Source organism: Gobius niger (assembly GCF_951799975.1).
Source record: "Gobius niger genome assembly, chromosome: 1".
Lineage (NCBI taxonomy): Eukaryota > Metazoa > Chordata > Actinopteri > Gobiiformes > Gobiidae > Gobius > Gobius niger.
The window spans coordinates 54,983,584-55,271,941 of record NC_136852.1 but is presented as its reverse complement, the minus strand read 5'-3'; the positions used below and the strand labels follow the sequence as shown (position 1 = coordinate 55,271,941).

Here is a 288,358-nt window from a genome sequence, read left to right as displayed (position 1 = left end):
TGAAATGTGCTGGTTAGATACATTTGCCTTGCCTGCCTTGCCCAAAATTGAGTGTGTAAACAAATGAACAGCATATTAGGGAAACGTTTTGATAGCCCTGATCTCTGGCCCACCCGGTTGGGGATCCTTTTTCCTCCTGAACTGCAGTACCAGGTCATGCCGCCTCACTGCGGCGTCCTGCTCTCCCCTGCTCCTGACAACCTCCTGCTCAGAGGCCTAAAGAAAACAAACCAGGGCTGATTGTGAAAATAGTGCCGTAGGGCCCTCCTAGTGCCCAGTGCTTATCTCATACAAGGACAGCTTTGTGCGGCGTGGGGGTTTGGTGCTGACCCAGGAACACCCCGCCAGGTGGACTCTTCCAGGGCCACAGTGTTCCTTCTTGCTCTGCGCGCCTGCTCTGCTGCCCCGACTGGTGTGTGTATTTTGAAAGTGGAGTATCAGGAAATTGATCCACCGGCCCCTCGCTGGTCTGCAGCTCGAAGTAGTTCCTCAACAGTTGGAGATGATAAGACTTCCGATTCCGCAAAGCATGATCGTGTCAGGAACCTTACATTTATCACTATTACATTTTCTGTAATTATGATGTAGCTCAGCATATTTTTTGGTTTTCTTCTTTAAAGTTGATATCAAATATAATGGACATGGAAACTAAACGCTTGGTTGTAAAGGATGTTTTGAATTGCTCATCCAAACTTGAGTTAATTTTCTTTCCTAGCTCAAGTTAAACAAGCAGAAGTAATACCAAAGCTCCGTTTTCTTCATTCAATCACACTCATATGCACCATTGCTATTACACATACTGTACAGAAGAATATTTGTCTACGGTGTCTCTAATTGGAAACTAAAAATAAATCTTTATTTAAAGCAACGTGAATTAAGAAAATAAACGTTAACTTCTTTTAAAACGGAATAAGTTGATTGATGAACCTGTGTAGCCATAATGTTAGTTTTGTTTTACTTGCTTTTTAATTCCGGCTGGTGCTGTTGTTAGAAAATGAATCTATTTTACAACTAAGGTTAGTTTTACTTCCTCCACATGCCACATGTTTGAAAAATGTATCTGATCCCATTCAGGGGAAAAATAAGCAACCCTTTACTTATCTGCACAATCTTGGGTTAGTATGGTAATTGAATGATCCAAAGTGTGTTGCCTTGACATGATTTTAAACAGATAGTTCCCAGGTTGAAACCAGATTTGTCAAGGAGAAGAAAAATGTTCTTGTTAACTGATTCGGTCTAATAGCTGTGATTTCGGTTCGGTGGCAGCTGTGTACACACCACACTTCCACCATTTGAACTAGTTTAACTGCAGGCGGGGGCAGGCGCGGAGATGTAGATGTCTTATACTTTTGGTTTCTTTTACCACCCAGGTCCTGAGAAACAAAATCAAATGATGAAATTTGTTCAAACACGTTGAAATAAGTAATGTCTTCCATATGGAACGAAATGCTAAACTGAAGAGCCCTGTTTGAGCGACATGCACCAACCGTATTCAGTTGGAATTCATTAGGAAAGTGGGGCTACATTTTTCTTATATGGAAACCAAGAGAAATGAGAAATGTGGATGAGGTTGTTTTTTCCTAGGCCCTTGGAGAGCAAGCAGAGACACTGGGGCAGGCAGCTGGATCAGCACCCTGCATATGGGCCACATGTGCAGTCAACAGGGACAGAAATTACACAAAACCAAAACCTCTTTTATGTTTTTGTTGTTTGTTTGTTTTCATTTGGACAAAATACCAGAGTTTCAACTACTTTGATATTTTTACATGACAAAACTTTTGAATGCAAGATGTTAGTTGTCATTCTGCGTACTTTTACTTCTACTCAAGCATATTTTTAGTTGCTTTCTACTCATGTTTGGAAAATGCTTTGTAACGTGGTGGATACTTTTGCACAAAATGGGGAAAAAAAGCAACAAACAAATGTTCATGGAATAATTCAGCTGACATTATTCTCTCTGTGGTGGTTGGTAAAGGCAGTACAAATCCGCCGACAACTTTCCAGCAGAGGACTAAACAAGAGCACATGGAAACCAGTGGATGTTGTGGCTATTCTCTCTGCAGTGCTTTGGTGGGATCCAGTCTAGCCCCTCCATTAGCAGCATGAGCAGCCTGGGGCAGCAGGCAGGAGTGTGACCACAGATTATTGTCCTGTATGCTTGTTTGGGTTAAGGCTTTAGATGGGGAAATGGGATTAGGACAGGCCCGGCTGGAGAGACACTCTCTAATGGGAAGCAGAGAGAGGAGCGCTGGCCTGATCCTCCTGCATTGGCAGAGGCAGAGCAGTGCTGTTATTCCACCTGATTGGATTAGCCCCCTGTTAAATGTGCTGTGATAAGGGGGACCACTGCTGAGACGCGCCCCTGTGCGGATGTGGAGATACTGCACAGTGAGCAATAGTGTACATCCACCATGGTCCATTTTTCCCTATTTGTCTTGTAATGGCATTTTAACACTACGGTTGAAGTAAATTAATAATAAATACTTTGTTGCGTTTAAAAATGCATTTTGCATTGGCTAGATGAATTGGTCAGATTACATCAGCACTTCATTTATCTTGACTTGGAACTGGCACAAAGGGTTTGTGATGCTGTGTATTTCGTCTGGATAAGCCTGAAACCACATGGCATCCTGTGTGTAGTAAAGAAGCAACTTGTTAGAGACTTTTTTATATGTATGCAAATGTAGACTCAAACTTGCTAATTACAGCCTCTCCACCAATCAGACAGTAATTACTGGTATCCTGCCTGCCTTTCCTTCCAATGACTGAGCAGCTAATTTGAGCAGTGGTTTAAACAGCTGGAAAAAAGCATGCTGTGGCAGAACTGGTGGCCTGTGGGGGCTGTATAGTGTCTGTGGAACTATCTGTGGATGTGAATGGTACTTTTTTTTGGATATAAAGAGCTACTATCTTACTATAGAGATTAACCAGAGAGAAACATGTCACCACCAATGGAGAGGTAGTGCAATATACCATTAGATTAGATAGGGCCCATATATTATATAGGAAGGATTAGGTTTATTAATCTGACATTTGTTGAAAGCTGTTTACGTGTGAGAATGTCAGGACAAGCATTTGGCCACATTACCTCTAACTTTCCACCGTTGACACACTGCTATATAACATGTTGAGCTTTTCCATTTTCTAAAATAGAAACATAAAAAAGGCATTCCTGATTTTGTTTATGTCTTTCTTACCAACAAATCAGCCCATCCATTGGAGCAGAGTAAATGTCAGTGACCAAATAATGGATTAGACAAGTAAATGCATCAATTTACTCAAATGTAGGTAATAAGAAGCTGGTTTGGAACTAACCAATGCTTGATATGAGAGATGCAATAATTATTACCAGGGAGTCACCGGTCAGTCTACTCTACTTGAAAATATAGGTAGTTTTCTTTTTTCTTTTCTTTCTTGTGCTTTGTTTGTAATTGAAATAGTGTTAAGGAAATAATTAAATGTTCCTTTTAAGATGTTTCAAGTGTGAATGTTAAGAGATAATGTTTGTTCATGTGCAATTCAGTGCATATTTCACGTCCAAAGTAAGTCAAAATCACTTGCACATGTGGACGTTTTTCCAGTGTTTGGAATAAAGTTGGTTTCAAGAAAAGTTTAAAAGAAAAGTGTTTGGGAAAACTTTATAACACATAGCTGCAGGAGATGATGCGTTTGCCAAACCATTGCTGTCCACAAAGGCCAAAGGTGTGGGCTTTGGTCAGTTAGAGAGGTGATGGTGGCTCAGATGGTGGTGCAGGTCGTCCTCTAAGCAAGAGGTTGGCCGCACTGCAAAAAAAATGAGGTCTTGATTAGTTAAAATGGCCAAAGGTGGGGGACGATCCGTGTGATTGGACTCAGGCCTGCTGTATCAAAGCCTTGGCCTGAGAAAAACCACAGTGAGTAATGTGACCCTCCCCTGAGTTTGATCAAAGTGAGATAATAGATGAAAACTCAATCATCAAACAATCACCTTGTACTTACAATGTAAAAGCAAATACAACCCGAGACGAAAGAATCCCTATAACCGAAGTCGCCGAAGTCCCCCTGACCCCTCCTCCCTGCCCCTGCTAAAACGGCAGATAAAACGTTCCAGAGGCAGAGGACCGAGCACGATTTCAAAGATGTATCAGAGGGCAGCGATGGAAAAGTGCTTTTAATCTTGTGTAACTCTATAGGCCTCTAAATGGGAACGGCTTCAGAGAGGGGATCCTTTAAAGCGGACATATAATCCTAATTAAAACACTGAACAGAGCTACCACTTGATCTAAGGGACTTCAGCCATCTTCTGCTGCGGCCTCTTTTATTGTTGTTGATGTCACTCTAATGGAATAATGGACATGGGTTAAAGAAGCAATTCAACCATTCACTGTGGTGTAATGAGGACCTACACGGGCCATTTGAAGCGTGCACAGCTTTACACAGTTATATTTAGCTAATGCAAATACCATGAGCCTAATTTTTATTATGATAATTGGTGTCTAAATTCTTACATTTTTCCCCTTTCAAAAGTGGTATCCCCCAATAGCCCTTCTTCTCACCCTAATTCCCCCGGCTCCTCCCTTCCCCTCCATTGATCAGGGTAATTGAGAACAGTCGCGTACCCCCACTCCTCATCCGAGCTCCCCGGCCTCCCCCTCGCCTCCATCTCAGGGCCCCATGAAAGCTCAGACATCTGGTCCACATACACCCCAAAAGTCTTCATTCCCTTCAGCCAGTCACCTCCAAAACCCGGGAGCAACCAGACACATTCCCAAGAACACATGAGGAGAGGACCTTAACATGCAAGCCTAAAGATGTGGAGGAAAGTATATAGCATGAAGCCACGTATGTGAATTGCATAGTTCTTCTCGTTTTTAGAAAAAAAAGACGTAAAATAGATTGGTTAAACCTTTTGGGTCAAAGCATTCATACTTTTTCTGGATCACAAATGAAATCGACACTGACGGAAGCTGGGCTGTCAGTCTGCGCCGATCGACCGCCAGCGACCACTCATTCACTGTTCACCAAAGCTATTCCCTCACAGCCTCTCATCCAGGTAATAATCAGGCCCAACCCTGCTTAGTGTCTGACATCTGGCAGGATCTAAGCAACTCATGCCCCTAGAGGCCATTAGCGCCAGTGCAGGTCTCGTAGCATGTTACTTTTTTTTACTCATTAATTGTCCGTGAGAGTAAATACTACGCTGACAGAAAAGACAAAGGGAGAGAGGGAGATTGTGCATCCAAGTACACAATGGAGATCATTTATTTCACTCAAACTTGCCTGTAAATACTGTTTAAGTAGCACTAGCCCACAGTTTGCTTTGCCCGTTAGCCTGTTAGCTTCTTCTTCGCTATTCCATTAGTGTGTATTGGGGCCTCCAACCCGGTGCAAGGAAAGCTGCAAGTGTGGTTTTCTGGCCAGAGACACCAGGGGAGATGAAAGACCCCCCAATCATCCCATCAACACTTGTATTACCCCTAGAGGGACTGCGAAAAGGATTTATTATGGTAAACAAGTTACTTAGTGCACACTGATATACACAGCCTGCTTGTTTGACAGTGAGGTTCGAAGAAGGCACTGACTGAGATTTTCTCCCTTGACCGGAACTCAACTATTCGGCCTGACTGTTGTAAAGCATGCACTTTTTAATGCAGGTAAAGGATCTTGCTATGTGACAGGGTTTGTGAGTGATTAAAATGAGTTGGGGCCGCTGTTAACAATTTAAATCTAAGTCACTGATGAAAACAGGAGACATCGGTTGAATGATTATGACTATGCGATCACAGCTTATGCTATCACAGCTTTTTAAATATATTTTGTTCTTGGTTTATATGCAAAATGTCACAACTCTTTCAACACAATCAAACATTGAGTCTAATTTCTAGGCATTTGAATGCATCTTGATCATGTATAGCATGTAGTACTTACTGCTTGTACCTCTGTGCTCACTGTGTGTGCTTCCTCCTGTCTGCAGCGGATGCTGATATGATATGAAGTCGGGTCTGAAGCTTTTAAACCTTGTGTGTATGAGTCCATGCACCAGCGCCGGCAGCAGCGGTGGTGGTGTAAGTTACGTGTTGCAGATACGGATCAGGCAGGGACAGATTTAATTAACAGATATCTCTCCTTAATGTAGATTCTTTTGGCTCCCTCCGATACATCCCTTGTGCTTATCCAACCAGAAATAACTTATCTTGCCTCTGCTCTAGTCCTAATGTATTTCTCATGGCGTTTAAAGGGGATTCTGAAGAGAAAGTCTACCTTTGTGTTCCCTCACAGCAAAAGGCAAAGAGTGAGATTAGTGCGCTCACCATTGTCCCTAATATGTGGTCTATGTTTAACACACACGTGGTCATTTCTGTCTTCAAACGCCGTTGGGTGTGTGCGCGCAAGAGGGTGTGTTAATTTGGTGGCCATAAACTAAAGCTAATAGAGATTTGCCCTTTTAATATCTTTCAAGGTGACCAGATTACTGACATCAATTAAAGCAGGTCCCACTGGCTGCACGCCCAAAGCACACACTCGCTCTTAGAAGAAGAGGAGGCATCATCGTCCGATAAATCAGACTCAGCAAGCAAGGGTGTGGTAGGAGAGGCGAGCAAGCCATCATATGAATTACAAGAAAAAGTACAAAACGCAAGAAGAAACTTATATGGCAGTGGTTTCATATTGCTGCTGCTTGGGCCAAAGTATCAACATGTTTTTTTAACACCATTATTAGCTATGGGCAAAGCATGGTAGCTGTCAGATCAAATGTACAGACTTTAAAAGTTTGCTGAGGAAATGTCAGTTTCTTTGCAAAGCTGCACACACTTTCGACTCACTGCCACAAGAGGGAGGGAAGGGGAACTGTTTTTTGTGCTGGCCTAGTGATAGGCTACAACATATTAGATTACATATGTCTGTCCATCTGAGGGACGCTGTAATGTTGATCTTTTGATAGTTGATAGTCCAGAATAACACAGGTTACCAAATGTAATGGCCTATAATGTTTATCAGCAGATCTTCTTTGTCCATTCTGGTATATATGGTGTATGTTTACTAAACGGAGCAAATCCTGCCCTGTGACATTTGGCTGAAGTAGGATACAAGTAGGATACAAGTGTAGGTCTGACAGAATAAATAGGTTAAGGTTAAAGTGCATATGACAGGTTTTAATGCTTTTGAATATATGACTTATTTAGAAGGATAACATCAGTTTCAAGTTCATCAGTTGCATAATCATCATTTCATTTCAGTGAAGCTGCAATTTTAATGAAGAAATGTTGGCCAGAAATGTCCCATTGACTTAACATGGTTGCACGGCAAAAGTTTAAAATTGCTTGCCTTCCTCTATGTCACTTCCTGTCCATGTCCAATAAGGAAGTGAAGCTATAAACATCACAAAAATGGCCAAACTAAAGAAAGCTCTTAAATATAATTGTGAATATAATATAGAGCACAAATTGTGTCTAATGTGTCATATGCACTTTAAGGTTCTTCATTTATACCATGTGACCCCAGAGATTAGTCCTGAACTATAACTTTTACTCACTATCACCATTCTCCACTGCTCTTTTCATAAATGCCTTGCGTTTTAACAGTTGCATTTATGTGTGAGTGAAACGTCTTTCCTTCGCGTCAGTGTTTGACAGAGTAACCAGTAACTAGCTCGAATATGCTAGAGATGTAGTTTGACTCCATTCTAATAACGAGACTGAATAGCACGTCCTTTAGTGAAAGATGGCTGTGCTTGACTTTTATGCGTGATAATAAGTATGCACGACTTGCAACAATTAATAAAATGAATTATGCAGAATGCCCATTAACACTCGCACATACACACACAATGAATCTGTCATTAAATGGGCCTAAAATACAATCTGGTGACACATAGCACTCTGTTTAAAAGCATACTTTGAGGCGGGATGAGGAACTTTAATTAACCTGGGTTTGCAGATTGGAGGAGAGAAGCAGTTATCCTGTGGCCTCTGGCATGGCGCCTGTCCAACAACGAGAGGTGAAATATATTCTTATAGATCTGAAGTCAGCGCTATGCAATATTGTGGCTCACACTCCCACATTAACCTTCAGCGTGAACACGGACATGGATTAGGACGCACCATACAGGGGATACAGAGACACAGGGGAGAGGGACAATACTGTTCATGAATACTTAACTGCAGTCAACAGGCTATAAAAGCATGTTCAATGTTAAAGTTTTCATTGGACGATATTGATACTGATTGAACATAATTTAGTCCTAGCATTTTACAGTATTTGTTGTATTTGCACTTGGATATCTTGTCTGATTTAGGTCAAGCCTTACTTGTAAATGTTTTAACTATCCACCAGTGTCCCCTGTGGCTCATGCTGTCAGCTCCCTCACCCCCCTCACTAACCCACTCTCACAGTGACTCTTTAGACCTTGGGTCCAGCTTTCCCAGACGGTGATTTAAAATAACAATTGCATGCATATCAGATTTCAGGCCTCAGAAATACATGTGAGATGAGGTAATGTGATCAGCACAGAGCGCCATCCAAACCGCTGCGTCGAACACTCTCTTGGTACATGTGTGTTCTGCAGAAGACTGTTGCGTGTATTCGCTTATGTGTCTTTAGTTAAAGCTTAACTAAAGCACACTTTAGATATGATCATTTATAATGTATTCACAGCAAAACCAACAATACACCATGAAATACTAGCAAAGACATCATCTCTACATCATATGGCCTTGTGGTACTTAGAGAGAGTAAAATGTTTCTGGAAAAAAAAAAGGTTCAAAAGTGAACTATACACATAATAATGTATTGTTTTGTTACACAATTTTGCAAAAAAGTCCTTTGCTTCTGAATTCATAGTTGACCAATGTTATAGCATTGTTCAAATCGATTTGTGTTTCAAACAACAGTGTTGTCAATGCCAATTAATTGGAAGAAATCAATACCTTACGTATTCCCGTATCATGCATATACAATTGTCAAGTGCTGAAGTACTGTCTGTTTTCAATTAGACCCCACGTTAAAGCCGCATTAAATTTTTACATGGTTTCATTGAGTCAAAATTACAACTCAATTAATACCCCATAAAATGGTCAGAGAGTTAACGACTAAGAGGCAGCGGCGTATCATTAAAATCTGAAGACCGAGGGTGAAGTGGCTCACTGCGCACCGAGGAACATGGGATGCCTGTCGACCCGGCCTGTGCCAGTGAGTAAACACTAATAATAGCCTCCATAAAGCCGCTCATATGGTTGTGTGGGCCAGGCCTGCAGGGACCATTAAAATGCTGTGGCTTAAGATCCCATTGCTTTAGTCTGTCTGACACTGGAGGATGGCAGAGTGGTGAGGTGATAAGTATAACTGCTGAAAACAAAGAGCCATGGGGACAGATACGACAAGCAATTAGAGAGGAGACTAAAATGGCTATTATGCAAGAAAAGGGAGTGCAGGTGAATGGTGCCGAGACAGAAGCAGCTCCCTGATTAGCAGTAATACCAGAAGGATTCTTTTCTGATTAGGACAGATTGAAGGTACGCATATTTGTGATCATTTGTGCCTTCTTCAACAGTGTGTCACGCTGATTGAATCATTGCCACTATTATCTTATTTTAACTCATATTATAAAACAAAACTGTATTGCTTTTAACTTTTCAATAAACAATGTGACATGTGGGTGATGTTTTTAAATTAACCATTCCTGTTTAGCAGAATTATGATCTAAAAATCTAATCATATGAACAGAGAAGTGACGCCAGACATCTTCCTACCCCTCTCATGACCTTTTGTTCCTTTTCTTAACCATTGCCTGGATTGCCTTTTCTATTACAGCCTTTGTTGCAGTTTGGCCATGCAGTGATACTGTAGGCTTGGCTCCTAATGGGACAACAGACTGGGCCTCCCCGCGCTGTCAGGTGGAGCTAAGTGGAAGGACAGGCTCTTATCAGTAAACCACAGCCACCAGTCCTCCCCAAAAATGGCTTCTCGTTAGCAACCCGGCTATTCTTTTCTTTTTGGGCTTTCACTATTTTCAGCCGCTTATCTCAAACCCCAATCCTCCCATGTGCAAAGATACCTCTTTGTCCACAAGTTAAATTGCATAAGCCAAACGTGACTGGTTATTAATCTGCTTTTGTTTGAGTAAGGCATTTGCAATAAAGCAAAACAATATTGTCTTGATTTACTGAATCCAAAAAGGTCTATAGTTTTGAAAAGCGCTTCAGGAATGAAACCGAGCTTTGAACATTATTGCTGTTGCTGATATAAAATTCTTGAAGTACACAGTGCATCGCATTCGTGTATGTGCTGGTCGCTGTAAGGGCCCATTTTTATTCATGCGTTGTTTCAGCAATACTGCATGTTCAACTCATCTGCATAAGAGTTCAAACTACAGTACATTCTTTAAATCCACAGTGGTCATATGGACTGCCACATCACAAGAGCAACTACACTGTCATAAAACTCAAAATATAAACTAATAAACCAGTGATACCAAATGTGCACAGACTCAGAATATGCTCTTTTTGCTGTGAGTTTTCAAATTGAAGATCTATGTATTTAAACCAAATGTTTGGCTACCTGCAATCAGTAAAGACATGTGTTATTTGGGGAGTCATTTTTATCAATTAAATCACCCGTGATAATGTTAGTGTTTGTATTTTATTCAATGTACCGTATTTTCCGGACTACAAGTACTTTTTTTCATAGTTTGGCTGGGGGTGCGACTTGTATATCAACATATATAATTTCACATGCTTGTAATTTGACAGTGACAGTGCTTGTGTACCAGTATCTGCTACCCCTGTACCACTGACAAAAAAAACAAAAACGTAATCGAGCAGCAGAAAAAAAGTGTGGAATGAGCGAGAAACTTGTGAGTGGAGGTTACTCTTCCTGCAAATGGGTGCAGGTAGAGTTCGCAAATGGGTGCCTGAAAGACGTGCTGCCGGGAGAGGCTTGTCAACGGTGCCGCTGCGCCTCCAGGCCTAGATAGTTGCCAAGGCTGGTGCGACTTATACTCTGAAGCGACTTATAAATGTTTCTTTCTTCTTCATTATGCATTTTTTTGGCTGGTGCGACTTATACTCCGGAGTGACTTATAGTCCGGAAAATACGGTGCTGATTGAAATGTTGCTTTAAGAATCTGTTTTGGGGTTTTTTGTCTTGAGTTCTGCTTCCTTTTCACCGCTGCGTAGGCTTTGTCTTCCCTTAGATTTTCATTTTTTTCTCCAAATATTTCCACTTTTGATCCCTGGATGTGCGCAATTATAGCGTGCTCCCCCCCTTCTCGGCCCCATATGTTCTGAGTGAGTGCTGAAGCTGTTGAGAAAGAGAAGTGTTAACCCCTCTCCAAAACCACAGGCAGAAGGGTTGCATTCCTGCCTCTGAACTCAACGCGCTGTTTATCTGCATCCATGCACTCCGTCACTATGGCAACCCCAACCACATACACCAACCGGCCTCTTCTCATTTTTTCCGACTTTTTTTTTTTCTTTCTTTAAATTATTATTTTATTTCATCACTGGGCTCCCATGCGCACTCTCCTCACTAAGATAAACAGAGAAGGAGCGCATATTCAGCCAAGCCTGCGCGAGTTTATTTTGAGTGTGCGCCCGGTTAAGTCCATGACGCTGTTTTGCCATCCCTCTCACTTTTCGCAGCTTGAGACCTGGAAGAGGACTCAGGATTCGTGAAGCAGCGAGAAGAGACTGCGGCTGCGGTTTTGGGGGGAAGTTGGCACGGCGTCATCTCGAGACATAACGCCCCAAATAGTTTTGAGGCGTTCATTGCGCGGCTTACGACATGTGGCATTTCAGACCGAATCCAAATCTCCTGGGAGGTGTGAGGATTTATTATTATTGTTTACACATAATCAACTCGGCCTGCACGGCGTAGTGCGTATTTGTAGTGATTTATAACACTGTAAAAGAGTTCTTCACTAAGATTTTTAAGACAGTCAAATAGTCTATTAGTCTATATAGTCAAAAACAAAAATAGAGATGTTTTGCATATAACAGTCGTGTTTTAAAAAACACAGAGGAGCAGCACATTTGCCATAACCAGATGAGGGTTTTTTGAGGGCAAACAATATGAAGGATTACTGAATAAAACACAACTTCAAGTGTGGTTTTATCAGGAGCCATTATCACATGGAAGAACGTGGATGAATGTGTTTTTAAAACTACTTGAGGACCTCCTAACCTTAACATTGAAAGTAACATCAACAATAGAATCCTCTGAATGAAGTATGTTTGAGTGTGGGCTAGTGTTTTAAGTAGGGCTGGGACAAAATATCGGATCACAATACTTTTGATACTTTATGAAGCACTTTCAGTACTTGTGTTTGGAGGCATTTTCATCATGCACTTTATTTCCCAGTAACAGTAACACAGCACTTTGTCACAAGATTCTTGTGTTAAAACAACCTAAGGTTTTGTCTGATCTCCTCAGATTTAGTTGTTCCATAAATAAGTTTAACACAAGACACTGTTCCATCATGTAACATCAGATTGGGCAGAAGGCTGTTGTGTTCAGAGGGATGAAATCCTGGAGCTCTCTGCCTAAAGACATTTCTAACAATATTTAACATATTTTAAAAGACTCTGTTGACACACTGCAACCAATGAAACCGTGTTGTAATTGTGTATTTAATGTATGCATACATTTTATGCGTATTTTATAGATTTATACCATGTGAATACTGCACAAATATTTTAGAATGTGATTTGATGTCACTGTATGAAAATGTGATTTTATAATCTCGACTCCAGGAAGATTAGCCATTGTCAAGGCAATGGCTAAAGAGACTCTGAATAAACAAACGCACAAACATTTTGTGTTAATGCACTTTTCAATCTTGACATTTTAATAAATGTCAAATGGCATTTGGTTTAGAAACTGTGGACACGTGACTTTTTACACATTTTAAGATAAACATATTACTTATGATAATTACTTATTGTATTGGGATACGTATCAGATCATGACAAAAGTCCCAGCCCTAGTCTTAATTGTGTTTTGAGGTAGACGGACTAAATATGCATGGTCACTGTAACGTGCACAACACAACAACAGTACTAGTGTATAATATGGTTAACTTAAGAAATATAGGTCTTTTAAAGTACATTTGTATAAACTACGCCTATATGTTTAAAGTTATGGTATATCCTACAACTATCACATATTTTATTATTTCTGTGTATCAGTAGATAGCTACAAACTCCCAAACACACTCAATTTTGTACTTAAAATATTGCCAGCGAGAAGGGGCCGGATACACAGTAATATACAAGCCTGCAAGATGATACTTTACTCTCTTAATTAGCACTTCCCTTTTCCCATTCAGCTGGCGTTCCAATGGTTGACTATTCCTTTATTAGGCAGGATTCCATCTCCAGCTTTCCAATAGGCACTTAACTTCGGCCCTAATAGAGGATTTTCCCACACTTCCACTGACAAGGCATTCGGCTGAGAAGAGTTAATTTGTTTCTAATGCTTGGCTAATGGAGGGTCCTGAAACGGCAATCGAGCGCAGGATTTTTTTATTTTTTTTGCGGGGGGGGTGACTTCTTCTGCCGCATCTTCAAATATTTCATGATGAGAATAGTTTCGCCTCTAAACCACTAAATTGCAGTTTTTCTCGAGTAAGAAAATAGCCGAAAGGAAACAAACCATCTCATAAACCATCCCATGCTATTTATTTTTATATTGTTATTCATAGAGGATGTCAAAGGGGACTCTTCAGGGCTATCTCAGGCCTGCAGTCTCCAGTCAGTTAACATGTGAGTGACAGGCGGTGGCGCTATCAGCTGTCCGGCTCCGCAGCAGGGGTGTCAGGGGGAGCACAGAGGGGCGATGGGGATGCGACGAGGAGAGCAATGCTGTGCCAGGCTGAGAGTGGACCAGGGCTCTCTGAGGGGCTATCTGGGAATAGCACAATGCTGCAAACATGTCCATTAATTTTAGCCACCCGATAGTGATGCATGGAGATGTTTGCCAATAGATTTGTGCATGTCGACGAGAGCAGTGTTTCCCAATCGCGGGTACGGAGACCCGTGGACTTACTTTAGCACTCAGCACTTAGCAGGGGTACTTGGAATTTTTTCAGATTAATAAAGGTGAAACTGAGTAGTATTTAAAATAAGGAAAGTTAGCAAGGGTCTATAATCCTGTGTATGATGCATCTACACTGTAAAATGTGTCAGTGATGAACCGTGACAGCAGGGGGCGCTTCATTGGGGGAATAGGGCTGATTTATTGAAGAGGGAGCTCGTTTGAAAGACAAAAATCAGCAGATTCCAAAATGGAAAAACGGTAAGTCTCTATCTCTCATGGTTACGTTAAGATATAAGTAAAGGTCTGCAACACACTGAGCCGCAAGTCTCTACATCACTTTTAGTTCCGGAGATATCGTCCTTTTTCCTCTTTTACCAGCATTAGATCGGCTATAGTATAGTAAAATACCCTAATGTCAGCCCAATATATCGGCGGGCCAACTCAGTCAATGGCTAATTTTAGCTTCATTTTGTAAACACAAATACTGAATAAAGTGGTTTTGTTTATTATGTTGTGAAAAATATTGGCAGGATTCTCGGGATGGGGGATACTTGGAGTTTAAATGAACAACCCATGGGGTACATGACACCATAAAGGTTGGGAACCACTGGTCTAGAGTGTGTGATTGTTATTGACTTTGTGAGATCAATCTTCAATCCCTTTAAAGGACCAAAATCACAGCAGTTGTCTTGTCTTTGGATGAACGGACTAAAACTTCCCTCAAAAAAGTTAACCAAATACTGCCAATAGTTTGTCGAAAGATCAAAAGAGTCTCAGTGAATTCTCTTGTGCTAGGAAACTGAGACTCTTTGCATGTCTTTTAAATTCAAAAATGTTCGTGAATTATTTATTGTGCTGTGTAAATTAGATGACAAATAAATATCTATAGATCTATCCATACATTGATGTATCAATCAATCTATCAAACCAGTCTCTTCTAGAAAACTAAATCGAAGTGAATTATGGATCAGCTTGTATGTCTTCGAAAAATAATATTATGTTATGCACTTGCCCCACTTAAAATGAACTGAAAAAAAGCTGGAAAAACATTCCCGGGCTGACAACAAACACTGCAAATGGCAACTTTCAGAACATATCAAACCACTCTACTTGTGTCAAAGTGTGGTCTCCCAGTAGAAAGTGCCAGTCAGCATGTTTCAGTCAGGAGAGTAGCATAACAGAAGGATGCACACAGATGTAGATGGGCAGGGGAGGTGACAGCCCGTTCTGCCTGGGGCGGTGTCACGTCTTCTAAGAGGTCCAGAGAGGAAGGTTACGAGGACCATACTTTAATAAGGCAGCATCAGCTTTGGGACATAAAAGAGCCTCGAGATCAACGACAAATTACCATGCGGATTACTGCATATCCTTATGGAAAGATGTCCAGATCAAAAAGAATATACGAGGACAATGCTAATGCTCGGGCATGTCTTTTGTTCCAGTACGAGCCAACCTGCAAAATCATTAAAATCATCTTCTGTGCAAGGTCAACAAAGACTGCTCCTTTTTCTTATGGATTCCCTAATGCCATTTTCTTCTGACTCCTATGAAGACAGGGATATTGATCTATCACCTCACTGCTTTATATCGGCACATTCAGTGTATGTTTGTCCCGCTGCCAAGAGAAAATACAGGAGGCTGTGTGTGCATGTGTATCTATGGGGCTTTTTGTTTGAGGCAGCACAAAGACACAAGACACAAAAGCCAATAGTGACTTGTCAAGATAATTAGGACTAGTAATGAGATGTGGGTGGAGAGCATTTACCTCACCGATGCTGATGACCAGTGCCCTTGAAGTCAGGGAAATTACAGGAGATAGAGCTGGATCAGCAGACGTAACCCCATCACCAATAAGGCAAGTTTTAGTGAGAAAGTGTAGGTAATCATGAAATCGCGTTGACTGCAGTTATTTAGTTATAAGCTTCTAAAAAAAAAAATGGCTCCACTTCTGAACCTGTATTGTATCAAATCAATTGGAATCGAAACGGCCTTTAACAAAGCTAGATCGTTTGCTTACAGTGGGTTAAAGAAAGGCACTTTATAACACGAGCCGATGTTTAACCCATAGCCGTTTGCCACTCATTTGATACCACGCGCGAAAAAAGATAAAAACAATTGATCAATTTACTCTGGGGCCAAACTAATCAATGAGATACATTATTAAAAGAAGGCTATTGATTAGGTTGGAGGCAGGCCGACTAAAATGTTTACCGCAGCACACAAGCCAGGATCAATGGTGTGGCCAATGCTGTTGAATAGAGCCTCATACGGATCAATGCGTGATGGAGCAATAGGCATTATGGATCTGCCCACGGTCCCTTCGTAGCCAATGGCGAATAAAGAGGGACAGTGACTCTGGTGTTGGGAGACAGTAGACATCTGTAAGATAGAACAGGTGCCAGTTCAGTCTAGGGTTTTGGCTTGGGGGCAGGGGAGGTGTAGTGTGATAATAATCAAATGGCATGTCCAAATTCAAACTTTTCTCATTCCACATTGACCTAAAGCAACATTATACTCACTTGCAGATATGAAGAAGCCATTTCTTTGGCCCATGCAGGGACCCATCTCCAGATCTTGAGCTGTTTGGTCAGGACTGCGTAGTTGGAGGATTAGCTATTGTGCATGTTTTAGGTCGACTGTTGGCAAGGCTGGGCATGGTTAGTTGTGTGTGTAGTCATGCAGAGAGAAACATGCTAAAAGGAAATTATCTATGGTAGTAGTATTGGAAAGTGTTTCCAAAAAGAAAATTTCCACATGTGTCCCCTGATTATTATTTGATGGTGATTGGATGCACAAACCTGCCTCACTATTCTTATGGCTGAAAATCCTTTGTACTGACCAACATCCCTCATATGGTTTTGAATATTGTCACCACTTTTGGACATCATTATTATTCCATGGCTGGAAGAGAGGACTTTGAAATGTGTGACAGTTTTTGTTTCATGTGATTTGGCCCAGGAATTACAGAGAAATTAGCAATAAACTCAGACTAGAAAGCTGCATTTTGACAGTTACCATAATTACCACCATGGAATTTTCAGCAGCCCTCCTCCTCAATTTTAAACTATAGCTATAGACGGCAGCTCTGAAATTGCCCATATATGGTCATGTTTGAAGCAGTTGAGGGGGAAAACAAAGAGGAGAAAAATCTAAACTATCTATAATTACTACAAAGCTACTTTAAAGCAGAACAAAGTGACTCATGCCCCTAGAGGCCATATAAGCGCCACTGCAGATGTCGTAGCATGTTGCGTTTTTGTTTTGTTTTACTCAATAATTGTCTGTGAGAGTAAATACTACGCTGACAGAAAAGACAAAGGGAGAGACGGAATATTGTCCATTGTGCCACAACTCAATGACACAATGGATATATTTTTTTTACTCAAACTTGGATGTAAACACAGCTAAAGTGGCGCTAGCCCACAGTTAGCTTTGCCCGTTAGCCTGTTAGCGTCTACTTCATGATTCTATCAGTATGTATTGCGCCCCGGAGGCAAGGAATGCTGCAAGGGTGGTTTTCTGGACAGGGACACCAGGGGGAGATGAAAGACCCCCCCAATCATCCCATTAACAGTTGTATTAATCCCAGAGGGACTACGAAAAGGATTTCTTAAGGTAAACAAGTTACTTAGTACTGCTTCAATCAAAGGCTGAATTATGAATGTAGTTTTCTACCCAATAAAGATACAAAGACATGGAGAGGAGCAAAGTGGTTCAACAGCCCATAATTACATAAATAACGGAGAATGCTAACATGATGCGTTATGTTAGCATCATGCTAACGCTAGCTACGACTGCTGTTTTGTTTTTTTGTTTTTTGCCTCTACTGATTAATCTGTTGTGGGGAAAAAATCCATATGGACCTGATTTAGACTTGACTTGATGTGTGTGTGATAAATAAGTTTTTTTAAATTTTTATTCTGATACACTTATATCTGGGCGTTTTTCTGCTAATTTGAATTAGATTAACATATTGCAATTGCATATCGTGTCAAAACTGGAGACGTTAACGTTGCAAAAATACAGTTTAACGCATTTGTATTTGACTCTTACTGTAAATAGGCAACTGAATCCATGTGAAGTGCAGTTGTGGTTTTTTTCACACTAATCGGCAAAAGCTATCAGATGTGAGAATTGTTAGACCTGCTCGTATAGTGTGAATGTCTGTGTGTATTTTTGCAATTTGGTGCTATTGATTGGGGAAAAGAGTAGCATTTTAAGAAAGTCAACGGAGACTATCCCATCATCAGTTCAAGGAGCTGCTTTCCACACAAAAGAATTCTTTGAGGGGAGGATAGAGAAGGACGGAAAAAAAAGGTTTTAAAAAGTGCTCAAAAGGAAAACTCCTCTCTCCCTCTACTCTGGCATCTCTCTTTGCAGCTATAGAAAGGGACAGAGTGATTGTGGGGTGCAGTTGTGGGGTGGGGATGTGTTTTTTTTTTTTTTTCTCTCTCTGAATAGGCCTTAACGCTTTTACTGATTTCCTCCCTCCACACCATGGAGGACATCTGACCTTTGGTGCTTGGGGGGGTGCGCGAGAGGGGTGCGTTCAGATAAAGCCTGGAGGGAGGGGTAACTGAGAAATCATAATGAAAAGTGGTAATTCCTTGGAGAAAGAAACGTCTAAGGGCCAGTAATGAGATCGTCTGAGTCGCGCGTTGCCATGCCGACCCTGACAGTAGTACTATGCGCCGCACTGTATGAATGAGAGAAAGAGCGTCTATTGTTGCCACAAGTGGATGGGTCAGCGCAGAGAAGAGAGCATGACACCGAGGAGGCTGCTGAACGGGCGATACATCACATGCTATTAAACAAATTCCATTTACCGCAGTTTATGGGGAGAAAATCCCAGCGAGAAGTACCATTTTGACCGGTTTAATCTGTCGTAAAGAGGTCAGATGTTTTATAGGAGCGGATTGGAGGGAGAACTAACCTCCCTGAAAGTCCAGGCCAGAGATTGCGACTCTAGGTCCTTGCTTTCCTGGCTCCACTCTGCACTTTTAATTGAGCCAGCACAGTGTGAATTGGGTGAAGTTAACCCTGCGTTATGGTGGGTTTGGCGCCCTGTTACCAATCGGATTACTGTGGTCAGTGTTTTTAAAGTCCGATTCAGCTTCAGCTCTCACGGTATTTCCTCACACTATTACATTAGTTTAGATTTAATTCTAGTGGACCCAATTAAAAAAAAAAAAAAAAGTAATTTATTTCTCTGTAATTTGAGTGTGTATCTGTTGCTTGTATTTGCTGTAGGCTAGTAGTATTTATTGAGTAGTCAGAGCGTGTAAGTGCAATAGAAGCAGCAGTATTTGTTCATTAAATCATTTTAGGCGGCAAACAATACATTTTCCCCATACATGTAAACTCAAAACAGACATGACCAAGTGATGAGAGTATCACGCACAAGGCAAGCTACAAGGCATGAAAGATGAAACAATAAACGCAATCATGATTGTGAAGAATATTGTCCGAGCTTATTAAAACAATGCATTTTTTTCTTTTCTTTCAAAACTTGTTTTTGAGCTCCTTGCGGTCATGTGACCCCGTGCTGTGGGTAAACACTTCCTTCCCAGGAGGAAGTACTGGTTCATGTAAGTCCCGGAGACAGGAGGCGGTGTGACCTAGTGATAATCATGTTGAATGGACAATGCTGCAAATAGGTGTGGGCAAACGAACATACGTACATGACTCCATGGATGTGAGGGCCAACAGGGACTGGATATGCACTCCCTGACTGGGGCCTCACAAAACAAAACAACAAAACAACTCAAATCAATTTATTCCTCTTATTTTGCAACTGAAAGTCAGAAGGGACAAACTTGATAAGGGAAAGTATATCTGTTGGTATTTGTGTATATGTTTAATAATTGGCTTTTTCATACACATGGTTCATACACGTGGTTATTTTATATTATATATATTATAGTATATTTTCAAGAGCAATTGTTCCCATCATAACAACTGACTTTGAAAACTAAAAAAACAACTTAAAGAACAAGTGGAATTTCACCATTTAAATTGTATACCCAGACTATGTTCTAGAATTGCAGACCGTTCTTCCATCTTTTTTTCACCTCTTTGCTATGACGTGGATTATCATTTCATTCCTTTCTAGATGCAGTGAATAGCATTGACTTAAAGTGAGCAGATTGTCTCGCGCTTCTCAAAAAGGCAGGTGGCGGAACCAGGGAAAAAAGACGTCCACGCTGCAGACTTTCATGAAGTCCTGCAAGATGTTTTTGACAGAAGTTGTTCAAAAAAACACAGACATGTCAAAGTTGTTCACAAGTTGGGAAGAAGCCACACATATTCCATTTTTTCTGAAGATACTGTATTTGCGTAATAGATTAGACTTTGGGAGAGATCAAACAAAATGCCTTTTTTTAAGAAGATCTTGGTATTTTCCACTATTTTCCTTTGGATTAGAAGAACGCGTTATATGACCAATATGTATTTCAAAACACATTATATCCTTGAACAAGAGTTTGTTTACCAATGTGAATGTATAGAGCTTGGTATTGTGTTGATTTCTGTGATTCTTGGTGCATTCTATTATAATAAACAATAAAGATTTAAAAATGTACCTGTTGTAACTCAGTAGCTAAAGGAGCTGTTCACCTGCTCTATTCTCTGCTTTTTTATATTGTTTTGAGATAATGTTAGTCTGTTCACAATTAGCCTCAATCCCTGAAGAATATAGATTCCAACACATAAAGAAAACTCTATAGCGGAGTGGGTGTATTTTCATATTTCCCATGTATTTTAATCAATCGATTAAGTTTAAGTTCAAATGTAAACAGTACTTTGAGATGGAGAACCGCACCAACGGAAAAAAATCTAATAATGTTGAAATCTTGATTCCCAATCGAGTCCACTTGACTATCAGGCGGGAACCTCGATGAGAGATGTAAGTGTTGCTCTCTACTTCTTTAAGTGGTACTTGTCAATCTATATTATATTTTTTATCAAAACATTTATGAAGGCCCAATGTTTGTTTGTTCCTCCTACAATGGCAGGTTTGATAAGGTTCAGTTCTTCACCATTTAAACTACACTGTATATCCTGTTTATGACTCCAAGTGGTTGTCACCTTGGACGGTTTAGTAAAGTGGTAACCGTAGCAACCGCAAATATTTCTCCAGTGAGGCTGTGAAGGCGAGGAATGCCATCCGTATCAGTGGTTTTATCAGTGTTGGACCGGAGCGCGGCGGCTGCCCTTCCTTGTCCCTGCACCGCGGCCTCTTTTAGAAATCTGGGGCCACTCGTACCATTGTGCTGTCTGACAGGAAGTGCCGCTCTGTGCTCACTCCCAGCATTCACTGGGTTTCCTGTGTCAGGTTACCACGTCCGGTGTTTATTTTCTTTTGCTTTTTGTCTGTATCCACCCCAAAGGACATTTCTTACTTCAACACAAATATACAAAGGGAGGATGGCACTTCTACAAATATTGGGAGGATATAAAGTATGTACTGTATGTACCCGGAAGTTACAAAAAGCAATCCCAGTTTAAAGAATAATGATCATTTTTCTACCTGTAATTGAGTGTTGAGCTGGTCTTCCTTTGAATTTAGATTAGGTAATAGCACTGATCATAGACTTTTTACTTGTCTGTGTTGGAGTTTATTTAAGTAACTTGTAATTGAGTTTTTGCCCGTGTAATCCGCTCTTTACTCATTTCGGCTGTTTTCCAACATTGTTAAAAAATCCAAGTCTCAATCAGGTCTTGCGGAAAAGAGGTTTTCCTCTGCCTCCCCCAAAAAGAACTTCAATCAATTTCAAATTAAGCAGTCCCCTCAATAGACATTGTCTTTGACAGATAAGCTTGTTACACCTTGAGAAAAGGCTAAAGGAAAGTCTTGAAAACAATCTCTTCACAGTAATTATTGCACTGCTTGGAGTTTTGTTTTTCCTCCCTTTCTCTAAAACAAACAGCTTTGGAAAACTTAGCAGGGTGTGATTGATAGAGAGCATGAATGATGTATAAAGTCTATTTTACCAGGATCGATAGTGAATTTCATTAGCACACGCTGACACACACAGAGCTTTACTCAGGACACAGGGACATTCAGTGTATTAACAACGAGGAGCTTATAAACCAGTACTTTATTGGGTTTCACTTGCTTTTCTCCACAAATGTGCATCTCTGATATTTCGTCTGCGTTACCTTGAAATGCTAAGGCTTCCTCAGAGCCCAAACGGTGAATGCTAAGTGCTGACCTCTCAACTGGAGAACACAGCCATCTTCATTTAGCTCAGTAGATTCCCCTGAGGACAGCTCACCTCTATTGTCCTTCCTCCTCCTCTGTATGCCTGCAGTGGTGGCCCTCCTGATCGCGCATTCAGATCCTACATCCACTCCTCCTATAGCTCCCATCCAGCTGACAGCCCAGGGGGAACTTTACCCAGATATAAGCAGGTGTACAAAGCACCGCTGTTTGTGAGGAGGCTGTGTCTGATTGCAATAAAAAGAAAATATGTTGTTTACCGGAATTATACACACTAAACTACCTTTGTGGACGCATATTTTACGATACATGTCGAATTGTTGAATTATTCTTGAGTAACATTGCTTAAATTGAAATAATAAAGGCTTTTTTGTAAATAACTGTATTCAGATTATCTGATGCCCCTGTGATTATCTTAAGTAGCCTACGGACAACAGTGAAAAGTGGATGTACTGTTTACAGAAGTTGCACAAGCTTTCATTACAGCATCAGCAGCCTGTGAGCGCACATCACACATGAGTTGTATGACTGGGGTCAATCGCCGTGACCTCTGCGGGCTTGTGTTTCGCGTTAGGACACAGGGAGAGGAAGGACAGGAGACAGAAGCGGGACCGGGGCAGGAGGCGGAGCTTTTGGCTTGGCGATGTTGCAGGGTCTCATCTCCAGTGCTCCCAGGAGATGCTCGGTCTGAAGCCTGTAATGAGAGACTTTAACTTATTATACTGGCAAAGGGGGAGGGGCGGGGGATATATGTATGGGACCAGTGGGGGCTCTCGGGCCTGAGACATTTTGAAATGAAATACGTCACCCTGAGGTATGTCACTTCTGATTGACAGTGACATCATAATGAATTAAGTAATGGTAATAAAACAAAATCATGAGGGAATCTGTAGTGGAAGTTCCCAACTGGATGGATCAATACATTAAAAAAGCAAATTTATTGGTAGCAGCTCTCGGTTTGAAAAGAGCATCACTTTACACAGTGTCCAATGCTTAGGTCCACCCTGAGTGCTTTTTGGGACTCGAATTCCGTGCATAAATATGTGGCCCTAAAGCCGAGGGCCCCTGCGCAGAAAGAAGACAGTTACCACGGCAACCTGGAACAACAGCAGCAACAACATCCACTGATGGACAGCGCACTCCAGGAGGCCATGCACAGGTGCTATTTTCTTTCAAAACATACAGAAAGAGAGAAAAGAACATTATATAAAAAGATGGAACCAACTTCAACACAATTTTGCATCCTGCATTTTTCCAGACAACCTTACTCAGACATTTCTGTTTTATGCCTGCTTGGGAGGGTGGAGAAGTTTTGCAATAGTTATTTTAGTCTGATGTGCTGCTGAAAAGAGAAAAGTAGCTTGTGGATGCGTGAAGGTGAGAGGAAGAGCGAGGGGGAGTGAAGAGGATGTGTTAACAACAGCAGACCGGGTCCAGTTCCTTCACCGATCACTTTAAGAACCCTGGCCTCAGACTGTGGGCGATGTGGGCTCGCAGGACCGGCTCTGCGCCTCTGCTCTGCTCCTCTCCTGTCCTCCTCTCACAGATACATCAGCATCTACCACACAGATGGGAGTCCGGGCCAAAAGTATGTTCATTCTCAATGCGCTACCTCGCTCTGATTGAATGAATAACTTTAGGAGCCAAAACAATTCTCAAATGGTTTGCATAAATTATAATACAGCGCAACTTAAAGTACATCTTTCATAAGGCAATAAAAAAAAACAATCTTACAATTTTTATTAAAGCCAATTCAACTTTAAAGCTGTGGCAATCTAATTCTTCATTCGGCACCATAGGTCTACATTGTAACACTTGTGAAAGAAAAACAAACCATGTGTGCTGTTGTGTGTCTTAATATAGCTAATTTTCCTCCAGCGCGAACCAGGAAGTCAGAGGCTAAACTAGCACAGTGTTAGCATTGGCGGTCAGCTCTGTTTCGCTATGAACTCCGGTTATAAGAAACTTCTAATGAACTCTAGAGATCAATGGCAATGGGGATGTTCGGGAGAGTCTGTGATAGCTGGAAACACATTTAAGCAAGATCTCATAATCAACTACGTCTGACCTCCACAGTTCGATTCAGGTAGTGCAGCTTTAATCTTTAATACCAACTGCAAACATGGAGGCCAACCGTATTATTTATGTAAAACCACTGTCCATCACTGGCCCTGTTCTTGCGCGGCACAACATACTGTATAAAGTCCCTTCTAAGCAGAGTGCTAAAATGAGTCATCTTTGGCAACTCCTGGAAAGAAAACCATTCGTTTGGAGTACTACTGTTGACATGAATCAAACTTATGTATGTGGAGGGACTGCCAGAACCTAATGTGTTGCACATTGCTGGAGCATGCAACACACGTCTCCAAGCAGCCGTACAACACATAAAGACACCATACAAAGTCACACAAACACACACTTTAAAGGCTATCTCCAAAATAGACAGTGCTGCGTTGCTACAACACCGCAGCATTTACCAAACAACCCAGACATATCATCTTACGCAGAGAAATAATATTTTTATTGAGTAAGAAACTGGAAAGTATTAGACAAGTTCTGGATACAATTTTCTGAATTGTAGAAGAACATTTTGATACTTTTTAAATCAGTGCTTTGGTTGTTTTTATTTTCAAATAAGAATTAGGACCCTGGCAACTTAATTGACCATGAGACCCTAAATACAGCAGCAGCCAAGTTCTCTCTGAACTATTGATTTACATTTTGGACTATTTGTCCACTTTCAAATCTTAACTTAATTTTCCCAGCTATTATTGAACTGGCAATTTAAAGACATACTGTTTAACCTTTTACCTTGCAAATAGAACAAAATAAAGTATTGATTTCATTATGGAGGTTTCTATTGGTTAAAATTAAGATTGACCTTTACTGTGAGTGGGTTCGTCCTTCCTCGACCCGAACTTTACTAGGACATCACCAGCTCGTCTCACCTGAATTTTGGAACCTGAAATGTTTTGCGGTTTAGCTTTAAAGCAGAACAAAGTAACTCGTGCCCTAGAGGCCATAAGCGCCACTGCAGGTGTCGTAGCATGTTGCGTTTTTTTTACTCATTAATTGTCCGTGAGAGTAAATACTATGCTGACAGAAAAAACAAAGGGAGAGAGGAATATTGTACATCCAATTACACAATGGAGATATTTTTTTTCTATCAAACTTCGCTGTAAATACTGTTTAAGTAGCGCTAGCCCGCAGTTAGCTTGTTAGCTTCTTCTTCGTGATTCTATTAGTGTGTATTGCACCTCCGACCCGGCGCAGGAAAGTTGCAAGGGTGGTTTTCTGGCCAGAGACACCGGGGGAGATGAAAGACCCCCAATCATCCCATCAACATGTGTATTACCCCAAGAGGGACTACGGAAAGGATTTATTAAGGCAAACAAGTTACTTAGTACTGCTTTAATTTCGCTCATGAACACACTGTTATGCTAAGTTCAGTTTAACGGTTTAAGTTCAGTCATCTTGTCATCATGTGGAACGTCTGAATATACAGTTGTATGACGAATATTAAATCATTCCACAGAAGACATTATCGTCAAATTAAAATTGCGGGAATCCCTCTGGACTTAAGCATTGGCGCTCAGCAGTACCTCCGACACATGACCTCTATTATCCCAGTGGCCGCCTCTGCCCAAGATCGGACCACTCTGCTGTAATTCCGATGATAAGTGGTTACACAGCACTGTACACGTGTGCCCTGCGCATGTCACCTTGCCCAAAGCACTGTCCATTTACTGTCCTGTCTCCGGCATGTGTGGAGGGTGGGGGGACAGACAGCGCTGAATGGACCAGTAATAGGACTGCCTCACCTGGTTTGAGGAGCCCACTGGATGAATTGGGGACCATTACAATTGATCTCATTGTGCATTGCTTTCTCACGCCACAAAAGAAAAGCAAACCCGTGGAACAATGGGCAGAGTGTCTGAGCGCTGCTGCCCGCGAGACTATTGTGAATGTGCTAAACTAGAGCGGAGTCATGACTGGGCCCGCTTTCTCCCTGTGTCACCTCAGTGGATCTGCAGCTTCAAGATAAAACAGACCAGGGAGGTTCTGCGGCTTCTCAGACAGTTCATAACACCCATTATAGCCATTACTGTCTTTGAGCTTTCTTTAGTTTTCACTATCTGTAAAACACAACTGCTGCTGAATTTAGAGCTTCCCAGCAGCACACGGGGACACTAGTGCTGCTATACAGACTGTACTTTACAATGGCGGTAATTCAGTTATGAGCAAATACTCTACTGTTGAAGATACCTTTTCATTTCATCAAGTACAAGTTTCATTGCGTGCTGGTGCTACATACCAACAGCTCTTCAGTTATCGCTTTTCTTAGTTTTAGTCCAAATATAGATTTAGTCAACAAAATATCAAGCAAAGCAAATTTATATTAACTCTGGTCAGTCTAGGGATGGGTACCGTTTTTCCCGATACCGATACCTGAACTTTTTTCCGATACCTATGCTACGATATTTGTCATCTAGAACCGGAAAGACAGAACAATACTGTGTGGAAGATCTGCAAATTTACAATATTGGGTTCATCTCCAGTCTCAGGAAATGTGTGGAAACATGGGAGAAATTGTGGCAAAAATAAGGAAAAAAATTAGCGAAAGATTTTGGGAGAAATAGGGAAAATATTAGTAATAAAATGTTGGGAAATTGGGAAAATAATTAGAAATAAATTGAAGAGAAAAAAATGGGAAACATTGGGGGGGAAAATGGTGAGAAATTGGAAAAAATAGTGAGAATGAAAAGATTGAAAAATGGGGCAAATACTGGTCAAAACATTCTGGCGAAATAAGGAAATAAATAATAAATAAATAAATAAATTGGGCAAAAATGGGGGATAGCATCAAAACCTGGATCTAAATAGAGAAGATTTTTTTCTTCGGTTTCTGTTTTCGATGTCTTCCATTTTTTCGATACCGTTAATACCTAAAAAAAAATTCTGACACCAGACTGGTATCGTTTATGTACCCAGCACTAGGTCAGTCAATCACAAAGTATTATAACTAGGATTAAACATATTGCACGGATCTTTTAGCAAATGGAAAAAGTACCAGACGTTTCTTGGATGTTGAACTTCTATGGTTTAAGGCGCTTTGACTGGATTTAATGCAAACTATCTTATTGAGAGCTGGAATCTTTTTCTTTTTGGTCCCTCCTGGTCATTTTCATTATGTTTTATTAGTTTTAAATTAGTTTTGAAATGTATTCACATGCGTTTAGTCAAAATGATCTACTTTACTTTTTCATACTACTGTATTAATCATTTTACCACAATTTTTGTCTTTGCCATGGACATACAGTAACCAAATACAAACCATAGAAAGGTTCTGCATTGGTCACTGAAGCAATGAAAGACACACAGTTTGGGCCAAAGAAGTACAGAACACTGAGACAAATGGTGGTACAGTAAAATCCCACCGCACAGACATAAACATGTTGGTTGTAGCACAGTTTGTGAGTGTGAGGGGGGCGAGCTGTCAGCGGTTGTTAACACGTGTGTCCGGGCTTCCTCCAGGCCGTTTACTGGAGACTGAAGGAGGCTCACTACCAAAGATTTATGGCTCCTGGGGAAGAAGTGGAAGTGTGTTATTGATAAGTTGCCGAGGGAAGGCGAGGGGCGCCCACTGCAGTAATTAGAGGATGAACTTGCCGCCCATTGATTGAATGGAGTCCTGGACAGGCACCACCTCATATGGTACAGGAGTCGCATGCTGACCTCCACCGGGACCCACCTCTGAGCTAACAATATCATGAGTTGTGGGTAGGAAAAATCTCAGATTGCCTTTGCTCCATCATAACTGGAACTGCCTGCCACAACACATAAAAAACCTTTAATAAACATGGCCTGTTCAGACATCAGTCTTGTTAGATTCATATTGATTTTGGCAACAGTCTAGCCAGATGCCCGTCCAGACTGAACACTCTGCACTATTAACCTCTTAACCCCCACCTGCACCGAGCCCAGTTTGGCTTCAAAATCTAAAAGATTAAAAAAAAAGAAATGTATCAAAAAGCGAGGAAAACAAGGATGATAATGCAACAAAAAAGTGCTTTAGAAAAACTATTTCAACTGGACTTTTAGTTCTGATTCGATGTTGTATCATAAGACGATTCAACAGTCTGGTCTATGACACTGAGCACTGGTCTTATCTACACAGATGTAGGTGATGATCCAAGTCTGTGTTGCCAGATAAGATGGTATACCTTTGAGGCAATCACCCTTTAGTGTAAGGGGGAAAACAACAAGAAAGTGACAAAAAATGTGCCGGAAAAGCAACAAAAGGCAACAAAAATGTGACGAAAACACAACAAAAAAGCGACGGGAAAGAAGTGATGAAAAAGCAACAAGAACTGACAAAATCATGACAAAAAAGCAATGGAAACACGTTGAAAACTTGACAAAAAAGTGACAAAAAAGCAACAAAAGAGCAACAAAAAAAACCTGACGAAAACACGTCAATAAAGTGATGACAAAAGCGATGAAAAAACAACAAAATCATGACATAAAAAATGTCAATGAGATTCTCGACTGGAGAGTAACAGTGTAATGCCTGAGAGCTACAAAACTGTTCCCAACATTTTTGTCTTGTTGTTGCCACATTTTTGTCACATTTTTGTCACATTTTTGTCACATTTTTGTCATGTTTTCGCATTTTCTCAATGTTTTTGTTGCTTTGTCAGAAAGGGTGTTTTTTGTTGCTTTTTTTGTCATGTTGTCGTCATGTTTTTTTTTTTTTTTACTTTTTTGACGTTTTTATGTCATGATTTTATTTTATTTTTTTGCTTTATACTTTTTTGTCAAGTTTTCACCGTGTTTCTGTCGCTTTTTTGTCATGATTTTGTCAGTTCTTTTTGTTGCGTTTTGTTGCTTTTCCGGCACAGTTTTTGTCACTTTTTTATTGTTTTCGCCCTTACATTAAAGTGTGATTGCCTCAAAGGTGTACCATCTTATCTGGCAACACAGTTTCTTAGTTGTGGCTTTTTTTGATGTGTTTTCATCCTCGCTTTCGTTGCTACATTGACACTTTTTTCTAGAAACCAATGCCAAAATGGAGAAAATGCACTTTGTTAAAGTGGGGGTTAAGAGGTTTAATCAGACAACATGAAGTTTTGCTTTGTAAACATAAAAAGAAGTAAGCTTAACCACAGCTCAGGTTTTTTCAAAAGACACAATACTTGAAATCCATCTTGTGTTACCAAAGGTGACCAGTTAGGTTTATTCGGTCAACGATTACAATTAGAAAGTAGCATCAGGTCGACTCGGGAATGTTTGAAAACCCGCTGTGAACATTGGAAGCCCTCCTCTTTGTGCACAGTGCATCTCCGGGTCAACGAACAAGCCTCTGCATGTGAAGTGGTGTTGCATCAGAATCCTGCAATATAGAATTAATCATTTTACAAGAATTCCAGCCAAAATCTCATTTGCACATGCTCGAGTGTGCGCCTTGTGTGCGCGCGCGTGTTGTCTGTCAGCTGCGTGGGTGGAGCGGGGAGAGTCTGAGTCTGTTAAAGCCTAGTATTATCCCAGCAGTCACCAGTGTTTCCAGTGACCACAGGCTTGGAGAGCGGCCCAGTCCTTCTAGACACTGCTGAGCGGAGGGACGCGCCATTGTTGTGTTTGGCTGCATATTTCAGTTTTTCAGAGTGCTCTGTAAAGGAGGCGGGGGCAGTCTGGTACAGAGGAGAAGTGGGACACAGTCGGTCGTTTCCTTTTCCAGAGCTTTTTTTTTTTTTTGGGTGGAAAAATAACAGATGCTAAGCCCAAGTTCAAAATCTGTTGCTCAATTTGTCTTAATTAATTGATAGCAAGCTAAGTGGGTTTGGATCATTAGCAAAATTAAGATAATTGTTCAAATTGTTGCTTGAGCAGTAAATAATATATATCTGCTAAAGGGGAGGTGTGCTTGAATGTTAGAATTGTTAAAATAAATAGATGTGTCCCATTGCGTTTGGAGAACTTGCCCCTTTAATATATGGTGGAAGGTCCAACTTGCATTTCACTGTTGGTGCTGTGAATACACTTAATTTAGACAGTAAATATCTCTGACTTAAAGCATACCTGTTAAGTTTTGGATTTGAAAATACAAAACATTTTCTGGTGCCCGCTGCGAGCCGTCCCACCAGCCCAACCAAGCAAAAATCAAATCAAAATACGGTGGTTTCCCGGCCAAAACGGGAGACGTGACAGCTACAAAACCTCTTGACGATTGCCACTCAGGCTTCTGCGGGTGGCAGTTCTCGCGAGGTTAGTGACAGACAGAGTTCAGTTCGAAGAGGAAGAGGAGTTATAATTCGGAAAATTTACGGGATAAAACTAACATGGGAGGATGGCGGGAACGAGGGGTAATATACGGTAGTTTCCAGGAGACTTGACAGCAATGACTTAAAGCTGGGGTACCCGACTTTTTGTTGTTGTAGAGTAAATGTATTTTTGCCTCCACAGAGTATGTTGTAAAGTTAACACAGCAAAAAAAAAAAAAAACATTTTATTGAGCGATGAAAGATAGAAGTAGATTCTAAATGAGTGTAATATTTTTGGGGGGTTGAAACATGCAGATAATGAATTTGCTTGAACAATTCCACACGGTGTAACTTTCTGTGTCCTTAAAGGAATAGGCCACCGTTTTTACATACTGAGATATGTTCTTACCTTAGCTTAGATGAGTTCATTTGTACCTGTCAGGTCTTCACTCGTGCCCTCAGTAACTTGAACGCAACACAGACCTCCTCTCCTCTATAGCTCCAAACGAGGTGAAGATAGGAGCTAAATATGGTTACGTGAAGTGTAACACGATAAAGTATAGTTACACAATATTAAACAATGTGGATTTTCTAAGCGGATAAAAAGGGGAACTATCTTGTGAGGCGTAATAATATCAGGAGTGCTTCGACATCCGAGCAGTAAAGTGAAGATATTACGGTGCGGATGTCGAACCAGACAGGTACAAAATAACTCGTCTAAGCTAAGAGAAGAACATATCTCAGTATGTAAAAACGGTGGCCTGTTCCTTTAATAAAGCTTCGCTGAATGAATGAAATCGGATTTGGAGGAGGGATTGTGAACTAAACTAAACACAGGTACATAGGTACCTCAGCTTTAAACACTTTTGGGCATAGAGGTGTCCAAAAGTGGTGAAAATATACGGTATATAAACAAATGTGTGTAATGTTGGCCAATAGAAAGACTTTTAGCCATAAAAAATATTACAGTAATTTTGTGAATCCAATCACTATTAAACACTGACCAAGTACAAAATATGTCAATTTTCTGCATGGAGACTTTATCAAAAACTGTAACAGTTGGCTCCTGCCCTCTATCTGAGATTATTACATTATCAAACTCTTTTAAAGGCCCTTTTTTGAAGATTGTGCAGCTAAATATGCAGCCTTTTATCCATTGTGAACTGGGCCATTCGTCTAATTTACAGTGACAGCTAACCTCACTCCCTTAAAGTTGTGAAATGTGTCTATAAATTCACCCCTGTGAAATTTGAGGTTTTAGAAATGCGGAAAGTCAGGACTGAGCTTGATCCACCACAAACAGATTCAATGTCTCTCGCTCTCTCTTTCATTGTTTGTAAACCAGACATCAGGACCAGGGCCTTTAATGTGAGTTCTGCTGACCTGAGCCCACCTGAGCTCTTTGTCCCTCAGGGTGAAGGTTTGACAGTGCAGGCCTCGTGTGCATAGCCAGGAGCTGGACTGTAAATCTGAATCCCTGCATCTCATTAATAGTAGATGCCCTCCATGCTGGATTGGAGATGGCTGAATAATCCCCTCCTGGGTTTTTACCATTCAAATATATTCCTCCCAATGTAACACCTGTAACATAGATCTTCGTTGTGTGCACTTTCTGTGACAATGTTTTTGCAGGAACAGTCTTGTGTACCTATCAGTTGTCACAGATTCGGTGCTGCCCTTCTCCGGTGGCAAACTCCAAGATTGTGGGATCCTATTAAACACCTTTTTAAAATTACACTGCTTTTCCCAGACCTTGGCTAGGTCTTGGGCCAAACTTGCATATGACTAACAACATCCTCCCTCCTTGTTCTTACCAAACAAAACTAGCCTTGTGCTTGAAGCCGCCTTACCCTCCCGCGCTGCCCAGGTGAGAGCTGTTCAAACTGCACCAGCCCAGGAATTACACAGGCACGAGGAAGAAAGCGGACAATTATCTTCAATATCTGTCAGACTCATGACAGCAACTGCCGCCCCCCTCCATCTACCCCCCCTCCATCTACCCCCCCCCTACCCCCCTTTCCACGCGCGCACCAGCACCGCCTGTCCCACCCACCAACACTGCGCACACAATCACAGCTAAAACACAAAGTACAAAGACTGGGGGTGTGCTGCTCTTTTGATTGTTCAGACGCATCAAAATTATCTTCCTCTCTCTCTCTCTCTCTCTCTCTCTCTCTTCCTCTCTTTCTCCTTCCCCCCTCTTCCTCAGTGCCTTCTTCTCCTCATTACCCACCACATTTGCATGCTGCCTGGCAAAGAGCAGCCAACAATGGGGAGGGACATAAAAAAGGGATTAGAACAATGATAATCACTCATGCGGGGTGCACGCGTGTATATGTGCGCGCGTGTTTCATGTGCGCAAAAAAAAAAGTGAAATGCATTTGATATGAATTCGCTCTTTCTTAGGACTGCGAGGGAGCCGGAGATGTGGGTATAATTAAAATGGAGGAAACAGCACTTCTCATGATGTCAAAACTAATTTAACAAGCGGCATTGTCTTTAATTCGAAAATTGACTAAAGTTGTCCAATAGAGTGAGTATAACCTTAAACAATGGAGAAACATGGCGGATTAATTGTGTACATCACACAGGGAAGTGAGTCCGGTCTATATAATGACGTGAGTCTCTGGTGAGGTGTGCAGCTCTCACCAGTGCACTAAGTTATAGTCATTTCCAACTTTTCAGTATGGCCTAGGGGTCTTTAGCTCCCAGAGTTCCCAGCGAATGCCCTGTGGGTAGAGAAGCACTAACTGACATGAGCCGGTGCATGCACACGCGCGGTAATAGAGTTGGTCGGTATCAGCAGGACTGGAGTGAGGGTAGGCCTGGTGCGAACAGCCAAGGTCGATGGAAGACCCCCAAGAGCCACAGAATGGATTATGTCTCTTCGCTCTTAGAGCGCTGATAACCACATCAGCTTCAAGGACCCCTCAGGGCCGGCACAGGTGAGCCCGCCGATTGCTCACTTACAATCAGGAATCCTTGATGCAATAACAGTTTTTTAGACACAAGTGAATGACATGGAGTGAAAAAAAAACTAGAGACCAATCAGCTGACAGACAACAAAGCCACAGTCTTTAAAGGACTTGCACTTTGAGAAAGGGAGCGAGAGAGCGGCGGCTGAGTGGGGATCTGTGATAATAGCCTGCACTTGATCACACCATTACCTCAAATTAAGGATAATTAGCCTCGGTAAACTGGGCACGAAACACGCCTATGATGTGGGGCCCAGAAGGCACACGGTGGTACCTTTTACAGCCTGCTGCATGGTTTTGGGCACACACCAGCGCCACTCACAGCATGGTGAGGAAGCGATAAAGGGAGCGGGCCCGGATGGCTGCTAGCAAACTGGGAGTAATTATCAAAGAGAGCTTATAATCAAACATCCAAATCGCAAACATGGACTATAAAACCCCCTTGGCTTTCATCCAGGAGTCGTTTTATCCAATTAGGTAAATGGCTGTAATGTGGGGGATTGAGGTGTGGGGAAGGGCAGTGGGCTGAGGCAATAAACAAATTGAGCAGCATAATCATATATTGCTAAGCATATTAGTCAATATTTTTTGTCCCCAGATTGTTATCCCGTTGTTTACTTTAGCAATAATCCCAGAACAAGGCAAAGGAAAACATGTTAGTCACACATGTACGGTAGCTGCTTCACATTCGCCGGTCATAATGTTGAATAGAAACAATAGCTGTTGGCAGCGCTTTCTGCTTTCAATTAGCATCCAGTCTATCTGTATTTAACTACCATATGCTGCGACAGAAGAGACACTTTTCAAAGGTGTGGTTTCAGTTTTATAGGTTGAATTATATTGTAGTTGTGTCACAATGTATTGCAATTGTAGGGATATAATGGACGATTGAGAAGGAAAGAAATCTCAGAAAAACAAACGATATGGGGCAGCAGTAGCTTAGTATGTGGTTCTCAGCTCCTGTGACACTTCACCTGACTTGCCTCCAGTGTCTGTTTACACTGGTGAATGAATGTGTGTATAAGTGGGTGATCAGCATCTTGACGAAATATATGTTTAGTGCTGCTCAATGGAGGTGGAAAAGCACTCTATATCATACAGATGCTCGGTAACACTTAATATTCAGGGGTGTTAAGAAGGCATTAATAAGCATTGGTAATAGAGTAATATGTTCTTGAACTATTCACACCAAGAACGACATCATATTAAGTCAATTGAAAACAAAAAGCTCTACTCTTATCATTTTGACCTCGTGTTAACTTTTCCCCTGCGCTGTATGCCATCAACCCTCAGCGAGTAATGGCTGAAAGATAAACCAGTGACTAAAATATGGGTAGTCTTGACAGCGCCCAACCCTTGTCATTACCTTTCAGAATCACTATTTAAACAGTGATTGCGACAGGGCACACTTTAAAGCGCTCTTGCCTCACTTGCCTCTCTCTTTGAGCGCTAATTGGGAGCAGGATTGTTGAGAGCTGATGAAATCCAGATACAACCAGTGTATGTGTAAGAGCAGGCAACAACAACTAACAGAGGTATATTTAGGCCCAACTGGGGGGAGAGATGCATGATGTAGCGTCAGGACAGGAAATGTAAATACGACGAAATGTTTACCAGTTCATAGACAACTCAAAATACATCTTTTTTTTATTATAAATGCTTTTGTTTTTAAATAGTTTCTATGTTCATATCTTGGTGTGCCCTATAACGCATTATAGGCGCATTGAGTTGCCTTGTGTACGAAATGCGCGGTATAAATACAGTTGCCTTGCCTATAACAGGCGTGTTAAACTATTATATCAGAATTTACTATTGGATCACCGGAACCGTCCCTTTGAGTGAACAAACTAGTTTGACTGACACAAATAACTGGAGTGTGAGTTGACCTGTCATGACAGTATCACCTTTCATTACAAAATCATATCATAATATTATATTATTATGCATTTTTCAACAGTGTTTAACCTCTTAACCCCCACTTGAACCGAACACATTTTCTCCAGTTCGGCTTTACCCAAATCTAAAAGCTTCTCAACTTTCTCAACCAACTTACTTACTTCTCAACTTACAGACTATACATTTAGGCCAGTGTGACATATTTTCATCACATTTTTGTCCCTTTTCTGTTTCTCATTTTCTTCTCATTTTTGTCGCTATTTTCATGCTTTTTTCCAGAAGTTTTTAAATTTGGGTAAAGCCGAACTAGAGAAAATGTGCCCGGTCCAGACAGAGGGTAAGAGGTTAATGTGAGGTCCACTTGGTAATAAAATAAGAAAGTTCTCTAAGAATGCACATTACTTACTTTTTGTTAGTCTGTATAAACTATACAAGGTTTGCACAGGTTACACATGCCGTTCCTCAGTCAGTATGTGCAGGTCAAGCTAAAAGATGAGAGTCTGTGAAAGTGTGATCCTAAGGTGCTCCTAAAAGCTAATAGCCACATTCCCCACCGCAGTGACACTGCTCTGGAGCAGTGAACCAGCGGGACTGCCCTGTTTCTGAGTAACAGGCTTCGCACTGAGGGCTACTGCCATACACTTGCTAACCCTGCTCCTCTTGCCTCCTGCCACTCAAGGCGCAGTTGTCAGTACACCGATACTACGTTAACAGCTATGCAAACACCAATTTAAGACACCACACTCCATGAATGGGTTATTTATGGAGATGGGTTGGACTCATAAAAAAGCTAGCATCAGCGGATTTCACATTATAGATGAAAACCATGAAGGGAAAGCGTATGATGCCACAAGAACCTCAATACTAATTTTGTTTAAGAGAAGTTTAGGGAACGTGGTAAGGCGGGTCAAAGTGGGCAATCACATTCAATCAGTCTATTTCTACAGCCCCATATTACAGCAGCAATCACTTCATGGGGCTTCACAGAAATTGCTGATTCGGTCAAAATAGAAGAACAGTTCAGAGGCAACTGTAAAAGATGTGATTCCTGTGTGTAGGAATATTTTTGGTTGGTTTGGAATCTGGATGTTGGTTCTTTACCTCTTGTGTTGATTAGTGACATCTCATGGCTTTCTTTTCAAGCCACATAGCATTTAAATTGGAAAAAAAAAGCTATGATGGTCAAAAAAAATGGGCATAAGTTTAATACAAACGAATGTTCAACAACCCTGAGATCATTTCATGTTTGCATTGGTCAAAACTAGACTTTATTAACATTGATTCAATAACTATTTAATTATACTAAATGAGGGTTTATCAACACTAAAGCAGAACAAAGTAACTCATGCCCCGAGAGGCCGGAAACGCCACTTAGGTGTCGTAGCATGTTGCAGGTTTTTTTTTACTCTTTAATTGTCCGTCAGAGTAAATACTACGCTGATAGAAGAGACAAAGGGAGAGAGGGATATTGTATGTTGTGCCACAACTCAATTACACAATGGAGATCTTTTTTTTCACTCAAACTTGGCTATAAATGATATACTGTATACTGCTATAGTGGTGCTAGCCCACAGTTAGCGTTGCCCGTTAGCCTGTTAGCTTCTTCTTCGGGATTCTATTAGTGTGTATTGTGCCTCCGACACCAGGGGGAGAGAGGAAATACGAAAAATGATTTATTAAAGGGGCTGGAAGCAAGTTCGCCATTTTATACTCACTACTGCCACCTCAGATTATATGTGTAACTGCACCTTCTATATTAAGCTTGTGCATGACGGCAATTCGGGCCGAAGTGACACCTTTTTGAGTGACAGTGCAGGATTTTAGAGGCAGTTGTGGTGAACAGGTCTGAGCTCATTCTACACATTAGGACATGGCTGGAACATGTAGGGGGAGGAAAATACTTAATTTTAACATTTTTAAACTCCTTATAGTCCCTTTAAGGTAAACAAGTTACTTAGTCTTCTTTAAATAGAAAATATAGTTTGAGGTGGTAAATTAGTCAACACACTACATTCATGCAACCAACGTTTGAGCAAGGGGTGTCTTGCCTCTGGACATAACTGCACTGCAGGAAACAGGGATTCAACCTCGTCTCCATGTACTAACCATGAAGCAAGGAAGTGTATTAGTGGGTTTGCTAAGTAGCAGATTTTGGTGTAAGCTCATGACCATAGTAACCGATCAAACCATATCAATAATAATGTTACGACTTACACCTATGGAATGTGTCATGTTTTAACTCCTTCATGCCCGTACAAGCCTGTGGACTCATCAGCTGCAGTGAGGCGTGAGCTGCTGGTTCCCGGACAAGGCAGAGCCATACATGAACAGACAGAGCTGCCCCGCGCGCTGGCCTCTCTCGCCCGGGGCCCGCCGCTGCTTCCTGTAAACAGCGCAGTGCTTCAGTGATGCTCCGGGCTGTGGGTTAGTGTGTCTGTGCATGTTCAGGTGCCACCGCTCCTCATGACTCCTGCATTTTTGTGGTTGTGTTCAGGGGAAGAGGAGTGGTAGGCTTTCGAACAATAATCACATGTTGAGTGAGCGTAAACGTCAGCTTCAACGGTATATCCGTCAACGCTAAATCTTTAACTAAAAGCAATACGAATAAGCCGAGTCTTTCTGTTCATTCATGCCCCATGCTCTTTAAATCAAATACTACTCAAACATATGTCTTTGGTCTGGTTTGTGTGTAGTTTGTGGTCATCCAATCACATAATTGCTCCTCTACATCATGTTGTCAGTTGATGAAGTGCGGGGACCCGAGCGGTGATTGACAAGATTTAGTTTAACCTCTGAATATTAAATCATCAAACTCACTTTGAGAATGACTATGTAACGCACACAATGCATCATTCTGCCATCTGGGTGGTTTTGATGGTTAAAATATACATGCACCGTCACATTTGGGTACGTTTTGTTGATATTGGTTTGTGAAATTCAGGTTTAACATTTTACACTTGAGCAAAGACTTTCGTGTTTTATAAATGACCAAACGCACATGATGGCTTTGAGTTTGTTTCCAGTGTTCTGTATGTGAAGTAAGTAATCCTCATCTCAAAGCAGATGACAGCTGCAGTATCAGCTTCTTTTTCACAGGAGGCTGTAAGTGAGCGCAAATAATAGAAAATGTCTCAAATCTAAACTCGGGGAACAAACCTATTTCACAAATCTCAGCGTAATCCCCAAAGGTCGAGCTCTAAATATCACTTTTGTAATGAATGCATTTTGCGTCTCGGATGTGTGCAACATTATGGCATCAAATTATCTGACAGCACAAGCCTGTGTACAAGTTACATGTGTGAAAATGCCATTACTGACTGACAATCTGAGAACACAAGAGGGAGAGCGTTCACAGACCTCTCTTTACAGCAGATCTACTCACTTAATGATTCAGCCTCTCTCCTCGGAGGTGGCAGCCAACCTGTGGGCTGGTGCCACTGTGAATCAGAACTGTTGCAACTCCCACACGTTCACACGGAAATGTGGAAAATCAAAAGGTCCCACTAAAAAGCTGAAGAAAAGATGATGCAGAGAATCTTAGACCTAAGTTTAGCTAAATTATTATTATTACTTTAAAGATATTACATTATTCAAAATGTTAGCAAAAAACAATTCTTAAAAAAAGGGGTATGATGCTTTATGCTCACCTTCAAGCTGAAAATTGTTTTAAATAAAAGCCCGTGCTGCTTGTGTGGCTGAAGTGAGGCTATGACAATTGCCGCTGGTTGCACTGCTTTATGACCGCGACGCTAGGGGCCGCCATTGTCCACCATTGCTGCAGTACCTCCATATGTGGTTGGCAAAACAAGCTAGTTTTCCATTAGTTAGCATTGCACTTAACACACGTTTTAAGTAACTGTAAAGCCTGGTTTCTAATTTTTTGAAAAAGTAGCTATTGCTACTGTGAGCTGTGTGCTGAGTTACTTACAATTAAAGGGACCAGGCGGGTTTTTGTAAGAAACATTTTAGAAATCTCGTATACTAGCAGGTCGTCAGCATTAGAGCTAATGGTGCGGCCGTGGCTACTACCGAACCCGTGAGGGCCGAGTCTACAGTGAAGATCCCGCCCTTATGCCCTTTTTAGGAACATGCTCCGTCACAGCAGAGTAGGAGGAGTCTGTAAATCCGCCATGATTTCTAACTCGAACGCAGTTATTATGGCAAACATGGAGGAGTGAGGAGACAGAGTCTATTATTATTATGTCTATTGGCTATGACAAGTAACTTTTCGACGAAAGGACTAATTGAGAGGTGAGAAAAGCATTTCCTGGATAGCTGTTTGGGAGCTGCTGCGGCGGTGATAGATAACTCAAAGATAACTCAAAGATAACTCAAAGATGTGCTTGTGGGTTGAAACACAACTCCAGATATGTTGTTGATGACAGATTAACATGGTAGCATGGCAAAAAGCTCTAAGAAGTCAGTTTTGCGTAACCCCCTTTAAAAATTTGTGATTATAAGAAATATTTTATTTTCAATTTTATTTTCAATTTAGATGACACATGTTGAAAGCTGAATAAATAAGTGAGATTAAAGCCATCCATTTCCTCCTGTTTTCAAGTCAGGAATATATGCGGTAGTTGTGCATAAACTAGGTCACAAATTACATCCTGATTCTTCACATAGATTTAATTTATAGCTTTGTCAGAAGGTGAAGTGACAATATTTTATAATTGCATGTGATCAGTTTCTTGTTTGTTTTTTTCTCTCAAATTGCTGTGTTTACAATATAAGCCTATAATGGCAACGTGCTCTACTTCATGAAAAGAAACCGGTGACCCCAGCTTTAATGATACTACCACCACTACCCCATCACACTCACATAGACAATTGAGGCCAGGAGTGTGTCTTGCCCAAGGACACACTGGGGAGCGAGGATCGAATCACCATCCAGTTAGTGACCCTCTATACTCTCCTGTCTCTGATTTTGGGGTAACCTTTACTGTGTAACTGCTCTGTATACAGATTGCTCTTGCTCCTTGGGTCAGTGTAAGTAGCCCTTTAGGTGTCAGGTAGATTGAATGTGTCCTTTGGAACAGGCCAGTGGTGTTAAACTGTGAGGGCTGCGGCGGGGCAGACTGCACAAGCATGACGGATGTAGTGAGCAGCATCATTGTGAAAACAGCCCCAGCACCAATCAATATGGTCTTATTTGTTTGTGTGCGCGCAAGGGTAAAATAGCGCGTTGTCTTTCCCCCTTTTTTTCTCTTCAAGTGCTTTGAATTAGGACACCGCGGAGCTGAAGTGTGCCACAGCGCTTGTTGGGGAATCAATTCAATAGAGCCAAGAAAAGATATTCACAGGACAATCTCAGCTTATTCAGTAATACATGCGATAGTATATAGAGTTTCGTTCCCATTGCGTTTACCCGCTCATTGTGAGGATTGTATTGCCCAGGTTTATTCAGCGGCTGGGATAAGGAGCCTCTCGTCTGCCTCTCTCAGACTGGGTTCTGAATGAAGATGAGCATGAAGAGCTACAGCATCTGGGCAGTCTACATCTGCTGAGAGAGACCTACCCACACAGGGACACTCATCCTGATACTGGGACAGGTGGTCCAAAACACAGAAATCAATTTAATTAGCAAAGCACAGAACATTTGTAAGAGAAAAAAAAACAAAAAAAACAGTTTGCCCTCCTTTTCTCTAATTTAGCAAAACACCAACCCAGGGCCTCAATTATGTCTCTCCTTATGTAGCGACTTTAAACGATATAAATGAATTCAATTTCTGCCCAAGGCCAGACTCCAGGTCCAGGCATTGTGTGCAGCACAAATTTACATGGTTAATTGTATTACTATTCCATTTGCACTTTGTTCAGACATAGCCGTTGTATGCAAACTTGATTAACTTTCACATTGTAGCTGTGCAAAGGTCAAAATCAAGAGTTGCCTTGACTGATTTTGATAATAGTAGGCTTTGTATAATTCTTTAGATTAATGAACTATACACAGTTCTATTGCTGAACATTATTATATACAGAAAAATAGAAATATCATAATTTGTGTGATTAAACACACTTCACTTTTGGAAGTTATAGTTTGACTGAAGAAGGAAATATCATTTAAGATACCAAGTTATTATCAAGTGTGATAACTAGTTGTGTATGTACATGAGCCTGCACCTTGAGCTTTGCTGGAGTGCCCGCTGACAGTCCTCACCGTGCGGAGAGTCGTGGAGTGTGTGGCAGTCAGTGGTGCGCCCTGTCACTCTGTCAGGCCTTCACTGATACCAGGGCTGAAGATGGCAGCTGGTGCAGCAGAGAAGAAAACATGCTGAAACCCGAACTGCCACCCCTCTCCCCCCCCCCCCCCCGGGAGAGCGATGCACAGAAAAAACAGGTGTATGGGGCCACAGAGCGGTGTTGAAGGCTGACAATCAGCCCTGCTCCTCATTATGCTACGTCAGTGTGCTCCGAAGCACGCGCCCCAGTCAATGCAGCCCAGCGGTTAGGACACAGTGTTCTGATGAAATAACAGCATAACGGCTTCATCAACTCTGTGAACCCCTGTCCGCAACAACAACAAAAAACATGACCAGCACACTATCACTATCACTTTATCTGTTTTGCATTGTTCTCAAGGTAGCATTTTAGAATATAAATGCATTTTCAAGCAATATTTGATTGAAGAAATCAGTTATAGCAGTAGTATTTGGAGCAGCGGCAGTGCACTACAGGGTCAACGGTGTTTAATTTATTTATTTTTCTGAAATAATGATACATTTATAGGTAAGTGTACCAGGAAGCTGAAATTTTGTTTAAGGGTAAATGGTCAGCCAAGTTTGATTAAAAAATGTATCTTTACATTTATGCTTCTATTTATGCTTCTACATACAACGGTCGACCAGTGATTTCCTGCTTTAGAATGCACTTTTGCGAGCAGCTCATGATGAGAGTACAATGAGATGAATGTCTGTTCGTTGGAGGAGACGGGTCGACACTGGTCACACTGTAGGGGCCATTGTGACCTGAGCGCACATGCCCTCTGCCCTCTGGCTCATCGTGGTAACACAAACAGAACACAACCGCACTGAAACATTTCAAGGCTATGAGAGAACTATTTCCACGACGAGGGTCTATTATTGGCCCAGCACTGTGACCTTGCACCTGTTCTCATGGCTCTGATGGAACGAGGGGCGCAGTCAAACCATGTACCCCGTCTTTATACAAACATGCGTACAAGCTGTAGGCATACTTGAATGTGCAGAAGCGTACCATACATGCACATGATCTGGGTAGCAATGCAAAATCAGTATTCACCATCTTGCACAACTGTACAAGAAACATTTTTTTTTTTTTTTTTACTTCAACACGTTTATACATATATATATATATATATATATATATATATATATATATATATATATATATATATATATATATATATATACAAAAAAAGTTAGAGATTGATTCTAGATCATGGGTGAAAGTGGCTCAGTTGGTGGGCGCGTCTACAGAGCCAAATGTCAACAAGTCAAATCCCTGCTCAAACTTGTGTCCTTGAACTGGTAAGGGGTTTTGCATGTGGTCGCAGGGGTTGATGGCACAGACGGGCAGCTCACTCTCCTCAGTCTACCCCAAAAAGCTACTAAATGTAGCACTTTCAGAGCCATGTCAACTTATAAACAAATGTACAGATGTAAACCACTATTATGTAAGGATTAAACAACTCGGAGCCGTGCATTATATATAGTTTTAATGCACGACTTTCCCCCGCAAGGACATTAAAACTGTATAATGCACGATCTGAGTTGATTAATCCGCTTATTCCATGGTCACACAAACTGAAACTGTTCACTGTGGCCTGTTTGCTTTTTTTTTTAAGTCCAGGGCAGGAGTTTTTTTTAAATAATTTTAGCTGTTTTACCTGAAACTAGTTCCAACTCAAATGTTTGTCGTTACTATGGAAACAGCTGCAGTGGAGTGATATAGAACATGGCTGTGTCCGAATGTCCACACTATTCCCTATATAGTGCACTATTTAGTGGTCACGCCATTTTGTAGGTGTGTCCGAATGTCCAGAGAGAAAAAAGTAGTGCACACTCAAAATTTCCCAAAATGCATTCTGAAAAGAGCAGCGGTGGTCACTAAACGGGTCAATATAGACCACAATGCATTGCGAGAGTCGGAGAAGAGCCTGACAGCAACAGGTCTATGAACTAAACAACACGAGTGAATGAAATCAGCTGTTTCAATCATGTGTTGTGTATTTCTCATAAATAAACGACTTGAATATAAACGTTACGGTGAAAAAATGTGAACGTTAAGCTGCTTACCTTTAACTCGAGCTGTTAAATGACCAACAGCCTCCTCTCGAATAATCCAAGCCGTTCATGTAAAATCCATGTTAAATCTAACGTATCGGACTCGTGTTTATCCAAAAATATTCCACTGACTCATGAGTTTGGTTGGTCTTTATTGCAGAAATACATTATTCCCAGAGTTTAGCAAACTTTTAGCAGACGTAGTGCACTCATTCTGCTGGCGCTTCGAACACCGGACTGACCCACTCTCTGCACGTCTTTGAGCTAACGCTGGAGTGATTTTTTGTTTTGTTTGTGATGATATTATTAATTTTTATTTAAATGTCAAATAAAACGGCTGTAAAAATGCCAAAACTGTTGTAATGTTTCTTAAAATAAACCGCACAGCGCGTGTGACGTCACAGCTCAGAGAAAGTAGTGGCTTCTGTCCGAATCGCCAAAAGAATCAGTGGACTATATAGTCTACGATATAGTGCGGCCCTATGTAGTGAATGAGGGGTTCGGGACTAGGGTGGACATTTGGATACAGCCCAAGGTTTAACTGGACTAACTGTGCATTACACTGTTTTAACATACACCAGTTAGCCAATCAGAATTGAGTATTCACCCAGACATTGGTATAATATTGTTATTAATATTATTATAAATTCTCGGATTTCTCTTCCAGGGGAAAAGTGTCGAATACAATAAAAGAAAAAAACTAAATTGTGTTTTCATCACAGATCAGCATGTCTAGAAGACACTGTTCATAGCAGTGAAATCTCTGTGGACTTGGTCCAGCATGGCTCCATACGGTATGTGTGTGGTGCTCCCCCATAGGTAAAGCCTCACCCCCCCACAGGGACATTGCAATCAAACATCACCACAGGACTCTGATATAACGATTGCTGCCGAGTGGGCTAATTAAGACTGAATACTGCTCATAAGCCTGGTGTCTTTGCCAACAAATCACCCGACAACTCTGCACCCTCGTCAACGAGCTGAGCTTGGACAGGGTCAGGCACTCTCCCCCAACTCCGGCTCATTGTGGAGGCTGCAAACCGGCACCAACAGAGACAAGTGTAGAATGTTTCAGGTGCAAACAGCATGACAACGCACAAGGCTTTATGGGAATTGTGTCCTTATTCAAGTGCCCTTAGGCTGTTCTCACTGCACGCCACTGTAAACAGTATTATTATTGATATCACCATAATTTATGAAGGTGCACAGGCTGAACCGTGCGCAGCAGTTGCAGTTAGCCACACATTTTCAGACACACTCCGGTCTCCTTAGAGATGTCAGCGATCTGCTCACGGTTTGGTGGAGCCTTTGTGCAGTGGGCTCATATTCTTTAACAGGGGGCCTTTTGTTGTTGTAAACAGCATGAATTTTTAATCCAGCCCAAGATTCAGCGCTGGTAATGAATGTGCCATTTTCTCAGGGGAGGGAGGCCCCTAGCTCCTGTTGCTAAGTTTCAGAAATGCCTGACTTCAGGAGAGATCCCCACGCATGGCTATATGTGATGGCTTACAGGTTACATTTAAAGATAATACATTCTACAATTATGCATTGCTTACAGGGAAAAAATACATGTCGCCATCCATCAAAATACCATTAGATTATCCAAGTACTCACCCTTGCTTCCATTAAGCCCTTCCTTGAGCTGTGCTGATTTGCTATATGGTCCTTTGCCCTCCTTTTTTCAGCTTGCTTTTTCTTCTCTAACGATCTATATTTTCGATTCTGCACCCAGGGGCTGTCAGTCATTTTATTAGTCCAAAGCCTGCGTGCTCAATAGTGCCAATTCTGAGGCTTGGATATTGACCAAAAGGTGTTCCTTTGCCTTTTTAATAGCTTTATTAGGACAACAATATCTAATGTGTATTTTTAATTAGTGCAGCATGTTTCCTCATCTTTCTTCACTATTACAAGCACATTAACCATCTTATTCAGGAATAAAGGAAACAGTGGTCGTGTGATCTTTGTCTGGAAATAGCTCTCCCCCATCAGAGCGTTTCCTGTCAAAGGAAAATGCTTTAATAAAGCTGAGAGATATATACTGTATGTCAAAGGGTTAAATCAAAGTGCTGCTTTTTAAGTAAAAAAGCGCTGGAATTCTCTCTCGTTCTCTTTTTTCTGTCTTCTCTGGCGAAGCCATTAAATTGCTGATTGATTTTTGTATCTCAGCTCGATGCCTTGCCCCTCGCTCTGCGTCTCTTGCCATTGATCCTCACAAGGCTGCTGACTCCAGAGTCAGAGGACCCATCCTCTCTGGCCTCCGGAAATGAACTTGTTAGATGGGCTGTGCGATTTATTGCTCTTGAGGCCGTGGTGTCTCCGTGTGAATGTGTGAGCATCTATAGGGACCATCAGTGTGTACACCAAGGCTGCCTTCACAGGACCGCAGATTTATGGCAGCTCCAAGTGCGTATTCATGTAGAGAGGGGATTTTACCATCCTGTGTGAATGGCGAGATGAGACACTTAAATGATCACACTTTTTAGTTTTAATTCACAACATAATTTTAAATCTTATTTACAAACGCTTGTGATATTTAGGTCTTTGTTATATTGATTGTAGCCCACCTGTGGCTTTTGTAATGTTTGGAAAAGCTTCTTCTGTTTGGTGCACTGCTGTGTCGTGTGAGGCTGCAGACACAGGCCTGTCCTCTGCCGCAGCCTCCTCTGACATATTGATTGGGCTCCATTTAAAAGCCCTGTTCTCCCGCCGTTATTTACTCCAATAGTAAATCTTTACAATGCCGTAAAAGACTGTTTTACACACTCAGGTTATGCAATCTCCCCACTGCAGTATCCATACAGCGTGTGTCAGGCAGACGGAGTACCTCACCTCTCCCCAGAGGAGCAGGCAGTGGAACCAGCAAGAGCTTTAGCACCACTTTACTCTAAAGAGCACTCCAGAGAAATGAGTCTACTCAACTCAACTCTCCCCTTTGTGGCCTGACACTTCCGTTGCTCAATTACAAATGACTGTATTCATTTTTATACACACTTCAAAGGATTCAAAAAGAGACAGCCTTTAATTGGGTTTCTAGTTCAGTGGTAAATGCTCTTCATATTGAGCAACAGCCCTGACAAATTGTGTTCCTTACTGACCCCTTGTGGTGCAAAACATTTGAAAAATGTCCAAATGGATGGATTTATACTTTGGTCCATCATAAACAAAATGCAATTAAAAAAAACAACAAAACAATACAGTTAAGAAATGTAGCATTGGTAGTAGTTTAAGTTGGTAAAATACAGGACAGTGATTCATTTACCGCTATCCCCTCATCCTTTCTTTCTGTGGTCGGGACGGCAAACACCAGACGTAATAATTGGTAAATTTAGGAGCCAAGAAGCGGGTCATGTTTGGTGTTTATTGGTTTGATGCAAAAACACTCTTCAGAGGAAGACCACTGGAGCCTAAAACTTATCTGTCTCAGTGGGTTTGTGTTTCAGGAGCAGCGTGGAGGCTACATGAGAGGGAGAGAGGGTGTCTGCTGGTGAGTGCTTAATGCCGCTTGGCTGTGGACTTTGGAGTGTTTATTCTTTGAAGTCATGAACATTATCATCAAGCATCCTTCCCCCAGCCCCCTGTACAGTAGTTCACACCAGCCGCTTCACTCTCCGTCTCATAAACTTATTTAGCTTCAAGAGGGCTATCCAAATCATCAGACCCTGGTAGAGCTCTCATGGGACACTCAAGCTAGTGTACACTTGAAAAAAGAACATTTGGAATAAACAATAAATAATTCATTAGAGCAGTTAAATAAGTAATAGTGTGATATCTGTTTCTTTGGTGGCACTATTGCCTTACTTTATTTATTTATGGCCTTAATAGACACCATGTCTTGCCATGAAGAGCAAAGCCGAAGAAGGTTCTCTTGAAGTGAATCCGTTGGGGGAAGAATTGCAGCTTCTTCTCTGGACATGCTATTTTCCACAGACAGACCCTACAGTCTAGACTTTATTTTGTCCGTGGGGGAGCAGAGGTCAGGTCATGGACTGACAGGGGCCAGCTGTGGTGTCCTGATACTGCGGCTCCCCCAGTTTCCCCAGTCTCACATCACACTCAGACTCCCATTACCAGCCTCCTGTAACAGGCGTGATGCTTCCAAAACACCACCGCAAGGACTGGAGAAGATCCTCTCTGCAGCGAGGTATTTCATGGCCCACTCCATATGTGGCTATAGCATGACCACATATCAGAAAAATCTCTGAGGGTGAGAGTAGTTTCTGAAATGCAGAAGAATGGAAGTGACTGTGTGCTAATGTGGGTGGGCCTAAGGGCTGTTGTTTCAGTGTTGACACCTTGTAATATGTTGACAAATGTGTGCTTCACTGGCCAGTCAACAACTCGCTAATATACGGCCGCGGCACTTAGCACTGCTGCAGAGGCTGTGGGCTGTAGAGGCAGTAGAGGCAGTGTGGAGCAGCAGGAGCTGTAAGTGTTTTAGCAGATAGGTGCACCAGAACACGGTGTCACTCTGAAACATGGCTGTCTGCGGCCAGAGGCTGTAAATCTACAACCCCAGGTTTTCAGCACTGCCTCGGTTTGACCAGGCACCTGCTTATTCAGCACTCTGCAGCCACTACTGCAGTGTTGTCAAAGCACCAGGTTGCTACAAGGTGTCACTGTGTAAATTATAGTATGTAATCAGTATCAATCAGTAATGATATTTTTAAAGCATTTTTCATTACTATGAAAATACGAATAATTGTCAGCGATGTTGGGGTACATCTCTCCAAAAGATATCACAATGTAGAGCACACAAAGACTAGGGGTTAAAGTTGTACCACATATGCTGCACACTGCGCTGAACCTCAACATGAGTTCACCACCAGACTCACCGACGGAAAGTTTTGCTCCGCACTCATCACTTGCTTTCATGCTTCCCTCAAACTGAGAAAGCAAGAACAACAAAAATATTGAAAAGAAAAAATATATAACAATGTATTTCAAAAATTATATACAGAGTTTTTTTTAATTATTGAATATTGATGGATCTGCACATGAGTATGTCTTTCATTCATCTATGTATCGGCTGAATGAATGAACATGCTGAGGACATTGTTAAGAAGTGTAACAAAACACAGACAGCTTTAGCCTTTTGGCCTGTGGCTGTTGTGAGCGCTCTCTCTGCTCCCATTTCTCTGGTCCACAGGAGGCCCGTCTCCGTACAGCCACTGACCCATCTGTCCCGCATGGCTAACTGGACTCCTGTGTATTTAGAGCAGCTCAGAAACACACAGGGGTGGGGGATCTGCAACATCTGGGAACCATCAAGCCCAAAGAGCCTTAGATCCCGAGATTCCAGTCCCAACCCTTCTCCTTCCCCCTCCCTCCACGTAACCTCCAGCAGCACCTTTCCTCTCCATCTGTCTGCCCCAGTCTTCCTCTCCTCCCCTCAGACTGCCCATCATTTCCATGTCTCTTCGGCTGTGGGCCTAATCCAAACAGATTGTCTAACTGTTTCGAAAACATACTCCCTTTCTCAGCCCCTCTGCCCCCTCTGTCCTGCGTTCATCTCAAAGAACAGATCCTCTCTTTCAAACTGGAGGAGGTGGGGTGTCAGTCTGGCCCGGGTTAACAGGTTACTGCTGCACAGAACTATTTCACAAGGAATGAGCGAGCGAGGCCCCAAAGCACTCTGGCAGATCCCCTTTTAATACTCTATCTCCACACATTACACGCCACCTCTGCCTCTCTTCTGCCTCCTCTCTGTGTCTGCTCTGACTCTGGGACTCTCCTTCAGTTTGCAGTGAACATTATAAGCATTTTAGAAGATGTTTGCAGAGGTCTGAACTACAGAGTTAGCAGCTTTTTATGAATTAGTCCATTTCTTGTCCAGTTCTTTTTATAGACATAATAGTGTAACCAAAATAGTTTGACGATTAAAATTCCGATTAAATTGCAATTAATGACTACTCTGGCCTGCCTGTCCTCTTGCTCCATGCCTCTTCCCTCGGTCTGCAGCAGTACAGCTGTGTATGGCTCTGTGCTCATTGTCTCATATTGCACCCTACTTGGAAGAGCCGTGCTGGGCCAAGCCTGTCTTTGCTGGGACAGTCCCAGTAGGGGTTTGAGGAGCCGGGAGGTAACCCAGGAGACCAGGGGCCTCCCACCGTGTGGCGGCCTACATCAGAGGATCCCCCACCAGACCCTGCCCTGCTCCTGCATGTGGGCTTTTGTTTTGAGGGAAGCGCTGTCCCTCTTTATCATAATTGAATTAAAAGGATTAACATGGCGCAGCGCTGCTCGCATCTGTGTTCTCCATGATTCCACCTCTTCCCTGTGCCTGGATTCCTGAGGGAGGGTTAGAGCTTCTACATTTGAATGACTGAACCATCTTTTATAACACATTCTTGGTTTAAACATTCTGCCATTCAGCTTTTTACTGCCGTTCTGGGAACACGAGAGTTGTTACAGAGCCAATTTACATAGTAGGGTTTTTGAACAATAAAACTCTTATTGCAAACAAGTTTCAATGCAAATCAGCAGATGTGTCAATGCAAAACACTAATAATAAATGTTGCGATTATTGATTTGAACACAAGGAATCAATGAAATCCTGCTGTTGCTGTGAACTGGTGCAGAATTATAGACAACATTGTTTTGTTCTTAATACGTAAATGCTCTCAGTAACTGACCACCTCTGCATTAAACTTGTGTTTAATCATTCATTTAATATTTGTACTGGGAGAAGGCCAATCCCGCTTTCCTCTCCTGTTCTGTGGCAGTATCTAAATCACCAGAGGCATCCCCGTGTTGATTTTAGGCCACTGTTGAAGCGGCGTCCCAATTGGTTTGTGACACCGGGTCAGAGGAGCATGTGGCCTGCAGATCAGAGGCTGGACTCATTGTTGACACTTTCTCAGTCCAAACAGAAGCCGCACTACCCTGTAAAACACACACACACACACACACACACACACACACACACACACACACACACACACGCACACACACACACACACACACTGCTCCACCACACTCTCCAATACAGAGGTCCTGACAGACACTTTGATTTATGTCTGGCCACCAACACAAAAAAAAAGAACAAAATCAATTGGCTATTACCACACTTAGCACTGGGCTGTCACCACCTGGGAGTAGGGTGTTGAAAATAAAAGACCCAGTCCATACAACACTTCCATAGCACTCCATAAAGTCTGTCCCACTGGGGAGCCACAGATCAGGGCTCAATCTCCATATCCAACAGGGTGTGGGTGACTCTTTAACTCCGGGACGTCCTGCAAGTCCTGACATTGTTGGGGCTGTTGTATAGAGAGAACAAAGGTATACCTCAAAACTTCGAACTATATTGCTCAAAATGTATTATTATTGTAAAATGAGTTAATGCTTTTTATTTTATTACTTTTCTGTTAAGGTAGCTTTTCAATTGTACCAAATTTAAAGTGAAGCTGTTGTACTCTAAACCCTTCTCTGCCTTTTGTTTTTAACATTTCTATTTCATTTGTGGATTTAGTGTACAGTGTAAAGTCTGGCGACCTAATGGCCATAGGATCCTCTCCATGTGCCTCTTCACCTTCCCCTGACCCTTGTAACCCACTCGAAATCATCCTGCTGTATTTAGATCCTTTATTCCCTCTGGAAGCTATTCCAGGCACGCATCATGTAAGAAACGGAGAGATATTTTTACGGAGCAGAGCAGGGGGGGGGCGGAGCCTAGTGGTGGAGCGTTGCTGTGTGAAAAGGGCAGAGGCGCTGAAGTTAATTAGACAAACCAACTCGCTCAAAGTTCATTTTAGATTTTACAAACAACATGCAACATAGAAAAAGGTCGATCGTTTCTTTTTTTTTTTTTCAAATCTTATTCAGAGCAACACATTCTCCTTATAGGGCGATGCTATATCAGGGGGCATTGCATCATGGCCAGCCTCAGTCCGATATCGTTTTGTCCCGTGTCCCGCAAAGGAACCCTGTCTGACCCGACAACTGTGTGTCTGCCAAGTGGAATGTGGACCAGGGTCACTGCTGGGGCCCCATCACCTCCCTAGGACTATTCTGAGAGTATCAGCTCATCCCTCTCCAAACTCTATACTGGCGTCTTGTGACTGGGGTTAAAATGACCCAGTGTGCCTGTCAAGAAAAGCACACGTGGAAGGCACCATAGCTTACTATTATCAAGTCTCTATTGTGCTAAATATTTGAGAGACAAACTAGGCCCGGACAGTATCGCAAAAAAATTGATCACCATTTCTTTTGTTTTTTTTCTTCATATTGATTAAATAAATACATAAATACAACTTACTGATTCATGAGCCCAGACACAGGTGTAATAGGTGCAATATCTGCTAAAGAAATGGCTGCATTATAAAGACCCATGACGTTGACTGAGATTGACCAAAGTAGAGATTTCAGTAGAGATGTCAGCCCTAAGACAAACCATCCTCAACTCCAAGCAATTTAGTCAGAGAAGACTAAATCCTTTTAATGATAACTCCTGGATGATTGAGAGTTTATAAAAACATTTAAAACATAACGACGCTGCAAAGCTCTTGGGTCAAACACGATGAGACAGCCTTAATGTGAGTTCAGATTGGAACACTAGATTGGCCTTAAGAGTCATGTTGTAGTCATGTTGGAGCAATCTGTTTTATTATCATTAAAACACTGGAAAGATTGTAGTTCAAAATAACTGAAGACCTAAAGTAGTAAATGGTTTAGACAAGAGTAAAGGTTTTACGTGATGAGGGGTTATACTGATATCATATATTACACAGATTATCATCAGTGCTACCTGTGGAGCGTAGAGTGTGATCAGCATTGTTTTTTCAGTGTTATCTTTCAAGCTAGCCTCCGAGTCCTCTTTATGACACTGTAAACTTTAACTGCCTGGTCTTAGTGCTTTAACTTCAGCCCCAACCACCCAAGGGACCTTAGAGCTTATACAGGGGGCTTATGGGATTGAATGGGAAAAAGCCTGTGTTGTCCGCCTCAGCCGCAGCAGCAACTCGAGCAGCAAGGCCCCAAGCCAGCTGTTCTGACCAAGGGATCCCCCCATGAAATTGATCATGACACATTTTCAGAGACATTGATAGAGAGGATTTTCTTGTTTTGTCTTAAATGCGATTGCTGGCAGTCACACGGAATAAAAGTAATACTTAAATTGGGGATTGGAATTGTAAAATGACTGCTTTCCATTAAAGTCCCGACAGATCAGCAGAGAGTGCCACACGTATGTCAGTATTGCAACCTTTAGTTACTGTATTTTTCTTAATGTATTCCAGGTTACCCAACAGATAGCTGCACTAATCCTCTGTTCTTCTCACATTACTACGGCCCCAACATGGAGGGCTAGTTGCTGCTCACTTAAGGTCAGAGTGAGGTGTAGGAACAAAGCTTGTGTTGAAATACAAACAGGACTTTTATAGGCATGTTTACAAGCACGTAGTTTGTCACCCTGTTTTAGCAGTACGTGGGGTGGGGGGTTAAAGGATTGATGTGTGGTCAGGACAGTGTCTCGACGTCTGGGTCACTCTGCGCCCTCTCTGCTCTCTCTGGTTTCAGCTTTAATGTGTGCTCCCTGCAGGGGACACTCGGCTCCTCTGTGAACGGAACAGGCCTGAGCACATACTATGGTTGTTAGCTGCTGCTATTTCCTGACTGAAAACCTTCAATAAATGAATGTAATACATAGGTAAGAAGAGTGGAACGTCTTTATATGAATAAAAGTATCATCCTTTATGATTGCGTGATAGGCCCAGTGCCTTGTCTCATGTAAAGCGCTTTGTGGCCATGTCTGTGAAATGCGCTATTTAAATAAAGCTCTTCTTCTTCTTCTATTACTTCGTAGAGGTCTAAATTATTGTTGCGCTAGAGACAGGGGACGCCCAGGGACATTGTCCATCTGCTGCTTCACTGTTGGCTTACTTGTTTGTTTCGCTGTTTGATTTCTAAACTGTTCTTCTGTTTGGCAAAACCAGCAACCCTTGAAAGCCTTGTGACGCGACTGTTGTTGTGATATCGGGCTGTACAAAACCAAACTGATTGAAATTGATTGGCATATTGATTTTCTTTTTAATGCCTTGTTCGATATTTATTATATTTGCAGGTCATTGCCTTTATTAGGAATTGCTGAAACATTTGTTGGCTATATAAGTGTCAATCCTTTGTAATGATCAGCTCTAAATATAAGGTGCTGCTTTAACCACGCGCCTGCTCTCTAACCTTCACTGTTGTGTGCTGTTGCCTCAGTTGTGCTGAAGGCCAGTTGAGGGCCGACCCTGTGGGCTAAGGAATCATTATAGGCTCATAAAGGGCCCAGTGCCAAGCTCCCACTCAATAATCCTGGATCCACATAGAGCCAATGCAGCTGATTAATTAGTCAAGCAATCAATGGCTGCACCTTGCATCCACTGATTTCCACTAGTATTTTGTCGACGTACTGCAGCAATTACATCCAACACGTGAACACACCTATACAACAATAATGTATGCAACAGTCACAAGAATCACAAAGGCCATAGAGCACCTCTTTACTGCAAATTGATAATGAGAAATACAGCATGTAGACCACTTTGACTTGGGGATAGAAAACAACGAAGAAGAAATTGTAGTGGGAATAAGTAGAAAGTTCTCACCTTCAGAGCGGTGGCTGTCAGTCAGGAAAGGGAGGATCAGTCATCCCTGACAGTGCTGTCATAGAGAGCCTTAATTAGCCGGGATTACTTCCTCATTTAATGAAGCATGCACTCTTCCTCTCTCAGCCCCAGTTCCCCTCTTCTCCCTCTTCTCTCTGTTCTCTCCCACAGGTTCACTCCGCTGTCTGCTGCTCTCACTGTGGGTTATTTCCCAAGCTGCTTAACTGCGTTTTATATTGGACAAATTTGCGCACTTGCATTGACTATCATACAAAGGGACAAATGTCACATGGACTAAAAGATAAAAGTGCTTTTTATTTTATGTATCAACAATATTCTGCTATCCCAACTTTAAAGGCTTTCTTGGGCAGAATTTGAGGTGCAACAAAACTGTCCCATTTTGTTTTACTTCGGTAGCTTGGACTGATGCAAAATTGTAAAAGTAAAAGTTTGTTAGAAATTGTTCTCAGAAAGCAAGCTTCGAAAAATGAATTTAATATTTAATTTGAACTTACTTTTTTTTCACTTTTATACAAAGTTTTGTACAAAATTTGCTCAAACTTGCATTAAGTACGAAATGTGAGCCAAGTCGTTATTAATACTATATCGCGCCAATCTATTATTAAAATGTAGTTAAAGAAAGATAAGTTTGTAGAAAGCAGCTGAAGTTGGAATAGCTGAGTAGCCGGTAGCCGGAATGAGGCAGGTGTGGAGAACAGTTTGTTGGGCTGAGGCCTGACTAATAAAGTGCTGGAGGATTGGCAGAGTTTGAAGACAAGGAGGTGCAGAAACTTTAGGAGAGCTATGGACTCAGAGGAGCAAGGAGAGCAATTTGCCGCCACAGCGCACACAATGTCCCCTGCATGCCTGTGGGCCATGTGAAGACTGCTCCTTCAATTACACTTCAGACTGGACCACGGACATACAGACACAGGACCGACAGAGAGAGGGAGGGAGGGAGAGGCAGAGAGAGTGACAGAGGTCTCAATACACATGTACAGTGAAGAAAAGTTTGAATACAAGCAATTATCCTCGGCAAGCCGTAAGTAAGTGCAGGGTCAGAAATATAGCCTGTCAATTTTTAACTCAATCCCTCAAAGCTGAAATCTCTAATGTATAATGGCACGTATCATCTAAAATATCGGCAATTCAGACAAATGTGTGTACTTTACTGTAAGTCGGGAAACTTGTCATTTGCATTTGACCCATTCTTCTTGCACTTAGAGCCTATTAGCCAAATGTGTGACCTTTTTGTACATCAATCACTTTCCCACTGGACTCCTCTTAACTTTGTTCATATCTGTTCTGTTGAATAATGTCTTGTTGGCCATCCTACACTATGTGCTGTTAAATTGGCAGCTCAATGGCACTCAAGCTCCTCAGCCGTTCTTTTCTTTGATTTTCCCACTGTTTCTAGCTACTCTATTAGTGATTTAGGCCTATTTTTTTAAAATTCAGTTCAGACTTGATTCAGGCCAATTTTGGTGTAGCCCTGGTTGAGGTTTGGTCGTTCTTCTTGCATGGTAGGTGCTGGTGTGAAGACTTTAAGAACCACTGCACTGTCCGATGGTCAGATGAAGAGATCGAGAGCCTATTGGAGATACCTAGGCTTACACATTTAAAGCCATGTCTTGTGTCTGAGTGTCTGAGCGACGCTGACAGGAAGGCATAGAGTCATACAAGTCAAACTCCTCGATACACTGTGCGTGATGCCCACCAGGCACAGCCGATCATAAAGATTTCGGGGTGGAGGTTTGGGAGTGCAGCAATGGGGGGAGCAATGGGGTCTGTATCAATCGTTCACAGCCTGACAGCTGATTCCTGTGCCCGCTGTGGCCACGGGCAACTGACCAGAACCACACCAGAGTGGCCACAACTTCCTCGGTGTGAGTTATAGTTTGTTTTATTTCACATGTACAGTACACACACACACCTCTATGCATTTCATCTTCCATTCAGCTTTATCCTTCTCACTGTCTCACTGCCTGCCCGGCCTGTCTGTGACATCCGACAAGTCAATCAATCAGTTTACCGGTGCTGGCACACGAGCACTACTCACTGAAGTATTTTTATTTAAACTGACCTTCAAAACAATCCACGCTTCCCTTTGTGTTGCACCGTAGGTAAGTTCTACGACATGAGAGCTTCAGAGATCAGAACTGCAAAGGCTCGGTTGACCAGGGCTTTCGGTAATTCGGTATCTCTCAGCTGCACCACTGCCATTTATTTTCTGGGAACATTCTGATTCTTACTGATTATATGATTGTTTAAATCATTTTGAGATGTCTTGTTCATTAGACTGGGATGGTGCATGTTAACCTGTTATCTGCCATCTTAGGGTTATAGGTTTAGGGTTAGAGGTAGGGTTAACAATTATGGATATCCAAATCTGAAAGCGTATTGAGGCGGGCTTACAGCCTATATGCCAGTGTGATACCTCATTTGAAAGCCAAGACCTTCTAGTTTTAAAAAAAAAATGTGGAAGATTTGCCATTTCTAACCTTAACTATAATCCTAACCCCTGACTCTAACCCTCACCATAGCTCTAACCCCCTGGGGGGACGGCAAGTAACAGGTTTATGGACTCTCAGGACACATGGAAACGCCTGATTGTAGCCAGGTTTATTAAAGAAGAACTTAATAACTTGTTTACCTTAGTAAATCCTTTCCATAGTCCCTCTGGGGTAATACAAGTGTTGATGGGATGATTGGGAGTCTTTCATCTCCCCCTGGTGTCTCTGGCCAGAAAACCACCCATGCAACATTCCCTGCACCGGGTCGGAGGCGCAATACACACTAACAGGCTAACGGGCGAAGCTACCTGTGGGTTAGCGCCACTTAAACAGTATTTACAGCCAAGTTTGTGTGAAAAAAATTATCTCCATTGTGTAATTGGATGTACTATTGTACATTGTAGTCCCTTTGTCTTTTATGTCAATATGGTATTTACTCTCACGGACAATTAATGAGTAAAAAACCACAACATGCTACGACACCTGCAGTGGCGCTTATGGCCTCGAGTTACTTAGTTCTGCTTTAAATAATAGCGTACAAGGCAGGTAAAGTTCCTATTTACATCCCTTTAACCTCTCACAGGACAAACTACAAACTTTATTTTCCCCACTGTGAGTTAAACACAGTCCATTTCCCAAGAGAAAGAGAATACACTGATGGTCCAGCTCTGGCGCTGGTATTGAAGGTATTGGTACTCTGCATGCAGCAGAAACGTGATCAAAACAGCAGCAACTGGCGCTATCCCCGGTCCACAGAAAGTATTCAAGTCTGGTACGGCCTGTTGGAGGAAAAGGGACCACTTTTGTACATAACATCGCCAAACGCTATATGAGTGTCTGTCCAGCCCACGACTACTTACTGCTTCGAGGCAGAACGCAGCACGAAAAGTCTAGTCTACAACCTGCGTTAGGAACACAAAATCAGGGACAGTGAGTCTCTTGTCTAAGGACACGACAACAGTTTGTACGAACTGTAAAAAGTATTGAGCCCCCTGTCTTTGTGTTATAGTGGGTAAGTGCGCAACCAAAGAGCTCTTGTTGCTCCTTTGCATTGATTTTAAATATAGGAGATTGCAAAAAGGAGGACCATCTGAATTAATCATTAGCTCCTGCTTTGTTTGGAACCATTTTGTGTCCACCTCCTTTTCATTGAGATGTAAATACGAAAATAGAAATGTTGGACCTCCATATGTTTCAGTGTTTATACTTCTCCCAACTCCCTCCGGTACACACAAACGCACACAAAGACACTGCTCCCAGGCTTGTACTGTGTTTTAGAGGGACCTTGAGTTTCGCAGGTCTGTTTTTTTGGCCTGATTTTTTACCCCCCTTGTCCCCATTCTTCAGCCCCTATCCCCCCTCAGCTCCTGACAGTACCTCAGCAGGAGAGCGCGGCCCTGATGGATGCCACAGATGGGCCCTTCCCTTGGAGCTCCCAGCCACGGCGCAGTTTGTGCTCGCTGAGGTCAGAAGCCAGGCCTCCCCATGAAATGCATGTAGTAACAGGAAACAAAAGGAGGGCCCCTATCCCACCACAGCTCCCCCTTCTGCCCGCTCTCCTACCCCAGAAACACGGGAGAGAAGCTAAAATAAGGGGTGCTCAGGGTTAAAAGTCATGGGGGAAGGGGCTTTGAGGAGCCTTACTTCAGATGAAAACCCACAGGAGGGTGTCAGATGGACTCGCACACAGCTTTGTCTTTTGCCTTTTGTTACATGTAATTGCATTTCTGCCTCTGTGTGGGTGCTCCGCTTTCATGCTAATGCAGAGTGTGTACATAATTGGGTTGCTCAGAGCGTGTACATCCCAGCTTGTCGTTTGTTGTATTGTGACATCGAGTTGCTGTTTCGTTTCATGTCCACCCACACTGCACCCAGTTCACAGCGGGCCCAGTGCACGTCAGGGTGCTGAATAGATGAACAATTAGAATCAAGTGAAACCCTTTAAAAACAACCTTTCAGAACATGCCCGTAGAAAGCATCTTAAATAATTTACTTACAGACTCAATGGACAAATGGACTGTCTTACACGGAGATCACTATTAGAAGTTCAACCATTTAAATTTTTGGAAAACCATGTGTCAAAGCAGCAATTAAAGATGCACCTTATTATCAGTGAATGCACAAAATATATTTGTAGTTAAAGTAAAAAAAAACATGTTTTCTTCATCTATTTAAGTGTTGAAACAACAAATCTTGTTCAGAGCCTCCCTTGTGTAGTAAGAGTTTCCAGGGTATTTCTCTCACTCTGCACAGACGCACAGTGCAGCGTGTGGGGCTGCATTAAGTTAAGCTAACCTGATCCTGGTTAGATTCAGCCTGTTGGAGCTGCGACTCACACCAGGCAGCAGAGGCAGCCTCTGGCTATCCACTAAATTAAAGGCCTAATGCACAATCCTTGGTGCAGGCTGACAAACTAATGAAATGGAGAAGTGGGGGCCCCCCGGGAGGATTGGGCAGCAGATGAAGACGCCTGGAAGGGGGAAGTCAACCCAGGAGCAACCTCCCACCTCCACTACCTCATCTATGTCCATCTCTGCAGTAGGCAAGGCAAGGCAAGCAAGCTTATTTAGTATGGCACATTTTATGTCCAAGACAACTCAATGTGCCTCAACACCAAACACACAAACACAATAAAAATACAAGTAATAAAACAATTAAATCGATACAATATATGTTTATATTAAAATTTTGTAAAATGCATGTCTTGATGCAATGCAATGTCTTCAACATAGTCAGAGTTGAGGCCTGTGTCATGTCCTCACGGAGGCAGTGCCACTCCTTTGCTGCATGAAACTGAAATGCAGTCTCACTGTGTTTAGTTGTGACTCTAGGAACCACCAGGCGCCCCCTCCCTGAGGTTCTCAAGGCCCGAGATGGTTCATACGGCTCTGACATGTCAGCTGTATACTTTGGTGCCCGACCATGAAGAGCAGAGCTATTTTGAAGTCTATTCTCTGAGCGACAGGAAGCCAGGGCAAATACCGGAGTACTGGACTAATATGGTCGTAGTTCCTGGTTCTGGTCAGGACCAGGACATTTTTGAAGCATTTTGAATATACTGCAGCTGTTTAACAACTCGTTTACAGAGGCCAGTGATCAGGCCGTTACAATAGTCTAACCTGTTGGAGACAAACACATGAATTAGTCTCTCCAAAGTCTGATTTAGAGACTATGTTTTTTATTTTAGAAATGTTTTTTAGATGGCAATTGACTGCTGATGTAATGGACTTAATATGGCTGTTAAAATTCAAGTCTGAGTCCATGATGACCAGTGACAACCTCTCTGTGTTTTTGTATTGTATCTGTATTTAACTCTAATCTGTTTGATATAATGACACATCTACAGGCCAATGTTCACCTGCTGTCAGTGAATAGATAGAGTATTGTATTGTCTCTGAGTATTGTCTGCGTAGTTGTGATAGGACACATTGTTACTGGATATCATATGCAAACTGAACAGGAGGGGTCCCAGAATCAACCCCTGCGGAACCCCACAAGTTAATGCTATTTGGTAAACTGTGATGGTAAACTGAGACACAGTTTACCATCACAACATAGTAAGTTTGGTCCTCAATGTAAGATCTGAACCACCTGAGAGCCTTTCCAGAGATTCCCCCCAAGCTTTTTAACCTCTCTAGTCAGATCTTTACAAAGGTTTCACCTTGTCTGTTACATAATTTGTTTTGTTCAGCACTTACGTATCATCAGAGATCTGCATAAAAATAAGTAATAATCTTGGTAGGTTGATGCTGCATGTATTTGACGTGTTTGTAGGTTTTGTGGCTCCAGAGACTCAGAGGAACCGCTGTGGTTCCAGTCTGTTTATCACCGATCACACTGGTCCCAGTGAGGAAAGTGCAGACTTAACCTACTAACCCTGAATACACTGCTTTGTCTATTAATAGCTCCCACCAATTAAAGCTGTTTTTCTGAGCCGTCCCCACTGGGCTGGCACCTGGGAGTCCCCCACCACTCGCCTTTGGAGCAGAAGCCACCACCCGGCTAATTAGAGTGGCTATCACTCACCTGCCCCTGCCTCGCTGCTTGGCCTTCTGTGAAGCCTAATCCTTTCAGCGTAATGTGTTGGTGTAAATAGAAATACGCGAGTACAAATGCAATTAATTAATAATTAATCAATAATTACAGGTATCTTCCCAATTTGCTCTGCCTCGAAAAGATCCTTGTTATCTTTCCATCATTGCTTCAGTGTCAGTCACGTTAATACACACAAAATGATGGCAACTTTTTATTTATTCCAATGCAGCTTGAAAGAGTTGGAAAAAAAGGATTTCCAGAATGCTGTCGCCATCCAGCCTTCCCGGTTTGTCATTGTCACAGGTGTGAAATTGGTCAGTCAGATACAATGATGAAGTGGGTAAAATATAATGAATTCTATCTCGCCTATAAGTGGTTGACCCAGGGTTGATCATAGGTTAATGCCACTTCACCCCTAAGACAGGTCCCATTAGCAATTATATTGTGCATTAACAAAGTGTGTGGGGGTCAGTGCCTCAGTTTGTGCATTGTATTGGCTGTGTGTGTGTGTTCTGTCCTTGTGTGTTTTATAGTGCCCAGTTATGTCACAGGTTGTGATTGAGCCTAAGCATTGCAAACGGCTTGTGTGTCATTGACTCCTACAGACAGGCCACAGCCGGCGACTGTCAGTCACATTCTGTCTATCAGTGTCTACTAACAAGCCCGCAGTTTGATGTGTAGTGCTAAATGGCATTTTTACACATTAATGCATTTGATTACACTGAAGGATGGACCAGAGATGATGGCATCTATATACAGAAGATGCTCTTCCCCCATCACCACACCTCCTAAACACACACTCATGCACTAATAACTCGCTGCTGACATTTAAAGTAACATTATTATAGGGCTCATTCGGAGTGCTCCACCCCCGGGGAGGAGGCTGTGTGCGTCAGGTATGGGCCTCACACTGTAGGGTCATGTGGGGTGGGGGGGGCAGGGTGGGTAGAGGCGAGGGTTGGAAGGGCAGCGCGTGCCACAGGCTTTGGGCTTGACCTTCACAGCACAACAGACAGCAGAGATGGATGCTGGGTAGCACTCATGATGGAGCCCCTCCCCTCAGCCAGCCACATGCAATCCCACATATGACCTTTGAAGAAAACTGAGGTCAAGCATGGCTCTTTTTTCTTCTGCCATCACTCTGACTCCAAAGGCCACACAATATTATCACAACTGTTGTTGATTCAGCCCAGTCTTTTTCAAGACTCTTTGGCCAGCACATTTTGAAAGTAGCTTGCATGATCTCAGGATTAGAGTCAAACTGCAAGCAATTACGAACATCTTTTACAGCTGGAACCATATGAGCCATGGAAAGTGCTTTTTCTCTCTCCTTTACATCTCATGTTTTCAGTCTACAGCCCTGGCTTGCTCGTGTGGGGAGTCTGCTATGCACATGGAAAAAATTTATATTTGTAAGTCCACGTGTTTTTATCTCCACAAACACGTTTTCAGCAAGCATGGTTTGTTCTGGTCTGGTTAGTTGGTTTTAAATTGATGAAATATCACCAATCCTTGGGCAAGACACTTTACCTACCTTCCCTGTGTGGATGTGTAAGCGTTTGGTCGGGCTTGGGGAGCCTGTTACCGTAGATTGGCATCAGTTCATTGGTTTGTTGGTCTGGTTTGAAGAAAGTTGGTTTGCAGTTACTCTGAAAGTCTGTCCTCGATTAAAAAAAGACTCCAAAAGATTGTGCAAAAGTTAGGTAAGTAAGGAAGGATGTTTATTTTATAATTTCTGGAGGTTGAGTCAGCACTATATGTCAAATTGATATCCCGCCTCTTATGTCAAATTAGCTAGATTTTGTTAACAGTGATTTAACTTTCTGCCATCTATAGAAATATGCTTTAAATATTTCAACGTTGCTAGATTTGTACAGTTAAAGTTCAGAGTTGGGCTAATTATTAAATGCATTAAGTCCAGAGCTGATGCCCTGCCTTTTTACCACCTATATATGCAGGGTCTATGCAAATGTGTTTGTGAGTTAGCAGGTGCAGACAGTTGCGATGTTTACGCCGAGGCATCAGTGTGTGTGTGTGTGTGTGTGTGTGTGTGTGTGTGTGTGTGTGTGCAGGTGAGATGGGGCCGCGGGGTCAGGAGATGCTGCAGGGCTGTGCTGACGGATGCAGGAAACCAATCAACCTTGTCTGTGTATTCCCCGACCCGCCGTCTTCTTAATGACCGGCCCTGACAGGTCCACGGCAGCAGCCCGGACAAACCTTTACCCCCCCCCCCATGCACACAGTCCTCACTCTGCTCAATGGAGGACCAGCCCTCATCAGCAACATGCTAATGGCCAGAAACAGCAACGGGGAGAGATGTAGAGAGAGGGACAAAGTTGAACAATAATATGAATTTATACAAATTGTTTTTTCTGCTAAATGGAGTGATATCACAATATGTTGAGTCAAGAAGGACCCCGGAGGCTAATTATTATTCCTGATTGCACTAACATTAATAGTGAGATCGTAGTAACTGGAAGGGTGAGCGGGGCACGTTTCAGCTCCGAAGAAGTTGTATACTCTACTTGGTGTAGAAGAGTAACATTGTTTTTGCAGAGGTGACGGAAAAGGGAAGCAACAGAAGCTCAGGACACAAAGATGATGATTTAGAGCAGAGTTTCCCAATCATTGTTACAGGAACTGTTAGCTGAGTATATGTGGAATTTTTTTTCTTTAAGTATAAACCCCGAAGAACTGTAATAAAACGTCTCAAATAACTTAATAACAAAGCTCTGTGTAAACATAGCCACCTCTTAAACCAGCAGCACAGTGTTTATTTCTCCACTTTCCATGCCTGCTGCGAGCGACTGTCTGGTCATTAAGGTCATTGACCTGAAATCTGATAGCAGTCAATGAGCTAACCAAATGAGCTACCTAATATCTGAATCCCATTGCAGACACAGATCCTCGCAATAATGCTGTGTACATAACAGCAATAACACAGCCAAGGAGAGGAAAGGCAGTGTTTAACAGAGTAATAGAATAACATCATTGTGAATGTGAACCCTGGATATTTTTAGTATTTATAAACAATACAAACATCCACATTTTAAAGTGTTAAGAGAAACGGAGCCAAGTTTAAGTTTGAAATGCTCTTTTGTATTATTATTAAATGGCTAATATCTGTGTTTTCTATTGGACAGAACTGCCTCTCTATCCCTGCGCTTAAAATGCTGCCAGAATCTAGAAGGTTTAGGACTTTTAAGCCATTTGTTTCATCTCAGGTATTAACCCCAATTTTATACCTACGCACGGAGATAATCACGCTTTCAAGCTGTTAGTGTTTGCTGCGCTCACCAAATCTGCACGCTTTTAATCCCCAGAAACTAATTAAGATTTATATAATCATCATTTCACCAGTCTCGGCTGCAGTCTGTAAAGCAGTCAGTAAGAATCCGGCGGGATCCTGACAAAGAGCAGTGGACAAGGCGTCTTTTTTTTTTTTTTTTTTCATCCCAGGGGCTGTAGTGCTGTGGAGATTTGGGTGGGCATTGACTGACCACCCTCCGAAACATCTTCACACGGCTGCACAGCGCTCTGTCAGAGGCTGGAAATACCTCACATTCCTTCCACTCCACTGGCTGCTTTATAGCCAAGGAGAGATAACAAAGGAATGGGCGAGCACTGAACACCAGCCTGAAACCTGGAAGTATTTTGTATATTAGCATATATTGGACACTGAAGTAATGTTTGAGTTCAGCAGCGTAAACCATAGGAGTGTTCTGTAAATCTTTATGGAGGCTAAAGTGCTTTGATTCAAGTTTTTAAATGCTTTTGTACAGATTCACTGGCAGCTGTTTAAAAAAGGGGTGTTCTTTGTCTAATATTTAGGTATTTTTAAGGTAAAAGCATTTCAATGGATTTATTTCGGGAATGTGAATTCAATTGGCATTTTCTGGGGGGAAAAAAAACTGCATTTTACTCACTATGAGGTGACAACATTTCCACCTGTAGCACCTGAAAATACCACATTCAACTTGAAAACATTTTTTGTTTAAATCTGGCATGATTTATGGAGCCTTGAATCTCAAAAACCAAGGCATTTCCCATCTTTTTTCCCCCAGTAATTACTAATAAAGATTATAGAAGATCTCTAAAATGCCTAAATCTTGCTCTATTCATTTCAGATCATGTCACCCCAAATATTGTCATTTTTATATAGATAATCCCTTAAAGGAACAGACCACCGTTTTTACATACTGAGATGTTCTTACTTGAGCTTAGACGAGTGTATGCGCACCTGTCTGGTCTTTGTGAGTGCCCGTGGAAGAGCGTGGTCGCTTCTAACTTCACCCCGTTTGGAGCCATAGGAATATACTGGGAGAGGCCAAATGCTAACAACAGCTTTGGTCTTTTTGCGTGACTCAGGGCACACAGTTTTTCCATACTGAGATATGTTCTTACCTGAGCTTAGACAAGTTGATACGTACCTGTCTGGTCTTTGTGCGTGCCCGTAGAAGAGCGTGGTATCTTCCAACTTCACCCCTGTTTGGTGCCATAGGAATATACTGGGAGAGGTCAAATGCTAACATCTTTGGTCTTTTTGCGTGACTGAGGGCACGCACCAAGACCAGACAGGTACGCATCAACTCATCTAAGCTCGGGTAAGAACATATCTCATTATGTAAAAACGGTGGCCTGTTCCTTTAAGTGTGTATAAAAAAAAATTTTTTGTGTTAAAAAGGCAAAACTTGTGATACTTTTCCCACTTATATTTGTATTAGAACAGGGGAAAGCCTGCTGTATCTGGCCTTGAAATGTTATTTTTTATTTTTATTTAAGGCTCATAATGGCATAATCCCCGCTTATAAGATACAATATCATAAAATTCCACTGTACATCAGAGACGCACACACGTTTTGAGTAACGGTATGCTGTTACTAGGAGATCACTGTTGTACTAATGAGATGGCCTGTACTGTACTTGTGAATGTAGCCTGACTCACCTATTAATCCCACTGAAATGTAACCTCATCTCCCAGGCTGTGCAGAGCTGGTCCACCACGGCCCCGCTCCAGCCCGCACTCTCCCCTGGGATGAGGTTTTCTCTTTCTCCGGGGCTCAGGTTGCTGTCTCAGGTGTCCCGCATTCCCTGGGTATGCTCCGGTTTCACCTCCTATAATACGTCTCCTTCCCTTTCGCCATGGTCAGGTCATCCATACTATTCTGTTGTGTCTTCGCGGGGTTGACAAAGAAAGATGGCCAACAGATGCAGAAGCCATACTCGTTTAACATGCATGTTTGGGTTCGCCCATGCACAATTAAGATCAGGAAGATTATATTGCTTTCATAGGAGGCAGCGTTTCCCCGAGGCTGCTTGTGACAAGTTACATGTAAGGTGAGAGCATCTTGGTTATGCTCTGTTTCTGCTCTTGACTGGCGTTCATGCGCTATAGGTTTACGTCAAAATCTCAGGTGAAGGGCAAAGGTCTGAGGGAGACACAGAAAATCACAAAAAAAATGTTGCACTTGGTCGTTATTTGTCAGGGGTTTTGTCAATAAACGTGTCATATCAACACATTTTGTTTTATGTGGATAGAAGATATCAAGCCGAGGAACAGCATGCAATATGACTATGGCCAGTGATGTTTTGTTTTCAAGTCCACTGCTGACAAATCAAACCATTGACTGGGTTCCTGCTGTAAAGATGTTGATTTGGTGGGGAGATGACGGGGTTGTTCTACAGCTGATGTGGAGTGCTGTGTTTTTGGCGCTGTGGTTTCGATCCAATGTTAAGGTGGTGATTGGCAAATTATAGAGAGCTTCTGCTTGTGTGGTGACGCGGTCTTAGTCTGGTCAAGTCTCCTCAAACCTCTCCAAATGAACAGCATGAAATCAGGACCTGAGTTAAAAAAAAAGGTCCAGTTGGCCTCGGAAAGTATTATGAAAGTTGCTGATAATATGCTTCATACGGTGTGTCATATTCGAAACTAGATCTGTGTGGTGCTCAACTAAAATTGAGATTGCTGTGTGTAATTTATACACTTCATGCAATTTCTTTTGTGTGATCTAAGGCGATCTGAGAGCGACAAAAAGGACTCAGGATGAATCAGGGTAATTTATAAAGACATATCCTAAAATTGAGAGGGGCAGGAAAGGGGTCCCAGCAGGCGGCGTCTTGTCCTTTGGGGGGTAAAGGGGAGGGGGCAGTTACAAGATGGCACACCCCAGAGGCAATACTGCAGCTATAGAGATCATGTGATGGTAACACTGTCCGGCATCTCATACTACACCTCTCTTCGCGATGTCCTTGCAGAGTCCCAGACCTCTTTTTTTTTTTCTTTTTTTGGGAGGGGAGGGTGATTTTAGTGGTGGGGAGGGGAGACTTTTTGGCGGTGCTAACATGGGCGACTGATAATCCCACATGGCACTGGCACAGCCTCAGGTGGTGTGTGTGTGGAGAGCTGTGGCAGTTCAGTGTCAGAGCGAGCCAGGGCTAATGTGTCATCTGGGTGTTTCCCCAAATCCTCCTCATCCTATACAGCAGGACGGCCCTCAGCCACGACGGGCCACTCAAGATGGCATATGCCCACGCCGCACAGCCCCTGCCCTCGTGGTTTTGTCATTTGTGTCACTTCATGTGCTGCACTATTTCCTCATAAACGTGCACGCCACAGTTGTGTGTAAGCTTCCATATGTGTTAGAGGAGAGTGTGCTTTTTGTAGTGGGGGGGGGTGTTTTGATGTTGATGGAGACCAGGCTTCTTTTTAAGGCCAATGTGGTTAAAGTTGCCTCTTAAGCCTGTCTCTCCACGCCTCTGTGGTCTAAGCCACTATGAAGAGGTGTACTAATCGCTCTGCCGTGTCTGCATGTGTGTGTCGAGGGGGGGCCATCCCTGCGGTCCTGCAATTTGATCACAGCTGATTAGAGGTGCACCCACCGGCCACGGGGTAAACAGGTGAAGGCCAGGTTATAGCGAAGTGTTTGTTCACAAATTTGTGTCTTATGTGAGTAAAACTACAGAGCCCTTGTTCCAAATCAAAAATTACAAATATTGTCAAAAAGGTTTCGCTTTTTTTTTTTGTACAGCAGTTGTCTGTGTTTGTATTTTTTTTATCCTGTCGTACACCATCTGGGACAGTCCTACAAAGCACAGAAGGGGGTCCAAAGGGAAATTTGCTGAGCTCTGAGCCGAGCAGCGGCCGACCATCCTGCCTGGCGGTGTCCCAGCTGATCGCACTGCCCCAGGCCTGTTGTGGCTGCATGCGGCCGTCCGAGCGGCATGTCAGTATGAGACAGGCCATCCCTGACCTCTCCAACACTATGGGCCCCCCAACCCCATAGAGGGGCCCTCGCTCCATCACATCCCTTCCAATTACTGACATCCTGCCGCCTTTGAACACACAGGAATCATAGTGAAGAATAGCAGAGGTCAGGCTGCAGATGGAGAGGGCTGGAGAAGCAGAGTTGCAGTAAGAAGGGAAGAAAGAGAAGAGTGAAAAGCTTGTGTCATTGATGCCTCCACGGCCCTCTGCAGAGCCGTCATCCCTCTCAAGGCTCCCGACTGAAGCCTAATCAGGAGCAACTGTTTCAACAACAAAGAGCAGGCCAGGCGGAGGTAAAAATGTCCCACTGACACTTTGACCAGAAACCAACAGACCCCTCACCATTTGAAGTCAGGTAGGGGGCATTATGTAATTTATCTGAATAATTTCTGCATGCATTTTACACCAGCTCACCCAGAATCCCTCTAAGATCTCGCCATTCAGTAAGCACTAGTGCTGTGGAGGAGCCTTATTTACTGGGATTATCGGGTCACATTGTCCCGCAGTTAAATCGCAGCGCCTGCAGTTCAAGCACATTCACAACAATCAGATGTCATCTGACTGCACTTCCTTATAAATTGGCATAAAACATTTTTGAGCTCTTAATGTTCCTGGATTTCGTTGCACATTAGATACAATCTGAGAGTGTCTTCCACATTTTTAAAGCCCATTAACCAGTATTTTTTTGCGTGCTGTTTGGTTGACATGGTGACTCATATATTGGTTTTAGCGTGTATCCAATGAATCTTTGTGGTGCAAAGCAACACAGCCATTGGACAAGTCTATTTCCCATTAACAGAATCTATTTGATTTAACAACACGTAAACTATCACTGCTGTGTCATTAAGCAGGTTATAAGCCACAATTATGCATGATATGTCCATTTATTACAGTTTAGTGCACGTTGTTTATATATTGTGACTGAATTTCTATTAGAAATAAGAAACTGTTTTGGCATTCATTCAGGACTGTTTATTGAAGCATCAGAGAACATATCTGGAATATATGGCACTGACGCACCATCTCCTTTGAATCATTGCTAGATTAATACATTAATGGCACTATGGCCTACTTGTTGCGTGTGCTTGTGTGTGTGCAGCAGAGTTTAACTGGTGTTGAAAACTATTAGGCAGCTGTGGAGAGGCGCTGCGCGGAGAATGAGTGATGAATTATTGAAGTAGCTCTTTGGTGTGAATGAAGTGTTGAAAATGGCCATTGCCACAGAGCACTCCGACATTCCAGTACACTGCCTCTAAAAGGCCTCGGCAAAAGTTGGTTCCGTTTACTCATTTTAATTCACAAATGAACGTAAACATTAACATATTATGGTATTAGAATACAAAAACCGTAATTGTGAGCTGTAGGAAAGTCAAAAGGGTTTATGCTGAATGCCACTGTCACTTTTCCCAAAAGGTTGGCACTTTGCTGCACAGTATAATGTTGTAATTGGATGGTCATATGATGATAACTACAGTTTGTGTTACCTCTCATTTGTTTAATGTATTGAGAGTTCCATTAGCTCCTGAGTTGGTATACAAGTTAGTATTCTTTCATCAAAGAAGACACAGCTTCTCTTGTGTGAGATTTCTTTACACAAACATGCTCATCTGTTAATTCTTTGAATTCAAAGGTAACTATGGAGATAACGGGGATTATGCATTTTGCAGGACTGTTTCCCTATTACTATCAAGAAAATTCTAGTAGTATTTCTGGTAATTTAGTCTTTATACAGGGTTAGGGTTATGATAATCATACTATTATTATGGAATGAATTTGGTGTGTCTTGTTATATAGTGACCATGATCACTATATATTACTTTTTAATGTCTTATCATCTTTTTCCATCCTATGACACTTTACCTTGCAGTAAAGTGAAGTGTTACCAATCAACTTAGCAAGTTCTAAAATGATTGAAGTCCAAATCCAGATAGTCTCTCTGCCTTTTGCCCATCTGAAAGGATACAGTGAATTTCCCCTTGTTACAGCGCAGTCAGTGATCAGTCACTGTGATCCTGCTCTTTCAAGAATTCCTTTTTTTCAAAGGGCTGTTGCCGTCGGGGGGAGTGTGAACAGGAATCTGAACCAATGCTTCTCGACAGCGGGGTCGCGCCGGCATGTTCCCCGCCAACAGCACCAGCGCAGGAGGAGGGAGAGAGGAGGAGGAGTGGGGCTCTCAAATACACATCAAACATGAAAGTCACCTCACTCCAACCGGGAGAAATAAGCGGCACTGACGGAAAGGTAACAGCCGGCTGCGGGCGCTATGGTGAGTTGCTAGGAGACAGAGATGCGGTGTGCGGTGGAGAGGGGGTGATGTAGAGGGATGGGCATGAGCGGATCGCTGGTGTGCGCTCTCAGATGGAGCTCACTGACACAGAAAGATACTCTGACGGCATAAAGCTGCATGTAAACACAACACCACATGAGGAGAAAAGAGCCCGGGACACAAATACACAGTACAACAACACTGTGTGATAAAATAGCATAAAAACAAAAGAAAGACATTCCTTTGTTCAGATTTCACATGTGTTTATTCATTGTCACTTTAATAGAATCCAAATAAGTACATGTAACTGCAATGCATTTAAAATCAACACTCTGCTGTTGCTAATACTCTTATACTGTTCTAGTACTTATACCTTTCCTTCTTTACTTACTTACTTAATTACTTACTTACCTACTTTGTTACTTACATACTCACTTATTACTTATTTACTCACGTACTTACTCGCTTACTTACTTACCTACCTACTTACTTACTTCATTACTTACCTACTTACTTATTAATTATACTTGCCTACTTACGACATATTTAGTCACCTACTTACTTACCTGCATACCTACTTACTTATTCACTTCCTTACTTACCTACTTATTTACTTTGTTACTTACCTATTTACTTATTAATTATCTACTTACCTACTTACTACATATTTACTCACCTACTTACCGTGCTATGACTTACTTAATTACTTACCTACTTACTTACTCATTTATTACCTACCTACTTGCCACCTACTTACTCATTTACTCACTTACTTACTTACTTACCTACCTACTTGCTTATTTACTTTATTACTTACCTACTTACTTATTAATTATACTTGCTTACTTACCACGTATTTAGTCACTTACTTACTTACCTGCGTACTTACTTATTTACTTACTTACTGACTTACTTACTGACTTACCTGTGTACTTACACACTTATTTACTTGCTTGCTTACATACTGGCTTAAGTACTTAGTTACTTATTTACTTACTCGCTTGAAGTAGCTTTAATTTGTCATTGTTTCCACCTCTTTTTATTCCAAAGTTTTCTCTCAGATATGGTTAGCATTTGAGCAATGTTTTGATAATGATAAAACACCTTTGCTCGACTACAATCACAAATCATCTGATAATATTATTAGATTACTGTGAGGAGCCTGAGGAGCTTGTTTTGTTGTTTTGTGCTGGAGTATATTTTGGGACACAGTTAAGTTTGAGCCTTGTCCTCGCTGGATGCTCACACAGCCTCTCATAGCACTCGCCACTGAGAAGGTGTTTTACAGTTGTGTGTAATAGAAAGCTGCTTGCTTGTCACCTTGACCCGCTGCTGAACCTGCTATATTTGACATGAGCACGGCAGAGCAATGGGATACAGCAGCCAGCATCAGGCTACCTGTTCAGTCAACAAGAAAGCTACTCAGGGTTCACTCAACCTCCTAATTTCTACCCAGCATTCCACCATCCAGCAGCAGGCTCCCTTCAGGATCATCGTGGGGATCGGGCATGACGTTATGTTGGCTGTGATTTCCTTCCTGAGGTGTGGAGAGGGGAGCAGTCTGGGGAATGATCCAACCTGCACACTGATGGTTTTAAATGAATGGGGAGGAGGCTAACTTCCTTATCTGAAGTATTCCAAGGGGAGGACACAGACGCCTTCTCTCCCGTTATATCATTACATAAACATGCAGATATGGCTCAGGTTAATGGGCATTATTTCGTAACTCTGTCTGTGCAGAACGAAAAAACAAAACCTCCTCGTCCAAATGGTTTTGTTTTTCAATAATCTTTATAATACTTTATTAGTATTTTGTTCTCACTAAAGCGTGTGTTTCATAGTTAAGTCTGTTTTATCTTATCCTTTACATCCCAAATAATATATAAAAGAAATGTTGACTTATTTCTATTTCTTGCTGTTGTTGTTGTTGTTTTTGTCATAAGTGTTCTGTATTTAACACAAACATGCACTGTGGTGTCATCTGTAATGCTTTGACAAAATATATATTTTTAGTTCAGAGTAACAACTTGGCCTTTGCTAAATATCCTTTTTAACACGTCTGCCCTGTTTGTCTTTTCTCTTCACTGTTGTAGAGTCACATCCACTATTTTTGGATTCATGTCCAGCCTCAGCGACCCACAATAACAAGTGGTCTATTCAAATTAAATCAGTAATGCCATTGTCCATATTTCAGGCAGGTCATGCATTTTTATTTATTCAAAGAATGAAGACAGGTCGGTTCCTCTCACAATTATCTCTTTTCATTCAAAGAATGAATGTGCATGTCAGGGCTCCTTTTGGTACGCTTCTTTCTATCAGTGGTTCTCCTCGGCTCTGGCGGCTGCCCCTGCCATCACTGGTCGACAGTAGAGGTCGTTAGTGGAAGAGGGATGATGCCAAACTTGACTGGAGTCGAGCCTTATCTCTATTCTTTACACTCTCGCTTTTGTTTCAAGGGCTTTGTTTACACACGCCCCATTAATCACCTTCTGCCTTCCCACAATCCCAAGCATTTAAAGTGGGTGCTCGTCCTAGGGGGACAAAGCAGAGCGCAGGTGCCCGAGTAAATCTCTCTCTTCTTCCCCTCTTAGAGAAGGAAATGAAAATTCCTAGACCTCTGGTCACCTTCTCCACTCAGGTTTCTCTGTTATCTCCTCTTTCCTCAGCCCTTGGCCTCGATCACTATCTGGACATATCAGTTTGGCTGGTTCCTCCGAGAGTTCTGATTACTAAACATTCACACTCACCCGGGCACGCGTCTGCTTGGCCCTGCTCAGGTAAAGTCTGCTTCATCTTATCGGGAGTTGGGTTTAATCCAGCCCAAATATACAAAAATGGGGCGCTCACCATTCACAAAGTGCAAAGTCTTGCCAAGTCTTACTTGAACTAAGTGCGTATAGTTTGAGCATTCTCTACATGTAAATGTACATGTCTCGCCTCATGTCCTGATGGCCCAGCATATTATGCACACAGGATGTTATTGAGCAAACATTAATCACACCACAGGAAGGAGCAGATAGAGAGGAGGAACTGCCCACTGACTGCAGCAAGGACTACAGGGGCACCTCTGCAAAGTCGTCTCTCTGGAGACATTCCAAAGGATACAGACGGTTGTGCATATAGTGTGTAGCAACAATCATTTGTTTTTTAAAAGCTTTGGTAACAGTTGAGGGTTGTTTTTTATCAACTGACTTTATTCGCTTTTTAATTGTGTTAAAGCTTTGAGTATCAACCTACGCATGTTGGCCATATTGCACAACACTAAACATAATTTTAAAGGCTATGCTCTATATTTCATCAAGACCAAACTTCTCCACCTAAAGTTTTATTGTGATCAGACAAGTTGCAGCATACATGACTAAATAATTTGCTTGGAGCAAGTTACTTTTCTATGTTCATGCATTTATACTGTATTATTGTGGCCTTATGAAACAGAATCAGCATTGAGGACACACTCATAAAGCCACACTACTTTGTATATTTATCAAGAATAATGGAGCAAATCTCTACTATGATGCCATAGAGTAGACAATAAAATATTTTGTGAGTTAGCTAGGGCAATCTTCAGATAATGTGTGAACTTGGGAATGACTGCATATTATCCATTCTTTGGCTGTATTTGGTCTGGAAGAGCACTAGATATGTGCCTTATATGTGGAGGCTTTTCACACAGCCTGGCTTAATTGCACAGTCAATGCATTCATCATTCTGAGTGCAGAGCCCGGCCAAAATGAATTGAATTATCTGGCAGGGAAAACAAAGAAATATACATAGGGTTTTGATGTAATTTATTGTTGCGGAGAGATGAGCGGGAGAGAGGGTAAGATGTTGAGACGCACAAAATCTAAAAGAGGGAAGAGAGATGGGAAGGTCTGGAGGAGGAGCGGGCAAGCGAGGCGAGCCAAAAGAGAGAGAGAGGAGATGGGAGGATGAGGAAGGACAGTGATAAAGCTGATGTCCGCAGGAGGAGGAGAAAGACCAGAGACAGGCCAGACACCTCTCCACAGATCCACACATAGATAAGGCCAACTGGATGTGCAAGTATCCATTTTCACAGGATGAACTGAGATAAGACAGTGATATCTATCAAACATGTAAAGGCATGAGGAGCATTCAACACCTGGTCAACTGGATGGGAATTCCTGCCCAGTTATCTCTAAGGCCACTTTTGACACAAATAGCATCTTGATCGTGAAACATGACCAGTATTAGCACTGTGAGGGTGAGGGTGAACATAGGACTTCACCAGTCCTATGTTAACAGATAGGAGAAAAGGGCGAACGTCCGTAATAAGGTGAATACAGACTCTGGGTTTGCCCATATATGGTCATGTTTGAAAACAGTTAAGTGGGAAAACAACTTTCTCTATTATTCAAAAACAACTTTAACAAACGCTGAGTTATGAATATAGTTTTCTACTAAATAAAGATACAAAGACATGGGGAGGAGCAGAGTGGTTCAACAGCCCATAAAAACATAAATAACGGAGAATGCTAACATGATGCTACGTGTTAACATGATGCTACATGTTAGCATCGTACTAATGCTAACGCTAGCTAGCACTAGCTACGACTGCTGTTTTTTCACTTCTACTGCACAATCTGTTGTGAATAAACATCCATATGGACCCGATTTAGACTTTACTTTAATTGTATGTGATAAATAAGTTAATATTTCACCAGAAAATGGCTAAAAACTGTGAAAAGATTTTATTTTCCCCCTCGGCAAAGTCACGCCCCCTTCTATGACGCGATGCCGTATGTATCTTATAGAAGCTGAGTTAAGACAAGCTACGCCCCCGCAAATTCTGAATAGATGTCATTCCAAATGCAGCTTTTTCAGTTGCCTTTATTAAGTTTATATTGTTGTTTTACAAATGTTTAAGGTTAGGAATTAAGGTTAAGGTTAGGATTAAGGTTAGGGTTAACGGACACCCTCCAGCCAATCAGAATTGAGTAATCACCCAGATCATGGTATAATTAATGATATTCTTGTAATGGAGCAAGTACCGGCTGAACTAATGATTGAGACAGGCCGTGTGCTTTTATTCTGCCGTGCTGGAAATCACCGTGTGGACTGTGGACACGTTATGCACAGAGTCAATTGACATCACAGAACATCACAGGATGGCTATTCATTTGCATCTAGAAGTCGTAGGTGCTCTCAGCCTTTTAATCCCTCAGTCAGCGCAGTATCCGAACACACCAACACAGACACACATTCTCTCGGCCCACATCTCCATCTCTCTCCGTTGACTGTGAAGTAATTGCGGTGAGTATTGAAGAGAAAGCTTGTGGAGCCGGCGGTGAAGGGAGGGGGCAGCGGACAGAAGAAAATCTATTTCCCAATACTATCTAACTGCAGCTTTCCTCCGATGGACTCGCATTCCTGGTAGTGGCTGTGTCCCATTGATTCCTTTCCAACATCATCTGAAAATCCATGAGCATAAAGGGCAGCTCCAGCAAGTACAAAGCACATAAGTGTACATCATGTTCCTTACAGACGCACCGTAGGGGGAAGCTCGCACCTTCGCTCACTTTCGGAGATCTTTGGAGTTCGCATTATTTTAGCCACGGCCTTTGGAACAGCGGGGAGTGGGAGAGATGGATTCCGACATGTGTAAGGAGGAAGAGGGGGGAAACCGTATGGATTATTGGACGCGGGTCGGGACATCTCCTGACAGTGCATTATACTGTAGGGAATGGAGCAATGCAGGTCCACATCCTGTTGCTTTGGAATAACTCACTCCTGGAAACCGTATATCCGATTTGGACAGAAGACCTGCTGATAGTGTGTAGACGTGTTGTAAGGGCCAAATGTTTTGAAGTAGGTTGTTCACAGACAGTCGTACTATGTGTATTGTAATTTCTGGAAACATCAGGCTGGCTAGGTCTACTAGAGTAATGGCTCAACATCAGGAGGACCCATCTTCAACTTATCATAGCAAGCCATGACCCAAAGCAATTTATTCAAGTTATAATAAAAACTATTTATAGTTCTGGACGTTTAAGTAGCAGATACAGTTGTGCTCAAAAACATACCCTGCCAGAATTATTATTTGACCTATTTTAAAGAATATGAAAGATAGCACAGAGTTAGTTCACTAGTTGCAAAAAAGAATACCAAAATGACCCTGATCAAAAGTTTACATACCCCAGTTGTTTTAGTCCCCTTTAGCATCAATGACAGCTTGGAGTTTTGTGGTAGTTGTGGATGAGGTTCTTTATTTTTTCTGATGGTAAATCGGCCCATTCTTCTTGGTAAAAAGCCTTCAATTCCTGTAAGTTCCTGGGCTGTCTTGCATGACCTGCATGTTTGAGCTCTCCCCACAGTGGTTCAATGATACTGAGGTCAAGAGACTGAGATGGTCAGTAAAGGGACCTTCACTTTATTCTGCTGCAGTGGCATCAGCGAAACACCTCCATATTTCACTGTAGGTATGGTGCACTTTTTAGTTGTCAACAAGGCCTATGACGGCCTAGCCCTAGCCCTGAAATTTATTTTTTCATTATGATATAAAATGAGCAAACTCAGTTGTTTCACTATAAATAGCTTCACACAACCATCAACTATAAGTGAAAAAAAACGTTTTGTGTTATTTTTCATATTCTTTGGGGGAAAAAAGTAAAATTCTGCCAGTTTATGTAAACCTTTGAGCACAACTGTAGTTGATAGTTGAGTTATTCCTACAGTTCGGTTGATTCAAGTGTTGATTTTAATGCAAAGTAGCAAAAGTTACTATAACTACCAATATTTATCAACAGTGATTATCAGAAAAGGTTTGCAACATATGAGTTACAGGCCTGGGACCCTTTTCGGCTCCCAACCCCCCAGCTGAAAACTACAGGTCTAAAGCACGAGAACACTATGAGATCAAGATTCATTCACTAAAATGTAATAGATCTTTTTGTGGATAATTGAAGAGCATTTACCCTTGACATTTTGGTATCTGTGCGTCATGTTGTTCCAATTATTGCTTTGTTTGATGGGATAATGGCAGTTGTAAGTAATATTATGGTTTTGCACCAGTGTCGATGTTTTGGAGAAAAAAAAATGGTGGGGGGAAAGTTTAGATTTTGACCAGGATATACTAGGGAGGATTTCATGCTCTGAGGATGAAACTGGGACTCATTCATGGCCCTTATGTACAGTATGGTTACAGTTATGGACTGTTTACACAAGGATTAAACAACTCGGAGTTGTGCATTATTGCTTCTTATATCACATCCTGTGCCTATTACCAAAAGTAAAATAATAAATATAATAAAAATGTCAAATATGTGCTAATAATAGTTGTGTTTAATGGGGAGTCACACCTGTCATTAAGAGCATGTGATTTGGCACAGGTCTTAATCTATATAGAATATTACTATATTATATTGCACTGTGTTGCATTATTTTCCACTAAATGACTGTCTAATTGCTGTTGAAAGTCTTGGTCCCAAAATTGGACCGGGTTTTCTCGTTGGTAGCAGGTTCCATAGACTTATCCATATTGTCCTACACACATCCAAGACATGATGCGAGACAGTGCCAAACAGCTCCGTCTTTAGAGTGGGAGTAGACTGGTCTGTTCCTCCCACCGCTAAAGCCTGCCAAGGATTTACAAATTGCTCCGTGAAGAGATACACATTGTACTGTATGCTTAGGAGCCAGGGCAGCACAGCCCCAGATAACACGGTTTTTTTACGGAAATATTTGCTACACATGCTCGAGCGGGCAAGAGCGAAAGACGGGAAGTGCTCCAAGGGACATTTGAAAACATTGCTATGTCAATCAGAGCTATTGATCAGCTTTGGTGCAAGGCGTCTAATGATGATTATTTCCTGACTGCAGGCTTCCTCAGAGGTGTTATTGGGAAATGTATTGAGCATGGGTTAGTTTGGCCATGTGTCTATGGCCACTACACACACGGGCAGATCAAAAGTATCGGTTTTATCTGATAGCAACCTGATTGACCCTTCTACAAATCACCAAACTTATCATTTGTGTGTCGCTTATGTTTTTGGGACATACATGAAACATTTCTGTAGTAAATATGCTTGAATCAAATCAGTGATAATGTTGACATTGCATCTTGTCCAATCCGAAAGTGCGCAGCGCCTTGGGTTGCCAGATCCAAAAAATCCTAAAGCCAAAAGCAGTCAATAAACCTAAAAATAGGATAGGTTGACACAGAGGTCTGCTTTGATACTTTCTACTTTGGATCTGTATGCAGCTCCAGGCTGTTTATAATAGGCCTGTCTGGTAGGATAAAACATACTTTAAGAGTCAAGACATCCTTTGACCGGTCAATAGTATTCCAAACAAAGAGAGAATGAAAAAGCAGCCAATCAGAGTTGATCAGTGAGTCAGTGGAGCATAGCGTTTCAGGTGAGGTCACAGGAAGCCTCTCCCTGTATCAGCCTGGGGTGAATCTGCAACCTGAACGTGTGTCTACATTCCTCTATGAAGACAAAACTATGGATTTACAAGTGAACAAAAGCTGAATCATTTATTAATATATATATAGGCCTGTATGCTCCAACAAAGACAATGATTCAGTGTCATGTTTTTGTTGAAGTCACAGCTAGTTAAAAGCTAGCTTTCTGAGCATCATTCTGGATTATCTATCATCAAAACAAAGCACAAAGCAAAATGATTGTCCACCATCAAAGAAAGACTCACGGTTTGTACCTCTCCCTCTGTTCTCAAATTGACTTAACTACTGTTGACACACCCAGCGTGCCCACAAAGTAACTGCGATGCCCAGTAGAGTATTTGCTTGGGCTGCCTCGCACATTGCCATAGATAAACATGGTGAGACACAAGCAGACTGCCCTGTGGTAAGCCAACAGACACTGGGCCACAGCTGCGCCCCACACCACCACCACAGTGCACCACCGAAGGCCTTAAAGACACGTCCGCATCCCAAAAAATGACGAAACACTGCTATATATGTCCACAAGGATCAAATTCGGGTTGGAGGGCTTGTGAGGAGTGGGGAAAGCTTGAAGGAAATGACAACGGGGACCAAGTTAAGCTAAAGGGTCACGGGGGGACACATGACCACCGCTGGCTCCGTCCTCACTGTTCTTGGCTACTTGCTAGTATAACATATAGACACTTCCCTTGCTTTTTGCTCAAAGTGTTTTTCAGATGGGCTTTAGATGAGGAGATGAATGGGAGAAGAGGGGGCCAGAGAGGATCTTCTGCCCAGAGGAGGAATGCAGAGAAAGTCCTTTGTAAGAAGATAGGGAGGGGGGGAAGGCCAGCGTCGGGTGCAAAAAGAGGATCCTGTTTGCCGTCCCTTGATACAGTATACACTAAATAGTCTCTGCAGCAGATTTTCAGAGACAGGCCCTTGTCTTTGTGGGGCTAATAGGCAGACCACTCAGAATGGGCTGTTTTTCAACCCTCTGACACAAAGACACTTTTTCATGACAGCGCAGGGCCATGGGCTTTCCTGCTCCTCTTCTTCAGATATTGAAACAGAGCGCTCACTGTGTCTTCATGTGTCTCTCCCACAGCAGCGGCAAGCTTTCTCACACAGCTCCCTGTTGGGCAGTGCAGTTCCCCAGCTAGGGGGATGAGAAAGACTTTTTTAATTCATGTATTATTATTTTTGCAATGTTATGCTAAAAGGATCCGTAGTGAGATTTCTGGGAAGAGCAAAAAAATGAAAAATAATCGTTTTTGGTGTCGGTCTTCAACAGACCATTGGAACAAACAGAGGTGTATGACAAATTCTTGAACCCACAATACACAGAACGGAGACCCCGCGCCAGGATGAAGGCAGCTTCAGTGGATATGTGGACCATTAATAAACCCAAAGTGGTCAGTCGTAATGCCCAATGGATGAAATCAAGGTTTTACAGCTGCGCATAAAGTTTTGGCCCATAAAAGTTGAATCAATAGTACAATACGAGACCCCCATGGCTGACTTATGAAGAGCCATTTGCAGAAAGCAGCGAGACTAAATCATAACGGTATTCACACCTGATATACATTTTAACGAGGTATGTTTTTGCCCTTTTCCTGGAGTGTCCATACTTGTCAACGCCGCTGTATACCCAGGAGTTGTCGTTACTTGACTGCTCAGAAGGCCTCGGGCTGTTTGGCACCTACCGGAGGTGAGCTCACTTCATTATCTAATAGCGCTTTTACTGCTGGTTGTTAGTCGGCGCAGCATGCAAACAGGAAACTGCTGATAAACAGTAACGTATGAAAACAGACTGACAAACAATGTATTATCTCATGGAAGTGTTACCTACATGTGAAAGCTACCTACTAGCGTTCACAAGCAGGTTCTTGCTTTTCTTTTTTTCCTTTTACAAGCAGCAATACAATGTACATTCATTGATAAGTTCTGTCAGTCCAATGATTAATGCTCAGTATTAAGCATTAATCATGTATACTTAAAGCCACACTGTGGAACATTCCAGGTTGTTCTGTGTTACTTCTTGAGCAACTAAACTGTCTTTTAACTGTAAATTAACAAACATATGAGCGATTCCAACTGCGCTCCTAATGGTCCTCCAGATATTGATTTCACTATTAAGGGCAGTAAGGGCACATATTTTAGAGGTATTTTTCACCCGTAATGAACCGTAATGAAATTAAGACTTGTATTTTGTTTTATTTGTGTTACACATTTCGGCTCAAAGGAAAAAATCATATAGAGAAATATTAAGTTAAAATAGAATTACTTACACTAGCCGTTTATTTATCACATTGTATTTTCTTTTAACCATCTTCATCTCAAACCCCAAGGGGCTTTTCATTATTATAAATGTCTCTGGATGCTGCGTTATTTGTCCATTTGCATTCCACTCCTTTCTGCGTAAATAATTTCCGACAGCGTCATTGTGTTGTTTTCATGAGTTTGGCATCAAATGTCACACAGACTTTGACGGATCAATCTCTCCCCCAGCAGCCATCCCCAGGGCTTTCATGTGCTTATCTCTGACCACTGTCTGTCTGCCTGACCGAACGCTCATTCACACTCAGCCTCCAGAGCCCTACAGCCTCTCTCAAAACCAACGCAACATACCAGAGCCACTGACCACAACCAATAACACACAGGACACAGCTCACTCTGTGCGTGCCTGTTACCACCGCTGTGTATTCTATGTACAAGTAAATACCCACGTGAATGCCTGTAAACCACTCAGGGTTTAAGAAACAAGTTGGGGACATAATGTTTTTCTCGCCTGATTTTGATTTTAGTGTGAGGTAGCACTGCAAAAACATGAGATGGTCATGGTAAAATGGTGCATTAGGAACAGAACAAACTTATTTTTCCAACATTTGACCTCTGTGGGGGCTTAGGTAGAGAGTGTTTTTCATCCACAGTCTGCTTTGATAGGATTAGAAAAACCTGGATCATCTCAATGCCTGAAGTTGGTCAGTACTGTGCCCTGATGACCCAATGAGATCAGGCCATTGTCCTGCATCACAACAGCGCTATTCAGGAGATGACAGTCAGAAGATGCCCCAAACCTTCCTTGGAATAATGATTTAGATCTACACCCTTTGTGTATTTTAGAGCAGTATATTTTTTAGCTTGCTTCTCTGCCCTTTATAGGTTGAGAGTGGGGCGTTGAGGGAGGACAGTTATTTTGTCGGTTCCCCATTGGCTGATTTACATCCCGGCAGCTCCTCTGTCAAAGTGGCTTTTGTCGACTTTGTCCTATGAAAATGCAGAGGTCACTGGGACGTTCTGTTGTGACAGGCAGGCTTGGACACACATCTACACGTGTAAACATAAACTCACTCCCACTACATTTGAGTCACTTTTTTACAGATGCGCTGCAAAAAAACAGCCCATTCTTAACTTGCCTAATGTCCCGGGACAGGGGAGGAGAGGGGAGGAGAGGGGGTGGGTCACCCTCCAACCATTTGCACACGAATTGTTTTTTCTTCTCCTCGGGCCAGCCCCTCTCCCTCAGAGACCCTCTTTCTGTTCTTCCCTCCTCTCTATGTGAAAGCAGCGTGAATGGAGAGCCACATTGAGGCAGCATGAATGGGATGGGGCTGGAAAATGGGTAGGGGGTCATTCTGAACAGTGCGAGCTGCCAATGCCCGAGCCACATGTGCGGGGTATTAACATATGAAGCGCCGTGACTGCTGTGTGTGTCCACCTCCTAAATGAACTCATTCTCATTCACACAAACACACATATGCAAACATGCAAAAAGCCGCTGGGTCAGGTGCAGCCGCTAATGGGGACCACAAGGGTGAAACTGCGGGCAAACGGGACTTAAAGAAATGGCGAAGGTGAAGAGGGGCCAAAGCATTTTGGACTGTTGCCACTGATACAATGCACTTTCATAGCAATAAAACAACACATATGACCATGTCGATTGCGCCAATTCTTAGTTCTTTATAATACAATTGTAACTCATGGTAGGTAATTCTTCAAGTTGCTAATCAAGTGCAAACTAAATGTTGACGGGTTTTAGTTGTTGCTGTAAGTCTTTAAGTCTTTTTTTCCCACTCAAACGGTTGTCAAAATAGCCGTTATGTGTCCTTATCAACCAGAATGGAACAGACAGAGCGAGCGAAAGCTACATGTGCTGCTTTAAAATCAGGACTGAACCCCGCAGCTATCGGCAAATCTGAAAACCATCGAACTGTAGTTAAGCAAATTGTAAAAACAAGTGCAAAAAATGTGAGCAGAGGGCCAAAGAAAATGCACATCGGGCCCGCGCTGCACAGGGACCTTTTTAGGCTGCCTTTCCTGTTAGACTTTCCCTCATCGAGACAGTGCGTCACACAGTCTGAGAGCCCCACGTGTGTTAACCCTTGGAGGGCCGGCAGCTGCTGCTTCATGGGGCCTGTTCAGTGGGGCCTGAATGTGTGGAGTCTGTCTCTACTCATGTGGGATGTAGCAGAATGTAATCTCTAAAGCAGGACATAACTTTATAGGACATATCTCTGTAAAGAGTATTGACCACTGCTAAAGGGTGGGTTTCTTTATTGTGAAGTGCACATGTTTCCCTTCAGTTTCTAAATTGATTCACGCTCCTCATTCTTTTCTTTACTCTAGATTCCTCTCATCTACTAGTATTTGTATATTTGATGCATGAAACACGCCACGGCAGAATGTATACCTACACCATGTTAAGAATTGTTATGCAAATTATGCTTCAGTGCCATAAAAGTAAAAAAAAATATATAATAATAATAATTCAATTAAACTCTTGGATGGTATTGGGTCTCTATTGAATCACTGACATCAGACACCTGTGATAATTAGTTGTCAGGTAAGCCCAGGTAAGGGAAACACAACTGAAGGGCATTATTAAACATTAAGCAGCAACCATTATCAAGCAATAAGAGGAAGAAAAAGGATCTCTCTGCTGATGAAAAGCGTGAAATAGTTGAATGCCTTCGACTTGGTATGAAATCCGTCCATATTTCACGAAAGATTAAGCACAATCATCGTACTGTTAGGAGAGCACACACAGGTTTGTGCAGATAAAGGCACAATGAGGACGGTTTCTGCCAGACAAATACATCAGATTAGCTGCAACAAAGCAGCAAACAGGTATTTGAAGCAGCTGGTGCCTCTGGAGTCTCCCAAACATCAAGGTGTAGGACCCTCCAGTGGCTTGCAATTGTGCATAAACCTTCTATCCGGTCTCCCCTAAAATATTAATTGAATGCTCATAAACTGAACCGGCTGCAGTGGGTACTGAAATACAATCTGCATCATAATTCTTAACATAGTGTATAGCGTAAATTGAATCCTTTGTGCTGGCTTAACATTCAGACACACTTGTATGACTGTTATATGTCAAGACACAAAGACAAGAATTGGTCCAAGCAGAAAAGGATTAACACAAATATTCTAGTAATTTTATGAGTAAAGAACATTTAAAGCGTCTTCTCCTCCATTTTTTTATTTGTTGTTTGTAACCAATCTCTCAGCTTTGTTGGACGGTGTTCACACTCATGAAGCAGAGCGAGGTGTGTGAAGGACTTTAACAGACGCTGGCCTGCGATGGTTCATTCGGTTCATTTAAGTTTAAATCGCAAATGGCTCTTTTTATTTGGTCTCAGTCCTTAATCCAATCACAGTCCAGTTTACTGTTGCGCATAGCGATATTAAAAGAAGCAGTACTCAGTCCAGTACATGCTAAAGCGTTGTGAAAGTGTCAGTGGTGTAGCAGGGTGCAAGTTATAAATCACTGCACTGAAAGCTGACATCAGGCAGCCTGTAAACGTTAATTAGGGCCACCCAATGGCCAGGCCAGTGTCATTAGCTAATTGACTTTGTGAGCGTGTGTGCGTGTGTTTGTGCGTGTGGGCGGCAATGACAGAGTGAAAACAAAAAGGGAGTATGAGGTGTGGGAGGGTGGGTATATAGGAGGGTAAAGGCTAGGAGGCTATAGAAAAGAAGAGAAAGATGAAGACTTGTCCGATCCAGTTTTGGTGACATGTCCTTCAGCTCAGTCCATAGGGGAACAGACTGGAGACGAGCGTAATCAAGAGGAAGAGGAGAACTGGAGGCCATAGCTCTGACGGGATACTTTCTCCAGAGGGAAGTACAAGATCCTGAGAGGAAAAAACAATAAATGAATAAATAAATCTATGACCTTTTTCTACGATTACCAGGTGTTCTCCCAGTTTCTTTATGGCTTTCCTTTATGTAAGTGCAGAGAACACATTTTCCTATACTCTGACAGTCACAAGTCTTCAAACAAACCAAAGCGGAGTAGCCGACTTATACAGATGAATATAAATAGACAACAGCATGGCAACAGAAGCCAAATGAGTGGCAAGAGCAAAAGTGCTTTATACAAAACGTCAAGGGTTCTGTTTAGATTGCTAATTATGTAAGTTCATTACTTATACTTTATATATAGAAAGCAAAGCCACTCCATTCTCTCTACAAAGCCACTCGCTACAACAACACAATCCGTACAAATATGCGATTCCACAGTGACTGTGTCTTCCCCTCACAGCCTGGCATCTCCTCGGGGTGTTGAAGGAGGCTGTGCGCAGGACGGCCCATGCTTGGTCTCAGATGGCCTGGCTGTGGCTGGCTGTGGTTATGCCTGTTGAGTTTGTCTGACCACCGCATGATGAATCACATCCTCCCCTGGTCCAAACACACACACTGACCCACCAGTCACTCCGAGCAGGCACTAGAGCGGAGATACCACTGTCCCGAACCGTGCATGAATGGAGATTTATTTTAACAAGCCAACGAAAGGAGCTCCCATTGCAAGTGCAGGAACCCGCTGAGGAGCCATGGGGTGGAGGGAAACGTTGCCGCTGCTGTCAGGGTCTTTCTCCCTCTCTGGATGTGATTGGTGCCCTTGGCCAGGTCCGATTCTTGTCCCACGGATAGCTCGGCTCATGCCCCAGTAGGCTTGTTAGAGCAGTTGAATGAACGCCTACATGTGAGGATTTGGCCCCAAAAGCCTGGACTGAAACAACAACAACAACAAGACAGCAAATCCAGGCAGACACATGACAAAGTGAGACATCGCCCGGTTTGCTCTGCGACTGTGTGCTGCAGTGTTTTATAGACAGCTGAGCGCTCGTCAAAATCGCTGTGGTGAGCTGGATAAACGCTCCCACTTTCAATTACAGGTCACCGAAGAGCAATAGAAGAGAGTGCAATTCAAGTTTATTTACTTAACACAGCTTCACGTTTAACACTGCAGTCTTCTGAAGATCACTGATAACATTCATAGGTTTTTGGAGGCATGAAATGTAGAATTTAGATGGTATTTTGCTATTGAACAAGACAAAATCCAAATGGTTTTACACAAGTGCCATACCAGCACATTCACTTTCTGCCTTCCATTTAAAGACACTCTAACAATGGTAAATCTAGAAAAAGAAGTGCACAATAGAATAGATTATAAAGCAAAATCACATAAAGTTCTACACACTTAAATCATACTTATTGGAGTTTGTAATGCAATAATACCATTAAAGGTGCACTATGCAACTTTTTAAGTGGAAAACAATCTTAGTATATGTGTATATTTGATCTTGTAGTGACTAAGTGACTTTATGGGTGCAGCATGGCACCTTTGGTTTCCCTCACAGTGGCCTTTATGATGCTCCGTTCGTACCAGAAAATGGCCAGAATTATTGATTCTGGAGCATCATAGACGCCACTGTGAGGGAAAGCAAAGGTGCCATGCTGCACCCATTAAGTCAGTTAGTCACTACAAGATCAAATATACACATATATTAAGATTTTTTTTTTTTTCACGTCAAAAGTAACATAGTGTACCTTTAAAGCAATCAAAAACTTGCAAATTTCATGTTTGTTAAACGTTCAGCTCAGGTGTAAAATCCCAGGCCCACTGGCAGGCAGGAGCTAACCACTCTGCCACCAGATGCTTTACTTATACTAGTAGGGTGAACACCTTGGGAGGTGCCACATTAACAGTGCATCTTCTGCGTGCGCTCCATTTGCGTGGATCTGCCACAGCGTTCATCACATGACTTCCTAACTGCTAATAGAGCTCTTGGGATTGTTGTCAACCAATCACCTGCGAGCTGCACTCCAGAGTAAAGAGCAGTGGTAAGTGAAGAGGATGACTGGCAGAGGGAGAAAACACAAACAAAGAAAGAGGAAAGATCCTGTTACCATGGTGCCCTGACACGGTTAAAGAGCATTCCTCACCCCGCACCTTCCCGCTCCGGCGCAGCACACCTTTCGCATACCCCCAAGGAGCAGTGCTGCGGCTCTCTATGAAGCATGTCTACCAGGGATGATGGGGTGGAGAGCTACCTCCAGCTGGATGCTATAGGTTCCAGGGAAGAAGCTAAAATTAGCCTCAGCATGGGGTGGAGGAATCACGGCACGGGGGGGCAGGAGAGGAGGCGCTGGAAAAGTGAAGGATTTTGTAAAGGCGAAGGAATGCTGGAGGTAAAGGGGGTGGAGAGAGGAGGTGATGACAGCACATCTACTGAGATGCCTCTCTGCACACGCACCAGGCTGTGGCAAATTAAATGTCTCAACCTAATAAATATACAGACACACACTGATATAGCTACACACAATTATATATGCATGCTCAAAATACACCTGCCCAAATTAGATCTCATGTCATTAATGTTCTCTCGGTATAAAATGCATGACACCTTTACAATATTACGGAAAAGTATGTCACGGTTCAATTACGTTTTTATATTTCCTATAGGACAATGTATATTTAGACTAAATTACAATTATGCAACCTGCTAGTCTCTAATTTACACCAGAACTGTTTTCCTGAGCTGCTTTAGCTACTGAAAAGCCTATTACTTATCAATTTGAACTCTCACTATAACAATATATTGAGGCCAAATGTCTTGTGCATAGCATTGCTTTAAATTATTTACTTTGTGTAAAGAGACTGTACAGGGGCTTACACAGGATGAATAGTGCAGTGTCAATGGGCATCTGTGTCCCCGTGTGTCCCGTTTAGTCCCCTGCGGAGGAGACGTCCTGCGTGTGAGAGCAGAGGGCAGATGGGCACAGGCCGATTACGGAGTGGTCCCTCACAGCGGCTCACTGTGCTTCCACCAGGACCAGCACAGACACTCTGTTTGTTGTAGGTATTAGCCGCTAAACGGCTTAGCGCTCAGCAGACGTGCCCCGAGAGGGTCGGGTCCGTAGTTCGGGATCAAGCAAATGAATTGGCCAAAGCTATTCACGTTGAACAATCAGGAGGATATTGTGCATGTTTTGAGGTGATGGAGTAAAGTGGAGAAACCAGGCCCACATGATCTGTGAATCGAACCAGAGATGTTTTTGCTGTTAATCCCATTGAAATCCTGCGTCTAAATAACTTTTTTTTTTTTTGGAAAATGGACGCGTGTCATTCATCCGTTGTTCTTCCTGTTAGGATGCCAACGTCCTGCCTGACCCTGACCTTCCATTGCAGAGACAGTTAACCTTGACAGGAAGTAGCTCATACATGTCAACATTTCCTTCTGCACTACTCAGCTCATCTCAGTGGCACATGCGGCCTCTTGTGTTTATGTGCCTTGTTAAACGGCCACTGGGACATGAAAGTGATGCTGTCTGTCATTTCGGGATTGAGGGTTTCGCTACTATTACGTCTATATGCATAAACCCTGACGGACACAAGTAAACAAACAAAACAAAAAAAGTAAACTGCCACCAGATTAAGTTGAAGCACCGCTAACAGACTGTGTCAACTGTGAGATGAAAAGGCCTACAGTAATCCCCTCCAGCCTGTTGATTTCCCTAATCTGCTGCTTTTGTTGTAGCCGGAGCGCACAGGAGGGTGTGACGGGGTCAGGGGTGAAAGTTAAGAGCCCAGATGGATGGAGGGGAAGGGAGAAATGAAGTTTGGAGAGGATTGTGCCTTTGGCTGAAAACTCTATTCCCACCCACCCAACCCTGGCCCCCACTGCCACTCCCCCTCGGGCCCGGACGCAGATAAGAGCCGAGCAGGAGGAACCCTTTGGAAACACAAACAGGTTTCTCATTCAAGAAGTCAAAGGTCAACGCAAAACTTCCCGCGATGACCACGACATCTTTGTACTAATGTAATGTAATGAATGAGATTAACGTAATGCTAGATTATAATCCTAGTTTCTCACTCTATATTTCAGAAATACTTGTTTCACTAAATGGAAATTCTAAATGCTTTTCAAACACAGTGGTGCAGATGGAGAGCGGGTCGTCTCAGGATTTGAAGGTCAGGGGTTCGAATCCCGGCTCCCGCAGGTGAACACTGTTGTTGTGTTCTTGGGCAAGACACTTCACCCTACTTGCCTCCAGCGTCTGTGTAAATTGGAATGGGTGAGTGGTTAGTTACTGTAAAGGATTTTGAGTGCCAAATGTATGTGGAAAAGTGTGATTTTCTGGACCTTTTACATTAACCTCTTACCCCCACCCACATTTTCTCCACTTCAGCATTATACCAATCTAAAAGCTTGTATGACGAAAATGAGGATGAAAACAAAAAGGGGTAAAAACTTAAATGCCGAAAAAGCCACAATAGCACAATAAAAAAAAGTGACAAAAAACCCTAACAAGCAAAATGTGTTGAAAAACTGACCAAAATACGACCAAATAGCGCCATAAAAAGCAAACAAAAACATGACAAAAAACTACGAAAGCATGACAAAAAAAACTATAAAAAAGAGACACTGGCCAAGCTTTCCAGTCGAGAAGCTTTTGGATTTGGGTAAAGCTGAGCAGGAGAAAATGTGCTGGGTTAAAGTGGGGGGTAGGAGGTTAAAGCAGTACTAAGTAACTTGTTCACCTTGATAAATCCTTTCCGTAGTCCCTCTGGGGGTAATACAAGTGTTAATGGGATGATTGGAGGGTCTTTCATCTTCCCCGGTGTCTCTGGCCAGAAAACCACCCTTGCAACTTTCCCTGCACCGGGTCGGAGGCGCAATACACACTAATAGAATCACGAAGATGAAGCTAACAGGTGTAGTATTTACTCTCACGGGCAATTAATGAGTAAAAAAAACCTAACATGCTACGACACCGGCACGTATGGCCTCTAGGGGCACGAGTTACTTAGTACTGCTTTAAAATTGCCTGTTTAAAAGAGACATACTATGCTAAAGCGAAATTTATCCATACTATTTCACTTCATGCATTTTGGAGGAATCCTGTCCGCTTTGATCTTTTCGTCTCCTACAGCTGAAGGGATCGGCCTCATTTGTGCCCTTTGTCCAGGAGACACTTTGCACTTTGAACTCGTAATGTTTAATAGATGCTCAACAGGAAACACAGGACTTGAACATGTGACTAATGTTTCAGTGTTGACTTTAGATGCATTATGCACGTCATATCAGCTTTGTTTTGACAACCATATAGACTTGAGTTGTCGCAACCGATAGAAGCATCATCTGAATGTAACCAAACAGGAAGCGCTCTTACGACACATTCAAAAAAAAAGAAAAAGTAAAAGACACAGAGACGCGCACACCTGCTAGAATGTGCTCACTTTTCTCTCCCTCTGCCCGTCTGTGTGGAGGTGTGAAGGTCCCTCCCTGCAGCCAAATACCTGTGGGATTATTACTGTGCAGTTCGAAACACGTCTGGCCCAAAAGAGCAAGCCTCGTTCTGGGTAAAAAACAACAACATCCGAGCCGAGCCGCTGCAGAATTCCCCGGCCTTTATGCGAGGGGCCGCTGGAGCAGATGAGGTTGCAGCGGCATGTCTCCTCCTCTCTGACCCCGGGGGTGATAGGTGTAGAACAGTGGCACGTATTGTTCGCCTGTGCAGCCCTGCGCAGCCCTGCGCTCTCCTCCGCTTCAGCCCGGGACCCCACCCAAACGGAGATCAAGTTTACACTTTCGCCCGCGGTCACTCCACCTATTGCAGGAACCGAATCCTCCGCGGCTCACAACTGTCCCGGGGTCGGGCAGGAGTGAGAGAGGGTCCCTATGATTCATCACCTCTATGCAGGATAAAGGGGTTTAGGGCTATAGAGTGGCGGGATTACTGCAGGCAGATATCTTAAGTGTTTTATGATCTTTGGCTGTTCATAGAGATCTAACACGGGGATTTACCTTCTTTAGGAATTAAATATGGTGGAGTTGAAATTTCCTGGATAGACGTGTAAACGATGTGATTGTGAAATTAGCACAGTTGAATATTTCCCAAGTTCTTTCTCATTGTTATGTCGTTTAAACTAAAACTCTTCTAGCAACTTTAAAAGCCTTCACAGCTACCTGGATTATAACAATGTTGCAGACTGAACAAACGTCCTAAATCTGTGTTTTATTAAGTGCCCACATCCTGTCATTTCAGTGGGTGGGGTTGTTTGTCCAAGCTAATTGTTTTATATTTACGACTAATTGTTCCATTATGGTTTTATTACACCATTAGTGTCCTATTATCATGCAGCCGCTTAAGTGTTTTTAGTCATGTGACTTCAACTTGCAAAACTTCACATATTTAATTACATTTATTTGTAACATTTTGCCTCATATTTAAATTTGCTAAATTAATTCATAATAAAGCCTGCTCTTTACTTCCTTTTACAAATACAGTAGGGATGGATAATATACCAAAACACCCCAATATATACATTATATACATTTTCTGGCTGTGGCAAATTAAATGTCTCAACCTAATAAATATACAGACACACACTGATATAGCTACACACAATTATATATGCATGCTCAAAATACACCTGCCCAAATTAGATCTCATGTCATTAATGTTCTCTCGGTATAAAATGCATGACACCTTTACAATATTGCGGAAAAGTATGTCACGGTTCAATTACGTTTTTATATTTCCTATAGGACAATGTATATTTAGACTGTTTGTAGTTTGGAGGTACACAATGTAATAAAATACCCTAACTCTAGCCTCTATGTCCCTTTTTACGGTACATTATCTACCTCCAAACTACAAATACACATTATTCCAATGTGTATGAACTACATAGGTACAAGTTATTACAGAGCTGATTACATTGTACTAAATTTAGTATAAGTACAATGTATCAAGGTAGTGTAAAATAAAGTGTGACCCATTTTCTTTTTCTGGACCAAAATATTGCGCACAATTTGCAAACTTTTAAGTAAAAGTAAATTTAAAAAGGGACCTCTGTATTGTCTTTAATTATGTTGCAATATCATCCTGGCAAACGTCCAGAGTGAACTCCACCTAACTTGCAGTTACACAAGAGTTTTCGGAGCATACTGTAAATTGCTCTCTGACATTTTGTTGTGTAAAAGTAGTTGTAGAAATCGTTGCAGACCCTTGTGTTATACTAAAGATTTGATTTCTTATAATTTCCTTAGTTATGGGTTAATAGTTATGCACCAGATTGTGATCTGTTATTATGTAGACCCATTGACTTGTGCCCGATGCGTATCTCACACACTGCCCTTGTGATCATGTGGCCAGTCGGACGTCTCTGTTCTGTTTGATTTAGTGTGTTGAGTGTGTACAGAACAAGGAGGTTTCTTTGTCTTGTTCCTGGTGCGAGGGGGCAGAGCAGAGGAGCAGGGCCGTGCCACGCTCTCATAAATCACACCAGGGGATAGAGAGGAACAGCTCAAATTAAGATAAAACCCCCTTAATTATCAGCTAAACAGCCTGGTGTCCCCCTCTCCCTGGGCTATCTGTCACCCGGCAAGCAGCCCCCATCAGCACAGGACAGGCTGTGTTATCACGCGTTATCATGCTAACCTTTTACATGCTTCGAAAACCAACTAAACAACTATGTTTCAGCCTGTGAATCGAGATATCCAGGTAGAAAATAATGTACATCGAGCAACGGTTCTGCACCTTTCATATTGTTTTAACGCGGACATTTCAATCAGCTAAATGTATTAATAACAAGGAGCAATGAATCCCCAGTTCATGTAGTAAAAGAAGGTCTTTTCTGTCTGTGCCTTGATTTTGTTGAAGCTTTTTGAAGTAACTGTACTTTTTAGAGTAATATGATCACACATTAAGTCTACTTTACACTTTCACTTGAGTAATATTGCTTGGAAGCATCTGTACGTTTCACTTCCTTCAAGTGAAAAAGTAAAGGTTGAGTATATACTTTGGCTACTCTACTCACCTCTGAAATACCTTCTAATTAACTGCATGTTAGAGATATTTAAAGCTCTGCATGTTACTTCTCTCATCCCTCACCTTCTTGTCCCCGTCGCCCTTATGTTTTGATAGGCACTTTCTTACTTAGCCATCCAACATGTGTCAATCAGTCACACTGTGCCTGTAATGTGACCCCCCCTCCCACAATACACCACATACAAATGCACTGCGCCCCCTCCCTCTGTCCTCTCATTGCTTATTCACAGCTCCAATTATCATTACCCTAATGGTTTCTCAATGGCCCTCGGTGTGCCCCTCTTCAAAGGCGAGTGCTGTACCTTGCCCTCCCTCTTTCTCTCAATTTGCTGCCCAATGAGTTGTCCTCATGCGCGCCCACTGACAGCTCATCCCGACTACTGACTCGCTGGGAAAATTTGGCAGCAGCGGGATTGAGCTGAAAGTTGTGTGTCGTGAAAAGAAAAAGAGCAAAAGAAGTCTATTTTGGCATTTGTGGTGTGCCTGACTTCTCCCACTTCAGTTAGAGGCACTGTATTGATTTTATATTAGAGCCGAGTCTCCATCTGGCAGCATTTTCATCTTATTTTTATAAAGAAAGAAAGAGAAAAACAGACAGGCAAAGGAGGAATGGAAAAGTTTTGGGCACATAATTCGTTACGTGTTAAATAGAGGGAGAATAATGGAAAAAATGAGTGACAAACCAAGAGTCAGATCACCTCACATCTGTTTACACCAAAGTGGACGCAAAAAAAACGCTTTTCTAATATTTGTATGTTTATTTATAATTATGTAAAGGGAGGAAATGCTCCTGATGCTTGATGATTTAATACAATAGGATTTATGACCTCACTGGTGCACTGAAATACTCGCTTTGCAATTCAAGCTTCTCCTGTTTGTGATTCTGGAGTCACATATAACCAATACAGAGGTAGCTGGAGGAGGAAAGGTGAAAGATTAACAACCAAGGTGCTCGCTATAATCTTGATCTGCACAATTAATTGCATCTGACTGGTTGCAAATGTCTTATATTGTATAGAATTTGTTTTAAAAGTTAACCCCTTAACCTCTAAATGAGGTTCCTCCAGTTCGACTTTACCCAAACCTTCAAGCTTCTCAACTGGAGGGCAACCGTGTAATGCCTCATTTGAAAGTCAAGACCAACAAAGTTTTATTTATTTTTTTGTCACATTGTCGCGGTGGTTTCGTCACATTTTTGAAGCTTTTTTTGTCGTGTTTTTTATCTCTGTTAGTCTCGTTTTCGTGGCTTCTTCATTGCTTTTTTTTGTCGCTCTTTTGTCACGTTTTGTTGTGTTTTCGTGTCACTTTTTTGTCATGTTTTTGTTGCTTTTTCATAGTCATTTTTGTTGCTATTTGGATGTTGTTGTTTTTTTCTTAAGCTTTTAGGTTTGGGTAATGCCAAACTGGAGAAAATGTGCTCGGTTCAGGTGGTGGCTTAGAGGTAAATAAACATAAGTCCAGCCTTACATTTAACTTTACAAGACTGATAACCCAGTTGTTTATTAAGTCCTCTTCCAATATCCCTATTCTCGTGTTAGTACGTCTCAATCTTCTCTCAGTTAATGTTCCTTAACAACACATACACAAACATGAATTACAAATCAAATTGCAATACTCTTCAGCCCCACTGAAAGTGATTTTGTGAGAGACCTACAGTGTTCACTGAAGTTGCGATAAAGGCACTCTGAAGATACGACACCTCAAGATAAAGTCCTCCCAGCAACAGCAGCATTAGACACATCAACACTGCTGCCATTTTGCTCCGTGTTTACCAAAAGAAGATGGCCCCCGTGAGACACCCCTCAGCTTCTGGGAGTCACAAATCTCCCCTCTATCCCTTATGTAACTATATATATACATTTTTGCAACGGTCCCGCAGGAGCGACGTCAGCAGCCGCGTCTGAACCATCGTCTGAACCATCGTCTGAACCATCGTCTGAACCATCGTCCATTGATTTGTTTCATCACAGTGATCGTCCCATGACAATTATTTAACGTCCCACTGTCTATTGACGGACGCTGCGAGGTGAGGGTCAAGTCTATATCTGCCCTACATGACATTCAAGTAAAGGTTTACCACAAGTTTGGCAATGGTGACCTAAAGAGTAATTTATCATGGGAACATTGGTACGCTTTGTCCTGTGATGTTTGTCTTAGAGCTTGCAAACTGGCAATTTTACGTAAATGTTAAGTAAAGTGTTTCCCATTTGTCTGTTTAGCTAAATTAAGCAACTAACAGGCAAACGAATTCAAGAATACAAGAATCAAACAAAGATAGTGTTTCGGCTCCAGTGCACAGTTGGCGATGATAGAGCTGTCAGTGCACCAGTGCGGGGTCCTGAGCCGGAGCTGGGATCGGACTGTTCTGTGATTAATGGCTGGGGACGCGCCCCACTAATTGTGGTCCCTGACACAGGCACACGTCCTCTGACAAAGCGGGACAGGGCTGGAGCAGGGTGCCATGCTCAATCACCTTCAGAGGTCCCACTGCTGCTGCTGGGACACTTCAGGAGAGAGAGGTCACCGGATACTCACTGATGACAGTAGAGGAGAGCACAAGTGGACACTCGAAGTTTAGGGAAGTGATCAGGGGATGTTTAAGTTAGAGCCCTGGACTGGATTTAGGAAGACAAACAGAGAAGGAACAGGAACGCAAGGTAGACTGTCCGAACCTAAAGGGGATTGAGGGCTAGTTCATCCAGAATGGATTATCCTCATTGGATTTGAATCTGCCCCTGCTCCATGGAGCTCAATGCACCTGTTGCAGCAATTTGGTACTGTTACAGGAACACATTTTACCTACATAATCTTATGCTGCAAATCAAATATAAAAAATGCGCTGACAATGTTGAAGCATTTTAGTTCTTTTTTTCGTTGAACCTTGAACCAACAAACACATTGAGTGATTAAGGCTTTATAAGTGAGCAAATGCCTCTCCACCTGCTGCCCTCCTTTGAGACAGATGGAAGTCATGAATCGCTGCAGAGTTCAGACTTAACTCCTTCAGATACACTGGACACTGTCAGGCCTCTGACCGGGGACAGTAAAGGTTTCACTGTATACAATACGTCAACCCCATGGTGGCTCAGGGAAACTGCACTGAAAGGCACATTAAAGCGATCATGTTTTTGTGTCTGGACTTTATGTGTGTGAACATGTTTAATTGTACCTTGGTGCCCTGTTGTCTTGGATCCAAGTCATTCAGATCGAGCCCCCCTGGTCCCTCCGTGGCCCCTCAGGCCCCCCAGGCCCCTGTGAGCTTCCCACAAAAACTCCACAATGCTGTTCAAACAATAGGGAAGGGGACAAAGAGCACATTTACACAAGTGGAGCTTTCTTTGAAAGCAAAAAGGCACTGTTTGGAAGATTTCCAAACCTCTCCCCCAAAAAACTTCAGTCCCCCCTTTGCACCTCCACTCCCGCCTCAGAATTCCCTCCCTAAAAGTGCACCAGTGATGGAGACATGGGAGCCAGCTCTACAACAGGCCCAGACCCACCCGCCGGTCCACAAGCACCCCCAATTTAAGCAAACCCCCTCTTTAGGGGACAAAGGGCCTTTAGAGGGCAGAGTATGTGAGGGCTCTGGTGGATGCCATAGTGGCTTAAAGACCGTGGAGGCCTCTCAGAGACACTTCTTTTAGCCAGCCTCTCTCCCTTTGCTCGGGCTCTTTATCTACTGCGGCCAGTGAAAGGTTCAGAGGAGTAGAGAGAGTCGTTGAGGGGGGAGGAGGTGGACAGAGGTGGGGGTGCTCAGGGTGCTCTTGTGTCAACATTGTGGTATTTTCCCAAAGATGCATATCGCCTCTATACAAATAGGAGATGTATTTATAGGAGTACATCGAAAGCTGCATGAGCAGAGTGTTTGGCCGGCTGCTCTGGCCACAGCCCCCGAGGCTCCATGGATGGTCTTCATGGCTGAAGAAATTGTTATTCTTCAGATGCGTGTTGGCTGGGAAACACACAAGTTCTCAGGCGACCACACAGTCCTCGCTCTCCCAATATGGCCGCCACGCAGAGTAGTCCATTCAAGGAAGAGGTCCAGTACCATACATCTCGACTGGAGCCAATATTCCAGGGCCTCTTTGGCGCCGGTTCCCACATGGCTATGGCTAGACACCAGGCATTTTCAGTGGAAATGTTTTTCACTTTTCACACACTAAATGGTTCAATCTGTTGCATAGAAATGGTTTCAAAAGGGCTTCCACATTCAGAAACAAGCATACAACAATAAGTCTTACAAATTTAGAAGAAGTTTCCTGAAGTTTTCACGTGATGATGCAACATGATTTTTTTTTGGGTCACTCAAACCTGTCCTGGCTTAACAGAGACTTACAGGGTGTGCGTCGCAGGAGGTTCCCTTCACTGTGACAGTTAGAAATATGTAGCAACTTGGTATGAGCAAATACAAAGCGTGAAGCTTAACTGCAGGTTTCGTCAACAATGGAAAAGCACTTGAACCTTAGTAAATATTGCACAGCCACCTGCTCGAACACACACGCTCAATGTATTGCTAAAACAAATGAGTTTATAAGTTATAATTACATTAATTATATTTACATTATCAGAACATGTTAAATAAGACTAAATATTGTTGCTGGTTTGTTGTTGATACAAACTACATTAAAACTACATTTGTTTTATGCTAGCACATTCAGTAAGGTTACCTCTCCTGGGATTGCCCAATAACCAGTCGAGTCTGTTTTTACTTAGAATCTCCTTCCCTGACACAACCTGCCCCCCTCCCGCGGCACTGAGCGCAGCCACAGGCCCACAGCGCTGCGCCGGCCTGTTCACTAGCCCTGTTAGCTGCATCGACGTCTCCACCTCAGAGCTGGCACTCAGGGGACTTATTGATTAGCATTAAGCATCCATGCAGATGGCCAATAAAGAGCAGGTGAGCCAAAGAGGGCCTGGGGAACAAAGCTGTAGTGCGTGTGTGTAACTGAGGAGAGGCTGTGAGTAAAAGCACAGATAATGAGAAAATGCTGATAATATAACGGAGGAAGAATGAGATCATGGGAGTGATCAAAAAACAGGGCGTTTGACCTTATAAACTGAGCGGTAGAAGTTGTGTCAATATTAGGCGATATTTAAATATATTATTATATAGATGGTAGAGCGGGTCGTCTCATGATCGGAAGGTCGGGGGTTCGAATCCCACCTCCTGAAAGTGCACATTGTCGTTGTGTCCTTGGGCAAGACACTTCACCCACATTGCCCCCAGTGTCTGCGTACATTGGTGTATGAATGAGAGTATGAATGGGTGAGTGGATCCTTGCTGTAAAGCGCTTTGAGTGCCTAATGTAGGTGGAAAAGCGCTATATAAGTTGAGACCATTTACCATTTACCATATTAATATTCATGGTTGCTACAAAAGGATACTTGTAAATTGTATTACATTGCTACATTGTACTTCTACTACTCCTAATCAGTCAGTGTGAATACAATAAGCAAATTACCAATAGGCAACATTTGGGCCATTATACAGCCGTAAGCCATGCATTTGAAACCACCATACTGTGGGTCAAAGATCACGGCAATAATCTTATTTCTCGTATTGACCACAGCCTTGCAAGCCTTAATCAGACTACAATAAACTCAAAGGTTACTATTGATTTTTAATTACAAAAATGGCCTAGCTTTAATTGTTGACTGATTTCTTATAGGGATTACTCGGCAGATGTTATTTTTCTGCCTGGTTGTGTCACATGTTTATATCTATGGAGCTCAACTGTGACTCCAAACCTGCTCCGGGTCTGAAAGGAAGCTTCTCATTCATTTTTGTATGCATTTTTTAAGCCAAATGTTGAATAAAAACGAAACACATGATAGGCTTTTATAACTTATTGCTTTGTAAAGTTTTGGATTTGTGTGTCTTGAGTTAACAGCTTCCACTGTTCTTTTACACTTTATTTTGTCTCCTAAAAAGGTCTAAGGGGAAAATAATGTGATGTAGTGAGTGGGACTGTGAGCGCTATAGTTGTAATTTTAAGCAGCACCAGCAGTAATATTTCTCAAACGTGTGTGTAGCCCACTTGTGAGAACGTGCAAATAAAATTAATCTCCTTGGCTTTCTAATCTTGTGGGATTTACACCTCGCGGAGTGCTTGTTGTGACGCTAGCCTACCCTGTCTCTAATATGGCTGCCCGTTTTGCATGCTTGTCAGGCAGCGCGCGTCAGTCCACAACTTCCCTGTCAAATCTGTCACTTGGAATAACTGCCGGCCCCTTCACATTTCAGCGGAGGGATCCTAAGGGTGCGACGCTAAGTCCTTGAAGGAAGCCTGTGCGGTTACACACACCCCGACACGGTTTTCACCTTTAACGTCATATTTATTGTTATTTAGTTACTCAATAAAACATATACAGATATATACAATATGCAGGAAAACAGACGACTGCACTTTACATATTATTAAAAAAAATGAAAACAAAACGGAAAAGAAAAAAAGTTTGTAAATTGCCGTCACAGTCCTCCATCTATTGTTTTCAGAAATTCAAATTCAACAGAAGCTTTATTTCAAAGATTACAAGATTGCCTAACACACAGGAAATTTTATTTTTATCATACATGTGCAATACCAATAGTCTTTTTTCACTTCCCTTATGAAACAACCCTAGACCACCATTCTCAGTGTCCATTGGCTGATTTGTATACAAGTGTTTGAGTTTTTATGAGTAAGTATTAGCTATGAGGAAGTTAAAGCAACATGGAGCTACAAAATTAAAAAAAAGAAAGAAAAAAAAACATTGGCGGGTTCAATAAGATGGATTTTTTTTTCTTTTTTTTTTCTTTTCTTTTTCAGATTTACATTCATGCACCCCACTGTCCCATCTTTCCGTTCGGCATTCAAATTTCTCCCTGATAATTTAAAAGGGCGACTGCAGTTTTACAAAGAAGATATTGTACACGTAACAAGGGGCCAATGCGGAACGAGCTGTTAGTGAGAACTAAGTCATGAGCCACAAGACTCAACACTCATATACAATCAAAGCCAATAACATCTGAATGAACTTCCTCTTTTTGACAAGTCTTTAAATTGTTCCTAAACAAAATTAAAAGAATACAAAGAAAAGCAAATGATTTGAGGTTTTCCATATGTGGGCTCTGTTGAGGCGAGCGCCCATACTGTATTGTCCAGCTGTGTGTGTGCGCGTGTGTGTGTGATATAACAGAACACTTGTATTCGTGTGGTGCATTTTAAGTGTCAAAAAGTCCCTCTTCCCCAAAACAGGCAAGAGCTGCATGCTTCGTCGACAACATATCATCTCTGAAGCGGTTTCTTAAAATATTTTTGTTATGTTCCCCCCCCCCTCCACTCCTCTTCTTCAAGTGAGCGCCGCCACAAACGTCCCGAAGCGGTTGGAGATATCCGAGTGCAGGGATCTCCAGGATGTGACGGGCCCGCCTCGCCCTCCTTTACTGTCCCCCGTAAGCTCGTCAGTGCAGTGGACGGACAGGCACTGCAGGTGGGACCCTCCTCCTCCTCCTCCTCCTCCTCCTCCTCCTCCTCCTCCTCCTCCTCCTCCTCCTCCGGTGGTCCCTCCAGCGCCCCCTCCCGCTACTGCAGCCGCCCCGGGACCCCCAGCGCCGGGCTTGCTCTGGGAAGACATCTCCGATTCTGCAGGGAAAAAAAAATAAAACAAGAAAAATGAGGTTAATTAAGATTTTATGAAATGACTGGAAGCTATTGGGGTTTATTTGATACAGATGAGCCGTTTAAAATACACACTTTTAATTAAACCAGTGTCATCGTCACATCCCACACAAAATCTGCTCTGTGAAATTAATTCAACACTCTACCACCCCCCTCCAAAAACGGATAAGGCACTGCAGTCAAAAAAGCCTCCTACCACCATCCTCTCCCTCCTATCTCCTCTGGTTGATCTGATACAGATACAAACACGCTGAACGGGTACCAGATACTTCACTACAAAAGATACAGTATTTTCTTCTGTACTTCTAACATAAAGTGTGTTTGTTTGTGGCATACTACATTATGACGACACTGGCCGACCAACAGCGTCAGGGTGGTTTGATTCCCGACCTGACAGTTGGCTGAAAGTGTCTCCATTTTCCTTTTCCGCTTTACTGTCTTATGGCATAAAAACAAGAAAACTTCACAAACTCAGTGGTTGATTTCAAAATGTGCTTCAAAAATCACTGCCTTTAACTTAAACCAAATAAAAAGTAACAAAAATAAGCTTTTAAGTGACTTTAAATAATACAAATATATCCCATTGTGGGGTCAGGGGATGTGCATGGTCAGTTTGAGGGTTGCAGAAAGAAAAGGAACTCCTGCACTAACTTAACATAAAACATGTTTTGGCAATGCAGCTAAAAAAATGCTTTTAAATGTAAATTCATAGATATGTAACTTTGAGATCTGGACACACAAAAGCAGGGGGCGCTAACCCGGCTCCTGGTCGCAGGGTCAGAGGCGGTGGAGGAAAGTGGCCTTTGACCCTGCTTGACCCAGTTTACGGCTATAATAGCCGTGGTATGGAATCGACCTTATGTCACCAGTGTGAAGGCTAATATTAAATGGTCACACCGGGCTTCAAGGAAATCTATACACGGCGTGACTGTGGGATCAGATGGGATACGCTCTCTGCTGACACCTGAGAAACATGTTATAAATGTTGTAAAGCAAAAATGGACTAAAGGGAATCGAGGTGAGAGAGACTGTAGAGTGGTACACAGAGAAAGCACGTTTGAAATGTATATAGAAAAATGTATTAAAATAAGAAGAATGTACAAAAAAAGGTTTCCAGTTCAATATGGTAATAAATATCCATTCTGGTGCTTAGGTTTAGTGGTTTAGTGGCTTAGAGCTTAGTTTAAGTATGGGCAAAGTGTGCAGACTGGCATGCTGAGTTACAGGTTTCAGAGCCCAGCTAGACAACTTAGGGTGAGCATCAAAACACCACGTTTTAGTTCTCTGAAGAAAAAAAGAACATGATTTCACTCGAATTCTCTGTGTTTTCTGTGACTGAAACAATTTGTCGTTTTGATTTCACAGAGCCAGAGGCAGCGGTGTCAGTGAGGGGGCTAACCTGAGCAGGGACAGACAGACAGACATGTGCAGAGTGCCCCCGGTGTGTCTGGGCTGCAGCCACTGGAATGGAAAAGTGGGGGATTTGGTAAAAGGTCAGGGGGGCGGGCCTCCCTGCTGCTGCCCGCTTCATTTGTGTGCGACGCCTCACTGTAGCTCCTCTGTCTTACGACAGGACCAGACCACAGTGTTAGTGATGGGGGGGTGACGAGATCTAACATTTGCCAGAGGGTCTAGTCCCACACCTCAGCGGGGCGGACCCCCACCTCCTGTGTCCCCATCCACACTCCCTCTCCCCACGCTCCAGCGCCGTGCCCCGCAGCAGCTCATGCAGCCTGGGCACAGCGGGGTCCACACCGGCCTCAATAGGCAGCCAAGCGTTCCCCTGGCTCATCGCTGACACACTGCAAACTGACAACACACACGGCCAAGGAGCACACAGCAGCAGCAGCGCTATCCTCATCCACACCACAGCACCCCCACCTTCAGCTGGACACTGTCCACCTGCATGCACATACACACACATGCTAACACTGGGAATCAAATGTGTTTTAAAATATCCTAATAGCTTCAATGTAATAAATGCATAATCCCTTAAATTACAGTGCATCTAGAGATGCGTCGTGAGATGCCTTTAGCACTGAATTGTGTTTAAAACATTGCAGTTGGAAAACAAACATCACTAACAAATTCCTTCATGTAGTCAAAGGGCATTCAAATAATGGGATTTTTACACACTGACACACTGCCTTGTCAATTGTGTGCATTATGAGCAGAAACAGCAGTGTGAAATTGCACATCGCACAAGTCTAAATCCAAAATCACCATGACATTTTACAAGCCGGGTTTTACTCCTCTAAGATGATCTGGTTATGGCTGTTTCGTCACTAATATGGAACTCATATCAAGCATAATATCACAATAATAGCCACTTCATCTGTGGGAAACAAGTGCTTAGCATCAACAAGCGAAGGGGAAAACACCCAATAAAGGAGAAACGGAGTAAGCCCAGCCGCCACACTGAGTCACAAATACACCATAATATCTCTAACCACATTAGAGCCAGCAGAGATTACTACTGCCATGTGTTTGGTAAATAAACCCTTTAATGTGACATACTTGTATGGCTATATTTCTAATATCAAGTGCGCAAATTTTATTTAGTGCTAACCTCGTAGAGCAGTGAACAGGAGCTGCCACGCACACAGCAAATGATGACGAACACAGACGCGTGTCACTGACATGGGGGAATGGATCACCTGGCCCACGTCATTAACATGAGATCTTAGACATGTGCAAATATGTCCTTTATTTGATGTAACGTTATTATTGTATGTAAGAAAAGTATGAAGCAACAAAGCGTTTTTTGGTCTGTTTAGTGGAAGAGTCAAATTGATTTCACAAACCCCAGAATCCCATGTGGCCTCTGCCCTTTCTATCCCAAGCTATACTTCAATGACGACACTTCACCTCTGACCTGGTGATCCTGAGGGCATGACCTGGTCGTCTCTGCACACCAACAGCCAATCAGAGCGCGGCGCTGGCTGACAAAACCGCCCTAAGGCCTTGGCTCTTGTGACAGTGTGTGACATCAGGTCAGATTCCTTTAGCATAACAACTAGCACCGCTGCCCAGAGAGGAGCAGCTCTTTGTCAGCAAAAACAAGCGTCAAAATCCGCTGAGGACACAGGCAAAATTCACAAGATGCAAGAAAAACAGTCAAGACTTCAGGATGTTGCTGTGTATTGATTTTTACAACTTTATACTTTTATATGAAATGCTTCTGGTCGCGTGTTTAAAACATACAGGTACTGTGTATGTGCATGTGGAGCCTGAACTCCCAGCTGCGCAGAGCAGAGCAGAGTGACCTTTACTCAGAGCAGGAGGATATCTATGGGAGCAGGGGCCACTCTCTTCAGGAGAGGGCACTGGGGTTATTTTGGTTTGAATTTCCTTTATGTTCTGTGGCCTGCAGCATAAAGACTAAAAAAAGACTAACTTGCCCAGGCAGGCATCGCCCCTAGCATTTGTTACCTTCTCCACAGCAAAACACTTTTCCCATCGCCTCCTCTAAATGGTCCGCTCACACACAGCCGTCCCAGCCCGAGGCCAGGAGAAGTGCTCAGAAAGCAGACACAAATCAGAACATGGGACAGTGTGATTTAGGACCTCCTTCATAACTCAACACATGTCCCAGACCTGTCCGTCATGTCGGCCCACTCACTGACATATTGATCTAGTTCTAGTCCTTTTCTGTTTAAAGCAGCGCTACACACTCCGTAAAACATTTGCTATGTGTGACCCTTACGCAGAGGTCAACTCATGTGGTAATTTAAAGATTTATGGGCACCTGCAGGACACCTCATATTTACACAAGTGTACTAAATGCTGGAGTGGAGTATAATAATAGCCAGTAAAAATAACTTGTTAAGAGGTAATGGCCACTTTGTTTCTCTCTAAATGCAGTAAAAGCTAAAAGCAAAAGGACATATGTTGCCTGCACAGAAAAAATACTATCCTACGACTACTTTCCCATTCACTCCATCAGTCATCGCCCGTGTCTCTGAGGAGGAACAGCTCCCGTGTCATAACTCATTTGTCAATTCCTCAATACAAATTAAAGGCGCCTGACGACTACCTGTATGGCAAATAACATAACCGCTGTTGGCAGCATGACAGCATTTACACCTCTGAAAACACTCCCACTGCTTCTCAGAGCGAAGCTGCAATCCAGGATCCGTTTAAATGTCTCTTTTGTGGGGCCTTTCATTGCGCTAACTTCACCGTGGGACAGTGCAGTGTGTGTGTGTGTGTGTGTGTGTGTGAACTGGAGTCAAGACGCCATTCATCCTTATTCTCGAGTTTCTATGTCTTTGCACTAGGGCTGCACAGTTATAGAAAAACAAGTGATAATGTAGATGATAATTACATGTCTGGTAATATTTATTCAAACTGTTTTAAACTGTTATGTTACCTACACCACTATTTTAATCCCGGATATTTACATTGAAGCTTGACACATATGTATTTAACGTGTTTTCAAATGCAAAGACCAATACGTTCATTTTGAAAATTGTGACGTGGACGTTAAATGTACGGCTTTCTGTTTATGAACGCAAAGCGATATATCAATCACAGAAGGCACTTGTACAGAGCAACTCCACTCCTCGCTCTTTGGAGTGTGAGAGTGGCTCTAGAAAAGCAGGACACCTGAGACCACAGACAAGCGCAGAGTCTAAATAAATCAAACTTTATGTCTGCCGTCTCCTAATCCACACGCTATCAGGTTCCTCTGTCTACAAACCGGGCTCCACAGAACACACACCGCAACTAGAAAACATGCACATAAACACGCAGGAATATCACGGAAGAGGGAGAGAGTGCATATATTTTACAAGTGTCACCGAAGTAGTAAGAATGTGCGTTTTTTTTTTCTTTTCTTTTTTTCCCACAGGCACGATCAACATGCCAATAACTTTCAGGGGTGGCCTTGAGATGAATTATGACTGTAGGAAATACTGTTACAAGGGCTAATTGCTATGATTGTCATAATGATAATCTTTAAGAGTGTTGCAGTGCACAAAAGGCAGCGAGGAAGAGTGTGGCAGAAAAAGTCGATATAAAACGCCTTGTAATGACAGGTAAAGAACATGAAGTGCCCAGAGCAGTTTTTTTTTTTTTTTTTTTTCATCTCGAGCATGTGCCAATCACCACCTTCTTTTTTTAGACAAGAAATAGAAATTGGGGGTGTGATTTGTGGGGTTATTGTCGCAGTGAAATGTCAAAGGAAGGTAGTCTCAGAGGATTGTTCTGTGTAAAAGGAATATCAATATGCGCTTTTGAGAGCTTTATAGAGCAAAGTTTTGTCAAAGCTGTCAAACGCAGACTGACAAGGATTTGATCATTATTTTACGCGACTGATTACTGATTGTGAAGCGTAAAAATATTCCAAAGGGTCAAAGCGAAAGTCTTTTAAAAAGGGCGTTTGGAGAGAGGGAGCGTGTGCGCCTCAGTAAAAATAGGCTAACAGAATCACTTCCTACACTCGCGGCTCAACTGTTATCAGGACTTTGCACAAGTTTCCAACGAGAGCGGTCTACTTCTGGCATAAGATAGGCAAAAAAGGTAAAGGAAGAAGATGGAAAAAAAAAAAGGAGAGGGAGAGAATAAATAGACAAGTCAAGAACAACTAGATTATTTCAGTGATAAACCAATGTGAGGCACGGGACTCCCAATACTACAATTTAAATGTAAAACTAGAAGCAACACTAATATTTAGAGGGGGTCATTTCAGACTTTTGCTGTTCCTGCTTGATTAGGGGGAAATATCTAATTGCAAAAGTACTGCAAATGCGATAAGAATTGCAGCTTGTGTTCAGGAGTTCTGACATTTGAGAAAAGACAGGAAAGTGAACAGCTAACTAATAAAAGCATCACAGGCATTTCCATAACATGTTTGTAAAAGTCTAAGCTACAGGGTAATCAAGTTTTATTTTTTGCTATTCCCAACTGAGACAGGTTATTTGCTGTCAGAGGACATTATATTAATTAGATTGCAATTAACTGTGCAAACCGATACAACACAGGCCTGTCTGTGTTCCAGAAATATACCACATGAGCCTATCCCATCATACCCAGTGATAAACAACACAAATCACCTAAACTGTCATCATTATTCACTTTAAATACAAATACTTTTTTTTGTTGACATTTAATCCAAATAAAATTAATTGTAGCTTAAAGATGTAAGGATGCACTGAATTTGCCCACGAGAGACAGCCCTAAAATTGTAGCGCACCCTCTACACGTGTGGTTAAAATGAACATAAGTGTAACATATACATGAGCTTCATAAATCTAATGCTTTCGCGGACAAATGAAGAAACAGCCAATAAAGGAAAAAGGCTACGACTAATGACCAGTGAAATGTGAGCTTTATGCGTGATGTTTTCTTGGAGAAGCAAAAACTCTGAGAGAATAAAGTAAAGAGGCCATGCGAATGAGGCGCGCTGAAGACATGCCACAGTAGGCTACGGTAAGACTTCTCTAAAATGATTATGTTATTTAGCTTCCTTCTGTGTAGCCCAAGCATCAGATTCAATCTCCAGGGCCCCCTCCCCTCCCCAAATACACCTCCACCCTTTTTCATCTCTGCTGTCTGAAGCACTCAAATGAGAAACTGTCAGGAGCCGTGATTTGTGCTAACTAGCTATCGATCCAGGCGCTAGTGCTGCATGCCTCAAGTCCACGCTGCAGAGCTGGAGACGAGGGGGAAACGGCGTAGAAAGACAAACAGACGCGGCTTTTCACGCTCCTGTCTTTGGTGATGTGCGCCATAATATGCAAGATGAGCGTCACAGCAATGAAAGGATTCTCTTCACAACTCATACTCAATTTAGACCCTAATTGTTCAAATTCCAAAAACTATGGTGAAAACAGTGAAACGCAATAGTAACAGAAGCGCGCGCAAACTTCCCTCACAGGCTGGATTCATTTGTTCATCTCTAAAACAAACAAAACCCATTCGCTGACGCGACATCTGTCCTCGTTGTCCGTATTGCTCATGTACGAGGCTACCTGGCAGTGGTCAGTCTCTGCCTCCACAGAGCCCGCGCTCAGAAACAAAGCGAGTCAAAGCGAGAGTCGATGCGGAGCGCGCACCCGTGTCTGCGCCCTGCACCAGCCACATGCAGAACAAAGACACGTCTGCTGGAAGGTGCCAACAAACGCTTATATTCACATGGAATATCTGCTCTATTTAGTGGAGCAATAAATAACCGCCAGACCAGGACAATATCGCCTCGGCTATTATGAAAAAAAAAGAAAGAAAGAAAGAAAGAAAAGTAGGCTATATACGAATAAAAGGCTACAGAAAATAAAATACAAATTCTAGCTTATTATTAAGATTATGATAATAATCCTAATAATAATAATGAAATATTAATAATAATAGTTATTATTATCATTATTATTATTATTATTATTATTATTAAAGTTTTAAATTAATTCCTACAAAAAATATACAGCAAAAACAATTAAGGATATATAGGCTTAACAATATAGACACAACACAGTACAAAATCCTGTATATCTCTGTCCAGCCATTCTGTGGTAATAACAAAAACAAACACGGGCAGGGAAACCCTTGTGCGTATGCACATCCTCCAAAAGCTATTAATCTTCTCAATGCAGTTGTTCACCCTGAAAACTGAGATAAAGAACCACTGGAAATGTTTACTTGTCTTTAGCTCTCCTTTTGAAGTGGCAGCTCCACAGAGAAGAAACTCGCATACATATGGCCGAGGCGTTTACTTTAACACCCAGCTACATTTTTTAAAAGTTTAGAAATTTGTCGATTAGGATTTAGTATTATTTCATTGAAACCAGTGTAACATAATTGCACTTGATAATAAGTATTTTTTATATTTTTGTGAAATATAAACAATGTATTCTAAAAATGTGCACTTTGGATTTGTTTGATGTATTAAATTCAAATATTTTGAGAGATTATGGTGCATAATTAGTGTGTAACAGATGAAAAATATACCAAATTAGATTTTTTTTTTTAAATAGATAGAATCGTTTACCTTCTTTTGAGTTAATTTGGCTCTTGTTTTTTTCCCAGGGTCCCATGGCCTTGTCGTCCTCTGACCCGTCCATCATGGCTTTGTCGCTGGGCACATACCAGGTGGCGTGCTGCTCTGCCATCAGGGTGTCAAGGTCAATAGTGCCCATTGAGCCCTTCCCACCGTCCGGGCTGCAGCCCGCCAGCTCATTGTCTTCATTCTGTGAAGAACAGTCTCCATTCTTTTTGCCATTTTTTATGGCCAGCGGCTGGTCCTCGGAGATACTGAACTGCTGGCGCTGGAGCTGGATCTGGGCCTGCAGGATCTCCAGAGGGTGGATCTCGTCCTGTCCCGAGGTGCTGGAAGGTGTGCGTACCTGCTCCACGGCAGGAGTGCCTGGGTGGCTCACCCCTCCGCCTGTGCCCCCACTGTTTAGTCCATAGCTGTCAGGTGTCGAGGTAGTGTGATTGTTAATGCCCAAGGGCTTCTGTCCATTTAGCAGCCCATGTTCAGCTCTCTGTATTTTAGGTGAGCCAGTGAGCATGGGGCTGCGGTTAGGCTTGGTGGCTCCCCCAGCGTCAGAGCTGGAGGACACCTCATCCTCGTTACCAAAGTGTGTGCTGACATCGTCAGGAAAGTCCACTCGTGGAGAGCTACTATCAGACTTGGCCACACTTTGGATGCCACTGTCCAGAGATGACATCAAATCGGCTTGGTCCCCCAGCATCAAGTCACCTCCTTTACCCCAAGAGGGTGAATGGAGGTGTTTCTCATGGGGAGTGCCCCCTCCCCTCTCCCCAATGCCAGCTGTGGGGGTCTGCTGGCCTGGACTTACAACAGGGTTACCATTGTCAGAGGAAAAAAAAATTCCAGGGCTTACATGTCCACTGTCTCTTTTTCTCCTCCCTCTCCCTCTCCCACTCCCTGTTGTTGCCTTCCCCTCACTGCACGGGGTAGCGTCCATGTTGTAATTTGGGGAGAGGGCACTGGCTTCCCCCTGCACCGTCTGGCTTTGACTGGCAGGCTTAGAGTTGCTATTCCCGGTGCCAGGCATCTGGCTGTTCTGGGAAGTGCTGCTCTGAAAATATTCCGGACCAGCACTGCCAGTCCCATTAGATGTGCTGCTATTAATGTCCTGTTCTGTCTGACTCAGTTTTCGCTTGCCCTCATTTTGGTTCTTCTTGTTGAATGTTACGTTCAGATTGGGGGCTCCCAGACTAGCAATCATGTTCTGGCAAGCAGTAGAGAGCGCCGCCAGGCAGCTCTGGCCAAAAACACTGTCTTTAGAGCTGGTTTTACTGAAATTCCCAAGGGACAATGCTCCCAGCTTACTAACGGACGGACGCTGGCCTGGGGGAAATTCAGACTGGGGAGGGAAGCTCCCAGGTGAGGTGCTCACTCCCTGGGGACCAGGGTGAGCAGGGCCCTGGCGGTTAGCCCCTCCATACGGGTAGTTTGGTTGAGCTCCCATTGGAGGTGCAGAGAAGTCAGCAGGCCTACGCTCTGATGGAGTGTTTGGATGCCCTGAATTTGCTCCTGGAGACTGCATTTGAGTGAGGTTGCCCATGTTGCCGCTGAACTGTGAGTGCATGCCTGGAGAGTGGAGAGCCTGAACATCACCTGGTATTCTCATGGATTCCTGCATGCCCATGCCGGGCCTAAAGATCATCCCAGCCCCATTTTGTTGCATTCCCATGTCGTGGGCCCCTGATTCATTACCTGCCCCACCCATACGTCGTGACATCATCTCCCCTGGTGGGTGGGACCCCTGGAACCAGGAGTTCTCCTGAGTTACATGAGGACTCTGTCCATCAATATTGGGCACTCTGCTACCATTTTCCCTGTCAAAGTTGGGCTGAGACATATTCCCGACCGGGCCAGCATGAGTCATGGGACCTGGAGGCACGTCGCCGTGGTGACCCAGCTGCTGTAAACTGGGCTGTCTCATTCTCTGCTGCTGGTTACGTGATGCCATTTGTTTTATCATCATGGCTGCGTTCTGTCGCTGCTGCAGTGACTGCTGCTCAGGGCCTGGGTGCTGAAGTGGCCCTGGGGGGAAACCCTCATTCACAGGAGGGGTGAACTCACCAGGCAGCCCAGAGTAGGCTGAGGGGGAAAGGTGGTTCTCCATCCCACCACACCAGCCTTCACTGCCATGTGCATTTGGAAAGTCAAATCGAGGCCTTTTCGCCATATTCATGTAAGGGGAGTCAAAGTGTTGTAGCCGCTGGTTTGGAGGCTGCTGGGAGGGAGGAGGAGGCTGTTGCATATTAAACATGGGGTCCCCATAAGGATGCAGGCCCCTGTTTTCTAGTCTATGAATGGGATATTCAAACTGGTTGTGTTGGCCTGGCATCATGACCCCACCGTCTAGAATGTTGGGGTTAGAGTTGGGCTCAGCCTGAGGGGGTCGGGGGAGGCCAGGGGGGCAGGAGTTCTGCCTGCCTATCAAGCCAGCCTGTTGTTGCTGCTGCATGAGAGGATGTCTCGCATTAACTCCAGGCTCTATTCCCACAGGCACCTTCCGACCATTTCCAAAACGCTCAAAAAACTGTTGGGGCTGAGGTGGGGGCTGGTGTCCCTTAGATATATTCTGCATACCTGGGGTTCGGGGCATGCCAGGGTTCCCAGGAAAGTTTCCACCCGGAACCGGCCGCCCAGGGCCAAAATGGGGTAACTGTGAATCGGAATCAGATGGTGAAAAGACAGGAACATCAAAATGTCCAGGTGGAGGCTGAGGCTCGCTGGGAAAATTATACTCTAATCCCTCGACAGCACTTTGGTTGGGCATCCGTCGGGGCTCCAGGCCATGGGACTCTGAGGATGAGGATGAGGGGAGGCCATGGAAAGATGCAGCGCGGTTAGGGGACTGGTCCAGGGGAAGGCAGGGGGCAGGAACAGCACCACTGGGAGGACCATGATGCTGGAAGTCAGGCAAGTTACCAGTCCGCTGTGGTTGAGGGAAACCCTCTCCTGTCTGCCCCTCGGAGAGAGGGTCAAATCCCTCTCCAAAACCTTGCTGTGGTCCCATGCCATTGTTGTTGTAGCCCATAAGTCGACCTCCATGCAGACATGAAGAGCCCGACTCAGGGCCAAACGTCCCAGGGAAGTGAGGGTGGTGTTGGTGGGGGTGAGGCTGGTGGCCATGGGGGTGTCCTTGATGAGGTTGCTGGTTGTTAAAGAATCCATGCATGGGTCCCTGCTGCTGCAGTCCGCCTGGGTGCATGTCCGAATGGGGTCGCGGGTGGAAACCCCCGTATTGCTCTCCATTCATGTTCATATTGAGGCCGAGCATCGGCGGTTCGCTCATGGGGCCCATGCCGGGCTCCACGGCTCCCGGAGGGCCTCCAGCGTGAAAGCCGGGGCTTTTATAGTGAGACCCCATGTTCAGTCTTGGTTGGTTTATGTTTCGCTCAGACGGGCCAGGGTTTCTGCTATTAATCTGGGAACCAAACTGCTCCAGCCCAAACATACTCCACTGCAATCAATCCCACATGACGGCTGCTTAGCCAGACACCGGCGCGCTCCGTCTGTAGCCAAAAGCAAAAACAGAAAAATTAAAACGATGCAAAGATGCTCGTACAACTACAACGGAACTAGCCAATAGTACGAAGTGGTAACACTTACCGGATCGCTTCTCAGTGCAGCGGAACAATTGTGTCAATTTCCAAATTCTCCACGGGTGCGAGGGTAAAAGGGGACGAACTGTGTCCAAGTACGCACGTAACCGGTGTCCTCACATTTGCTCCTTCGAAAACAGACATAATACTGCATGCACTTTTAACGCACGTCTGAGTGTCAAAATGTCCAAAGTTTTTTGGTGCGTATTTCTTCGAAGCACAAAAACATTGTATAAATTATGTGGAAAACAACCTGTTCTGTTTCATTATTCCTGTCCAAGGGCAAATGTCCCGGAGCGACTTTTTGTTAAAGATCCCATCCTGGACAGACAAAAAAGTCAAAGTAGACTATACCTCCGTCGATGGGCTTTTTATAAGTCTCTTCTAGTGTCCTTCAAAAGATCAACTGCAGTGGAGGCATGTGACCAAAACTCCTGTGTTATTTAAAGTCCACAGATGAAGACAGCGGAGGAGCGCACGGTCCCAGTAGTGTTCCGAGTCTGGGTTCCAGGGCGCGCACTGGCCGCACTTCACAACCGCAGAGCGCCTTTACAGCATCTTTCAGTGACCGGAGCCGGTTACGCGCCTCGCGCAGAACCACAGTGTAATTTAAGGCCGTCGGTGCATGTTGTCTTCCCTGTGCGTCCCTTTGTCGTGTCTGTTTTGGTGTGAGAGCACTGGGAGCGATTCACAAATACACTGCTTTGTCGCGCAGCACTGTGTGAGATCAACGCGTCCAGGCGAGCCAGCAACAAGTTTTGCATTTCTGCAGCCACTTCCATCGACGATGCTTTAGCCAATCAGAGGCGCACAAGAGAAGCTTGAAGGGCGGGACAAATGTTTTAAGGTGGTCCGCAAAGCGAACGACGTTGTAATATTCCGTGCGTAAAAGTGATCCCTCTCATACCAAATCCCAATATCTTTTATTTGTGACTGTTCATACAATCTTTTTGTGTTGCCGCTGTATTTAGATGGGAACCTCTTTATAGTGTGTAAAACTCGCAATATCATTATATTTTAGCCTCGTTTAATAAGTTGGATACATTTGGTTCATAGGCAATACTTATCTTTTATAGATCTGTAGCTACTTCACAAGTTTGATCAGACGCAGAAGTTACACAGTGAGTGACCACAGCTCCAAGAAGAAATTGCATTATTCCCTTATAATAGTCTATAGTTTGCGATGGCAGATCAGGAAAATGGACAATATTGAGATAAGCCTTACTGAGTGACAAGACAGTGCGCAAGTTCTGCCAGGCCATTGCATTTGTAACTACACGTAAAATTGACAAGAAGTCCATAGACCTGATGACTTTATGACCATACAAGGATTGTAAGCGGTTTTGTAATTTTTATTTTCATCGGCTTCTTTGTGTTACTGTCTAATGGCTGTACAGATATTGGGCTACCAAACCTATTCTTTATTTGTTTTTGAAAAAATCGTAGAAAAATGTTTATCCATAATCATTATTTTGTCAAATTCCCAAAGCTCCTCTTACCGCTGGTTAGTGAGCGGTGGCTATCGGGTAAACCTTTAGGAAATGCCAAAGACTTTTAGCAAGCAAACACAGTGCCATCTAGCGTCCAACGTCAGACAGGCAGTCCTGTAGGGCGAAAAGTTAACAATGTTCAAAAAATACAATAATGAATGATTACTATAAAATAGCATGAATAATCTTAGCCTATTGAAAATAAACAAACAAATACTGAAACTCCACCACTTTGTCTTCACAGCACAGGCAGAGGCTTTTGTGACAGTGTCCAGTGTCCAGGGCCTCAATGCCGCTCCTCTGATTTACTCACGCATAAGTCTCAATATTTCACTGGACATAACACAAGTGGGTGTCTCTCCACAGCCCTAATACATGGTGTTCCTCAGATATAGACATATTCCTGCGAGGGCATTTCCTTCCCATTGTGGGGGGGGGTCATCCATCCTGTCCCATTGCTGCAGTGTCCTCTTTGAGGCTGTCACTCAGTTGGGCCATCTCTCTATCCTGGGTCAGTATGGGTTAAGTAGCATCTGTCATCTGAAGTGTATTAGATGCCACCCCCTTTTGGATCATCACTGTCCTTCTCGTGGCTTGCAGGCTCCTCACCTTCACAACAACAGGAAAGAAATTTCTAAGGCTAAGCTTGACCTGGTCACAGAGGACGAGGAAACTCTCTCTGACATCACTGCAGACTTATTATAAGCCAAAAATAACTGTCTAGTACTGAGAAAACTTGTGGCGCCTCAGCATTTCTGGGCACAGGGGAGATCAAAAACGCAAACAGTGTACCAGGAACTTCCTCCAAAAACATCAGATCTGGGAATCCAATGAGCAAGATAAGATTGTTGTTATGATAAACTCCAGTTGAGTAATTTGCTATTCTTACAGTGAGTGAGGTGATCAACAAAAGCAAAGAAATTAACCATTGCTTATTTGGGGACTCACATTCAAATGCTGTTGTTATTTTGTGTGTACAGTATGCAAACTTCCCTTTAGTCATTATATATTCAGTGGGGAAAAAAAGTATTTGGTCAGTTTCACATAGACATTGTATTGGATTTTGGCCAAATACTTTTTTCCCCCACTGTATATATAATTTCTTCCATAATGAATCTGGTAAAAGTCATATTGCCATGTTCTCCAAGAACTTCCGGACATGTTGTCATTTTCTCTATTTAAACAGAATCATCATGGCACCCTAGTAGATGCAGCGATGGCTGTGTAGACACTTAGCTGCTGCAGAGCTGAACAGGAGGCGTGTGGGCGAGTCCGTCCATCTCCCCTTTTAGAAACTGCATCATTTGCTTGTTCTGGGGGAGATAGAGCTGGTTTCCTCACAGTGGCCACATGCGACTGTTCCGTTGCAAACAATAAATAGGTGGGTATCTCAGCCAACAGACTGTGGCTTTTCCTGCTCTTTAGCGTCAATTCCGCTTGTATTGTGAGACTGGACGACAGGTCAGCAATAGGTCACTAATAACTCGGTACTGATAAGGTTGTATCCTGCTTGATGTAGGTTCAACAGTTTAAATTAATATAAATACATCTGTCTGAAATTTAAAGTGAAATTTATTTGATATTTAGATACAATTACCGACTTTATGGCACACACAAGACCCACAGAAAGAAGAGGCAGAGAATACATTCAATACCACCCTGAATTTAAAAAGCTGATCCAAGACAAGGACATTCAGGAAAGGAGAAGGAAACTTGTTTTATATATATATATTTAAATTAAGGCTTACAGTTAAAATCTTAAAAGTTAATCTTTACCATTTTTTTTTAAAAATCAGATTGCCTTCACCCTTTCGATGCAAAGACCACGTTTGAGCACAATGACTGCACTTTCGGCCACTCAAAGTTGACACATTGCACACAGTGGAGAAAAAAGTAAAATATGGCAGCTTGATTTTGACGTATGAAAAAGTATGGACACAATTGAAATGATTGTTCACCTGAGAGACAGTCCTTTTAAATGTCACTGCCAAATCTCCTGAAAAATGTCCTAAGTTGGCAGCCTTTGAATACATGTAAACGCACCCCATGCAGTATATCCATACACACTCTTTGGACTAGCCTACAAGCCAGTGAATTGGATTGACAAAAGTACATGAATGGAGAAAAAAAAAAAAGTACTGAACTGCACAGAAAACTGAAATAACATCGTTCTCTGTAAAATAAACTGCTGTTTTCAAACCGTCAAGACACAGATAACCAAAATGACAATTCTTATGCGGTGTACACAGTCAAAAACATGATTGAAGCTGCAGCAAAAAGCGTCTTGGGAAGTCAAAACATGGCATATCCACATCTCCTGATTTGTGACACTTTGTATGAGTCTCTTGTACAGCCGCTTCTGTGCTCTGTGTTCTGGCAGCTACTTAGTCACTTTTAACTGGTTTAACAATTGCACTTGCTTTGGGAAAGGACACATGTTGAAATGCCGGACCTGGAATCTACAGCTTGTATGACTTTGCAAGGATTCAAACTAAGCAGCTTATGTTTACAGTGGGTTCAGAAAGTATCCGTACACCTCTAGCACACTATGTTGCAGTGTCATGCTTCAAAATAATTCAGCATTATGTTGAGCATGACTCTGGAACAAAAAAACACACACACAAGAAAGAAATAATTAAAAACATAAGTCTGAACCCACTGTATGTGTGAAGCAAACCGGTAGAAACGAGGGAGGTAGCATGGACGTAGCGTGGTCCAGCGGCTTAAACAAACTTTGACAGAGCGAGGTTTGGAGCATTAAGGCAAGGTGGTGCATGATGCTGGTGCTGACTGGGGAATCGCTATAAGGCTGTAACGAATCTGTAAACACACACCAAGTGAATGGTCTGGATGTCTGGTCTCACACCGGTAGCCAGATGAGTAAGACAGGCCTCTCGGATGGGCAAGGCGTGGCGCGGTTTAGCTTGTGACAGCGGCTGGAGGGGAGTAGCACCATCTGTGGCTGTTTTTCAGTGCCGTTTCTCTGGGGACATCTGTTGGGGGGAGTCGAGCGCTGCAATGTATGTGTGAAAGTCTCTAAAAATAAGGAGTGCAGTTTTCGGGGCGTGTGCGGGAGTTGGGCTCGTGTGATTGCTGTAAACACTTGGGAAGCAACATCCAGAAATGAGCGTGCTCCGATCTGCCCACCTCAGTCACAGAGAAGGCATCCACACCTGTGCGATTTTTCGTACGTGTGTCACGGACAGCTTGTGTAGGTTTCTATTAAGTGGGATACCTGTCCGGGCATGATTGTCAGTGCTAATAAGATGCGCTGTGGGGAGTGATTCGGAGGGAAGGTGGGGGTTACAATGTCCTGAGTTACAGGCGCCGAGCATGTTTGCATGTAATCTCTAAAATGGAGGCTGTGGCAGGAAAGAACACGAGTATGACAGTCTCATGTCAGGGAATGCAAAAGCACAGCACAAAATGGATGTAGTGAGGCAGGAGAGACATCATTGTTTTGGGAATGTTTGGAGATCAGGTCAATAGGAATCATTTGGTCCAATACCTGCCACAGTGGAATGGAAACATCTGTAAAATCGTCTATAGCAAGGAGTCCTTATAGAAGGATTAAGTACGATCACATGAGCACTAACCAAACTTCAGTACAATTGCATAAGGGTAATAGAAACTAGGATTGTGTTGTTTTTTTTTGTGTGTAAATCAAACCCTCCATGGATAAAAAGAGTCTAGGCTTGGGTGCAGGTCTGGGATCTTGCTCTAGTGATCGCAAGTGTAGCAGAGGCCCCTCCGCCGTGGCCAGAAAACAGTTAATCAGGTAAAATTTGGCACCAGAGAAGGCCTGATAGCAAATCGCCTACGCCGCCGTCACTGGTGGTTTAAAAATCCAAAGGGACTTCTCATTCATCTGCAGCACTGGTTCCTCTCACGGCACCCTGTTTACGAAGCTGTGGGAGAGAATACACAAGTCAGATGAAAACGATACGGGTGAGTAAACAACAGGCACCACAGAGAACGTTCGGTTTGCTCCAGATGTTAAAATTAATGATGAATTAGAAAATGTGTATAAATCAGTTGTTATTTTAAAGCAAATTTGATTAAGAAAAAGCAATTCGATCTAAAAGAAAAAAAAGAAAAAATGGCTTTTGCTTTGAAATTCAACTGAAATACATTCACTTTCACAACATGCTTATCAAATGACGCACAGAACAAACACTTGTGCTATGCTTATTCTTCTCATACTGCTTACGCATCTTCAGCTGATAAACATCTTAAGTTTGGCCTTTAAGAAACACAGTTACCTGCGTCTTCACAATAAAGAAAAGAATCACTTAACAGTTGCTCTACCCGACGGCTGAACGGGCTGATGGCTTTAGAAAGTCAATTAATGCTGGAATCTCAGGGCCCAATAGTGTAATCGAACAGCTTAAACTGAGCCTGGCCCTAAACAGAGACATGGACACATGATAAATTGTATAAGGATTCTACCACACACTTCTCTATCCTTTTGCCATCCCTCCGTCTACCTTTTCTTCAATCACAGAGCAGGCCTCCTCTGAACTACAGAAATCCATTTGTATGTTAATGAGGAAAAGAGACCATTTTAAAACCAACCCCTTTTCCCATTTCTTTCTGGTCTTCATTTTTAACCAGTAAACATCAGAAGAACCTCCAGTGTGCTGGAGCCGTCACCAGTGAGGACACCTCAGTGCACCACATTCAGTCTGTGTGACCCCCCTGACCCAAACCCAGGTTAAGGCTGTGTTTGGCTGCTCACCGCAGCACTTTGATGGTACCCACATGTTTACTTTCTTCAGGAGAAATGGGAAACACATGGTGAGTTGGGCGCAATGGAGAGGGGGGGAGGCAGAACACAAAATGCTGCATGTTGGGAAGAAGCCAGGAATGTCTGGCCCACTTTAGCCAGTCCAGTCCAGACTCAGTTTCACCACTTTGTTCAGCCAACAACTTCAAGAATGATATTTAAAGTCGTTCCAAGTACAATTTGAGTGGAGTTTCATAAAATACTGAAATTAAAGCCTATACTTTGAAGAGCATATTTTGTTCCATAGAAAAGGCAAAAGCTTCAAAAAGATTCACACTTTTTTGGAAGAAACAAGACCTACGCGACAGTGTTTGTTGGCTCAGAAATGGGATACTTGCACAAGCACACGGTGGACACAGCCAGCTATAGCAATGACAGTGGTCAAGCAGTGACAAAGCATGAAAAGCATGCAGAAGCCCAGAGGGGAGAAGAACTTACAGCCACACCCACACTAAAGCAGGCTACTCCTCTGCAGCCTTTGTGCCCCGCACACTGCCTTTCTTACGCATCTAGACAGAAATTAGAATAAAGGCAATCACAAATATAATCATGGTTTGTTACAGGCCATAGATCCACATTGACAATTGCACAGATTATACAGCAATAACATGATGTTTAATGATTACTTCTGATCTTTAATTCATTGATTATATGAAAACATAGGAAACAGAAAAGATTTCGATATTGTGTAACATGTAAGCCTTTTATAAACAAACACAATCAGACGGCTACCAGACGGCTCATTTAAGAAGAGCTGCTTATTTGTACACAGTCCTGCCGGCTTTTCCCACCCGGAGGAGATTCTACTCGAGCCTTAGCGCTGATTGCTGCTCAGGCGGCTGTTTGCCCAGAAAAAGCGATGGTCCATGGCGCAGCTAGTGATGTGCGTCTCTCTCCTTCAAGAGGAGCGAGCTTCTCCGCTTGTTTGCGCTTCACTTTTCTGGTCTGCGTTAGATTGGGGATGTTTGGTGAATATATCAATATTATTTGCCGTGACTGGAAAAGACTTTGCTAATTTCATTAGTTAGCCTGGAGTTGGTGCCACTGCGCTGCTAAAGCGTCGCCCTGTACGCTTTTTTGACATGTGCGTCAAACATAAGCGGAGAATAGCCGTCTACAATAGATAAACCATATGCACCGTTTGTAAAAGGCTTGTCCAACCTCTCACCTCATCCAGCTCCTTTTGAGTCTCCTTCTCCATCCTCCTGATGTCATCCATATTCAGCTCCACCCACTTATCAATCCAGCAAAACAGCTGGCGGTGGAAGTTTGTGAAGATCCTCTTTTCTTGCTACATTAGATGAACATACACAGTAAAACACAGAACATGTAACTCTTGATACGTGATAAAGTAGCTTATGCAAGTGCTGACCTCATGAATGAAGTTCTCCACTTTTGTCTGCAGGCCCCACCACTTAAACTTGACCGTCACCAGTTTGTAGGCACACATCTTTGGGCAGTTCAGCTCCGTCTGTGACAGGACATGAGAAGAGTTAGAACAAGTTAATATGCATCAGACCAAACAAATAAAAATAAAACACTTCCTTCAAAGAAAAAAGATTCTATCTGAAGATACTTTAGCCTAATCTTCACATTATACATTTATAGTGCTGTGGGAATGCAGCTTCCTGAAATAATTATCAAAATAAAGATATGCAGCACTTTAAGCTGCGATATATTTGTAAAAGTCACTGACAGCTTACACTCTCGCACACGGCTCAGAAGAGGAGAGGTTTGAGGCAGAGCAAAGTGGATAAACTCTAGATGAAGGGACCATTTGGCAGCCTCCGCCCTGACATAGACACGGTTCCCAAAAGGCTTGCCTTTGTGGCCACAGAGGCAGATAAAACAGCCCCTGCAAAGTGATAAGGGTGCAGCGCTGCAAAGCTGGTTACATTATTAACAGCCAGGACCTGCTCACCCTCAGAGAACACCTGTTTAATTAATCACTTGGTTCTGGCTCGGCATTCTCCAGAAATGCCACAGACCCAGCTCAATCATCCTCATCCCTCTGCCGTTTGATGCTGCGATCACGGAAGAGTGCAGAGGAAACGAGACGCATTTCTAAATTTGCAGTGGGTTTAGAAAAGTTGTCATCGCTAAAGGAGAACTTCACATGAAACGGATTTGACATCAAAACACTTACGGTGACATTTCTTCTCTGCCTCTATGTGCCCCACTCAAAGGAGCACCAGTTTTCAGAAATACAAAGGCTACGATATGCAGCATGTGTGCATGCAGAGATAGACAAGAGTTTTATTGCTCTGAGTAGCTGGCAGAAATTGTGCCTCTGTTGTCACATAACTACTTTTTTCACCTTTTCAAAACAGTCTTTTTCCATGTCCACAGCGGGGAGAAAGTGATCTAATTAAAACACAAAATGCAAAGTTGTGCTTCTTTATTCAGACTTTTTAAAGGTGCCTTTGTTCTTTCAAATTCTCTAAATGTTTTGAAGCAGAGGAAACTTTCCCATGGTGAACTTTGTAGGCTCCGCCACCACAGAAATGCTCAGAGTTTCAAGACATAGCAGGACCCATTTCTAAAGCTTCAGGTTAAAATTGGTTTCCATAGAAATGTATAAATTGCCACTTCTATGATTTACTGACATTTTTCTTGGCATTTCTCTCTCCCTTTTATTGAGAGCAATGATTCTCAGCTGGTGGGTTCAGGGCCCAAAAGTCAGCCGCAGAACCGTTTTCAGCGGGGTTGCGAGCCTGTTCCAGGGAACTTTTTTTTTCAATATGTTCCATCTGAAACTGACCGGGAAACACTACTGGAGTCTGTTAATGAATGTTATTGGGTTGTTTTGATCATATTTTCAGGCCTAAAGGCAGTGGAAAATACAATATTCTCTGCAATATATGACAAATTACATTTCTATTTGGGGGGCGGCTTGTCATCCTTGGGTAATGGTGGGTTGAGCACCACCGACCTAGAAAACCCCTCCTGGTCTACTGGATATTATATTTTGAAATTTTACATAAACATTACATAAACAAACTCAAGAATAAACTAAATAAATGAATTGGAGGTTTCCTTCATCTCAAAATACTACCTTCCAGTTGGATCCCAAAGGTCCTCTGCCAGTCTTCTCTGACTTGAAAATGGCAGGGTCTTCGTCTGCCTTATAATCCTAAAAGAAAAGAAAAAAAAGTGACGATCTTTCGAGCCATTTCCACTGTGTTGTCTTTAACATGAACATTTGTACAATGTCTGAGAGTGTGAGACCAAGTTCACAGAGACGACTCTATAATTCACCACATTATAGCTAAATAGCAAATGTTTTTTATGGTGACACGCAACGCTCCACATAAAAGGAGGAAGTATCTGAAAGTATAAAAAAAGCAAGAAAGATAGCAATACAAATAAATCAAATGGTTTTCAAATTATCAACAGCTTGAGGGTCCAGTAATTTTAAATAAATCATGATGTGCCTGCAGCTAAAGGCTGCTTTTCAGGGCTATTGAACAACAGGAGGGTGCCTAGTGTGTAGTAGCAGAGAGAAAGCCACCTCTACATACAAAGCACACACACAATTATTTGCAGTTTCAATGCAGAAAGCTCCATCACTATAACAATGCGCTGCGCCGCGCTAATGAGCTCTGTGAATCGATGTGCAGTAGAAGGCGAGGCGCGCCTCCTCCTCTGGTAAGACGTGTGCGTTTGCATCATGTGTGTGTTTGCAAGTTCCGGCGCGAACAGCACTGTGCGCCTTAATTACACTAACAAACTCATGTGTGCTGGCGGTCCGCCCCAGGCCCTGCAGCCATGCCTCAGGCTCAGGGCTGATAGGGCCCTCAGACACAACACACGTCCGCCTCGTTAGCCCACCGCAAACAAACACACACACACACACACAAATGAGGCAATGTGCTGTCGAATAACAGCAATCATGTGTAAGCCCTTCATAAGACTTCAATGATTCAAAGGGGAAAATTTGGGATTTTGCAACTTATATATTAATATATCAAGGGAAATCTCGGGAATCCAATTAAAGCTGATAAACAAAGACTTCAAAGATTTTTTGTGGGGGATTATTGGCTTTCAAATACAGACTTGGTTACCTGAATAAAAAATAAAATTGGTGAATTTTACATGTGCCTGATCAATATGCAACACACAACAGACTATGACTTAATATGTCGACATTTCACTGAAAATGAGCAGAATAATGAAACTCATATCTGTCCCCACAAACCAATTTCAATCAGTGCTTTTTCAGGTTATTCATTGACACTCATGTTAAAGGAATAGGCCACCGTTTTTACATACCAAGATATGTTCTTACATAGCCTTAGCCAAGTTAATATATTCCCGTATAGTCTTTGTCCGTGCGCTCTGTCAGGCAAACGGAGCACATACGCAGCCTCTCCCACATGTCATATAGCTCCGAAAAAGCTCCCGATAGAAGCTACCAAGCTCTTCCACGTGTTCCCTATTTAAATAAAGTTACGTGAAGTGTTTTCATGCGAAGTATATTTACACAGAAATGTAGCATGTCGATTTTATAAGCAGATAAAAATGGGTTCTATATTGTTAGGCGTAATGATACGAGGAGCAAAACGTCCGCGTAGTAACTCCTAAAGACTTCCCCGCTCACTTCCGTCAATAGAAGCTGCGTGACTGAGAGCTAGCAGAGAACAGTTGAGCGTCGATAACTTGTGAACAATACCTTTTACGTGCATCGTGCCGGGCTGTGATAACAAGCAGAAAGTATATAGTGTAGTAATGTTTCACAGATTTCCAACTCACCCCGGACGACGACACAGGACTCAGGACCTCTACCATGAGGTAGGAATGCGTGAGCACTTTCCCAAAATATATTTTCTGCTTGTTGTAAAAGGCTCTGTACAAGTCACGCAGCTTCTATTGACGGAAGTGAGCGGGGGAAGTCTTTAGGAGTTACTACGCGAACGTTTTGCTCCTCGTATCATTACGCCTCACAATATAGTTCCCCTTTTTATCTGCTTATAAAATCGACATGCTACATTTCTGTTTAAATATACTTTGCATGAAAACACTTCACGTAACTTTATTTAAATAGGGAACACGTGGAAGAGCTTGGTAGCTTCTATCGGGAGCTTTTTCGGAGCTATATGACATGTGGGAGAGGCTGCGTATGTGCTCCGTTTGCGTGACAGAGCGCACGGACAAAGACCAGACGGGGATATATTAACTTGGCTAAGGCTATGTAAGAACATATCTTGGTATGTAAAAACGGTGGCCTATTCCTTTAAGACTTCCTTTACAGTCCATAGAAAATACTTACAGCTGAAGACACTTGTGATCTGTCAGCAATGTCAATGGGTACAACAGTCCTCATTGCTAGTGTCTCCTTGTCCAGTTTATGCACCTGGAAGCAAAGAGTTTTACTGAGTGATCTGGACTTTGCAACATGATACTTAGTTTTGTATGTTACAGTACTCACATTTTCTAGCTCGCCAAGGTCCGGTTTGTGCCATGTTTCAATTTTTATGACAAAATCATCTTTCATATATTCATTCTTAAAGGAGGAAGGACATTCTTATTAGCAACTTGCAAATATATTTCCAAAATCAGTGAAGAAATTAAATAAACTTACTGTAACAACTGGATATGGTATTGCATGAGGGGAAGAAAATGTGAGTTTAGAATGCAAACTTGTTTTACATAGATTTTTACATACAGGGTACTCGTGAAAACACAAGGAGGCAGTAGACTTACTGGTACGGCAGAAGGGGTAGGCGTTCCAGGCTTTTTCATGAAATATAAGGGACCCCTCAGGAGCCACGAGCTTCACAAAGGCGGGGACTTTACTAAAAGGGGAAAACGCACGGGTTCAACAAACTACAAGTGACAAGCGACTGCTGAAACAACACTGCCCTCTAGTGGCAGGACAGCGCAATCACATCAAGGACAAACACCTAATAACTGCACCTTTTTAAATGGTATATTTTGTGCGTATATTGTCCTTTTTCTCCATCTTTTTCATAAGGTTCATTCTTAAGGACCTCAATGCCTTCGCCGCCCCCGGTTTCATTTTTGCTCGCTTCAGCCACTGAGAACAACTGCCCCACTTGATACTGAAAAGAAAATAAAGCACAGCATTAAATTACACTTTAATGAACAGTGTTGAAAAAGTCAAGTACAAAGAATAAAAACAAAATGTGCCTTTAGGGCAGGCCACTGCAAAATACTACAGAGCAGGTAATCTGGAGTTAAAGCACATAGTCCAATAGAGTCTCTACATTCACGATCTACTCTAGACTGGGGTTCCCAAACTGTACAGCCCCTCCCCCCTGCAAAAAGGTAATATTGGTAATTGGTCAAATAAATAATGTCAAGCAAAAAAACGGATGTATTTATTTATTTGTTAAGCGCCTTTCACAGAGACCAAGCAAACGGTTTCCATTCACTCCATGCTTGGTGTTGGTAAACTACCTTGGTAGCCACAGCAGTCATACGTGTAAATGCACCATCTATATTAAAGCTTGTGCACTTTTTGAGTGACAGTGCAGTTGTGGTGAATAGGTCTGGGCTCATTCTGCACCTTTGGACATTGCTGGAACATGTAGGGGGAGAAAATACAATCGGTTCTCTGGGTTGATTAAATCTTGGCAAAATGCAAGAGCGACTCAGACAGTAGAGCAGGTCCTCTCAACACTAGAAGGTTGGGGGTTCAAACCTCGGCTCCTGGTGCACATTGTCTTGTCTTTGGGCATGACTTGTAATCCACCTGGCCTGTGTGAATGTAGTGTGAGTGATTGGTAACAGTCAGAGGGGCCAATGGACTAGAACTGGGGTAAACTTACTTCAGTTTACCCCAGAGTAGCAGGAGCTTATAACCATTGGGTATGGAGTGAATGTCTTGTCAAGTCTGAAGTGCAATAAAAGTGTAAGCTTTTATTGTTATTAACTGCTGTATATTGGGTTGCGGCTTGTCATCCTGATGTGTTAACCTAATCAGAATGAGAATGTCGTAAACCTGAACACTCATTCACTTCTATGTAGAGATGTAGCTATCGGCTTTCTATGTTAGACACGTGGTTTTGATGTTGAGTGAATTAAAAACGTGACCCAGCTCATAATAGTGGCTGAAAAAGGTGGAGAACCAGGGATCTAAACAACAGTGGAAACTAGAAAGAGACCATTTAGTCCGGTATCTGTGGTGGTATCTCAAATGCCCTGTTTGTGCAGATGATGAAAGTTCACTCACCTCCTCAACACTACATGGTAAAATCACTCGGCTGCAAACAGAAGACAGAAGAAGTTAGATAATTCTGACATAATCAACTACTGTCAAGTTGTGATTTTTGCACATTTTGTTTCAGAGGAATATCTGAACTTCAACATGTAAAAAAAAAAATGAATTCCCAAAGCTGACAGACTCCTAACGGGATCTGTGTGATTACCTCAGAGTCATTGCATCATTTACCTGACCCTAAAAGGTTTTCAGCTCAGTCTGACCACTAACCACACAGTGAAATACTCAGCACCTGCTGCACAGAGGAAGTGTCTCAGAGCTTTTTGTGCAGCAGTGCATTTATTGCATTGTTATTCAAGCCTCCATTTAAAGGCATTTCTTTGGAGCAAACTGGGGAATTTTTTATTACATTTTTGAGACAATTTCCTCAACGCATTTCAAAATCCAAAAAGTATCCCTTTAAAATCAAAAAATCCCTATTGATGATAGTAAATGACCATATGTTTAATTCACTTTGAGTGTATTTGTTCCATCGATCTCTTTTGAGAGTGTGCCTTACATACACATATCAATACAATACTACTGATCAAGGCTGCTGTGTTCTGTAGTGTAAACAATGTGGATTAACTTCTTAAATCAGAGCTTTCAAATAGGATTATGTTGTCCATGATTAGAAGATCGCCAGGATTATATATGAATGCTCTTAAGCGTGCAAACCGCTGTCTAACTCTTTATGACATCTTTGCTCCAATGATTGAACCAATCCTGTTGTTTATGTAATCCTTTGTGTCAAATTAATGTAGTGACTCACCAAGCTAGCACTTCGGCTAGCTAGTTTCCTTCTCTCACTAAAGTGTCAGCCAGCACCAGGAAGGGGAAACTTTTCAGAATAATAGAGAAGAGATATGTGTTTCATGTTGGAACAATCACTTTCCAGCCTGGTATTGGCAGAGATGTGTCGTTTGCTGTGAAGTGTCGCAACAGGTTAATCTCCCCAACACTAGCACAGGATTAGCCTCGAGTGCACAAACTGCTAGTTTGGGATTAGCCGCTGGATTGGCGTTCATACATTGGCAACTTAATATAAAGAGTTTAACTCTTTAATGGCAATACTATACCAGAAGGTGCTTCTTATCTTAAAAAGAGTAACATAATAGCTGCTGTCGAAGCCGGTAGGCCACAGCAGTTTAGAGAAATCCCACCCTTCCCTCGTGTGTCTAACGGAGTAACACACGCTCACTTAACTATTGTTTAGTCCATTAGTTTCACACGCAAACATCTTATCACAATTCTCAGAATAAGATGTGAAATGATCGGATATGAAAAAGTACTTACTATTCCTTGATGAGGACCATCGTGGCTCAGTGCAATGGGCTCCAGACCAGTCCGCTCACGGCACTTCCCAGAGACTCACGGCTCACAGTGTGACGTCACAACACCTCCCTCCTGCCCCCGCGGTAAGGCCACTCCCATGGCCCACTCGAACAACTTTGATTTGTGCAAAAGACTTATATCAAACATCAGGCACAATGGTCGGTATAAGATCGAAATAGTTGTGTAGCTTTTTTTGTTCTTAATCAATCTCTATGTAGGCTAACTAACAGTCTTTCCTTTTCCACGGGGCTCATACCTCACTTGGAGGTAGAGGTCATCTGTGGAGGGATGGAGGTGCAAGGACGGGGTGTAGATTTACTACAGAGACAGAAGAGATTGTGATTAAGAAACGGATTTGGAAGGAAGTGTGTTGGCCTACACTACAGATCCCCAAATGCATAATTTATTGTTGACCTCAAAGGATCCTTGTGTATAAAGGGTCAAGTATACAAACAAGCAAACATGATTTTATTGAAACAGTTTACTGATAAACGACGGATGGGTGTAATGAAACTTCCATTTAACTCTTAACAAAAATCATGGGCTAAAAATTCATATATGGTACTTAACAGTGAATAGCAAGATAATCCATGCTCAAAGCAGACACTCAGTTCACAAAGAAATCAGGCAAAATGCCGCTTTGATTTCATTATAAAATATGAAATTTCCCCCCACTCTATCCACTTTACATGGTACAGGTTTACTCAATTTTCTTATAATAGAAAATGATTATTACTGATTGTGAAACACTGGAATTAATTTACAAAACATAATAATTATTTTTATATTAATAACAATAACAAACAATAACATTTACCATTAAATTTTAAAACAGAATAAAATAAAGAAAATCAGTCAGAGTCAGTTGTTGTATCTTGGCCCACACAAACAGCAAAAGTTTTCTGTGAAAATACCAAATGGTATTTACATTTACCTGACACACAGTTAAACACAAACACAGTATCAGGTCATTGAGTATTTCTCATTGCCATTTACAGTGTTACGGGCACAAAGAAAACACGCTCTGGAAAGCATTCATGTGCCTATGCAGGGTCAATGACCAGCAAATCCTTCATTTACCAAGCTAAATCCCCCTGTAACTCATAAAAGCATAGGACCATTTCAAATGTTCAGCATTTAGAAGAAGGGAAAAATCTTCCAGGTGACAGGAACTTGTATCCATTGCCAGCAGGTAGTCGAAAAGAGCGAGCCCCAGGGCTACTACTTGTGGAAATAGTGGGAGATGGGGCTACTTTTCTAGGGTTGGAGCAGTGTCCGTTAGAAGAGTTCTTGTTGCTCCCTTCTATCTCCCGCAGCTCCAGGCTGTCTGGGTTCTCATTAGGTGAGCAGTGGCGTGGCGACAGGTTTAGGAGGTTCAGTACATCCCTGGTGGCAGAGGTCAGGGGAGGTCCAGGAGCACTGTGCACAGCTCTGATTGGACCTAGATGCTGCTGTGGCTGACCTGAAGCATTTGTCCAAAAGGTCTTTAGATTGTGTATAGCCTGAACTTTCTCATCAATGACTCCTCTTCTTAGTCGATCTAAGTCAGGGACTTCAGCGGATGTAGAGCAGGCAGACCCAGTGGAGGAGTAGGACAGAGCTGGGGATGGAGCACTGCCAACAGGAGATTGGTGACCAGAACAGGGAGAAATGTTGCTGGGCGAGCGAGAGATGTGACCACTGTAAGGGGAACTTGGATATTTTAGTCTAAACTGTGCATTACTGTCCAGAGTTGGTGAAGGATGACTGCCCTCCTTTTGCGATGACTCAGAGACTGCAGGACTGTTGTAGCCTGAGCTTATCTTCTGAAGTGAAGAGGAACGAGAGGGAGGTTTCGGTCGGGGAGATGAATGAGCACGACCACTCGCACTGCTGTTTGGCCGGCTAAAAGCACTGGTTTCAGAAGAGCGGAAGGTACTGCTGCGTGCTGTAGTCACCCCTGATGTACTGCCCTCTGCCCCAGCCCGCTGGAGGCTCCCCACTGCCCTCAGATGAGTGTGGGTCTCCTCCAAAATCTTCTGAGCCAGTTCCTGAGGATCCAAAGGGGCTGCCTTTTCTTCCTGAGACTTGACAGTGCTGTCAGTCTCAGTGCTGGACTGGTCAGACTCCCCCGTGTCTGAGGTGGTCACTTTTCCCACCTTCTGGAAGGGGGAGTTGGGGCTTGGCACAAGGCTTGTCTTGACGGGGGATGTGGGGGTGCTGACACTCCCTCTGGATGACACTGACACAGTATAGCCACGACCAGCTCCACCAGAGGCACTGACCCCACGACCTCCCCTGTGGCGCTGACCATGCCCGGGTGGCAATGGTAGAGAGTCACAGTGGCTCCCCAGAGGTTCACTGCTGATAATAGAGAAGCCCTCGTACTCTTCCTCATCTCCTCGAGCCCCAGCTACAGAGGCGGCTGCCCCATGAGGAGAGGAGCGGCTTCGAGGGACATGATGCTTGTGTGCAGAATAATACGCTGTGGCACCACCACGCTGCCTATGTGCAAGGAAGTCACAGTCTGATTTGGAAGCAAAGCTCATAGTAGATGCAACAGAGCTGAGACTATATACAGAGATGGCATCTGAGGCCTGATTGTCCAGGCAACTTGGAGAAAACGGGAGGCTTGAATACCCCAATGGCAAAGGGTTGGACACAGACTGAGCTGACGCAAGAGACTCCAGGGAAGACGAGCTGTCCAGGCTCAAGCGCTTCGGCAATTCAGTGGAGTCTACAAAAAGAAAGAAATCATATATAGATTTCATAATCACACTAGATGTATAACTGTATTCATTTTTATTGTTCCAAAAGATTACAAATAACTAATATTGTCAAAACAGTGTACATACCAAACAGAGCCAGCAGAGACTGGAGAGCAAAGTGCAGGGTGCGGCGGTTGGCTAGTTTGCCAGTCTTCAAGGCCACTTCTTCTTGGCCTACCTCACATAAGTCAAATCCTGGGAAACAAGAGAGAGGAAGTAAATCGGCAAATGCTTAATATAACAAATGCATAATGCACTTTTTAAAGGATTAATTATTAGATAGGACAGTAAAGGTTGAAAGGTGGTCACAATCGTCATTGGAGCCAGGACTCAAACCCACAACATGTGCAGCAGCCTTAACCACTAGATTACGCAAAGTGTTACAGTAAATGTATGGCAACAAAGACCTACCAAGAGCAGCAAGAAATTCATGGCATCCTGGAAGTCTCCAAAGCTGTACACTAATGGACACTTGAATGGGCAAAAGGGAGAAATCTTGCTCTTTTTCACCCGTCTGGAGCTGCACAAGCACCTGGTGGAGCTAAGGAGCAGAAGTTGGGAAAAATAAGACAATGAGACACTTTGCCCAAATTATCATCAGTATTTAAGGACACATTTTAATCAGGCCAAATCTATTCATGACAAGTTTAGTTTAGGAGGTATTTCCAGGGCTACACATGCTCTCACTGCACACTTTACTCATTGTATGGGGATTTTATGGCCTGATGCAACAGCTCAGAAAGTAAATGCATGTTTCTGGTCATTACTGGCTAATGCTCATGAGAGGGTTATTTGTACATGATATGAACCTTTGTTGTAACTAATCTCTGATATGAGAAAGTAGGAGAAAGTATGCAGTGTGTTGAAAAGAGGCAGAAGGGATGTAATAACCACGAGAAAAAGAACAACATAGACTAGACATTTTCTCCTGGAATATGATTCATAGTGGTAAACAAAAATGGGTTAGAATGCAGGTTTGTAAAAGCATACTTACCATTGCCACCATATTTTTAACAGCCTTTAGATCGCACATTGGAAGCAAGAAAGGAAGAAAAGGTTTTTAATAACATGCATGCAGATCATTCCCCAAAAACAAAAGGTTCACCCCAGAGATGCAAACAATGCGTATTATAGGATCCAGTGTGTTAAAAATAAAGCACAGTGACTCACATCAAGAAACTCTTGTGCACTTGCACGTGTTAGTCACATGTGTAACTGGGATAAGCTTCAGCAACATTACTCTCCACTAGTATTACATGTTAGAGTTGAAGAGAACAGCCAACATGTATACACCGTGGGAAAAGCGTTGCTAAACATGGCATTGTGCTACAGCTTATGTCGCTCACTGTAATACTTAAACAATTCAAAGTATGTAGATGTGCTGCTTTAAGTAGGATTGAAAATGCCTACCCGATTAATGAGTTGCTCGCCAGCTTCTGATGCTGTTATGAGTTTACACAAAGCCTGTAAAGCTGGTGGTGGTAGGCCTACAGAAAATATTGGAAAAAGTGCACAAACAACATTAATGACAATCACTTGAAAAGTATAACTAACCTGGTGACACAGAACAGAGTAGCTGTCACATGCACTTACCCAGCAATGACTGCAGAGTGTTGCTGCACTGCTGGAGCCTGTCTCCTGGGTCAGCGGTGGGGAAGAAGACAGCTGAGGGGAAGCCAGTCCCTGCCGAGTCAAGACGGAAGCCTACTGCTGTCAACAGAGACTGCCATCCAGGTACACCCCCCACCTTGTTTTCCACACTCTGCTGTGATGTGTACATAGAGTTACGCTGGCCATTCTGTATCCTCTGAAGAGATTTTTCCACCTATGTTGAGCAAGAAAGAAAATATTTGTCAAAGCTGAATTTGTATATCTACATTGTACATAGGATACACCTCTTACCAAATGCAGCAAAACCCTTAGTGCATCTCGTGCCCGATCAGGATATTGCAGAATCTCGGCTAAAGCTTGGCCAATCAGAGAAGATGGGCTGTTGAGCTTCACATCATTTCCAATGAGCATATACCCTAAAGGATCAAAATAAAATTAATAATTCAAAAGATTTTTCAGTCAATCTTTTATAGCCTCCCCATATTTTTTATGTTGTACACACACACACATATGTATATACAGTATATATATGTTATCTAAGAGCATCCCTACAGGATTACGTATATAATGAGTTAGTTAGTTATTATAGAACAAAGGTTATATTTGACCACGTCCTGGGTCTAGATTTAACATCTTGTGTACATTGAAGAATGCATTGGCCTTTAGAGAGTAAAAAGGTTGTGCAATGACAAATGAAGGCTCCACTAACCTGCCCAGTTGGAGGGGTGAGAATACTGTTTACTACTCTGGACAGTTTTCATGGCATCTGCCAGAGCAGCACTAGCCTTGGTCCCATTAAGAAGGGCAGTGTAGAAAGCGTGGACAAAAACTTTAGAGGCTGCAACAGGGACAGGCCACAAGGAGACAAGGACACACTGAGCTCCAGCAGCAAGGAAGGCCCTGGTCAGTCCAACAACACCGTCTGCTGTCACCTTACTGCTGGATTCCTGGTAAGACCTGAGCCACAGAAAAAAACATATGGACCAACATTACTAAACCTTATCACAACATGACAGTATGTATACTTAATTGAATATGTTTGAAGTGATTTAACATTTTGTCTACAACAGAAACTTACCCCAGGACCACAAGCTTGACGGGCAGTCGTAGGTTCAGGATGTCAGCAGCTGTGAGTAGGAACTCCTGAAGAGGTGGACTGTCACAGATGCTCTCCACATCACTGCTGTCGTCCTGCATGTGCAGAGACTCAGGGATGGTGTATCCACTTCCAACAGAGCCTTTCCTGCCCCTGCTACTGCTGCCTCTCCTGCCACCTGCTCCTCTTCCGATTGTCCCAACACTCCCACTTGCTCCAGACGAAACACCTTCCGGATTTGGGGTTAACACCAGTGCAGCCAACTTCCAGGAAATGTGGGTAGCAAAGTGAGCACACTCAGCCTGACTGAGGGCACCCATGACTCTTTCTTTTGTGGCAGAGGAACCAGCCAGTGGTTGGCAGCCCAGCAGCTCTGCTACCATCAAAGCCTCCTCCTCTGCAGAAGGCATCGGGCCCCATAACCAGCGGTCCATCACAGGAGAAGGCAGCCTCGGGTTTCCAACTACTGCAGCCATAGAGACACCACCACAAGGAGATGATCCAGGGCGCCGAGAGTGAGACTAGACATACAGGACATTGCACGTTACTTACATTTGTAAAATATTTTCTGTTGTACACATTATATGTTTATAATTCTGATTTCTAACCTTTAACGATCCAAGGCCATGGATTGAAGGAACGGCAATAAGGCTAAAGCGCTCATACAGATATTCATTAGAAGAACTTCCTTTGAGCAGAGCAAAGGGAATGAGGTAAAGCTCTCCCTCGAGCACCATCACCAGCTGCCGATGCCGGCCCACGGGCCCACTGGAGTGCATCAGGCCCTGACCGTCAAAAATAGATTAGGTTAGACACACGACATGTATACATTCAGTTGATTGAATTGTATTTCTTGTGATTGAATTTCCCCACATTCCATTCAGTGCCACAGAGTTAGGTGAATAGGCAGCCAATGACCCATGCACACACTACTCACCCCCTCCATAGGCGCAATGAGTAGATCATAAAGTGCCCGGAGTGGAGGCTTGCTGAGGTTGCTGGAGCGACGTGGCAGGGTCGAGCTTCCATCTTTGGCTGGAGACATGGTGTTACTGAATAGGCTGGTCATGCTTTGGCAACTTCTATAAAAAACAACAAAAAAGGTAGGTAGATATGATTCTATATAGTAGCATGCATCGCAAACGTACACAAATATACACATGTACAGTATGTAATTTGTTTATGTAATTATACAGCAGAGTAAACAGTCACCAATTTTGATTTTATGTCATTAAATTAGTTATTTTAACCTGAGGCTCTGTCAAAAACGTCCAATAATGATATTGAACTGTTACTAAAAAGTGTGCAAAACTAAACACAATCCACCAGATGGCAGTATTGTATCTTGTATATTGCTGCGATATCAGCCACATACTGGAAAACACATGCATATACATATACACTTACTGACATGCTGTCTAAAAGAAGCACAATGTTTCAGCTAATCACAAGGCCCCATTATACTGAGCACGGCGACTAGTGGCCATAGGGGCAGAGCCTTTGGTGCTGGAGGGACACAGAGTTCAAGTTTCTCCCTACAATCCTCCTTCCATCTGTTCCAGCAACCCGAGTGTCTTCCGGGCTCAAGCCAACAGACATCTATCCTGCCCTTCTGCAAGCCCCAGGCCACTGGCTTCCCTCCAGTCTCACTACACAGTCCAGTCTCTCTCTGGCCCTGGCATGGGTCTCTTTGGGAAAACAACCATCAATTGTTCGGCTGACAAGAAGAACAAGAAAGGAGCTGTGAGAAAAGCAAGAGTCAAGTGCAAAGGAAGCAGTTCAAAGAAAGCACAAGGAGAAGAAGGGCAGAAGGTGACGACTGAATTTAGTGGCCGTCTGTTGAGATTTGCTTGATGTGAATGGTGTTACAAGTCCTTGCTATGCTAATCTCCAACCTGTGTTTTACCAACTGGAGATAATGATGCCTAATTAACTACAAAATGTGAGTTAGCTTGACATGCTGTGCAAATCCTCACTGGCAAATACAGCCTCCTCAATCGGATTATGATATCAATATTACAAAATCTATTCAATTAATATTGGATTATAAAATGAGGGAACCTCTATTATCACCTGGTAATCCTTTTAAGGCGGTTTGTAGAATTGTGGGCAATTGCCCTATTTAGAGCAATTGCCCACAATACTACAGAAATATTACAGAAAAGAAGAGCAAAAAAATCAAACAATCCAAGGCACTCCAAAAGTAGAGATCATAAAAAGCTTTTATTAACACTTGGCTAGATGAGATAAAATCATTGCCAACGCGTTTCGAAACGCGAAAAGAAGAGCATTTATTTCTAAACCCTGCATCACATGTTTGACTGGTTTTATTTAGGGCCATCACAGAATCTGAGTGCAGCGGACAATGAAGCTCAATGGTAAGTTTTTGACGGAAAACTACTTATGTTGAACTTGACCTTTTTATGTTGGAAATTGTATCCATGAACTTGTATCCATGAACGACATCAATTAGAGACAGGATGAAACGCTTTTGTTACGATGCAATTTGTGTCGCAATTTCAATATATTTTGATGCAAAAAGATTTATGTATTATGAAGTATTGCAATAGTTTATCCTGAATAAACTGAAATGAAAGCACTAGCCAAGTGCAAGCAAAGTTATAAACAAAATGCTAATCTGACATTTGGTGAAGTATTTTGAGGTGCTTGGATGTAGGCCCACAGTGCACTCTCCTGTCCTGGCAGAGTTATTGACCACTGTTGATATAGATGTCATGTTCATGTTCAGTGCCAGTGTCTGTGTACATTGGTGTATGAATGAGAGTATGAATGGGTGAGTGGATCCTTGCTGTAAAGCGCTTTGAGTGCCTAATGTAGGTGGAAAAGCGCTATATAAGTTGAGTCCATTTACCATTCATGTATTGCGATACTAGTATGACAAAAGGATAAATTCCTCTCAATTGACTGATAGCCTTCTGTTTGAATAATGTCTACTGTTGTGAAAACACTACGTAACCTTAATTTGTGCTGAGAAAGAACTTGATATCTCTGCCAACTTGTTTAAAATGTGAATTAGCGCAGCAATACTAGAGATAGTAGCGACAAACTAGGTCAAAAATGTTTTTGCGATATGGAATGAAATGGAATCTTATTTGTATAGTGCTTTTTTCATGACTCAAGTCACCCAAAGCGCTTCACACTGAGTAGAGGAAATATGACAGAATTCTGGCCTGTTCTCCACCTCAACCATAGGGTTTCATTCTTACCACGTCACATATGTCACATGAACACAACCAGTGAGGGAATCGAATGTACAAAATTCCACAGTACAAACAGAGCACCAAACCACTACAGTATCCATGATAAATAAATCTTTATATAGTTTGAGAGAATTCTCCAAAGCCTTTGTGTCTTTACAAGAAAGAGGAGCAAGCCCAAAAGGAGCTCTAAGGGAGGCGTGCTGTGTGTTGACATTAAGCCCTTGAGATTTTTTTTATATTGCCTTCACATCGAGAAAGCCGATCCCTACTACTAACCATGAGAATAATTTTAAAGTTTTAAACCCCAAAAGAATGAGCGGATTATTACCGGCAGCCCATTAAAGAGGCTTAATGAGCACCGAGACACAATTAAAGCTGGAATTACCCTCTCATCAAAGAGCAGCTCAACTGTGGACGAGGACAAGGAAATCTGACCCAGGCACACACAAAAGCCCGTTTGAATTTGTGTACATAAGCAATCAGGACAATCCTAATGAAAGCCTTCCATAATGACATTTAATATTACTTTGAAAAAACAGAACAGAGCTCGGAAACCTTGCCATAAACAAGCACAGAGAATGTGCACAACTATTCCAACACACAGACAAAAGCCCCATTGGAGTAGGCATTTGATAAGGGCTTTAGCAGCTTGGCTCTATTTAATAAGGGGGGATTCGCATGCAGCCTTGGCACTGGCAAAACAAAGGGAAAATCTCCTCTCGCAGATGAACCACAAAACCCCGAATGCCTTTTTAATACTATATGCATTTATAGCTTTCACTTCTTCATGTGTTTTATCACTATACGTCTTTGGCGCATTGGTAGCATTTGCCCACATTTACCTGTTGAACAAGTTGTTTCTGGACACCATGCGGAGGAAACCAGTTGGATCCGTCACAGAATTAAGTTTGTTGTTGAGCTCCTCAAACTGTTGGTCCAATAAATCTCCAGCTTCACTTTCGGTCTCGCTACTCGAACACCCTCTAATAGAAAAAAAGAGCAAAAACAAATGGGGAGTGAGAGACATGAAATGCTGCCCAGAGAAAAGATGAAACAATAGACAGGCTTACATTGTTTCACAGTGGATAAACTACAGATTTGCACATGATGCAAAAAGCACAGTGTTCAACCCACACTCGCATGGCCTATTTTCCCAAAATTGGTAAGATGAGTTTGTAAGTCTATTCAGGGGCTGGGATGATATAAGAAGGAAGTCAACCCACCATCCCCACCAAGTAATGAGAGTCACAGAAGCACCCGCTGCAGCACATGTTGATACAGCGGTAGCCTATTTTTGTTTAAACATATAATACTTTGCAAAAGTTGGCAATATTAATAAGTAAATAAATAAATACAGACGAAGAGCCCTCAGGGAGAAAGATGCACAAACCAACATGATTATATCTATTCATATCTATGTAAGATCTTTGAATGTATTGCTATCTGGATTAGGTTTGAGATTTATGTTCTAAAATAAAAATTCAGTTCACTCCATATTTTAGACAATTTCAGGAGCAATGACACCTGAGGGAAGAGTGAAAGATAAATGGCTAAACTAATGTAAGAATCATGCATTTCATAAGTAAGGATTAAACAACGAAGAGCCGTGCATTATGCAGTTTTAATGCACGACGTGGAGGCAACAACCCCATGAGGCGCAGCGGAGCGCAGTAAAACTGTATAATCCACGTGTGTCAAGGATTGTGATTACGAGAGTTGTTTAATCTGCTTATACCATGCTCACACAAACTGAAACTCTTCATTGTGACCTGTTTGCTTTTTTTTTAGAAGGGTCTTTTATGTTTTAAGCCCTTTTACCTGAAACTAGTTCCAACATGTTTGTCGTGACTATGGAAAAAGCTTCTGTGGAGTGATATAGAACTGTTGCCAGACTAACTGTGTGTTATACAGTTTGCATGCCGGTTAGCCAATCAGAATTGAGTATTCAAGTAATCATGGTTACTTGAGAATCAAACTTGTGTGCATCACTGTTAATGTATTTTATCCTTGTTGCTTTTGTGCTGCCTTCCTGTAATTCTGCCTGTGTGTAATTGTTATGGTGTAGTGTTTATGCCAAATGTTAACAGGTAATTGGTTGTGTGTGAGATGAAGGGACTACAGTTGAAAACTAGCTTTAGAGCTAAAACTGGCACATTTACAGTGATGTTAATTAATGTGCATTGTCCTTGTTCAAATAAAATAAAATTGTAATAAAGATAGACTTCCTGACCCCCCAAAAAAGTCACTGTGCCCAAAGAATGAAATCAGCTGACGACCTGAATATCCTGAATATCCCGGTTATTCCATCAATGGATTTCTTCTTCCCTGATGGCACGGGTGTATTCCAACATGACAATGCCAGGATTCATCGAGCTCATGTTGTAAAAGAGTTGTTCAGGGAGCGTGAGACATTTTCACACATGGATTGGCCACCACAGAATCCTTAATTTTCAGTATTTTTATTTGAAGCCCTCTAAGTGTAAAATATACATCATAAAGAATACGCTGCATCCTCTGCTATTTAATTCAGTTGTATCTCCATTCGTTTTCCCAGTCCCTCTCCTCACTCTGGAGAATGAATAGACTGGTAAGTGGTGCCATATTGTGCCCATCCAGGCGCAGTGGCTTGTGAGCAGCTTCCCATTGGAGTAGTAAATGAGCTGGTAATGGGGCAGGAGGTCCAAGCTGCTCGGGTGGCAGGGACTGGCACCGGGCAGGCCAGCTGGGCACCCTGAATCAAACACCAACTAGAGAGAGGAGACCTTCGGCAAACATGTAGCCACACAGTGCACTTGTATTGATGTTACCCAGTGTCTTTCTTCTATCATGCTTTTTCGTCTGCGTCTCACTAGACCAGCCCTGACCGCTGCCACAGAAAAACACATTAAATATACATAGAAACACAGATTTTTGCTTCTATATTTCAATTTTCTTAGCCGTTCACTCGTTTTTTCTTTTACTCGTCATGTTTGCTGCTCAACAGTTTGGCCATTCAAAGAGCCATTATTCCGTATCATTTCTCCTCACCGGGAGGAGAGCTGAATACTTTGGTCAGGTAGCGGAGGTCTGTCATCATAAGATGCAATGGGGCAGAATAACAGTCTCTTATGCACACACTCAGAATGATAAAATAACCTATTTTGCTCCTTACCTCTTGCACACGCACAACATATTAAGTTGTGCTTCACCACGTTGTGTGTTAAGATTACATTTTACATTTTTCTCATCCGTAACTTGCTGTTATGGATAAGACACATTTTGTATCCCCAAATTCTGCCTGCTTTCTATTATCACTATGTTGATATTTGCAAATTAAGATCTTATTTTTTGCATGCACATATTATTGTTATTAGTTGACTATTGTTATCAAATCATGTTTAATGTTTGCATCACTCCACAGCTGAAAATCAGTAGTTTGTGAACCATTTGGCATAAAAGTAAATCTGATTCTTATTCTCTGTATGTTTTTAGTGATGTCAAAATGTATAAATCCATGGCCAAGTATTCATCTACATTTAAAATCATTTTTTGTACTGTAACATCAACCTGCCCAGGGACTACAGGTGGAAATTAGCATCTTTGCTATAACCTGGCACAATGCATCTTTCCTTTTGGTCAATGTTAAATTGTGCACTGTCCCTGTCTAAATAAAAACCATACCATACCATACCATTCTCTAGCTTTACGTGAATAAAGAGTGCTATACTAAAACCCATTGCTGTTGATTGTTTGTAACGCAGCTTCCTTATATGCACCTTACCTGCTATAATAGGATTCAACTCCGAGAGCCTCGCGGGCGTTGGCGATGTGCTGCTCCAGTGAGGACCCGCTGACCATGCTGCTGCCCCCTCCGTCCTGGAAATCAGACCCTCCTTCTGATAAACCCTCACCCAGGTACACCTCATGAAACTTCAGGATGCCTGCGGAGAGTAAGGGGCTCCATCAAAAACAACGATCAGATTTATAAAGCGAACGCCAAAGAAAATAAAACGATTTGCCACGGCTCCTTTTCTAATGCATTCCTCTCGCAGACCCGCAACAGGGGGGATTATTGGATCATTTCAAGTGAAGGCAATGAGTGTGAAACCATGTGTGGTAGTGCATCTGTGGAGCAAAATGAATAAAACAAATAACGTTCAATAAAAGATAAAACTAGACAGTCTGTGCCATCTGCTGCCCGCCATGAGAGCTCAGGCGTGTGCAGGAGCAGCAGAAAGGGACGGGGAAGAGCGCTCCTGGAGATGTACAAGCTGTGTGTGGGTCCACGCTGAGTATATGTTTTAATTGCCTAAGGGGGTCATTTACCAAGTGCAAACCGAGTAGCATGTGCGAAAATGGATCAGCAGCAGAGTCATTGCTCATGTTTTACTCACGCAGTCATTCACATATGAGATTTGGGGCACATAAAGTTGCACTTTTGTATGAAATGCGCGGTATAAATAAAGTTGCCTTGCCTTGCCCAATACTGTAGTGCAATTTCAAATACTAAATTCGGTGCAACATACCCACAAATGTTTATTAGCGAGTTTCCAGCTTGCACTCGCTGTTTAGCACCTGTCTTGAGTGTATCTATTAAAAAAGAGTTAAAGGAACAGACCACCGTTTTTCCATACTGAGACACGTTATTACCTGAGCTTAGATGAGTTGATGTGTACTCGTCTGGTCTTTGTGCGTGCCCTCAGTCATGCAAAACGACCAAAGATGTTGTTAGCATTTGGCCTGTCCCAGTATATTCCTATGGCTCCAAACGGGGGTGAAGTTGGAAGTTATCACGCTCTTCTATGCTATTGCGTACGCACAAAGACCAGACAGGTACGCATCAACTCGTCTAAACTCAGGTAAGAACGTAACACAGCATGGAAAAACGACGGCCTGTTCCTTTAACCTCCTCCACCTGAAAGAAGCACATTTTCTCCAGTTTGGCATTACCCAAATAAATCTCAAAATGGCAAAATGGCAACAAAAACGAGGATGAAAGACCAACAAAAAAGCAACAAAAAGTTGCAAAAAAAAGCCACAAAAGTGCACCAAAACGTGACAAAAAAGCGATGAAAGTGCAGCAAAAAAGTGACGAAAACGCAGTAAAAAAGCCCGAAAAAATGTGACAAAAACTCTGGTATAGGCGGGTGGTAAGAGGTTTTATTTGATACCACTGTGCCCATGTCCATCCTAGTGTCTATCAATCAACACAAAAAAGAAAGTGGTAATTTTGTAACTTTCGTATATGGTGCTTGGTATACGGTGCATACAGTACATCCTGCACACTCAAAGGCATTGGACATAAAAATAACATTAGCCTTTTCTTTATCATAAGAAAATGGGGGATTGAACTAGTATTTTCACAACCATAACTAACATAGGTAAAAATACATTTAAACTGCTGCAAAGCGACACTATGTTCTGACAGCGTGTTAACGCAAAGCGTTTCCCTGTTGGCATGGTGGTATGTGTGAAGATAGTGTTGGCGGCATCACTCTCGATTAGTGTGCTTCCTTTGGCAGATGCCGTGCGGGGTGAGAAGCCAAGCAGGGGCCAAGTCCATGCTTTATACACACTTAACTTAAAATACAGCCTAAAAGACAGATTTGAGCTATTAATTGTGGTACATATTGCCACTATTTTAGCAAGAAACTTATTAGATTGTGGCTAAAACTGTAACAGTATTTGGGGAAGAAAAAGTAATAAAGAGCAGCATGAAGTGAGGAAAAACAGCAATATTAGATAATGTTTCGCGAACAATATTAGTTATTACAGAGATATGTTCATAAACCATTTCAACACAATATGCTCGACTGTATAACAAAATGTGTAGGCAACAAGACCAAAAATCCAAAATCAGAACCAAAACAAGGGTCAAATTAAACTAAAATTACACTTTTTTTTACACTTATTTTTCCGCGCTATAGAACCCTCACATCAAGTGTGTCAAGGATTGCACTGACCTGCTCCTGGAGCCAGCAGCCAGCTGTACAGATATCCCGCAGCCATGGAGAAGTACAGCACCAGGGCCCTCTGGCTGTTAACAGTGTCCAGGATGTGCTCCACTGTTACTGGGGTGTAAGGGTCTGAGTCCTGCTGACCTGTCTGCCTCTCCACCAACAGATCAGCAAACGCTCGAGTCCGACCCCGTTCCGCCACTGCCAGCGCCTCATCGTGATGGCCTGAGGAGCAAGTGCAACAGTTAAGGTTTATCGCTGCGTCTCAAGTGTGTCAGACGAAGCAGGAATCTACCACACAACCAAACAGAACAATGGGTGGAGTAATAGCAAGACCCATCACTGTTAATTAACTATTCTTCACTATCATGAAATATTTAGTGAACCCTTGAGCATTGTGCAAGAAGGCATTGTTTTCCAAGATGAGGCTATGCCTGTCAGGTGTTTCCAGTAATGTCTCCCATGGCTTTACTCGAGAACTAATTATAATTGAGAATGTACCTAGGCTCACAAGGACCCTCTGGAGAGCTTGGTAACAGGAGGTCTGCAGATCGAACAGAGAAAGCTTGTAGTCCGTGCTGTGCTGAGCTTCATGGCGAATAGTCTCAAAAAGTGCTGATGCCCGGTAAAGCTGAAGAAAGAGAAATATATTTAGATACTTTTATTGTCCTGTTAATGAGTGAGCGCAGCACGTGTACTGTAAAATGATATAATAACATAAAAACAAAAAAAACAAAAATGTTAATGTTTTAAAATTAATTTAGATATTATGGTCACAGAACAGGAAGTGAGATTCATCCACTAGATGGTAGCAACTATCTCAGTGGATAGAACAACAGAGTGGTTATTTTCTAATCAGACCTTGGCGGAGATACTGTAGTGATGATGAATCACCTTCCTACATCAGGAATTCTCCCCTCTACTTGAGCTGCTTGGACATGGAAACGGGCTGTGTGAAGCCATTACCTGGACACCCAGAACAGACAGGGTCTCTAGAAATAGGTGCTATTTGAACTCAAAGGTCCTGTGTGCATTAGAGGATCTTACAGTGAGACAGACACTACATTGAGTTGAAGGTGGGGCTGTGTTCACTGGGGTAGCAGAGTAGGTCAGAAGTGCTGATTCAAGAGGGCTTTATCGATCCTTCTCCCTGTGCTTATGGAAACCCTTTGACTGACAGGGGGTTTAGAGGTCCCCTCCAGGAGGGCAGAATGAGCAGTTTCTCTATTTTCACACTTAAAGATTTGCATTATTAAAATGAGCTCTGTGCATTTGCTGGCAAAACACAAAGACAGAGGACATACACAGAGCCTAGTCTGCTGTGCACCAAGGTCACAGTCGAAAGTGTGTCAGAGCGGGAAAATGGGGAGAGGGGAGATCAGCAGAGAATCTGGGAGCGGGCTGCATTAGAGCTATAGAGAGTTCCTGGTCCCGGGCTGATTTTGCTGATAGAGCTGCGAGCTGATTGCTGCAGAGCTTGCTTAATCTGTTAGGCTTGCAGACATCCCTTTAAGAGTGAAACTAATTTCTCCCAACGCCTTTCCTCTGGCCTGACCCGTTCTGGCTAAGATGAAAGGGAAACGATCCTAAATGTGCAGCGTGAGCAGTGACTTGCTTGGCTGCTGTGCAGGTAGAATGTGTCATTTTGTGCAGCTGCTATGCATGCAGTTTGTGAGCTGATGTTTTAGCAGCTCTGACACTAACAAGACTTTAATCTGACAGGTTAAGTGAATGCCAGTGTCACACTTGAGGCAAGAGGAACTGGATATACACATAAGTCTAATGATTTTTGTAAAATATTCTTCCTAGAAAAGCTCTCTGACAGATGATATCAAAGGTAAGCTGCTTTATCTAGACCGCTGATATTTAAGTAACCATTTATTGATTTGTGCTCTGTGGATGTAAGTGCTTTTCAGATATCTGATTAGAATCAGTCCATGTCAATCTGTATGGGAGAGCACTCAGGGATTATAATACAATTGGTTTACAAGTATGAGGACCAGAAAACATGGGGTCAAGTTCTCTCATTCCAGACCTATAGACGTTTTATGAATACCAATATGACCTCATACAAATTAGGTTTGAAGTGTAGCGTGGCCTTAACCAAGTTCGTCTGTAGCAACATACCAGCTAATGAATAAACATTACACGTCCAGACACTGTGGACACGTCTGCCCTTTAGCAGCACTGGTTTATCCTAAAGGCTGCAAGCTACAAGAAAAGAATGATAAGAAAATACAATGTGGAGAACAGCATTAAAGTCTATATAAAGAACAATACAAAAGTACACACTATGGGTCACAAAGTCATCGTCTGTGAGTAACAGAAATTATAAACAAGTGAAAGCCGCTAACGTCCCTGCAGACAGACAAGCTCACTTTCACTGCACAGATATTCCAAAAGATTTTTTTGAGCTGTGGAGTGAGGACAACTTTGAGGGAAATATTCATGACACATTGCATGCTTGAGGTGTGGGCAGTGGTCTGGAGAGGAGAGATTCAGAGATACAAGGGCTCTGAATTCCACAGAGTATCAAAAATATCTTTAGTCATCTGTTGTCTGTCTGCTGAGATGATGGCGCTTATAGGATCAGCAAAGTCTGGACATAGACTTCCCTGTTTAAACCTGAAAATACGGAATGGAGTGCATGTAAGAGAAAGGCTAACTTGTGATGTACCTAGATGATGCATAACAGTAAAAAATAATAATAATAAAAAAATAAAAATAATGATACATCCTTAATATGTAAATAAAGTTACTTTCTGTTGATCAGTGCAAACTAACACCCCACTCTGCATGAGCAATGAATCCTGTGTGGAACTGTGAATATGGATATGTTCACGTTCAACCTAAAATACCCTTTACACCTATGAAATACCAATGAATAGGAACCATGACAATGATAATCTGTTAGTTAATTGGCCACTTCACACTGGCCATAATGTTTTGACTGAACACATTGCCTTTATTAAACAATGAAGAAGAAGTTTCATGTTATCTGTAAAGATGAACTGACTGAAGATGAATGAATGGAAGAAGAAGGCAGACCTGATGTTGGGCTTCCTCCAGGTTTCCGCTGGCCCACAGTGAGAGCCCGAGACGATGGCGGATCTTGGCCTCATCTTCACGGCGGGCCAGCTGTTCTGCAAGCCGGAGGCCTGTCAGAGGCGCAGGAGAAGGAGCAGAAAGTGAGAGAGTCAAAATGATTCTAAATGGGCAGACTTGTAGGTATCATTCAGACGAACAGATGTAAGCATCGTGTGGACTCATGTTCTCACAGTGAACAGGTGAGGATAGTTGGCCTCGATGTAATTTCACGCAGACACTTGGTCCAAAGCTTACACTTGTGCGATGGAGTGAGCCTGTTTGAGCACTAATCGGATTGCATAGCAATCAATGCTAAGGATTGACTGGCTGTGCAAACAACACACTCCTACTGCTTACATAAAAGAGCTCTCTCAATATAATTAAGAAGCATACAAATATTTGCAAACATAATCATTAAGCAATTAAAGCCTCAAACAAATTCCCACAGCAAAGCCTGTGGGCTGTGGTGGATAAGCTAACCTGGATATTTAAAAACATGGCTCTGTCACTCACTAGTACTGAGTACACTTTCTCCTATTCAGATTTTAGTGCTTGAGCAGTGTGTCAGATCTGTGTGTCTTTCTAGCATTCCTGCAATGTAACTACTGAGAGAAAAATGCCACTTCATTGAAGAAAATAAAGCAAAACAGAAACAACAGCTGCTGGGTCACATATCAACCACAAGGCACTGACTTTACAGCAAGTAGCCTGCAGATTCCTATTAAGTCATGCTTGGCTCATTTACTGGTCTATTCTCTTCACGGCAAGCGTGAGGAAGGAGACGGAACATGGTTTTAGGAAAAGGGGGACAAAACTGGGCCAAGCCGTCCTGATCCTAGTTTGCTTTTCTCAATGTTCCTGGAAAATATTCTGTGGCTGGAAGAGATAAGCCCAGAACAGAGAGCGTGACCCCAAGCAGCCCACTACTCCACAGGACCCAACACACCGCATATCCGGAGACCTCATGGCTCCTCCACGACCACTGTAAAGCCGTGCACCTTTGAAGCCTGCCTCAGTCTCCCCTCGCGCCTTATCCGTGCACACACCCTCCCACTGTCTGCATCTGCTGCTGTGCCCCTCTTTGCTCTCCTCTCTCCAGCCTCCCCCCTCTGCTCTACCTGTTTCATCTTTGCTGTGGTGGCAGCACTTGCGAAGGCTCTGCACTGCTTAGGGCTCATTAGGCGCTGCAGCAATAGTGAGGAAACAGATCTAAATTATCCTTTTCATTCTTTGACAGTCTCGGCTTCAGCACCGACTCTTTCATCTACACAAAACTCTTTCTCCAAGCCGAGCTCTGATAGTTCCTCATGATCAAGCCAGGTGCCAACCAACTTCATGTTTTCTTTATTCTCCAGTTGACAGTAAAATAATACAAGTGAATGATGACCCATGCCAATCCCAGCCTATTGTGACCGCCCACCTGCTATCTTCTCCTTTCATCTATCCTTCCATCCCTGACGCTCTCATCCTTTCTGTTCTCATCCCTGTATCATTCAGTGTCTGTCATTGTCACTTCTTTCGCCGTTGGTGCGCCCCGCAGGCACAAGCACGTAGCAGCAGCTGACATGAGGATGTGGCAGTGGCTGGCTGCACCCTGAAGAGCAACTAGAGAACACTTTAAAGGCGCCTGACAGCTGGGCTGGAGCTCCTCTGCTGCCCCTCAGGCCCACGCACCCTGTGTTTCAGACAAGAGCATTACGCACTGCCTTCACATACATATAGATGCACATACTTCACATTTGTGCCAATGACACAAAACACAGCAGAGTATTCTTTGATCACAACCACAAGAAGAAAGCTGTCACACGGTCCGAAGCTAAATGCGTCTTTAAGACAATTTTCTGTACTCTGGACGCAGCTCCCAGACTCTCACATTTCTCCCCCGCGCTTCATTCTCATTTGGCTTTTGACTTACTGTCCTGTCTAATGAAGCCTATAGACAAAAATAAATACATGAATAAAGTTGAGTTCCTACAAAGTCTTGTAAAGTAAGGTCAAGAAAATGTTGTAAAATATGTGATTTGTTGAATTTATTATCATTTTCTGATTTCCTTTCAAGAACCATCAATAAGTATATATTGTAGTCATAATGCCACACACAAGGACACAGCACTAAATGTAGCATTCCTTTCCTCCTTAGTAAAGAAGCATGTTTTTGTGGTGCATACTGTGATATAGGCTGTATCCAACAGTGCCTATCATCACAACAATTCCCTGTTGTTTATGAATTCTATAAAAATAAATTGCATAAATCGATTGCTAAATGTCACCAATTGTTGGATCACCATGTAATTAGCATAAAAATAGCTTTGTGACCACTACTGCTCCATTAGTTGCAGTTCCCTAAAGCACAAAGCATGCAGCACCTTCATTAGCTCCAACAATGTTGGCATTGATTTAATGACATTGTGACGTTAATAGCTGAAAGTACAATGACCTTTGAGTTAAAACTACAAAATCATTATTTTTAGTACAGTGTAACACACGCTACACAAACCACACTAGATCACACACAAAAACAAGTGCTTCATGAAAAGCTGTCATAGACACTAGTGTTGTAGTTGTCTTTACCTTTCCTCCAATTAATCTTTTTTGGGAAACAAGAAAGAGCCAAAAGCGCATGGAGAATAACAGCAAAAACTCATGAGAAGAAATGTGTGTAACGGCAACACAAATGATGCACAAGTTTTAGAGGTTGGCCAAAAATAATTGGCTGTCAAGGACAGTGACGGCCCTGTTCTTTTCCAGAGTTGGATCAGACAACAATACAAGGACACTAGGCGGGTAAACAGAAGGACAGAGCGACTCTGTCCCCTTTGTTCAATTAAAGCTCTACATGCAGGTCTGCAGAGGCTGTATAGGTCACTGCAGGGCCAGCTAACGCTCATAAAGCTGACAAAATAGATATGCATTGTAAGTGACTAGCATTCACCCCATATCGGGTGACATATTCTACTTTTATGTCATACATGCCGTTTTCGTGGGTTCATGCAGTGCTTGGGTCATAACCCAGTGGGTGTTCTTGTGAATGAGGTCTGTCTGACACAAAGAAGCATCAACATCCTCTGAGCATATCCCAGAGACAAACACGCCTTTACTACCGCCGATATAATGAATTTTAGTCAGACCAAGCAGCAGGTTTTTATTTTAGCATAATCTCTAGGGCACAATGAAGCATGCGACTCCAGAGTCTGACAGTCAGTGTGTAAAAAGATGCTTTGGCGGCTCACAGTAAAGCACTGTCTGAAAAGACTAGATACAGAGGTGCGACTGCAGTAAACGGCTTTGAATGAATCCTGATAAGTTTGCACTGACATAAACACAAATGGTCTTCGAACAATACAACAACATGAATATAGGATAAGTTCACTCACAGCATTCAACGAAAAAACACACACAAATGAAAGTAGAAAAACACCTATGAACAAAAAGGCTGAGTCTAACATTCATGAATTCACACTAAGCCAATCAGGTCATGCACCAAAGGCACTTGTTCTCAGCTCACTCACCTTCCTGCAGGTACATGACAGCTTGGGAGTAGTTTTGCAGCGCATGGTGTGTTCTTCCGAGGCTGCCATAGGCCAGGGTCTTGGCTCCTAAATCATTTGTCTGCGCTGCCACACTCAGATGTTGCTCCTGGAACACGACGGCTCGCTCATAGTTTCCTAGAGATTCATATGTAAGGCCCAAATTGCCATAAGCCCGGGCCTGACGAGCGGGACTCCCAGCTTCTTCTGCTATCTCCAGGTCACTTTGGTGGCACTGAAGGGCGGTCTCATACTCTCCCATTGCTTGGTATACAGCTCCCAAACCACAGCTGGCATCTCCTTCCAGCAGGCGATCCTGGGTATCACGAGCTATAGCAAGCTGCCGCTCAAGACAAGAGATGGCCTGCTCATAATTTCCCAGCTGGCTGTGCAGTGCGCCTAGTTCACCATAGGCTTGGGCTTTGCCGCCACACTCTCCCAGTTCATGGGCTACAACTAGTCTTTTCTCAAAGCAAACCAATGACTGCTGCAGATTCCCCATGGCCCTGAAAGTAAAGACATTAAAGCAGACACAAAATAATTAAATAAACAATAGCCACCAAAATCATTACGCTATATTTGCATATTGGACAAAGGGGGCACATAATACAGTATAGGTTTATCTTCTTCGTGTTCCTTTTGATTATAGGGGATGGATTTTTAATCTTATCAATCCTTTTTATGTAAAAAAAAAAAAATATCCTATATCATATGATGTCAATTGTAAATCATAAACAATATACTTATTAGGTTTGACAGATACAGCATAAACAAACTGGAGCACAGCAGCTTGATTTACGCATCGTAGTTATATAGCTACGGTTGTTCTCAATAGTTTACATACCCTGGCAGAATTTTTTATGATTTTTTGACAATTTCTCAAAGAATATGAAAGAAAACACACACAAAAATTTCACTCATAGTCAGTGGTTGTGTGAAGCCATTTGTGGTGTGTGTGTGTGTGTGGGGTGCAAACTTTGGATCAGGGTCATTTTGGTACTTTCTTTTTTAATTTTAATTTAAAAAGAGCAAGGTTTTTCACCACAAATGGCTTCACACAACCACCAACAATGAATAAAAAAAAAACTTGTATTATCTTTCATATTCTTTGAAAAATAGTTTAAATAAATAAATAAATAAAAAGTTCTGCCAGGTCATGTAAACTTTTGAGCACAACTGTAATTTGAAATATGGGGAAACAAAGATACAGCAAAACAGAAACATGGCACAGACATGTGAATGCACTAGATGTGAGTGCAGTGACACATCCATGACAATCTCCTTCTACATGAACTTAGATTGCACAAAACACAACTCACCTGTGTCCATTGCCCAAGCCCCTATAGGCCTTCTCCTGGTCTTGCATTCGGTTCAGACTTTGGGCCACCGACAAGTATTGATCATAGTACTTGATTGCTTCCTCAAAGTCTCCCAGAGCCTCATAACAATCGCCTAGATTTCCAAAGGCTCTGCCTCTGTCCATTACGGCCTCATTGCCACTTAACTGCTGTAATGTTGCCAGCTGTTGCTCTAAGTAACCGATGGCCTCTTCCATAACTCCTACATTCATTTTAGTGATACCCATATTTCCATAAACCTGAGCCTCCACAACAGGGTCCTTCAGTCTTCGACCCAGTTCGAGCTGCTCCTCATAGCTTTTGAAAGCCATGGCGTATTTCCCTAGGGCCATGTAGACCGCTGCCAGGTGTCCATGTGCCTTACACTCGCCTGGCACATCACCCAGCTCCTGATACACTTCAAGCTCCTGGGTGTGGTAGCCAAGAGCTTTGTCGTATTTCTGCACCAGTCGGTAAGTAGCTCCTAGGGCGGCATATGCACAGGCCTCCATCCGCCGCTCTTTGATCTGAAAGTACAGACACAATATCAACACAGTGACTTTGTTTGCAGCATGCATGTGAAGGCTTTGCATAAATGAATACCTGGTGGGCTAATGCAAGCTGCTGCTCATAAAACTGAATGGCTCCAGCAATGTCTTTCTTGCAGACGAATATGTCTCCCAGGTTTCCCAGAGCTCTGAAACGAGCTTGTGCGTTGTTAAGGGACTGCGCAAGGGAGAGCAGGTATCTCTGACACTCCTCTGCTTTTGTGAAATCTCCCAGGGCCTTAAATGCCAAACCCAGGTTACAATAAGCTTTTGCCTGACTCAGTTTGTCGTGAAGATCCTTAGCCAGCGCGAGGTCCTGCTCGTAATATTTGACAGCGTCCTGGTAGTTGCCCAAGCAATAGTGGGCATAACCAAGATTGTGACAAACTTTCCCTTCGCTTTCCATGTCTTGGAGGTCAGGGGACAGGCGGAGGTATTGTTCATAGTATGGCACAGCTTGAGGAAATTCCCCTCTGGAGCAGTGGAAGTTACCCAAGTTCCCAAGAGCTCTGGCTTCACTCTGGACATCTCGGAGCTCGCGGGCGATGTTGAGGTGGTTTTGGTAATGCTGCAGGGCGCGGTCATGTGCTCCCAAGGCCTGGTAAGCAACAGCTAGGTTTCCGTGCGTTGAGGCCTGCGATGCCCGGTCATTCACCTCCATGGATATCTGTAACTCCTGCCGGTGGTAGCGCACAGCCTGGTCAAACACTCCCAGGGCATTATAAGCATTTCCCATGTTGCCATAGGCCCGGCCCTGAGCTGCGTAGTCATTTAACTCCTGGGCAATGGCCAGGTGTGTTTTGTGCAGCTTCAGTGCCGTCTCGTAGTCTCCTTTCATCTGGTGGATAATGCCTGTGGACAAAGGAGAGAAGAAGTTAAGATCCTTTCAGTGGAAACTACTCTTCAAGTGCAACATAAATCTTTAAGTCTTTATAATATTCTCTCGGAGCCATCTGCTCTTTATTTGCTTCCACAACATCATTCATTATGTACAGTACACATACAATAGTAAAACCATATAAATATTAATTCAATCTTCATGAGTGGGAGTAAAAGACTGTCAACTATAAAGATGAGGAGAGAGATGAGAAGGGAAAGAGAGACAGGAGGGGAAAAAAAGCAAAAAAATAATGTATAAAGTTGGTATGGGGACAATAAATGGCTGGAAACCTGCAGCAGTGAGCATTATATCTGATAAAACGTCTTCCTTTGAAAAATAATAGTTTTGCCTCAGCAAGCAGCCATCTGCCACACACAACACACACATTCAAACTCAGAGCCTCTATCAAAGTGACAAATAAACTCAGAACAGAGATTTATCACTATATCGCTTCTCTCCTTTGGCAATCATGAAAGAATAAGTCAGTCTTTCTGCTTCTTTACTCATCTATCAATAGACATCGAAGATAATTCGTGAACAATGTTTATACATTTAACTAAACTGCTGACTAAACAAATTATTGCAAATTCATGGAAAAACTAAAACAGATCAAACATAAAGGAGGTGGTTATCTGATCTCTGAACAGGTGGCCTTTGGTAAGACTAATGTGAAGAAAATAACGTTCATAATATTTACAGCAGCAACAGGTGGTATGAATAAGGTGAAAGAGACTTCTTTTTTTTGGTTTTCTGTTATTTGTATATCTAATTGTTCCGTTAAAATCCCCTTTTGTTTATTGTTCATTGGGTAAGTTTTTGTTTATTACTGTATACAGTGGTGGAAGTACTCAAATTGGTTACTTATATGTTAAGATACAGAAGCAAAGAATAAGTAGTAAAAGCACATTTTCTCCAGTTTAGCTTTACCCAAATTTAAAAGCTTCTCAACTGGAAAGCAACAGTGTAATGCCTCATATGAAAGCTAAGACCTCCAAAACCTTTTTGTCACGTTGTTGCCGTGTTTTTGCCCCATTTTTTAAGCGTTTTTGTCATGTTGTCACCACGTTTTTGTCACTTTGTTGTATTTTCATCCTTGATTTTGTCAGTGTTTTGATGTTTTTTCTTAAGCTTTTAAGATTTGGGTAAAGCCAAACTGGAGAATATGCGCTCGGCTCAGGTGGGGGTTAAGAGGTTAAAGGAAGTTATGGAACTTTTTATGTGAAAAAAAAAAAAAAACCTTTTTGTGACCCAGTGGTTAGCATGGCCCCTTTACAGTGGCTTTAACGATGCTATTGTTTTTGGAGTGTCTGGAAGGTATTCACTGCTGAGGGATCCTCTCATCAGAAAACCATACCATACCAACTTTATTTATAAAGCACTTTAAGAACTGTACAGTTGGCCAAAGTGCTGCACGCAGAAACAGATACAAATATTTACAGTAAAAAATATGAGGAAAAAAGTACAACAGCAGGCAACATCAATTTGCGTTAAACGCCAGAGAAAAAAGGTGCGTTTTTAGGAGAGATTTAAAAACAGGTAGGGACTGGGCCTGTCTAATCTCTAATGGCAGCTGGTTCCACAGCCGCGGGCCAGCAACAGAGAGGGCCCGATCTCCCCGAAGTTTGCGCTTGTTTTTTTGGGACAACCAGTTGCAGCTGATCCGCTGACCTGAGAGCACGAGAGGGGGCGTAAGGCTGAATCAGGTCAGACAGATAGGAGGGGGCGAGGCCATTCAGACTTTTAAAAGTAAAGAGAAGAATTTTGAAATCAACTCTAAATCTGACTGGGAGCCAATGGAGCGAAGCTAAAACCGGTGAGATATGGTCATGTTTCCGTGTCCCTGTTAAAAGCCGAGCTGCAGCGTTCTGAATGAGCTGCAGTCGAGAGAGACCGAGAGGCCGTTACAGTAATCCAACCTGGTCGTTACAAAGGCATGTATTACAGTCTCAAAATGCTGCCTTGATAAAATGGACTTCAATTTCGACAGTTTTCTTAAGTGGAAAAAACTGGACTTAACGACTGCGTTGATTTGTTTCTCAAATTTGACTTCAGGATCGACTCTTACACCCAAGTTGAAAACAACCGGCTTGATAAAATCCGACAAAAAGCCAAGGTCAGATGGGGTGCAATTAGGGCCACTAGGGTCAAAAACCATGACTTCAGTTTTGTCCTGATTTAGGCATAAAAAGTTAAGGGCCATCCATGCTTTGATATCGCTGATGCAGTCGAAAACCTACAAAACAATTGATCCTGGATTGTTCTAGAAACCACAGTGATCAAAAGTAAAAACTCCGCGCTAACTACTCATGCAGCCATAGACATAAAAAGGTCAATTACACACAAATATCTAGTTTGTTTTTTCCGCATAAAAAGTTCCATAATGCACTTTTCAGTAAAAGTTAGTAAAAAAGTAAAGAATTCAACATAGATCTGGAAAAATATTGCAAGATTTCAATGAAAGAGATTTATTTATCAGCTCAACAACTGTGTCTACTACTATTATGAGCTTGACCAACATCAAAGGCTGAGCTGTGGCGTCACTGGTACAGTTGTCTGCTTTAAACACTTATGTGTGTTGTTGTTTTGTTTTGTTTTCTTGTGTCTGCAATAAAAGTCTAATGATGATGATGATGATGAGTTAAGTATGTTATTTCTATGAAGAACTGTGCCCTTGTCAAACAGAAAAGACTGAATGTGTTTGGGTTTTCTGACTCAAGTATTGTGATGGTTTTGATCTGCATTTAGATTCACCTGTGGCGTGTTTCAAACTGATCAGTTTACTTGAGTACAGTTAGTAAAAGTTGTATTTTGTTACTTTCACCGATGATTATATGAAAAATAATGTTGGTGAAAACATGCCTGTCCTTGAAGCTGCCTAGACATGTTTTTTTTTTTTTTTACCACACATCAACATGAAACTTTATGGCTCCCAGAATGTAGGTAGAGCAGCTGACGGCAGAGACTTGGAGCCAGAGTGGGTGGGACGCAGCGACGGCGAGAAACTTGTGGCTTGTGGTTGGTTTGTGATGGTGCCGTGCAGATTAGTTACCACTGTGTGTTTTCCCATTGATTTCATTCGCAGCTCACCACAAAAGGGCTCTGAACACAGTGTATGTAAATAGTACCAATGAATGATGCTAAACAAACAACACAGAGGAGTCCAGAAGAACAAACAAACGCTGCGAAAGCTGTGAAATGTGCTCATGAACTTCCTGTGAGGAATCCTTAAGGAGAGTTGGGAATGAGTTTGGACTATAAAGAACCATTTTAAATGACCTGTCTCTCTCTTTTTTCAGTTTAATAAGATACAGGGCTTTTAAGGATGAACGAACGTAACCTCATTGACTGATGAAACAAATATGTCATTATTTAGACAGAAAGGTAGACCATAAAGGGCCTGATCTTCCGGCTGGTGCAAGGACAGCGCTGCTCCAAACACAACGTTACACAGATGTCATCTTGCTGTTGTGCAATTTGACTGTGTCACTGACGAGGGGGGGTCGCTTATAAAAGAAGAGGTCGACTGAGGCATGGTTTATTACAAGCAGCACTGAGGGCCGCTCTCTTATGGCACCGTCACATTCTTTTACTCGTTTACATCGTGTTCTTCCTTTAGTATTACAGGCTTTAATAAGCTCTATCGGTCAAACTTGAGTTAAGTAATCAAGGATACTCAAGTACTTGAGTTAAAGACTAGCCTGGTCTAACCATACCCTCGTACTCATTTCATACAGAGGGTCTGGATTTCACAATTGAGCTCTGTTTTCAAGAGGGAGGAGTGAACTCCTTTTAAAGTTTGAAACGATTGGATCTGATTTACCCAATCGCTTGCGTTTGGTCATGACGTATGTAGTACGCCTGAGTGAGTGAAGCAAGCTATCATAACTTTTGGGGGAAGGAATGCGCAAGGCTTGAATTTCAATTTCTGGATATTTGGGGGCTAATCCAGAACGGACTGAAGAGCGTCCATTGCTTTCATATCTGCTGCCATTGCCAAACTACAACCAGCAAATGATTGACGTCGCCTACAACACCCGCCTCCCCCGCTCGCTGAATGGTAGGTTGAAATTCAACTGATGTAATGCGGCCACTGAGATCAGACCCAGTCGTAAAATGTAGGGAAATGATAATTGACCGGAGTTTAGGGATGGCTAAGGCTAAACAAAAGCACTCTCCTACCATCCCTCTCCCTTGCGTCTTCCCGGCCACGAAGTCTGGTTTGAGGATAAAGGTTGTTCAACATAACATTGCCATTGGCCATGGGAATCTATCCCAGGGCACTCCTACTAAGTGCAAAAAGTTTGCTATAGTCTGCGTTTAAAAACACAAGATCAGGCCCAAAATAACAAAGTGCTGTGACATTTAGGGAGCAATCGTTCAAACTTTGTTGCTTCGTCAAACTGTAAGCAGGTTAAGATTCACAGCAGGCAGACTGGAGAAGCACTGACAGTCTCCACCACAAAGTCACTCCCAAGGTTATGTTTTTCCCCGTGGAGACTGATCTTACCGAGGATATAATGCCTACTGATGTATTACCAGCAAACATGTTCTGTGCTGCAGGCTAAAAATGGATCTGGGACTCAGCGATGGATGGAGGGGCAGGGGAAGGCGACTACACAAGCTGCGGTTGTGTAGGACTCTGGTACGGTTTGGCAGCCAAATTTGCCACCAGCCTTGGGGCAATGCCTGAAGCTACACTGGCAGTAAAAAATATATATTCCCTACCCCCCATATGGTAAGAGGATTAGGGAACAGTGTGAAGCCGGACAGTGAATAAAATCACCCTGAATAGTTTTGGAGCATAACAATTACGAGACGCAGACGGCAGACTTCAGGGACCGGCAGAAACGTTCTAAATTTAACAGAGCCCTAACCTTTCGTAGATAAATGATGATGCAGATAAAAGCAGCCCACGATGTTATAATGTGAAGCAAATGATTCAATGGTTTTACTGGAGTGAAAGTATCATCAGTCTTAAGGCCTATCAGTCCCCACGTAGCCACATGTTAAAGGCATGCCAAGGCTCTGTCACTTCTGATTACACAGCTAGTATTACACGCAGACACACACAGCAGTCTTGACTTTGAGGGATGAGGAAGTGTTGTGCGTGTGCAATGTGCATCACTGCATCATTAAGAACGAAAGGGCTGAGAAGTTCCAGAAATCTGTCACTTAAAGTAAATAAAAGAAAACATCAGTAATCAGCTAATCAGAAATGGTAGTGAACCCATACATACTCGATGACTGGCAAATCTTTTATTTAAGCGCACTAAGCTGTTGTTAAATGCTCTGCTTATAGCTGTTATTGCCTCTAGTCTAGTGTTGTGAGATGGCCCTCTGTCAGGAGACTCAGGGGCCCAGCAGAGGGAGGTAAGAAGGACCACTGCATTTAAGCACAGAGAAGCGTAGAGTGGCTGAATCAAATCCCTCCTTGCAATAGCAACAATCTATTGAAGAAAAACGGTCTTCATTAAGTTGTGGGCATTTACTCAGTGTAGTGTTTATACAAAAGTAATATAGTTGTAACAAGGCTATTGTTCGTGTTTTTTACATAATAAAACACAAATTACACAATGGGCTTGGAATATCCTTACGCTCAAGGTCAGTGTAATGTTTTTGTGAGCTAATAAGAACTTAAAGATCTACTTGTTTTCCTTGTTTACAAATAATGAATTTTAAATACTAGCTACAAAAAAAAAAAGCATCACAATGAATCTTAAACATGTACACACACACATCAACAGAGCGCCCAAGAACAGCCAAGTAAAACATAACACGTTCTGACACAGGATTCTGTGGAATTTGGATCCGAATGGGAAAACCAGGATTGTACCACATAGTTGCTTGTACTGTACATTCCTTCTAAAGTGTCTTCTTGGAATAGTGCTGCTGTTTTAGCCTTTTTTTTATTTTTGTAAACATCAGCAAAGCCCAGTTGCAATGGAGTGTGTGGTTTAATAGGAGGAAGGGAGGAAGAAAGAAAAAACTTCAATTAGTAGCCCTTAGCATTACTAATTCATGTAATTCTCCTTGTCATGTGGCCAAAGAGTGCGAGCGAGACCAGAGGGAAAGAAACTGTAATTTAGGACTAGTTTAATTGTTTGGAAAAGTGAAGCACATGGAATCTAGCACAGTGCTTCCTCGGATATTAAATATTGCTGACCAGGGGGTAGGTTAGCCAATTAATGAATAATACATTGCAGGGACACAAGATTTTCATTCGTTTTATAGGTCAGCGTCATGGATGCGGGTACCGTCGGGCATCGTAGTTTGATATTAAAGCTCTAGTGATCTCTATACAACTGTTCCTCTAAGCCAAGTCAGCGTCTTCTCCACCCGTGCTGCATGCAACATTAACGCCAAGTCGAGAGGGCATAATAAAAGCTCGCCTTTTTTCCCTGTTTCTGCAACTTCCTCACATCTCGCAGTCTCACACTCATTGTTTTTTCCCTTTTATCACTTCTCGTTAATCTGGCTCATCCTTCTGGTCTTTGTATCCTACATCAAGGCGGCATTTTGTGAAGCTCGGAACAACATCCCGTTAGCTAGTTAGTTAGTTTGAGCCAGTATTGTCTTGCGTCTTTTTTATGCTTTTTTTTGGAGGGGCTTGAGGGCAGCGATGACGGAACAAACGGGAAAAACGCAAAACAACAAAACAACAACAATGGGCCAATTAGAGACTGATGCTTCTCCACCACCACTTCATCCTTTTGTTATCTTCATTATTCTGCTCCTCTTGCATCAGCTATTAAAGGTAATTAAGCGATTCATCAAGTCAGTTTCAATTACTAGGAGCTTGACAGCCGCAGATTACAATCAGTAGGGGTGAAAGGAGAGAGGGGGAAGTGGGAGCGATCACAAAAAATAATGAAAAGAAGTGAAAAAGACAGTGGAGATACGTCCCAGTGTGGGGTCGAGTGATCAGCCTTCACTGTAATTGTATGTCCATGATGGTTGGGCTTGTTCTTGGACCAAAGGGCTCATGGATACAACCCCCTCATTTTAGCTCCTCCTCAAAGACCATCTGGTGCTAGTGACACATTCATTATCCTGCTTATTATTAAATCTTGCTATGTTGCGAAAGGCGACTAATTTATGAAACACGTAGCATACAAAAGCACATTTTGCAGAGGTGTATCAAAATAAAGCATTTGAAAGAGGACTCAACATATTTAACGATAACCTATCTGTAGTCAAAGCATCTCCATGGAAACGAGCCAGAGATGTCCCGCTCCCAGCGATATTGCACATAGAAATCACAGTAATGCCTTTAGCTGTCTGAGCCTGTTCCTCCAACTGCGCACATTTGTTAGCCGTCGAATCCCGAGTTAATTTGAACGTTCCTTCCACATACAAATGAATAGGGAGGCAACGGGGCAATAGCAATATTTGGGGAGGTATGTTTTCTCCGTTTATATAATTTCTGTGGTTTCTTTATCATTTAAGGAACAGGTCACCGTTTTTACATACTGAGATATGTTCTTACCTGAGCTTAGACGAGTTGATGTGATCCTGTCTGGTCTTTGCGCATGCGCTCAGTCACGCAAATAGACCAAAGATGTTGTTAGCATTTAGCCTCTCCCAGCATATTCCTATCGCTTCAAACTGGGGTGAAGCTAGAAGCTACTAAGCTCTTCCACATTTTCCCTATTTAAATACAGTTACGTGAGCATTTACACGATCCAAGTATAGTCACACAAAATTTAACATGGCGATTTTCCAAGCCGATAAAAAAGGGAATTATATTGTAAGGCGTAGTAACACCTTAGGAGCACTTGGACTTTACCGCGCGGACGTCAAAGTGCTCCTAAGGTGTTATTACGCCTTACAATATAGCACCCCTTATTATCCGCTTAGAAAATTGACATGTTTGATTTTGTGTAACTAGACTTGGATTGTGTAACTTTTCACATAACTGTATTTAAATAAGAATATGCTGGGAGAGGCTAAATGCTAATGTCTTTGGTCTATTTGCGTGACTGAGCGCATGCACAAAGACCAGACAGGTACGAATCAACTCGTCTAAGCTGAGGTAAGAACATATCACAGTATGTAAAAACAGTGGCCTGTTCCTTTAACATATCATAAATTGATGTTTAGTGGCCAGTGGATGTGTGTCCGACACCACAAAAAGTCGAACCATGACTGATTTTGAGTTAGCATTTAGCTCAGAGGACACTTTTCTACGCTAATTTGTACTAAAATCTAAGGAGGTCTGTACATTCATTGATGATTTCTAACTAGGCTTCGACCTCACCTAAATGTGGTCGACGGGTTGACAACAGCTGAAAACATCTGGATTGCTCATTAGTATTATGTTTGGTGGCTAATGCTAACGGCTATAGGAAAAATACATTGAGCACTGAGCAGGCGAACAGACTCTGAAAAGTCTCCCGGACTAGCCTACTTCCTAACTGTCCGCATACGTTAGGATCGAAGGCCGCTTCTGCTTTTTATTTCTATGCTCTCTCAACTATGTTGCAAGTGAAGTCTACGGAAATGCGAGCCCACTCACTTTTTAGGTATTTTTCCCGTCATTAAATATATGTTAGTATCTCATTCTATTTATTATGTGAAATTGGCAAAGCAAGTCTAGGAAAAAATCGTATTGTTATTTGTCTGACGAGTTTAGTGATTACAATAAGCTAAATGTCTAAACAATGGGGTAAGCAGTTTTTATTTGAAGGACCCAAATAACTATGGTCTTTGCGATTTGTTCATTATCGTGCCGCCTCATTACGACTATAAACTGTATGTTGTGATGTTGTGAATAATAATGCATAGGACACATGTGTCTACCGTAATGGGAATCATTAGACTGGAGGCGATAAAAAGGCGTCTGACATACAGCGCCCACTCCAGCTAAACCCTGCACAGAATATCATAAAGTTTTCCGGCTGAATTTATGGGCGCTTACATAAGGTGTGGGTGCATGTAAAGCAGCCTGTCTGACCATTAGACCAGTCAAAGGAGAACCGCAATTTATCTCCAGTATATTAACCCCTCTCATGCTCTACCACTTTTACACATTAGGTTAAATAATATTTCATCTAGGAAGAGATACTATGCCACTTAGTTGTCCATTAAAATCAGCTTTACAACAGCTTTGATAGCCATCATAAGTCACTTGGTGCAGGGCTGAATACAGTGGAATTGGTATAACTATAAATCTCCCAGTGTATTAAATACATTATTAGACACCTTATCCTTACGTAGAGCTGTTTTCATAGTTATGTGACTCCACAAGGTTACCTTGATAGGACTTTCTTTTCATTGCAGAAGGATTTGTCACAAAAGACTAGGTATTAACTGGCTTTGATTCTTACATTTTTGCTTCAACTCAAAAGATCAAGATATGAAATTAATTTTCTCAGTCCCCATTCTGCTCCAGAACAATTTTATTTTTTAAGATACGAGTAAGTCTGGGAAATTTAAGGGAAGGGGCAGAGCTGATAAGTGAAGAAGAAATTTTCCATAAAACTGTACAATTTACTAGGATTTATTTTTATTCTTTTTGGCAGCTACCATTTCCTTACAAATGAACACATTTTGGATCAAGCACAAGACCATGTCCTCAATTTACTTATATCAGGATGTCTGAACCTATATTATGTATACCCAATATAGCGTACCTAATGCAAACTGTACTGTTTAATCAGTTACATTTAAGACTGCAGTAGAAGTCTGCTATTTATCTGTAGTCAGTGTCATCTGCAACAAACAAAATGGCATATTTGTTGTTACTATGTTACAAACACAAATGTAAAGTTGTGTTTTGAGCCATTTATACATGTTTGAGAAGTCCTTGATTCTTCCGCGAGGACTATTCACCTTATTCCGCCCCGCCCACTTTTGCCACTTTTTGCGTTGTCTCTGCACCTCGTTTGCCAGACACTTCCGGTCGAGCGCGAAGCCCGTTCATTTTATCCGAGAACGAGGGAAAATATTCTCCGCTCAAATCCGATGTTTAGTCGATTAATTTGTGTAAAATGGCAATGTTCATTTGCACCAACATGTCAACACTGCACCGTTTCTCTGCGCGGCCGAAAAACGGCTTTGTTTTCATGTAGTGACTGATTTTATGTGGACTTCTCCAGCCCCATGTTAACACATAGGAGAAAAGGGGCGGGCACAATTCATGGCGGCGCCCACGCGAGCCTCCGGAATAAGGTGAATAGATACAGATGGCATCTCTGGATTCGCCCATATATGGTCATGTTTGAAAACAGTTAAGGGGGAAAACAATTTGGAGTAAAAATCTAAACTGTCTCTAAGTATTCAAAAACGACTTTAACAAATGCTGGATTATGAATATAGTTTTCTGCTAAATTAAGATACAAAGACATGGAGAGGAGCAAAGTGGTTCAACAGTCCATAAACACATAAATAACGGAGAATTCTAACACAATACTACATGTTAGCATCGTGCTAATGCTAACACTAGCTAGCGCTTGCTATGACTGCCGTTTTTTCACTTCTACAGAACAATCTGCTGTGGGAAAATATCCATATGGACCCGATTTACACTTTACTTTATTTGTATGTGATAAAAACGTTCATATTTCACCAGAAAATAGCAAAAAGGATGAAAAATGGTGTTTCCCAAAAGATTCTATTTTCCCCTTCGGCGAGGCCACGCCCCCTTCTATGACACGATGCCGTATCTATCCAAACAGCCATGACAAATGCTATAACAATGCTCCCCCGATTTAACCCTATGTAACCAGAAAGAGCGATCCTTACCGTCCAATCCGTAGCATACAGTATTTACGGCAACGCTTTATAATAAGGGTACGTGATTAAAATGATTATTAAATGAGAATTGTCTTTTTCAATCTGCCTTAAAGGAATAGGCCACCGTTTTTACATACTGAGATATGCTCTTACCTCACTTTAGCTGAGTTAATATATCCCCGTCTGGTCTTTGTCCGTGCGCTCTGTCACGCAAACGGAGCACATACGCAGCCTCTCCCACATGTCACATAGCTCCAAAAAAGCTCACGATAGAAGCTACCAAGCTCTTCCACGTGTTCCCTATTTAAATAAAGTTACGTGAAGTGTTTTCATGCGAAGTATATTTACACAGAAATGTAGCATGTCGATTTTCTAAGCAGATAAAAAGGGGGACAATATCGTGAGGCGTAATGATACAAGAGTAAAACGTCCACGCAGTAACTCCTAAAGACTTCCCCCGCTCACTTCCGTCAATAACCTTTAGGAGTTACTGCGCGGACGTTTTACTCCTCGTATCATTACGCCTCACAATATAGTCCCCCTTTTTATCTGCTTATAAAATCGACACGTTACATTTCTGTGTAAATATACTTCGCATGAAAACACTTCACGTAACTTTATTTAAATAGGGAACACGTGGAAGAGCTTGGTAGCTTCTATCGTGAGCTTTTTTGGAGCTATGTGACATGTGGGAGAGGCTGCGTATGTGCTCCGTTTGCGTGACAGAGCGCACGGACAAAGACCAGACGGGGATATATTAACCCGGCTAAAGTGAGGTAAGAGCATATCTCAGTATGTAAAAACGGTGGCCTATTCCTTTAAGGTTAAATAAATAAATATCACCAAATACATACAAAAAGCATAAGACCTCGCTTAAATAACTTTGCATAAACTTACCCAGATTAGAGGAGGCCCGTCCTTCAGCTGCTCGGTCTTTCAAACCCTCTGCAATGGAAAGCTGCTGTTCGTGGTACTGTTTGGCTCTCTCCAGGTCCTGCATACACCGCGCTGCGTGGCCCAGTCCCGCATAGGCTCTCATCTCGATGGACTTCTCCTCCAGCTCCTGCGCCAGCTCCAGCACATGTGTGTGGTAGGACATGGCCTTGTCAAAGTTTCTGTGGTAGTGGTAGGCGCTGCCCAGGTTGCTGTAAGCCCGCGCTTCCTCACGCTTGTTCTCCAGCGCTTTGGCAATGCCCAGGTGCTGCTCGTGGCACTGTACCGCGTTGTCAAAGTCACCCATTGCAATGTAGACTGCGCCCATGTTGCCCAGCTCGCGGGCCTCAGACAGCTGATCCTTGGACTGTTTGGCCAACAGCACGCACTGTTTGTGACTGGCCAGGGCGTTTGGATAGTCCCCGATGGCGGTGTATACATGTCCCAAACTGCTCAAGGCCATGGAGGCAGCCTGTGGAGGAAGAGAAAGAGGGAATGTCAAAAATAACAAGGAAATCATCTTTAATGAGAAAATAAAAATATAGAATGTTATTAATTATTCCCCAATTCCAGCATTACTGCGTGAGTAATTATAGACATCCCACCCACTTTCAAATACCCCTGCAGACATTAATACTGTACTGGAAATGAAAGGAAAAGGCTGAAATGTTCCAAATCTCTCCCGAGGCTTAAACATTCAGAGAGCAAACAACAAACAAAACCAGATCCATTTTGCCTGTGCAAAGCGAGCAGGGGGGTATGTGTGAATCAGATCAGCACAGCAGCAGCTTGTTTAAAGCCATCTCGCTTCATGGCATGCCACCACTCACAGAACAAAGACACTGCTAATCAGGAGAGAGACGGAGAGGGCTTTAACTGCACCGGCGAGCTGTGGGAGCTACATGCTCACTAAATAAAAAAAAAAACACAAGACACAAGGGATTTCATCATCTGTACAGTATGTCCACTATTATTTATTGCAAATAAAACAAGAGTGGGCTCTAAGTAAAGTTAAACACTCAACCTCAGATATGACATTCAGTGCAGGCTTATTAACTGTTTATTCAAGAGGTAAACAGCTGGGAGTGGGGGTCAGCCATCTTTCTGCAAACAGATGTTCAATTAATCATGCAGAACCAACTAATAAAGGCCTCCTTCTGCAGCTGAGTGTGCAGGCTCTGGTCAGGGAGGGGCTGGACTGGAGCCAGTCCAGAGGACACACACTGACAGTTAAGGCCACAGTGCGGCTCTGTCCTAATGAGACACTGGCTCAATGAATAACTGTGTCCTGGACAATCTATTGGAGGTCTGTACGGTAAAGTTAAGAGCTCATACAGAGACTATATATTTCAACAAAAGCTATTTTCACATTGCTATTGTACCACATAATAGAAATATTGAACCTCTGCAGAAAAGCAAAGCACATTGGTGAGAAAAATCAATAAAAGAGAAACTAAATGCTCTTTTATATACATTTAATTTAGATATCTTTAACAAAGTGATGCCTGGAACCGATTACCTGCCTGAAAACAACCAGAAATGTCTCAAATTTAAGAACTCATGGCGTTATACCGGCTCAGGCAGGCAATTACCTCTGTCACAACTGTTGCTGTTTCATGTGCACCGATAGCCCATCTAGAACTGCTCACTTACATGTGCCTTTTGAAGTTAAGCTCTATCTGTGACTGAGGCTTCTCCTTTTTCAGAGGCAAAAAACAGAGTATTTCTCATTTTGGCTTTGCAGAATTCAGAACGCAGTCACCACAGTATTCCTGGAGAAGAGCTGCTTGTGTGATCAGTGTATCCCTCTAAAGTCAGTCTGCAACGCTGCATTTTCTCCTCAGATGGAAGCGCAGATATGCAGATAATGAGCAGGCAGACTCAGCACTGACAGAGGGCGCACTGTGTTTGGCTAAAAGACAGTGGAACTAGATACCCCCGGCCTCCCGTCTCACTGCCTCACTCTGACGCCTTGATTTGATTGCATTTATAATCTTTAGTTATCTTTTTCCCTCCACTAGTTGCCACTCCTTCCAATCAGCAGTGCTCTTTTACAGAAAGCGCTCGCCTCTGGGTGTGAGCTGCTTTGATTTATCCAAACGCAGACCTTTATAAACTGTTGATAAACCACATGGCTCTTATCAGCAAACACATTTTGCACCGAGGGTCTCGTAATGAAAGGTACAACTGGTTGAGCTGGGAGAGAGGACAGAGAGAAGGCAGGCAGGAGGGGACATGCTAATCAGAAATGCCTGGCTCGCACAACATTATTCTATTTCTCTTGACAAGGACATTGGTTAAGAATTCCTCCCTGAGTCTCCTCTGTCAGCCTCCTCTGTACTAATATGTTTATACTGTGCGGCACATTAGAGAAATGGCTGCCTTTACGACACATGGTGGAGGTAATGCATTGTTCTTAGCATAATTAGCCCCTTATGTCATGCTGCAGAGGTGCTCTTGTTGGCCAGTCACGTTGGAATGTGACTTTTTTTTTTTTGGGAGGGGGGACTCAGTGGAGCTTGTGTGTGTTTTATCTCTAACTAAACGTTTAACAGTGGAGAGATTTGGGCACAGACTCGACCCCAAATGTGTGTCTTTTACAGTAACATGGGAGAGAGATCGGCCGCCCTGACGCTGCTGGGGGAGGAGCGTGTCTCTGTGTGTATGTCCAGCTCGAGGGCAGCCCAGCGCCGCTACAGTAAAGTGCAGCTGATGGGATTATTCTGCAGACACAGCCAACACACAACATGTTTGATTCCATTACAGCAGAGGTGGCAACAAGGCTTCTTTGACCAGAGCAATGCAGGTGTCTGGCAATTATATGCCTTTGCAATGCTTTATTCACGCTTTTAAAAGTACTTTTGGACACTTAAAATATCACCAAGACTTATTTGATATTTATATATTGGGAAGAATACTCGACCATCGCGTTTTCAAGGGATTTAAGATGTTCAAAATGTAGCTAACTAACTGTGCAATTGAAGCAAAAGTCCACTGCAGATATATACGTAAAACAATGACACATAACAATGCTGGTGAAAAGTGTCTTGTGTAAAAGGTGTAAAAAAAAAGAAAAAGAATCCAATCTTACTAAATAACTTCAAAGGCCATGATCATGTGACTGAGAGCTACACTTTGACTATTAAAGCACACAGAGCACATGTAGCAATGGCACATTTACAGTAATATACAGTATGTAACCACACACACACACACAAACATCTGTCTAATTAAAAGTAGAAGCAGAGGGAAGGTGAGAGGACCATGCTCCAGTGTTTCCTTTAACAAGCTGGGCTCTCAGCAACAGGAGCTGGCTGCCACACTGGTGCACAGGGAATGGATTGGGGAGCGGCGGGAGGGGGCTGGGGTAAGATAAAAGGCTACAGGAGAGATTGTGTTTGAAGGATGAGAGGAGAACACTGGAGACATCCCCCGGGTGAGGACGTCTTCAGATCTGAATTCACCTGCAGAGATGCATTTTGACAAAAAGGAAACATCTCAACTGTAATAAACTCTAAAGTAGAGCAGCGCAAATGTGAATCTCAGACAATTTGATTTCTGTAGGTGTCCCTCTGAAAGATACATGAGTGTTTATGTGTGAATAAACAGCGTCCATGTCAAGGTGAGGCTGGGGGTTGGTCAAATATGATAATGTATTCAGCTGGTTATAAGGCTGGATGTATTTCTTGGTGTTTGCACACAGATATGGATCCTCTGGGAGCGACCATTAGATCAGCCAAATGACTGCATCTCTGCCATATCAAAACCTTCTGCTTTTTTTAAAACAGCCAAATGCCGCGCTCTGCGGAGCGAGGCCAGGTACAGCTGGGCCTGATTGCTCTCTTTACATGTGGACGTGCTCACATGCACAGCAGCACACATCATTAAACAGGGTCCGCCAGGGCTCACCAGCACCACACAGGAGAGGGGTCTGCCTCAAATATTACACATTTATCTTGAGTTAAAGCACCACTTTACATTCAATCCAGTGTTTCAAATCAAATCAAAATCTGTCCATTAGGAACTTCATTTGCAGACAAAGCGTACATAAAGTACAAACAAATATTCACAGATTGACCACATCCTTCAATGTCACATACAATAAAAAGATACAAGTGAAATATAAACCATACAGTTCCAGGAACTACTGTCATTTACCAGTAATGAAATGATTTATTCCCATTCCTCACTCCCCCAAATAAGTCCGATAAGGATCAATCAGGGCGCTGCAGTTTATCATTTTATGTCATGGCTCCATCAAAAGCAGCATTAACACCACCATTTAGAAGAGTGCAGTCTTTCTCATCACTTTTGTCAGTTTTAGCACCTTATATCTAAAACATAACAGCTTGGAAATAGCGATTGTTGTCAAACGGTGCGCCCTTATACTGCAGACCTAAAGGCAAATGATAAAACCAGTTGTGTTGGAGTTGGTACTATTACACTGTTACAGCCTATTTTGAATGACTTTGCAGCGTCAGAGTTTTAGAGCTTTTAACTGGCTTTCTAATCGATCATCTGGGTTAACCTGATCTATTAACAATGATGAGATACGAGAGGAGCCACTTGTTTGGGTGTGACCTGTGTGACCTCCAGCTGTTAGATAAATGACGCCAACGGACCTGGAGCTTGATAATTCCTTTAGCCTTCACAGGACATGCTCACAAAGGATTGATTGTCACTAAAGGTCGATCTTCGGCTAAGGGCACTCGTGACAGCTCCTCCACTGTCCGTCAGACTGTCTGCCCTGCTCACACAAACATATCCTAACATTTAAACTCGAAAACAGGATGACATTGCAGTGAGTAAAATAATACAGTTTGTGTTCTGCTGTTATGAGCATAGCAGGACATTTTGTCTGAGTTGTGGACAGTCTGAGCAGTGGAGCCAGGCGAATTGTGGAGCATTTGTGGTTAGAGCAGACATCCACTATACATTTACTCACACATCTTAACATAGAAGAAAATCACAAACACAGCAAATGTTTTCCAGAGCTCTGTGGCTCCCCCTCTTTAGGGCCAAATGTTCAAAGCACATTTTTGTACTGATAGAAGGGCTTATCTGACGGTATATAATGGACTATTTTATGTACATACAACTTGACAGTACAAGTGACAGTCTGACAGACTCCAATGGAAATGGTGGAAAATACATGGCATGTATGCAAAGTCATGTGACTATGCATTGAAACTAAAATTGCTAAAAATTGCTACAAAAAAATGATATTCAGCAAATTGCCAGAACTGGGACTTAAACTTACAATGGTGAGGACCGAAAAGTGATCTGCCATATGTGCAGCAGCCTGCACCACTCCACTATTGGCCGCACATAAAATGGCCACATGAAACTCGAAAAAAGTAATAGCAACTCTATGGATCGGGCTTGTTCTTCTCACATCTCAGCCACTGCCTCCTCTCAACACATCCCCTGCGACAGGATGTCAGCATTGTTCAAATGCAAAAACAACCATCCTGGCTTCTGATAGACACACATGAATGTGAAGTCTAGCAGAGAGGACACTGAAGAGGGGGCATACAGGGAGAGCGGGCACTGCGAATGAATCTTAATGTAGTTGAAATCAGAGAAAAGCCTTGAAGGGCTTCACAGGGCTGCTTATTTCTGTGCAAAAGTCAAATCTCCACGGGCAAAGCTGTGTGATGCCTGCTGGTGCTGGGAATCAATTCTTCAGAGACCTTGTGGTGACAGAGGGGGAAATCACAGCTCAGTTTGAAAGTCATTCCAGGAGGGTTTGAGGTAAACATCAAGGTTTGCCACTTTGCATGGCCTCAAGCTACGGATCAACCAGCAGGAGGCACGCCACCGAAAACTCTTTCTATTAACGCCCAGAGCTGTGAACGCACCTAATGTTTGAACGAATAGAGTAAACTGCCAGTACACTCCTGACTTCAAGACAAAGACTAAAAGGCCAAGAGCAATAATGCACTGTACACAAGTTTCTCAAGGATGTACAGCGTTTGATGACAAGTTTGTCATTTAAGTCTATCCATTAGTAGCTAATTAGTGGATGTAACCCCCCCTGGTTCATAAGCGTGGTTCTAAATCTGGCATAGCTACAGGCCCCACTCACTGAGAGGCTTCAGGAAGCCAGTGTGGGTCCAAGGACGCTCACTCCAGGTTATTCAAGGACATCGGGACGAAGCAGAAATGGGAGGTGCTGCTGGTGTCAGTCGCAGCTGGACAAATCAGAGCTGACTTACAGGGGCTAAACGCTTCTGCAGTGCAGGGGGTGCAGTGTGGGGTAATAATACAGGACAGTGGAGGGGAGTTAAGAAAAAATGGGAAAACACAGACCAGTCAAGATCAATGTCGGTCCTGTTGTGGTCCAAAGCTGCCTTAAAATCCAAGTGATGAAGAGTGAACGCGTTGTCTAGACATTCAATATTAAAGGAAGTTTTATTGTCCGAAATATTATTGCTAAACAAAATAGGAGATCAGAATGAACAGCCTGTAATATTTAACTATGTTTATGGAGAATTGAGACGTATTTTATTTCAATATTTGAACCCCTGGAAAGACAGTCATTGAGTTTGGATGTAAACATCACACTTTACAGCTTCAGTTCAAACAATTTACAATATGAAGCTTAAGAGCTGAGAGCACCAGGAAGAACCTTTTACCCCAATCCCACTCACAAGCCATTTAAATCCTTTCCTCCCTCTGTGATTTCATTCCCCAAATGTAATTACAAGCCTGGTGCGGACAGCAGTGGCCCGAACATCAACACCACTTGTGTGTGGGATCAAAGACAAGCCGTCCCTCCAGAGCACCTTCTGCACCTCACTGCTCCATAGACTGTGGCTCCTGTAGACTTCCTAATGCCTTCAGCACCACTGGCCCTTTTGCTTTAGCCACAGGCAGTCAGCACTGGTTTTACTGATAAAAGACTCAAAAGTGATTCCCACTACTGGGCTGCATTATCACACCAATAAACACATTATTCACATACAAACTCATACAGTGACTATGTGCACAGGCAACCTCCCACTGTGACACGGATTAGGCCAGTAGGACTGTAAACCACCTCTGTGCTGCTACGATGGAAGCTAGATCCAGGAACATTCCTCTGCCTGACCATGCAGGACATGGGAGCCTCCAGCGGAGAGTGTGTTATCTGAAGACGTTTGTCTCGCTTCTTAGACATGCCCGCTGGCTCTGCATCGAGACTAAATCAACAAACTATAATCAGTTTAATCAACATGTTGAGAGTAGCCTTTGAATACAGAGGGGTGTGACAAACCCACCCGTCTCAGTGGTCTTTATTTAGAAGAATTCTTTAGTGTTGCTGATGAAACTTCTTGGATGAGTTTACTCTTGGATGTGAAAGCTCTCAGCCACTGCCTCCTCTCAACACATCCCCTGCGACAGGATGTCAGCATTGTTCAAAGGCAAAAACAACCATCCTGCAGTGTGGAACATATCTGTTCTACACTGCAGAGAACAGATATGACTCAAGAACCTTTGTCTAGGTTGGATAACTCCTGTATGACTAAGAGCTTACACAGACATTGAGACTAAGTGCTGTTGATATTAATTATGGTCCATTACTAGCTTTATTATCTACTGAAATAAAGCCAAGAAGACAATACAAAATGTAGATATGAATATACATATATCAAAAGTAGAGGGGATGGTTGTTCAAAGCCTAGTTTTGAGGTAAGAGCATAGTGGTCACACTATTTTCCCTTTCTGAACATTGCCTTCAAAACTTACTTACTTACTGCCAAATAATCATTTTACATTTGCTTTGGCTCTATACCTATTAGCAGTAATGCTGTATATATCATCGTACTTGATTTCTTTGAAATTACTTCTTTTCACACCTCCACAAAAGCACACTCATCACAGTAGAATCCTAATGATCTCTCATGTCCCTGTGATTTAGAATGGCTTCCCTTTGTCAACAGTCTGAAGTGTGAGAAATGCTTAGGTCTAGGATCAAAAGGGGAAGACCAGGAAGTAATACTTGCAGTTTAGACATGTTTTCTGGTAGGTGCTCGGGCACCTGCCAGCCCACCAACAGCTCAGTGCACCCACCACAGGTCTCTGACTGACAGCGACGGTAAATAGTTGCTGCTGGAGGCTTTGATTTTTATCTTTGCCCGTCGGCTGGATAGAAGCCAGTGTGAAAAGGGTGATTGGGCTTTTGTTACAGCCCTTCAGCAACAAATTGAGTTGGCATCTAAAGCCGAGCCTCCCCAAGATGCATTTTCACTTAGAGCTTCTTCCTGCTTGGATAACTGAGCAAAACAAGGGCACACAACATGCCTGGTGCATTAGCAAATACAGCGGCTTCGAGGAAAAGGTATTTAGTGAAGAAAGAGGACGGAAAATAGGGATAATGCATTTTTCACATCTATCGGGACTTGCTGGAATTTACAGGGGTGAACGTTTCTTGGGCTTGTTTAGTTAATGCAATTTAAGCCTCAGAGCCCTTTCCAAAGTGAACTCGGGTGGACAAAGAAGAGGAAGTTTGTATGCAGTGTAGCCGCCAAGTGTCAGCTGATTCAGGGGCAACACATAAGCACCATTCGAAAATGTACTACAGCAGTCGGCAGTCACGGCAATAGGAAAATCAGCATTGTGGCGGCAAACAAAGTGGCTTTCTGATTGACCCCTTCACACTGGATTGATGGAGCAATCACAGGGCACTTTAGTGTAGCAGGAAGTGACAGGATGTAGACTTCACAGCCGTAATGCAATGTGGGCCAAACAGAGGCCTTACAAAGGAAGGGGGGGCCGGAGCAGAAAACTCAAAGTAAAAATATGAAACACAGGATAGTCAGAACCGAGCCAACATCAACAACCATTTCATGACTCATGCACATCTGCTGTCACAAAGGATCCAGCTTTCAATAATGTACATTCAGTGGGCTGCGCAGCTGATGGTCATTGTCCGCAATGTTTTTTTACATAATGACAGGGCTGCAGTGATGTAAACTGAGGACCATTGCCATAGCAATATCATATAAAAATATTATACATTTTAAATAGTGAGAATCCAAAATAGTGGATGGAATATAGTTCCCCTTTTTATTGGCTTAGAAAATCTCCATGTTTAATTTTATGTAACTAGACTCGTTTGTGTAACTTTTCACTTTACTGTATTTAAATAGGGAAAACGTGGAAGAGCTTAGTCGCTTCTAACGTCACCCCTGTTTGGAGCTATACCTATGCTGGGAGAGGCTAAATGCTAACAACATCGTTGGTCTATTTGTGTGACTGAGTGCAAGACCAGACAGGTACAAATCAACTCATCTAAGCTACGGTAAGAACATATCTCAGTATGTAAAAACAGTGGCCTATTCCTTTAATAAACAAAACTAACCCAGAATGTCCAACATTCTAAATCAGGTCTAGAATAAATTGGCTGTAAATCAAGATAAAGAAGTGGTCAAGTCAAAATGTCTATCCTGGGCTTTATAGATGATCCCAGTCCAAGTTTGAGAACCACAGTGGAGCAAAGTTTAAATATTTAATTAGCAAACAAAGACAATCTAGATCTTGAAATATTTTATTTATTTATTTGCAGTCAAGTCAGTGTAAAAAATATGTACAGCTATAAACAGCCATAGTACACACTTGAGACAAGCTACTACAAAACCCATCATCCATGAGATTGTGAACATACGTGACAGCAGCTATAAAACATCTTCAGAGTGGTACACAACTGCATACACAAAGACAACACAGAAAAGGTCCCTTTTGTCTGCTCAGTGCTGATGAAAAGCTACCCACTGCGAACTTCAATCACGCTGCAAAATGAGTTGGAGACGTGCTGTAACCCCAGCAGCGTCATTAAGCTTGTCAGTCGGTTCCCTGAGGTGTGAGGGGAAACTGCCACTGGCCCAACGCTGTGTGCCGTGTGCCGGGCCCAGGCCCAGAGGTACTAAGAGCTCCTACTGTCCTAGATCCTTGTTTGAGACCATAATAATGAAGTTATATGGATATGGAGTCCTGTTGGTACAGCTATAAACCCCAAATGTCATGCATATTTTAATGATGGCGAGGGCAGATGATAGCAAACACTATTGTGAGAGAAATGATAGCTAAACCCCCATCACGATACTTCCCACGCATAAGAAAATCTATGTTATGGCCCTACAACAGACAGACAGACAATGCAGAGAGATAAGCCTGTTTGCTGCAGTGTGATTGGCCTCTGTGGAGCTACTGCTTCTCTCATCATTAACTCTTCAGAGGATCACGCTGCTGTAATCACGCTAAGCCGCGCTGAATAGCGATGAAGTCAAAATCGTGCCTATGCACATATTCACCGATGCCCAGCTCATCACACACACATCCACAAACCTTTTAAATCAGAACAATCAGAGACTAAAAAGTCCATAAGCCGTTGCAGAATCTCCGGCAAAATATTGCACCAGAATGTACACAGATTTCTCATCTACTACAAGGTCACATTTGCATTACAGGGATATCTCCATTTTTGCACATAATACTACCTTATACTGTCAGCAATGATATGAACTGTCAAGCAGTAATAAAGAAGTTACATGAGTATTGAGTAATGGAAAAATAATGAAACAAGGTTAATAGAGATTTATTATGAAGATATCTTTTTTTTTTAATTGTTTTATTCAGAAAGACAGTAGTCAAAAGCAGTCAAAATGTAAACAAGCAGACACCTCTATAATAATCAGCACCCCCTTGAGGGCCAAATCTAATCCCCTTGAATGACCAGATTTACGTTCTTACTTTATAGTAGCAATTATTATAGTGAGTTATTTTACTTTACCCCATTTTTTCAGAAATATCAGCAGAGACAAGCGTGATGTTGCAGACCTGTAATTTGATACAGTGAAATAGCTGGGGAAGTAGGTCTTATGGCTTAGAGTTTTTGCCCAATTAGTCATTGTTGTTCTGCTGTTTTGAAGTCTCATGTCTCTGTACTGTAATGAGGTAACACACTGTACAGTATATGACCCAGTTTCCAAATTAGGTAAGGAGAAACAACTATCTGCACACACAAAATTTCGACTTGTGCAATTATGCTCTTGCCGCAATTGGCTATCAAAAGTCACCGTCAGTAAAGTTCCTCAGTAAAGGCACCTGCGCTCTGTAATTATGGTACATTGTGCCTTTAGCATTGTCCCCACTCAGGACAGTGTAATTGAGGGCAGCTCTGTGGCTTGTGTAGCCGGGCCTGTCTTGGTTGTTATTTAAAGACCTTCCTTTGGTCCTGCAAGGTCAAGTATGAGCCGCCCCCGTAGGCCCCCGTCTCTCTCCAAGATGGAGCACTTTCATTTCGTCAGCTCGGGGCCTTGTATTTTGTCTCTATTTTATTGCTTTCTGTGAGTGCTTTCCACAAAGACACATTCCACTCCTTAGACGGGGCTCCGATCCAAAAGCAAGAGGGGAAGGTCTGGACACTGTGCCACGGGACAAAAAATGCTGACGCTGCTGCAGGGAGCTGCCTGGGACAAACGTCTGAGATGCGACCGGCAAGATACGAAAGGCAGTGAGAGAAAGTGTAGTGCAGGGGCTGTTAGTCGGCTTGAGCTGAGCCAAAGTGAAGAGCTATAATCCTCTGCTTTGGCCTCATGTCAGGGACTCCAGAAGACCATTTCATCATTCTGCAAAAAGGCTGCTTCTACAGACCAGGTTCGGGCCGCAGCTTTATATAATGCAAACATCAAATAGTTGCACAGTCGCAGCACTGACCTCTCTCTTCCCAGCGAGACCTTTTGTAATCCAGAAAATATTCAGAGTGCACATTCACAAAGAGTGTCTGGGATTTGAAGTCTACATGGGCAAATATGGGCAAAAGCCAGGTGTTAGTCTTAGAAAAACAAAAACAAAAAGCTACTGATTTGAAATCAGCTCAAACAAGAAAATGCTGACTTTTAGCTAAACCATTTCTAAAACAAAAGTAAAATGATGAGTACTTTCACATTTTTCACAACGTTGCACTTCTTTCCTCTCTAACACGGGTATGCCCTGCTAAAACTTGTGAAAAATGTACAAACTGCATCAAAGACATCCAAGTTCTCCTCACTGCTGATGCACGCAGAATTAGTTTCTGTTGAGGACAGCTGTGGAGGGAGTATCCTTGGCTTTGTAGCTTTCCCTTGTCACAACAATATCTTTTACCGCGGAGCTGCTGACATGATTCATGAGCCAGAGTGCTTGATGTGGTGTTGGTGCTTGGGCCAGATGAAATCCCCTCCGTCCACTCATAGACGTTTCTGTGTCTTTGCAAGTTATTGTATCCAACGAGCCATTTCACTCCATGGGCTAGAAATAGGTGTACTGCAGCTAAATCAAACCCTCGCCTCCACTCCCACAAATTCTTGCCACCTGAGACTTCCAAACTCTGTCTTTTCCATAATTTTTGCAGCACAACTTCCCATTGTGGTTCCCTCTTCCCCACCCCCCCTTTTCCCAAGTACCTCTCATTCCCTGCTCCTTCTCCTTCATTAAAATGGACTTCCTAAAGCCTCCATTCGTCTTGCTGACAGCCTCCGTATCGATCGGGCAGTGCAACGGGATGCAGTTCCCTGGCTTTAAATGGCTCTCTGGCCGGAGGGATGAGGTCTGAGCGGTGCCGAGGCGAGAGGGAGGTGAAGCAGACAAGGAGCTGCCATTTCTTTTGCTGGGAGGTCTGACCAAAGTCTAGACTGAAGCACATTTTTGGTCAGGTGAGAGCAAAGCCTGCAATAAGGATGGTTATTGCATGGTTGGGTCTGATTGGCCATTTCCTCACAAGGCATCTATGTTCAATAGTAACAAAGGTTTCAAAAGTTGTCACCGAAACTGTTGACTAACGCTCTGCCCCCCAACATCGAACCACCCACACAGTGAAGTGCCTTGTCACTTTTATTCTATGGCTTTTACCATAACACAGTGGTTCCCCAACCTTTCTTGTCCCACGTACTCCTTGAGGCATCAATTTATAACCCAAGTCCAACATTTTACTTTTATTATACATTATTAAAACTAACTTTTCTTTGAAAGTAATATTGAAATTCTACTCAGATTTCTGTAACATAGCATTGTGATATCCTATGTGTTTTATTTGAAATTTTTATTTAGTTTTTTATTGTTTGATATTAAAGGGATATTTCAGGATTTTTGACATAGGGCCTCATTTCCTAGTTATCCAGAGTGTTGCTGGCACCTGGAGATATTTTTTTTGTAATTCATGCAGTTCTTATGTTTGAAGAGTTTCGTGGCGCTAGGCCAATGCAAGGCTAGTGCATTTCTACGATGTCAGCTACCCTGCATTAAAAACAGTCTTACGCACTCCACAGTGCACCTGAGGCAAATCACTTATAACGCCAGACTAACGATATAAATGTCTGTGTCCATAGAATATTTTTTGGAATATAACTGACCTTGCATCACATGAATGATCGCATTTTGAGGGACTATTTTCTAGCAGATCACTCCGCCGCTGCGTAGCTTAGTAGTAGTAGTAGTTTATTCGGTCAGTTCATTCCTTTAAACATTATACAAACATTTCCAATTCTTTGTGTACAACATCACGAAAGGGTTTAGGCTGAAGTGAAAACTTATTACGCCTAACCCATACAAACATGAAGCAGATGCTGCTCAAATATAAGGTATTTTAAATGCAAAATGGTTAAAATGATTCTATCGACACAGACATTTATATCGTTAGTCTGGCGTTATAAGTGATTTGCCTCAGGTGCTGTAGAGCGGGTCAGACTGTTTTAATGCAGGCTAGCTGACATAGTAGAAATGCACTAGCCTTGCATTGGCCTAGCGCCACGAAACTCTTCAAATAAGAACTACATGAATTACAAAAAAAATATCTCCAGGTACCAGCAACACCCTGGATAACTAGGAAATGAGGCCCTATGTCAAAAATCCTGAAATATCCCTTTAACGTATATTTTATTATGCTCCTAGAGGCCACTGCAGGTGTCGTAGCATGTTGCGTTTTTTTACTCATTAATTGTCAGTGAGAGTAAATACTACGCTGACAGAAAAGATAATTTTTTTCACTCAAACGTGGCTGTAAATACTGTTTACGTGGCGCTAGCTGGCATTTAGCTTTGCCTGTTAGCCTGTTAGCTTCTTCTTCATGATTCTTTTAGTGTGTATTGGTGACTCCGACCCGGAGGCAGGAAAGTTGCAAGGGGAGATCAAAGACCCCCGAATAATCCCATTAACACTAATATTACCCCCAGAGGGACTACGAAAAGGATTTTTTATGGTAAAAAAGTTTAGTACTGCTTTATTTGGTTTTAATTATTTATTGCTCATAGTATTTTTTCTTTTCTTACTTTTTAACTTTCATAAATATTCTTCAGGAGCAGGATAAGAAGTATTAAATAGGCTGTCAAACTAAACAGCTACTACCCACATTTTCATATCGGTCACTTTTCAAGTCAATCCGCCATTGTCGATTCTATTACATGTAAAGCACATGCAGAGACTTTGTTTTCAGAGCAACGTCAAACACTACAAGACCAACTCCAACCAGATTCCAAAGCCTCAGAGGTGTTCAGTCAACATCTGCGTCCTTGTAGCTTCGTAACCATCTCGAAGACTTGCATCTGTTATAAATTTAACATCAAAGGCACGCATGTTCAGCTGATAATTGGCCTCAGTTATCATTGTATAAGCTGAAATGGCACGTCTTCATCCCCATGGCTGTGTGAAACTCCCCTGCCAAGATTGATGAGCCGAGGTCTATTTCACAATGATTAAAATCTTCATGAAGCTTGATGTGGTGCAGTTCAGTGTCGGACTGTCCCCTCCCTCTGATAAGCTCTATCTAAATGTCTATTGGTTGTCATCTGTTATTACACCGAACATGACACTCCCTGTATTAAAACGTGACACAGTCTCCTATGGCCATGTCACAGTTTATTTGTTATCTCGTACGTCCCTCTGTATTGCCATTGATTGCTGCACAGAGAGCGAGAGACAAGGCGTAATATTCCAGACAAATGACTTGAACTCCTCCAATAGTGAGCAGCTCGATCTTTACAAAGCATTACGGGTCTAGATTAAGGTCTTGTTAGAGTAGTTAACAGCGAGGCCAGTGTATTGACGTTTTGATCAAATGTTAGAAAACAAACACTGCTGGGTAGCATCAAATTAAAAATCCTTGCTCCGGAGACGGTAAAGAATCATTTAACATTGGAATGCTCTTTGTAAATGTCACTCCATAACAGACAATGGATCGAGTTCACATGACATCATAAAATCCTATAGAATAAGAGCCGATAGTTTACCGCCGAGGACAGGCCAGGATTCTGAGGTAGAAGTCGCCTTTAAACTGTCATAATGCTCAAGTTTTGGTTTATCAGTAAATGTGTCTGTAATTATAGGAACAAAAACTAGCAGAGAAAACTAGCACTAGATTTATTTTTCATTATACTGTATTAATGTTTGTTTGTTTGTTTGTTTACTTTATTGTCCCCGTAGGGAAATTTGTCCTCTGCATTTAACCCATTCTTCGATGCCGCTGGGGCAACCCGTAAGGAGCAGTGGTCGACGGCAGTGCCGCGCCAGGGGACCCATCTCCATGATGTGGAGCCCGGCTGATGGTCAGAATCACCTGGCTGGAGGATTCACCTATTGCACATGTTTTTAATGAAGAAACAGTGGCAATATTCAGTCACATAAGCGCGTTTGTGGCCAAGGCTGCACAATATTGGAAAAGATTGCTATATTCGATAACTATCTTGTATGTTACTGCAATTGAAACAATATTAATGTGATATTTAAAGGCCCACTGCGTAACATTTTGGACTATACTGCTGCCATCAACACAAAACATGCTCGCAATGACCAGCTCAACACAGAAAATGCTACTGACTTTAGTCGACATCTCAATGGAGACGAGCAGCAGACGTATCCACTCCCCGTAAAGTCATGTCTTAGGAGAGGTGAGCCACAAACAGCAAAAGCAAATGTTTATTTGTATATTTATGAGGTATTTTTCAATGATGAAAATATCTGTCATGAAATAAATGCTTGTATTTCAATTTTATTTATTGATATATTGGGTGTAGCTTTAACTAAACCACACAGTACATTCAAGTGCATTACAATTGCTTTCAAATAAGCAATCAGTTTTTTCAAAGTCTTTGGTGAAGCCAAGATTTAAAACAAAACAAGGCTAAAGTGTATGGACATTTTTGGTCTCTTTATTCAAAATGTAATGCAATTGTCAAATGGCTTTACAATATGTGATTTTAGCATTAATTTTAGATTAGTATTTCACAATTGTCTTTGCATTCTATAAATTCTAAATCGTTTAATGTAAAATGTACATTTAAGTTGGATTGTGAAATTACATATAAAAATGCCATTTACACTGTTAAAAATGTAAAATGCATGTTGAATTTCCATATTGCAAAGATAATTGAATGTTGAAATTAAAGAATGCAAAGACAATTCTCAAGTACAGATCTAAAATGAATGCTAAATCACATAATGTAAAGCCATTTTGACAATTGCAACATTACATATCGACTAAAGGCACCAAAAAACATCCACATTTTTAAATTACAAAGTGTTTTTGTTTTATGCTCTGTTGGCAAAAATATATGCTCCTGTTGGGAAATAACAACATCAAATTAATATGCCATGAGCCTACACATGTTCCTGGGCTCTTAATCAAATGTATTGCTGAATTCTAAATTGTATGCAGGGCAGGTTGAATGCAGGAGGGAATATAGCGGAAGTGGGGGTTAGGGGAAAAGGAGAAATGGAGCATGGGCCGCCGAGGAAGAGAAGAAGGAGGAGAGGAGGGAGGGAGGAGGCAGTCGAGTAGTAGTCGATATAACGGCACTCATTCATCTCTCTGACAGCCTTCCAAACGCTTCACTGGGAAAGACACAACGCTGCGTCACCTCAAATGCAGCAAAATCCACTGAGCGCATCCCTATTTGCATTCACACCCAAATGAAAACACTGGCCCAATTTCAGTATCTTGGGTCTCAAAAGTGCAAGAGTTCCTGCTGCGGGTCAGTGGCACGTTAAGGGACACTGCGATTCAGTGCACACCCCATTACACTCAGCATATACAAGCGTGAAGCTGCGGCAGGCATCAGTAAAAGGCACATATGCTCTGGCCTCTTGTGACATAAAATATACACAGGCACACATCTGCTGATATGGTAGACGTGAGGACCAACAATCCAATCAAAAGTCAAAAGTCTCAAGGGTGCTTCAAACCAGGCAGCAAGCGAAAGTTGAGATTGAACACATGACAACATTTGTATTTGTCCCCATAGGGAAATTTGTCATCTGCGTTTGACCCATCCTTCAAGAGCCTCAGGGCAACTTGTGAGGACAACTGATGAACTGTTGGACCAGCATCTTGGAGGTTTTAACTCAGTCACTACGCAACCATCACCATCATCTCTAAAAAGAACACATGCGGTTCTTATGAGGATAACAAATGCAATATGATTCTGTTATTATCTAAAGACAAATGCCACACAGAATCTATTCAACTCTATTCAAGGTCAGTAGAACAAAGATTCATCAGTCTGCCTTTTCTCATTGCTCCATCTCATTCAACACAATTGTCTTGACACAATGATGTGCAAAGTCTCTAGTTTAATATCAGTGTATAATAAAAAAAAATATACATTTCCGAGTGAAGCCTTATACTTCATGTGATGATCAAATAAAAATATCATCAAAGCTCTTATGATTTGGCCTGTGTCTGACAGGAAGCAACACGCACATTCACAAAGTCTGAACTGATCTACTGGATCAAAAATAAGTGCAATAAAAAGACAAGACATAAAAATCTTCTGCACAGCTGAATAGCTCACCAGTTTATTGCTTGCACCGCAGTAAGCATTAAAATGATTATCCTCTGTTTTGTTTTTATCTGACATTTTGTTTTAATAAGTTTAATAAAACACACACAATCATGTTTATATGCTTTTGTTTGAGTAAATTTCACACACTGTTAAGGACTGTTATCTTTATAAATCATTGCAAATTTGAAGCCAAATATGCTCAGGACTTGATGGCTTTGCAAGACACTCACACAGAAGAATTCACTGCATACTGTATTATGTCCATATTGTCCACACACAACACACAAATGGAGCTCTCCTTGTTCTGGTCACGGCCCATTGGCTGATGCCTGACGTCCATATCCCATGATTCATGGCGGGGCGAGCTGCTGTGGAGCGGTTCTAAACCACTGGGCCAAGGAGAGCCTGTGTGTCATTAAGGCACAGCGGGCTGGACATGCTGTTAGAGGCTATAGCCCATCGCTTCAGCGTGACGTGACAGGAGGTGAACACACACAGCCATTTCTCGACGCTCCTCCCAGTGTGGTCCCGAGATTCACCCGAAATCTTCACTGTAAATTGGGATTAGAGTACATTCAATCTCCAGCAAATGACTTTCCGGGAGACATGCGTGTTTAGTGGCTTCACCTCAATTTATTGGGTGTTTCACACCGTATTGCAGCACGACGCTATGCCACAATGGCTTGTATAGAAAAACACCAAACTGGTCCATTGTATAATAACAAGTCCAGCAAGACAGTCTTTCCAAGCAATGGGTAAACATAATGTTCTGATGCGGCTTATACTGCACTCTATCTAAGTATGTACAAATCTCTCTGCGTATTAGTTCAAAAGGTTCAGAGAAAGTCATGCATTAAAACATGGTTAACCTCTTAAAGGAATAAGCCACCATTTTTACATACTGAGATATGTTCTTACCTTAGCTTAGACAAGTTGATGCGTACCTGTCTGGTCTCTGTGCGTGCACTCAGTCACACAAATGTTGTTAGCATTTAGCCTGTTAGCATATCCTGTTCCACGTTTTCCCTATTTAAATACAGTTACGTGAAAAGTTACACATCCAGGTCTAGTTACACAAAATTAAACATGTCAATTTTCTAAGCAGAGGAAAAAGAGGTATTGTAAGGCGCAATAATACCTTAGGAGCACTTCGACGTCCGATTTTCCGTCGATTTTACTTCACTACAATGTAGTGCCCCTTTTTATCCACTTAGAATATCGTCAATTTTAATTTTGTGTAACTAGACTTGGATTGTGTAACTTTTCACATAACTGTATTTAAATAGGGAAAACGTGGACCAGCTTGGTCTCTTCTAACGTCACCCCAGTTTGAAGCTATGCCTTGGCTAAATGCTAACAACATTTGCGAGACCAGACAGGTACGCATCAACTTGTCTAAGCTCAGGTAAGAACATATCTCAGTATGTAAAAACGGTGGCTTATTCCTTTACCCCTCACCTGAACCAAGCACATTTTCTTCAGTTTGGCTTTACCCAAATTTAAATTTACCCAAATTTACCCAAACTTAGCGACAAAAACAAGGATGAAAAGACAACAAAAAAGCATTAAAAAGAGACAAAAAAGTAACAAAAAACATGACAAAAAGGCACCAAAAAGCAAAAAAAAAGTGTCGAAAACACGACAAAAATGCTTAAAACATTACACAAACGTAGCTACGACAACGCACCAAGAAAAGTTAGGATCAGTTTTCAGTAGGTCTTTCAAATTAGGCATTACACTGTTGCTCTCCAGTCCAGAAGCTTTTACATTTGGGTAAAGCTGAATTGGAGAAAATGCGCTCAGTTATGGCGGGGGGTAAGAGGTTAAACTGGGAAATCACAATACACTATTCCATTTTGAAGCTTCTGTATAGTTTGCTTTGTTTTTAACAATACTACATACAGTAAATATAGTGCGTGAACGTGAAATGAGAACATCTAATCACACAGACAGTTGCAATGAAGGACTAGTGCTGGACTGTTATAACTTAACCTGTGGCTAAATAGCCCGACCAATTACCCCCCAATCCCACTTAATCAGCACAGCAGTGGCCACGAAAGGAAAAAGGCCTGCCGCGCCAAGCTCCACCTCTGCCATCGTTTATTAGGCGGGACAGAGTAACAGCAGTGCCGGCACATGTCCATACCCTAATGAGTCCTTAATAGCTCCTTTTCTCTTACTTGGTTGATGACAAGCACAGACAAAGCATAATCCTGACAGGAGGAACACCCACAAAGACCCTATTCTCACCCCTGATTTAGAAGCTCATTTCTCTTCCCTTCGCTTCATTATACAAACCGGGATCCAAACGCTGCAGCGCGCTCCAAACTAAGTATAAACACCTATGATGAAATAGTCCCGAAATGATTTGAAAGTATGGGAGTAAAGTTGTGGTAAATTCTTTTTCCCAGTTAAGAGGAGAATAGATAAACAAAAAGCAGACTGTGCATAAAGAAATGTGAGAAGATGTACAAAGCAAATGGGCAAATAAACATTGAATCTGACTGTGATTTCCATCTCAGCAAAGGGTTGGGGGAGACGGCGGTAGAGGCTCTTTTTAACATCGCACAAGACATAATTACAGGCTATACCACTGCCAGCCCGCCTCAGTTTCTCCTAAATACTCACACCCCAAATTAGGGGTTACCTCCTTCAAGTTCAAACCAGCATTTAAGCAGAAAACATCACACACAAACAGAAAGATGGGAAAGAGTGCTGGGAGAAAGAGATAGTTTAACAGCTTTTGGATCTCTGTAAGAAAGGCCTTTGTTGGAAATGGCTACTGGCAGGGTTGTGAAAAACTGGGACAAAACCTAAAGTTGGAAAAGACACAAAGAAGTGAAAGACGGCGGAGTGTGTATGTGTGGTATCTGCTGAACATATGACAGCTGAAAGTCTGCTAAGGATATTTCCAACCGGCACAGAGTGAAAGAAAAACACTAACTTCACGCTAGCACATGACCTCACCGGATTGGACCGCAGCTCCAACTTTCAGTGGTGGATGACAGAGCACTCACTCCTCTCTGCTTTTCCGAGCTCACTTCTCTTTCCCGCTAAGATAGCCTTTCTTTTTTTTTTTTTTCAACATTTTATTTATGAATGTAGCCTTTGGTTCGAGTGTCTTACAGTTTATTGGGCGGCAGGGATAGCATGAGAGAAATCCCATCCCTCAATCTTCTTCTGATATCACTACTTTAGATACTGTATTACCCCTTGATTTATTGTCAACACTCATCAGGGATCTGTTTTTTGTCTTTCTCAGCTGCCTTTTTTCCCCCACCAGGCAGAGCTGTGAACAAAAAAAATCCAGCAGCCAAAATATTATGGTTAGCCTCTGTAAAACGTTACACCACTTGATCTCGCCGAACCCGCGTCCATATAATAGTCTGGGTTCTTGTGTATCTAGCCCTGCTTGACCTCAATTGTGTGATGTCAACTCAGCCAGATGTTGGTAATTATTTGTGAGTATTCCAACTGATAGCAATGATGTCAGAAACGACCAGGATAAGAGCCAAGCTGCAGTAAGAGATAGCCAAAAGTGGCAATGTGGCAGAAAATGGGGGCAACAACTGGAGGAGCTTCATGGAACAGTGCTGGACATTAACAACAGCCACATGCCTTTAGTTTTCTGCTTTGGCTGGTAATATTACGGACGACTCTTTCGACACTTAGACCCATGAGGTTTTACACACAGTTAATGACTTTTACGCAAGTTTTGTATACAACATAAGAACACGCACTGAGAAAAAGAAACACTCATGTGATATCATTTTATAGAACTATTTCAACATAGCATTTCATATACTTTAGCTTCATCAAAAATATAAGAAACAAGTTTGCAACTGGATAATTCGAGGCTAGAGAAAACAGTAACATTTGAAGAAGACTTTCCCCAGAGGCCGGTGTTCATGTCGAGCCCAGTCCATGTAACCATTGTACACATCTTTCCATCTTGTTACAACATCCAACCTTTTTCACCATAAAATTAAATTATGTACAGTATATGACTCACCGCTTTAGGTCAACTACACTGTATCTCTCAGGATTACCGCCAGTTTGTGTGTTTAAACGTGCTTCCTCTCGAGACTTTTATATACAGTGGAAATCCAGTCAGAAGCAACATCCTGTCCCCGGCCGCTAGGAAGTGACCTCAGCTTCAGAAAGGCCAGATAAAGCGTCCACATCAGAAAGGAAAACAGCGGGCCGGGGGTAATGAGCTCTGCGCCAGGCTCCGACATGTTCTGAGGCCGGCCAGGTGGTGTGACACACATATGACTCTGATTAGGGGCCCTGAAGAGGAGCGGAGGAGGCTATAGGGCCAGCAGGGAGGACTTTCAACAGCCAATCCGGGCCATCTCTGCTTGACGCAACAATACAGTGAACTCCACAAGGGCCGTGAGACAATCTGAGAGTACGAGAGGTCAATCATTTATTTATGTGCACGCGCTGGCACATCTGCAGCATGAAGCTTTAATACAACAGCGCGCACTACAAACGGCATTAGTGAGTGGTTTACACGTGTAGTTCTGTTTGCACTGACAGTACAGCCTCTGCTACACCCAAACAGCAGGGAGCAGGGACGTGTCAAAGGGGCCTCGAGCTTCATTCTTCAGCGCTGAGTTTGATCCTGGCACGGCGGAGCACGTTTGACTGGACTGTTTAAATGTCCCTCGATATCAGGGAACACAAACAAGCGGCGCTGGCGGCCTGGCGCGGAGGATAAGGGAAGAAGGGGAAACGCGGGCCATTCTTCTCCGCGACTGTGACGGGAATTGTGTTGGAACAAGCACCTGTCAGCCACAACAATGAGCACAGAGGTCATCCAGAACAAGAGAGCGAGAAATAGAAAACAGTGTGTGACGGTGCAAGAAGACGCACGGTAAACAGCGAAACACATCCAAGGCAGTCTGTCAAACTCATTTCCCCTTTCTTCCAAGGATTTTCTTAAAGCCGTTTGTTTTCTTATGTTTAGATACAGTCACGCTTCAGACAAATTTGAAGCAGATAAACACAATGAGGCATTTGTTCAAGTTGCTATCATTAGGGGTCACAGAAAGTGGAGCTTATAACTTCACGGGATTGTAGCAAAGTTTGTACTTAAATAACTATGCAGACATATGTGCCCAGTCACTAGAACCAGGGACACAAGTGGGCAGCCCAAATTTCGAGAATAAAAGTTGAATCGATCAGTTGAAGCCATCAAGAAGCCTCTAAATGTTTAAGTTAGCAGGGGCATTATTTATCCTGTGTGTATTTTCATGCTGGGTAAACACCAGGTTGTGTTGGATGGACGGCGCAAAGATTGTAGCAGACGAGTTGAACCGTGGACGTTACAACGAACATGTTTGGAAGTGGATTTATTAATCACAGCTCATGTGGCGGCGCTTCCTCATGAAGAGCCTTGATAGCAAAGCAGCGACAGAGGAACAGAAACGCTGTTTTGCTCCCCAGACAGGATGACACTTTGGCCACGCAGCTTCAGCGTTAAAAAAAGCTTCCCGCAAAAGGACCAAACAGTAAGTTCTTTTTATCACAGTGGATTTTGCGTTTGAGTTGATCTCTGATGTCTCGCTCTGTTTCCACGTTAGAATACGCTCGACCCCTGTTTCCTTTTGTTGTTTGGGGAGGAGGCACCGCTGCTTTGGTTTGCGTAGTTGACACATCCTTTAGCGAACAAATGCCACACAAAAAAGGCAGTTTTATACATACGCCTATCGTTGATCAGTTTATGTGCGTTTGAGTGACAGAACTCAAGGCTTGAGGACTGAAACCCCACACACATGACACGACAGGAGGGCTTTTCTAAATGAGTTGTAAATGAGCCCTATTGTCATTGAGAGAGGTGAGAACAGCCCAAAAGTTCAGAGGCCGATTCCTCTCTTTGACATATTTCCAGGTCCTAAATTCAACTTGCCACATCTTCTCCAAATATAATCAGATTTCCATATGTTACACATTGTTGGGAACTTTGGACACTACACTTTCACAAGCTATGTCCCGCTAAAAATGCCCCAAAACCAAGTTGTGTCCCCCGTTCTCGTGATGGGTCACATATTTGTGTGCTCTCAACTAAGCCCGGACACTAGACATTCAACAACACCACTGTAACATGGAACAAGACAAGGTACTACGAGAACTGTACACGTTTTTGTACAGAAAACTGGTACCAAAAGTTTAGATGTCTGTTTTCACACAAATAATATGTTTTTATTGGATTGTTTAACACTATTATCCCATAGATGATGATAAATGCAGCACGGGTACAAAACAATATTGTTAAAACAGGTATGATATCAAGGTGAAAGTCCTTCTCACATTCATTCATTCATTCATATTATTTACAATCTCTCTTCTTCTTCTCTTTTGGAGAATGCCAGTCTTCCCAGATCATGTTCAGCGTGTATCAAGTTCTCTACACTTATGTTTATAACAACCATACACTTTATTATACTACTCGAGAAAAACAGCTGCAGCCTCTTGTGTGTCAGACTCCTCCTTCATTGTCCCCATAAACACAAGGCCCGATCCGGCCCCTACAGTCAGATAAAAGCAAAAAAAAAAAAAAAGGCACAACCCAAGTTTATAGAGCTCTGCGATGACAGTTAGGCAGCCCTCTCCCTTTCACAGATGTGGTAAGTGCTCCGAGCTCCATGTGTGCGGCTCTTACCTCTCTGTCCTTGAGCTTCATGGCCAGGACCAGCTGGTTGCGGTGGTTGGTTAACGCTTCTCGGTAGTTCCCCTTGGAGAAGAATGCCGAGCCCAGATTCCCATGAGCGCGGCATTCCCCTGTTTGGTCACCTGGAGATGGGAACAACTAGTTATAAACTCGGAACCATACAGTGGGGTTAAGAACGTTTTCAGAGCCGCTTTTTATCACTTCTATGGAGCAGTCTGACTCCATTACTTTACTGCTTTGAACATTAAAAGTTTAGGTCTGTGGTCATTTCCATTCATTGCCAAAGATACAGAGAGGTGCAGCTTCGAAAAGTCTAAGGTATCGCATTCGACATAATAACAGGAATAGTTAGACGGTAGAGGGTTTGAATACTTCTGCAGCCCATTGTAAATATTATCACTAGTATATCTCCCATCATTTCAGTGCCACTGCGGCAGAGCTGTGCAATAACCCTCAGATGCCACCATAGCCTTAAATGGGAAAGTGTCTGTTATAAGTTCTCCACAGTAGAATAGCTTTCCTGACAGCTGCTCGTGTTGATCTCAATGCTCCGGAGGGTGAGAGGGGAAAGCCTTATTATTTCTGCCTGACAGAGAGGCCCCACAGACAGGGCCAAAGTAAAGCTCCAGTCTTTGAGCCTCACCTGAGAACCACGGCTCCTTATCTCAGGCTACGAGAACCAGTCATGTGTCAAACTGCGTGGGGAAAGCAAGAGGAAAGCCGCTTGGCCACACTTTTATTTGTTATTTTTCACTTTTTCACTCTCTGTAAAAGTTATGGCTCTCCAAACTCTGCCACTGTATCAAACTCTCATTTGCATATATTGTATTGTTTGCGAAATACAGTGGGAATAATAATTAGGAACTGATGGTAAAAATAGATCCATGAAGGAATTGTTTCAGTTGCTCAGTGAAACTCAAACATATTTTAGTTTTTCTTCCTAAAATAGTCCCACACACATTCTGCGTATGTTGAAGGATCTCTGCGTATTGTAATATGCTCTACCCATAACTATTTTCACACAAAATGTAACAACTGCTGAAGTGAACAGACTTTAATACATGATTTGAGCCCTTTGGGTCAGTGGTTCTCAGCTGCCTGAATAAAAATAATTCTATGGTGCATCGTGCAACTTTTATGTGGAGAAAAAAGTTGATACTAGAGCATATGTGACCTTCCAGTGACCCAGCGGCTGTATGAGTGGTTATCTTGGCGCCTTTGCTCTCCATCCGGGTTTCCTCTATGACGCCCCAGGACCAATATCATCTAAGTTTTTGTTAGGGTTTCTGGTAGGTTTTCTGGATGGAAGGTATACTGTACGTAACCATGGACACAACTTTACATGTGGACTTTAAGGACTCATGTTGATGCACTGTTCCATCTATTCACCACAACTGCCTCTAAAATCCTGCACTGTCACTCTAAAAGTTGTTACTTCGGGTCCGAAGTGCAGTCATGCACGAGCTTAATATAGAAGGTGCATTTACACGTATGACCTGAGGTGGCAGTAGTGAGTATAAAATGGCCAACTTGCATCTAGCCCCTTTAAGTGAATCAATAAATACATAAATGTCCCTTTCCACTCTTAACCCCTTTTCACACTGAACTGCCCTGTCAAATAAAGACTGCAGGCAAAAAAAAAAAAATACAAAAATTGTGATTATGCAATGTCGTTGCCACGGCTGCTGACAAAGGGTAAGAGTTTGCTTTCAATCAATTGACCACAAAACAAATGTTCTCAGCATTACTTTTTTCATTCTTTTATATTGGCATTTTGAATGTTTTCTGCCACACTACGCAGTACTCGCCACAGCAAGTAACTGCAGGTGGGTCTTCTTGAACACTGGGTCACTTATATTCTTCCCGTGTGTTTGCGTCCTGTCTTACCTAAAGTCTTGGCCACTTCCAGGTCCTGCTGCATGTAGCCAGTGCTCTTCTCGGTGTTGCCCAGGGACCAGTGTGCGCTGCTGAGGGCCGAGAAGACCGAACCGCGGAGTTTGAGGCTGCATGTGCCAATCTTCAAAGCGGCTTCCAGCACCACAACAGAGGCAGTGTGGTGGGCCGCCGTCAGCAGCTCCTGGCCAATCACTGACACCACCACAAAGGGACTCTTGTCCAGCTTCATCTTTTGCAGCTGCTGATAGGTGGGCTCGAGGGACTCTGCAGGAAAAGGACACAAAATGTGCAGATCAGAGACAGGCCACGGGACCTTGAGCAGACAACAATAACAGCGCTTCATTGAAAGGTCTCGTGTTTACTGGCATGGCCTGAACTTCAGCTGTTCTCTGCAATGGCGGTGTTGTGTCTGTCTGGATAAGTATAGCTTTAGCCTCACTGAGCGACATCTCTCACTGACAATTTGACACTTGTTCAATGCATGAGCAATTTTTATATTTCTACCTTTCAGACAGGTATAATCTTAGGCAATTTAGAGACGTAAGGCATTTGTGTGAGATTGGCATAAACACTATTTAAGTTAACACCTCTTTACAAGATGTCATTCAGAAATATTTTCATGTCAAGGTGTTTCAGAGTAATTATACCACTATGTGAGCTGCATATGAGGCCAGGCGCTATAGTAAATCATCAGCCTCCTGGTGTGCAGCAATTTGCATAATGCTTTTGCAGTGCAGTGCGGTGAGCTAGTTAGAGACCCTGAAATGGACTTATTAAAAACAGGCTCAGGGCACCACAAACAGACACACAAGGTGACCAGTGACCAGTATGTAAAGGGACAGAAATGAGAGGTTGGTTGTGTGGGATTTTTTTTCTTTGTATAATAAAACACTGAAAATATTGATATTGAGCATTTAGTAGTATTCTACTCTGAAGACAAAGACAGCACGCGGTAAAGGCATGAAAGTAGAAGTAAAAAAGCTCATAATTAAACAATAAATTAACAGCAAAGCAAATTTCTTCAGGCGCAGAAGTTTTGACCCGAGTTGCTGAGTTGTTTTCCCCAGTGCATTACTCAACTGGGAAAAAATGTTTCCCCTGTTCACGAGGACCATAGTCTGTTTTTTTAATTTATTTTTTAATTTAATTTTGAGGACATTTGACCTTTTTAAAGATAGTTTGTGTCAATGTCAACTTTATTTATAAAGCACATTTAAAAACAGCTACATCTGCCTAGGGATTGGACAATAATGAAATTTGGGGTCACGATTGTCTTGGCCAAAATAATTAATATAATATATAATAATTAACGATATTATCTCGATATTTGTCTATGGTTCAAAAAAATTGTGGGAGATTGGGCAATTATCAAATATTCCTCTTCATTGTCTGCTGTGAATGTCATATTAACTGAGACATAAAGTAAGTATTTAAAGGCACACTGTGTAACATTTTGGACTATACTGTTATCATATCACTGTTTTTGTTCGTTTTGTCAGACACTAAGGTTAGAGATGTTAAAGATCTTTTACCTTTACATGTTTCAGCCGCCATCTGCAGGCCGTCATCAGAAGTATCCATGTAAAGGTAAAAGATCTTTAACATCTCTAACCTTAGTGTCTGACAAAACGAACAAAAACAGTGATACTAGAACACAAGTAGACACAATGAACGTTACGAAGTTTATACTGTTATCAATACAAAACATCAACACATCAACACAGAAAATGCTCTTTCGGCAGTGGGTAATCAAAGAATGGATTTGGATGAGGGACGAACCTACTGAAATCTTAAATACTGCATCTCCATGGAGACGTACCCACTCCCGGTAAAGTTACCGGTACTGGTTGTCTGATGGATTTATCGATTATCTTCTAGCACGATATTCAAACAAAGTGGCGATCGAATAATTGCCGCATTTTTATATTATTATTATATTATTGTTTATCATCCAATTCCTACATCTGCCCAAAGTGCTGTACAACAAACATTATAATGTGCACCTGCTCAGCTTGTGTTGAAGGCCAGAGAAAAAAGGTGGGTTTTCAAAAACATGAATGGACTGGGCCATTTCAATATTCAATGGAAGGCTGTTCAAGAGTCTCAGAGCCACTACGGCAAAAGCCTCATCTGGTTTTCAGCTTAGATTTTGGAACCTCCAGAGTTATTTTATTTAGTAGTCGTATAACAGTTTTCTATTGTAGAGAAAGCTTGTTTAAGCCGTCATCTGTACTGGTTGAATAGAGAAATGGAAGTCTTGCCTGTCCACATGAAGGCTTTGTCAAAAGCTAAAATTACAAAAAAAAACAGTCTGGCTGATACCAGTACAGATGACGACTTGGACAAACCTTCTATTCAATTCAAAAGATCATTTTGAATTGTACTTGGTAGTAAAGGATATAATACAAACCATATGTGCCAACAGTTTATCATTGTATACTGCCTTTAACATTTCATAACCAGGATGGAAAAAAAAAATCTACTTGGACTGTTTAATAATAAAACCTAAAAGCCGAAGTAAATAGTTGTACACTCAATTGTGCAAAAGGATTATTGAATACAGGCAATCTATACAGGCTCCACAGTTCTTAAAAACGCACACATTTTTAATTCCCTTAAGCCACACCAGCCCGAGCACTTACGCTACACAATAAAGAATGCTCACCACGAGGTACTCGGAAGCGTAACTGATGATGCTCTTTCAAGAGCATCGCTTCTTTTGCAGCGACTGGCGGCGTGCCAAGCTCACAGACAGCGCCTGCATATAATAACCATTCATAGCTTGTAATTGCCTTCAGAGTGACACCACGAGCTGAGTCATAAATCAAACGCACCTCTTTTTTCTAAAGTTGTCGTCGCTGCAGAATCCATAAACAGGTAGTTATGACAACATTTGAGAGTGTCACATCCACAAACATGCGCACGTTGTCGGCTATCAACTACAGACGGGGCTGGGGCTGCGCAAGCCTCCATTTCACCATTTCATTTCTTTTTTTTTTCTTTCTCCCATTTAGTCAAATTTTCCAATATCAGGCCAGTATTTTTCACATCCAACATGCCAAATGAGCATATTAGGATATCAACATCTGAATTGAACGTGATTGTAATTGCTAAACAGCGGTCATTTTGGAAGAATAACCTTTTTATTGCAAATAATGAGGGTCAATCAACTCCACAGTGTACCATGTCCCCAATGGTATATCCGAATAGAGTCTTAAGTGTGCAGACCTTTTGTTGCCATCTCATAATTAACAGCTAATTGGGCTTTTGCAGTGTCTCGGGCCTCTGAGGAGATGAATGAATGACAGACGTGCAGCACAATGACTAGTGTAAAAATTACCCAAGACAGGCTGATTTCCCATTGCTCCTTATAAACCCACAGCTAGAGATTAAATAGGAAATTTAAGAATACAATGATGACTAAATGAGAGACATCCTAGTGGAAGAATTACAGTTGCTTAAGAGTTCTTGTTGATGACAGTGTGGATTGAGTCATGCAAGATGGAGCAGCTGCTTGGCATCCAAAAATTAACAAGAAGCTTCATCGGCGTGGGATGAGAGCAGGGAGGGTTCACTTTGCACATAATTTGAGAATAATACAGACAACGAGAAAGAGAAAGTTTCTTCTTTGCTCTAAATTTTTTGTTTCCTGGAAGCCCTTAGTAAATCGCCTACTTGTTAGCACTTCCATCAGACCCAGCCCTGATCAGCGCTGCGTGAAAACTACAACGATGCAACAAGTCTTCTATTGTACTAAGTGGGTCACATTCACAGAATGAAGGTCAGCATTTGGAATTGGGTGATCTTATTGAATGCCGATTGTAACAAGTGAATTTCTCCGTTGTGAGATCAATAAAGGATTATTTTATCTTATCTTATCGCTGCTTTCTAAGTCCACGATTACTGAAAAGTGAAGTTTTGAGTAGGGCAGAAATGGCTATACTCAAAAACTGCATTATATAGTGCGATTATGATTTTATTGCAGTATTTAACTAAACTATTTTAACAAAGAACATTCCATAAATTAGAAATAAATCAGGACCAAAACAAGGCTACAACAGTTTTTCGTCCCACCTTGTAAAACTGTGGTACACCACACTCGTACCTCTTGAGCGTGTGGCTGAGTTGAGTAACACAGATTATCCTCGATGTTTGCAGGCGTAACATTGATTACCGTCCTGAGCACCAGGAGCCCTTCAGAGAGGATCATTGCTCTCAATCCCTTGACCCAGCTACCTCTCCTCAACACACCTTGGATTAGGTCCTCCACTGCGTGCCTGGCACCGAGTGAAATGGGGTAAACAATTAGGAGATTAAATGGCTTGGACTTACATGCCGGTCTTCCCCCACTGCGAGGAACCGCTCTTGGTCCAAGTAGCCCAGTTTGGGATTAGACCAAATCATTTTCTTGCTGTGGTTCCAATCAGGCTTTTACATGCAATACTTCTCAGATGGGCTCCTCATCCGCTCCGCAGTGTTTTGTGTAAGGAATTTCCAATGTCATTAATGCCCTACACTGCCATTAGTAGAATGAAACAATATATAGTAAACATAGATACAGACGGCATCTCTGGAATCGCCCATATATGATCATGTTTGAAACAGTTAAAGGGGAAAACAAAGAACAGAAAAATCTTAACTTTCTTCAATTATTCAAAAACTATTTTAAAATATGCAGAACTACTGATATACTTGTGCTCGTCATATAATTAGAATATCATGAAAAAGTGCATTCACTTCTGTTATTCAACTTAAACTGTGAAACTAATATGATAATGATAGACTCATTACATGCAAAGTGACATATGTCAAGCCTTTATTTGTTATAATTTTGATTATTATGGCTCAGCTTGTAAAAAACCCAAATTAGAAAACTCATAAAATTAGAATATTTTGAAAATAGACTGTAAACCATAATCATAAAAATTGACAAATGTCACTTTGCATGTAGTAAGTCTATATCATATATTAGTTTCATGTTTTGAATTACAGAAATAAATGAATTTGCATGATAGTCTAATTATATGACGAGCACCTGTAGTTTTCTACCCAATAAAAAAAAGATACAGTGCCGTCTGTATCTGTATTAGCTGGCATAATTTGAATACTGCAAGGCAGTCAGAAAATACTAGGTACTTAATTACTACGGCATTAGTGCAGACAATAAGCGAGTGTCACATTGTAGCCATTTCAACAATCATACCAATTTAGAATAAAAATATAATACATCATTTAAAAAGACACTGTATTAATGCGTTGAGGTGAAGAAGACAGATTTTAGTGAAAAAATATTACATGTCATTCTGTTTGAGATATTACGTGCTGAAGTCCCAGTCCTAACAATTTGGTAGAATTGGGTTTGCAGTTCATTTCCAATTACACTGACTTTTGGATACAAAGTGGTGCTCAGAGGCAGACAATGGCATTAGTGTCGGATGCTCATTTAGATAAACCGTATCGGTGTGTGTGATCAGCTCCCCTGACACCCAGATGCGGTGGCACTTTAGGCCTCGAGCGCCGCGTCCAAAATGAAGCACTTGACACCGAGAGTCGGCGCCAGTGAAAGACGGACGGATTTTAAAGGAGGAGTGTTTGCGGGAGCGCTCCAAAAGTGACAGCTAAAGTCACCCCATCCTGCTTATTGACTGACAGTGTGCGGATCACCTCAAGAGACAGGCTTTTAGGCAGCTGTAGAACAAAACACGCGGACACCGAGCAGACAGGCAGACAGTGACAACCACGCACTAACGCACCCGTCTCCCTGACGCCTTACCTCGAAGGGGCGACTTCATGGCGGCCTCCACCATGCCCACCAGCAGCTGCAGGCTCTTGGGGTCCTGAGCCAGTCCGGAGGCAAACGCAGCCAGGGCATCGGCATGGCGACCAAGGTACTGAAGGGCAACACCCTGTCGGAAGTATGCCTGTGGGGGACAAAGAGAGATCACGGTCAGTAAAATGGGTGCGGTTGAAGACATCTGAAATGGAATGTTTGAGACTATTTTGACGAGAAAAAAAAAGTCTTTCCATTCAGTTTTTTGATTGAAAACATTACTAGCAGCTTTACATATTTACATGAATGCTATTTTCCAAAGCAGTGCAGCTGCATTTGGGCTGTATTCAAACACTGCATGTTCGTTTCACACCACTTGCATGTTTTTTTCCACTCAAGGACTTCTCTGAACATGGCACTTCTGCTGCTTTCTCATAATCGTGTGATCGTCTGGTGTATTGTACTTGTTAATTGGATTATAAGTTAACATAAATGCAAGCAACACTCCAGCTGCTGTAGTGTTGTGTTCAGCATTTTCTTTACCTTCGGTGTAAAGGCATTGCTCACAAAAGTGGAGCGCAGGGAGGTTTAAGTCGCTATTTTCTGACTATAATAAACAAAGGAAAGAGGAAAGCGACAGAATAGGCGAGTTTCCCAACAGATAGTTTGTAAAATCGCGCCAGTTGCCGCATGGTTTTTGACAGAACTGCAGAGCAACCCACTTGGACAGCGCCTCTGTATTCACCACAGATATCCACTTCATGTTTCAGATGCAAGAAGCTCCTTAAGAAGCTAGAATAAGACGCATTTGTCAGCCCGGCCTTTAATCTACGGTCTGAAAAAAACATATTGTATGTTGAAATAACCCAAAAACAAACACTGACTATGTTTGTTGTTTTGGAGTACCATTGACTAAAGCAGACAGTGTCTCGGAGATCCAAAGACTTCATCAATAACAGTGCAATTCTTCAACATGTTCGCTTGGACTCGAACACAGAGGGGGGTTTTGTTTTCCAAGTTTGTGAGTTAGAGAGTGTCTCAGACTGAATCAGACACTAATCCCGGAGAGTTGTTAAGCCTGACTCCGGTCCAGTTCCACAACAACGAAAAGAGATGGAACAAGATTCTGCTCATTATTCGCCAATCCGAGACACTAATTCCCCCTCCAGAGCTGGCAAACGGCGCCTTTTGGACAAGCCACCGTACTCGAAGAAACTGAAGTCACTTTTGGGTGCGCATTTCATCATGTTAACAACAATCGCACTGGCCACCCTTTTTCCCAATACATTATTCATTCGAACCACTGAAGGCACACAGAGTTAGATGTGTTTAGAGCGGTCGAAATGGGCAGTTGTTAGGGTAGTGTGTGGTTGCGATGTATGGAGCGTTCTCTATCTATTAATAGTGGTCTAAAGGTGTAGCTAAGGCTGCACATTAGGCCGACAGTCATAATAATAAGCTTGGTTCGGTTGGAGAGTCGCAGTCTGGCCTCTGCCTATGGAGTTAGCGACCGTTTTACTTGCAGCTTCAGTGACACCAGGGCTAATTTGCTATTAGCATCTAAGAGGCCTTTTCATTAGTCTGCCCAGGCCTGTCTGTTGGAGCCGCTCTGAAGTGGGGAAGGCGAAGGGGATTAAGGAAAATGAGACATGACATCAAATTTATAGAGCGCAGTAATTAATTTTGCTTGTGTCCGAGCCCCCCGCTGACTACCAATGTCCTCCTCTAGACCCTTACCATGTCTTCCTCTTGTATCACAATGCCACCAAAAAGCAGCAGGGCAGAGATTGGATTCAAAGCATTAACCTTTGTTCCAACGCTCTTATTATATGATGTGGGCTTGGGCCGGTGTATCCGCTCAATATTAATTGCATCTGGAAGCACAGGATACACTAGTCGGAGTTAAGAGGCACACAAACGTTTTGCCCGAGGGAACAAAGGACATTTAAAAGCACTTCTCCCTTTGATTAGATTTAGCCTACAATATGACTGTGTGCCCAGAGATCTTGGTCATTCTGTTAAGCAATACGCCCTGCCTGAACAGACCAGGAAAAAAAGAGCATGAGAAAATAAAAAGGGAATATAATAGAATGGCTTCAAAGGAAAATTGGCATACACTTTAATCTTTTTTTTTATTTTACCGAGACCCGGACTACGCGCCTTGGAAAGAATAGACTCTTCGGAGAGTGCATTAAAATATTGCAAGCACAAGCATGGGAATAAATGCGTAAAGGAGAGCACCACGGTAAAAATGACAGAATCAATGTGGCGTACAGCCTTATAGGATTTTACTCAACCATTAATCTTGAACTGTCTTCAAAACACATCATGTGCTCTGCACAATGACACACGCACAGGCACTGTAACCTTAGCCGTGGCATAATCCAACAAGTCAATTCACACTGTGGCGTCAATAAAACACAAGGCTCCTTTTACATTTGCATCACGGAAGCTGCATACTAATTCAGTCCCACACTGACATTGATACTGATGAGGGGATCAGGACTAAGTGAAAGTGATAGCACATGGATAGACAGACAAGCACATAGAGGACTTAAAGAGGCTGCCATAAGCCTGTTGGTACAAACCCATACATTGGCTGACTTAGTGAACAGGATTTTTCTATAAAAAAGCTTTTGTTTATAGAGTCACTGCTGTGCTGCTGAAGTCTTTAACTCATTGCCAAGCACGTCATTACAAAAAGAAAACAGAGCGAAGTGAAGGAGGTAGATACAAAAGAAAGTAAAAAAAAGGATAACTGTAGTTTGAAACAGTGTAGTCTGTCTGGTGGAAACATTTTCAGTAGGTTGCGAGCCTTTCCCAGTCAACAATTCTTTCAATATTCATCGATTGAAACCGGGTCCAACCTCATGCAAACTGATGCATTAAATAAAATGCACAATTCTACTACTCCACATTATTTGTGAAGGTTTTACATCTAAACTGACAAACAAAGTAATGCCTTGTGTTCAGTTTATATCCTTAAATGAACTCCCTTTAAACAATAATGATTTGATTCTGAAAAGCAATGCAAATGTACTGAACCTTGGCGTCTTCAGCTCCCGAGTCAGAGATGTGCTGATCTCACAGAAGACTGGATCATGTGGGCAGGTTTGTCAGTCTAAGCCCTGGGTAAATCTATGTGTGTGAATGAATGAGGGAAAGAGGTTATAGTACACACTCCAATAAGCTCATGGATAAAAGCTTTTCTTGTTTCTCGAGCAGATTAATATTTAATGAATATCTGTTTGATGTAGATTTTAATATTCATGCTTCTTATGCTTAGGAGCAAGCAAAAAGCGAAGAAAAAAAAGTTCCTCCCTCAATACAATACAGCAGTTATTAGAAAAAATGTGCATTAAGTGGCACCTTAAATACAGAAGAAGAAGAAGAAGAAGATCTTTATTTATATAGCGCCTTTCACAGACATATAGTCACAAAGCGCTTTACATGAGACAATACACTATAAAAATACTATATAAATACACTATGATCTTATATTTACTTAACACCACAAACACAACAAATTAACACGAGGTCAACAGAATCAATGTAATCACTGGCCTTTAAGAGTAATACCTGTACACAGAACACCACATTCAAACATATAATCAATAGTTTTTGAATGGTGCCAAAGTCGAGGTATTGTTTCAAAGCCATCATCAGTCTTAAGAGCTCTGCAGCCTCCACCGCTGCACAGACTGTTCCAGCTGTGCTTTAGCCCTGGGCTGGATGAGGTTTGTCGAGCCTGATCAGTGATCAGCAATAATAGAGACGCGTTCAAATGTGGAAATCAATAGAAGCTGTGTAAGCTCCATCAGCGCGGGCCACGCCCTGAGCCGCTGTGGAGAGGTCTGCTGCAGATGGACCCCTATAGGGCTATGGTGCCAACGTGGCCATTCTGAACTAAACCCCCACTAGTTTCATAATGGAACCAAACCAGAGCATCAAATACGGACAGCGGGCTGCAGATTCAGCACACAATCTCCCAACGACATAAAGGATAGACAAACATCAATAGCTCCGTATGAAAATCACAAGTCTCTCTCACAAAAACGGCTTTAGAAGTCGGCTTCCCCAGCATGAGCTCGAATACTCTGATCAGATCAGCTCTGGTGTTGTGACAGGTACAAAGCACAATGTTTCTCTTCTCTTGGCTTCTTTAAAACTGTGTTGTTGCACCAGACTGACCCAGAAATGTCATGTGTCGCCCTGTGTTCGAGCCATGTGCCTCTGAGTGCTCTGCCCATCACCACTTCCAAGGTGAAGCGCAGGAGACGCACTGGGTATACAACATCAAGCACCTAATTTGATATCCAGGGATAACTGTCGCCCATGACAAATTAGCCGCAGTAAAGCTAAACAAAAAGTAAAATAGAATGATTGTCCCTTTGTGCTTTCTGCCCTTCAGCGTGACAAACAGAACACAAAACAGCACAGCTTCCACTTAATTAAATCCACTTCCTTCTGATGTCAATCTGTTGTGTTTCTCCGCGCTGCAGGTGGAGCTGTGTTCCCCTCAGGACCAAACATCGCTAAGGTCAGATGCAGGGCTGAATTTGGGACATTACACCCTTAGCCCGAGGCCAAGCAGAAACCTTTGGCCTCAGGGTCCCGAGAAGAGGCTCATGACGCAGCTGTTTGTCTATTACCATCAGAGCAATCTAATAAAGCCCAGCCTTAAACCAGCCCCCGCCCATGACCTCATTGATCAAATGTGTTTGTTCAATACAGCTCTATAAAGCACAAGTCTATATTGGACAGATCTGTGCATGAATAGATCTAATTACGGTAGTATGTTTTCTCCGATTGTGGATATGCTTGTACAGCCTAATCATTACGAGCTGCAATCATTTTATAAAGAAAATAGAAGTTGTCTATTATGAAGAATATAATTGAAGCTTAACCACCATACAATCTATATGAAGGTACACAATAAAATATTTATGACTCTCTGACGTACTCCCCTATGGGCATTGTCGATCCTGTTCCCGCCTAAGCTCTTAATTAGCCCATTAGACTAGATGGCTTTAATGAAAGCAAATTAAACTGATCATTCTTTGTGCAGCTGATGATTGGAGTCTAAATGTTTCATTATACAGACAATGGCAACAATAAGTGGGAAAAAAAACATGTGTTCTCCACGGAAAGATGTTGTAGCAGTCTCTCCCAGCTGTGATCCATCGATTATCCAGCTCTCATCAAACTGGTAAGCGTCGCAGGACTTCAGATTGGAAAAGGTCATCGTCAGGTATGAGCGATCAATGCTGAGCACTCAGTATTCCGTGTGTCTCACGTTATCTGACTGCGGGAGGCTTTAAAAACAATGACTAAAAGACACAGAGAAGCTTCAATAAAGAAGGTCAGGGCTTGTGATCGCGGCGCATCCATTCTGACAGTTAGAGTAAAACAGAGGGAGAAAAGTAATATTGGCCATTTGTAGCAAGCGCAGAGATGAAACGACACCACTGTGAGATGCTGGGCGTAACTGTCACGTCGCACCGCCTGACGAGGGGAATTCAATTTTCTTTCCACTATGTGCATGCCCACCATTGCTGACAGTTCTCACAAAGGAAATAGAGCAATGCAAAGTAATCAGGGAGAACATGCCTGCCTGTGTGGCGCTCTATTGTTAATACCCGACTCTTGGAACCATCTTGCATACCAACATTGCTTATTAACATGCTGAGAGTTTAGTGAGAGGGGCAGGGGTCAGTGTGGTTAACAGATTTGGGTGCCCTCCTTTAACCAGATCCTCGGCTGTCGACGAGCTGAGCACCGCGCAGAAGCTGCAGGGGCTGACTCTCAATTAAAGTGGGCGTTAATTACTAAAGGAGCCGTAATCAATCAAGGACAGATGGTGAGCATAGCCTGCAGATCATTTCACACCTTGGCTAGAGGTTATGGGAAAATACTGAGCATGCTTTTTGCAAACGTGAACAAATTGGAAATCTGAAATAACACCTTTATGCAGGAATATAGGCAAATTCTATGTTTCAGATCTGATTCTACATCAAAACATCTATGAAATCACATTAGATTTACTATTTAGGCAAACTGCAAATGTCCATATGCTTTCCTGTTCAGTGTAGACTCACAGTGATGACCTATAGCAGGATACTTGGCCGTAGTGGCGTACTCCTCTGGCCGGAGGCTCCGCATCTTCCATCTTCATTTGTACTCCCCTAATTAGCTTTGACAGTCAACTCAAGCATGGCTGAAAAATGCCCCCTTTTTAGTAAACACTGACTGAGAGACACATGCTCTCAACAATGGAAAGCCATTAGCCATTTAGGGCCATTTGACTCTGCAGACCTTTTAGGCACAATATGTCAGCCCGATATTGTAATTCTAGCTCAGACAGTGTAATGTAAAGGGACGGAAACTGATTAAGCATAATTATCACTCGTTATCACAAATGGACAAGCGTAAGGAGCATAAGGATGAGCATATTTCAGCTATTTGACAAAAGGGAAAATGGTGTGGCATAACAAGTGTGCAAGCTCTCGCTGCCTGGACTCTGATCAGTACAATCAAAAGTGCTCCCCCGACTGAACAGTGAAGTACTGGTATTGTATGTGTCACATCACATAGTAATGTTAGAAGGACAAATATGACTGATTAGAACGTGGCGATAACACTACAATGCTCAAGAGTGTTTTCCATTAATTATTTTGAAATAATATTTTATTATGCAGTTCTCCCCAGACGAGGAAAAAACATTAACATCGCATGCAGCCTCGCGTATGTTCTTAAGCTTTTGCAGGACAAACAGACAACTATTTCTCCCACTGTGAGTTAAACACTGTCCATGTCCTGAGACAGAGCGGGTATATCAATGGGTCCCGCTCTACTTTGGGATATTTTTCAAGTGCGTTAAGAGTAGGGAATCTCAACTGGTCATCAAAAATCTCAGGGGGTACGCGACTGCAAACTATTTGGGAACCACATGTCTAAAAACAAGCAAAACAGAAAATTTGTGAAACTAATTATACTTTTGCTTGTGGAATTGTCATCAACATATTCAAGCAACCGATATTGTCAATATAACAACCAATAACAGAGTAAGAAGAAGTGATATTTTTAGTCTAGTGAGTCTGTGTACTCTGCCCATGGCTAAGACAGCAGTATTTTGTAGCGTATCACAAATATTTTCAGCACATGCCCGGATTATCATCGCTTGACTTTGCCAGAAAGTCCACCAAGTGATTAGCGCTGCTCACAGTTACACAGCAGACCAGTGTATGTCAGTGCTGGCTTTATTAGTTTGCACTGGCCTTAGAAGGAGCTGCTTCATCAAACAGGAGTCAGCAGCAAAGGAGGCTTGACAGTGTGGCTTCTCCAGAGCCCAACTGCAACACTTCAAAAGACCCAGAGTCAGCCTGTATGGAGGGCTCTAATGAAAAGCAAGGCATGAGCTCCACTGCTTTTGATTCGACTGGTAAAAAGTCATACATGATTGGGCAAAGCCTAGGAGGGATGAGGGCAGGGGAAAAGACGATGGCGATCTAGCCCAAAGCGCTAGGCACACACTTAAAGAGAGGAGAGAGGTGAGTGCGATGGGTGGGTGAGTGATATCGGTTGGAGAAGACACAGATGGCTCTTGTTATTCCTGCCTCGTCTGTCTCATGCCCACTGCCGTCCAGACTATCACAGCTCTTTATTGTCCATAGTCAGCCTCTCCTCTCATCTCCACATACAAATGCAGCCTCAAAGTGTTGGCCCATTCTGAACGGGATGCGATGCTTTACCATGCCAGAATTCACAATGATCTCCCTAGATAAACGCACCTAAATTCACAACACATGCTTATATAAATCATTAATTCCCCATTGGCCACACTGCTATATGAGCGTCATGCTGTTCCAATTTAAAGGTAAGGCTTTGTCTACTTATCATATATATGACATGCTCCAGTGCAACAAAAGGGTTGGGGGAAATGCTGATTTAAAAGAAAAACACGATTATGGCTGGGCTTTTCATTATTAATGAGGAGAGTGGTCCGGCGTTATGGTCCTGTTGAGAATTGTCACTCAAGCGCTAATGAAGTTGAATAGTTGTGGTAGCCTCTCAAGGGAAGCATGTCCTGCCTACAACACCAAATTACTATGTTAGTGCACAGAATTTAACAAGAATGCAGGACATTTAACAGATGTGCCTATCCTAAAAGATCGGAAAGGATCGTTGTTGCTAGTGGCTACTTTTTAAATAAGAAAAGTAACTGGTCTTGAGAGAATGTCCGGCACTTTGTGACCAGATTTGTGACCCCCGGTGAAAACAAGCCTTCTCTTTCTGCTAATGGCATGCTACCGCCATGATTTTTTTTTTTTTTTTTTTTTTTAATTTGAGCAGCTGAGTATTCAGCAGATGACATGACAAAACAAACAAACAAACTAGCAGGTAAGCTGCCCAAAAGGAGTAGGCAGAAGCAAGGTGCTTGTACACGCCTACCCCCTTCCAAATTGACAGTTTAAGATAAACATTTACAGTTAGTTACCATAGTAACGTTTCGAAAGCATGTCAACTAAACGTGCATCCAGTACCTTATCATGAACATACATACGATATTGTTGAGAAAAAATAAATAAAAATAAAAATAAAATGTATATGCTCATATATACATGTATGTAGTCCATTTAAGCACATATCGTGTACATATACATGTTTATATATGTATACAGCAATATAAATATTATGATTATTATTATTTTTATTTTTATTTTTCATATTGTCTTATTCCATCTTTCGCACCTCTTGAATATCGTTTAGCTCTCATTTCCAGCGTATTGATGCAGTAAAGTCTGCTTGAACCTAACTTTGAATTGCTCTAAGGAAGGACTACTCTTCATTTCCTGATCCAGGTCGTTCCATAGATCTACTCCACACCGTGAGATAAACATTTGCTTTGCTGTAGTACGGACGTATTGCTTGGTGAAAGTATTTGTACGTCTAAGATTGTATTTAACTTCGTTTTTGCAAAACATCAGTTGGACATTTGTTGGAAGCATATTGTGTTGAGCTTTGTACATTAATTGTAGTGATTTGAATGTTATTAAATCTTTTAGTTTTAAGGTTTTAGATTTTAAGAACAATGAGTTTGTGTGGTTTCTATATCCTACATTATGTACAATGCGAATAGCTCTTTTCTGCAGTACAATAAGACTCAGTAGATTGGTTTGATAAGTATTGCCCCAAACTTCAAGGCAGTAGGTGATGTATGGCAACACCAAGGAGCAATAGACTGTGTAAAGAGCTTTGTCATTTAAAAAAATGATGATGAACACACTGCGGGTCATTTATCAATACAGGTGCTAAATAGTGAGTGCAACCTGGAAAATTGCATATTTCTGGGCATGTTGCGCTAAATTTAACATTTGAAATGGCCTATATTCCATTATTTGGGCTCCAAATCTGATATGTAAGTGAGAAAATGCTGCGGACTTTTATTTGCACATAGGCAAACACTTGGTAAATGACCCCCTTTGAGCGCAGAATCTCTCTGAATGGGTCCAGTTTTGTATTTCCTCTATGAAAAATCCCGGAGCATGGTTTTTGCGTCCTTAATAAAGTCTTAATTAATACATCAGAACGCTTCAGCATAAGAATTGGAATATCCCAAAGTAAACACAGGCATGGTTAAAAGCTCAATTTTGTATGATATGTCTCCTTTAATGCTCATCTTGTCCGGATACAAACTCTATGCTTTGCTCATCACAGAAATCTGTATTCTTTGGACTCCACTTCCACGCATTATTAATTGTGTGCGCCTGCTAATCATGCAAGCTGGATGTCTTTGACTTTGATATCTATATCTCACATGCTGTGTATATTAAGCTTGCCACCTGCAGATTGTTTATATGTATAGAGAAAAAAACTGCTGTACGCGCTATGGGAATACACTGCTATATGCGTTCAAAAAGCGTCAGTACACAGCGGGTGTAAAAAGGCGTTTGCTCTCAGCTATGAGTCACTTTATATGCCAAAACACGACCGGGTTTATACTGCAACCAGCTGGCGGTAAAACAAAATGTATTAATTTCCCCCATTTATAAATAAATATATACAACAAATAGATTAATGTTGTTTGATCAGCTTGGCAGGAACATACCAATTAGTTTGCATGGGCAGAAAGCATCCCTATTTTAGCGAGAGCTCTTTCAGAACATATGGCAACAAATTTGGGAGTTGTAATCTGAATGTGCAAGCCGTGAATGTAAAAGACAGTGGAAGTATGTGAGCATGGAGAGAAGGCTATGGTTAGTGCAGGGCTAAGGCAAACTAAAAGTAATTTCATACAACACAAGCTTCAGCAATTTACTGGAACGAGCAGCCAGCCCGCGATGGGGAAAAGATTGATCCGGACAAGCCAGGCTGTGTTTTCTTTGTTAAAAGTAATTAATCACTGTGACCACCAAGGAATAGTCTCTCAAAGGCCATGCAGTTCCAGCCGCGAGTGTGTTTCGATGCCTGTGTGTGTAACTCGCAGAGAGATACCCTGAAAGGTGCATAAGTAGGAAGAGGATGGAGAGAGGTGCCAGGAAAAGTGCTGTAAAAACGCAATGAGGAAAAGTGGGAAAGACAGAGGTAACATATGCACCCGGCACTACATTTATTTTTATTCACATGCATGCGCTCAGGAGGAGCATAGTGCAATCCATCATAGGGCCTTATCCACACCCAGCAGAGAGCAATGAGTGCAACTGTAAAGGGCATTAGGCATTTTCTATGCAAAATGCAAAAGTTACAGCGCAAAAGTTCTCGTGTGGTTTAAAATGGTGTTAAGCGTATCAAAGTTGTTCCAGGAGTGGTTTAAGGTGAATCATTATGAACTAGAAGCTGGAGAAAAAAAATGACCTCTGGAGAAAAATATCTTTCACTTTAGACAGGATCTTGGCAGGGAGGCTCACTCTCAGCTTATAGTGTTCTTCAATTGTTGTAAATTGGGCAAATTTTCATATGATGATACCAGTGACTGTCTTCAAATCATGCTCACACTGTACTGTAGAATTTTGCTTATCGTATACCATAAACTAACTTTCTAGGTTTGTAGTCATGCAATATCTTCATTATTGTTCAATAAACTCTTGATTGTCGCCTGGTGTAAAGCTATAAGTGTGCACACGGCTTCTACACTGTAATCCCATTAGTTTACACACGAGCTGCCCTTGAGCTCACAATGCTGGGCTCCTCACCACTACACTGCAGTGATAACAGCAGCAGAAGCCCCCCACCACCAGAGACACAGCTCTGATCAATAACGTGGTCTCATCCAACACACACACACACACACACTCACCGGGGTAGACCAGCGCTGCGGCACAAGCTTCAGGGGGTCTTAAGGGAAGGGGCGTCACCGGCGGCTGGGAAAATTGGATGTGAAATGGTGAGGGGAACTTGGGCAGAAAAGGGCAGGAGGTAAAGTATAGCCATGACAATACTACGGCTGTTTGCTTGAGTCATATTTCGGTCCCTAAGCCGCGGAGTTAGAAGGGCAGCAGCTGCGGCAGAGAATAGCGTTGAGAAAGCGCTCATTGAAGTGTTTGGTTGTGCTGTGCAGCCCGAGGCCTGGACACTAATAGAAGCAGAATCCAGGGACCCCTCTGTGTGTGAGAGCGTCTGCTGAGAAGAATACTAAAAACCTCCCTCTTGTGCTAATGATTACCCCAAGCAAAGTGCAGGTCCGCTACCCCACTTTACAAATGAACATTAGCTAAATGTGCACATTCAAATTAGCCCGGTGTCCGGACGTCTCACTGAGTCGAATACCTAGAGGACACCGGTGGCTAATAAGGGGAAAGATTCGTGTTAAACCAATTCACCTCACTGTATTTTCCCGCCGTGTGTAAGTAGGCAACACATTACCGCGACCAGGTTCCTTCTAAATGGACATAGTATGATAAATGGCGAAAAAGGCGCCGACCCCTCCCATATCGTAGGGGTGTGAATGAATTACCTATCTGGCAACCCGGGGAGTGATGACCCCAGTCAATGAAGCCAACCCCAGCACCATCATTTACTGAGCTACCGGCCCGTTTGAGACCCCCGCCGTAACTCACACACACGTACACAGGCGGTGTTTTACTACACCCGCGAGGATGCTGCTCCCTCACCCCTAGCCATTTCAGCCGAATGACCCAGACCCAAATCTAATTCTAAACCCTTCGTAAGTGGGATCTACCCCCGAGGACCGCACTTTTTTTTTTCTTTTGCAGCTATAGGTCAGCGTGCCTTCTGCTTCACACCTTTACGGAAGAAGCCGCACATGCAGAGACACACACAAGCACAGCCTCTTATAGATGGACTCATAAGTTATCGTTAGATGGTCCCCGTGTGAGTGATGGTCTATTAAATATTACAGAATACAGGCGCTGGAACATGTTACATCATGCTCAGTGAGGTAATTATGAAGGATGAGAAGAAGCTACAGCGCTATACTCAGCTTGCTTTAATCATTTTATATCTGGACAGTGGAAACTCGGAGTATCGCTCCTAAATGTCTGCTTATAAACGGGCAGTTTTTATTACACTTAACCCTACACTGACTCACGCGGTCATCTACATCTGGAGCCAACAGGAAGGGCGACTGGTATTAACAAAACTGCCAAAACATTAGACCTGGGATCGACCAGTTTTAGTACTATACAATAAAGAATTTTCCCTTGAACTATATAACAATAATGGCTTTGTATAATTCAACCACTAAGCCACTATTGCCCCTTTGAGTGCATAAAACTTGGGAATATCTGTAATTGCTAAATATGACCAGCATTATTGGTTTTTATCTGGTCAGTAGGTGTATATAGCTCTTTCCTGTCAGCATGTAAGAGCGCAGTTTCATATTCCGCTTACATCCACTGCTTTCTGCACTGAAAAATACGTTGCTACATTTTTCCTAACTATTTCCCAACACCACCCATGCCGCATCATTTATCATGTTGCAGCATTAAGATAACATCCCACACCGAGCCATCTTCTGCTGCGGGTCTATGAATAAAGTTCCTAATATCCACCAGTGATGGCTCATTATGCCGGCCTATCACACGCTGGGGTTCTTTTAAAGGGTTTTCTCTCCTGGGTGAAAAATAAAAATTACCCTACATACTACTGCTGCTGCTACGGCTTCTCAGTACAACCGGATTAAGCATTCCTGTTTTTTAAACCTTTTTTTCCCGGTGGTTCTCCCCAGAGCCGGAGGAGATGAAGTGAGTGCTGGAGTGTTCACAGAGAAGAGAGAACCTGTGGTGCTCCTCACTGGCTCATGGGAGCGTCCGCCGCTTCATCTGAGGTCTGAAAGCTAAACAGCCCTGAGGAGGAGGCCAGGCAGGCTCTCATCTACTGTACAAACATGGTCCGCACAGATATGGCCCAGGAGCAGCACGTTTGTTTACACGGCGAAGCTGGAATAGAGATCACAGCTGATCAGTGACTGGGAATAGACAGCATGGTAGATTAAGTGGGCAGAAATATTATGATATATTTTCATCAGTCTAGTGCAGGGGTTCGCAAACTTTTCAGGCCGCGACCCCGAAAATCAAACAACCAACAATTCAGGAAACCCTCTGTTAAAATGTAATTAGCATTTATAATAAAGTATGGTGCCAAACATTTACAATTTTGTTTAACCTCTTAACCCCACTTTAACCAAGTATTTTCTCCAGCTACTCAACTCTAAAAGCTCACAGGCGAAAGGCCAGTGTAACGCCTCCTTTGAAAGCTAAGACCTACAAAACTCATCTAAACAGCTCATTTTCCTTGCGTAGTTGCCGCATTATCGTCACTTTTTCTACTGCTTTTTTGTTGCATTTTTATCACTCATTTATGTCACTTTTTCATTACATTTGTGTAATTTGTCTCATTTTTGGCACTTTTTTCAAATGGCTTTTCGATTAGACTGGAGAAAATGTTCTTGGTTCAGGTGGGGGTTAAGAGGTTAATGATGTTAGTTGGATACTGTACTCTGATATTTGACTTCATTTCACTAAAATATGCTGTCTTCAATCAATCATGTGTCTTCTTATGCCCCCCACTTCACTTCAGTGTCCTGCAACCACGATCCCGACCCCCACTTTGGGAACCACTGGTGTAGAGCATATCATTATGTTTGTGTTAATACTGACCAAACAATTTCATTTTTATAGCCACTACATACCACTGCATTTGTAAACAATGGCAGAACAATGAGATACTTCCCACAGGTTTTGCTGTTATGAATGTTCATTCATCGAATATAACAAAAGATAATACGTTCTATAGCAAAGGGCCAAAGTTGAAAAGATCCCACTTTGTGTTGGCCAGGCACAGTTCCCCTTGCTCATTGTGTCACTACACTTGTCAGCAAGTAGGAGGCATAACAGCTCGAATCATTATGCTTTTCATGAATATAAAACCAACTAAACACAGTTCCCCTCAGCGCGTGGGGTTTGGCGCTGCTCAGATGTAAGGGAAGCACCCCGTCAGTCCCGGGGCGTGGCGCAGGCGTGGAGTCCCTCTCTGTCTCCGAGTGGTCTTATTACAGCCCTTGCCGGGGGAGACTGCGGTAATTACTCAGCGGCTCACAACACCTTTTGGACTCTGGGCCAGATTCGATGTGCTGCTCCAAATGTCACACACCTTCGCTGGCAATTAAACAGTGCTCTCCCTTCAGTGACGCTTTTAATGGGCTTTCTCTCCTCAAGAAAAGGCTGGGAGGGATACTCATTGCACAGAGTTGTATTGTTCCTGAAAAGTGGATAATTATTATATTATACTATTATGGTTAATGGGAATGACATGCCTTTGTAATACAATACTCAGAGATGTGCCGGTGAAGGGGTTTTGTTCAAGTGGAGCTAACTAAAGACATGTACATTCAGTTAATAGTAATATTGTACATCCAATTACACAATGGAGATAAATGTTTCCACTCAAACTTGGCTGTAAATACTGTTTAAGCAGCGCTAACCTGCAGTTAGCTTTGCCCGTTAGCCTGTTAGCGTCTTCTTCGTGATTCCATTCCATGTGTATTGGGGCCTCCAGGTCGAAGCAGGGAAAGCTGCAAGTGTGATTTTCTGGTCAGAAACACTGGGGGAGATGAAAGACCCCCCAATCATCCCATCAACACTTGCATTACCCCTGGAGGGACTACGAAAAGGATTGATTAAGATTAACAAGTTACTTAGTACTGCTTTAAAGACGATTTCATGCCCACGGCTGACGGTCGTTTATAAAGTGCTGTCTATCTATTACAGGGTCAAGGCTAGTGTGGAAAAGTCCTGTTATCTTTATGGAAAACTAAAAAATCAGGAACGCTGCATCACTAAAGCAGGGGCTACACTAACAAATCAGGACTTTTTGTCTGCTTGCCATTGCACAAACTTAAGAAAGATCTGGGTGAAGATTATTGGTGATAATGCAATAGCAACCATTCCATCGCACCGCTCTTTTGAAGATGGTAATTTCCTTTGTCATACAAGGAGAAACACTGATGGTTAATTGCCTACAATGACACAAAACACTGGGGTCAAAGGTTAGCCACACTTAATGCATACACCAGCCAGAGCAAAGTCGGACACCGGTCTCCTGTCAAAGCTCATTGAGCCACAGGCTGCTGACCCGGTGTCATGAGGCAAATCAAGTGTATAGTCCAATTAATGGGCCACTATCTGCATGCGTGTCACAATGGCAGCTGCCTGGCCCCTCCCTTTTTCCCGGGCACGGCTACAACTGGTGCTCAGTGTTTATGTCACCTCTTAATTGCATTTTTCCCCCTCGACGGCAGAGGTATGGCATTGTGCAGACGCCCTGAGGAAGAAAAAGAAGGTCAGGCTGCCAATTTAGAGCTGGCAGGTCGAGAGTAGCAGCGGCACTTAGTTTCGCTTGAGAAGAGAATGGAGGGCTGCTGCTCGTCTATGGAAACCAGGACAAACAAAAGAGATAAGTGAAGGGGAAAGGAAGACAAATCCCTGTCCTCTCTGCGCTGTCTGTGGGCTCAGGAGAATGACATGGGCTTATACAGAGGAGCCCACACTGCACTGCCTACCTGTGATTGAACAGGGACGTGGCAGAGCAGAGGAACGGATTCTGCAAAGGACAATTTAATGTCCTGAACCACTGAGAATTTCCTGAACAAATATACATCACTGATCCACACACACTGCCAGGACTGGAGGAGGAGACTGTAGGATTAGCAAAATCATCTGGTAATTGATGTTTGCCCTTTAAAGAAAAGTTTCGGGGGATCGAAGCTTCAGTGCTTCAGCTTTTTTTTCCAACCAAAAACTTAGCAAGAATCAAGGAATTTCAGAAACAACATTTTAATCCAATCCAATTTTATTTATAAAGCACATTTCAACAACTAAGACTAAGGCTACACAAATGAGGAACAATGCGTAGAATTTGATTCTACAATTTAATTAAAATGCTAAAATGCTCTAAAAATATCTTCAACTGAGCACACATCACAGCAAAATTAAGAGCACACAAAACACAAAATTATTTCCTTAACTTGACTAAAACTTGTTTTTTGCCGTTTCTTTGTGACCTAGTTTTGAGTCGCAAGTTGAAATTCCTCTTTTTAAGTTAAAATTGATCCAATAAAGTCTCTGCAGACAATAATGCTTTCGCCAACTGTAAATGTTATTGCAAAATATTTATGGCATGTTCATCCCACATTGTACAGCCATGTGTAACACAGCGCACCATGACACAGTTATAGCCTCCACTGTTCAAGGAGCACAAAAACTGAACAATAGAAATACAATTCAGGACTTTTTGGAACTTTGTGTGGCCTGAATAGATAAAGTCAGACTTTCAATGGCTTTCCATTTACAACGTATTTCCATTAAAGCCTCTCAGTGGCAGTACAATGGTCTGAGGGAAGACGAGCAAAGAAAGAATCCAAAGGGGGCCAGGATAGTTAAAAAGCAATACCACACACAAAGAAAAAGATTTGACCATACACACTCTTTATACTTTCTTGCTAAGCACTATAGAAATCAACCCAATAAAGACCGACGCTGAGGAAAAGTGAAATTTTTACTGTTCCACAGAGAAAAATGTGCATCTAAGCAGGCAGTTTGAGCCAACTGGGACACCAAAGGAGCAGGGCTACTTGAGAAGCAGGCGGCCTAATCTCTATAGATCCCCATATTTGCATTCCACTGAGTCTGGCCCAAGCCGTCCGTCTGTCCCTCTCCTCTCTGTCCGTCACAAGCCCAAATGTCAGCGCTGTGAGTCGGGAGGACATGGCAGCTCTGGTCAGGGGTTCACCACGGGTCACGAACCGGGTCCCACCCAAGAGGATGTTTATGGAGAGGGATGTTTCTGGAACGCACTGAGCCATGAAGGTCTAGTCATATTCATGCAAATATCTGTGATACACACCAGAGAGCTCACAGGCTAATTGCTAACTGATAACGTTGTTGCACCTCATCATTTCTCTCCGGCAGTACAGCAGCGCAGCCATAGATCAAAGCGAGAGTAAAGCAGAGGATAGGTGCAGGTGAAGAGGTGAGGAAGTTGGGGCACCCTTCAAAAGCTTAGCCATGACTGTAGCGTGATCCGTCTGACCCCGGGAGAACACACTGTTACACAAATGCAAGTGTTGCCACATGACTCCGGCAGCTGCCTCTGCCCTTCACTCAAGGAAAACTTTACGAAAGCCAGACAAACAATAGCTGTAATTGACACTTTGGTTCATTTCAGAGTTATATTTACCACAACATCCAGACAATGTGCACGTGTACAGCTTGGAAAACGCAACTTGTAAAAATTTATATTGCCCAGTCCAGCAGAAAAGCCCAAATGCACTAAACTCGTCCAACGCAGAAAAGGACATAACCACTGCTGGGAGTCAACAACACTCAGCTTTCAACTGGGCTAAAAGCCGCAGGGCTCTTTGAACGTCATGCCCTGAGCTGAGAGAGCCCCAGTGCAGGCCCCGGGGGAGCCCATAGCCAGGCATCGCTAGCTTATGTTTTTTAATACACAGCCAGTGACTCAAATACAAAGAGAAGCACATTTAAAAATATAAATTGAAAAGACACAACAGTGGGGGTGAATGTGTCCAGAGAATTGGGACTCCAGCGCTATGGAAGACATCAGAGGTAATTTTTTGCATAAACGTTATTAACAATAAATGAATAAATTCTGTTTCCAGGTCTGCCCTCTCAAAGTCTCCTTCATATCCTCCAGCAGCCGCTGCCTGTCCTACTGGGATCAGTGCCTTTCTGAAGTGCTCATCTTGAGGATTCTGGATCTTCATGGTCTCCAAGGAGCAATTACGGGCGCCCTGTCAAATACCAGGATGCTCAAAAGGACCTGTTCACCGCCCGAGGGGCCCTTTCGCACCCTTTGAAACCCCAATTTAAAGCCCTGTGGAAGTTAGCACACACGCCTCTTGAACTGTAATGAACAGAGCACAAGACGAACCCGGGACAATAATGAAAATAGCATCTGAGTCAACAGTTGGGACCCACCTCTAGCTCAACCTATCAACCTTTAACGTCACCTCGAGCCCCTGCAGCTACACCTTTCAAAGACGGCCTCCATCCATTTTGACTCCCCCGTGCAGTGTCCCTTATTAGTGCAGGGAATCCAATTCAGTGTCCAAGCCTAGCCGCCCCCCACATGCAGTCGCCCGCCCACATCTGAAGAAGTCACCATCAATGACGACTCAATTCAATCAGCTTTTCCCTTTTTTTTTTCTTCCGCCAGGGGGGTTAGAGAGGACAGCGGGACCCGTCTAAACGCTCCTCATCACCAGATCAGCGTGCGTTTTCGTAGGTGCGATCGCGGTGTTGGCCCTCCACCTTAATTAGCCGTCCCCCGAGGTCGCATAACAGCAAAGCGTCCGTTCACAGTCCCAGGTCCCTGAAGGCGCAAGTAGAAGTAAAAAAGCTGATGGAAATGTAAGCAGGTGGCATTGAGACCAATTAGAACCAGCCCAGACAGGATGCAGAGGAGTCATCTCAGGCATGAACATCACATCATCAGCACGTGTCGTTAGGTGCGATTGGCACGTGGCCCGTCACCTGGGTTCCACACAGACTACTGTAGGTGACAACCGACAGCATCCTTTCACTGGTGAGATGGTGGGACTTTTTTTTTGCACCACTGCAGCTACAGAGCTAATTATCAGGCCTGAACACAGAGCAGGCGGCTAATGTAAATGTCAGTGCATAAGAGAGAGACTGAGCTCTCATCAGAATTGCTTTGACTCGTGCCTCGATGATCAAAGGCATGTCGAGTGGGAAGCACAGAGTCGAGCCCTGGTAAATGAAGGCTATATTCTTTCATACATGGAAGTGCTAAATTATTTATACCCATATTATCTACAATAATGGCGTTTGTCCAACGGCACATTCTTTCAGAGCCCCACCCACACCCCAGGCCACTTGTTCATACATGTCGAGGCCCAAATGAAGAATTTATCAAAGCGAGAGGATAATGTGAACGGGAAAAAAAATGAAATAAAACAGATTTCAGTAGTGCCTAATTATCAGTTGATAAAGCCCCAATGGCACAGTGTAACATTAAAAGTAGGGGAGAAAACAATGAGCCGACTTTGTAGATTGTGATGTTTGAATAGATTGCAAAATATCCTTTACCACAAAAAGATCGTTACACTAGACACTTCATATTAATTTTTTGACAAATGCCCTCGTCATTGTTCCATGTATTCATTTCCAAATTAATATACAGTTTTAATTAGGATCTAATAGGCCAAAGGCATGGTAATAGCAACATAATGTATTTTTAATTGCACTCACTGCACCTTCTCCATCATAGTACAACAGTGCGATGCTTGTGGCCTTGGTAAAGCTCAGCCACACAGCCGCATTGAGTACTTGTACTGTAGCTGCTCGCCCATGATGGAAAACCTTGTGTCTATTCTGTGCTTTTTGGTTTTGGGAATAATCCGAGAGAATATCCAATGCACGAGGAGATTTATAAAGTGTGCTTGCGGGGGGTGAGTAAATGTAGGCCCAGTGCTGTGTGTTTCAATCAGATTGAGCGGGTGCAAGCACAGCACATTATTCTCCCCTGCTCTGCATAGCGCTGTGCTAGGCTATGTCCTCCTGCTGTATTAGCGTGATGTATGACCCGAGCGCAGTGCTACGCCATACACTCCAACACACGGCTCAGAGCTGCCGCTGCATGCGCCTTTTTCATTCCACCTGTCAAACAGTTATTCATCTCCCATTCGCCTTGTGCCGGTCCCTCCTCTGCTACCACGAGCTTTATCTCCGCACCCACCTCTCCATCTTTCTGCCTTATTGTATCCATCACTTTGTTTTGTCATTGGCACTATTTCGACAACACAGCTTTGCTTTTCTTCAAAAAGAGAGTAGGAATGTTCGGTGAGCATCACTTTGTCATATGCTTGCTGCTTGTAATGAATTATGCTTGTTACTTTATGACTGAAAAGGCAGAAAGTGCAAACCAAAGAAGATCAAAAGTGTCTGGCAGATCCGTCCACGTACAGGGCGCTGGTGACGGGGAGTGATGGCTCTTTCCAGGAGTGGCACTGCAGTCTATGACAGGCAGTCACAGAAATGGGAGAAAGAGTACCTTTTCAGATCTACAAAGTAATACTGCATAACACAAGCTGTCAGTTCAGTGCAGCGTGCAGAAGAGGAGCGGGCGAGGCAAAGGTTAGAAATGTAATCTGAGAAAGACAATTACAGTCACTTATGGAAGGCTGTGAGAAGCACACCTGTTTTTATCAGAAACACTCATTTGACTCAATAGTGTTTACAGAGGACCAATAAGACGAGTGACAATAGAAGGATTGTCAAACCAATTCCGAGCACTGCCTGCTCCTTCTATTATCTAAGGCTGTTGGTCACAGAGAGACTTAATGAGGGAGTTGTGAGTATGCTTTGCCTCTGTCGTTTCTTTTATGTATATATGCCTTATCATTAAACAACACTTGATCAAAGTTGGCAGCTGCTTTAACGATGTGTGAATAAAAAGTGTATAATGTCACTGACATTTCTGTGTGTAAAATATACATGTGAAATGTCTAATAAATTATGTATGCTTCATATAATAACTGTCTTCGTAATGGGATCATTAACTTGAAAAAGAACTGGCAGAGAACATAACTAAAGGGTTTCTGTTATGAACCCCTTCTTTTTAAATTAACACCGAATGAGAAGTACTTTCTTTTCTAACCTTTTCTATACGGCAATGATAAAACCTATATTTGGTACTATTCAAAGTCACACCAAAAGCAAGACAAGACACAAGGAAGGCAGGACCAGCGCTACTCTCTTAATCGCACTGTGGAACTGATTCAATTCATTTGGCCTGGGAGCAGATATAGAGCCATTATGTCCTTATTAACGGAGTACGGACGTGGGGCCACACCTGAGTGCTCGGGAAATGGGCAAACTGTGCTGCTTCACTGAGAAGGGAGGAGAGGGACATCTATTTAAAATGTGGGGGCTAAATTTGATTAATCCATAAACTGATTTACTACATCTGATAATGTGCTAGTAACACTTCCACTCGGGACCGGCGTGATTATATCAGCCATGGTTCACGGCCGTCTCAGATGAGGTGACGCTCTGGGCTCACACCGGGAAGTGGACTAATTGAATTAACATTAATACATACAATGTTATGATTTCTTCTAGCCGACATGATGTCTGCCATACTTCATCATCATGTTAGTATAAAAATGTACAGAATACCACATCAGGACAAAAAAAAAAGCAAATGCTCCCAACAAATAGATTTCAGGTTTGATTCCTGGGAAGATTTCTCTATAGTGTGCATTTCCAAAAGGTAAAACTATATAAACTTATGGTTCAATAAATGAAAGATAAACAGTATATTTTGGGGCTCAATATTTTTATCTTTTGTATTAATTTGCAGTTTTTTCTTATATTTCTATGTAATACTGTAATTGTCACTGAAGTAAATTGTGTAAAAAATTTGGTTTCAACTTGTGTGTGATTTGTGGTTAGGAACATTTAGAACTAAAGTTTATTGTCGTCATTATTTAGAGTTATAGGCATGGTTGGGCGGTAGCGCACCAGTTAGCCCTCGTGCTTCACAGCTAGACGATCCCAGGGTCGATTCCCACCTGGACGGGTCCTTTCTGTGTGGAGTTTGCATGTTCTCCCTGTGTCTGTGTAGGTTTCCTCCGGGTACTTCAATTTCCCCTACCACCAGCCTACTCTGGCAGCTCACTGCTCCTTACAGGTCAACCCAGCGGCATTGAGGATGAGTCAAATGCAGAGAACGAATTTTAATAAAGTACACCTTCACTTAACCATAACTCGTTTATTGAAATATTTTCCTGCCTCAATATATCGAACTTCAAATTTTGTTATTTCAAATATGCTACTTAGTGGATGCACTTAAAGAAAGCATTCATGTATTTCCTTGAGAAAGCCACATGAGAAAAGTAGCTGAATGGCTGGAGTCAAGTGTCAGCTGACGGTAGTGAGGGAACACTTCCTGGACCTCTGGAGCAGAAGAAGCAGGAGCTGCTCTCGGCTTGGGACGGATCTCCGGGATGGTATTTCCGGAATGTTTAACCAAAGCCTCGGAAAGCTCATGGGACGCTAAAATTATACACCCCCGCTCAAGGCTTCAAGCAAATCTGCGAACGGTTACTCGCCACTCAGAAGAATGCAATTTATGTGTCTGTTTACCAACACAAGCACTTTGTTCTCAACCCCGGGAGGGTCACGTTCCTTCAGTAAGTCAGTTTCAATACTCTGCCGAGGTAAATACTGTGTGAAAGTGCTCCCACACATGGGCAGTGAGTGTGATGGAGGAGTTTTTCACAGACTGATCAAAGAGAGGCTTTCAAAGTGGAGCCTGTGCTGATCCTCCATTCACATGACGGTTCAGCGCGCACAAGGCCTGACGTCACACGAGATCACGACACTGAGCAGGGATCTGGAAAAACAGCACAACTATTATCTCAGCTGATGAAGACGTGACACTTGCACCTTCACCCTGTGACACTGCAAAATGGCGGAGGTGTGCAAACTCCCCCAGATTTCTATTATGGCCAATGAGAGCAGGGCTGTACGGAGTTATTAATTACATGTTGTTGAAGAGCAGAGAGGGGAACAAAGAGGAGAGAGAGATGGCACTGACTGTCATTAGAGTAGCAGAATTAGTGGCTCCCACCCTCAGGGCATGCCTCTCAGACACACGTGTCATTAGCTATCCATTCTCACCCCCTGATTGATGCCCCTCTCCTAATACAGCCGTGCGTCACTAATCATTTCATATGAGTCTACATGCAAAATTGAGAAAATTGACTAGCCATTAACCAATCATTTATTTCAATGGGACGGTTTAAGCGTCTGGCACCTACAATCCTTGAAAGTTCACTGTCACTTGCATTTATGTTTGTTGGTTATCTTCATAAAAATAGATTTACGGCAGTGAGAACATTATTTATTTCAAATGTGCACAGTCCAACACTACAGTGTAAGAGAAGACCAGTGTGTGTCTTTGGCCTCAATCCAAAGCCACACTGCGGAAACTTCCACTAGAACAATTTAACTGTTGCTAAACTCGAAATGTAAACATGCTGTCGATAGCAGAAAATGCTATTTGTGCAATTGGTCATCAGTAAAACATTTGGTAGAGGATCTTGTGTATATAAACTGTGCGTTTGGCTATATGTTGTCAAAGTAAAGCAGCAGCATCTTCATGGAGACAAGCTGTTGATGTCCCAACTCCCGCTTCCAAGCAACTAGAGTATTTTTCACCAATAAAAACACCCAGGATGAAATCATGCTTGGTGACATTAAGCACTATAAGTAAGTAAGTGCTTTATTTGTCATTGTAAAAGAAAATAGTCCTGAGCCGCTGCGACTGAGCCGCTGCGACTGAGCCGCGCTGCCACTGTGGGCCAACTTGACCAGCATGTTTTTGGAGGTCGGGTAAACAGTAGCACCCGGAGGAAACCTGGCCGGCTGCCTTCAGTCTCCTCTGATCCTCTGAACTGCACTGCTCAGCTCCAACTCCTCCTTCCTCCTGCGCAGCTCCCTCCTCTCCACAACAGTCTTTCACCATCTTCTGGGAAGAGCTCAGCAGTTAATCTGTTTTATTCTCCAGTGAACATCCATTAGCCAGAACAATAGAAGGCGTGTGTGGCTGTGAGTCTCGCCCGGATACCTTCTCGTTTGTCCCTTTTTTGTTTCCTGTAGCGCCTCTTGGGACGCTCCAATGTGTTGCAGCTGTGGGGGGCTATTGGTGCCTCTTCCGTGTTTCAGTGTAGCATATACAGTATTGTATACTGTATACTGACACATCTCTTTGTCTCAATAAATCTTCACAGAGTGAGATTCTCAGGGTGTTCAGTGCAGATGAGTGCCTTTTAGTCTACAGAAAATGCACGGTCAACTTTCTGGCCCCGTTGTCAGTCAGTAAGACAGTGGCCTTACTTCACGAGAGGAGCTGAATGTGTGTGAGAATGATAAGCTGAGACTGGGGGAATCCTGGGAAAGCAGTGAGGCGTTTGTGAGTAATCTGACCCAGAGGGCAGGCTTAGACTGAGCCATGTACTAGAGGACAATGAGCCAGAGCAGTGCGGAAACTTACACACAACCAGTTCCCTCAAATGACTTTAGACATGCTTTCCTCCGCAGAAAGATTATGCCGTTCATCCCATTTTTATTCAGAATATTTACATGTGTGAATATGAGTCTATATGGTCTGATAATGGCATTTTGCTACACCTCCCTCTTGCTATCAGGCATACAGCTTCTCAAATGTGCTCTCTTTAAAAGAAATCAATTTCTACAGCTTTGAGATGAGAGAGCAATGGAAAATACATTTGCATTTCCCGTTTTAATCTGCTCCCTCAACATGTTTGAGAAATTGTGCTGCCGCAGCCAAATTTAATATATATTGGCCTCTTCTCCTCACACACAAATGGGCAAAGATAAACACATAAACAAGGCTAACACGGGAGCACACCACCGAATGGACAGACTGTGACTGTGAGGGATGAGGATTGACAATGTGGCGGGAGGTAATCGCAGCCAGGAGAGGATCAAATATGTATGAAGAAAAGGCATCCTCCTCCTGATCCCGGGAGGATAGTCCACACGTGTAATCTGTATGCTGTCTCTTCTCACACCCCTGTCGTCTCCTTCAAACTCATTCACCCAGACGCAGGTTATTTGTGCTTTTGAATTGAAAGATAACAACTGCCGACAGTACATTCGAGATCCCTCCACTCAAAGGCGCGCCTCCCCTGCGTCATGGTTAGGAGCTGTCTGTAGCGCTCGCACCACGGGTTCTGTCCGCTATAGCTTATCGCCCTCCCTTAAAAACTGCAATCCCACCACTCACGGTAATTTATGCAGTGATTTATCCCAGCACATCTCGTGACCACCTGTCATGGGGAGATAGCATTTGTGGTAGTATTGAACCAATGCAATTACCAGGCAGGGGGTCTGAGGTCCAAGCAGCATCTTAAGGCTGAGCAGGCTTCCCACCTTATTACTGTGAAAGCTACAGCTACGACAAGCTCTGGTGAAGCCCATAGGATAGGATAGCATTTCTCTAGGGGAGTAGACATGACGTATGCACTATGCTGCATCATGCCGTACAAAAAAAATGACAAAGAGAAAAATCACAGAGAATAATATGGTGTTGTGAAAGCATGTGTGAAAGCTGCCGGTGCCACAGATGGCCACTGAACTGCAGAATGTTGCCATCTTCCTAATGGGAGCCAGTTTAATTGAAAATCCACTTCACTGTTTGAGAGCAAACAATCCATTGCAAAGGAGCTGTAGGGCACTATTCTGTGGCTAAATAGTTAGCGGTGAAAAACCAAATGAGGACAGAGCAGGAGAATAGCCGGAGGAAGACAGAGACATAACATAACACAGAGACAAGGAAAGAATAAAATAGGTCAGTGATACAGATGGAGGATGGGGAATTGCAGATTGGACGGAGATAAACCGGTGAATGAACAGAAGCTGGAGGAAATAAAAGAGAGGAGATAGAGAGCGCTTCGAATCGAGGGTGAGAGGAGCAGCTAAACTCCTTGCTCAGCACTGTTCTTCAGGCTCAATTTTCAGAACACGATTAGTCTGGAGTGATGACGTGTAATGGCCCAAAGAGAAGAGACTCTTCCACTTGTTTGCAGTACTCACTGGCACAAGGACATACAAACCGTCTTTCTTTCACAAAAACAGTTTACAACAGTAACATTGATAGTCCCATTTTGCAAATATTCACTGATTGCAAAATCGTATGCTTAATCAAAAGAGCATCTGAATTTTAAAAAAGGAGAAATGTGAAAACACGTACTGCAGATAAGTGTCACATCTTCTGGTAGAATTGTGTGTTATTAATGTTTGAAAACGAAGTTGTCTTGTACGCAAGCGGCGTCTTTTCACAGCCGCAATGCAAATAAAGGAATGCATAAATACGAAAAACATGGAAGAAAGGGGAAGATTTGTCCATTTCCTCAGGGAATGTGACGGCTGGTTGACACAAACATAAGCCTCGCTTCACTGCAAAATACGGCAACCAGCCCCCTGCAGGGAGCTGGGCTCATGATAACCATGCACCAGGGCTGAGAACAAAGAGGAGGCAAAAAGCATGAATACATCAGGAAGAAAGCTAATTGACTCCAAAACACTTGTGAGGGGTTTGGGGTATGTGAGCCTGCACATGCCCTCGCCAATCTCATTACGCTTGCCTTTTTTCAAAGTACAACCTCATATTCTTTCACTTGTTTCTTTTAAACTACACTCCATTTGTCATCTCTGCAGGGTTATGCCAAGGTCCATTTTTTTGTTGCTATAAACTTTGTGGAAGCCAACTTAAAAGTGCATAGCTTAGTTTGTGCTTGCATTCATCATCCCTTACCCTTGCAGCAGACAGAGTGCAGTGTGGCCACTCCCTGACCTCATGCTGTGGCTTAGTCCCAGACACAGTGTCCTGGCTGTACCCCGGAGCCGCGGCCTGCCTCAGAGCTGCGCAGCAGATTGAGTCTGTCTGTGTTAGCGCAGCGGTGGCTAATGCAAATACAATCCATCTGCTAATTCTAATCCATTCACCTCCAATAATGTGCACGCACAGGCACCGATACACGAGGCAGAGTGGGGCACTTCAAACATGATTATTTGATAGCATCAGGATTATTAGAAAGCCTTTGCACTCCATCTCACTAGATCATCGTGATCATGATAAAACACTATCACTGAACTGATTCACGCCCTGAATTACAGTATTCGAGAGGTGCAGAGACGTGTAGACAGTCCCGCCAATGTTTCACAAAAAGCTGTAGCCTGAGGAAAAAGATAAAGTTGAAGTGTAAACACGGGAGAAGGATCATGGGAAAGCAGCAGTTAGGGGATGCTAGAAGATTAGCTGCGGTTAAACAGAGCAGATACATGTACTAAATGTGCTGCAGCGTTGTTAAGCTAATCACACACTTCCAGAGGATTAGCCCATATACTTGTGTTGGGGGAACCCTTGCAGCTCATGTAGTTATTATTGGCCTGAGACTGACTGACAAACACAGAGTGCTTTGTCACTGTGACTTTTTTGTCAAAAATTCACCAGAAGGGAAAGAGCTCTGACCCAGTGTGGCTCAGAGATATCGACCAAAAGCTCATTTGCAATTTGCATAGCCAACTGTGCAGTTCTTCCTCACATCTTTTGTCTGTTTTAGCTTAACATGGAAGAAAAAGCTCACAGTGCATTATAAATGAGTGTGTATAGGGTGCATGTGAGTGTTCATGGATGTGGGGTACACAATAGACTGAGGGAGCCGATCCCTGACTTTGCACATCACATGCATGCTGGATGAGTTCTTTCCCATAATCTCATTTAAAGCCCCTTCACACACCATAATTCAATTCTCTTTTCTAGACAATGACCATGTCATCTTAATCTGGCAGGTAGATTATACAGCATCCCACACAGGACTGCTAATGCTGAGGAAAATGCTGGGCTATTGTACACTTCTTCAAGGTTGGATAGCCTGCTATAGATTGCTTTATAGGATTGTTTCTGCCACTCAGTTTTTCACCACTGTGTTTTTTTTTCCATCTTTTTTTCACCACTGTGTTTTTTTTCCATCAGTGAAGAAATCTTGCTCTCCATTTAAGATTTATTCTTGCTGTGGCATTTATTTGTTAACCTTTTCCAACCCTAGTGACTTGCTGTGATGAATTAAAATTTGTTAATTTATTTGAACAGTAACATTTGTCCCTGATGTTGAATTGAAAGCAGAACTCTGCAAAATAAACTAGGTTTACTGAGCAGAGAGCAGGCCTACTGTGTGTTGGTGTGGCTGGGGCATAAAGATGTGCAGTGAGCTGGCAAAACTTGCATCTAGCCAATAAGCTACACCTCCCAAGTGACATCAAATGGAAATTGAGCCAAAACAAAACCGATTCATTGGTATTTGTACAAATACTCTAGATATTGAATCAGATTTAATTAGAATTTTTAATCTGTGACAATAATCAGCTACAATGTTGAGATGTGGCAGGTGTGTGTAAACTGTTGTCTCGCTGTGTGGACCTGATGCTGCCCCATCAGCCTCCCCGGCCAGCTCAAACGGATTATGGCTAAACCACTGAGCCATAACAGGGCCTATAGGGCCTCTTTCATACCTTAACCACTTATCCCACTTTGATCCACCTAGCATGGTTCCCCAAACTCCATACAACACATCTTCTGTTTGTGTGCGAGTAAATCTGAATGATAGCTGAGGGATATAAAGTTAATTGGGTGGTCCCTGTGAAATCAAACAGCACAAATGAAAAGATAAATGTGTGTGAACAACAAGTCCCTGCTGAGTGATCCCGTTCCAGCTCTACGGTCCGACATGCTCTGGCCCTCCGAATCAAAGCCAGAGCGCAGCTTTACCCCTCCCATTCCTCAAACATCAGTTCTTTTGTGCTGTCCTGCTAATGAAAAACAGAAGCATTCCGAACAATTGGACAAATAGCAAACAGATACAAACCAAACAAATAACCACATTAAGAAAACAGCAATAGCAAGACGATCATAAAGACTGCATTGAGTTGACATTCTTGTAAGAGGACCGTAACCATCTTCCTCAGAAACATCAATAACACATATCCGTGTGACAGCCGTGTAGTTTGAGAAACAAAGCACAAGAGAAAGCCACTACAAGCTTTTGTGTTTAAGACAAACTCAAGCGAGCATGCTCCATACTAACATCGTGCGGCGTTGCTGAGCTCAATGAGTGATTGCATCAATAGTGTTCCTCTTTCATCCTTTGCTACGTCTTCGGAAGGAGTACATTAGAGAGTGGAGCAGTGGGTTCCCGTGTGCCTGCGGGCTCTTCCTGTGGAGGTCTTCTCCTACCCTGATCAATCCCCTGTGTCCCCTTTGTAGGTCGGCCAACAGGCCAGTGGAGCAGACAGGCCCAGTCACACATGCTTTTAGCTTACTTTGGTCTTCCTCCGCTGACCAGAGGGGGACTGTCTCCAGCTGGACAGACTTCGCCTTGCTGCTCTTTATCTCCCCTGTTGCAGACTGCAGTTGTTTTGGGCGGACATGGTGCAGTATTGTCTTTGCCATACAAGAGTGAATATGGATGAGCAAAATACAGGTTCTAAGAAAAAAACTGAAATAATCATTCAAATAGTCAAACAATGTATAAGTTTTACACTGACTCTGTGTTTTATTACACAGTATCAGTGGGCAGCAGTAAAGATGAATATTAAATGAAGCAGTACATGTTTTTTATCCTCCTACTAAATTTAATTCAGTGAGAGAGCGTTTATTGTCTTTGGGCTCAAAATTGGACAGAATCCCCGAAAAACTGCTGAATAATCTGGTTCCTTCCCAAATATTTTTTCGTTGACTGCATTTCCTGACACGACTGCCTTGGTACTAGCACTGTATAGGGAAACTGCCAGTATATTCAGCACATGCGAACCTCAGGAGGACTGCTGAGCAAGAAGTGTGTGGAAGTCTATTGTAACTTCACAGAACAATAGTGAGTGTGCGAGCCAGTGGTGTAAAACTGTCTGTGGTTGGACCAGGTGTCTACTGAGGGAGTCCCCGGGGTCCTTTTTTTTAAAAGACACGCCTCAGTTCTCACAGCCGCTCTTCCCTGCTTCTGAAGAGGGAGCATATCATGAGAGGAAGACAGAACGGCCAACTGGAGATATCCCAATTGATCGAGCGCAGCCATAGTGGCGCATGAGGGGACACACACAAACACTCTGTAAAGGCAAATATAGAAAACACATCATAAATATGAATGAATGTGAACCATATAAAAGACACAAAATACTTATTTAAAACAATATGCAAATCACTGCACAATGGGAGGCAGATGAGTTGCTGGAAGGGATAAGCCTTAAGGAATTTTCTGAATTTTTCATACAAGATTACATTGAGATGGAGGCATTATAGACAGCATTCAAGATCGTATCAGACTTGCATATGTAAAACAGCATCCCCGACCTTCAAAAGGACATAGAAATGACCTCATTTAAAGATCCACGGGTCTGTGAACAGGAAGGACAAGACTAAATATAACCTCACACTAGATTGTGTCTACCACAGTTGTAGCCCCAGTCCAGCTCTCGCCATTACTAAAAAGACAGCTGGCACTCACTCATGTTTCCCCCACTGTGAACCGAGTCCCACCGCACCTCGCAATGTCAAATGCCCCGTTCAGGCGAGCCTAAATATTTTAACAGTACATGGAGAAGGCAATCTCCTACAACCACTCACATAAAAGATTTAATACCCCACTGACATGATATCTAGTCAGCAGAGAGTTAGTCAGGAATGAGGAAGTGCTGTTAGAAGAATTGTGCATTCACGGCTAAACGCTACAAGGACAACTGTGTGGAGACCAAGATACCCAGCGCAGCCAAGCGTAGGTCAAAGTCAAGAGCAAGGCTGAAATGCACAGGACAAGGTAAACATCTATACAAACATTTATCATGGCCCAGAAGTGGAGCAGAGAGGAAGAGCCTTGTGAATCCCATCAGTCATGGCTTTAGAGACTAAGGTTAAAACTACGCCAGTGCAGTCTCTCTGCAGGAGCAAGCAAACAAACCAAGGACAGAGAGCTTTGCAAAAGAAAACACGGCTTATACTGTAAACACATAACTTCTCGTGCTTAAATGGACTTGGGAAGGCATTCTGGGGAGTTATATAGCATTTTGTGATTCTTCTCTCACAGTGACATAGCAGTGTGAGGCTGATGGTCTGCAGTAAATGGGAGTGTGCAGTGGACACAAAAGGGGTCAGCGTGTATACAGTGCATTCCATATAAGGAGTGTGATACAGATGCGGATACAGGAGGTGACCCAGCGCAGTGACAACCGGGGGACGTGCCTTGATTAAGAATGCTGGTAAGAGTGATAAAGTACCACCTAAATCCACCCACATCCCGTGACCCTGCAATAAGTCAAACACCAACGACAAGCGCATGAACCATAAATAATCCTGTCGGAACTTAGATTGGAGCAGCCCTTTCGTGGCCCAAGTTTAGATTTATTTTTCCCTCTGAGGTAAAAGTAAAAAACAGGTTTCTGGACAGACGTAAAAGCAAGAGTTTAACCACAACAAGTGTTGACCAAATACGCGGATGCTTATTTGTTTGACATTCAGCCAAATCCCAACCTCTTATTACAATCTCCGCCTCGCCTCGGCTCATGTAATCAACCAATACAACAAATCGTGTGAGGTTAGCGGAGCAGGTGCCACCGCAAAGCCCCTCAGCACCCTCGGCCTCTGAGCCAATATTCTTCCCTAATTTGAATGAAAAAATCTGCAAACATTTGCTGGACCATTCAGGCTAATGTCCAATCTGTTGCTCTCTGACACTGTGCCATGCATCTCATTTCCATTCCTGAGGCGTTACTACCAACCTGCCAACACTTTAGTGTCATGTGGCGGGACTACAGAGAGGGGAAGGCGGAAGAGAAGCAAGCAAGCAAGGAAAATATGCTTTTTTATGTGTGCATGATGTGCAACCCATTTGAACAAACCATAAAACCGCCAATGCAGAGGTTTTGCAGAATCATAAAGATTATATATGGAAAAAGAGAATTTCAGTAAAATGTATTAAAGTCAAAACTTAATAAAATCCTATCCAAAGCAATGTTAATGTTTTTTGGCAGTGCTCACATTAAGCTTTCACTGATGACCTTGTATCATTTGTGTTGAAGGCATAAATATCTGATATTTGTATTGTGCACATTCTGGAAACTCCATATACCATGTTTATTACATGACTTTTTAACTTTTTAGACTAAACTCCAAGGGGGAAAGTCCCTATAGCACAAGCATTCTCAAAGCTCGTTTTCATTTCTCGTGCATTTTAAATCTGCACCTAATTTTACACCACTGGCAGATAAGACATGAAACTTGCAGAGAGCTGACAGCGGGATAAACTCCCCGGAAAAAAGTCATAAATGGAAAAAGCGGATGGAAGAACACGGCCCCATGACGATTTACCACTTTTCTTTCATGTAAAGCAAGATTTCCCTCTCAATTTCCCTTCTTATTTCACCGCCGTCCTGGAGATAATATCTGTCTCTTTCTCTGTTCCGAAGCCATGATGAGGGTTGCATAAAATTAGCTTCTTGATAGAGGGGAACGTGTCCGGGGGCAACACAGAAGCCCCTGTTTCCAAAGAGGTTTCTTCTTCTTGGCACGCGCGGCTCGTCCCACCCCCTACCCCCCAGTCACAACACCAGATCAGATAGAAAAAGCGACGGCCTTGTTTAAAATAGGACCCCATAGACATTCTTCTGAAGATTTGAACAAGCGGCAAGAAGAGAAATACAAGGCTGGAAACTTTAAACATGTCACTGCGATGACTACAGAAGACATTCACACACTACGGTCCAGTAGAACTCAGGAGTGCCTTGAATATTTGAAAACAGAAGCCAATAAATACATTAATCTTACTGATACATCATGGGTAAATCCTAATAAACACTGCAGATAATTCCAGGTTCCATGTTATAATGCTAGATTGTCGACTCGGTACAAATTAGGGTTAGGGACAGGGATATGGTTATGGTGGTTGGAGTCAGGTAAAGGGTTATTTACACAGTATTTTCAGACAAACTAACTCCTAGATCTACTTCAAAGCAGCAGCGTCTCCCTGGTGTGGAGCAAGTCATGTACCGCACCCAGCAAAGTTTACGAGTCAAGTCTGAGGAGAGGCCAGCCCACTCACAGTAACGACTGACCAACAAAAACATCTGTGATTATCACCGGAGTGGAAATAATGAAGAGAGAGCATAGACGAGAGCATAAAAACACAAATGTAAAAGCACAAAGAATGACATGAATAGTGTGTATTATATTAAAGGAATAGTGTGTATTATATTAAAGGAAGAGGCCACCGTTTTTACATACTGAGATATGTTCTTACCTTAGCTTAGACGAGTTGATGCGTACCTGTCTGGTCTTTGCGTGTGTGGTCAGTCACGCAAAAAGACCAAAGATGTTAGCATTTAGCCTCTCCTCTCCTCTACGTACCCCTTTTATCTGCTTAGAAAATCGTCTGACTATACATGCTTTTCAGTATGTGACTTTTGTTGTTATGGCGGCCAATTTGAATGCCGAAGTAAAATTATGCAGTACTAAAACATGTAACAATGGTTGACAGTTGCTAACCGGTAGCACGCTAATGGGTTGAGCACTGAGCCTCTGTTGACATGACAAACTGTAAAAATCACAGAGAAAGGTTTTTTGTTTCCTCTTTGATGGGTTAATTTAGTCTGAGGAGTGAAGCAGATCTTTAGTAAATCCTGCTATAGCTCGACAGACAGAGCTGCTTCGTCTGTGCCACATTTGCTGGTTATATCATATAAACATACGCTCTGTTTTAACTGTTATCTTCTCGAGCAATGATCACAAGTACATAAAAATGCCACTGTCAATCAGTTGTCTTTCATTTTCATCCTGAGTAGAGATATTGTTGCCTGTTGTAGTACTGCATAATTGTACTTCGGTGTTCAAAATGGCCACTGGAACAATGCGTGATGTCATTGGAAACGCATGTATACTTGGGATCGTGTAACTACTCACGTACCCGCATTTAAATAGGGGGAAACGTGGAAGAGCCAAGAGAGGCTAAATGCTAGCACCATCTTTGGTCTTTTTGTGTGACTGAGTGCACACAAAAAGACCAGACAAGTAGGCATCAACACGTCTAAGCTCAGGAAGAACATATCTCTGTGTAAAAACGGAGGCCTGTTCTTTTAAGTAGCTGAGAGCTTAGCAGACCTCAGGACTTGTTTTGTCCTCATCCTCTGCAAAATAATGCATGTATTTGTTGTTACAGATGAGGTTTGTTATATCTGTTTGTCTCAAGATCTATATTAGTAAAAGCCATATTTGTTTGCTCAATATTTAAAGGCACACTGCGTAACATTTTGGACTATACATCCTCCTAATGACCCGCTAAACACAGAAAATGCTATTACTGCAGTGGATAATCAAAGAATGGATTTGTATTAGAACCTAACATATTTAAATCTTCAAATTCTTTAGTCACATCTCCATGGAGACGTACCCACTCCCGGTGAAGTTACAGTCATGTCTTATATTAGGAGAAGCGAGCCGCTCATGGCAAAGCTCATGTTTGTTTGTACTTAAGAGGTATTTTTCAATGCTGAAAATATCTGGCAAAAAATAAATGCTTGAATTTCAGTTTTATTTACTGGGCAAAATTAGACGCGGTATGGCTTTAAATAAATCAATATGAGGGAAAAAAGTGTGAAATGTGAAAACTCCTGGCCTTGGCACCGTTTTGACACTACAGATCTACTACAACTAGAATATTGCAAAAGTAAACAACCTGCTCTAAAGGAACAGAGGAAAAAACACAGGGGTGATGCTGTCATCTTTTGCCCTTCATGGTGTAATCAGACAGGTCAGAGCCGTAAATGCTTCATCTACTTTCTGCTTTCCCAGTCCAATTACAAGTTGTGCGCCTCCAACCACAGCCTTCCGTGCTCTCCACGCTCTCTCGGCCTGTCAGATTCTGAGACGGCGGCGGCGCGGTGCAAATATTGAAGGTCGGTCAGTCGGCGCACTTAACCTCACTTCCCCAACACCCGGGCACTCTCCCCGAACGTGCCTTTGATTGGTGTCCGTTTGAAAAGCAGGGGTTTGCACGCTCGAGCTGGAAAGATCAGAGCCTATTTTTTTGTCTAAACTCCATGGTTGAAGCCACTTATAACGGTTTTTCAATCAAGCAAAGGAGGTAATATGTGTGAAGTAATCTGGGCTGGGGCACGAGAACAAGTCATGCAATATTCATACACACAAACTAATGAAAGCCTAGATTAGCCTACATATTTACAAGGGGTCATGTGGTGTCGCACACATATTAAAAGTGGGAAAACGGGTTTGCATGAAATATTAGAAATAACACGCAAATCTATCCATCTCTATAGGAAGTATCTGTCTGGGTTAATGACTTGGGTTTGGACACTGCCCCTTGTGATATAAAAAGGTTCTTAAGCCCACATCTGTACTGGGTTGTTATCGCATGTAGCCTCTGATAAAAGATCATTAGCTGCTGATGTCCTTGACACTAAAACAACCCATTACGGATGATGGCTTGAGAACCTTTAATGGGAAACTCCTCTACTGCTGAGAGCTGACACAAACACTAACTCTTGAGAGTATGATGTCAATGAATTAATTCAAATTTAATGTACATTTTAAACAGATGGCATATCATAACAGCAATATATTTTTAATGTGCAGCCCTAATAGAGAAACCGAGAATGGGTTTATAGATTAAGAAATCAGAGCGATAATGAAGTGCAAAAGAATCAAGGAAGAAAAATGGTGAGGTCAATGGGACATCTCAAAGACCTTGAACATAGCGGAAACGGGATCACGCGATAAAGAAGAGCCAAGTGGAGGTAGCACTTCTCAAAAGAGATTAGGGATCATCTGCATTTTGGCTTTTCATTCATCTTGCCGTAATCATTTCTCGCTAAAGGGCCCAGACAGCAGCCCCCCGCCCAAATGGCAGCAATCTGAATGAGTGATCTTGACAAATTGGGCAGCTCAGGGAGGAGAGGGTGCTGCTTTGACTGAGTAGATGGCTGCAGACGGTGGGATGTCTCGTGCAGGACAGAGATATAACTGTAATTGGCTTCTTTCCCTAATCTTCCTCTGCGAAAACTGGAGGGGAAAAGGGAAGGGCGATTTCCAACAGACTGCTGAACCAGCAAAACCGGTGACCAGAAAGTAGCCTAAAAATGTATGGGAGCCTACTGTATAATTTACTGTATGTATTTTGAAAAATATAATCTTTTCTTTCCCATCCAGACATATAAAAGAAACTTGAAATAATTAATTATAGTATATTTTCGCTATATTCTTTAAATTGTTTTATCATTTCTTTAATAATCATTTGTATCTCTTTGCTAAAGCCACACTGCATTATATTTCCCAGTGGGTAAATACAAGCATTTATTTTATTTTCTGAGTCGACTTTACTGGGACATCACTATCTTGTCTCCATGGAGATGTTGCTGCTTTGCCCACAGGAAACCAAACATTGAGTTTATAGATTAGTTCCTCTTCCATATGCTTTGTTTTGATAACACTGTACAAAAGTAGCTCTTTAATGGCTTAAATTAAAAGTGAATAGGACAGTTTTAAAGCCGTGACTGTGAGGAATATGATCCGAAGTCACTATTTTATCATTTTTGTTCTAAATAGTCCTTGCGTGTTTGACTATTATAGCGTGTCCTATTTTGGAAAGTGCTGCATTGTGAAATCGCAAGTAATTCTTAGTGGGTCACAAAAGACTTAAACACTTCAAAGTGGGATTAACGTGTGACTGGACATAGCAATTCCACACTGGCTAACGTCTTACCAAGCATTACCATTATATGTCAAACATGAAGTTAATCGTGGGTTTAGTTTGAAAATATCCTTTGACCTTTCGAAGAGGTCCCGGAATTAATTTTCTGCTCCACAGATATCTAATTTTATGCTTTTATGGATTTACACATCCACTCTATAATGGGAATATTTCTTTTGGTTTAGAAATGTCTGTCAGAGTAAAACGCAAACTGCTGGTTTTATTGTGTATGTTGCTGCATACAATTGGTTCAGGAAATGTTCGTAGCCCCCACAATTGATTCCTGTGTTGTCATGTTGAAGTCTGATACTAAAAAAGCTACCATTATTGTTTCTATTCCAACCCCAATGACGACTGACCGAACTCATTGATTTCTAAGCCACCTGTGGCCCCTTCTCTTCTAACTGGACGAGCCTGTAGTCCCTCCTCCACTGTCCTGAAGCTCCAGCAAGGACAGGACGCTAGCTCCACAGCCCAGCTCTGTTTGCAGAGGGATTCTCATCTGCCCTGGGCCATCTATAGCCCATCCATGGAAGGGACTTGGAGCGCTCCTTCATTGTGGTTCTCTTTTCTCTCACTGGGTTTTTGTGATTTCCCCCGCTACGAGGGAGGGTCCACCAAGGCAACAATCCATCTGCTGCATCTGTTGTCTGTTTCACTGCTTGATGTCTGTTAATGCTGGTTTCCAAACTGTTCCTGTTCATAAATCTGTAATATTGACTTTATACAGCCTTGTAAGGCGACTACAAAAACAATTTCATTTTATGTAAATCAATCAAGACTATTTTAAATCATTTTTGGGCTTAAATAAAAGTTCTATCTAAATAATTTAAAGGAATTTGCTTCAGACAACCACATTTTTGAATGTTCAAAAATAACACAGCTACGATTGATGGAACAGGTCTACCGTTGTGTAAAGAGGGACACACTTTTACTTTTTAATATTTTGCCAAAATGTTTAAAATTCAGGTGTTTAAGTACATGCAGGTGGACATCGGTGTAGATTCTTTACTAATATAAAGATGCATGATTTTTTAATTCTTCCTCAGAATAAAACAGAAGTAATTAAAGAGGATGGAGAGCTCTCTGAAGCCATATGTGATGCATTTATAGACTACATTTTCTTTTGGTCTCACAGGGAATAGGCGATTCTTCTAGCAAAATGCTGGGTTAGCAGGTTACACAATTCTTTTCTCTCTCACCTGCTTCAACTTTCCCAAATGAAATGTGAGAAATGGGCCAATTTATAGCTAAGGGCTGTTTCCTGCTACGAGATGCACACACAAAAAGATGGAGTACAGTGGGTACGCAGAGATGGAGTTTGAATTCCTACAGAGAGAAAAGATGCAAGAGAGAGAAAAAAGAGGAGGTGCCGGCGCTAATATGACTGTCATCTCGGAGGATAGACAGAAGTGCTGGGATTGCAATTTTCGGCCCTTTAACTTCTCATGCACAAAGAGACTGGAGCTTGAAAAGCAGCTCTTGATCTTTCCAATCAGCCGCCACGACAAGAGCTACTCAGATATTCAACAAGCCGAAACAAAAGCGGTTGTCAGCCCCCAAGAAGTTTTCCGGAGTCTGAGAACTTTTGAGAGGAGTTTGGGAAAACACAGAATGAACAATAGACACCGGGACAAGAGCGACGGGAGGCACGAATGGTCCTCAGTTTTGGGGTGAAATAATGAAGCAGCAAGTTGCAATTTCTTAGAGTGCTTTTACTCATTGTTTATCGGTTCCTTTGTTTGGCCACAAAAAATGAATTGCTTGGGAGTGCTAATGAACCATTCTGCCACATTTAATGCTTGAGCCAGAATTAGTTGGAGGATTAATCTGTTGTGCATGTTTTGGGGGGGAAGTGGGAGGTCGGAGCATCAGGAGGAATCCCACACGGACACATCGGGGAGAAGACGCAAACTAAATCATAGCCTTCTTGCTTTAGATAAGAGCACTAACAACTCTGTGTTTCAACGTTTACCCTGGTACCTTGGCCCTCGTCGACTTTTGAGTGCCTACATTTGTAATTGATCACACACAGTTGTAATGGCTGCACATCTGTCGACAGCTCCAGACTGCAGCTTTAAGGGGATCACAGTTAAAGGAGGCGGAAGTGGGCGGGCAACAGGGAGGAGTATCATTTATGCCTTTATACCTTCACCATGTCTCCTGGGACCAGTTACATTTTCATTTGATAGGAACTGGAAAAACACCATCTGTAATTGGATTACACAAGGCCAGTTAGAAATAGAAAAAAAGTCTGACTTAATTATCTCAAGCCATATTCTAATCAGGATACTCAACTTGCCTTTTCTAAAATTCAGATGCAGATCCTCTCAAATCCACAGGGATTCTCCATCGCGCACAGCCTCTCAAACAAGATCATCTGATGCTAATTTTCCAAACAGGAAACCACTTGAAGATGCGTCCTGATTGAGTCAACTTAGCATGTGTATCAATGGCTAATGAGAAAATGGCTCCAATGCATATTGAATGAAAGGTAGACAGGATGCTGGTTTCATTGTTTGACATACATTTCCTGAGATGAGCAGTTCCTACTTGAGGGAGACAGTTTCCGTCAAAGAAAAGGCCAGAGAATTAAATGAGACTCTTTTTCTAGCAGGGGGACAAGAGGGTGCCGGAGCAGTCTAAGGGTGTTGCATCTCCATTATCTGTCAGGCTGCCAGTCCATCTGTTTATCAGCCACACGGCATTCACAACACGACAAAGTCCTCTCAAAGGGAACACGTGTCAGATGTACAGGAAAAGATACGAATTACACACTTGTGAACAGTTTATAGCGACCAGTCATTCACCAGTCCAACTTTAATTAGCACTTAAATGAAAAGCCTAGTGTTTTCAAAGGCCTTTCAGACAGACATCAGATTGACAGCTCAGCCTTGCAGCCTTTACATTTGTCTCGTTTTGACACATGCAGAATATATTTCTACTACAGAGCTCTAGCAGATAAAATCATGAGAATTTACGAATATAAAAACATTTTTTGACAAGATGATTTGCTGGCAAAAGGTGAAACTCATATTTCAACCCTTCTATTGAGCGTCCAATGGGTTTTTGTGAATATGCTCTAAAAAGCCTGCTTTGATTGACCCTGGCATGTCACATCACATAGTACAGTATTAAACATTTCAATAAACTCAACATCATCAAACATAGTTTAGTTTGAGCAAAACTTCCCAATATTCTCTGGCCAGAACATTTTCTGCAGTGCCAAAGACAGAGCGCGCTGCACCAGCCAGCCTCCCCGGGGCGTGCCTATATGAGTGCGTCAGAGCCACCATCACAGCAGCTGCACCTGCTCTGCCTCAGGCCTCAGCAGCATCCGCACAAGAACAGGACCAGGCAGCAAGAGCTCTCTTAGAAATGCATTTGCAGGAATACATGTCAACAGCTCTGCTCAACCCAGCTGTAGTGAACGTTCTCATATAATGTCAATTTATATGGCCTGCATGTTGATAGCTTCTATGCCTCTATTCACAACAGCATAAATATAAATATAGTCCAAGATGTTGAGCAGAAATACAACCCAGAGCCTCCAGGTGCGTATTTGTGAGCAGTCGTAGACACAAAGCCTATTACCTGAATAGCTGCTCGGAGCTGACGGACATATGCAGCTGTGTACATTGACAGACTGAGAGATATTACATGTTCAAATAGCAGACAGCACGGTTATGGCACAGTAATGTCCCAGAGGCAATGTAGTAAAACAGGGCACTGGCCAGTAGCAACAAATAAGTGGCAGTCAGTCTCTGAAATGTAGAAGGTATCATTCAGTATGACACAAGGCAGTGCAGAGTTACACTGGACCTAATGGGGCCATAGTGCTGCAGGAGCCAGCACAGTTAGGCAGCTGTACACCTGGCACTGCGGCTGGTCACTGACAGAGACAGCACTGTTACACACATGAGGCAGGGGAACAGTAATACCTGATGTACGTCTAATGCAATTTCACACCTCAGGGATTAAACATTTAATGGTCTTTGGTTTCACGGAGTAGTTATCTATTTATTTTACACTCCTCATCAAAACAGCTTCATTGCCGTAAACAAAGTAGCATCCACTGGATTCAAATTCATGATGCAGAACATGCAAACAGGTGGCGAGGGCAGTACACACACATTTACAGCTATAAATACAGGCATGTGCTGAAATAATGTGCGGACAGTGCAGGGTCTGGCAAAGCTTTGCTCAGTCTCATATGGTTTATTTAAACAGTTAAGAAGCTGCTGATGCTTGTAATTTCACAGCGTAACAGAGCACTCTTCAGGTGCTCAACAATATGCTTTCTAATATGACCTGTGACCGCAGTGTGAATAAATCAAGACAGAGACAAGGAGGTGATACCAGCTCTACGCAGTACAGCCATCACACACACAGGTGTATTCTTTGTGTCTTAGCTGTGTCGAAACAACATAAAATAAATGCATTTTTCCCTCTGATAATGTAGCTTGCTTAATGAAAATGCATCCAGAACTGAGAAACTTTTATAAGCTGTAGTATTCCGGGTGAGATGCAAAAAGCAAATGATGCTGGAGATAATTTCAGAGGGCAAACATTGGGGGTGGGCCATAGTCCTCATTACTGAATCTATCCAAGTCTGCCTGTCAGTCACCACCTGTCTGCATGCCTTATTAAGGAAACAGCATCAGAATCCCCCCTAGGACGCAAGCCCCCAGAGCTGGAGCTTTTCTGGCCCACATTTCTGTAAACATAGGGGTGACAGAAGTCTCTCAGTACAAGCTCATATAAATAAATCTTAACTTACAAGAAGGAAACACAGATAAACAAACCTCCACACAGGGGAAAGGCACAGCCGCTTGTGCTTCCTTCCTGCAGGATTTTAAAGCCAAGTGTGAAAAGCTTTCGGGGCTGTTGTTTGCTACATGCAGCATTGGAGGGAAAGCATGGTGAAATAGGACCATGCGGGTCATAGGGGAACTAAAACAATGTGCTTTGGGCTTGCAAGCTGCTGCGACCCCTGAAGAAACCGGATTATGGCTTGGTCGGTTATTTCCATTTACAAAATAACTCTGAAACACACAGGAATCACACCTGCATCACATTCAGACCCACGCTGTTTTAATTGTAAGATAATTGTCTGGCTTTTTAATATCAGTAATTATCAATAATCTTCTCAAGTGCGGGGATGATGATGGCCACTTATAGGAGCCAGGACCCTCGATCCTGGAAATGGAATGTGTGGCCCTGGCTTCATGAAGGCTGCAGCTAAGCCTCGGACACACTCCTGGAAAATTGAGCCTTCAAAGACGGGCTTACGAATCCCATCTCTGACAAAAGACGGGATGGAATTAGTGGGATTTAGGGGCATCACTACGAGGCAGCCTGGTATTAGTGGTGCTCTTCACACGTCCACATCCAGACTGCATCGCGAGCCCCTTTAGTGCACAAAATGTCACAACAAGAACCGCATAGGAGACAGCTGCAGCGCCTGGAGACAGTGTAGTGTCTATGTCTGGCCCACTGGAAGAGGTCCAATGTGGAGCTATGAGGGAATGCCGGAATTTGTGCTTTGGCAGCTGTACACTGATAAATGTTGTAAAACAGAGAAACTATGCATGTTTGGAGCGGTTATGTCTAGTGGCATTGACAAACATGATTGGAAACATCTTTATGCTTTAACCCAGCTAAAGTTTGACTCGAGTCTTCCTTTCGCTTGCATGACTGGGTACATAATACAGCGGCTTAGGCACTGAAAAGAATGAGAAGAATGGAAGGTTTTAAGTCCCGCACAAGTCTGTTCCACCTCATGGCACAAGGAAATGTGTTTCTATTGATGTGGTCGATCAAGTTCGGGGCTGCTTTCCCCGGCGGAGGTAACCACGGCCTGGCACCTAATGTGTCCAGGGAGCAGCTGACCACACCCCTGGAACAATGACCCCAATGAACTACATCACACGTTGATAAGGCCAACAGGGAAGGGAACGGGTTTAAGTTCGGCAATGCTAAAATCACAAACACAGCAAGTATTTAAGCAATGCCAACCATCGTTTACATTTTTTATTGAGAATGTAACTTTTATTTTAGTTGAGCTGTTCATTTTTCAGTCTTCCCTCCCGGACATGCTTAAAGTGGGAACAGAGAGCTGAATCTTGATATTAATATGTGAATCTAAATCGCAATTAATACTGTTAAGATTAGGGATGCATCGAGCCGATACAGGAAAAAAAATACGATATTGGGTATCGGCTACAAATATCTGATACCAGTTTTGGCTCTCAACGCCTTAAAAACACACGTTTTATCACCTAAATCTAAGCGAATATGTTCATGCTGTATGACATGGTGGAGAATTCAACCGCTGAGTTAGTTGTAAACCTCCCCAAATGTATTTTTGATCGGCGCGCAAAATTCTGTGGTTAGCAATAGCATGCTAGAGCTAGCGGAAGCATGCAAATGCTAACGAAAACAAATCAAGGCAGGGTCAGAAACTATGATAGAAATACCTAAACTAGCCTAACAAAATAAAACAACCACCGCTGAAGCCAAGTGTTTGTATTTTAGTTTTTGAAATAACTGGTCTCACATATTTGTAATGATCAGATCACTTCATGTGAGTTGTTTATATTAATGTAACCTAAAGCCTGTCATATACCGAAGGATATTTAGTGTAGAAAAGTCCTCCTTGTTAAATGTTTATCCAAGAGTTTATCCATAGATAAAATCTATAATTGATCTGTAACATGACAATAAAATATGAGTCTTTTGGTATCGGTAAATATCGGATATCGGCAGATTCTCAATCCCCAGTATCGGTATCGGTAGCAAAAAAGCTGGATCGGTACATCTCTAGTTCAGATAAATAAATAGATTTTTTGTGTGTCCTTCCCCAGCATGTGAGTCTTGTATAGGTTTCGGTCTTTCCCAAATGCTCCTGGAGGTGTTTAATAACATGCACTGTGTGAACGAGATCTTAATGCAGAACATAAATTGCCAATCACAATTAAACATTTTCCCAACATTGTTCAGGCCCAGCTATGCCAAAGCCAAAGGTGCCGTGAGATTTGGAGGATAATGTTACAAATGGACGATTGCACACGTGAATCAATCTCTGCACTTTCTCCCTGTCACCCAAACATCTCTCTCTCCCCTCACAGCGGCACAGGCAGGTCCCAGATAGCAGGATTAATGTGTAGCACAGCCCACGCACTATTGTTTCGGCTGTCGTATTTAGATATAGACTCCCGGGAGGGCCACATGTACCTCGCACCCTGGTGACACAATAAGAGCGAGGAAGGCCTATAGCATTCCAGGAGCTCCTTCTTCTGCCCTCCATCTTTGTCCAGGCTTCCCCAGCGGACAGCGATATGGACTGGGTTAACGCCGCATATATGGCACATAAATTCCACGCATATTGCTGAGTCGTTGTTCTCCGTATACCTATGTGACCCCTCTTCTTTTTTTTTTTAGATCTTCCCAGCCCACAAGGGGGGAGGGATGGTCTGGTGGGCGAGGGGAACGGACACATCCCGTTCCACTCAGCACGCTGCACCGTAAATACAGCGCGGCACCAGGAACAGCAGGTGCTATCAGCCCCTATCATTAATTATCCTCACTGCATCACTCTGGGGCCTCTCACTCCAAAACTGCACATCTCTATCTCTGCACCATCTTCCTTCTCTGCAGACCACTGCCCCCACCGGCTTACAAATTCCAGCCATTTATATTTTGCATTTGCAGACACCATTATTGACATTCCAGCGCTCTTCTTTCCCCCCCAAAAAATCGGTCAGGGTATAGGATGAAGAAGAGAAGAAAAGCATGTGATTATACCAGCCTACTTAAACACAGAGCAGTCAGAGCCATGAAGAACAGCTGGCTTTTACCGACTCACTGTAACAGATTGCTAGATATTAAGCACTATAAGTTCATAAGTGTTTAAACTCAATTAATGTGTTATTGCAGCACTGTTACCATAGAAAACATTTCATCAAGATCCAGTTCACAGTGCCCTGATGCAATTACATTTGGGAGAAGACTGAGATAACCTACTTCAAAAATCCCATGCATTTCCGAACGTGCTTGTAGACAACACGGCTAGAGTACGCCGTAGTTGATGCCTAACAAGGCCACACGGAGGCAGTCAACATTAAAATGCCCAAATATGTGCTAATTGCACTGAAAATGCCATATTGATTAGATTGTCAGTGAATCGTAACTCATTCAGTGCATGACGTAGCGTGAGTTGAGTTTTTTCTTTCTTTTTTGTAACAAAGAACTAATCAATTCTGCGCTGTCACTTATAAGAAAGAAACAGAGTAGAGAAATGTCAACTATAAGCGGCATCGTATTTAGAAATTATCCTGAAATTGGCAGATTTTTAACATGTATCGATTCAGTCCTTATGCTCCTTGACATTCTGCAGTTTTTCCCACTAAATGTAGCTGAAATCCAGTGCCAGGCCACAGACGTCATAGGGGCTGTTCAGACTCTGGGGGCAGAGATAGCCCTCTTCCTCCACCAAAGAGCTTATAAGTAGCACTAAATCAAAAAGGCTCGAGAAACTCCCTGAGGTAAAAGCCAATGAAAATCATCAGAGATATAAAGTGTGGCTGCGCGAAGTGAAGTCGTATCTCTTAAGGTGGCCACAGAAGGAAACATTAAACAGTGATGCATTTACAATGTGAAGGCTTTTTGTGAAAATATGGGTGAAAGGCAAAGCAAAAAAAAGGGTCTGAACATTTCTGTGTGTTGAGAGATATATGAACAATAGGGTGGCATGATAAGAGAAAAAAATAGCAACCATCTTGAATAGTCTGTGGCGATGAACAAAACAATTGTGATACCTTAATAAACCATATCAACAATAAGCTCTATTACACTTAAAGGTACACTGCATAACATTTGGACTACACTGTTGCCATCAGTACAAAACATGCTCCTAATGACCAGCTCAACACAGAAAATGCTATTACTGCAGTGGGTAATCAAAGAACGGATTTGGATGAGAACCGAACCTGTTTGAATCTCAAATTCTGCTGACTTTAGTCACATCTCCATGGAGACAAGCTGGAGACGTACCCACTCCCGGTGAAGTTACAGTCATGTTTTTGGAGAGCTGAGCCGCTCACAGCAAAAGCACATGTTTGTACATTTATGAGGTATTTTTCAATTATGAAAATATCTGTCATAAATGCTTGTGTTTCAATTTTATTTATTGCGTCAAATTCTACGCGGTGTGGCTTTAAATAAAAATAACAAGTAATCTGTTTTTTCATCAAATTGTGTCAAAACAAGGCAAAAAACTAATCAGGAGCAAGGCCATAATTAAACTGCATTAGAAAAGTCATGAGTAAAAGTAACATGTGCAATAACCCCTTTGCAGAATACACACAGTAATCCCTGTATTTACATCACTTACCTGCGTCACTTTATCAACCACTTGCACTATGATTGTAAACCTGCAATGCTTACACTGACTATAACGCTTTTTTGTTAGTCTGTTTACTTATTATTTACTGTTTACACTTTTTGTTCCCACAAAGACCTTGGTAGTCATTGTATATAAGATATCACTATTTACTATTTAATTGTTTTTTCCTCACATTTCCTGCCTATTTGCACACCCTGAGTGTTTCTAAGAGCTGAATGTAACAAGTCAATTTCTCCATTGTGAGATCAATAAAGGCTATCTTATCTTATCTTATCTTATCTTATCTTTAAACTGAACTTTTTGCATTTCAGTTCTAAACTCTCTGTGTTTGTGATACTACGCAAACTAATATTATCATAATTAAATAATTTGGCGATATATTGTGCAGCCATAATTGACAATAAGAATACATGATGGCCCGCTCATTCAAACACTCACAGACACAATAGAATAGACTCATTCAACTCAGTACACTGGCTTAGTGTGTGCACATGAGGTAATAGACAAAAGATGGAAAGTCAATAAAAACTGCCCCTCTGTACATCATCCTCATCTGAAGTTGGCAGCAAATGCAATTTTACCAATAGATCACCCAACCATTTTGGATTTCTTGTTTGAGCTGCGAGTGATTGCAATCAAATTAAAATCAGTTTTATGGTTACAATCAGAATCAGTCTCTCTTATCATCAAGAAAACCCGTCAACCCTGTATTTCAAAGTCTGCAAACATGCTCTTAAATGTATGTGATTCGAGTTTAGCAGTTTATATTTTAGTCTTCTCTAAATGTCGATGCTCCTGAACCTTTTTAAAATGTGGAATATAGACTGAGTTTAAATGATATCTGACAAATCTAATCAAAGCCGCAAAAAACTTATCAGGAAATGTGCAACTACACATTTCTCAGAATGGTGTAGCTCTATTATCTCTTACAACATAGCAAACCCTGCACACTGTGGAAACTAGCAATGTATTTACCCACAATGAGTTGCCTGCTTTCTCACAAAATTTGGAAAACACTAATTTCACAACATATTGAAAGGGAGAACTCCAGAAAAATCCATACAGATCCCACTAAAGTTTATTTGCAACTACAATTGGAGTTTGAAGAGGAGGTAATGAAGAACAGGAAGTCTTCAAGCGCACACATGTACACACGCACACGCCCACAACACTGATGAATATGTCATAAGCCAGAATGCTTTTCAACATCACACAAAATAATGTTGTTGTTTTTGTTTTTTTTAGATCAATCCTGGTGTCCAATGTGTTGTGAAGCTGGGTAAAATGCTGTAAGAACTCATTTACACGTGAGGACACAGCTTCTTTCATGTTGTTTTCTGCTTGAGCAAATATGACCACAATCACACAATCAATGCTGCTCTGAAGGAGGGTTGTTCAGTCCTTAAAATGGTTTCTCAAAGCACACAATGTTGCAACAAACAAACAAACAAACATCAAAGCAAGCAGTTATTTTTCTCCCTGCTGATGAATGGAGACTAAAAGATTGTGTGATCATTTATTCTCACATAGCATCCACATTACTCATAGTCTACTTGAACTGTTTGTTTGAGACATGCATTTTCCTCTGACAAACAAAAGGCACGTAATCAGACCATTGCACATTGTCAAATCTACACCACATGTAGCTAACAACAGTGAGAGGTATTTAAAACTAGCTTAAGGTTGCGATTGGAAAAAGTCGGGTAGTTTTTCACACTCAGACTGACACTACTACACAGTGCTAGATTAGACCAGCTGTCTTCTTGTAAGAAAAGTGCCCCCTGCTGGTAGAAATCCAGAACATGTTCATATTCATGCTACTACTTTTTTTTATGGATCCCAGATGAGTTTCAGACATTTTCCATGTTGTAATACTCAAAAGCAGCGAGGTACAGTATAATATATAAGAATCAAACTTACACCAGAACTGTCAGTACAATATCCACAAACGTAAAGGGCAGTGACTCATAACTCACATATATGATTGTGACTTTTCACCATATATAGAGCAGGACGCAAACACCACTTCACACACAATACAGTAAGTCCAATCAAAAGTTATGTATCTACAGTCCCCTTTACGACCAAAAATATCCCCAAGACGCAATTAATGCTACGATCAAAACTTTACAATACGTGCATAGCGACTGAACGAGCTGCTTTGGTTCCGTTTGCGTCAAATGTGGAGTTCTATTCGCTGGACCGTCTTTCATCTATGGTGTAACCACACGAGGAGGAAGGAGACAGTCTGTGACTGTGACCCACTCCCTGTCTCCAACTTGTCAGCTGCTACAAACCGTTATTTTCTCATAAATCAACGATCATTTGGACATACCTTCTTCCGGGGCTGCCATTTCATCATATTTGTAAACCAAAATGGAACAGCATTAAGATATTAGATGAGAAGGGAATGTAGATTCGGAGATATCCAGAGCGCAAGTCATGCTCCCTCTCGACTTCTCTCGATTTTGCAGCAGATTTTCTCCAAGAAGAGATGCATGATGATGTGCGAGGCGAGGCTTTGCGGCAGTTTAGTTCAAACACAGTACAGTCCGCAAAAAGAATGAGGCGATTTAATCCACAGTTTGGTCCGGAGAACACATCAGAGACACATAGCGCCGACTGACAGTAACGGGAAGAAAATGTTTCTGTGCGTAAATCCAAAGTATGCGTCCTTCGTGGGCACGCTCCCTCCTTAGTCCTCGCGCGGATCAGGCCAGAAAAATATGTTTTCCTAAACTTTTGTGCGGACGCCGTGACCCCTGTTAGAAGGTTCAGACCGATCTTTAGTGCGGCGCCAAGGTAGAAAAAACGCGGAGACCCCAGCGGTTCAGTTTGCCAGTGTCTGAAATATAGTTTTGGAAGTGGATAGAAAGAGTCAAGAAGCAAGGCAAAGACAGCGCGAGCAAAAGATTAGTAGTCGAAGGAGGAGGGGTACACAAGAAGGAAAAAATCCCCGGAATTTGAGCGAGGAGCTGGAAGGATATCCTGATTCCTTCAAGAGTAACAAACTGGACTACAGCGCTCAGATGACTTCCTTCCCTGCGCTCCTCCAGGCTCGCAGCGCTGTTTGGGAAAAGCTGTGGAGGCGGCAGGGTCATAGCGCCGCCCGCCCGCACCACTCTCCAAATGTGCGTTTTACTATTACGCTCTGCTGACGCTGTCATCCAGGCAGGGCAGAGAGGGAGCTTTGGTTTCTTTGGGCTTTCAAGGTCACTTTTCTCCATCCGCCCTGCTACAACCGCATCCTTCTGAAATGCACTAGTTTTAAGCATTATTTCTTTGTAGTCTATTTCATCATCTTCTTTAGGTGTGATACATTTGCAACATGTTTGATTAATGCAGCATCACTCACACATTTCACACATTTCCTCTGATCTTGTCATCTATAAAACCTAACCCTGTTATTTGGACCTCTGCAAACACACCATGGAATCGGTGTGTGTTTCATGTGTTTAGCTTTCAGATTTCAGTCGTCACTCAAATGTTCATGCTCCCGACTTGTTTAAGATGTGGAATGACCAGGCAAATCTATATGTCAGAAATCAGACATTTTCCAAAATTCTAATGTACATCCCTACTTCTTTAATCGGACTGCAGACCACAAAATCCTACTCAATAGGCCTATATTCCACTTTGCAAGTCGCGTTACAATTTCATGCATTATACTTTCTCCACAGTCAATGGAGGAGTCCGCTGCTTTGGGCTATACTGACAGATATGAGGCTGCCAATCTGCGCTATATGCCCCTCTGACCACTCACGCAAATACTCCATTCATACTTATTTAGCAAGGTGGGCTTGCTGACACGTGTTCAGTCAAGGCACCCAGAAGCAGAGTAGAGGAATACAAGGTTACACTGTTGAACAAAATATTTTTATAACCTTAAAGTCTATGGTGATTTCGTTTTTTTCTGATCATTGGAGCCTGAAGGACAAGGTTGCTCCATCCAAACCTACAATGCCCACACGTAGCCACAGTCTATCAAAATTATTTCATTTTGAGAGTGTTTGCTGCTACAGAACAAGCCAAAAACACTGACATTAATAGGATAACAAGATAAGCTTAGTACCTATGCTTGAGGACTAAAGCATAAGAGAACCAAATGAGTCAATAGCGAAGTGTGCCGCAACGAGTTTGGACTAAAAGCCTGTGAATTTAATTGGTTTAGGTAATGGAGTCGGTGAAGCTGTGACTTGGTCAATAAGGCGATGTCTGGTCAGGGTCAGGGGGCCACAAGGTGCAGCTCAGGGTCACTCTGATAACAAAAGACACACAGGAGGATGGGACAGGCGGACATATGGCCCTATGGACGGACCCCTGCTGGGCACACTTGGTTTTACAGATGGGTGAGCAGGGACAAAATACTCCACTGACACAGCTGGTGATAGAGCACACGTGGCACGTTCGGAATAAATCATTCAAGACTATGGAGCATATACCTAATTTCAATGGATACACATATGACGGTGATGACATGGTCTGTATGATGCAAACTTTACAATGGTAGTAAGTTAGTGGGTGGTGGTGGTCGTGAAGAAGAATTTTATACTCAATTTTATATATATTGATAGGTGGAGGCGTCATTATAAGCCCATTTGGGTTTTCTGCCTCTTCATGCATTTTTTTGAGTATATATATCTTAATGTTATAATGGATGGTGGTGGCAAGCTACCTTTGTAGCTCTAGTTTCCCATCAGCAGTCGCAACTGCACACATCTGCGGCAACGGTGCCTCTGACCACCATCATTCATTAACGCACACGCGCACACATCATTCATCCTAGCCTATTGTACATGTTTTTAGAAGTAGGGGAAACCATACTACCGGGAGGAAACCTATTCAGACACGGGGAGATCATAAAAACTCCACACAGGTGGGAATCGAACCGGGGACCTTCTTGACGTGAGCGAGAGTGCTAACCGCTGCACTACCATGCCACACAGTTTATTTGATTCGCTCTTTTCACAGACAAATAAGCAGAAAAGCGCAGTAAAATGCTTCACAAAAGACAACAGTATAGAAACAACATATAGTTGCATTCTTAACAACATGCTGTCAGTCTCTTTAGCCTCGAACCAGACGGGGCTAAAACGTTTTCTCAAAGGGGAAAGTCTTAAGCTGCAAACATCCAATAAACGTTTTTGTAAATTGCATCCACAATATTCTAGAATTTTAAGGCATATTTTCATGGTTGGAAAACAGGGATCAATTTAATCTTATCTGGGATAAGATATTGTTTTGCAACATCGTAATACGTCCAGGGAACTGTCCAGAGTCACCTCAGGCTCATAGTTAAAGGGGTAAGTTCAAAATCTCCAGTCTCTAACATGGTGATGATGATTTAAACGAACAATAATCTTAAATTAGACTTTTACAGTTACATTAAGTGACAACAACAATTATCACCAGCTCAATCTCCCTCCGGTATCAATGACTGTAAACAGAAGGTACTTAAAACGTTTAACCAAACTCTCAGTGTTGTACCTTCTAAAGCACCATTGCACACAGCACTTCCTCAAAGGCTTGTTTGATGATCAATAAAGCCACTCAAACACCGCTGAGCCCACAGTTGTTCATGGAGAAGCCTGTCATCTGGCATCTCCATACAGGAGGCTGCTCCCTGTGCGTGCCTCTGCTTTCCCAATCACAGCCGCACAGGAAATCAGACCCCAGTCTTTAGAGGGAAACAAAAAACTCCCTCTTTCATTTTCCACAACTTGGAGATGTTTAAAAGTTTGTGCTTCCTTTTCTTGTTCTTGCCAATCATGCCCTCAAAAATGTCCCAGTGTATGTTTATATCGGCGCTAGTTTCAAAGAGAACAGTCAGCTTAGTTCAAGGGAGTTTTGGAAAGTGTATATGGCTTTCACAGGTGTCAACTGTACAGTATAAATGTAGACCAAATATCAACCACTTTTCATGTCAGTGGTTAAATATAACAATAGCACAAATACTTTATTACAAAGATCATGAGAATTTAGCGGGTTTACCCCGGGCAGAAGTCAGCCAATTTTGTTCTTGGTGGAAATGATTTACTGGAATTACCCCATGTTTTCAATGGCATTTTGTCTGCTCCCTTGGGAATTGCCACAGTGAATCATATGTGGTTTTAAATTTAGTCTGAAGGAGGTTCTTTCGCCGCAGCACTTTCTGCCACAGTCCTCTTGTTATCTGGGTTTAGGGGCATGACAAAGGTGAGTTACTGGCCTCGTAACAAACCTTACAAGGGCAAAGATGAAAGAAAATCAAAATGTATTAAATTATGATATATAAATCAATACACTACCGTCAAGATAATACTCTATTATTTCATGCCCATTTTCTATACTTTCAGTGACCTGCTGGCCCTGTAGTCTTCTATCCTGAAATGCCTCTGATTGGTAGCCATAAATATTTCAGTCTGCTCTAAAATCATCAGCCTCTTAGCGTGTAATTGCCCAAGTCATTTTTGAGCCAAATTGAGATTTCTGGTTCATTCTACTCTCCAAACACTTCTTTAAACTGATCTTTAGATATCAATGCCTTTGACCATAACTAAAAAATGACGACGTGTTAAAACTAAAGAAACACCTTCTGTCTAAGTCGTCTCCATGAGGGTTCAGGACAGGTTTTCCAAAAACCTTAAAATATTACTGGCGCGACAATGAGGCTAATGAAATGCTCCGGGCCAATTTGAAAATGAACTACGCAGTGAACTGAATCTTGATTTAACACAGAGATTGCGTTTAGATATTTTTTCAGAAGCGGTGTCACAATACAAAAGATCTCAAATGCCTTATGGATTTGAAAAGAAACATGTGACGATAACTTATGCTGAATGTTGCCGCTTGTGTTTTGGAGGAACTGCGCCAAAGATTCATAAAGACGGGCAACATTTATTCAGCCGAGGGAAATTTATAACCACAAGAATTTAATTTGGAATATTTGACAGATTGCCTCCGTGGAGAGACGTGGCAGATGGATGAATCTGTTGTGCAATGCTGTACAATGTGTAATAATAAAAGTGTTACGTGGCAGTGGCACCCGCCCCTTCGCGCCATGCTGAACATCACTGGGAACAAATAGCCCTCATCAGCATTCATTCATTCATTCACTCCCTCCATTCTCCGATGATGTCGTGTCAGTATCCGGGCGCTGCGGCGGCGTGTGTGGGGTGGGGATTGTCTGTGGGTGAGTGCATGCCTGCTTGTGCCTTACTCGGAGTCGGCTGTTGATTAAGTGTCTGGAGCCTGAGGGGGGATAATGAGAGCCTCTAATTAATGAGCCTGTGCATATCTCCGAGTCACAGGGTCCTATCTGCGCACAGTTACTCCACGCAGGCACAAAAACCGCACACCTCCACCATTCCTCAGCGGGATGTTTCTCTGCACAGCATTTCCTCCAGGGATCCCCAGCTGGGAGGGTGTCAGTCCGGGCTGCAGCTCCTGATGAGTGTTCTCTAATAAGGACGGATGGGAGCGAGGACGGCCCGCTATGAGAAGGTCACATGGACTTACCACCCGACATGACCCGCGCAAAGGCCCATGTTGTGGCACCTGAAAACCGTTCACAATCGCATTTGTTGGTCTAGTCCCGACCGCAGGGAACACAATGTTTCTGTGTCGACTTATTACGGTCCAGTGTGAAAACAACACCTTCAAACGTGCTGCAGCGTAATTTAGTGGAATAAAGGAGGATCGCACTAAAGCATTTAATCGTCTTGTATAATTGCAATATCTACAAAACCATTGGAAGGCAGATCATTTGAGTTAGAGATGCACCGATCCAGCTTTTTTGCCCCCGATACCGATACTAGGTTTTGAGTATCTGCCAATACCCGATATTTACTGATACCACTTTCTTAAAAGTGTCTTTCTCTGAGTGAAGAATTTAATTGACTCTTTTCTCCATTTTAAGATCAATAAAGTCATATTGTATTGTCATGCTATTACGGATCAATTAACAATTATATCTATTGATAAACTCTTGGATAAACATTTAACAAGGATCACTAGACTTTTCTAAATATCCATGGGTATTATGACGGGCTTTAGATTACATTAATATAAACTACTCACATGAAGCAATCTGATCAATATGTTAGATCATTTATTTTTAAAACTAAAATACAAACACTTCGCTTCAGCAGTGGTCAATTTTATTTTATTAGGCTATTCTGATCCAGCCTTGGTTTTCGCTAGCATTAGCATGCTAACACTAGCTTTAGCATACTGATGCTAACTGCGCCATTTTGCGCGTCAATCAAAAATGCATTTGAAATTATTATTATTATTTGTTCATTTGATATGGACATAACAACTGCATTGGACAAACCAGATACCAATGTTATGATATGCCCTTATTCACTTAGATTTAGGTGGTAAAGTTATGTTTTTAAGGCGTTGACAGCCAAAACAGGTATCGGGTTCAGTATCGGATATTTGTAGCCGATACCCATTTTCGTATTTTATCAGTCTTTTTTTCAGTCTTGGCCCCGATATCCGATACCCGTATCTGATGAGTGCATCCCTAATTTTAGTAAATTCAAACACAAAATGTAAACAAATACATTTTCCATCAAAGTAGCTTAAAATTAGACATGAAAACACTGAATCAGAGCGAAAACAAGGCTAAAATGCAACTAAAGAACAATTACTTGAATACTCACATTTTTAGTTTACCATATGTTTTGTATTAGGCTGTGTTAAACCAAAAATGTGTAAATCGTGCTTAATTTGGCACTGTCCATTTAGGTATTATGCCATGACTGAACAGGTGGTCAATTTTCACATCAGTCGTGAAACAACAACTAAATACGCTGATCAGCCCTTTTTCTGAACCTGCATTTGTTTTTTTACTTCTCCACACACCAAATAAATATGTACAAAACAAAACTGCATGGAGGTATAACTCTACATTTAGCCCTAAATGAAACCCTACCTTAAACTGTGCAGCTCTTTGCGTCAGCGATGTGGTCTTGGACGCGGATGAAACAGGCTGTGGCATATTGTTTAAATCAGAGCAGCAGTTACATTGATCTGACGTTTGCGGTGGGATCAATAATAATAGCACTGCAACACTCTTCAGAATGAGCCCAGATCCTGTGTGGTCTGACAACAGAACGCCTCTGCACTCGGCACGGAGATGGGAAAGGACAATGTAGTCTAATGCTCTTGTGTCTTGCTTTCACAAACACAAACACACGGGCTCTCACAGGAGAAAACATTGCTGCGGTTTTGGACCCACCCATCTGCGCTGCCTCGTTTCTAAACCCCAAAACCAAACTCGCAGTGCTCCGTTTCAATTACCTTTCTTCCCACCGTTTCCACCGCACCACATACATCTACAATCTCTCACAGTTTCAATATCAAAAAGTATTGCAGTCACACGTCACAATCTGGTAACCATAATAAGCACTTTAAAAGCATTTACAGTTTATGTCAGCGTATGTCTTTAACAGATGCCAATTAACAGTATATAAATGCTATTACAAACACTGTGGTGCCTTTCAGTCCTCCAAAGTATCTTAGTGACTGCTCAACAAGTAAGTCCATTTAAAACAAACTAGTACAGAGGATACATATCAGTAATGGAAGTGAAGTGTAGAAAACACTGTTTTACTGTCGTATTGCAGTAATGTACAGTCCCCAATATGTATGCATTAAAAGATGGCGTGACAAATATTAAGTGAAGTACAATTGGAGTGCATATCTCATGGTTTTCACACCATGTCCCAACTTGCTAAGTATTTCACTTTGTGTCTGCATATATTGGTGAATGTGTGAATGGGTGGTTCCTTAATGTAAAGCACTTTGAGAGCCTAGAGTTGGTGGAAAAGCACTAGATAAATAGAGACCATTTACCATTTCCAAGCACAACCTCACCCAATATTTCTTTTCCTTTTGACCTCTTTGGTAAAAGTTTAGTAGTCAATCTGTTTTATTCTCCAGTGAACATCCATTAGCCAGAACAATACTAGGGATAGAAGGCATGTGTGGCTTAGCTGTGAGTCTTGCCTGGATACCTCCTTGTTAGTCCCTTTTTGGTTTCCTGTTGTGCCTCTTGTGACGTCTCCACTGTGCTGCAGGTGTGGGCGGCTCATGGTGCCTCTTGTTTCAGTATTTCAGAAGAAGAAATTTGTAGGTCTCAAATTGAGCTCATACGCTAGCTAAACCATGTCTAAACCAGAAAATTCACTAAATTCACTGAATTATTTCTATATACAGTGAATAAAGTCTACATTATCACCTGAAGAAGGCCACGTTCATGAACCACAGTTTGAGGGCCACAGTAATAGAGGAAACTACTGTAGAAGTGCTAGAGACCGAGCCTCTCTCACAACTCTTAGAAGCAAGCAGGATTTTTACCTCGTACTCTCGTGTACAAAGTACATGCTGTGCACTGAGCAAGGGTGGTCTAAATCCCGCTTTTTTTAAATGAGAGTTATGTTGGTCATCTTCCAATCGAGAAACTTTAATTTTCCTTGGGCCCATCAGCCCATATACTGTTACTGTATTGTTTGATGGTGGCTAGCCAAGGTCTCAGGACCGTTCATGGTCCTTGTGAGGTTTTTCTGAGTGGCATTTGCGTGTTCTCAGTTTCCGCCATCCACCCAACACATGCACAATAGGCTAATCTTCAGGCAATACTGTATATCGTCCTGATTCCTGAGAAAGTGCTTGCCTGGCACGAGCCAGACTGATCCTCCATGTTAAGAGATACATGGAGATACAATTTGGTATTGTGCAATTTGAATTTCGCTGAATCAAGCAGAGCCAATCTTAGCACGGGAGGCGGGAGCTAACGGTGCGTCATCTTTCGCGGTAGGATTTCCCATAAAACACACCAGTGCTCCTCTCGTAACCAAAACAGCGAAGATGGCAGCCACGACACAGCGATCATTTACCAGTGCCCTTTCTTTATTTTAAATGAGTTGAACTTGTCCTTAAAGCCACAGCAAGAAGCTGCTCTGAGGGCTTTCACCAGAACATTTATTCAACTGCATGCCATTATTGCTTGTGGAGTAAAAACAACATATGACATAAGCGCAAATCGTAGGTCCCTTTGTGTTTGATTGTTTCTCTCGTTCAAACTGCGATCATTAGCCCTGCCTTGAGTCTGGAGTTGTAAATCGCATCCTATTACCACAATTCCAGACTGTCTTTATGTATAAATGCAAATGCAATTCCATGTCATTTAATTAATCATTACTCCTAAATTTGAAGTCTTGACCACAAAAGCCTTACAGTTAAGACGGTAAAGTCAGTCTGGCTTTATGCAAGGCTAAGAAAGTGCACAGAGCACTTACAAAAGGAGGAGGTCCACTCAGGTGATAGAATTAGAACACAAGGAAAGTACTGTCGGGTGTTGAGGTTGCCAATGTGTCTAAAAATAAAAAGCGTAAGAAACTACTGACTGACATCGGATACTGAATCTGACTGTGTGTATTTACACTGCGTTCCAAATTATTATGCAAATTGGATTTTTGTGTCAAAAAGGTAAAAAAAAAACAATAATAATGAAACTCATGGATGGTATCGTGTCTTGGGGCTCTATGAATCACTGACATTAATCTCAGAGACCTGGGATGATTAGTTTTCAGGTTAAGCCCAGTTAAGGGAAAAACTACTGAAAAAGGGTGTTCCACTTTATTATGCAGATCATCATTTTCAAGCAATATGGGAAAGAAAAAGGGTCTTTCTGCTGATGAAAAGCGTGAAATAGTTGAATGCCTTGGTCTAGGTATGAAAACCTTCGATATTTCATGAAAGATGAAGTGTAATCATCGAACTGATAAGAGATTTGTGGATAATTCAGAGCACACTCCGGTTTGTGCAGATAATGGCACAATATGGACGGTTTCTGCCAGACAAACACATCAGATTATGATGTGTTTGTCTGTATGCTGCTACAAAGCAGCATACAGGTATTTGAAGCTGCTGGTGCCTCTGGAGTCTCCCAAACATCAAGGTGTAGGACCTTCCAGAGGCTGCAGTTGTGCACAAACCTTCTATCCGGGCCTCCCCTAAACTGTTAATTGAATGCTGATGAACAGAAACGGCTGCACCAGGCTCAGAAATACATGAGGACTCATTTTCAAACAGTCTTGTTCACTGATGAGGCCGTGTAGCCCTGGATGGTCAGATCAATGGAGTAGTGGATGGGTGGTGAATGGCAACAATGTCTCAACAAGGCTGTGACGTCAGTAAAGAGGTGGCGGAGTCATGTTTTGGGCCAGAATCATGGTGAGAGAGCTGGTCGGCCCCATTAGGCGCTTTTAGGCTCCCTGAAGGTGTGAAAATGACCTTTGAAAAATATGTGGTTTCTGACTGACCACTGTCTTCTATGCTACTAAAAGAAGAGCCCTGCTTTCCCGCACAAAATCCTCTTCATGCATGACAACGCACCATGTCCTGCTGTAAAGAATACCTCTGCATCACTGGCTGCTATGGGCATAAAAGGATAGAAACTCATGATGTGGACCCCCTCCTCCCCTGACCTCAACCCTATTGAGAACCTTTGGAGCCTCAACAAAAACACTTCTATGAGGGTGGGAGGCAGTTTTCATCCAAACGGCAGCTCTGGGAGGCTATTCTAACATCCTGCAAAGAAATCCAAGCAGAAACTGTCCAAAAACTCACAAGTTTAATGGATTTAAGAATTTTGAAGCTGCTATCACACAAGGGCTCCTCTGGTAAAATATAACTTGACCTGTGAATATTTTTTTGATTGAAATAGCTTTTGATTTCAGTAAATATGACCTCCTAATGCTACAAATTCAACAAAGGACCATTTTCAGTTAATTACAAGCTTTAAAATGTATTGAAACGACGAGTTGCATAATAATTTGGAACAGTGGATTTTGAGGTTTTTACTATATTTATTTTTGAAAAAAATACTGTTATCACTAGGAAATTTTTCCACCACATTTAAATGATCCTCTACCAGTTAAAGACTTGAAAATTATGCTGACTCTCATTTGAGTTGATAATTTAGAAAATCTTACAAAAATGTCATTTGCATAATAATTTGGAACGCAGTGTACATCCGAGATTGGTCACAAGCTTTTTCATCAGTAAACTTTGTTATTATGATACAGTAATTTTTGTATTGACTTGTGTCTTTGGTTCGTGGCAACTGCTGCGAATGGATTAGGTCAGTCTACTTCTTAAATGACTGTGACTGTAGATCAAAGGGTTAAAGCAGGATTAGGATTAATGCGCCTTGGTAGAACAGGTGTTAATCCCTTAAATTAGCCATGTAGCACTGCAGGCCTCTCTTTCATCTCAACGCCAGACTTAAGGGTTACAACACAGGCAGCGTACAAACAGGAGAAGTGTTCACGTTGTTGAATTAGTTGTTCTCCTTTAGCCTGACCACTCTGATAACTGACCGCGCTCTAATGCATCAGCAGGATGACTTCATTTGCATGCAGCCGAGGCAGCAGAAGAGGCTGACTCAAACAGCTGTGCTCTCTGCGCTCTCCGAAACGCGGGTTACACGAAGCAGACTTCTTCATTTGTGAGCCTTTATTAACAGATGGTGTGAGAGATTCGCCGGCACGTGCAACAAACGCTTCGCGAGAAATAAACCAGGCTCACAGTATTGATCGGGCTCAGTGGCTGTCGTAGCAGAAGAAGGCAGAGGTAGGGGGTTTGACTCCGCTCCAAGGACAGAAACACTCCAGTCCTATCCCATCATATACTCTCCAATGCACGCTGGCTCTGGCCCCCACCGGATTCCTCCCCGCTGTCAGACCTCCTTGTCATCGGTTTCACTTTTCAACTCGAATCATCTTCATACCTCTCCAGCTCAGCCTGCTGTCAGCGTCTGCGGGAAAACTGTTTTAGAGCAGGTAAAAGGCCACACTATACCAACAAAATAAAAACACACTGCAGTTATCAGCTTAGCCTTGAAAGATAACGCAGAGATGCTGACTCGGTATTATGCTAATCAAGCTATCTACTGTCACAAAGAACTTTTTACACTCTCCAGTGAATCTATCTTGCTCTATTCATAATATCAGTCGGAAAGCAAATGCAATTCCATGTCACTGAATTACTCATTACTCCTAAATTAGAAGTCTTTACCACAAAAGACCAACGGTAAAGATGTATTTATCAGAATAGGCCGCGTGCTGCAGACTCAGACTGTATCATGCAGAGTGGCTTCTGCTGCCACACTGACCCGTCTGGACATGGGTCTTCCTGAGTCCAGTCCCCAGCCCCAAACTGGAGCTGCCATCTGTTTGAACTGGGAACAGTCCCGTCCCCTGCAGACCTCAGCAGACCTCAGCAGACTAGCAGCAGACAGGAAGACCCTCTCAGGAAGGTCAAACCTCAGCGGGCCGGTCAGGAAAAGGGACAGGCGCAAAGCAAATGGACATATTACATGGGAGTGGAAAAGTGACAGATAAACTAATGGATGCGAGAGAATAAGAGGGAGTCTGAGGGGCAGAGAGGACACGGTTTCCTTTGAGCAGCCCCCTCAGAGTGGCTCAGTGACTGGTGCATCTCTCCATCTCTGCCTTAACCGTGTGCGGATGAGCATGTGTGCACGCATGAACACAGGGCTGCCTCCTCAAACGCATCATGACAGCTCACAGCCGGAACCAAAGCTTCATTTACCCACAATTCAGCTGTAATTTGCAGCTATCACTGCGGGACGCCCAGTATAGATGACCATTTGGAAGGTCATTATAGCAGCTCATAGCGCTCAGGAGATGTTTCACTGCCACTTAGACAATAAAAGGAGCAGATTTACATTATGATAAACATGGTGACATTTATTGGATCATTTAGAAAACAAGGTGGACATTAATCTGTAAAACAATAAACACATACCTCCCGTCTCAGAAGCAAAAGAGCAGAAGAGAACAATATAGTGAGACCAGCTCATACTATTGTGGAGCTCGTGTGGGACTGAACACAATAGTCATCAGTGTCCAAAGCTGTTTGCTGTAGATTAGAACAATATAAAGCAAGAGAAGAGAAATACAGACAGCTTCCACACTGTCAAGGTTAAACATAAGCAAATCACATGGAAACTCAATCCACTACGCACAAGCAAATGAAGGCAAGTATGGAAATGGAGGAGACTGAGCAGAGTATAATTGGTTGAATGTTTTATGTGCCGTTTGTACAATTCAAATCTCTTCTGAAAGGTTATCCACCCTGTCTGATTTTTATGTGTGTTAAATTCTATCAGACTTCACTAATTGTGAATATTTCTGTGTAACAGAGCACTAGTGAAAGGAGGAAATATCCCTGTATAAAAAAAATATATATATAAATACATACATACATAATAAATAAACTCTTTCATCCCACTGAGATGGTTCTCTTTTTCAAAGTCTCCTATAGCATAAAATGGCATTTTAAGTGTACAGTACGACTCAAGTGTTGCTGATGAAAAAGAAACGTGAGCTTAACTTCAACATAAGATGTTACGACTCTGTAATGTTCAAATTAAGCTTATTTTTACATATTTATTGATAAATCATTCATTGTTTATCACTGACGAAACCCAAAAAAGTTGCCACAAAAAAAATCACATGCTTTTATTTTATTGGACCGCCTTTAGCTTTAATTACAGCTTGTATTCCCTGGGACATTGTTTCAATAAGCTTCTGCAATGTCAAAAGATCCAGTGTTGCATGCATTTTTCACCAAGGTCTTGCATTGATGACGAGAGAGTGTGCCCACTCTTACTGCAAAGCCTTCTCCAGCACATCCCAAATAGTGTCAATGGGGTTAAGACCTGGACTCTGGAAGGCCAATCCATGTGTGAGAATGATTGATGGAATAACCTGGTCATTCAGGTTGTCAGCTGATCTCATTCTTTGGGCACATAGTGTTGCTGAACTTCAGATCATAATAGTTAGATAAATCCAGACCATTTATTTATTTATTTTTGGTCAGGCAGTGTATATTCTACACATTATGCCCATTTCAGATTTATAATGTGACAAGCAGCGCTACACTGCAGTGGCAAAATAACATACGTCAGCAATTCTGAGCACGGGTTTGTGTCTCTCTGACCCTTATTGTTGCACCACTCACATCTCTGTAGCGCCCTACACACACACACACACACACACACACACACACACACACACACACACACACACACACACTGCACACCCCACTGTCCGGTCGAGACTGTCCTTCATCCTCATTCTATTTCATGCCTCGTCCTTCTCAGGCTGCATCCTCATCCATCACCCCTCACACCCTGCTGCATACCCGCCTTCTACACAGAAATACTGTACGGACTTCAGGACTTCTCAGCACTGACTCATCACTTTGTCACAATGTTTTTCAGATTTATCGCAATGCAACATCTTCCTCCGCTGGAACATGCTTTTATCAGTTCACGCACGACACACAATCCTCACTTCATCCTCACTACAGGTCTGTTATCGCATCAATTTATAAAACGTGTTTGTTCAATGGCGACACTCCCTCATGCCTGTCTAACCCTCCACTGGTGAGTCCTACAAAATAGGGCTGCATAATTAATTGCAATCGGCTCCATATTATAGGATTAGCAAATAGAAAAGGCTGCCATATTTAGGTAGAAATAATGAATAATACACTTTTTAATATGCTGACGTTGTAAACTATTGGCTAGTTCCAATCAAAGAAAAGTTCTTGTTTGCCTGGTGGAGAGGAGAAAACGATGAACTCAAATATGCCATGGCTGTCCAGACTTTCTATATCCACAAACACATGAAGTCAAGGGTCACATGCTGCCGAGATATTTGGAGCAAGCCTGCTGTTCAGTTTGTTTCATTGCAGCGATACAAGGAAATAGCTGCTGCGCTGGATTTACAGTGGATCCTTAAACATAACTTTGAGTTGGAATCTTTAAATCAAGTGTAGCCGACACCAAAAGACTATGGAGGTGAAGAGGGTTATTTAAAGTTGCCGTACAATTTATTTCTTATAGCAATTTCAGCCAATAAATAAAAAAAAACAGTTCCTTATGTCACAATTTGAACACATTTTTACTACAGACTACCAACTATTAGGGCTGGATGACAGGGCAAAAGAATAATCAAGATTTTTTTTTCTCTCAATCATACAGTCATATTTTTTTCAGAATAAAATAAAAGCCATCCATCTATCCATCCATCCATCCATCCATCCATCCATTTTCTTCCACTTCGCTGGGGCAGCAGTCTCAGCAAAGATGCCAAAACTTCCCGATCCACGCACAGTGCCTACAGCTGTTCTGGGGGGACCCCGAGGCGACACCAGGCCAGCTCGGAGACATAGACCCACCACCGTGTCCTGGGCCTTCCACGAGGCCCCACTAGGACATGCGGGAGGCGACCAGGAGGCATCCGAAACAGATGCCCTCGCCACCTCAGCTGGCTCCTCTCGATGTGAAGGAGCGGCGACTCTACTCCGAGCTCCTCCCGGGTAACTGAGCTCCTCACCCGATCTCGAAGGGTGCGCCCAGCCACCCTGCGAAGGAAACTCATTTCGGCCGCTTGTATTCGCGATCTTGGCCTTTCGGTCATTACCCAAATCTCATGACCATAGGTGAGGGTGGGAACGTAGATCGATCGGTAAATCAAGAGCTTAAAATAAAAGCATGCGGCTAATTTATGAACATACACCCCTTTCATTCAGACCTCAGCTCAAACAAAAACAAATGCTATCCTCCAGTATCATTTAACGCACAAAAATCTTCAAAACTAGGTTCTGTTTCCGCCAAAGAAATGGCTGTAAATCTGACGATTACACAGTCCCATGACGATTATTGAGATTGATCAAAGATTGTGATTTCGATTAAACTTCGATTAATTTCCCAGCCTTACCTACTATATTTAGGGCAGTTCTAGTATTCCCTCACCACGTCCCAGAGAGCACCTGCCTGGTAATACTTTCGAGCTATTTCACACTGATTATCCGTGGAGCGCAGCCTATTTCTTCTTGATGGGCTCCTCTATGGTGTCTGATAACTGCAATACGATTCTTCCATTGCATTTCTGGCTGGAAAACTTGGTCTATAGAGAATTTAAAAGCAGATTGTAATGGATGTAGTTTTGTCCCGATACTAAAATTTCAACTTAATTTCAATACTGAAAAATATAACTTGATTCTCGAAACCGTTTTTCTCTCTTTTTCCATCTGCCCTGTATTATCTACATACTCAATAGTATATTAGTTAAACTGTATAGAGAAAGCTGAGGCACTCTGAATTAGAATAGCAATAGATTTATTTAATTTATTTGACGCGTTTTGACTCACAAGGTCTTCATCAGAATTTGTGCCCTCCACGCCTGAAGAGCACTGAAGTTTTTTTTCAAAAGATTTCTACTTTAGCCTTCATTGTTGATCCAGTGCAGCACTCACTACTTCTCCTTTAGTATATTAGTTAATCTGGTTTTATCATGTTCTTGAGAAATTGCTGTAATAAAGGTCTAATTTTTTGTTCTCTTTAGGTGATAAGTATTTACAAGAGAAAACCGTCACTGCTGTCACATTTAGGTGCAGAACAGTGCATTCATTCAGAGCAACAAACAATGTTAAAACAGGCCTTTGAAATTCCTCTTTATATATTCATGAGATATGAAACATGTAACTATAAAGTTGACCTTGGTATCATTAATTTTGTTGAGATTTTTTAGGAGAAAAAAATAGCTTAGCAGGGGTCCTCAAACTTTTAATAATCGTTCCTGACTGTGATGGTGGGCCGGGCCGGGTTGGCCATAACATTATTGAATTGTATGACCCAGACCGAAATGCAGCAGGCCTCAATGTGCAGTAGAGATTACTCGCCTGGCACAGTTGTCCTCACTACTATATCTACAAGATCAACACTTGACTCCAGGCACATATTTGTTTAGCTGTAGTGGTTTGCATAAATAGTAATCAAGTCTTTGGGCCCGATCTTGTGCATTAAAACGCAGATGATAGCGTGACATTTTGCGCTCAGTAGGAGCGTACTTTGTGATCTTGCTACTCCAGACTTAGCGCATTTAAGAGGGTGGAGACACACACTCCAACCAGATCGACTCCGCGTCCAGGAGAGTGGTTGTGTGGGGTGAACATGTGCTTTTGTTTTGCTTCGTGTTCACGCCAAGCGCGGGCCGATCCGCAACACAGCGGACGCTGTAGCTCTTTTTCTCTCGAGACGTGAACATCGTTTAGCTAAATAAAGTTTTTAGTTTGACCTGTGAGAGCCTAAGGCTTAAGAAAGAATGCAAGACAGCGCAATGTAAACGAGGAAGTGAATGTCAGCCGTGTTTCCATCAGTGCAGTCACCTCCTCTTGTGACGCCCCCTCACAGGTGGCGGAGGCGAATGGCACATATAGCGCCGCCACTCGGAAAATGATTCGCCAAGAGCCTGCGCCGCCCCGTGCGCCGCCACAAGATCTGGCCCTGAGTCTTCATTTGAAATACCACATGTATTAAATTTATTGTTATTTTCAAATAAAACCTCATTGCGTAAAGCAGGGGTCACCAACCTTATTTCAGCTGAGGGCTACTTTAAGGGCATTAAGTTGTTCGAGGGCTACCAATTAAAAACAAATCCTAAAGACTTAAACGCACACTGTTCACTTATAGGATATTGACCCCATATTATATTAAAATAGCTTTATTTTAAACTCAAACCGAGTCACAAGAACCGAAATAACTGTAATTTTAAGAATTAGATTCAAGAAAATGAAGTAAGCTTTATTACCACGTGGCTATAATGTGTTGTTATATCCTGATCTCTTATGTCAGTGTCCCTGCTGGACACGTGTGGAATTCTTTTTTATTTATTTAAGTTGCCCCCTAGTGGCTGGAATGAGTATACAGGTTATTTAGTTAAAAAAAAATCATAAACCACTACAGCTAAACAAATATGTGCATTTTTTTTGTGCTCTACAAGTCAGGGGCCGGATTAAATCATGACGGGCCATAGTTTGAGGAACCCTGCTTTATAGGGTAAATGACTGTTTTTGGTCATTTCCGCATACTTTACATATGTCTCTGCTGCACATTAGTAAGGTAAAGAAGCATGTAGTCCTCACTCAGCCAATCAGAAGAGATCTCCCTACATCAGACATCCCACTACTGTGGCATTTAACCAATCAGCAGAGACCTGTCACGCTCTCAACTTCCTGTTTTCTCTGAAGTTTGAAAAAGACCAAGTCTGGCTATATTTCTTTACATAACTTAAAATCTAACCATGGTAAGTTGATGAAACTCACACATTTTGTTGCTGAATAATTGTGCTAAGTGATGATATAGGTGTTGGTTTTGGAGGACGTAGTGAAATGAGTGAAATTACAGCATGTAAAAGGCTGTTCACTTAAACTTAAAGACCATATTTGGACATACCCGTTGCACCTACCTTGACAAAATAACCAATAAACCCTAGGACTATGTTTTTATGTTGCCAAAGGTTATATTTAGCAACATTTTTAGACAAACAATATTAGAGGTGACTGCCCCCGCCCACTGCACGTAAAGCACAATCACATTACAAAAACTCTTGCCTACAAACAGATGCAAGTTGGTCGTTTTATCCTTACTACTGCCACCTCAGGTCTTAACTGCAACTTCTATATTAAGCTTGTGTATTAATTCGGGCCCGAAAAGCTGTCATGCATGAGCTTAATATAGAAGGTGCAGTTACATGTATGACTGGGGCGGCACGGTAGCACAGCGGTTAGCGCCTCCGCCTCACAGCTAGAAGGCCCCGGGTCCCCGTGTCTGCGTAGGTTTCCTCCGGGTACTCCAGTTTCCCCTACCACTAAAAACATGTACAATAGGTGAATCCTCCAGCCAGGTGATTCTGACCATCAGCCTGGCTCCACATCTTGGAGATGGGTCCCCGAGCGCGGCACTGCCATCGACCACTGCTCCTTACGTGTTGCCCCTACGGCATCGAAGGATGGGTTAAATGCAGAGGACAATAAAGTATACAATAAAGTATACAATACAAAACAATACAAGACCTGAGGTGGCAGTAGTGTGCATAAAATGGCTAACTTGCATCTTGCCCCTTTAAGGGCAAGGAGCCAAATATGGTAACTTCGCTGACATTTATTTTCTGCATTATATAGAAAACATTTGAAAATGTTAAAACAGAACTTAACTTGTGTCACGTCCCCCAATAACACTCTTAATTGAAATTATTTATTTTCAAGTATATTTAATGAGTGCCCTATAAAGGGTGAAACTAATCCAAACTCACCCTAAATTTAAACTTAATCCTAACCTTAAGGATAGTGGAGTTTACTCAAGGTGATTAACTGAAATAAATGGACTAAAAAAGTGGAGGTGACGTCATTTCCTGTGGAGGTCTGGAGCTTGTCCTGTGCGCTCTGGCAGTGAGCCAGAGGAGGGACTGCTTTCTGTGCGCAGCCTGGAGGAAACACAGAAAGTATCGATACCTGCTCAAATGAATATCTCGCTTCGATATCACTTTTAGTGTCAATTTAGTATCAAGGAATCCATTTAATTGACAACCCTTAATGGATGTGACAGATTTTTGATTGTGGGAACAATTTCTTTAGTGAACGAATTGTAGTCTGTTCGTTGAGCCCGGCTGCAACGTCTCAAATGTCAAGGCAGGGTGAGTCCATTCTCATGCCCATAGTCGTGTCTAAAGCCTATAACAGCTCTAAATCAAAACACAAATACTTTCCCTTTGCCTGAAATGTCAGCAGTAGCATTATACAGGTGCCAAAGTTTTATTTTTTTCATGTATACTGCAAATGTACATATCTGTCGAGCTCAGCAGAAAACCCTGAGATCCACACAGCCGTCCCACTGCAGCCTGTTTGATGTGGTTGGAGACAGGAGCCTGGGGATGATGTAATGCTGATGAAAGCACACTTTGAGTATTTGGGAGTTTTACACCCGTCCTACGGCAGACTTCCACACCCTCGCAGTTCTGCAGGAGGGCCGGGCATCCCTTCACTCTGCCCCTGAGGAACACAACAGATGTGCTTCACGGATTGAGTGCATCCATCATCCAGTGTCTTTCATCATTCTCACTATGTGCAGTGTGTGGTCGGTGTTGGCAACAGGGAAATGACATCATGTGCCGACTACAACAGGCCATAATACAAAAACAAATGCTCATCTTGAAGTCAGATGTGAAACACAGTTCTGTTGGTAAAATATTGCACTCTTTGCTTTCTAATGCTAATTTTGCAAACATCCACCACAGGCTAATGACAACAAGAGCAAAGTCTACTGTCTATTTGACTTGTAACGACAATACTACACTGTTGACACAATCGGACAGTTCGGGTGAATAGCAAAAATCAATCACGTCCATATTTTGACATTTACTTTTACCAGCTTCATAACTTAAAGTCAGAAAGACACACTTAACATATAAAGTGGCTTTCCCAGCTCTGAGTTCAAATTCATTTCATTCAAATCTACTCTAATACTAGCAGTTTGCACTGACCCACTCTTTATTTGCAAATAATAATCAATTAAATGAAATGTAAAATGAGATAAGAGTCCAAGCGCTTGAAATACTTGTCAAATTACGTAAGTGGAGTTTATTAACAGTGGATTAAGTACTCATTAACACCAGCACTACAAGTATTAACACCTTCCGATGAAGTCAGAAGGTATGAGAACATGCACGCGGCGCCGGATGCTCATTTTCACCTTCCACTTAAGCAGAGCGCTCGACAACAGGCAAAGCACAAGTGGTGCTTGAGGTGCAATTACTATGGCAAATGGCATCCGAACAAGGAGTGGATTTAGGGATAAAAAGGGGATTTTCTCATCAACTGTATTCACTATTCAAGCCTTTCTGTTCAGTGGGTTTAATCAGGAGTCCCGTGGAGAGAAGTCTCAATTGTCTGAGGCAAAGGCAGAAGTTAATGAATTTATGCCAATCTTTGAACTGAGTCTTAACATTAAACACTGGGAACCCTTCAAGGACTTGTATGACAGTTTGAGAGGGAAAAAACACTCTCTTCAGCATCAAGCTATATCAAGGCACACAAATTATTATATGCTATGCCTCTATGAAGCCTGCCACAAACTTTGGGCCAGAGGTGGAGACATCGCATACACAGATCCATACAGTCCAAAGAAAAGTTGTGATTTGTGGCACTATCAGTCTATATCCAGAGAATTTACAGGGCAGCACTGACAGTCCAGAGCCAGCCCCCCACTCTTCTCACCATCCCAAATCTCCCTGACCTAAATCTGCACGTCCCTAACACAGGAGACTGAGCAAAAAGAGGGGAAACCTACTTTTACACCTGAAATGGCACTACTCGGAAAATGTTTAAATGTGCCACACACTGTAACAGTAACATTAATAGTCATGTTAATCCTTAAACGACACTCGAGTGGTTTACATCAATGAACCATTCATGCTCGCACACATTTATTCATCAATTTACGCACACACTGGATACAAGAAGAGAGTTGCCCAAAGCCAGAATCAGATCTTTGGGTGTATAGTCTGAGCCACTGCTACTGAGTCGCGGAAGCATTCAGCAGCAGTGGTTTTTAGTACCTGGAAGAGAAAGTTCTGACCGTCATAATTTTATCAGGATAACGTAGATTATAAATGTACTAAAGGGCAGACAGTACATGTTTGAGGAGAAAGCATATTTAGAAAAGGAAAAGGCATTTGTTTTTTGATAACAACTGCAATATACACAATGACAAAACATTTCACACATGTAAAAGGTTTTGTGAGCTTTCTTTTTTTTTTTTTGCTTTACCCAACCACTGCCAAGTGTTCGATAGAGCTCCGGGCTGTGGGTTCCCAGATCCTAAGGCTCGTGCTACACATCCTGCTTTCAAACTACATCAGTGTAGCTTCAGTTTGTCAAAACAGAAAAAGAAGGTCTTTTCACATTTGATACTGAATGAACGTAATAAATTTGTTAAAAACGAGCTGAGCACATGTTAGAAATTTTTTAAACTAAATTTTCATGAAGGATTAAAAAATAATAATCTCCTCTTTGTCCTTGCTGTCTCAATTCAGATTTTTGACAGTTTTTAGACAGAGAACGGCGGGGGAAAACATGGGACATCTCAAGGACACAGATTTGTTCAAGGAAGTTGGTTTCCATGTTATTGCATTACTGAACACCCCCATTCCCAGCGGTACTGCACTACTAAATTTGTGCATCCTAATTTTGGAGATAATACATGTTAATACAAATTACAATGCAACAAGGACTCGCATAATCAACAGCACCAGTCAAGGAGAATACACAGTGAAGGTGTCAGGATATATTACCAGCTTACGCTTTACCGACACTGCCATCTGACAAACACAGGTCTGGCATGAAGCCCAGAGATGACAGAGACAACAGATGTCATCCCAGGCATCACCACTCCTCCAAAGAGAGCACTACTGCATAGAAATAAAAACAGCAGTGTCTTTCAGATGAGCAAAAACTTTGCCACAGCAGGTCAGTGACAGTCAACTACAGCCCGAAAATTAACATCTTTGTTTTGTGTCTTATTTTCTGCCACAATCTCCGGATAATGGAGTTTACATACAGAGCTGTCACTCGCCCCCAGGGCCAGAACAAGGTTTCCGAGAGCATTATTAAAAACTAAGAAAACATCAAAGCCGACTTAGAGAACAGTTTGGGGGGAGGAGGCTGTGTCTCTTCATCCTTATGTTGTTATCAGGTCAATGCCTCAAGTTCAAAAGGTAAAACCTATTTATGAAACACAAGCGTACACACTGCACTATTAGCAATGTACTTGTTGAACCAGTCTCAGATCAATACAAATAAGGATATAATACAACCATAGGCTAATGATGAATTCTATAAATGAAAAAATAAATACATAAATAGAAGTAAAATACTGAAATTCTACTGAAAAGCTACTGAAATCCAAAATTGTCATCTTGCATATTTCTACTCAGACTAAAAAGGCTAGTACAAAAATGTAGTAAATGTTTGACAATGTTTTTTAAATAAGTGAGAGAAGTGTGACAAAGCTCAGCTGTATCCTGCTGCGGCTGCAAGTCAAATTGAGATAACTGGCGCACAATTACCTCCAAATAGCCAGTTCAATAGCAACAATTGCAGACTCCTGCCAGTCACTGTGCAACAAAAGCCGCCTATGGACGTCCACATTTGCAAAGACAAGATAGATGAAGCAGAAGGGTAATTTTAAAAGGCGAGTGGTCTGACATAAGGCACTTAATACTCAGAGAGGGGGATAAAACCACCGTTGGAGAAAGTCTATTGATGTGTTTGACAGTGGCATCTGGGCTCATATTGATCAGCTATTGACTGTAGCCGCCGTCCCACTCTTTCAAACGTTAGTTATAATTGCGCATGCACAAAGCAGCTGACAACTCCAAAGCTCTCGCTCTTCACAAACACAGCAATCTCCACGCAAACATGGACAGTAAATATTGTCCAATATGTACGAGTCTAAGAAATTCCAGAACGAGGAAGTAACATGAAAATGTGAAAAATACTAAAGTTTTTTTCTGTTTTCATCACAAAAGCTGCCTGTCTGTTTCCATTGATTGTGTACTGATAGGCATTATGAATGGAAGAGGAGGAGCCGTGTGACGCTCCGGAGCAGGTGCTGGCCCACATATCTCCGCTGTCCCTCTCAGGCTTGTCAAATCGACACACTGTGCTACATGCCCTCTGTTGTTGTGCACTCACTGCTCACCTTTCAGACACCGGCTTTTTCTGCAGGAGACCAAAGCTCAGCAAATGGTGCATGAAATAAAGTAGTGACATACGCCCCAATGAAACCTAATAAGACATCACATTACAGAGATGAGAAACTATATCATTACCATGGCAACAGTGAGGTGCGCAGCGAGAGGCTGGCTGGGTGACAAGGAAAACGGTGGAGGAGAGTGGGATGGGGAGAGGCATATAGGGAAAAACTGCAAAAATATCGAAGGAAAAAATAGCATCCGAGCCGAAGTGGATATTGACAGAGATTAGCCCCTGTGAGCGATGAGGGCGTTAAAAGCAGCGTTATCAGGCGGCCTCCTCTGTCACACCAACACCATGGATCACTTTTCTCCTTCACACCATTCTAACCACTAATTAGCACTGCGAATAACACGACTATAAGCCCCTGTCATTCTCCTGCTGGCTCCTAATGACTGACAGGATTAATTGGTCCTTCTAAGCCAAATGACCCTTTTAGCTGAGCTTCAAATGGCCGGGAAAAACGACTATAAATGAAAGTGTAAGTGATATTTACAATGTTGTCTTCTCTACTGTTTATCTGCTTGGTGTTGAAACCCGAGAGGGCGCCGCGTAAATGACCATTCGGGATGTTTTGAGATATAACCGGGATTATCAAAACAGTAATAATTGAAAGCCTGCGGTTCTTTAGCAGGTCAAAATAAATATTCAGAGCAGCATGTCTTGACACAAACTTTTCTGAACAAAGGATTCAGTCAGTGCCTTAAGGGCCTAAATACTACACTGAAACACAGAGTTGTATTACAAACTGCATCATTTAAGAATAGAGCTACAACTGCAATTGACTCAAATCAAATCATAACAACGCCGCCCAAGAAGTGACTTCCTGTTTCGATCCAGCACACGAAAATAAAAGCACCATCTTATTCATTAGTTCAACTTTCTTTCTGCCTAACGATTAACAGACAAAACACTTATAATGTGTGTACTCAATTATATTCTTGTAATGTTGCAAGAACCTGCTGAACTAATCATATGAGACGAGCTGTGTGCTTTTATTTTTGGCGTGCTGGACTGAAACAGGAAGTCACTTCTTGGGCAGCGTTCTTATGATTTTAAGTTATGCACAAGTCAATTAAATGTCAATTAGTCAGGTTTTATCACAATTGATTTAGATAAAAAAACACAAAAAACGGATATAAGTCAATTCTAAACAATATATTTTCCCCATAATCACAAAAAGACTCGACTATTGCGATATCCTTCTCTGCGAACCCCCTTCCACCGACTTCCAGAAATCATTATCATCGCAATTTGTAAAGGAGTTGTGCTGCTTTGGTATAATTGTGTGTGTGTGGGCCGAGAATAAATGGTTGTGAAATCCCAAAGTTTCATGAGCAGCTGCAGAGAGTCCAGGAGAGCAAAGAGAGCAGCAGTTTGGACGACATAATCCAGAGCATCTGGACACGGTGCCACCCACGACCCATCAGCTCAGAGTGGCACCTCGGCACGCACATGCACACACACACACACACACACTACCAGCCAGTTTATTTTTAAAGTCGTAGTTAGAGGCAAAGAAGAAGACAAATCACTTAGCAATATAAGCGCTATAAGCAATCATAACGTCAGTGGACCGGTGTTAAGCGGCTGTACAGCAGGAGCAGCAGTGGATGAGGCGGACAGTTTTGCTTTCTTGAAAAAAAAACAAAAAAGGCAAAGCAATAAAACCACGGAGATGACAGACAGATGAATGCGGAGCGGTTGGCAGCCATTTGAGAGTCTGTGTGTGCATTGCCTTACTCCACGTCAACAGGCTCTCAGGCTAAAACAAATATGAGCCTCATGCAAATGAAGCAGCATGCTGAAGAGACCTGAGGTATGTTGTGTGCAAAACAGTGTAATATGTATGCAAAAAATGTTTACCGCGCAGATAATGAGTCTCAGATGAGGTCATAACTTGCTGTTGTGAAATGCATTATTGCCACAATAATGAAATTCAATCAGGAAATAGAAATTGTACAATGTAAACAGTGCTTAAGAGGGTTTATTAGACTTTTTCATTCCCACACTCAGAAAAAGAGCATCTTAGGATAAAAAGGTAAATATTAAATGGTAATGTAGTCTCCAAGAATCATACAAATAATTATGGATTGCATACATATGTTACGCACAAGCTTTGCTCTGCTGAAATAAGAAATTAACATATGAAGTGACATAGTATATAGAATACATTTGCATATCTTTCACTGTGCGACGCATTGACAAAACGCCCAGCATGCAAGCCATCTTTGAGCAGCAACTTTCCTTCACTAAACTGTGGCATCTTAAACTGATGAATCAGTTCACAAACTCAAGGACATTGAAGATGCACACCACAAGAGCTGCTTACACCGACACTCATTGTCTATTAATCGTTTGTCTTTTCCTTTCTGATGTTCATTTCCAGACCTCTGTAATTCACATAGAAAAGACATGTAACCTCGACATAATTTAGGATTTAAAATAAACAACATAAGTTGTACAAAGATTTGAAATATAACGTAAATAATGCTTGTGCTTGGTCATGAAAGCTGCACTGGATAATCTGTTTTAAAATCATGTGATCCATAACAAGCCTCGGAGTGATACATGTACTCTTGTAAGAACACAGATTGTTAATAGAGTCCATGGAGAGAAATATACATTCATCAAATCATAATGAAAAAATCCAACTCATATACACTCATATAGTACTGGATTTTCAAATCAGCTCCTGAAATGTGTTGGATTAGAGGTTAGTCACGCAGTGGTATTCATTTGGGATAATGCATAAAAAATAGCCAAGGTCCCTTAAACAAGGAAAATCACAAAAGGGACTTGTCCCCCATCAATAATTCATATATCTGGATATTTACTTTTGAGGAATCCTCAGACCAGATCATCAGAGTGATAAGCATGAATTACAAGAACACACAGAACAGTGAGAACATGGATTATGGACGGACCACAGCTGATTAACTTTGTCTGGTTTGGCACTTATTATGCATGAATTCTTTTACTGTAGGCAAGCATTGTTTTCTTCCAAAGACACACTACTATTTAATTTTTGGGTAGCCTGTAGACAAAGCCACAGCACCGGACGCAAACAATTTGTTTAAAGCTCATTTAAAAGAATTAGTATTCAGCTCCGTCAGCAAAAAACGCAATTGCATCACATTGTCTGTCTACAATTCTGTTGCCGTCTTCCATCACTGTCTGCTCTTTCCCACTGCCTCCTAGGCATTGTTTTACCTGTGTGTTGTTAGAGCTCTTTTATTTTATTTCATTATTCTGATTTATGTAATTCACCATGTGTGCTAAAACGCGCATTTTTATGAGTGTTTTTCCACTTTACTCACACCACACATTAAAGTCTTTCCATCTCGGAATATTGAGCTCTCCAGTAACGTTGTAATGTAAACAAACAAGAGATGAAATAATGGACAAACAGTGACAGGAGTGAGCGGCGCCGCTGACAGACAATATATTGCAGCAGGTAGAAGGAGAGAGGTGAGTCATTGCCCAGCAGGCTCAGATGAAGTAGAAAAAGCTGTTTTTAAACACTTGACTGGAGCCGAGTGCGGTGTGCCATGTTTAAGGGTCATCTGTGCAGACCTCTTCTTTGTACTGGTGTCATCACTCTCCATTTCACACCGCTGTCACTTTGTCCCGCTGTGGCTCTCTTTGTCCAGCTCGCGCACAAGATTGCTCTGGAATGGCTCTGCCCAATGCGCTTGTAGTCGACAACAACAAAGTCAGGTCAATGGATAATAACATTTATTTCATTGATTTATTAAATCCAGCTGTCCAGTCAATACTTGAGGTCCCCATACAGAAAGCTGTCCTCTACATTTGACCCATCCTTTAAAGGAATAGGCCACCGTTTTTACATACTGAGATATGTTCTTACCTAACCGTAGTCGAGTTAATATATCCCCGTCTGGTCTTTGTCCGTGCGCTCTGTCACGCAAACGGAGCACATACGCAGCCTCTCCCACATGTCATATAGCTCCAAAAAAGCTCACGATAGAAGTTACCAAGCTCTTCCACGTGTTCCCTATTTAAGTAAAGTTACGTGAAGTGTTTTCATGTGAAGTATATTTACACAGAAATGTAGCATGTCGATTTTATAAACAGATAAAAAGGGGCACTATATTGTGAGGCGTAATGATACAGGAGCACAATGTCCGTGCAGTAACTCCTAAAGACTTCCCCCGCTCACTTCCGTCAATAGAAGCTGCGTGACTTGTAGAGAGCTAGCAGAGAACAGTTGAAGAAGCGCCGATAACTTGTGAACAATGCCTTTTACCTGCGCGGACGTTTTGCTCCTCGTATCATTACGCCTCTTTTTATAGTACCCCTTTTTATCTGCTTATAAAATCGACATGCTACATTTCTGTGTAAATATACTTCGCATGAAAACACTTCACGTAACTTTATTTAAATAGGGAACACGTGGAAGAGCTTGGTAGCTTCTATCATGAGCTTTTTTGGAGCTATATAACATGTGGGAGAGGCTGCGTATGTGCTCCGTTTGCGTGACAGAGCGCACGGACAAAGACCAGACGGGTATATATTAACTGGTCTAAGGTTAAAAAAAATGTGGTCTATTCCTTTAAAGGAATAGGCCACGGTTTTTACATACTGAGATATGTTCTTACCTTAGCTTAGACGAATTGATGCGTACCTGTCTGGTCTTTAAAAAGGGGTACTATATTGTAAGGCGTAATAACACCTCAGGAGCACTTCGACACCCTCCCAGTAATAGCTTCACTTTACTGCGCACTTCGACGCCTGTGCAGTAAAGTATTAACGATATTAGCTGCTTAATTTTGTGTAACTACTGTATACTTGGATCTTGTAACTACTCACGTAACCGTATTTAAAAAGGGGAAACGTGGAAGAGCTTGGTCGCTTCTAATTTCACCCTCGTTTGGCCCCATAGAGGAGAGTAGGAGAGGCTAAATGCTAACAACAGCTTTGTTTGGTTTTTTCGTGACTGAGCGCACACGTAAAGACCAGACAGGTACGCATCAACTCGTCTAAGCTCAGGTAAGAACATATCTCAAGTATTCCTTTAATGCCGCTGGATCACCTGTCAGGAGCAGGGGGCAGGTAAAGTGCAGCGTCTGGGACTCACCTCCAGATCTTGAGCCTGTTATGATTTCAATGGTGGAGTGAGGACCCAAACGCAAAACAGCCAAAAAAGTGTTGAAATAAAATTTTATGGCAAGTCCAAGAACTGACGAGAGCTAAAACAAGGCAAAAACAGAGCAGGACACACATAGGGCACAAACAGAAAGATATTAGGGCGGGGCAGATAATCAACACACGGGAAGCAAAGCAAAACCACAAGGACAGAACAGACATGACAAAATAAAACAAGACACAGAACCGGACCAAAAGAGGGGACAGAACACAAATCATGACAGAGCCAGGTTTTAGTTTTGGCATTAGCTAAATATGATGGTGGTAGGGCTGGGCAATTAATCAAAATTTCATTGAAATCATAATCTCTGCTTTAGTTATTCTCAATAATTGGTATGGGACTTCATAATCAACAGATTTACCGCCATTTCCTTGGCAGACGCTGCACCTAGTTTTGGAGTTTAAATGAGAAAATGGGAGTTTTTCATGATATTTATTTTATTCATTTGTTTATTTGACACATTAATGAACATTTCTGTAGATGTGTCAGTATTAGCTGCAAAGATCATTTTCAACTGTTGTCCCTGGACAAGCCAACAACAATTATAAAACATATAGAACATGTTTAAAGTTGAGGCTACATACTTACATAACATGGCATTTGTTCATAAATTCATACATTGATGACGTCTGAATGTTCGTTTTGTGACTTGCACAATGGAATAGAGATTTTGGTGCAAGGGCAGGTCATACAGTTATGTACAGTTATTATTTACAAAGCAACACCTGTTTAATGGATCCTGACACTTGGCTAAGTCATGCACCAGGAGATCTGTAAGGTCTAATGAGCACATTGTTGATTCGACTTTAACGCTTTTTTTAATTGAGTCCTGAATGTGTTAAACGTGGTTAGTATAAAAGGTTTATCTGCTACATGTTCTTATTTTTCAATCAAAATCGATCAATATGAGAAACAAAAAAAGATGGTGGTGCCTAGATGGTGGTGATTTAATTATTTGCCTGATTTCAGTTGCACTATGTAATGCTCATGATCATGTGGAGCAGGGGTGTGCAAACCGCCATCGAGGCTGCATATAGAACCCAAACATGTTTCATTTGCATATGTCAGTCAGACCTCTGCTTGAACCCACTTTGTCTCACGCCGCTTTGTCTCCCTTTGTTATTAAGGTTATGATGGTAAAGAAGCTGATGTAACAAGAGAATTTCTCCTTTGTGAGATCAATGAAGTTTTATCTGTATCTTAAGTAAAAAGGACAAAGGCAATTTTCCGGAAGAAAGGCAACAAAACATGGTCCGCGCTGCAGTTGGCATATGTTAATGATCTTTTCAAAACATTTTATTCTCCCCTGTTTTTTGTAACAAAACAAACTGAAAAACATCTCTATTGCTCCAACAATAAAAAAGGTCAAGTGCACTCTTCAGGGCAGTTTTTGAGAACAACAACAACATCCAGCAGCGTTGTCTCATTTTGGAGTTTTGGCACCAACATTCAATTTACTCGTCAGTCAGATCCTATTCCAACATCACCAATAAGAGAGAGTAGCCATTAAAGTGAATAGCACAGCAGACGCGGGGTTGTTTATGTGTTGTTTTAGTAAGTGGTTCATAATATTGGGCTCATTTTTGGACGCATTAAGTTTGGGGTGACGTTGATGTGGCGATAATTGCCTGATTTCCTTTGAAGGTGTGACAGATGGATCTATAAAGGCTCGCAGTGTGACTGAAGCCGGAGAAGGAGGCATATGAATTGAAAGCAGTTTTCTTTTTATTAGTGGATATCTGTCCTCTTCTGTCACAGCAAAGTCCTGTTTTGTCACAACACAGTCAGGCGCTTTTTTTCCCAGTTGCATGACATAAACAACCCCCCCCCCCCATATTCCTAGATGCCATATTGTAAATAAATGTCAAACTGCAGAAGAAAAAGCCAATAACTGCTCAAACTAGACTGTCCAAACTAGAAATATCACAGAGTTTACTTAAAAAAATACAATAACATCTAAAAATGTAAAAAGAGCTCATAAAATAAGCCTAAAATGCGAACAATTTGCACTTGCCAGCAGAGGGTGCACTTCTTCCTCTCGTGTGCTCTTGAGACCACGGTAGGAGTGAATATAAAACTTTAAAAAGATGTACCGGCAAACGGCCGGTTATTAGCGCAGGAAAGAACGTTCAACCACAGACATGATCAGAACAAGTCTGGTGGAGATGTCTAGACTTGGAAAAACTTGTATATTGTACTTGTATATCGGAGTGTGGGCTGGCATTTTCAGAGCTCAAGAGGGAATCCACGATGCAGAAAAGTGCGAAAAACAACACTTGTTGTTGCATAGCTCAAAAAAGTACATTTTGCATGACAAACATTTAGGGCTTAACTGTCTCCCATTATTAAGTAATGTAAGTAAAGTATCGTCACGATACTAAAATTTCAGTTCTGATACTACGGCAACAAAAAAATCACCCATACTATATTTGCTTGCACTGTAGTATCACATTAACACTCAACTCAATTAGTTTATTTGGTTTTACCATGTTCTTGAAAAATCCTTGTAATAAAAGGACTTACTAACTTGTTTTCTCTAAATGTTTTGAATTTTCAGCTGCAATATTCATCGTTAAATGCTTATACTGTACAAGGTGATAAAACCTAACTATTTACAGACTGGATTTGGTCCAACCATCAGGTTAAAACAGTCGGTGTTGACTTCATAAACAGTCACTGCTGTCACAATTAGGTGCAGAACAGTGCATTAATTCAACCAAACAATGTCTCCACATGAGTCAAGTGCAAATTGTAAACATGTAACTATACATAAACAGTTGGCAGCGATAAAATTTTCAACAAAAGGAAATAAGATAAAAATGGCTTAATATCCCATGCTAACTGATACATGTAAATGAATCGGAGCGGCTAAGCTAAACTACACCATAGGAATGAATGGGTCGCTAAGCTAATGCTAACAGCACTTGCATATTTTACAGTTTCTATCGAAACGCCTGCCCTTTTCAACATGCCCTGGCAGAAGTAATCGTATCCCACATGTCGATAATGGATGCATTAAGTTTTAGAACTTTTATTCTATTCAGAGATTTAGTAAAGATATTTAGCTTGAGCTCAGCGCCAGGAGGAGGGGCTGCTCTATGCGTGCGAAACATGCAGCGGCGGTAATAACTGCATGTATCGATACCTGCTCAAATTAATATTTAGCCTTGATACTACTTTAACCATTGATTTAGTATCGAGGAATCATTGACAACCCTATTAGTGAGAGCATGAAAATCCGTCCTCCAGGGATAAAATAGCGCTGACTGCTCTGTGTTATAAAGCAATGAGGAGGTGAATGACGGCACATCAGTGGACACATTCAATTCATGCTTTGTTTTTGTATGCGTTTAACCTAATGTGCCTCATAACCACCGTTCCTCCACTGTTGGGAACTTCATTATAACTAGAAACAATTAGTCGGACCAACGTATATAATGGGCTCTGGGCTTCCAACACCACAGTCAATAGCCTGGAAATGGAAACTCTGCCCTGATTGCTAATGAGAAAATTGCAAAGGGCCAAATGAGAGGGAGACAGTCACCAGGGAGAGCGGTTCAGAGGCAGAAGCAGCTTGATACCAACACTATATGCTCTTAAATAAAGGAATTATAATTGTAGACTGATAGGGCAAACATGTATGCAAGATCTATGAGGGATACTTTTATTAAACAAGGCTATCATGCGACTTATTAGTCTTAATCAGATCATGCTTACCCCGCAGATATAACTGCTAGCGGTTTTGTAATTGACCCAAGCCTGGGGAGCATGCATTACACCTGCAATCTGTGCAATAATAAATTAAGTCCGTATCCATAGAAGGCTCCTGGCAGCGAAGATGAGAAGCCAAAAACACAAGTGGGAATGGGAATCCGTAAAGCCAACTCAGCACCTGCGCTATAGCAGCTACAAAGGAGCTGGCTAATGTGTGCAATGTGTCCTGACGGGCTAAACTCCATTTCTCTTACTTCCATTCCAAAAGAAATCAATGCAGAGGAAACAACCACATTTTAACAGAGCAGTAGCAATTTTTGCCCGGATGACTACATAGCAAAGAAGTGTTTTATGGTGGTAATGCCAGTGCACCACAGGCAATGATTGAAAATTTAATAAGAAATCCTGGGGAAAAGCCCTTTGCTCTTTTGGGCTTCACACACCTTTCTTTTCATGGTATAGCTAGAGGGTTTATAAAATCAGAGGGCTCAATACACCAGTAAATTAAACTCTCTGCATGAGAGGCGCAGGCTAAAAAACAGCTTCTCTGAAATCAATGCAATCATTAAGCATTTTTATGGGCTCGATACTGTTATATGGCTGGGAATTGCAACAAAAATAAATGTCGGAGGCAGAGAGTGGCTCATTTGCAAAGCGCTTGGAGAGGCGTGTTGTTCGTATTGGTCTTACTCCTATACCTTCACATCCTGTTTCCCTAGCAATACCGCTGTGAATTATTGATGTTCCCACTATGTCCCCCGCCCTCCTCCCTCCTCCTTCCTCGCCCAGTCCCTCAGACGGATCTCCAAGCCTGGCTGAGTCTCACAGGAACATTCGTTGCACACAATCCCAGTGACAATATCCAATAAAAGCAGAACGGGGGAGGGGACCATGCTCCCTGACATTTAAATCAATTGCTTTCTTACAACAACTCTATGATTTTTAAACCCATCTTTATTGCCTTTTCACGCTGCCTAAAACAAGGTATCAGTTATTTCACGGAGGAAGCTCTAATGGCTGAGCACAACTCCAGGCCCGTGCTGTGATATTTCAGCCCTTATGGCACAACTCCTTGAGAGGAAGTGCAGTTATCCAGCTCTAAGTGTTTGTTAAAGCTTTGTGACAGAACAGTCTGTGCAAACAGAGTGTTTAACAGAAGAAAAGGCACAGATGTGCGAGAATTCCCAAGGTCTCTGAATGCGTGTTTTATCACTCAGCCTCAGAGAGGTTGTGGCATGCGCCCTGCGCTGTGAACATGAATAACACCATGGCTACTGTTGCACATTAAACACACAAAAAGATAAAAAACATGCACACTACAGCTATCTATATATTGTCAACATAATGCAATTGTACTGATTTAATTTAATTTATAAAATGATCAGTCCTCAGTCACAAAGGGTCAAACTGTCTCTCTGTGCCTGAATAAGGAGCATCCTAATGGAGGTGTTTGCTAATGGTAATGACAGGTGATTTATGTTGACAACTCTTGTCCGGCTTGTGTTTGGAACTGATTCCCAGGTGGGACTGGCTCTACAGCCTCTTCAGCATCCAATCACTTAAACCTAATTGCTTAGGTAAATATCCTCCAATAAATATTGATTAGACATGAAAAATGTGGTCCAATAATGTGCATCCACCAACAACTCCATCAACATTTGTTGCCTAAAAGCAAATGCATTCAGCCCAGGTTTCTACCACTGTGTAGAAAGAGAATATTTTATGCCTCAGAAACTCTTTCTCACTAATTAAAAATCCACGGCTGGGAGATGTGTGCAATGACAGCACGAAACATGAGGTAAAGAGAGAAGAGCGCACATAAAAGACCAGTCAGGCTCCAAAATCTCCGCCGCATTAATTGTTCATGAGAAGGTGCTTGCAGGCAAACAAAGCTTTGATGAATGGGCTCATTTGTGCAATAAGAAAGACTCCGCCCAGATGGTCCGCTGCAGCTCCACTACTGAGGTCTATGCAAATACAGACCTCCATTTACTGTGTTAACGGGTTCAACTCAGAGATGACCCTCATTGACCAAACTGACACCGCCATGTGATGAAGAGTGCACAAAACTGATTTGTGCCACTCAGAGCAGAGGGAGGAGACTGCAGCCATTAATCTGTGAGCATCAATGAAGATCTTAACCTGCAAAATACACACATTTCTCTTTCAGTCATCCATCTTTTATCGTCTCTGGTGTGTCCCCTCCAATGACAGCTGTCTATTCGGGATGATGTTCTGTTCTACTTCTTTAATTAATTAATTGGCATTAGCAAACAATTATCAATTCACTGTTTCACATCCTTTTGCTACATTTTATATTTTTTTCTTTCTCCAGTAAAATCATAATTAAAAAAAAAGATCCAGCATTAACATATCATGTACTTGTGTATAATTCCCCAATTTTGCTGCGTTAAGCTCTGCAGAGGAAAACTGGATTATTATGAAAAGGGAGAGACCAGCAGAAAGTGTACCATCTCAGTAGAGCATGTAAATTGCCTAAATTGGATGCGCTGAGGTTTGTGCAGACATACAAACATGCAGCGAATAATGTATAATTGTGTGTGTAATTGCGAAGAAGTCCTCCCAGTGACCAGAATAAAATGCCACAGATGCCAGAGAATGATCCCAATTAGCGCAACCAGCTACACTTATTGCCGTCAAAACTACCGCCCCGTGCAAAATACAATATATATAGGAGGCAATATCACTGCCTGTGCTGCACTGGGGTCTTCAATTGGATCATAATTGTGTCGTTCATATAAACAGTGGAGAAAATCAAATGCAGCTAATCAAGTTCGATCATCTATAAACGCTTTTCTCTACCATACACGACTGCGCTTATGAGAGAGGCGATGCACTCAATAATAACCTTTATGAAATTCCTAATATTGTTTCGTCTGTGTTGGCCTTTACAGAGCTCCGATAACTAAGGGCTGCACAATTTTGGGAGAAAATCTGACAAGCAGTGTGTGTCTAGCAATTAGTTTGTGATTTTTGGGCTTCTTCAACGCACCCGGGAGCATTACACTGAAATAAGATCGGCTCTAGCTACAAACACTACAAGCATTTCGGAACATGTTTGTAGCTGTAGGAGTAGCCAGTTTTGTAGCTCTGTGAGGAATGGATATTTTGTTGAATGTAAGGATGCACCGATCTGTTACTGGTATCGGATACCGGATTCGACACTGGAAAAAATATGATTCCGGATATACAAATATACTGAACCGATGCCAGATTTGGCTCTCACCGCTTTAAAAATATTAAAAACAACTTTCTCCAACTAAATCTAGGTGAATGTGGGCGTGCTGTATGTCATTTTGAAGGGCAGAACTTTAAATAAATCGCTCAGTTAGTCTTAGTTTGAACCATGCATTTCTGATCGCTGCGCAAAATTCAATAGCAATAGCAACAGCATGCTAAAGCTAACGGGTGGTTGTATATGGCTCTCTAATCCACAACACAACTGGCTTAGAGATGTCGGACTAATGGCACCTCTGCTCAGTGGGACCTTTTCGGAATAATGAAACATCGGACTAGTAAATAAAAACAACAGAGTAAAATATTTTCAGATTTCTTGTGTTCTAATCGCTTTAGTTGTCCTCTGTCTGCAATACTAATGTTGCTAACGTCCCTCACGGGCAAATGCCAACTGCGCTCTCTTATTGATTTGTAACATTATTTATGAGATTGTAAATATAACCACACTTTTCGGGTTTATAAAACAAGTAAGTTAGGGGCATATTATGTTGGATTTTCACCAGCATCATAGTTTAAATGATTGTTTTTTCTTTTACTGTCGCAGAAAATGACTTTCCTAGCTCCGACTTCCGAGCCCGAGGATAAATGGAATGTAGCATACGATAGAAACACCTAAAGTGGCTAAAACAGTGTTGCATTTTAGTTTATGCAATGCTGTTAACTGATGTAACATAGTTGTAATAATACTTTAATGATCTTAAAATGTAGAAAAGACCCGGGATCAGAAGCAGAAAAGCTGGATTGATCGGTGCATCTCTAGTTGTATGCGAGGGATATTGAAGGTTATCACATTATGATCAATTGAAAGTTAAAATTATCCTCTGATTTCAACCTTGCTTTTTGCTTTTGTCCTGATTTTCAAGTCTATATTGAGACATTTGATTGTTGTATAGATTAATTGAAACGTACAGTGTTAAAAATGGTTGGATGCAGTTTTCTTTCTGTGCAGCCGATAAGATGTTGAGATCCAAGGCCCTCGCTCCCGTGAGGCTTTGTTGGATATGAGGCAGGTCCTAAAAGCCACACACACAACATTTTCCTCTCTCTCTTCTCATTTATGCCCTTATCACCGACGACGACCTCTCACCTCCGCTCCAAAGTGAGAATCTTTATTAGTCTGCCATATCCAATAAAGCCACTTTATATAGAAAAGAATGAAGGATGGACTCCCAAAGAAGGATCAAAACACTGGTGGAGAGAGGTGCATTAGGCTTTGAGCAGCACATTAATGGGCTGTCTTTGGGTCCGGTGGGGTAAAGTGTAACTACAAAGAAGCTGAGGACAATTTAAAGAGAGTAGATTGGAGTAATAAAGATGTATGAAGAGCCATATACCCACCTGATAAGATTGTTAAGCAGAGTGCACATGGAATTCAACCGATTAGTGTGAAATAAAGTAATGAAAAATGAAATGCTACCATCTGCAATACAAACAATCTAGTAATGGTTATTAATGGCAATTTTAACCAGTTGTGCGATACTTCTGTGAATGTCTATTTTGTTTTAAAGGATTTTCTGACTGATATATTGCATCCAAGAACTTTTTAAATCATGAGTGAGTTCTCAGCACATCCAGGAGCATCGAAATCTGAGAAAAGATATAAACGGTGTAACTACAAGAACCATGCATTTCGAAACATCTATGCAGAGGGCTAACGTGCAGTGATAGCATATTTTATGCTGTCCATAAGACGAAGACGACCCCATGGAGACTTTATTGTTTGCCAAATAATGTATATTAACTCAGTAATTGCAGCCTTCGAGACCATCCAGATCCCAGGGATTTTTATATGATTTTGATTGCAGCCCTTTTTTGTTCCTCATTAGTCTTTACCCACGATGGATGTTAAACTAAGAACGTTCTGGTTCAGGGACAAATCCTTTATCAACTTATCTACAAAACTGTAAGGTATTATAAACTCACCTATTGACACTTATCCTTAATGTATTCATGCATCAAGTAGTAGTAGTAGTAGTAGTAGTTTCTATCGCATTAAAATACCAACATTCAATGGATCCTTTAAACTCAATTCTGACATTTTCCGCAACATTTTACCATATCTTACGATCTTAAAACAAAACAATAAGAGCGGCAGAAAAGGGAAAAGGTCAAACAAGCACAGGTGCTGTGTGCTCCAGGAACACAAAAACAAGGTTTGTTACGTTGTGCCGTAATGGCTCCACATATTGACCATTACGCAGCGTTGGAGATGAGACGAGCAGCGGCAGAGCAATCAAGCCGCTAGTATTTATTAAAAGAGCAGTTTGGCGATATGAGCCGGGAGAGTTTAGCTCCATTTTTCCCCTCTCCTAAGTATTGTATCGCTAACAAGCTGGCAATGATTCATGGCCAAGCTGCAATTGTATCAACACTGAATTTCAGAACAGGTTTAAAGAAATAAAGCTTCAAGCAACAACAACAAAGTATCTGATAACATTTGTTCAAACAATATGAATCTGAAAAGACTGATGCACTGCAAAGCCAAAATAAAGCATGTTTTATTACGGGGAGCACTGAAGGCAATTTGTGGCTATTTAATTATTTATCATCACAGAAGAAATGCAGAAGACGAATGCTCTTATTATGTGTGCTTTTGGATTAAGGCCACAGAAGCTCTCACAAGTCACAGGGGATGCTACAACATTACACATTCACTGTACTAAAACAAAAGATGCTGGAAACACTGGTACTGTCTTATCCATATCAAAACCTGCAATGCACCGCTGGCCAGGAGCGAGTCCCAACGATGTAATAAATATGTCACACTAAAATACTGCAATCCCCTTCGTTAATTATGCATTGGTGATGAATAAACAATTGCACACAAAGATGTGAGGATGTTGAAATACATTTTAAGCAGACACTTGTAAACCATAACAACCGCATTAGGGCGGCACAGTTCATCGCGATCAAATCAAAATAATGGTTGCAAAGTTAACAATTACAATTATTAAACAAGCTGTAGCAAAACAAGGCTAAGATGGAAGTAAATGGAACTTTTGCACATCCTAAATGAAATCCTAAATCGATATTCCTATTGCTATTACAATGCATGTCAGAAAAATCGCATTTAGATATTTTGTAAAATGATTGATGGAGTGCTCAATGTAGACGCAACATACTAATTCACATTAAAGGAATAGGCCACTGTTTTTTATAGGCCACTGTTTTTACATACTGAAATACCTTACCTTAGCTTAGACGAGATGATGCGTACCTGTCTGGTCTTTGTGCGTGCGCTCAGTCACGCAAATGCTGCTAGCATTTAGCCTCTCCGAGCAAAGGTATAGCTCCAAACTGGGGGAAGCTAGAAGCTACCAAACTGTTTCAAGTTTTCCCTATTTAAATACAGTTACATGAAACTATACACGATCCAAGTCCGCTTAGAAAATCGACATGTTTAATTTTGTGTAACTATACTCGGATTGTGTAACGTTTCACGCAACTGTATCTAAAATAGGGAAAACGTGGAACAGCTTGGTTGCTTCCAACTTCACCCCAGTTTGGAGCTACAGTGGTCTATACGCTATAACGTGGTTCACCTTTTGCGGCCTCGCTGTTTCGCGGATTTCTTTTTAGTACAATTTTGCCCGCTTTTTTACATTGTATGAGTGCCATAAATGCATTGTGTTTTGTGTCCTGATTGGCTAGTCGTAGAGTGACCCTCCTCTCGCTGCAGAGAGGATCTCTGTGAACCGTCAACACATCAGCACAGAGTCACAGGCTGGGCATGAGTCGGTACGGGTACGACTCCGACTCCGCGTTTACTTTCTCTGCACTATTCCACGGAAAATAAACACTGCTAGCATGTGGCGCTCGCCTCAGCTAAACACTCACCTTCTGAAGCCTGAAACCGCTTTGATAAAACTTTGGTCGTAGCTGCAATTGTCTCTAGTTTGAACAATCGCACAGCGGAGACAAGAGCAGCTCACGATGTTTCCATCCCCACGTCTGTAATGTATCATCTAAAAATCTTAATAGACCAACTAATCACACAGTGACAATAGGTATAAGAAGAACCGTGTGAACAAGTGAGAAAAGTGTATAAAGTGTGACAGTGGTTCAGCAGCACGTGCAAATCTTTATGAAGCAAAACGACAAAACCGAGAGAAGACGGCGTCATAAATAATCAGGCTGATACTTAGGAATAATGTGCGAAATCTATTCAACATATTAGACAATTATGTGTTTGTAATTAGAAACGTATCCTCAGTCCATGCATATTTCATTACAGCGTAGAAAAGCAGCTTGTTATATGCCAAGTTTGAGGGTACGACTGTGCTCGCCAAAGACTATGCAGATAACTGATGATAGCTAATCGTCCAAAGCAACATCTAACGCCTTCCGCTTTTTTTATGTTCAAACTGAAAAGCAAATGCTGCCAGAGCTACTTCCAGTTTAATGACGGGTGAGTTACGATATCTTGTAAAGCCTTTAGCTGTTTTTTTAAATCTCAGTCCATTGCTGGTCCAATCAGCGTCGTTCCCATTGTGTGGTGTGTAACCGACCCCGACTACAGGATGAAACAGCACAGCTCTGAACTGTTTCTTTGATTGTTTCTTCTTCCTCCCATCAGCTTTCAGAAACTTGCATCATTTACAGTGGAGTGCCCTGCGCTAATTAGATACATCAGCAAAGAGTAAATTAGAATACTTGAGAAATGGTGCGAACACATTATTCAGAAAGGCGCGGCGCATATTATTCAGACCATAATAAAAAGTGCATTTCATCATCTGCAAATAACTATCAATTACCCCAAAAGTTGTGAATGAGAATGCAGCCAAAAAGTAAACTAGGTTATCCTAAACTGCCAGTCTGAACCAAACTCTCATCAGACATTATAGTGCAATCATAAACAGCTAAGTATCCTGTCTTCACAAGGTCTTGTTGTGTATCTGTGTAAAATCTTGCAAGCCCCTGTAGCTCTGTTCAGAAATGCAACGTGCACACTGAACCAAAATCTCAATATTCGTCAGATGTTTTTGTTCAGTTTTTTAGCCTTGGTCTGCATGGTATTCAATGCTGCCTTGAATGATGTCATCAAAATAATTGCAATATTCACTAAACTAGTTCGGCACATTATAAATACATTATAAGTAAATAAAAATGTAAGTTGTTTACTCTTCAAATTGTGTGGCAACAAGACAATAGAGTACTAAATCGGGACCAAAACTAGACTGAAACAGAACTAAATGATCAAAATTATGACTAAAACTCAACTCAAGGACATTATGAAGTTACCATGTTTGTGCTCTAGGCTGTGTTAGCAGGAAATGTATAAACCACACTGAGATTTTGTGAGATACTTATTGTGGCTTCTTGCGATATGACAATTGCGTCACCTAACATTGCCATAACGATAACTGGGCAATAAGTTCAGCCTTATGGCGGCTAGACATTTTTATTGTAGGGGTGGGAACCTCTGGGTACTTCACGATTCGATGCGATTCACAATACATGGCTCACGATAACGATAACCTCACAATATGCCGATACTATGATAATCGATATGTTGCACAAAATAACATATATGGGCCATAGTTGGTAGAGTGGGTCGTCTTTTTTAACATTGTAACTTTCTAAACCAACATGTGCCATAGTGGGATAGTTTATATGATTAACTTTGGCGTTCATATATATTGTTCCCCTTTCTCTGCATAAATAAGTGAATAACTTAACACCCGACTCACTACAAATGAGCCGATTGTCTCTCACTTCATTCACATTTAAAGACTAAGAAACTAGCCCTGTTTCCATAATGAATACATTAACAAATAATCTTATTAAATATTAAAGGTGCATGATGTAACTTTTTACTGTGGAAAAATAAAGTTGATATGTGCATATTTGACCTTGTAGTGACCTCAGCATGGCGCCTTTACTTATAATCACAGTGGCCTCTACAACGCTCCCGGTTTTCTGGTCAGCAGGAAAACCTTCCAAACAATTGATCCTGGAGCATCAATGAGACCAGTGTGATGGAAAGTAAAGGCGTCATGCTGACCACTGATTCAGCTGCTGGGTCACTACACGGTCAAACAAACACAAACAATTTTTTATTTTTTTTTAAAGTTGCATAATGCAGCTTTAAAGTCATATATTTGTGTAACAGTGTTTGGTCCAAATGCTTAACATTGTAGTGCTGACCTCTACTGTTTGGACTGACTTCTTCAGCCTCATTAATATGCATGACGCCAACATTAATATGCATGATGTCATCCAAAGTATCAATATCGGAACGAACATGTTGAAAACCAATAACTTACAAGCGTAGAGTTTGGACAACATTGATAAAGTGGCGCCAGTTGTGGTTGGTCAGGTCTGTCATTTCTCTTCTTTGAGAGGCGTGCTCTGCTCAAGTTGCGTTTGATTTTACACGCACGAGAGGAGCAGCTCAGCCTCCAGTCAAGTACCAATGTGATATCCATAACCCGGGATGGCGTTTGTCAGCTACACGTCCATAAATAAACCACCTGCACTGCGTTCATGTTTTTCCAGCTAATACGTCTCCCTAGGCATTCTCATTTCACTGCCACTGCTGTTGTTGCCAGAGTTTCTTTCTTTTTCTTTTTTTTTCCTCTGTAAAACTCATTATGGCGAGAAAGAATTCAGGGGAAGTATTCAGGTAAGACACAACAGCACTGACATTCAAACAGCTAATTGTAATAACCTGACACAAGTGAGTAATTTAGCTTCCTAAAAACGAGCCCGTAGATCTGCAAGGAGCACTTCAGAAGAATGAATTAGGCTGGAGGCCATTACACTCCAACACATTTACTCTGAAAAAACGTGATCCATCTTTCTTCGAGCTGGAGCTGAATACAAAGTGGGGCGTCCTGCTATCGAGAGACAATATCTGGGATTATTACAGCCATAATATTGTTAATTTCTGCTCATTCTAAAACATTAATTATTTATTATGAATAATCTATCATTAATCATAGATGACACCGTGGTTAAGTCGGTAATTACAGGGAAACTACACCATGAAGCTCTCTTTGCACAGAACTAGGTCAGACTTAAACTAAATCTTGATTACATTCTGGTTCCCCATGAGCAGCAGAAGGAAAAGATCTGATGATTTCTAATGAATCTGACACAAACACACTTTATGTTAATGATTATTGGACAAATGTTTTCATGTAATCAGCTCTGGCGTTTACATTAACATTTGGAAAAGGGCACAACATTGGAAGTCGTGTCAGAGATTACTCCTAAACATGTTGACACTAATAGTGAGATTTGCCTTTTCCCTTTGCAAGCTTTTGTTAAGTAAAAGACAACAGTTCCACGAGACACACTTCTGTAGCCTTCCACAGATTAAGCAAGAACCATGGTATTTTTCATAGTAAAAGACCAAATCACTTACTATTATTAGACACCACAGAACTACCCAGAGGCATTAGTGGCCTATTTACCAACTTATTTCTGGAAAGATTCAGGGCGAATGATTCATATGAAGAAGCAGGTTACATCATAAATAGCTCAAGTGAAATCACTTTCAGCAGAGGAGCGCAGGGCACACCTTGCACCTCTGTAAAAAGAGGGGTCTCTCCTTCAACAGGCTGGATTCAGCTGAGGACCATTCAATGCGTCGTTGTTGACTTAGCCACAGGAGCTAACCACAGTGAGAAGTGAGAGCGAGGTTTTCACCTAAAGTTCAGAGGTGAAGATGAAAGGACCACAGATAAGAGCAAAATAAACCCACAGTGCTGTTATTCGTCTTGCCATGTTTATATGGCGTATACTAATGGGCTTCTGTAACTCGCTCCCTGTTCTCCACTGGGACGCCTTTCCCCTCTCAGAGACTGGCTGTGCTAATTCTGGAGACATCCAGGTCTTAGGCCCTGAGCTGTGCTCAGTCCCATGTGGGAGGAGTCTGCAGTGTATAAAGCTGACAGGAAGAAGAGTCCAAAGGAAAAACCCACCGGGTATGTGCCGGGAGCAGGGTACAATTGTTTCCCTCATTTCGACAAGCTTGCAAAGCTGATCCACTATCTGCTGCAGACGATTATGCCACGGGCATGCCAATGAGCAGAGCTTTCTCTGAGCCTTTTGACATTTCTTCCGATGTAATAGCAAGCAAAAAGCTATTAAGCTGGTAATCAATGATGCATCCAGAGGGAAAACCTGCTCTAAACACACAGCATTCTTTACCATGATTGAAAGTTTCTTATTTGAGGTGTTTACCTAGGCTTTGACAAGCTTTATTTCTACTGGGAAAGAAATGGCAGCATTTCATTTTCTGAATTACTTATCTGCAAAGTGGCATAACAAGAATTGGGATTTTGACCGAACAATGCTTGGACCCAATTTGGCAAACAGGGTGTGATTTTCCCTTTTTGCTTTCAAGTGAAATTTAGGGACGATCGGCATGATAATCACTTGAGTGAGCAGCAAATTAAAGTCTGGGTAACATCAGCAGCAGTCTGAGTCATCCCTGTCTCCAGGAGAACACCACCGTCAGAGACCAGGAGGTCATGCACATGACATCATCAGGCGGGGACAAAAGCATTTATGGTTACAGCAGGATGATAGATTGGTTTTGTTCATTTCTATGTTTACGTCCGCTTTGTGGAAACCGATTAAATTTTACCAGAGACTATAATTTGGTGGAGCGCCTGGGTGGCAGAGAGGAAAACCACTTGGCTTCCGTCACAGCGACCTGGGTGAGCTTTTGGAATCAGACATGTTAAATTATAAGGAATTAAAGGTAGAGAAAGGATCATTTGGCTGCTGCCTGACATCATCTCAGTATTTCACTAAGCCGTCTAACAGGCACCGCTGCAGTATGGATTTAGACACAGTACAGTAACATGTCACTCTATATGAGAGTTTTAGATGTAATGTTTGCATGTCGGAATCCTCAAGGACCATGAAACTAAACAGTTTCTCTTCAACATATTCTATACCCATGCTTAATAAAAATAGCCCGAACTTAACAGCTCTGTTTCACAAATTTTCCAGACAAATAATATCAGCTCTGTGCCCACCAGCGCCAGCCCTCTGTCCGTCCTGCGCTCTGGGGCCTATAATTACATGCCGTTCATTTGATTTGTTCATTAGTTTGAGCCTCAGTCGGGCTGCAGCACATCGGAACCCTCTTATTAGTGGTTCATGACTCCGCTCTCTCCATGGAGAGCTCTGCAGCGACGGAAAACAACAGCAGAGGGCAGCGAGAGGGAAACTGCTGAAAGGACCTCGCTCTAACCCAAGGCACACGTCATTCCCACCGAAATACAACCATCGCAAAGACAACAGTTTACTTAGTTTAACTTAAAGCCACACTGCGGAACATTTCAAGTCACATGTCAAGCTGCAAATTATGGTTAGAGTTTTATGGTAATATTACAGAAACAGTACCACAAAACGCATTTCTCCTTTGTTATCCCAGTTACAGTGGTTCCCATCCTATTACCATGCTATCACTGCGCTGTAAAGTGCAACCAATAATCCTTGTTTTCTATTACATGTTAGGCAAAGAAATGGCACGTTGAGGTAAATTGCGTGAATTGAATCTCAAAGCTACAGCCTGAAAATAGCCGCTGCCATCAGCACAGAAAAACATACGCCTCATGACTGTGTGTGTATGCGGGCCTTAT

The 288,358-nt window shown here is 42.3% G+C and overlaps 3 protein-coding genes across 3 annotated transcripts; all 3 read right to left on the bottom strand.

Annotated features, from left to right (window-relative positions):
• Positions 1 to 99,163: 99,163 nt before the first annotated feature.
• On the bottom strand, positions 99,164 to 112,819 carry mn1b (meningioma 1b). The gene is made up of 3 exons (XM_079560421.1): positions 112,077 to 112,819; positions 108,471 to 111,979; positions 99,164 to 100,450 (listed from the first exon to the last, which is right to left on the bottom strand). Exons 2-3 carry the CDS (start codon positions 111,919 to 111,921, stop codon positions 100,158 to 100,160), a joined length of 3,744 nt encoding a protein of 1,247 aa, XP_079416547.1. The 5' UTR covers positions 111,922 to 111,979; positions 112,077 to 112,819; the 3' UTR covers positions 99,164 to 100,157.
• Positions 112,820 to 115,167: 2,348 nt separating this feature from the next.
• LOC306964719 (phosphatidylinositol transfer protein beta isoform-like) lies at positions 115,168 to 126,945 on the bottom strand. Its single transcript, XM_079558833.1, has 11 exons — positions 126,864 to 126,945; positions 125,541 to 125,571; positions 124,262 to 124,407; positions 124,049 to 124,140; positions 123,774 to 123,868; positions 123,615 to 123,698; positions 121,402 to 121,478; positions 119,718 to 119,823; positions 119,514 to 119,636; positions 118,784 to 118,854; positions 115,168 to 117,467 (listed from the first exon to the last, which is right to left on the bottom strand). The coding sequence occupies exons 1-10, from the start codon at positions 126,881 to 126,883 to the stop codon at positions 118,807 to 118,809; spliced, it is 822 nt and encodes a 273-aa protein (XP_079414959.1). The 5' UTR covers positions 126,884 to 126,945; the 3' UTR covers positions 115,168 to 117,467; positions 118,784 to 118,806.
• A 447-nt stretch (positions 126,946 to 127,392) lies between these two features.
• Positions 127,393 to 244,013, bottom strand: LOC306964539 (tetratricopeptide repeat protein 28-like). The gene is made up of 24 exons (XM_079558587.1): positions 243,270 to 244,013; positions 194,700 to 194,847; positions 188,918 to 189,190; positions 187,022 to 187,152; positions 162,524 to 163,031; positions 150,068 to 150,864; positions 149,447 to 149,991; positions 148,110 to 148,633; positions 144,562 to 144,671; positions 142,015 to 142,144; positions 141,520 to 141,738; positions 139,338 to 139,497; positions 136,420 to 136,560; positions 133,294 to 133,438; positions 132,965 to 133,141; positions 132,339 to 132,877; positions 131,970 to 132,217; positions 131,552 to 131,676; positions 131,243 to 131,474; positions 131,060 to 131,136; positions 130,644 to 130,667; positions 130,061 to 130,190; positions 129,737 to 129,844; positions 127,393 to 129,618 (listed from the first exon to the last, which is right to left on the bottom strand). The coding sequence occupies exons 1-24, from the start codon at positions 243,294 to 243,296 to the stop codon at positions 128,033 to 128,035; spliced, it is 7,104 nt and encodes a 2,367-aa protein (XP_079414713.1). The 5' UTR covers positions 243,297 to 244,013; the 3' UTR covers positions 127,393 to 128,032.
• Positions 244,014 to 288,358: the final 44,345 nt, after the last annotated feature.

Excerpts from the sequence above, each read along its gene's own strand:
- mn1b (XM_079560421.1), bottom strand. The coding sequence starts at position 111,921 with ATGTTTGGGCTGGAGCAGTTTGGTTCCCAGATTAATAGCAGAAACCCT. Across the intron at positions 100,451-108,470 it reads CCAAATTAACTCAAAAGAAG|AATCGGAGATGTCTTCCCAG; the intron begins GTAAACGATTCT and ends TTTTCCCTGCAG.
- LOC306964719 (XM_079558833.1), bottom strand. The coding sequence starts at position 126,883 with ATGGTCCTCATCAAGGAATA. Across the intron at positions 121,479-123,614 it reads GATCACAAGTGTCTTCAGCT|GATTATAAGGCAGACGAAGA; the intron begins GTAAGTATTTTC and ends CTTTTCTTTTAG. Across the intron at positions 119,824-121,401 it reads CCTTTGGGATCCAACTGGAA|GTCACAGACGGAGCTGAACT; the intron begins GGTAGTATTTTG and ends TTCTCATGTCCT.
- LOC306964539 (XM_079558587.1), bottom strand. The coding sequence starts at position 243,296 with ATGATGAAATGGCAGCCCCGGAAGAAG. Across the intron at positions 189,191-194,699 it reads CATGAAGTCGCCCCTTCGAG|AGTCCCTCGAGCCCACCTAT; the intron begins GTAAGGCGTCAG and ends CTTTTCCTGCAG. Across the intron at positions 132,878-132,964 it reads ATGGCCTTGGATCGTTAAAG|TCTCACTCTCGGCGCCCTGG; the intron begins GTTAGAAATCAG and ends CTGTATGTCTAG.